Genomic DNA, 283,386 nt, shown 5'->3' with positions numbered 1-283,386 from the left:
TGCGTGCTGGGGGCTGGGTGCCCAAGGAGCCATGCCCCCTGCAGGGGGACGAGGCGGGGCTGGCGGGCAGACAGGCAGCACAGTGCAGGAGCTGCCAGCCCAAGGGGCTGAGGACAGAAGAACCAGACATCAGGGCCACCACTGAAGCCCCCACAGGGAGCCAGCCCCGACCTGTTAGCTGTTCCCACCTTTCTCCTCCCACCCCTTGGAAGAGCCCGCTGAGGGCATCAGGCTCAGAGAAGGTGGCTAGAGGGATTGAGTCCCCAGCCGTCGCATCTCTGCTCATAGCCCCTGGTCGCGCAGTGGCCCATGAGAAAGGAGCCAGGCCCAGTGTCAGCACCCCTTTCAGAAAGCTGACGGGCATCCTCCTTGGCCAGCGTCGGCTCCCATGGGCAGGCCTGCGGGGAAAGCAGAGGCCCTGGAGAAAAGGGCTCCCCGCGGGCTCCACCTCCAAGCTCCCAGCCCGAAGCCCCCTGCAGGGCCTGGGCCAGAGCCAGGGCGCTTTTGCGGGCCGCCAGCCCCCCGGGACACAGCCAGGATTGTCCAGCCCGCTGCAGGAGTCGGCCACAGCTGAGGGGACAAGGCCCAGCTGTTCCTGCAGACAAGCGGGCAGCTCTCTTCCCACATGACAAGGGAACCTGTGTCCCTGGGGGAGGAGACAAGCAGAGGGAAGGGGCCGGGGCAGACCCAGGTGGGGCCGAAACACCCCTCCCTGGAGTCCCCCATGCCCAGAGTGGAGCCAGGGAGGGGAGGGCAGCACGGGTCCTGAGAAGCCCCCCAGCCTGCCACAAAAGGGGGACAGACGGCCTGCCAGCAGGGCCGAAAGACGGGGCTGTGAGCGTACATGCACGCAAGGGCTTCTAGAGACGGGCTCATTTGTGCTGAGCCTCATTCAAGACAGCAGCAGCTTCTATTTAATGAGTAGGTTTTAATCAAGGATAAAGACCTGGACAGACCCTGCCAGGACTCTTCCAGCAGGAACTGACAGAACACTGTGCACCAACTAGAGTGTAAAAATGAGGGCAACAGCCATGGAATTGAGGAGACGGGGGTGCACCTCCTTCCAGGTGTGGCCGCACCAGAGACTCCAGCGACGCCGCAGGATCAGCTGTGTGTCAGCTCTGGCTCCCCTCGAGGGAGGGGCCTCTGGCCATCTTCACAGCCTGCCATTCTGGAGACCCAGGAGCGCTGCCTTCCCGGGGACCCTGACCAGACATCCCCCCATGACACGGACATGTCATTCAGCCAGGGTCCTGTGTGTCCCCGGACCTGTTCCCAGGCTCAGGAGGCAGAGTTCTGATTGGCAAGGCCTGAGTCACATTTTTACTTCTGAAGCTGGGGAAAGAGGTCAGCTCCACTCAGCCAGTAAGGATGGGGTGTGCAGGAAGGGAAAGCTGCAGACTTTTCCCTTTAAACATCAGCCATCGGCTATAAATGCGAACAGCACGCCGTATCACCCTCCCCACATGGAGGGGGAGGGGTCGGGGGGTATAACCTGCAAGAATCGAGAGAATGAGGCTAACATGCAGAGGAAAAGCTCAGAGAAAACAGACCAGAGTTCTAACAAATTCATTTGAGTCCCTGGATCAAGCTCTGCCTGAAAGTCACACAAGATACATGAGCAAATAAATATCTTGTTTGTGTTAAGTAGTGTGAATTGTTTCTCTGTCACTTGCACCCAAAATGAAAGCACATGTAAATGCCTTAACATCTCTCCCACCTAGACGGTGAGCTCCAAGAGATCAGAAACCATATCTTTTCTATCTCTGTATACCTACCACCTAGCACAGGGTTTGACATGGAGTAGGTACTTAAAGGGAGAAGGCAATGGCACCCCACTCCAGTACTCTTGCCTGGAAAATCCCATGGATGGAGGAGCCTGGTAGGCTGCAGTCTGTGGGGTCGCTAAGAGTTGGACCCGACTGAGCGACTTCACTTTCACTTTTCACTTTCCTGCATTGGAGAAGGAAATGGCAACCCACTCCAGTGTTCTTGCCTGGAGAATCCCAGGGACGGGGGAGCCTGGTGGGCTGCCATCTATGGGGTCGCACAGAGTCAGACACGACTGAAGCGACTTAGCAGCAGCAGCAGCAGGTACTTAAAGAGTATTTGTTGAATGAATGAGCAAATGTTACTAATGATGATGAAATTTCTCACTGTCCTCCGCAAACTCTCAGAATTTGTGGAACATGTTCATCGCCCTCATTGCACCGGAACATACAGCAGCTTCCGCTGTCCCCACAGCATCTGTCAGACTCTGGTGGGGCAGCTGGCCTGGGCCCATTCTACAGGAAGAAAGCGGGCTGAGGATACCACCCAGCCTTCCTCAGGGACGGTCATTTGTCGCGTGCTGATTCAGCCGTCTTGGAGAAGCCCGCTCACGTCTCTAGAGAGCCACCTTTTGGACAGGTGGTGTCTGGGCCTCCTCAGAGGGTATCCCCTCTCCAGGGTCTCCCTGCAGAGCCGCTGAGCACATGGGACCCCTGCGAAGCAAGGCAGGCAAAGCCTCGGACATATTTAAGAGTGAGTTGGAAGTCGTTAGCTCCCATTTTAACAAGCCCAATTTTATAAATAAGAGTGAATTTTCCTAGGCTATTATTTCTAATTATGCATTTACATCAATTCACATTATGCGGTTGATGAAATGTTAATACCAAAGGCAATTTTCTGCTGACGGGCGGCATGGAAAAGAGCTTTCTCCACATTACGAGTCAATATTTTTGGAAATAATTACCGAGTTGCTCACCAAAGTTTGCACTGACTAATGCAATTGCTGCATCTACGTAGCCCCCAAATGGAGAGACTAAGAGGGAAATCCCCTGACAGGGAGCGGGGGGAAGAGACAAAGGACTCAGGGAGCTGAGCCAGGGACCCGGAGAAGCTCCAAGTGCTGGCCGCTGCTGGCGACCAGGCTTCCCTTAGCTCCACTTGGAGAAGGAAACGGCAGCCCACTCCAGGACCCTTGCCTGGAAAATTCCATAGATGGAGGAGCCTGGGAGGCCACAGTCCACGGGATCGCAAAGAGTCGGACACACTCCACTGATTCACTGGTTCAGCTCCACCATGTACCAGACTAAACAGCTCCAGGACACAGACTTTTCATCTGCATCATGGGAATGATCATAGCAACTCTCCCACAGGGTGTTAATGCATCTATGCCTTCATTCATTTATTTGTCCAGGAGGAATCTATTGTAAATCTACTCAGTATTGGTACTCAACAAATGGTAAGGATGCTTATGAGGAGAAGAAAGAAACACTCGACTTCCTAACAGAGCAGGCTGGAGGTGCATCTCACCCTAAGTGACAATACAGGACTGGTGCAGTCCCGCAAGAAAGCCAGAGGACCAACGCTCAGGACCCAGCAACTTCACACAGCTTCCTGAATAACAGAGGCAAGCGCTGTGCTCCAGGGCTGCAGGGGGCCTCGGCATGGCACAGGGGCGGCGGCCTAGCTACTGAGACAGAGACGACCACCAGGACCACCCCAGACCAAGCTTGCGGAGGGAACGCACAAGCCTCAGGCGGACATCCTCCAAGTCCTCTGTGGCATCTATACGGAAGCCCGTGCAGACAAAGGACCACTTCCATCTGAGCTAGAGAAGCAGGCCTGGGACTAAGTTGTGAGGAGTCCAACTCAGCAGCGTGAGAAAGATGACCAGCAACAAGGAGGCTGGGGGGGCGGTGTGGCCAGGGTAGTGGGGGAAGCCGAGAGAGGGCATCGCAAAAGCCAAAGGAGCAAGCGCTTCCGGGAGAGGAGCACACCCAGCTCTGCCGACGTGCCAGGTAAGGACTAGACAGCACTCCCGAGGCTGGGGAAGTCAGGCGCACCGAAGTATCACTGCAGGAGTGGTGGTGGTGAAGGAACGGGGTGGAGCCGTGCTGAGAAGGGCCGCGACAGGGACACCGCGGACCGCCCCAAGGACACCGCTTCCCAACCTCAGCACCTCCCCTGGCGATCTCTGGGCAAGAGACCCGGGAACCGAAAAGAGAAGAAGAGAGACAGTTTCAAGGATAACATTCTCACCTTAGCTTAAAATAGACAGAAAACACAGAAGAGTCTGAAAAATCCAGCAGAGCCGCACCTCACATAAACCTGCAGCCTCACCAGTGTCCCCACCGCGGGTCCAGGGTGCAGCCCAGTCCCGGGTCGGCGTCTGCACAGTTGCAGAGAGCCCACCCCAGAGTGTCCTGCCTCTGGGGCCATTGGGGCTGGTGACGCCGCACACGGCCTGGAGCCAGCATTAGCCGGCAGACCCTGCAGCGTGTGTTTCTGTAGTGAAATCAACATTTAAAAATTAGATTTCTCGTAAAATCCTGGGTTTCCAGCTTCATCTGAGACTGAAACATCAGGCCTCTCAGGGTCTGCATCGAGCTGTGCCCCCTGGGCGGGGTGTGATGGAGCTGCTCTGTCCCCTGCCCCCCAGCATGGAGACCAGCCCCACCCCTGCTCACGTCGGCCCAGCCCACAGGTCTGCGAGTCCACACGCAGGACCTTGGGCCTCCCACAGAGAGCTGAGACGCAGCACATGGGGAGAGGGCGCGCCGCAGAGAGAGAGCTGGGGCTCGGCACATGGGAGACGGTACACCTGTGCTGTGCAGCAGGGGGCCTCTTCCACCCGCTCCAAGACAGGTCCAAAGTCCCCTCCACTCCCCATCCCAGAGCAGCCAGGCAGAAGACGGGACAGCCTAGAGGAAGGGGAGACGGTGACGCTGGGTCAGACCCACAGTCCCAGGAGAGCGCAAGGCCGCTAAAGAGAGGGTGAGGGAAGAACCAGGGGACTGGAGAGGAGCAGGAGGAGTGCGAGAGAAGTCGGGGGCGGGGGCCTGTTCACCAGCCCCCGCCCACAGCGTGCCTTCCTGCCTGTGTGTGCACACACGCTCCATGTGCACATGTTCCGTGCACACACCATTTACACACACCTACGCTGTCTGCTCACACCAGCTGCCACTCATCCAAACACTGCCTGTGCGCATGCAGAGGTCATACTGTCTATGCACAAGCACCCCCCACACACACATAAGCACACTCAGCACACATCCACCACCCATGTCCTGAGGGTGCAGCCTGGGACTCCAGTCCCTGGAGGCGGGGCCCAAGTGAGACTTGCCAGCTGAGGGGCTCCAGGACAGGAGAGGACGTGCACAAATGATAAGGCCGGCCCCCCGAAGGTGGGCGTGGGTGGCTGCCCCCCACCTGCAGGCCCGGGACTGCAGGCAGGTGTGGGGAGAGCCACAGCCCCCTGTCACCGCCCAGTTACCCCAGGTGCACCCTGCCACTCTCTCTTACTATGGGGCACCCGCAGCTGTCACCGTTCACAGCTGCACCAGACCCTCAAACTGGCCACCTTGGTCTCTGTCCCACCTCAGCTGGGCGGGCTCTGGAAGCCACAGCTGCTGCAGGAGCCCTCCACCTCAGAAAAGGCCCACCGTGGCCAAAGCCGCGCTCCTGCAGAGCCAGACCTCCCCATCCCCACAAGGCGCCTGCACACTTGCCCAGAAGCCCCAGGCTGGGCCATGCACACAGTAAGCCCTCACTCAAGGCTTGCCAAGCCACCTCTCTTTAAGCACCATGGGACAAGATGAAACCCTGACAAAAGATCTCGTCCCCGTGCTCCACCCCAGAACGAGCAGGACTGGGGAGGACGAGGCCAAGGTGAGGCCCACAGGCCCAAGAGGCTCAGCATCTGGGATCTCCCCAACTCAGGCCTCTTCCCAGAGAATCTCATTTTCTCCGGTTTTTCCTTTTTTGGAAAAAAAAATGACATTTTGAAACATTATTGTGAAAAATTAATATAGGCCTGAAGCATCAAAGACATTTTGCAAACAAAACTAAGGCATCTGTGCGTGGCCACTGCCTGAACTGAAAACCCCCGGGGGCCTTGGCCAGCCATCGGTCCCCACAAGGAGAAGCAGCCGCACCCACCCGAAACTGCTCTCCTGGGAAAACCATGGCCTGATTCCAGGGCCCGGGGACAGGAGAGTAATCACACGCGTGCAAGGGCATGGCAGCCACTGGCTTCCAAGGCAGGGTGACCTTTTGTCAACTTCGGACAGGAACACAAATCTCCCCACCATCACGCTGGATCGGCCTTGATTGGATCAAAATCCCATCGGAAAACAGGGGGGAGGAAAGGCAATAAAACCTCCAGAATTGATATTAAACCACTGACATTTCACAAACCGAGCGGCACTGGCAGCTGCCAGTCTAACAGCAGGAGGAACTCTGAAGGGGCAAGTCAGGCATGAAGGTCATGGCAGCACGGAGCCTCTCCCAGGCCCAGGCGTCAGCACCGAGGGGGCCGGGGCCCGGACAGTGGGATGGAGCAAGCCCCTGGCTGGCAGAGCTGCCCCTCTGAGGCCTGCCCGCGTGCCTGCCCAGTGCGCCCGAGCAGGGGACACCAGAGGACCTCAGAGCCTCCCGGACCAGACGCTCTGAGGCTCTGAAGCCAAAGGTGACATTGCACTCAGAACCTGTGCCTGGGCCCTACTGGACCTATTGTAGGCTCACACGGGGATGGGCCCCATCCGGTGTTACACTCGGAGAGACAAGAGGTCCTTTGAAAACAGCCTGGGACTAAAACTCTCCAGGAGCCTCCTGTGGACCACAGCGCCCCCCACTGTCCCCAAGGCCCCCATACAGATGCTCTGGGCGGAAAGATGTGGAAGGATGCCACAACCTTAGGGGCCTAGAAACAGAGCCCAGCTGGCACTTCCTGAGCAGCTCCTGAAACCCAGAACTGCAGAGGACGTGGGACCATAATCATCATGAATCCCCAACCGTGACAGTTCAGAAAGCTACACAGTCCTGGGAGGTGGGGACCCCAGTGCACTCTAACCAGGGGGCTGAGGCTTAGTTTAGCACAGCAGAGAAACAGCCACAGTTCCTGGCTTTGACCACGCCATCGCTGCCTCCACTGCGCCCTGGGCTCTGCACTCTGTGCCCACCTGAACTCACGTGATGCTGACTCTTCAGAAGGCTGGCTGGTCAGACACTGGAAGGGCACCAGAGATGCCTCTGGTCCCCAACAGCATCTCCAGGGGAACCATCACACAACACCTTGCCAAGGGGGAGACTCCCATGGGTCTGGAGCAAGCACTGGAGCCACAGCCCTGACTCTCCGGCCAGCCCCTGGTCATTATTAGCCAGCTCCATGTTTTCTAATCACCATCCTCACCATTGAGGTGAAGAACACTCATGGGGAAATAACAGAGTTTTATCTCAAGCAGATTGATCCACTCAGATCCATCTGCCTGAGCCTCACAATTCTCCATAAAGTCAAAGCAATTTTTGGTTAGGTATATAGTCTGTCCTCTACTAAATTAAACTAATAAGATCCAGTGGGAAATAAAACCCCAAGTGTATTGAGAATATTAAAAAACACACAACTCTCCATGCATCTATAAGATTTATTCTGGCAAATAATTGTGAACATAACACACACAGAGACTATAATGAAATCATTAGGGGACACAGAACACCACTTATCACTTTCCCCTGATAACACCATGCTTCCCGAGTGCCCAGGCTCAAGGAGAGCCAGTCCACACCCTGAGAGTTCCCATCCCACATTGTCACATTACCAAAGTCAGCTAGGCACGCACTTTAAAATATGAACTGCTGCTGTTACTGCTACGCCCAGGTGCTGAGTGATCTGCTGTAAACACTTCGTCTTAGAATCAATCCTCCCATTCACCCTCTGCAGTCAGCAAAGCTGGTATACCCTTTTTACAGATGGGAAAGCTGAGTTCCAAGAGGTCAAGGCAAGACCAAGACCTGAACCAAAGCGCTCCTGACTCCATAGCCCTGGATGCCACCTGGCTCTGCTTTGCTTAGTTTTGCATTTGACTTGCTTTCCCATCAAGCAATGGGTAGCCCAGGCCACTGGGCAGGATCTTGCTCTCATCTGCTCATCAGAGATGGTGTCGAGAGGCCCCCTCACCTGCCCACCAACTCTGGCCCAGGACCATATGCGCCGATCTCAGTGGAAGGTGGAACAGAGACAGCAAAGAGGGCAGGAATGAGAACCCACATTGCAGCTGGGGAACCTGAGGCTCACAGTCCCTCCCAACCAAGCCCAGAGGTCCAGGGGTCCCAGCAGGTCAAGGACCCAGGAAGACAGGGTGAGGCCCTTAGCTGGGGACTCAGGCACCACGAGGTTCACCTGAAACCCGCACACTTTGGGGCCAGACGTGGTGCTGTTTGTCAGAGCCAGCCACCAAGTGCAGAGGGACAGGAGAGGACAGAGACAGGCGAGTTCTCATCAAAAAGCCTCTCCTTGGAGCCGCGACCAAACAAGGAGCCCTTGCTCCCAGACTCCAGACCCGTCTCTGAGAACTCTCTTCCCTGCCCCCACCCCATCTCATGTTGCCTTCAGGGTCGGGCCTCCTCAGTGTCCCCCCAAGCCCGGATCCTTAGTCCGTCCTCCCCTCACCTCTCCCTGCTGACTCTGTCACTCTTGACTCCCCTCTGTCCCCGGATGCTGGCCTCCCGCACCGCAGGCGTTTCTTCGCGGGGCTGGGCTCCCAGAACCTGGCCCCGCCCCAGTCAGTCAAATTCCCACTCGGCGCTCAGCCGCGTTCAGGAACCTTCCGAGGTGGGGTCCACCTCTCTGCCGGGGCCGGGCTCACTCTGGGCTGGATCTGCACCCCATGGGCTCTGAGCCCCACTCTTCTGGGCACGGAAACCCTTACTGTGGCTCCAAGGCCCCCTTGTGCCCCCGCCTGCCGCCCCCCAGGCCACTTGAGCCCCTCACTCGCACCCCCTGCCCTCTACCCTCCAGCCCCCTGACCTTGACCTTGGCCTTGGCCCAGGCTGTGCCTTCGGCCCCCAGCACCCTTCCCCTCCAGGCCTCTGCCTGGCTGATGCTTCACGTCTTCCCCACCACAAGGACCACCACGATGTGTGTCTGTGTGTGGGGGGTGGGGGGGGGTGCATGTTACACATCGCTGACTGAGCTGATCAGGCTTAGCTTGTGTTTCCTCTTTGCGGGTGCGTCTCTGCTCCCTTCTGGGCTGAACTGCAGCTTCTCTGTAGGCAGGTGCTGTGAGCACCCCAGCGTGGTGCCCGCAGATACGCGCCAGTGAGATGCATGATGAGGTCCTCAAGACATGCTGGCTGAATGAATGTTTGAGGTGACACAGGCTCTGTCTGGAGTCTCTCCCCGTAGTCCATCTCTCCAAGCAGTCCCCAGCCTCAGGAGTCCTGTCTCTGATGAGCAGACTGCCGGCCCCAGACTCCGGGGACCCGGCATGGGGACACTGATCCAACACGGATGGACCAGACCCGTGGGCTCACAGCTCGGGGTCTCCTACTGCTGCGGGCCCAGCGCAGGTGGGCTGCAAGCCAGGCCCACTCTGCGGCGTGCACACGAGCAAGGGCCGGCTTAGCTCCCCAGGAGGCCTTCGATAGCAGAGGACCTTCCCTTGCGTCTGTGCCATTCAGGGGCTGAAGCCCCAGGGTCTTCCTCCCAGGATGCAGGGCAGAGGAGGGCAACAGGAGCCACCACCCCCACATCTCAGGCACTCGATCCCCCCATCACCCAGGACAGAGACCCCTGGGTGCAGGGAGGGCCCACCTCTGCTGCCCACACTGCCCTCCGTCCAATGCAGCTGGCTGGAGCTGTGCCCTCAGGGGACGTCGCCTGGGGCTGGACTTCTGGGTTATCCCTGGACACTAGTGGCGAGTCAATGACTAAACCAGCAAAAATGAAAGTCCCCGTAAATCTGATCTTTTCCTTTAAGCTGTTGGGTACACAGAGTGTGGCCAGGATTATTGATAGAAAAGTTTATGGATGGGCTGCATCTTAAAATGAAAACACATTACCCAAAATCAATGTTGCTGGATGTGGTTCAGGGAGGACAGGAAAGGTCAGCGGAGACAAGAATACGAAACCAAAACTCCAAGAGGACGTGAACATTAAAGCAAATTTTGAAAGTGAGTTCCAGGAAAAACATTTACGTAGGGCTATAATTTAAGGGTGCTTTCATGAGAGGCTGGGCAGTCTTTCTAAGTAGCATTTTTGAAGCATCTTTGAGAGTCCGGTGAGTTCATCCACAAAATGGTATTGACAAGTGCTGCATACGCCAACTTGCAGCCCAATCAAAACAGCACGTGCTGGAGGTGGGCATGAATTAGAGACCTGCCGATGGGCACAAGCAGGCCCCCAGGCAGAGCCGGACCAGCGGGTCAGGCGGGTTGAGCGCCTATTGGTCACATTACAGGAGCGCTCATTTCCAGACCCCTGTACACAGTGATCCTGCAGGCATTTCAGAGCCTGTGGACACAGAGAGGAGGGAAAAAACCTGGAAGCCAAAAGGGGGGCTGTCACTGCCTACTGATGAGCACTAGGGACCAGCCATGCAATAGTTCTGAAACGCTCTGACAGGTCCATCTGTGGGAAAGCAGTTTCATCTCACGTGGCCAACGCTGTCCCTAAACAGGGCATCTTTGTGGAAGCCTAGGGGACACCGGCAGCTGGCAGGGCTGAGGAGCTCTGGTCCCCAGAGAGCAGTTTTCCTTTGGGGAAAACTGACACACTTTGTCACAGATGCCTTCTTTAGAGCTTCCAATGGAGACCATGGCCCACCACGACTCAGTGAGAAGGGACTGGCTTCCCTGCAGGGGGCAGCCTGGCCAGGCTTCGGCCAGGACGGTGGGGGCTGCTGCCTGGCAAAGGCTAGATAGAAGAGACTGAAGGCCACGACCTGCCCACCAGGGAAGCCCCAGGAACGGAGCAACCATGCCCTCTGGGACACTCCTGACAGGGCTCCTGCTTCCTACAGCACAGAGCCCTAGGCACAGGTCAAACCCAGCCTGGAGGTAAAGACACAGAGAAGAAAGATGCAGCTGCGGCCTCAGTCTAGGAGACAGGAGGGAAGAGCAGACCCACTCAGCACAGAGCTGCAAAGCAGCCTTGTCAGGCGCCGCCAGTCAAGGGCGGAGGAGCCTTGCTGTCTACACCAATTCCAGGTACGGGACCACAGTCTCATCTGGGGTGGGGCTGTTTGAGCTAAAATTAGGACCTCAGAGGGAGACAGACCTGGTTTAAGCCTTACTTGCCTGTGTGACTGTGGGCTAGTTCCTCAAACTCTCTGAGCTCCAGGACCACACTTCTAAGATGGGTAAAATCAGTCTACCACACAGGAGTAGGTACCCACCATTATAGGGGTTAAATGAGCCCATTCATTCACTCCACAAATATTTATTGAGCACCAACTATATGTCGGACCCTGTTCTAGGTGCTGGAGATACATCAATGAGTGTAGACTCTACAGATCTCTGTGCCATTATAAATAAGGATATTGGATCGTGTGTTGGAAGGAAGTTGGCGCTAAAGAAAGGAGAAAAAGAAGCGCAAAGTCAGGGACTGGGAGTGTTGGAGGTAGGGATGGAGGAGTGCAGATTGCATATTAAAACTGTGACCCCAGTGGGCTTCACTGAGATGCGACTGCTTAGCAAAAGTCAGAAGAACCAGGTAACCGAGGAAGGAGTTTTCCAGCCAGACAAAACACACGGAGCAAAGGCCCTGGGTTGGGGGCACACCCTGTGGGTGGGGGCACACCCTGGGGTGGCATTGTAGGAAGGAGGCCAGTGTAGCCAGAGGATTCTGACCAAGAAAAAGACAGGAAGCAGGAGACGAGGACCAGGGAGGTGGAGGTGGGAGGCAGATGGTTTGACCCTGCCAGTCATTGCAAGGTCACTGATGTTTGTCCTGAATGAAAAGGGAGCCGTTGCAGGGCTTTGAGCAGAGGAAGAGTAATCTGATTTTGTTTGAGAAGGACTGCTCGGTTGTCATGTTGACAACTAATGCATGAAGAGTGCCTGGTACATGAAGAGTATGTAAAAATGTATAGCTATTATTATTAATAGTAACACTAATTTATGCTGTGGGAAAGAAATACCTTACCCCCACAAGGTGGTACAGGTTTAGAAGATTCACCAACCTTAAAGGTAAGAGAGGCATAACTTCCTCTAGCTGCAGGAATCCTCCCCCTGTGCATCCCTGATCACTGGCCCTCCGCCTCGATATGGTATCAGGACAGGAGACTGCTGCACCTCCAGGCAGGCCACTGCACAGTAGGCTAGCTCCTGCCATCATAACCCCGCTTGGAATCAGCCCCCAAATGAATTTGGTTTCCTAGAATCCCACCAGCATCCTGAGCCTGTGCAATATAGTGCAAGTCTGCCCCCTCCCTTCAGAAGCTGAGGACAGCAATGGGCCTGGTAGGGTTTTATATTCAGTGATCCAAGGGTGGTTTCCAAAGGAAGGTGGAATTTTTAAGGGAAAGCTCCCAGGGGGTGGGGGCTTGAAAGGACAGAAAGCAGCTGACAGCTGCCTCTCTGGGTCCCCTGGAGAGAAACTGCAGGATGAAGAGGAAGGCCCTGAGACATCCCTCCCTTCCTGGCCAGAGACCTTGGCCAACAAGGGCCCAACAGATGAGCAACAGTGTCCTAGGACACAGGAATAACTCTTGGGCCACAGATGAGATGCTGAAACTCAGGCCTAGGAGGGGGTAGATGGACCTGCCCAGGGCACCCAGCTGGCAAAGACCTAGCTTAGAAAGGGCCTGCAGCTTCCCGGACCAAAATCAGCTGCTGGGAAGTGTTTGCCCAGTCGTATTCCGTCTCCTTGGTTCTTGGGGAACCCTCTGGTGGAGCCTCCAGAGAGGCTGGGGAATAGGGACAGCAATCACGTGAATCCACAGGGCTCCTCTCATCTCGACCTCAGGTCAAAGCTAAGAGGTTAGGGATCGGGGGTGGAGACAGAGACGCTGAAGTCCGCTGCCTGGTTTCCCTTGGTGAAGGCAAGAGACGCCGAGCGCAGGCGTGGGACTCGCCCCTACAACTGTGTCCCTCCAAACCAAAAGCGCGCCCCACGTTTCCCCTCGGGGACCAGACTGCTCTCTCGCAGAGGGCTGAGGACGGAGGAGGCTCTGGGCGAAAGCTTTGAGAGGTCCAGGGTTTCCGGGGATGCGAAGCCAGGGATGGGCTTCGAAACCGCCCTTTGCCTCCTTCCTCTTGGGGATCCCCCCGGGCACCGGGTAAAGCGAGAGCTGCGACCCATGAAGAACAAGGGGGGACGCAAGGGCCACGATCGAGGCGCAGAAACCCCACCCCGCTCGGAGCCCTCCTGGGCCTGGAGTCGTGCCGGGCGCTCCGCAGCCACCCCGCCCCACCCCGCCTCCGCCGTCACTCACTGCCGCCGCTCCGGCTTGCTCTCGCGCTCACGGCGCCTCGGGCACCTGCTCGCCCCGCGCCGAGCGCTCACTTCTCACTCGCACGCTGCAGACTCCGGCGTGGCAGCCCGCACCGGCCCCGGCCCCGGCCCCGGCCCCGCGCGGCGCTCCACCCTGCTCCCGGACCCGCGGCGCCCACCCTCCCGCGCCCCAGCCCGCCATGGCCTGGGCCGGGGACAAAGAGCGGGGCAGCTTTTTGTCCAAACCGGGGTAAGAAGTTGAGGGCGGGGGTCTGCGGAGAGGGCCTCGGACCCCGCGGGGCACAGGGATGCTAAGCGGCCGTCTCGGGCGACGGAGATGGAAAAGAAACAAGGGAGAGTTGGGGTGGGAAGACCCCCAGCCCAAGCGGGGGCGGGGCGGGGCTGCGCTCCAGCCAGAGACTGGCGGTCCCTCCAGGCGACCGGGCGGGGCGGGGGGGGGGGGGCGCTCCGGAGCGGGGGAGGCGGGCTGTGGCAGAGAAAAGAAGGGGAGAGAAGAAGGGAGGGAGGCGGCGGGAGGGCGCGGGTGATGCGGCGCTGGAGGCGGCCCGGCGCCCAGCCGCTGACCGCCCCCTCCCCTTCCCTTCCCCCTCCTCTCCCGCCCCTCCGGCTCCGGGGCCGCCACGCCGGACCCGCTCTCCCCGCGCTGCGCTGGGTCGGACGCCAGGTCTGCGCGCCGCGGCTGAGCGCCCACTCGCCCTGCGGAAAGAGCCGAGCAGGGACCGGCGGAGGCGGCAGCGGGAGAGCGGAGCGGCCGCCAGAGAAGGCGGCGGTCTGGAGCCGCAGCAGCAGGAGACCGGCAGGCAGAAACTCGGGGTTCCGAGGCGCGCGCTCTCCTGGCCAGGGATGGGTCCCGGCGCGGCCCGGCCCCCGACCGGCCCGCCGGGCAGAGACTGAATTGCGGGTCCCCAGAGTCCGGCGGACGACCGGACAAAAGGAAGCACGGACTGACTGACTGCCAGGAGCCTCCCGGCGGGACCTCGCGTTCCGCGCACCCGGAGCAGCGCCCCCCGCCGGAGCCGCGCCTGGCGAGCCGGCTAGGGAGCTGGACTGATTGGCGGCCGCCGGCGGCCGGGGGAGGGGGCGCCGCGCGGGGCCATGGCAGGCTCGAAGGCGTCCTAGCCCGAGTCCGACCGGATCCGAGCCCGCGCCGCCGCCACAGTCGCCTCTCCGAGCCCGGGTCCCCGTCGCCGCCGCGCCCCCTGCGGGAGATGGAACAGAGGAACCGGCTCGGCGCTCCCGGATACCTGCCGCCGCTGGTGCTGCGCGCCCTGCTGCTCTTCGTGGCCGAGGGTGAGAGCGGGAACTTTGCTGCCGCTGGGGTCTCAGGGGTCCTCGCCAGGGCCGCCAAAGCCAGCCTGTCCCGGCGGCCGCGGAGAAAGAGGCGGAGGAAGCGAAGGGGAAGGCTTCACGGTCTCCAGCGATCCTGATGTGCAGCCACTGCCCGGTGCGGTCGGGAGTGGAGAGCGGCGAAGGGTCGCGGCATCAGTGGCGCCCGCGCCCAGGTCCTTCGGAGCTGGACCCGGGCTCCAGCTGCGGCCAGGCGGCTCGTGGGGCGCCGGGAGTTGGCGCGCCCCAGCCTGGCGCTGGTAGTGAGGCCGGGCGCGGGGAAGAAGCGTGAGCCGCTCCCCGCCGCCCCGCCCGGACTGGAGGGAAGCGGCCTGCAACGGCAGCCGGTCTCTGCAGCGGCCCGGCAGCTGCTCGACCGGACTTGGCCAGTGCCTGGGCCGCGCGAGCAGCTGGGGGGTGCGAAGCACACGGCCCAGCGAGCCGGGGTGGCCCCGGGCCTCCGCCCCACAGCTGGTCACGCCTCTCTCTCCCCCGCCCCCAGCGACATTCACCGAAGTCCCCAAAGATGTGACCGTACGTGAGGGAGACGACATCGAAATGCCCTGCGCCTTCCGGGCCAGTGGAGCCACCTCGTACTCGCTGGAGATTCAGTGGTGGTACCTCAAGGAGCCTCCCCGAGAGCTGCTGCACGAGCTGGCGCTCAGCGTGCCCGGCGCCCGGAGCAAGGTAACTGGCCGCCCGCGCGGCGCCTGGGGTGACCGGGGTGAGGCAGGCAGGGCGCCGCCCCGTGGTGCAACCCATCTCCTCCCGTCCCCGTCCTCACAGCACCTTCAACAACAGCAGTTGTTACCCCCTAGGCGTTCGCATTGCCTTCACGGAAACCTCCCCTGAACTCCACGCCTAGCCCTAGGAAGCTACCCCTCATCCAGTTTGCCCGCTCTTGCCAGCTGCGGGTCCAGAGGGTAATGGGTGCCGGGTGTTGAAAGAAGACCAATTGCTGGGGCCGGGCTTTCCCTGTCCTCTGCCACTCTGAGGTCCCCAGGGCACACGGCCAAGCAGCTAAGCTCCTCCGGGCTGGGTTCCAGAGGCTGGCGGAGCACGCTGTACAGGTTACCTCCAGCCGCTGCAGGGTCAGAGGGACTTCCCCCTTTGCCCATCTGCCTCTTAAACAGTCTCTAGCTCTGCTCTCTCTCTCTCACGCACACACACACACCCACCTCCCCTCGCGCCGCGCGCACACACACACACACACACCGCACACCCACACCGCCTACCTTCGCTCTACACAGAGTCCCACCCTTTGCTCACATCTCCCATCGGGTCCTGTCCATGCAGCTTTCCAAGGGGTTTAGGGAAACACCATAGGGAATGGGGATGCTCCTCCGGAGGGAAATAGGTCTTCCTTCCCACCCAGGAGGCGATCCAGCCTCCCTTCCTTGGCTGGCAGGGGTGCTCCGGCAGCCCCTCCTTGGCCCGGCGCCATACTAGCTCCAAGCCCTGCTTCCTTCCGGATAAAACTCCTGAAAATCTCGATGTTCTTCCTGCCCTCCGCCGTGGCTACATCCCGAGCGGTTTCCAGTCTCAGCCTGCCTGCGGAGGATCCTCTTGCAGGAGGTGCGTCTGAGTTCTCTGAGCCTGAAGGCCAACAGCCTAATGTCTCTCTCTCCCTCTTTGCATTTTAGGTAACAAATAAGGATGCGACTAAAATCAGCGTAAGTGTGGAGCCCAGCGCGGGCCGCGGGAGACCCCTTCCGGCCGCTTTGCGCCCCGCAGCCTCCTCCCTCTTAGAAAGGCTCCTTGGCGGTGCGGTATAGGGCCCAGCTCACAGCCTGGCATTGTCGGCTGCTTGGCCTGTCCGTGCGCCATCTGTCGCCGGTCGTGGATCAGGTTCTCTTTTGCGTAAATCAAGGGTCCCAGGCCTGAATCTCCTTCCTCCTCTGTACGCTTGCCTGTAAAGCTCTCCTGCAAGCTCCTTGCCCTAGCTCCTGGCTCAGGGCTGTGAGCCCCACTCCCAACCCGCACGCAGCTTACGCCCTGGCGGCGCCCTCTGAGGCAGCCCTCCGCTCTGCCTGGGTTGCGGGTCCCGGTGCCAGGCGCTGTGGGCTGGCTTGGAGTTGCGGTGGAGGGGAGGAGTCTTGCCAGGGTTGGGGAGGACATGCGCTAAGCATTCCCGGCTGGAGATGGAAGGATCACGGCCTGGGGATGACCAGGGCCTCCTGTGCTTGGTTCGGAGGTGAGGGTTCCCTGGGAGCTTGGTGAGGGCCACAAAGCGGTTGGTCCCCGGCGTCTCCAGCAGTTCGCAGGGAGCTGAGCTTTGTCCACCGCTCCATGCTGCCGCCGAGAGGCAAGTTCCTAGGGAGCAGGGACCCAGAGGGTGTGGCAGCAGCCTCTGCTTCCACTGCCTCCCAGCGAGGGCAGAGCGCTCGCTGAGAAGGGCTGGAGCTGGGAGCAGGTATCTGTGCACTATGAGGGCAGAGCGACTCTCCCTCGGACACCACCTCGGCCCTCCAGACTCTGGAATGAAGGAGCATTAGTGGGAGCGGATGTGAAGGCCCCGAGGGCGAGGCGCCGGCCTGCCCGCGCCCTGACCGAAGCCCCACTCTTTTGCAGACCGTGCGCGTGCAGGGCAACGACATCTCGCACCGGCTGCGGCTGTCGGCCGTGCGGCGGCAGGACGAGGGCGTGTACGAGTGCCGCGTGTCGGACTACAGTGACGACGACACGCAGGAGCACACGGCCCAGGCGCTGCTGCGCGTGCTCGCGCGCTTCGCGCCGCCCGACGTGCAGGCCGCGGAGGCCGTGTCCCACATTCAGAGCGGCGGCCCGCGCCGCCACGGCCCCGCCAGCGCCGCCCGGGCCGACGGCGCCCAGGAGCCCGGCCGCAGCGACAAGAGCCCGCCTCCCGGGGGCCCTCCCGCCGCCCCCGCCCCAGGCGTCCCCGAGGCCGCCGCCGCCTCCGCGGCGCACAGAGCCGCGACCACCGTGGCGGCCGCCGCCTCGTCCGCGCCGCCGCCGCCCCGCGAGGCGGCCCTTCTGCGCCAGAGGCACTCAGGTAAGGGCCCCGCGGGAGTCTTTCGCCGGACGGGCCGCCCCCGCTGCGGTCGGTCGCGGGCGCCGTCGGTGGGTCATCTGGCGGCAGCGTTCCCGGAACCCCGCCTCTGCTTTCTTCCCGCCGCTTTCCGTCCTTACTGTCCGCTGCTGGGGGTGTTCACCACCCACGTTTATGACGGTGGGCGCCGCCCGGGGTACGCGAGGCTGGAGGCGGGGAGCTCGCTCTGGAGTTTGGGGAACCTGACCTCGGGGGCTGCACCCCAACAGCGTCGAGCCTGCTTGTCTCCTGAACACCCAGGGTGGGCAGTAGCACCCAGTCTAGAGTGAGAGGAGGCAGTTACAGTTCGGGTCTTGTAAGTCTGGGTGCCACCTTGACTGGACTGAACAGACACACTTTGTTGGAGCCCGCGTGGGTGGGCCTGGCTGCATGCGCTCTGCCCTCCTTGGCAAGCTCCAGGCGGTCCTAGACACCAGTTCGGCTATAATCGCCACTCCAGGCTCCTTTAGGCCCTCATGGGGGACCGGGTGAGGATGGAGCCCTGCCATTATTAGGAGGGCACCCGGAGGTTCAGGGCTGCTCTCCCAGGGAGCTGAGAGGATCAGGGGAGGGGGAAGGGGCAAGGAGAGAAGAGAGTCAGAGAGCAGAGGGCTAGGATGAGGGACTGACTGCAGGCTGGAAGCAGGAGGGCCGGCTTAGCAGTGTGGGCTTTTACCCAGGGCAGGGGGGCCTGCTGCACAGGGTGTCCCTCCTCCAAGGCACCCCTCACTCCCAGCACCTGCTCAAAGGTGGGACCTCAAAGATAGCTCAGCTCCAGGGCTCACTCCCTGTGGCTGCCTTTAAGCTTGTCACTCCCTCTCAGTCTTGTGGAGGCACAGACTCATAGAGAGCATCTCGATCAGCCTTGCAGCACTGAGAGTGCTGGGCTCTGGGACAGTCATATAAACCACCATAGGGTGGGGGAGCTGAAGCACACCGCCCTACTCTCATGGTTCTTTTTTTGTTTGTTTTGAAAGCCCCGTCCCACTCTTTGCGACCCCATGGACTATACAGTCCATGGAATTCTCAGGCCAGAATACTGGAGTGGGTAGCCTTTCCCTTCTCCAGGGGATCTTCCCAACCCAGGGATTGAACCCAGGTCTCCCGCTTTGCAGGCAGGTTCTTTACCAGCTGAGCCACCAGGGAAGCCCTCTCAAGGTTCTTAAAGTGCAGACGCCCCGCCACCAGCATCCGCACTTTTAAGGATGCAGACTCCTGGGCTCCCCGATAAATCCAAGGACACCAGCATCCTAGCCTCCCTCCCTGGCCAACCGTCTTAAGCCTTCAAACAGTTCAGTTTGCCTTCCACATTAGTTCAGTTGTTTCTCACTAAGTCACTCTCCCTGTGGAAGCTTCTCCATGGGACTCAGGCTCTTGGCTATATCTGGAGGCTTCATCCCTCTCAGGTCCCACACAAGTACCCACAAGACCTTCCCCCAGGCTAGGAGGGAAGGCGAGTCAGTTGGGAACTTGTGAAAGTCCTCTCCCCAAACTCGTCCACGTGTCTTGGAGCTTACCCCATTTCGGTTTAAGATAACATGAGTTGCTGTGCAGAACTCCAAAATGCCAGAGGCTTAACACAATTCGAATATACTATTTCTGGTTTCCATCGCTGGGAGGAGGGGCTGAGGAGGAATGGCTCTGTTCCCTGCAGTCATTCAGAGATTCAGGCTGACAGAAACTCGACCATCTTTAAGAGGTGGCTTCCACGCTCACTCGTCAACGTACAGCCCGCAAACAAGGGAAGAGAGAATGGAAGCAGCCTTTCTCAACCCAGCTCCCTGAGCACACCAAGCCCCGGGGCTCTAAGGCTCACAAAGCATGTGATGAATCTTTCTTTTGCATTTAGAATGGGTCTTGATATCTGTCATGTTTGGAAGACTGAGAAGATAGCCACTCGGGTAATTTTGGTAGAGTTCAGTTCTCTCAGAGGAAAGCTGGTGTGGAGAATGGCAATGGAAGTTTGTAAAGGCCATGCCTAGAAGTGGTCAATATTACTACCACCCTCATCCATCAGCCAGAACTCAGTCTGATTGTTCAACAGATGCAAGCAGGGTAGAAAGTGTAGTCCTTGGCTTGACAGCTGTTCTCCAGTCTCATCTCTTCAGGGTGGAAGAGGAGCTTAAATCACGGGGACAAAGCCATCTCTGCCTAGCACGCTGGAAAAGGGTTACTAGGGATACTGGAAAAGGGTTACCGGCCTAGATACTGCTGCTTGGTGAAGAAAACACCCTCGGCCCCATCCCTTGGGCTCTAGCAAGTAAACGTGTGTCTTGGGCTGGAACATTCCTCTGGGATGTCCCACAGACTATAAGCAGAGCAGAGGATGTGGCGCGCCAGGAGCCCAGATATGAGTTGTGTTTCCTTCTTTTACTGGCTGTGTGATTTTAGGCATGTGACTTACCCTCTCTGAAAGTATTTCTTTTAGAAATACTTCAGTAATCCCTGACCTCAGAGGGAACTCAACATGGAAACTGCTCTATAAAGTTCACTATTATCACCAAGGCCATTATATTCTCTGAGTGAAGAGGAGAGGATGAGGGAGATGAAGCGAGTGGCTGGTGGTTGGGGGCCAGGCTGAGGAAGGTCTTGAATGCTGAGTGGAGCAACAGGAGCCATTAAAGTTTTCGGTAAAGGAAGCCCTGTGTGATAAAAGGTCATTCCTGCTCGATCTCCCTCCTCCCTGGGCAGAGCTCGACCCCTCGAGCCTCATCACGACTGACTTGACTCTGCCCGGCACAGCTGTCAGAGCTCCAGTCTCTGGGCCTGACCGCAGGGAAGCTCCAGATAATGCATCGCTCCATCAGGGACCCAGCCACGGAAGTTGGCATGGACAGTGCCTTCTTTCTGGAAGTCCTTAGGTCAGCCCCGTTCTGATGGCACTTGCCAGCCCAGGCGGGGGCTCCTCTGCCCTCCCTGGGGTGAGAAGCAGTACTACTTTCCCCCAGAAAGCAGACCCAGCGGGGCTGCCAGCAGGGCTCACGGGGCGGCACGACCGGGATGGCGTGTGCTGGCCCTAAGGCCTCTGTCGCCCCAAAGCCACTGCTGGCTCCTGCACAGGTCAGCAACCACACAGATACACCGCAGAAAGAGCCCCGGGTTCCTCTCCAGCTGTGTGCAAGCCCAGGAAGGTGGGCCCTCAGCTGGAGGGCCAAAGGCTTGTGTCCTCCGTTCTCTAGATGAAGCTCCAAGGAGAATCACTGTGCTGCGGGCCCCTCTGTGGCCCACTCTTGGTGTAAAGAAGTGGATCAGAGGACTTCTAATCCACACACGTGCCCGACAGCTTGATGCCAAGGGGGCACGCATACTGTCTTCAGTGTCCCAGCCTGCCTCACCTGCTGCGCCTGGGGGCTGTGGGTGGGATGAAGGCTGAAGCTGGGTTCTGAGTCACGGGCACTACCAGCCTTTCTGCAGGGCTGTGTTGTCGAGCAGCTCTCGGTTCTGCCGAGCCTCTCTGGGATGCAGCAGGCAGCCGATCACTCAGAGCCAGCAGCAGTGTGAGTCAGAGAGGGAGCTCACAGTGATGATCACGGACTTGCTCCCCGCCCCCACCACTCTCCTCACCCAACTCTCGGTTCTTGGCAGCTTAGAGGGGGAAGGACGAGAAAGGATTGTGGCCACTTGGTTACCAGGCAGGCGTGTCTGCAGAGTGTAACAGAGAGGGTGCTGGTGGAGCAGATGGCACATTCGAGCAGATTCTTGGAGGAGAGGCAATGAGAGTATTTTTTAAAGGTGTGAACAAGGTTAGGACAGCCAAGGATGAGAACTGGCCCCGGCTCATAGCAGTGGGAATCATTAGCACCTTTGACCTGGAAGGGCAAAGGGAGGGGGCAACTAGCAGAATCCAGAGAGGTCAGGTGGACAGAGAGACCAGAAGAGCTGAGGCCTTGGGAGAGGGACATGCTGACCCCCGGTGGCCTGGCAAGACCCCCCTCTCCTGCTGACCTCTAGTCCCCTGTCAGGGTCTCCCAGTGACCACACCCTCCTGGGAGCTGAGGACAAGGGCACCTAGGTGATGCAGCCTTACAGGCCAGCTTCTTGGGGCTCAGAGCAGAGTGGGGAAAGGCGAAGGGTGGATGTGGAGTGACAGAGGCAGCAAGCTGGTTCTCAAGGGAGGAAGATGCATCCTGCCCCGGCCCAACACCAGGACACACCCAGAGCTGAGTTCCTAATGAAAGAGGTCATCTAATCTCTGAGCTGAATGGATACACTGGCTATTTCAGATTGGCAGCCTCAGAGATGGGCCCAGCCCAGGTCCCCAGTCACCTAAGCAGTTGCTCCTGGGAGAAAATCAGAAGCCCCAGACAACACGGTGTCACTGTTTTTAAAGCAAGCCTCTTTGCTAACGCCAGGAAAGGGGTGAGGGGACTTACTCAAAGCTTTGTTTTCAGCTTTCTCACAGCCAGGCCAGAAAAGCCTTCCTGTGCCCTATACATGCCCAACACAGCCAAATACATATTTGCACTAAAAGTTTATGTTCAAAAAGTCATTCATTTCACGTCTCATTTGTCAGGAGACATTTTGATATTTGTGCCTAAAAATAACATGGGCTGGATTAGCACAACAGAGCCAGCATAGGAGATTGGGGTCCTTCATAGCCATGTTCATAAATCTGACTCCTAATTAATTTGAAAACTGACCTATTTTTCATGAACACTTTGCTGCTGGTTGCCATTTCTAGAAGAAAAAAAGAGAGAAAACAAAACAGTATCTTCCAGACAAATCCTTCAACTGGAAGGTTGCCACAGTGAAGCCAAGTGTGGCCTCAATAGAATATAGTTTGCAACTGACTGGCTTGTATGTTGGCAAGAGGTTCCCCTTTGCAGGGGCCTGGGAATCAGCTCCGTGGAGTGTGAACCTCTAATTAGCCTCCAGGCTCCAGTTCAGAGAAGAGCCACCCTGGCCCCTACAGAGAGCCAGCTGGATGTGGGAAATTGATGCCTGGTACCCACCCAGAGAACTGAGTCTCAATATTTCAATTAATAATGAGAGAAAGACACAAGCAAGGTCATAGGTGTGATGGCTTTAGAGAGATTGTTACTGCTGGGAGCCATCCAGGGGAGCATCCTTGGCAGTCACCATGGCAACCGTAAACCATGACAGAAGAGGGCTGTGGACAAGGTGAAGGGAGCTCCTCTCAGCCCGGGGCCCCTGGTGGACAACAAAGCCAGCAGAAATGCCAGTGTGACCAGAGAGAATCTCCGTGCAGTGGGCAGGTTTCCAACGGGGCCGGCAAAGGCAGGCAGCAGTCACCCGGTCTCCCCTTCTCCCCAGACCCACAAGGACCTGACAACCATCACCTTAAATAAATAGCCTGCTCCTCCCTCAAGCTCTGATGTGACACAAGGGTCGTAACTGAAGAGAAAGTGAATCTGGCAGAGGTTTTCCCACAGAGGAGAAGGTGAAACTCTGAGCATCCTGAAAGAGAACATGAAGGGACTTCACAAAGTAAATGGCTGAGCCTCACCGCTGGCAGGAGGCAGTCGCATCCTGCAGACGCGTGTAGGTGTCCACGTCACGGCCTCCCGTCCCTCACCGGCCAGTCCTATGGTTGCCTCGAGCAGGAACCAGCGAGGACAGCCAGACTCGGCTCAGGGCACCAAGGGCGCCCCCGGGACTCCGGCACAAAGCTGTCTGCGTCAGCGGGAGTCCCGGGCAGCACAGCCCTGGCCCAGACGAGGCTGACAGAGGAGGCCTGCTCTAGGCAGTGCGAGACCTCAGGCTGGAAGGAGGCGCCTGGGCTTCGTCCCCCTCTTAGATCAGTCCTGGGGAAGTTCCCGGGGGGCCTCTCTTTCCCTCCCAACTCTGTGCCCCATGGATTGAGAAAGTCACACCAGGTGGAAGGGCCTTTTTTGTCTATCATCCAGCCATGAGTCAGCTCACAACACAGCCATTCTCTCAGCACCCGGGAGACCCCAAACTAAGGAGGAAAAACCGTACTGCAGATCGTCATAATGATAAAGAATACTTGCCTTTCACTGAGCACTAGGTGTGTGTCACGCTAGCATCTCACCGGTGTCCCCCGTTTCTACATGACCCCTTCTGCCCCACTCCATCAAACAGCCCCTGCCCCAGAGCCCAGATTCCTTCCTTCCCTAGCCGGGGCGGCAGCCCCACAGGAAGAGTGGAGAGCCAGGCTTTCTAAATGTCACCGGGAGCCGAACCCACCAAGGAGCTTCTCATTAAATACGCCAGGTGCACACTTTAAAAGCTCTGAATATTAAGGATTCCCCAAGCATCCATGGGAATAAATGAGGTCAAGTGCTTTTGTAATACGATATTGATTACTGCTGCCCCATGTGGACAGAGGCAAGGGCTTGGCTGTGGTCTAAACCTCTAAGCTTTACGGGTGCTGACTCGGTTTTAAGATACCTTTGCAGCACAGGATAAAAAAAGAAAGTATCATCTTTTCTATTCCCCCATGCTTTGCAGGCATCTCTTAGAATCTCCAAAACAGTGAGAAGCTTCCCTTTGTCTTACATAAGGGTTTCAGGAAAGTTTAAGATTACAAGCAAACAGGCCCAGCATTTGCAACTGCCGATCCCCACCTTTTCGTTATGAAGGATGACAAACCTCCTTCCCTGGGATGAGGCTTCTAGGGGAAACAGTCCGCTTGTTGGTGGCTTTGGTGTTCTCAGGAAAGTGAAGTGAAGTCGCTCAGTCGGGTCTGACTCTGCGACCCCATGGGCTGTAGCCACCTAGGCTTCTCCATCCAAGGGATTTTCCAGGCAAGAGTACCAGAGTGGGCTGCCATTTCCTTCTCCAGGGTTCTCAGGGAAAGTTCTCTAAGTGCAGGATGGATTACCCAGTCCAGTCTTCTCTGGGGTAAGGCTTAGCTGCTGGTGAGCAGAGAGCCGTGGAAGGGGCTGCCGGGTGCTCAGCAGCAGCGGGCCCTCGCTCAGGTCTTCTCAAGCCACACCTCCACCAGCTGGCCCTTGAGAGGCAGGCCTTGTGAGTCTCGGCCCTGCGTGAGCATCCTGGGTGAGGCCATTTCTGGAAAGTACTGGTGGTCCCATTCCGTCATTACCTCTCCCTGGGCTGAAATATCAGCACCACATTGGGCTGGCTTCTGGTCTTTGTGGTTCAAGGAGAGTGTTTTGGGGGCCCCACCATTCACCAGCTCACCCACGCCCATGCGTTCTGCTCCCTCCAGCTCAGAAGTGACCACCCCGCCAGAGGGCTCCTCAGGCGTGAAGGCCAGCTGTGCACAGGGCACCTCTGGAGTGTGCCCAGCTGGACACCCAGTGCTGATAAGGGAGGAGGCTACGGTCAGCCAGGCTTCCCTGCAGCTCAGCTGGTAAAGAATGCGCCTGCAGTGCAGATCCCGGTTCGATCCCTGGGTCAGGAAGATCCCCTGGAGAAGGGATAGGCCACCCTTCCAGTACTCTTGGGCCTCCCTGGTGGCTCAGCTGGTAAAGAATCTGCCCACAGTGCAGGAGACCAGGGTTCCATCCCTGGATTGGGAAGATCCCCTGGAGGAGAGCATGGCAACTCACTCCAGTTTCCTTGCCTGGAGAATCCCAGGGACAGAGGAGCCTGGCGGGCTGCAGTTCATGGTGTCGCAAAGAGTTGGACACGACTGAGCGACTAAGCACGCACACACGCTTGGTCAGTCAGGGCCTAGGCAAGCTCTCTTACAGGAGCTGCCCACTATGGTGGAAAAGACAAAACAAACCTGAGAAAGGCTGACAACAGCTCAGGAGAAAGTTACCACTTTTCCAACCACTTAATTCTTCCTCTGACATTTCAGACATTCCTTACTATTCGGCTAAGCTGGTTCACGGGCAAGCCAGTGTTTGAATGCCAACCAGGCTTCCTATTTCTGGGCCTCACAGAGCTCCGGCCACCCAGAAGTCACAGTCCATGCCTCATTCTCTCGCCCTTCATAAGGACTATGCTTCTCATTTTCCACGAGTCCAAGTGCTTGGATTCCAATCCTGACCCGTCACTTCCCACCCGCCACAGGCAAGTTCTCACATCTGTTATCATCTGGGTGACACCAGGGCCCACGCAGGACCAGAGGAGATAATCCTCAGAAAGAGTGGGGCTTCGCATAGGCCGGGCACCTAGAAAACACCCACTGATGTTGGCTGTATCAGCATTGTTCGTGGGAATGGCACTGACTGTCCCGGGTCGTTTCTTGAACGTTTCTGGGGGCTGGACAGGGCGCTCCGATCTGAGACTTTGCCCTGAGACATGTTTCCCTCTGTGCAGTGAGTGCATCATGGGGCTAAAGGTGAGGAGACAGCTGATGGCACTTCAAACAGAAAATGCCCTCAGACTGCAAATGGCTCAGCGAGGTGCTATTTTCGTCCTTTCTCCTTGCCATTTGGAGGGGGAGGAAAGGAAGTGGGGATAATGCCATGTCCTCATTCTTCCCTGGCTGCAGCTATTTTGCATGAGTCAGGAGCAAGGTGAGCAAGGACAGGTTCAGTATGGTTCCTCGCGTCCCACCTGCTCACATCTGGGCACCTGGCCCCGAGTGATGGTCAGGCAGCCGAACAGTCTCCAGGGCTGACCTGGACTGGAGAGGGGGTGCCAGTGCCCTCCTCACTGAGACTCTCACCACGCGAGGTAGAGCCGCGTGTGCAGGGGTGGGCGTGTGGGTGATGGGTCAGGCCTCTGCTGCAGGTGTGGGCCTACACGGTCTCCCATGCACTCTGGCACTCTGGCTTTTGTGTTGGTACCTGCTTGGATGCATTCTCTGATGACTGCTTGGCACCGAGGGACCCACGGGGAGAGGGTGGGATGAAGAGCGGGCTATATGCAGAACCAGGAGGCCAGGACCCCTTCAGGCCCACATGAGCCTCCCTCCCACCGGGCACTGCAGGCTTACCCTGAAGGAGGTCTGCCCGCCTTTACCGGATGAATACAGGCAAAGATCCAGAGCCCCGCCCTCTCTGCCCCCTGGCCCCTGCCCATCGGCTCTCCTTGAAGAAATCTTGGTTTTCTCTAAGCCAGGAAAGCCCAGCTGCAATGTCAGATCCTTACAGCAACTCATTACAGTTGATTCTCACACGAATGCCGCTTAGCGCAGAGGAAGGATCTTTAATAAACCCCCGGGGAGACGGACCTGACATGGTTCCGTGGCTTATTCTGAGCTGGAGCTGCAGTGGGGGCTCCTAGCTAACTGTGTCTGGTCTGATGGAGGGTGGCCACTGCCCCGGGCATCTGATAGACCCAGCCCCTGCTTTAGGGAGAAGCTGATTGCCCAACAGTGCTGGCCAGAGAAGCAGGTGCTTGAGAATGACTCAGGGCTCATAAAGGGTACGACCGGGGTGGGCTGGTAGTGGGGGATCACTCCACAGAGGGAAGGACGGTTCTCTGACCCTGCATCTCAAGGGGCCTTATCCATCCTGAGCACCCAAGAGGGCCCCGCTGCTGTCTTGGGCCCCCACATTTCCCTCGTGTCCTGGGACTGATGCCCTGGGCAGGCAGGCAGAGTTCATTCTCACGTCTTTGTCCCCAGCACCCCACACTCACATTCCCTGGGCCTGGCACTAATTTGCTCATTCATTCATTTACTTGTACGTTCAGAAAACATCCATTGAGCATCTTATGTGCAAGATCTGTGCTAGGCACTGAGAGCACATGTGAACAAGATCAACAGTGTCCTAGGAGTCTGAAGAGAGGGACATGGCATGACTATTGATCAGTCACACAGCAAGGAGGAATCTGCAGCCATTGCTGGCACTCTAAATGAAGGACCCATGGGCTATGGCCCAGTCAGGAAAGGGCCCCTGACGGGACAACAGTTAAGCCATAAGCTGGGTGATAATTAAGAGTGGGCTTGAGAACGAGAGAGAGTAGGGCCTTCCAAGAAGAGGGGCAGCATGTGCAAAGATCCTCTGGCAAGAGGGAGCAGCGGGGTACAAAGGCCTGACAGAGAGTTAGTGTGTCTAGGGCACAGAGAGCAAGAAGAGGCACAGGGGAATTAAGTGAAGAGGAGTTCAGGTCATACCCCAGGGAGGCTTTGGCTCTTGGCCATGGATGGGAACAAGTGGCTGGCAGGGCGTGATGCTTTCTGAAATAACATCCTGGCTGCAGCTGTGGAGGCTGGAGAGGTAGGAGCAGAGTGGATATGGGGAGACCACTTCAGAGCCAGTAATCCAGCCAAGAGGTGACAGGGCCAGGACTAAAGGTTTGCATGGATGAGGGACAGGATGGATGGAGAGATGAACTGGAAAACAAATGTCTGATGAATGAGTGAGGGAAAGATGTGTGACTGGATGACAGAGGTTGGGGGGAGTGAAAGGAAGGATGAAGGGACATGTGGCTGGCTGGAAGGAATGTGTGGGAAAAGGCTAAGACTGAGCGGCTGGATGGGAGACGGGGACAGAAAGAAGGATGAGTAGATACTTATCCTTGGATGAGTATCTTGTTTCATCGTATGGATGAAACACGAATGCAAGATGGGCCCAGCAGGAGGAGTGGGGCTGGAAGAGGAGACATGCCTGGGGTCAGGATTCTCCACACCTGACCTCTGCACACCCAGGCCACATCCTCCAGGAAGGGGAGGCCAAAGGGAGAAAGGTCCCAGGTGGTGGTGTGGACCAGTTTTTCATGCCAGGTCATGCCTCTGCCTGCCGGCCCTGGGCCACAGAGAGGACAGGCAGAGCAAGGGGACACAGCCAATTCCCAGCCTGCCCCAGCTCCCTTAACCCCTCAGCCTGCAGAAGGCACCTCTGTCCCTTGCTGTGAGGGGCAGGAGCAGACACTGGGCATTCTGGAGGATGCAGCCTGGCAAAGACTTGATGATGACTGTCCATGTAAAAGTTAAATATATTTTTTCAAGCATTTAAAAAGTCACATCTCCAGGTAGGCAGATGAGTAGCTGCATTTGCATTAAAAACTAATGTAACAAAAATACACAAGGCAATAATTCATAATGCAGTCTATTCTACAGAGTCATCTTTTAATGCGTGACATATCCTGGGCAGCTCCTCTGTGCTAATTTTATTTAATGAGCACATGTTATAGAATTTTCAGAGCACTGTCCCTGGGCAATTAAAATGCGTGAACCTTTTCAGTCCAATTGTGTTCCTGAAGAAAAGTCCTCAGTGTGAAAAAGAAAGAAATGTCCAGGTGTTGCCAAGGTGGACTCTAGAGAAAGTTGCTGCTGTTGTGTTCTGCTGTGCTGGCCTTGGGGACCTGCAGCCCTTCTCCCCTGGCCCTGGGCCTCAGGCTGTCAGTCCTGCTTTTTCTTGGCCATGCCCAGCTCTCAGGCCTGGACCCACACTGTGAGAAGCCCTCCTTGAGCAGGCACTGATTGAGTGCCCACTGTTTGCCTGACCTGGTTAATCTGGGCACACTCTGCACTGAGAGACATAAATGCTATGCAGGGGACCAGTGGGAGCTAAAGCAGGCTGCAGTGCCTCAAAGAGAAGCAGGGACCACCCCTTGAAGCACTGACAGGTCTCCCCTTCCTCATCTGTGTACTGGGCACACCAGCATTCTGGCATCTCCAACTCTGTGAGTTTTAGGTCTGGAAGGGGCCATAAAGAGTCCCTAATGAGTGGTTCCCAAACTTTGTTCCTTGGAGCCCCGGGCTTCCCAGCCCTGCCTCTAGCCACAAACAAAGCAGTTTTCCTTCTAATCTTTTTTTTCTTTTGGGGGAGGTGGGGGTTGTTGGGGGTGTGGGGAGAAGAGTGACTTTTTTTTTGGCCACAATGCTGGGCATGTGGAATCCTAGTTCTCCAGCCAGGGATCAAACCCATGTGCTCTGCATTTGAAGTGCAGGGTCTTAACCACTGGACCATCAGGGAAATTCTCCCTCTAATGGTTTTAAATATTGAGGTTCCACGCAGCAATTAGCTTGAAAAAGGAGGTCTACTGCTTTAAAAGATTTTAAAACTGATTTAGCCTATGGTCCGTCTGACAGAATGTGGTCCACTGGAGAAGGAAATGGCAAGCCACTTCAGTATTCTTGCCTTGAGAACCCCATGAACAGTCAAAAGGCAATATGATAGGATACTGAAAGAGGAACTCCCCAGGTCAGTAGGTGCCCAATATGCTACTGGAGATCAGTGGAGAAATAACTCCAGAAAGAATGAAGGGATGGAGCCAAAGCAAAAACAATACCCAGTTTGTGGATGTGACTGGTGATAAAGCAAGGTCCGATGCTGTAAAGAGCAATATTGCATAGGAACCTAGAATGTCAGGTCCATGAATCAAGGCAAATTGGAAGTGGTCAAACAGGAGATGGCAAGAGTGAATGTCAACATTCTAGGAATCAGGAACTAAAATGGACTGGAATGGGTGAATTTAACTCAGATGACCATTATAACTACTACTGTGGGCAGGAATCCCTTAGAAGAAATGGACTAGCCATGATGGTCAACAAAAGAGTCTGAAATGCAGTACTTGGATGCAATCTCAAAAATGACAGAATGATCTCTAGTCATTTCCAAGGCAAACCATTCAGTATCACAGTAATCCAAGTCTATGCCCCAACCAGTAACGCTGAAGAAGCTGAAGTTGAACGGTTCTTGAAGACCTACAAGACCTTTTACAACTAACACCCAAAAAAGATGTCCTTTTCATTATAGGGGACTGGAATGCAAAAGTACGAAGTCAAGAAACACCTGGAGTAACAGGCAAATTTGGTCTTGGAATACGGAATGAAGCAGGGCAAAAGCTAATAGAGTTTTGCCAAGAGAACGCACTGGTCATAGCAAACACCCTCTTCCAACAACACAAGAGAAGACTCTATACATGGACATCACCAGATGGTCAACACCGAAATCAGATTGATTACATTCTCTGCAGCCAAAGATGGAGAAGCTCTATACAGTCAGCAAAAACAAGACCAGGAGCTGACTGTGGCTCAGGTCATGAACTCCTTATTGCCAAATTCAGACTGAAATTGAAGAAAGTAGGAAAAACCACTAGACGTATGACCTAAATCAAATCCCTTATGATTATACAGAGGAAGTGAGAAATAGATTTAAGGGCCTAGATCTGATAGATAGAGTGCCTGATGAACTACGGACTAAGGTTCGTGACATTGTACAGGAGACGGGGATCAAGACCACCCCCATAGAAAAGAAATGCGAAGGGCAAAATGGCTGTCTAGGGAGGCCTTACAAATAGCTGTGAAAAGAAGAGAAGCGAAAAGCAAAGGAGAAAAGGAAAGATATAAGCATCTGAATGCAGAGTTCCAAAGAATAGGAAGAAGAGATAAGAAAGCCTTCCTCAGCGATCAATGCAAAGAAATAGAGGAAAACAACAGAATGGGAAAGACTAGAGATCTCTTCAAGAAAATTAGAGATACCAAGGGAACATTTCATGCAAAGATGGGCTCGATAAAGGACAGAAATGATATGGACCTAACAGAAGCAAAAGATATTAAGAAGAGATGGCAAGAATACACAGAAGAACTGTACAAAGAAGATCTTCACGACCCAGATAATCACGATGGTGTGATCACTCACCTAGAGCCAGACATCCTGGAATGTGAAGTCAAGTGGGCCTTGGAAAGCATCACTACGAACAAAGCTAGTGGAGGTGATGGAATTCCAGTTGAGCTATTTCAAATCCTGAAAGATGATGCTGTGAAAGTACTGCACTCAATATGCCAGCAAATTTGGAAAACTCAGCAGTGGCCACAGGCCTGGAAAAGGTCAGTTTTCATTCCAATCTCAAAGAAAGGCAGTGCCAAAGAATGCTCAAACTACCGCACAATTGCACTCATCTCACACGCTAGTAAAATAATGCTCAAAATTCTTCAAGCCAGGCTTCATCAATACGTGAACCATGAACTTCCAGATGTTCAAGCTGGTTTTAGAAAAGGCAGAGGAACCAGAGATCAAATTGCCAACATCCACTGGATCATGGAAAAAGCAAGAGAGTTCCAGAAAAGCATCTATTTCTGCTTTATTGACTATGCCAAAGCCTTTGACTGTGTGGATCACAATAAACTGTGGAAAATTCTGAAAGAGATGGGAATACCAGACCACCTGACCTGCCTCTTGAGAAATCTGTATGCAGGCCAGGAAGCAACAGTTAGAACTGGACATGGAACAACAGACTGGTTCCAAATAGGAAAAGGAGTTCATCAAGGCTGTATATTGTCACCCTACTTATTTAACTTGCATGCAGAGTGCATCATGAGAAACGCTGGGCTGGAAGAAGCACAAGCTGGAATCAAAATTGCCGGGAGAAATATCAATAACCTCAGATATGCAGATGACACCACCCTTATGGCAGAAAGTGAAGAGGAACTCAAAAGCCTCTTGATGAAGGTGAAAGAGGTGAGTGAAAAAGTTGGCTTAAAGCTCAGCATTCAGAAAACTAAGATCATGGCATCCGGTCCCATCACTTCATGGGAAATAGATGGGGAAACAGTGGAAACAGTGTCAGACTTTATTTTGGGGGGCTCCAAAATCACTGCAAATGGTGATTGGAGCCATGAAATTAAAAGACGCTTGCTCCTTGGAAGGAAAGTTATGACCAACCTAGATAGCATATTCAAAAATAGAGACATTACTTTGCCAACAAAGGTCCGTCTAGTCAAGGCTGTGGTTTTTCCAGCGGTCATGTATGGATGTGAGAGATGGACTGTGAAGAAGGCTGAGTGCTGAAGAATTGATGCTTTTGAATTGTGGTGTTGGAGAAGACTCTTGAGAGTCTCCTTGGAGTGCAAGGAGATCCAACCAGTCCATTCTGAAGGAGATCAGCCCTGGGATTTCTTTGGAAGGACTGATGCTAAAGCTGAAACTCCAGTGCTTTGGTCACCTCATGCGAAGAGTTGACTTATTGGAAAAGACTCTGATGCTGGGAGGGATTGGGGGCAGGAGGAGAAGGGGACGACAGAGGATGAGATGGCTGGATGGCATCACCGACTCAATGGACATGAGTCTGAGTGAACTCCCGGAGTTGGTGATGCACAGGGAGGTCTGGCGTGCTGCAGTTCATGGGGTCGCAAAGAGTTGGACACGACTGAGCAACTGAACTGAACTGATATATATATATATATATATATATATATATATATAGTTATTTAGTCACTAAGTGGCGTTAGCTCTCAAACCCCATGGACTGGGGCCCACCAGGCTCCTCTGTCCATGGGATCTCCCAGGCAAGAACACCGGAGTGCGTTGCTATTTCCGTCTCCATTTCTCCAGGGGATCTTCCTGGCCCAGTGATTAAACCCACGTCTCCTGCATCTCCTGCATAAGCAGGTGGACTCTTTTCCACTGGGCCACCAGGGAAGCTCATATACTCATGTGTGTGTGTATGTGTGTATGTGTGTGTGTGTGCATGTATATATATATAAATTATACAAAATACTGTTGCTGTTCAGTCACTAGTCATGGCCAACTCTTTGTGACCCTATGCACTGCAGCACACCAGGTTTCCCTGTCCTCCACTATGTCCTGGAGTTTGCTCAAGTTCATGTCTATTGAGTCAGTGATGCTACCTAACTGTCTCATCCAAAATATACAAATTATACAAATACACTTATATATATACATGTACATATATATATATTTATATATAATTTTTCCCTAGGGGAAAAATTTGAAGTGGTTTACAAAGCTGCACGTGGCATAACAGAGTGAAAATAATTTAATGACAAAACTGGAATAAAGGGAAAATGAAGGTGAAGTTAATTTGGATAAAGGTAGAAAAGAGCTGTGTTCACACAGTCTTGGGCAGGTGAAAAGGTCAGGTAGCGTATGTAGTTGAAGACACAGCTTGTGTTTAAGTTGACAGACAGGAAGCAGCTGGCCAATGCCTCGTGCATCACGCCTGCTTAGACCGCTGGGGGCCTCTAAGAACAACTTCCACTCATTCATTCAACAAACACTTTGTGAGCACTGCAGGTGTGGGCAGGGTGCGAAGCGACTGTGGGTTTACCCACTGTCAGAGGAGACAGCAGTCAAAACGTAAGCCTCCGTGGCCGCTCAAACAGCGCAGCATAAACATGACTTGCTCTGGAGCCCGTGGGGCAACAGGCGCCTCCAGCCAGGCCAAGGAGGATGTGGTGTCTGAGGGACCCCGTGGAGGGAGGGGCAGGTGGTGGGTGAGAGGACATGGGTTGAGCTGTGTGGATGGATGCTGGACCCAGAGGAGTGCGGAGGGGTGTTGAGGAGGGGCCCAGGGAGGGCCAGCCTGCATGAAGCCTCTGGGGGCTGGGGCTGGGGTGGGGGAAGATGAGTAAAGTACTCATGCAAAGTGCATGTGCACAGAGCACTCTGGCCTCTGCTAGGTGGTTGCCTGGCTGTTGGGTTAGTGGACGTGGACAGGCCCGTCAGGAACACTGCACTGCCCACGTGGGCGCTGATGTGGCAAGAGACAGGGTTCAAGGACCAGGGCAGGGCTGGGCCTGGGGCAGGGGGTCCAGGGCAAGAAACAGGCAGATGGAAAGCTGTCTTGGAGGTCATGCTGTGGGCGTCTCTGGGCTGATCCACGGAGGGTGGGCAGGCTCCGGCAGAAGGGAACAGGAAGGGCTGTCTAATAGCAGGGGAGGGAGGGCCCCGTGGCTGCTGCGCGGCAGCTGGTCTGTCTGGAGCCTGGGGCAGTGGAGGCAGCGTGGACGCAGGTGAGACAGAACTTTCCCCCAGGGTGGGGTCAGGAAGGCATCCTGGACTGAATTCCAAAGTACTGGGCAGTGAACTAGAGAAAACACCTCTACCGCCTCGCAGCTGTTCGTACTTAGGCGCGTTACTTCACCTCTCCGTGGCCTACCTGTGTAAGAGCACCGCCGTTCCGCCTCCCAGAGTCTCCTGAGAGGATTAAAGGAGAGAATTCTCTTGGCACCACGAACAAAGAATCACAGGCCTGTTAGCACCCTGCAGCCTCAAAGTTTAAAGAATTTGAATGGGCGGGTAGGAAATCCTCCCCTGAAGACGAGGCCCGGTACTGAGGAGCTGGAAAGCTCCATCCGGCCTGGGAAGCACCCTGATCCTGTGGTCAGGGCTGCCCTTGGCCCTGCAGACAGCAGCCGCCGAACCAGAGGGAAAGGCCTGTTTACTGTTTTCATTAAGTGGAACCATTAAAGGGTCCTTTGGGGCAAGATTTCATTTCAAAAGAATTAAGGATCTGGAAAGGAGCTAGCAACAAAGTTGACCACATTAAAAACCCATTATAAATGTTAAAATACAAAAAAAAAAAAAATCTCATTCCCACGCACTCTCCTTTGGAAGCAGCCTGGGGCTGGGATCAAGCTGAGGTGCCAGTGCAGGGGAGCTCCTGAGCTTCGACCCTGAGAGTTGGTATGGTTAGGTGTGTGGACAGAAGCCAGATGGTCTGGGTTCATGGCCCAGAGTTGCCAATTATTTTAGAGTGGTCTTGGTAGGGCTGCTAGATTTTAGCAACTTAAAATATAGGACACCCAGTTAAATTTGAATTTCAGATAAACAATCAATAGCATTTTAGTGTAAGTATGTCCCATGCAGTATTAGAGATTAACATATATTATACTTTAAATTATCTGTTATTTATCTGAAATTCAAATTTAACTGGGCATCCTGTATTTTATCTGGCAACTCTAGGCTTTGGGCAAGTTACTTTACCTCTCTGGATCTCAGTTTCTCCATCTGTAAAATGGGGATAAAATAGTTACTCCCACAGTTAAGAGGATGGGGTTTTAAATAATGTACTTACTGTGGTACCTGGTCCCAGCAGGGCTCTGTCTTCTTGGGCCCTGGATGTGGATGGGGCCACTTGCTGGGGGAGGAGGGGAGGAGGCCAGGCCCAACCTTCTGGCACATGGGGTCCCACCATGGCTGGAGAGGCAGGATTCATAAAGAAGCCGTTTACGGGGCTGGGGGAGAAGGGGACACAGGCAAGGGCCACAAGAACAGACATTCATTTGTGCAAAGCCCTCTGTGCCTGGGTGCTCAGAGAAGACTTCCTGGAGGAGGTGGCACTTGTTCTAGGCTTGAGGTTCAGGTCAGACCTAGACAAAGGAATAGAAGTCAGTGGTTCTGCAGGGTGAGCCTGGAGTCCACTCGAGGGCTGGCAGAGAACAGTGGGTCGGAGTACAGGGCTGATAGCAAAAAAGCAGTGGGGCTGAGGTTGCTGGGGATATTACAGAGCAGCCCAGCTGTGGCACTGATGTGGTGGCGCTTTCTCCTGAAGGCAGAGGGAACCCATCAAAGTTTTTGCCCCTCAAGGAGGGTGAACCAGATGCGTTAGAAGGAGGGAGGCAGGCACAGGGTGGCGGTGGAGGCAGGAAGACGCTTTAAGAGGTCACCGCTGCACTGGGGCCCAGGCAGGGCACAGGGCGCCAAGAGGCATGGCTAAAACAGGCAGGGACACGCGTGTCTGCCCCACCCGTGGGCTTCCCTGGGGCGCAGCTGGTGAAGAACCCGCCCACAGTGCGGGAGACCCGGCTTCAACCCCTGGGTCAGGAAGATCCCCTGGAGGAGGGAAAGGCTACCCACTCCAGTATTCTGGCCTGGAGAACTCCATGGACTGAACTCTATGAACTGTATGGTCCATGGGGTCGCAAAGAGTCGGACACGACTGAGTGCCTTTCACTTCAGTACCCCCATTGAGCCTGGAGCACTCACAGTCCTCCCAGCCCAGACACGGAGGCTGCCCTGCGGACGTCACCTCCCGTGGACATGGACCCCCAGCAGGAGGACAGCTTGTGCTCACACCCAGGAGCCAGCTGCCCAAGGCTGGGGCAGGGCCAGCACAGGGCCGAGGCACCCACAGCTCGCCCTCCTCTTGCACCTCCTCAGTCCACACTTTCAGTTTCCTTTAAAGACCAAGGCCATTGGTCGCTCCTAGTTTTTGCCCTAGTTACCAGCACACATTAATTTTATGGCAGAAGTTAATTCTATCCAGTCCTGTTAGTGCTCGATTATTCCTTGCCGATTCCCTTTGAATAAATATCTGTGAAGAGGGTTTAATTAAAACATCAACAAGGGGAGCAGCCTCTTGAAAGGTGGTATCTTCCCACCCAGCTGTGGCTGGGCACAGCGTTCAGGGGAGGCCAGAGAGCCAAGGTAGGATGGGTGCAGGGGGCCATCAGGAAGCCAGGCATGTCAGGGTGAGGGGAGCCAGCCCCGCATGGTCACCCCAGGGTGTAGGAATGAAGGCGAGCTGACAGCCAGGCCTCCTGGATCCCGTACCAGAGCTTGCCCAGAGGTTGCAAACTCAGACCCCTACAGAGGGCCAAGCATGGGGGTGCAGATGAGCGAAGCAGGTTGAGGAGAGGGCTGACTCCAGGGCATCAGGGAGGAAACAGGCAGCCGCCAGGGCCCGGCCTGGGCTGAGCAGAGCAGTGAGCAGGAGATCCCTGCTGAGAAGACAGCGGCCAGTCATGCAGCTAGGTGGCTGGCAGGCCCAGAGCTGCTGGGTCGTGGGCCTTTCCAGTTCACATACCAATTTGTGCTTTTACGTAAAAGTCTCCCACAGTTTACCTGTTGGATTATAATTTACGATTTTTAGAGCTCTGCATGCACCAAGCCAGACCCTTTTGCATTCCAGACTGAATCCTCAAGTGGCAACTCAGTGCTTCTCCATCGCCCCAGGCTCTGTGACTGTGCGTGTGTCCCCCACAGATAACGGCACGGTGCCTGACCGTGGCCAAGATGACCAAGTGTTCTATTCCACAAGCCCCTGCAAATCTCCTTGTACCCTGCCCCAGGAAGCTCCTAGAGGAAGCCTTCCTCTTTGTCTGGGCTCGGCCACCACCACACTCACGGTCAGGGCCAGTGATGGGAACGAGGGTAAGAGCCAGTCTGTTCCCAGCTGCCCCAGACAGACAGGCCTCCGTCTCCACGGTAAGTGGATGTCCAAGTGCAGCCCACAAAGTCCAGCCGTGCCCAGACTCTTGCTGCTTGGGGGCTGGCCCCTTCTCTTATTCTCACATGGCAGCAAAGGGGAAAAGGAATAGAAGCGAACAGCCATGCTGAAAGAAACTGATCCAGGGCACTCCACTTGGTTTTCTAACATTTTCAGCCAAAAAGCCCCTATTCAAAAAACATGTTATGACAGCACAAAATGCCAAATGGATGTAAGTGGCCTTGCTCTGCTTGACACAGAGGAGGGCCCTGTCCTCCAGACCTCCATCACAGTCCTGATGTTAGGATACCCACGCTCACTGGTGGAGTGGATTTGTCCATGAGGCTGGACTAGTTCTCTTCTGCCTGTGCTCAGCATGGGAATATTCTAATGCAGCACTTGAGGGGGCAAAGGCCAGGCACTGAGGGGTCACCCACAGGGTGAACCTCCAACTTTGCTTAGGTCCCAAGAGCCAGAATCAGCCTGTTAGCCATTTTTGTGTGTAGAACCAGACCGCAAATGTATCTGAGTTTTCCTGACTCAAACCTGAAATAAATTTTTAGTTTTTAAGCTATAGACAAAACAAAACAAAATACAGCCTCTGAGCAGCACTGGCCTCTGAGGGCACCTTTGCAAACTCCTGACCCAAGCCAGCCCCTCGGCGGCAGCCCCCAGGCCAAGAGAAGAGACTGCAGTGGGGAGGGGAGAGGCTGCAGACACCAAACGATCCCAGACGTGTGGGCGGGGCGGGTGGCGGAGGGCGTGGTCGTCCTGGGCTCACAGATGAGCTGGGGAGCAGCCTACCAGTCCCGATGCCTGCAGAGGGGGGTGGTCCCCCCAGTGCCCCCATGCCTGTAGGAGTCCAGGCCAGAGTAGGGGTGTCCTCTGCATCCCGCTCCCAGGAACCAACTGTCAGGAACCTCTAGTGGGGGCAAAGTGAGGATCCCAGAGGGTGAGTGGAGCCCAGCCTCCTTCACTGCCATCATGAGGAGATAAATGGCCCCAGAGATTCCCTGTTGTTTTCTGATGTGGGCTTTGGAATTCTGCCATTGCTGGGTAAATAGAGAAGCAGGATTTTCCAGTGGAAGCTGCTGGAACTGGCACCTTCACTGTGCCTGTGGGTCCGGGTGCACCCACAGTGTTCTTTGGGAAATGGCTCTGGTGTGAGTCTTACCCCACTCGCCACCCAAATGATAAAAGTTAATATTCACAGAGCAGCTTTGATTTCTGTAAGAATGATTACCAAAACAGTGCTATCTGTTTAATACAAAGAGTGAATCAGCTACTATTCCATCAGATGCTTCCCTCACCTCTCAAGCAGCCTAATTTTCCCGCTTAACCACAACATCAACTTCTGCGTGCTGCAGAGCTCTTCCTGGCCCTCCTTAGGAAAGGAGGAAATAGACTGTTAGCAACCAGTCATCACAGCAGCCTGCATGTTCTTGGGAACATCGACCTCTCCATGGCGCATGGTACAGGAGGCCAGGATAGGAGGTCCTGCCTCGGCTGAGCCAGAGGCACTCTCCTGGTCCTTGCTCTGGAGGGTCGGGTGAGCCCTGGACAGCGCAGACAGTCCTGCCTCGCTCCAGGAAACGGTGAGGACATGCACTAAGGCAGCAGATGCTGGAGCAGGGGCGGGTGGGGAGCTAGGTGCTAGACAACTGCCCACGCTCCACCACTGGACAGCGGTGGGGAGGGGACGGGGCTGCCAGACCCCTGAACTCTGACCCGTCCTGTTGTGAAGGCCCCTCTGCCTCCAGGAGCAGCCCAGAAGCCCGTCTTCCCTAGTCAACTCTGGCTCATCTGAGTATCTTGTGAGGGATATAGCAAGAGGTTCCAAAACCCAAGTCCTCCACCCCTCAGAGACCCAGGGGCGTCTGTCTGTCTTGAACACAAATGCTTGGGAAGATAGTTATTCTGTCTGTTTATTCCATCTTGGAAAATGTTTCTCTCATTTTGAGGAGGACAGCCCTCAAAATTGGTTCTTCTCCAACACTTTTCAGAAAAGTAATTATGTTGTCCTTTTCATTAACATTTTATTCACATGGCTCTTACTCTGTTTGAGGCACTGGTTTTTTACATGATTGTATCTATCAGTGAGCTTCTGACGCTGTATCATGGTGACTTGGATGTGGCGGGCAGCCATCTATTTAGGTCATGGTTCTCTGGGTCAGTGGGTATTTCTCCTGCTGGTGTCTGTCAGCTTCTTCATGCACCTGTGGTCATCTGCCCTTTTATTTGGGGCCAGCTGGTCTAGAGGGACCTCAGCTGAGACATCTCCTGGCTCTTAACCTGCAGCAGGCCAGCCCAGTCTTCTCTCATGGCAGTGGGTTCCAAGAGCCACAGAGAAAGGCAAGCCCCGGTGCACTTTTCAAGCTGTTGCTTGCTTCACGCTTGATAATGTTCATTGGCCAAAGCAAGTCCTGTGGCCAGCCTCGTCAGTGTGTGAGGGCACCATCACAGAAGGTGAGGGAGGAGGGGCATTTGTAGCCGTTTCTGCAACCTACCACTGTCATCTTGCTTAGTCTGGACCCAGCCTGGGGAGCCGTGCCCTGCACATACTCATTTCATGGCGCCATGTGTGTGCAATCCACATTTTACGGAGTGTGCCCCAGGACCCAGAGAGGTAAAGGATGTTGCACGGGTCCCACAGCAACCTGGCCAGAAGCTGTCCTGGTTCCAGCCCACTACCCCATCCCACCTCCTCAGGTCCCGTCCATGGCAGTGCAGGGTCAGGGAGACGAAAACATGCCACCCAGGAGCCAAACCCGGCTCCCCCGACGCAGACATCCTCAAGCAGAGACACGGACGACCCTGGTGCCTGCCTTCCCCGGGCACTGGCCTCCGGGAGACCCTCCGCTCCACAGCCCCTGTTGCCCGCAGCCCCTGTTGCCCGCTGCCCGGCCCTGGCCCGCTCCGCAGCCCCTGTTGCCCCCCACCTGGCCCTGTCCCGCTCCGCAGCCCCTGTTGCCCGCTGCCCGGCCCTGTCCCGCCCCACAGCCCCTGTTGCCCCCCGCCTGGCCCTGACCTGCTCCACAGCCCCTATTGCCCGCCGCCTGGCCCTGGCCCGCTCTGCAACCCTTGTTGCCTGCCACTTAGCCCAGCACAGGAGCAGGGTGGTTGTTTCAGTTCAGGGTTGTTTCAAAGTCTGCAATTTTACAACTTTTAAGCATGAGAAGGTGAGACTGCAATAGTGGAAAAGACAAAGTCGACAGTATTCGGAGGCAAATTAACATTTCTTCTCCAGTCTCCTGTGCCCACAGTTCTGCAGTGTTCACCCCGCCTGGCTTGCATTTGCTGTGCCTCCTGGCCCAGCGTGCCTTGAGGATCTGGATGTGTCCTTCTGCACACTCACATCTGCTTTTAAGTGCCTCGCACACTTGTTTCTGTCTTGCCTGCACGGGCCTGAGTGTCAGGGTTTGCAGGAGCAGAAAGATCTGCACCAGGAGATGGGGAGGCCAGTGGGGCTGGGCTGGCCACATGAGCCCCGTGGGCCCAGGAGCCAGTGCCCTGCTGGTCACCCCTATTTCCACACCTCCGAGCCTCAGTGAGTGCACCCAGGCATCTGGGCTTCCATCAGCTGGTCTGTTACCACATCCACCCTTGTCCTTCCCAGAGACACACGGCCGTGAGGAGCAGCAGAGTAAGACCCAAGCCTTTAAGTGACCGCACCGTGGTCCTCCCTATGACAGGGGGCAAGAGGGTTTGTCAACTTGGGTGAAGCTGCAGAGGAGGGCCGGGAGTGGTGACGACGTGAAAACAGTACCGCAAGGGAAGGTCGCCCGTTAGGGCCCTCCTGTCCTTGTGCTTCTCGGTGGGGGCTCAGGGCTGGGTTCAGAAACGCCGACCTTGGATAGGACGGGCACAGCAGATGGCCTCTGCCCTCTTTTCCTTCAGATCTCCCAACACAGCCCTCGTTTCCTAAAATGAACAGATGGAATCCTGGCATCTCCAGCCAGAATGGCCCTGGATCATTTGTCCAAGCCCCTCCTCGTACAGAGGGGAGACTGGGGCCCAGGTCACAAGAATGAGGGAAACACCTTGGACAAGAAAGACAAAAAGCTCTTCCCCCTGGAGTGGGGAAGAAGTCAGGGGCTGAAGCCCGGGCTTGTCAGGGAAGCCACAAACCCAGCCAGGCTGGCGGCAGCTCCTGCAAGCAGCCGGGTGGAGGGGCCGCGGCCTCTGTGCATGTCCGCGGGCCAGGAAGGGCCTCCTGCACCTCCCATCAGGGTACAGGGCTCCAGCCCAGCTGGCTAGGCGGGGCGAAGGGAGGAGAGGTTTCCATAAGGTGCAGATAGGCAGGGTGTGGCTGGAAACTGCTCCATGGACGCAGCCCGATTCTTTGCAAGTTGATAGTGACGTCCACATGGTTCGGGCAGGACCTGGGGCATCCATGGTGCCTCTACATTGGCTCCTCTTAATATAACCTGGAGGGAGCATCCCACCCCCTGGTGAGAAGCCTGGGGTTCGTGGGTGGGCTTTTGCCGAGTTGCACAGGAGGCCTCCCAAACAGATGAAGAGCTGATGACTGACAGATGGGGAGCTGGGCAGGCAGCCCAGGTGAGGAGGGTGAAGGCAGTATGTCACGGTCCCAGTAGTGGGCCAGAGGCTTGGGTTAGAGCTCACATGGAAGACACAGATGGGGGTGACCTCCCATCAGGATAGTGCAAGGGTCACTCCTGGGGGGCCCTAGCCCTCTGACCTCCACCAAACAGTGATTGCTGAGTGCCCCACTTTGACCCCAGGGGCTGGACTGACGGTTTGTGGAAAGAAGACTCACACATTCAGGATGCCTCAGGCAGGGTGTCTGTGAATGCAGAACTGTGCGGTTCAGGCAGGAGCTGGGGGGGATGGAGTTGTGTGCGATCAGGGAGTCTCTCTGGAGGAGCGGGCAGCTGGGCCTTAAGCACCAAGGGCACTTTGCAGTGTAGTCCTGGCGGCAGGAGTGGAGAGGGAGCACAGTCTTCTTATTCAACTAAAATAATGCCTGGACTCGGGATGTGCTGTCTAGCACACACCCTTCAGGCAGGGGGGCCCCGTGTCTGGACCACGAATGGGCTCCTGTGCAGTTGGTAAAGAGGAAGCCACCGCAGAGCAGCCGTGTCTGGCTGGGTACCAGCTGGGCACTCAGAGCGACAGCCCTCCGGGGGGGGTCTCATCCGCCCCCCACCCCCTCACCCCACCTGCTCCCAGGAGATAACCCTGCCCATTCTCTCGTCCCCTGCAGGCACCGGCCCAAACTACACCACAGACCCGCTCCTGTCCCTGTGCCTGTTGGCCCTACATGAGTTCCTGCACCTGCTGGTGGGGCCCTGACAGACTCACCAGCCTGTGCTCCTAAGCGGCCTGCACGGCTGCCCAGTCCCTGGGTGAGGACCGCATCACCAGATGGACACAGACAGACTCAGAGACGCATGACCAAGTCCATGTGGAAAGCAAATAAACCATATTTTTGGGGGAAGTTACACAAATGTAGACAACCTAAAATAATGCATCTAGTTTCCAAATAGGATGGAGTTTGGACCGTGCAGTATGCATGGATGGGATCAATGATTTCTCTATTTTAATGTATTTTTCTTTTCAAACTTTTCTTCCAAGTCTTCATTTTGCACGAACTGTTGAGCAGTTATCTTTAGGATACTATGTAAAAATGTCAGGTCAAAGCCTTTTTGACAAAGCAAAATATTTTTAGTAGATTATTGTGTTTAGGAAATTTTTTAATTTACTTTTTTCTTTGGGGGGTTTTCTTTTTTATTAAATTATTTCTTTTGAGACATTTTGATTAAAAAAGATACATCTTATCATAATTAAAATTCACTGTCAATAATATTTATTTTTAAATAAAGATTGGAAACAAGGTCAGACACTCGTTTATAAACTGTACTGTATATTGCTGAATAACAGTTGAATAAAAAACAACTTTGAAATAACCTTTCTACAGACATGTATGAATTTAAGCCGTGGTGCCCCGAGCAGCCCAAATGCCGAGTGCTGTGCCCTCCTGGTCTCTGCTGCCAGCTGCACTGGTGGCTGGCTGCAGCCCAGGGCTCCCGGCCAAGGCCACACTGGGCAGAACAGAGTGCTTGCCCAGCCTCCGCCAGGGACAGGGAACTTTGCGGACTGCGCCCCCAGTCCTGGTCCTCAAGGAAAGGAATTATTGGAAAGAGCTGTGATATAAATCAAGAGCCATTCTTTCCCTTCCGGCTTAACTACCTGTCAATGCATTTGCCCAGTTAGAGATTATGCGTCCAGACATGATTACTGTGGCTGGAGTCACTGCTAGTTTGAGGAGAGAATTTGGGGAGAGAGTGCGGCATTCCACACTCTTTGTTCATGCATCCAGAGATTGTGCTGAGCCTCCGAAATGTGTGTGTTCAGGGCAGGTTGAACGTGAACGTCGCTCAGTTGTGTCCAGCTCTTTGCGACCCCATGGACTATACAGTCCGTGGAATTCTCCAGGACAGAATCCTGGAGTGGGTAGCCTTTCCCTTCTGCAGGGGAGCTTCCCAACCCAGGGATCAGACCCAGGTCTCCCATATTGCAGGTCGATTCTTTACCAGCTGAGCCACAAGGGAAGGAGGTTACACGTCTCAAAGAAATAGGCACTGGGGGGTGTTACTCTTCATTCCATGACAAGATCGCACTAAATTGCCAGATCCCATGGATTCGTTTAAAATCTAGCCAGTTTTTAAACAAACGTGCTTGTCACTGATGTTGCTCACCAGACATTATTACTTCTTCACTTGCTGGCACCCTGTGGCAGTTGGGGCCGTCTTACCTGCTCTGGCCACTGAGTTGAGAACAGAGGCATATATGATTTCCAGTCCCAGACACTGGATCACTAATGCAAGAAGCATTCCTTTCCCCCTAGGACAACTGGCGACTTTCAAGGTGATAAACACTCTGCCAGCCTGTCCCAACTTTCTACGATGGGCAGAGCCCCCTCTGCAGGCCAGCTTTGGAAATGCAGCACGATGAGGGATTGGCCTTTACGGTTTCAGGCCACTGAGCTTTGGAGTTGTTAGTTATTGCAGCATAATCCAGCCTATCCCTACAAATTCAGCAAGGTACTGCCATATTTATTTGAGAGGAAAGAGAAAGTAAAAGTTTTTTGGACAGTCCCACGTGTGCAGAGAGCCCCAGTGTGGAGCTGACAGACTGGGATACCTGTGAGAAGACGACCTTGAGCCAGGTGTTTTTAGTGGCTACATAAAGCTGTTTCACATTTCATTTACGTTGACCAGCACCAATCAAGTTGTACGTTTAATCATTTTGTCTGGTGGACAGTGATTCTGTCCAGAAGGATCATCTCTGTTTATAGTTAACTCAATACTGCACTGGGCTGTCATGTTAAATACAGGCGTCTGTGCTTGAAAGGAAAAAGGGACTTCCTGGATGGTGGGCTGAATGGAAACAATGGGACAGTGACGGGCTGAGGTTGTGCCAGATCACTCCAGGGGCCAGGAGCCAGGGAGCCATCTTCCATCGCCAAAACCAGACCCCTCTGCACACGTGCAGTCAGCCAGGTCCCTGCCCGGAAGCGACGGGCCCTGCGTGTGGGGTGCGTGTGGGGAAGAGGAGGCAGGTGTGTTTGGCGAACTGTTCCCATGGGCTGCCCCTTTTCAGCACTGAGGCAGCACCTTGCACCCAGAGGAACAAGCCCTCAAGTCTCTCCCTGGAGATCACGGTCTCCTGGGAAGGAAGTCACGGATGAACCTTAGCAATTTCCCTGAAGTGGGAGCCCCACTGCCTCCCACCAAGAGAGGCCAATGGAAGACTGGAGGAACCAGGGTCCGTAGGTGGCGGCAGCTAACCCCTCTGACCCCGGGACCCCCAAGGGCCAGCGTCCCTGCTGGTCAGCGCTCTGGACTCACAGGAGAAAGGGAAGCCAGCCCCTGCAGACCCACCGAGCAGGCTGATGGGATCTGGGTACATGCTCTCTGGCGTCCTTTATGCCACCCTCCTAGACAAGGACCAAGAATGAGTCGTTTGCATTGAATATTATGGGATGCATACAAACCGGGAGGGCTAAGCACCCACCAAAAAGAGAAAACGTGGGACTGGACTCAACCCAAACCACCTTTTCCTTTGGTTTTGGTACCAGCCCGGGCAGACGGGTCCAAGGACAAGACAACTTATTTCAATTTGGGGAGAACACACTGTGGGTGATTCAGGAGCTCTGGCCCCAGCCTGTGACAACTACCCGCTCTGCTTGGAGGGACTGGGGAAGGGACGGTCAGCATGGCGACCAGCACCAAAATGAGGGCACAGAGCCAGGGGGGAAGAGGAGGGAGATGACGGCGGGCAACCTGCACCTTAGCCAGAGGTGGAGCGAGAGGGGGAGTGTGCAGGGCGGGGGGGGGCCAGGTATGTGGGGAGCCGCCCCTGCACCCCAGCTGTGATAAGGGGCTGGCACCTCACGCTGCTGGTCCACCTGGGCCCTCAGGCAGCACCTCGGGGCACAGCCTGGGGGAAGGACAGGAACCCCCGTGTGTGACAGGAGTGGATGTGACCGGGGCCAGTGCACTCCCAGTTTTGTTTCCATCTCCACCACACAGTCTCAGTTACCGCTCTGAGTCAGAAGGAGCGCTCGGTCTGATTGATCCTAGACCGGCCTCGGTGGTATACCAGATGAGCCATCTGTGAGCTGTGCTTGCAGCCAAGGGGCTTCTCCCACAGGGCAGGGGCACCCGTTTTTACCCAGTTTTGCCTTGCTTTCCCATAGAGGCCCCTCTCTCCATCAGACATCAGCAGCCATCCTGTCAGGGTTCAGAGGGCACAACCCCTTCATTCCCCGGATAACGAGTGGCAGGCGGCCCGGTTCCTCTGCCCCTGTGTGCGTGTCTGCTTAGCAGTCTGCCCTCTAACTCTCCTCCCAGGTGGGGGCGGGAAAGGACGCAGAGGGGCTGGGCGCCAATTCAACCGACCTGCACAGTGACGCTGCCGGCCCGAAGAGCCCCTGCCCTCCTCAGCCCGGAGGAGACCTTACCTCCTCCTTGGGACCCCAGGAACCCTACGATGCATGGAAGGACTCGCCCTATTTTGTGGCTGCAGACACCACATGAGCTAAAGTCTGGAAACAACGTTGGCAGTGACCCCTTTTAAATGACAAAGACCCATGTAGCACTAAAAATACATTTCAAGTCAAAAAACATGACTTCACATCACGTCTAATCTACCAGCAACTAAGAAAAATACAACAAAAATCAGATTTGCTCCCTGCATCTGATTTTTTTAAGGGGGAAGTGATAAGTAATAATTTTTACTATATAATAAGTGATTCAGTAAGTGATAAGTGATAATATAAGTGATAAGTAATACTCTTAGAAAATATAGATATCTTTTAGATTTTGAAATCAGGGAGGACTTCTTAAATAAGACACCAAAAGTGGTCACTATAAAAGAAAAGATGGATGATTTTGACTGGATTATAATTAAGATCATTTATCAAAAGACACCATAAAGAAAGTGGAAAGAATCCATAAAATACAACTAACAAAGGATTAGAATCAAGTATGTATAAACAACTCCTGGAAATCAGTAGGAAAACCACAAATAATACAATGGGAAATTAGACAAGAGACATGAACCACCATATCACGGAAGAGAAAATATGTCCAGAAAATACATAAGGTATTCAGCCTCAAAGCGATAAGAGTACTATAAATCAAAGCCACAACGATTATACCCACTCAAGTGCGTGTGTGCAAGCTCAGCTGCGTCAGTCGTGTCCAAGTCTTAGCGACCCCACAGACTGTAGCCCGCCAGGCTCCTCTGTCCACGGGATTTCCCAGGCAAGACTACTGGAGTGGATGGTCATTTCTTTCTCCAGGGAATCTTCCCGACCCAGGGAGGAACACACATCTCCTGCGCTGCAGGTGGATTCCTGTACCACTGAGCCACCTAACTGCAGGAGGGTGAACTGGTCTAACATCACTGGAAAACACTTGGCACTAATTCTTAAAATCGAACATTCACATACATACCTTTTGACCCAGGAGTTCCACTTCATATCCCCAGGGGCGATATAAACACAAGTACACAGCAGTACCACTCACGTAACCTCGCAACAGGCAAGTCCCCAAGTCAAGACAACGGCTGAATCTGCTGTGGAACATGCTGATGGCACATTACACACGAGACAAAGTGAATGAACTACATCTCAGCATCTGTTAGTTGAAAAAAGTAAGTCCCCCAGAACTACATATAGTATTGCTATAATACTCTTTTTATAAAGTTAAAATCCAACGAAAACCAATAGATGGATGGATGGATGGACTCTTTTAAAAACACACAAGATGAGATAAAATTAACTAAGAAGGAAAGTAAGGGAGTGATGAATATGGATTCCTTGGCGGAGGGAGGCAGGAAAGGGGGGTAGCGGAGAGAAGCACCCACAGGTGGATGTAGGTAATTACCACAACCAGTTTTTGAATTGAGTGGTGGGGTTGGTATTATTTTGAATGAATGAATGAATGAAGCCGTACACAAATCAATGATAAGAGCCTATCATAATAAGGACAATGATTAATCAATTCTGTGCAGATGAAATTAAAAACAAAAGACGCAAAAAAGACTCTAAACTATCAGGGATTTATATTAAAACCAAAAGCAAAATAACTTTCTCTTTCCACAGCCCCAAGACAATGCATGTCTCAATTCAGTCTCCCACCCAGAGGTTGCAAACTGGCAGTCTGTGGGCCACACAAGGATGTTTGTTTGGCCTGAACAAGGATTTTTATTATTACTTCACAACATTGGGAACTCTCGTGTAAAACTCAAATTTCTGTCTTCCCCTGAAAAAAAACGTAGTATGTGGCCCACATTCCCACGCAGTGAATGTAGGTGCCAAGCAGTTGCTGTCCCCTACAAAAGAACAGTCTCCCTACTTCCCTACAAGCTCTACCACTCCCTGTCGCCTCACCCAGCTTGCAGCGTGCAGATAGGCAGTCTGCGAGGGCCTGCAGGCACATGAGCGTGCACCGGGAGGTCCTGGGTCTCCAACCCTCCTCTCCCATCAGCAGCCTCTGACAGCTGTGGTCCCTTACAGGGCCAGAAAGCAGTCATCCAGAACGCTCCTCAAAGAGACTGGAGCAAGACAAGATTCAGGGTTCACCAGAAACCCATTCCCAAAGCAAGTAATTTATGTTTTCAAATAACATGTATCCAGTTGTTTATTTAAGTACACATCAAAGGAGTTAAATTGGATTGCAGATACCCTGAGTTTCTTTTTCCGTGCAAATGCTATTTTTTTCTGTGCCTGTTTTTTTTTTTTTTAGTAAATTATAGTATACAAAATTTTCCATTTTTCTTTGAAAGGTCTGCTGTGTGTCTACAACAAAGTCTACCAACATACTTCACATAGCTGACTAATACGCTTTGCAGCAGCAAACAGATTCCTGCCCCTTAAACACCAAAAGGCTTGGTATTATTATTCCAGCTCCCTCCACTGACCCAGCCCCAAGCACTTCCATGGTAAAAATATGATCCCACCATCACCACTTCCATACCTTCTCCAAACTGGCCCTAAGGAATTGGTTTTTTAAACTAAGGCAGATCACAGTCACTTTTCAGAATGTTAATTCCCATAAAACGGAATGTCAGTTTTACATGGACGGCTCTCCTTTATCAGAAAAGACTGATTCCATTTGACTGATTAATTGTCCATAGAACCGTCAAGGCTTCCAGACTAGAGCTGATGGCTGGGGAAGAGGCAGCCACAGTGTTGTGATGTGTGGGGCACTCCTGCACTGGGGAGGCCAGGAGATTACAAATGTACAAATTATTAATTCAAATCAATAGAGCAAGGGGTTCAGGCTGAGAGACATTCAATTACATTGTTCAAAGAGAAGATGCTCATCTTCAGCTAGTCCGCTCCATGCTGCAAATAATAGAACATTTTTAATTTGTGAGGCAGGGATGTTAATCTTTTGCCATGTAATCCAGTCCTTGGGGCACGCCATAAATATGTGGCACTGAGTGTGTGAGGCTCCCTGCAGAGGGCACTCAATCAAGTCAGCCCTGGCTTCCCTGCCTGTCTCTTTATGTTAATCTCTCAACACTCGGTTAGGAAATATAAGCAAATGGATGATGGATGGATGGATGGATATGGAGGCAGAGGTAAAGACAGAAATTTTCAAAAACTGTCAGACACCCAGACCCCCAACCATAAACAGTTTATGACTTCCAAATTTGGCCTGACCCAGTAGCACAAATAAATCCCAGAAGAATGATTCACATCCCCAAAGGAATCACTTTAGAATTCCTTTAAGTAGCAGGCTCCTACAGTACCTTTAACAGAGGATTTGAATTCCAGCTTCATTATACAGACAGTGAAGCAGACATGCAGAAATAAAGTTTAGAAGGTTATACACCAAGGTGTTAAAAGCTTATGTCTCCAGTGGTGGCTGGGATGGTGTTTACGTCTGGCTGTGAGGTTCAATTTTTCTGTGATGAACACTTACTAAAATATTTTTAATTAAAGAAAAGACAATTTCCCTCACACAAACACACATATACAAAGGAAGATTCAATTATAAAGGTGGAACTTCCCAGTGGGGCTTCCCTGCTGGCTCAGTGGTAAAGGTATCACCTGCCAATGCAGGAGACTTGAGTCCAATCCCTGGGTTGGGAAGATCCCCTGGAGAAGGAAATGGCAACCCATTCCCATATTCTTGCCTGGGAAATCCCATGGACAGAGGAGCCTGGCGGGCTACAGTCTGTGGGGTCACAAAGAGTTAGACATGACTAAGCGACTAGCGCTCACTTTTCAGAGCTTTTTCATGAACAGCCGTCACAGAAGAAGAGGCCTTACTACATCTCTTTTCAAGGTGTGCTGAGATACAGAAATAAGAACCAGTGAGTCTCAGGCTGTCTGAGCAAAAGGCAGCCTTGTGGGAGTCTCGGAGTCCACTCGGGAGCCAGCTCTCAACGGGCTGCGGCAGGCAGCGTGCACAGAGTTGAGTCAGCCACAGGGAGGGGCCTGCTCTGAGCGGCGCCTGGGAGACAGAGCTGCACTGCGTGAATCAGAGGGCACCTGTCACGACAGAGACAGGTGTGGGGGAAGTCAACCACGTCACAAATCAAAATAACAGGGAAAACTCCAGTCCAACAAGACTGAAGAAACTTCAGCTCTTCTGCTCTCAGCCTTGCCAGAGCGGGCCATGACTCTCCTGGGACAACAGAAACACGAGGCACGTGGAGATTCCACAGATGAATAGGCAGCTCCAAGTCCAAAGGATGCATCTGTTGACTGTGTAGAAAACTAAAATCATCAAATAAATGAAAAATTTGCCATTTCCCTCCTAAATTTCATGAGACAGGGACTAAGAAAATAATTTATCAGGCAGGAAATATTTCATCAATTGATTTTTATTTATTAAAGAGCTGCATGGTGTTCGGCATGCTACCATGCTCATTTTCTACAAAATAGAAATCACAGAAGTCCATAAAACCAGGGAGAAAGCTCAGAGGTTTCTGTCCTTGTTTATTACTATAAATAAATTCTCAATTTCCCCATTTATACTGTTGGTAAAGATTAAAAGGGAAGTTTCACTGAAAGATTATTTGTAAATGCCACTTGAAGTGATAACTTTAGCCATGCCAATTTGGAGCATCTACTACATTCCGTTCAGTTAGAACTGGACATGGAACAATGGACTCGTTCAAAATTGGGAAAGAACTATGACAAGGCTGTATATTGTCACCCTGCTTATTTAACTTATATGCAGAGTACATCATGTGAAATGCTGGGCTGGATGAAGCACAAGTTGGAATCAAGATTGCTGGGAGAAACATCAACAACCTCAGATATGCAGATGATATCACTCTAAAGGCAGAAAGTGAAGAACTAAAGAGCCTCTGGATGAGGGTGAAAGAGAAGAGTGAAAAAGCTGTCTTAAAACTCAACATTCAAAAAACTAAGATCATGGCATCTGGTCCCATCACTTTATGGCAAATAGATGAGGGAAAAGTGGAAACAGTGACAGATTTTATTTTCTTGGGCTCCAAAATCACTGGGGATGGTGACTGCAGCCATGAAATTAAAAGACGCTTGCTCCTTGGAAGAAAAACTATGATAAACCTACATAGCATATTTCAAAGCAGAGACGTCACTTTGCCAACAAAGGTTTATACAGTTAAAGCTATACAGTTAAAGTCATGTATGGATGTGAGAGTTGGACCATAAAGAAGACTGAGCACCGAAGATTGACGCTTTTGAACCATGGTGTTGGAGAAGACTCTTGAGAGCAAGGAGACAGCAGAGACAAACTGTCCTTTGGACAGCAAGGAGATCAAACCAGTCAACCCCAAAGGAAATCAACCTTCAATATTCATTGGAAGGACTGATGCTGTGATGCAGAAGCTCCAATACTTTGGCCACCTGATGTGAAGAGCCGACTCAATGGAAAAGACCCTGATGCTGGGAAGGATTGAGGGCAGGAGGAGAAGGGGGTGAGAGGATGAGTTGGTTGGATGGCATAATCCCGACTCGATGGACATGAGCTTGAGCAAACTCCAGGAAATGGTGACGGACAGGGAAACCTGGCGTGCTGCAGTCCATGGGGTCGCAGAGTCGGACACGAGTTCCTGCTTCTGAGTTATTTAGGCACAGCGGTTGTGAGGGGCGGAGGTGTGACTGTCGGTGTGTCCTGACCGTGGAGGTACTTTCTGGGCCACACAGAACTTTCTCTCAGCCCTCTCTGACTTCACAGTGCTACGGTGGATGCTTCCAGACAAGGACTGAGGGCCCTCCTCAAGGTGTAGCCTGTGTTCTCTGATTTTCTACCAGGGGTTTCCTCTAAGCTGTGGAGCCCGTTCCATCAAGAGCAGACACAGCAGAAGCACACTGAGGATGGGCGGTGCCTTGGGATCCCATGGGCGAATGCCCCTGCTTCACGGTCCTCAGGAAGATCATTCTGGAAGGCATTCTGCTTGCTTCGCGGTGTACGGGCAAGCGACGCGCTGTCAAACACATTTACTTCCGTCTTCTGTCTACCAACTGGCTCCCTTTACTCAGGGCCCTGCAGCTGGTGAATGGTGATCCATCCCAAGTAGACCTGTTATATATCAGTTGCCCAAGGAGAAGGTGTACGCCCGCCCCAGCACGCGGGCGCGCACACACACACACACACACACACACATGAGTCCTATTCCAAACCAAGAGAAGGGCTCTGATTGGCCAGTCCCAGGTCAGATAACCAGCCTTAATCCTAACAAACACGACATGGAGCTGGGGTCAAGGCATCCAACAGGGCTGCAAGGCCCACTCCATCCTGCTGGCGAGGGAACAGGGTGTCCCTGTGATCTGGTAAGATATTGCAATGAATCCATTATACATGTGCCATGAGCCACTGGAGACTCCTGCTAAAATGCAGGTCGGGGTACAGGTGGTCTGGTGTGAGTGTACAGTCCGTACTTTTCATAGCCAAGGAGGACACACTCATCCCTCTTCAGTCTCACTGAGGAAGGGCCCACCCTCCCCACCCCCAACAACAGAAACCTCTTTGCTAAGCAGCAAAGACAGAAAGGAAGATGACTTCTTGCTGTTGAGATATGATAGGAGTGAGCTGTCAATGACATTTTGAGGGGCCTTTTTTTTACACAGGGACATTTAACTCAGCCTACAAACCAAACCATTAAACTTACAGCCACGTAATTACTTTTACCAAGTCGTGATCAAAGCAGATCGACTCAGACCCTGACCCCCGCCTAGCGCTTACACCATCATCTGTCAAGGATCACCGATTAATTAAAAGCAGCACTTGCACATTCTGGCGGCACAGCACTTGTGGTGCGGTCGCGTCAGCTGCCTCAGTGGTCCTCTCCCCAGTCCCTGGGGTGGCCCTCAGCCCCTCATCTCCACCCACGTCGGTCCCACCCAGCCCTGTCTGTGGCCTCAGCGACGGCCAGTCCCAGGCGCTCCCACGCCAACTGCTCTTCTCAGCTGTGTTCACCCGCCCCTCACAGCTCTTCCCCTCTTAACAGCCAGTTGGGAGATGGCCAGACCACCACGGGCTGTGGAGGGTGCCCATTTAGGGCGGCAACACAACCTCAGTGGAGAGGCCACCACCTGACTGTGATGGAGCCTGTCCGTGAGGCCCCGGGGGCTGGGGAGGCCCACCCGGCGCCGGGCTCCACGGGTGGGGCTGCACGAAGCGTGCGGCCTTGACGCTTACTACTCAGCATCTCACAGTGTCTCTGAACCCGACCTTTTCATCCAAACACTACATACCTCTCTTCTAGGAAAAGCCACCAATGGCAAGTTTCCCAACACATGCAAAACACCCAGCATTAGGACCCAGAACAAGCCTGAAGTCTTCACAGACTTTAATCTTCTGTAGGCTTGGCACCAGAGGCAGAAGTTTTCTTCTTAGTAACCACACCCAGGAGTCACCTAGACCTCCATTAAGGAAGCAATTTCTGAGAAGGGAACCCTGTACTCCCCCAGAGAAACCCTCTTGGTCAGGACTGGTTCAATCCCAAGTGACAGAAAAACAACTCTGGGAGAGTACTCATGTGATGAGAAGCGCAGACAAGACCACTACCAGGCCCTCTTCTCCTCCAGCTCCCCATGCTGTCTCCTTGGGGCTCACAGGTGTCCAGCCAGGCCCCTCTCCAGCCTGTACCCCACTAGTTTAGCAACCTGTGAAAAGAGACCACCTCTCTCCTTAAAACTTCAGGAAAAGACCTGGGGTTGCCTCTCACTGGTCTGGGTTGGGTTATGCACCAAACTGAGAGCCAAGCACAGTAGCCAGGGAGATGTGGCACTTTCACTGGCCAACATGAGTCACAAGCCTCTTACTGGAGCTGAGGCTGAGAGTGGGAGAAGAACACTCCTGAAAGCAAAGCTGAGGGACTGTTCCAGAAGGCAAGCACACTACAATGTGGCTACAGCAACTAGATCTCTGGGGACAATGTGTATTCTTATAGTCACAGTTATTATACACAGTGTTATTTAAGCCGCTATCCAACATGCCCAAGGAGTAGCCTGTCATGGATAATCCTGTATTTCTGGCTAAATGGTGGGCCCACACAGACACCATCCCCATATTACTGAACGTCTTAGTTTGAATCACCCCAGATGCAGCTACTGGGATGAAGATGTTTGGAAGATCATGAAATATCTCTAGTGGACAGGGAAAATGAACCAGGGAAGGCAGGCAGCCAATAAAGGGTATGGATCAGGCTAGTTACCACGATGGGGATGTGGGACTCTGCAAGACAGCGAATCACACCTGAGAGTTATCCCACCAAGGAAGGAGGGAGCTGTGGTTTTTAGACAGGAAGTCCTGTTACTCTTGAAAACTCACCTGGAACTGCTGATTCCCTGGCTCTCCTGGCTTATGGTGCGTGGGTGAGCGCATGCTCAGTCACTCAGTCACACTCAGTCACGTCTGACTGTTTGCAACCCAATGGACTATAGCCCATCCAGCTCCTCTGTTCTTGGAATTCTCCAGGCAAGAATACTAGAATGGGTTGCCATTTCCTTCTGCAGGGGAATCTTCCTAACCCAGGGATCAAACCTGCGTCTTCTGCATTGGCAGGCAGATTCTTTACCACTGAGCCATGTGGGAAGCCCTTGGCTTATGGTGTCCAGTGACAAAGGAGTCCTCTAAGAAAGAGATGCAGGTGCTGTCTGTTGGAAGCAGGGCTCATAAGCACAAAAGTGAGACAGGTAACAGAATATGGGCAGGGAACCAACGACGGGCCACAATTTCCAAAGGGTGACTAGACTGAACTGCATTGTCGTGGAGGTCTTAAAGTCACTTGAGAACGCTTAAATTCCTCCAAGTCTGTAATAGGAATATCGCTTACCACTGTATCAGGCCCTTTACAAGAACATAGTTAGTAGAGATTTTTCATAGATAGAATGTTGAGTAAAGTCACTTTATGAGGTTTAAAAGTTAGAAATTCATGAAGAATGATACTTTTTTCCTCTTTAATATTATTCTAAGAATTTCAAAACATTTTATAAATAACATGGTCTCTAAGCCACCCTGAGAAGGAAAATTGAATTGATTGAGGTTTTTATTTTTTTAATCAATTTCTCTTTTTAAAAAGATCCAAATTGGTTGCATAACTTTCTGGAGACAATGCAACTGATTGATTTTTGCACTTTTAGCCCAACTGTTCTGATTTTTGAATGAGATGCCACCCTATCAGATACAGGATTTAGCCTCTTGAAGACAACCGTGGCCAGTCCTCAGAGCTGGGCCCCAAGTGTCTTCATCCCAAATAGATAAAAACTGGAGTTTAAAGAAGGTACACTTTGCTCCCAGAAAGTCCAAGCCAAGAGTTTCATCATAATGCGTAAGAATCCTCCCAGCTGCAGGTCATTAGCCCACATGCACAGGGCACTTCACCATTTAAAAAGCATGTGACCTGTGAGATGGGAAGGACATGAATTGTGCGTTCCACTCCAGAGACGCATCCAGACGAGGAGTTATCAGCGTTGGTGGAATAAGTAAAAACCAAATTCAACTTTGAAAGTGAATGTGAAAATCGTTCAGTCCATTGACTCTTTGTGACCCCATGGACTATACAGTCCTTGGAATTCTCTAGGCCAGGATACTGGAGTGGATAGCCTTTCCCTTCTCCAGGGGATCGTCCCAACCCAGGGATCGAACCCAGGTCTCCTGCATTGCAGGCGGATTCCTTACCAACTGAGCTAACAGGGAAGCCCAAATTCAACTCTAAACCCACCCAATCTTGGCATGAAATTCTTTCCAACTATATCACAGGGTCCCAGAGGTTTAGTTTCCCAAGCATTAGTAAAATTACTAGATTGAATGATCCAAAGTTGCCATTATTGATCAAATGATGAAATAACAGCAAATTTGCCATTTTTATAGTTCAGAACAGTCAAATATTAGCAATTTCACATGATTCAACTGAATACAAAACAATTTGGGTAACTAACTTTAGTAAGCAATACCATCGGGGAAAAAATTTCATTTCAAATAGGAAAGACTATCATAACCAATAATATAGGCAGGTTACTGTCTCACAATGCAGGACATGATGCTTATGAAGCACTTGCTGTGCTGCCTGTCCTGTGCTCATCAGACCAGTTTGGGGAGCCGGGGAGCCACGTCACTCTGGAGTCTCCAGGGCTGACTTTCTCCATCTTGACAAAGAAATGCCAAGGAGTCCCATCGTGGGGCCACTGCCACGGAAACCTTGTGCTGCAGGGATGACACTCTGCTTTGACGGCCCCTCCTCCATCACACTGGCTCAGCACCCCCTCACTGGCCCCAGGAGAGGAAAGAAGGTGGTAAGTACAAGGGAACTGCCACCGGGTCCCCAGGCACTGTGTAGCAACACACTGAAGGGACTGCACAAGTGGCGAGAGGCATGCTCTGCCTGCGCAAGCAGCCCCACTGCACAGCGGGGACAAGCAAAGCGGTACCATAAGGGAGCCACCGCGACACATCCCCCAGCAGAGAGCTGCGGGCTGAACAGAAGTGATGACGCATAAAACCCACAACTGTTTTGAGACAAATTCCTTCTTATGTAAAAAGAAAAAAAAAAAAGGAGAGAAAGAGAAATATGTCTGTTTATTCTTTCCAAGCACTGAGCTCAACATTTAGATGAAGCATCTTTATGAACGGGCCCCACAGATCATCATCTCTGCTGCATTAGTTCTAATTGCATTATTGCTTAATTGCAAAGCAACAGAGTGTGTAATTCAGGAGCTGCAATGCCTGGGGAAGTGGGCATGATTTAACTGTTCGTGCAAAGCCTAGCCTTGGGGACACTGTCCTGAGGACAGCAGCGAGAGGCCAGAATCTCTCTCCCGCTGTCTTATTGCACAGTTCAGCTCCCTCCATCAGGGAGATGGCAGAGAACAAAGACCCCTTGGGTCGTGCCTCATGCTACCCTTGCAGCAGAAGCTCATGAAGGGATGCAAAGCTTAGGAACAGTGTCCACTGCGCACCTGCTGCTGGGCTGTGTGAGCACAGAGATGCACAGATGAATGTGGCTTAATTCCTGTCTGCAGGAGAGCCAGTGCAGGGAGCGAAGACAGACACGTCAACAGAGCCATTGGAGACAAGCTGAGGAGGTTTCTTCGCAAAGAGAAGCCTCGATTTGAGTGTCCAAAAGAAAAAGCTGGATAAGTAAGGTCCTGCAAGATTGACTAAGTGCTCACTAGTTCTTGCTTCTCTTGGGTGCAATTGATCTGTTAAAAATATGCTGCTGAAGATGCTAGCAACAGGGTTGGGGTAAGCAGGGCTGAGAAGGGGAGAAGGCAAACAGAATGTGACTGATTCGGTTGCAGGTGAAAGTCCCAAGCCTGATCCATGGGAAGTATAAATTACATCTTGGAGTTTGACCTGCCTCAAGGCAAAGATACTGGTCTTTTCTTCTCCCACAGCAGTCAGTCATGTTACATAATATTCTCTACATTCACGGGAAGAGGCTCTGGTACCCAAGAGCAGGCCACAGAAGGTTGCAGGTTCTATCTGTAAGCAGAAAGCAGACAGATATTCAGAGATAGATGCATGTAGTTGATGAAAATGACCCTCGAGGATTAAGGTGCCAACACTGGTTCTATAACATGAAGTGACTCAACTTTGACAATGAGATGTGGATGGAAGGAGATTTGCCAAATCCAGCCTGGTCATAAAACCCCGGGCACAATTAGCCATTTCTCTGCTCCCTTTCCAGTTTGTGCAAGTCCTCCAAATTTGTTCATTCTTTTAAAAATTATTCTAACTATTTCAGGACTTTTGTAATCCCACACAAATTTTAAAGCTAGCATGTCAGTTTCTTCAAAAAAAGTTTCTGGAATCTTGATTGAATTTTTGACTATGCTGAATCTATAGGACCAAGTTGGAGAGAATTAACATCTTAACAAGGGCTTCCCTGGTGGTCCAGTACTTAGGAATCTGTCTGCCAAGGCAGGGGACATGGGTTTGATCACTGCTCCAGGCAGATTCCCACATGCAACTAACGGGCCCCAACTAGTGGGCCAGCCCTCTACAGCCCTTGAGCCACAACTCCTGAGCCCACACGTGGCGACTCCTGAAGCCCGTGTGCCGAGAGCCCACGCTCTGCAGACAGAAGCCACTGCAATGAGCAGCCCCCACTCACTGCAACTGGAGAGAGCCCGCAGGCAGCAACAAAGACCCAGCACAGCCAAAAATAAATAAGTAGATAAGTCTTTTTTTTTTTAATTTTATTTTTTAACTTTACAATATTGTATTGGTTTTGCCATATATCAACATGAATCCGCCACAGGTATACACGTGTTCCCCATCCTGAACCCTCCTCCCTCCTCCCTCCCTGTACCATCCCTCTGGTTCATCCCAGTGCACCAGCCCCAACCATCCAGTATCGTGCATCGAACCTGAACTGGAGACTCGTTTCATATATGATATTATACATGTTTCAATGCCATTCTCCCAAATCATCCCACCCTCTCCCTCTCCCACAGAGTCCAAAAGACTGTTCTATACATCAGTGTCTCTTTTGCTGTCTTGTATACAGGGTTATCATTACCATCTTTCTAAATTCCATATATATGCGTTAGTATACTGTATTGCTGTTTTTCTTTCTGGCTTACTTCACTCTGTATAATAGGCTCCAGTTTCATCCACCTCATTAGAACTGATTCAAATGTATTCTTTTTAATGGCTGAGTAATACTCCATTGTGTATATGTACTACAGCTTTCTTATCCATTCATCTGCTGATGGACATCTAGGTTGCTTCCATGTCCTGGCTATTATAAACAGTGCTGCGATGAACATTGGGTACACGTGTCTCTTTCAATCCTGGTTTCCTCTGTGTGTATGCCCAGCAGTGGGATTGCTGGGTCATAAGGCAGTTCTCGAAGAAGGCACTGGCGACCCACTCCAGTACTCTTGCCTGGAAACTCCCATGGACGGAGGAGCCTGGTAGGCTGCAGTTCATGGGGTCGCCAAGAGTCAGACACGACTGAGCGACTTCACTTTCACTTTTCACTTTCATGCACTGGAGAAGGAAATGGCAACCCACTCCAGTGTTATTGCCTGGAGAATCCCAGGGACAGGGGAGCCTGGTGGACTGCCGTCTGTGGGGTCGCACAGAGTCGAACATGACTGACGTGACTTAGCAGCAGCAAGGCAGTTCTATTTCCAGTTTTTTAAGGAATCTCCACACTGTTCTCCATAGTGGCTATACTAGTTTGCATTCCCACCAACAGTGTAAGAGGGTTCCCTTTTCTCCACACCCTCTCCAGCATTTATTGCTTGTAGACTTTTGGATCGCAGCCATTCTGACTGGTGTGAAATGGTACCTCATTGTGGTTTTGATTTGCATTTCTCTGATAATGAGTGATGTTGAGCATCTTTTCATGTGTTTGGAGAAATGTCTATTTAGTTCTTTGGCCCATTTTTGATTGGGTCATTTATTTTTCTGGAATTAAGCTGTAGGATCTTTTAAAAAAATCTTAACAATACTGAGTCTTCTGATCCACGAACATGATATTTCTCTCTTCATTCACGTGGGTCTCTTAACCTCTCTCAGCAATGTTTTGTAGGTTTCGGTTTACAGGATTTGTGCTTTTTTTTCCCCCAAACTTATCTCTAGATGTTTCAAAATTTTCATGTTAATGCAAATTATACTACTTTAAGTTTTAATTATGATTATTGCTAATATATAGAAATACATGTACTTGTTAGAAGTGGACAGAAATGAGTAGAAGTGGGTAGAAATAATAACAGACATCCTAGTCTTGTTAATGATCTTACAGGGAAAGCACTTTGTCTTTCATCATGAAGTATGATGTTAGCAGAAGGATTTTTATAGAAACCCATTATCAGGTTGAGAAAATGACATCTAGGCCTGAAGGTTTTTTTTTTTTTTTAATCATGTTTGGATGTTTCATTTTATCAAATTATTTTTTACCTCTTTGGAGATGATCATGTGACTTTCATTTTTAGTCTGTTAAAGGTCAGTCACATTGATCTATTTTCAAATGTTAAATTGTTTGGCATTCCTTAGATAAGCTCCACTTGGTCATGATGTATTCTTTATATTTTGCTAAATATAAAGGATCCAATTTGCTAAAATTTTGTTAAGAATTTTTGAATCTATGTTCATGAGAAATCATAACTTGCAGTCCCCTTTACTTGTATCATCTTTTTCTGGGTTTGAAATTAAAGAATAGAACGAATTGGGCAGTGGCCCCTCATCTTAATTTTCTAGAAGAGTTTGAATAGGATTGATATTATTTCTTCCTTAAATGATTGGTATTAATAGAATACCCCACTAAAGCCATCAGGGCCTGAGGCTTATTTTGTGGGGAGGTTTTTAACTGTAAACTTAGTTTCTTTGATAGATACAAGGCCCTTCAGGTTATCTACTTTTTTTCTTGAGTAAGCTTTGGTAATTTGTACCTTTCAAGAAATATGTCCATTCCACCTATGTTGTGGGATACAGTCTTTTTCCACTCTGGCCACTGGGGACACAGGCCTGTATCAATTCCAAGACTGTTCTACCTGCTTCTTCTGAGGGTTCTTCCAGCGGCCTCAAGCACCTTCCTCACATTGACACACTGCTCAAGACTTGACTAGAATCTGCAGACTTCCAGGGCCCTCTACCATGCTCTCTCCATCTCTTCTCTGGTATTCTTCTGCCTGTAAATTTTAGCTACTTTACCTCCCTGAATCTTCCCCTCAGTCTTTCAATTCAGGGAAACCACTGGGCTCTGTGTGGGCCCCTCTCCCCGGAAACCTGCTCCCGGTAGGAAGCTCAGGCGTTCCGACCTCGCCTCATTGGTCTTCCTTCTCTCCTAGATCACTGCCCTGTGCTGCTTTTCATTCAGTGGCTGGTGGCAGTTACTACATGTATTTTGTCTGTTTTAAGTTGTTTGTAATAAATCCAGTCCTTTTTCTCTGTCATGGGCAGAGGCAGAAGTCCATTTTGGCCACTTTGAAATTGAGGTTTCCTATAGAATACCCAGCTGCAGATATCTATCCAACAGTTGTAAGTAACAGGAGAGATTGGGACCAAAAATAAATATTCAGGAGCAAGTGCACAGAGCTAGTAACTAAAACCAAGTGTGCCGGGGGAGTCAGTCTATAGTGGAGGAAGAACAGTGTCTTACAGGCGAAACCCAGAGAGACAGGAACAAAAAGGAGACCGTGAAGCAGAGAAGTGGGAGCAGGAGAGAAGCAGAAGAAACTCATCAGAGATGAGGCCGCGGCACTCAGGGCTTGGAGAGTTCCCCATAACTGAGGGGCTCCCAGGGCCAGAGCCCCAGAGACCCATCCAGAGCCACATGCACAGAGCCACGTGTGCCTTGACTATACGCTGTGCTATGACTTTGTGTACACTGGTTCCACCAGTTCCGATATGGCAAACGGGTTCCCTTTATCAGAGAAGACTGAGACGGGCATGAGCGAGTGAGATGGGAGGAAGTGGTATAGCTGACAAGGGAAAGAGATTAGTAGCTAGAGGATGGTACAACCAAGGCTGGGGAGAGGCCTTGGTCATGCCATCTGTGCGTAGGAGGAAAAGGGAATCAACAGGTAGAGCCGGAGTGATGGAAGAAAAGATAATTGGTGGATGAAGATCCCAGCAGATGGGAAGGAGAGAGGAGGGAAGAACAGGTAGCAAAGCAATGAAGGCTGAAGACTAGCGAGAACACAAATCTGCCAAGGACCACTCCCTATTTACCAAGAGAGACTGTGAGACACGGACAGGTCACATGCTGGACTATGACAGCCTGACCACAAACCTCAGGCTTGTTTCCACTGGCCTAAGCCTGCAATTCTGAGGCCTCTCCCCATGGCTGGTGGCAGGAGGTCCCATAAACGCATGGTGGCAGTAGGCCCAGTTTAGGCTCCCTTGGACTACTCAAATGGTGTAACATATACAAGACACTAAAGAAATCCATCCTCCACAGCACCTGTACCTGAAGCATCAGGTTCCACGTAGGAGAAGTGGACTCACCTGATCTTTAAAAAGTAGAAGTGTATCACATTGACCAAATATGGCATCCAAACTGGTTCAAGCCAAGACAGAATACAGAGGGCTGGACCTGGCCGCAGCTGGCTCCAGAGCACGGAAGGAACAAGGCCCGGCCACTTCCTGCTGTCTCTCGGGTCTGCCTGACGCACAGGTGGCCACATGTGATCGTGAGCTGATGGCAGCAGATCCATCTGCTCAACAAAAGTGCCAGAGCTGAGCCCTGGTTTGACTGGCCTGGGCTGGATCATACGTTCACTGGGACCAATGACCAGGGCCAGAGGGCCTGGCTGGGTGAGCGCAGGGTGGACTACCTTCACTGGACACACGTGGGCTAAGAGCAAAGAGCAGGCAAGTGACTCCTAGGAGGGAGCACAGGCTAGGAGACGTTAAACAACTAGTGTCTCCTTCAGTTAGAAATCTGACGCCACTCCAAGGTGTCAGCTCGGGGGGCACTGCTCCAGGAATGGAAAGCACAGACACAAGAAGCCATGGCCTACACCTGCATCTGTGATGGAATGCAGTCCTCGCAGGATATGTGTGAGAAGCCACAACACTGGACAACGACAATGTCAGTCTGGAAACACTGTTTTGCAGAGTGTGCAACATGGATGCTCAGAAAACAGCTTCTCCTCAACCTTCGAGCCCACTGCCCCTTTTATTCCCCTTCCATTGAATCCATAATTCCATCTTGAGAATTCAATTGGAACTAATTCCTTTAATTAAATAAGCTTCATTTGGGAGCTGAATGACACAGACCTCAGGAGAAAATGCATCTTGCTTTTGCAGAGATCCAGGAGCAAACGGCGCACATGGCCACCTGCTGCTTCCCTGCGCCCTGCCAGGAGAGTGCTGCGAAGCAGAGGCATCCAGGTTCCCAAGCGGGCACCAGCAACACCTCCAAGGCAGGCTCCAAGCTCCCCCCGCTGGTGGGAACCTGAGGATGAGGTTCCAAAAGTAGTCCCTGCAGAGGCTGAGTCTGATCAGGAACAAAAGTAGACCGGGCGGCGGGGAGGGTGGCGTGGTGTGTGCGTGTTCAGCCCGGTCTGACTCTCTGCAACCCCATGAACTGTAGCCCACCAGGCTCCTCTGTCCATTGAATTTTTCAGGCAAAAACACTGGAGTGGGTTGCCATTTCCTCCTCCAATGCATGAAAGTGAAAAATGAAAGTGAAGTCGCTCAGTCGTGTCCGACTCTTAGTGACCCCATGGACTGCAGCCTACCAGGCTCCTCCATCCATGGGATTTTCCAGGCAAGAGTATTGAAGTGGGGTGCCATCGCCTGCTTTGACTATATGGATCTTTGTCAGGAAAGTGATGTTTCTGCTTTTTAATACACTGTCTAGATTTGTCATAGTTTTTCTTCCAAGAGTTAAGTGTCTTTAATTTTGTGGCTGCAGTCACCATCTGCAGTGATTTTGGAGCCCAAGAAAATGAAACCTGACATTGTTTCCACTTTTTCCCCATCTATTTGCCATGAAGTGATGGGACTGGAATGCCATAATCTTCTCTTTTTGAATGTTGAGTTTTAAGCTGCCTTTTTCACTCTCCTTTTTCAAGAGGCTCTTTAGTTCCTCTTCAGTTTCTGCCATTAAAGTGGTGTCATCTGCATATCTAAGGTTACTGATATTTCTCCCGGCGATTTTGATTCCAGCTTGTGAGTCATCCAGCCCAGCATTTCGTATGATGTACTCTGCATATAAGTAAGCAGGGTGACAATACACAGCCTTGATGTACTCCTTTTTCAATTTTGAACCTGTCCACTGTTCCATGTCCTATTCTAACTGTTGCTTCTTGTACTGCACACAGGTTGCTCAGGAAGCAGGTAAGGTGGTCTGGTATTCCCATCTCTTTAAGAATATTCCACAGTTTGTTGTGATCCACACAGTCAAAGGCTTTAGTGCAGTCCAAGCAGCAGAAGTCGACGTTTTTTGGAATTCCCTTGCTTTTTCTATGATTCAGCATTTCTCTGGTTCCTCTGCCTTTTCTAAATTCCAGCTTAAACATTTGGAAGTTCTCGGTTCATGTACTGCTGAAACCTAGCTTGAAGGATTTTGAGCATAATCTTACTAACATTTGAAATGAGTGCAATTGTATGGTAATTTGAACTTTCTTTGGGATTGGAATGAAGATTCAGCAGGCCTACAGCCACTGCTGTTTTCCAAATTTGCTGGCATATTGAGTGCAGCACTTTAACAGCATCATCTTTTAGGATCTGAAATAGCTTAGCTGGAATTCCATCTCCTCCACTAGCTAAGGCCCACTTGATTTCACACTCCAGGATTTCTGGCTCTAGGTGAGAGGCCACACCATTGTGGTTATCTGGGTCATTAAGAGCTTTTCTGTACAGTTCTTCTGTGTATTCTTGCCACCTCTTCTTACTCTCTTCTGCTGCTAGGATCTACTGCTAGGTCCTTGCCGTTTGTGTCCTTTATTGTGCCTATCTTTGCATGAAATGTTCCTTTGGTATCTCCAATTTTCTTAAAGAAGTATGTTATGCATATTTTATCGTTAAAATTAAAAGAAAAGAGAAAAAGCAGACAGGGAGATTGAGGGCTCTGCTCTCCAGTCCCAGTCCCTCTGCTAGCAGTCCTTCTGCTGGCCCTGTGGTAGCCAGCCTCCCAAACTGTTGCCAGGGATCTCTGTTTCCTGGTGCTGAGTAGTACTGGCTTGTGCAATCAGAACACTGCAGAAATGATGATGTCTTTGGAGGGCAGGTCATAAAGGATACTTCAGCCTCTGACTTGCAGCTCTCTTGGATCACTCACTCTGGGAGAAGTCAGCTGCCATCTTGTGAAAAGACACAAACAGCGAGTAGAAAGGCACACTTGGCAAGAAACCAGGACCCCCACCCACACCCACGTGAGCAGATCCTCCAACCTGAGCCAAGCCTTCAGATGACCAAAGCCCTGGCTGACATCTGGACTCGAAGATGAAAACCATGAGCTAGAACTCCTCAGTTAAGCCACCGCCAAATTCCTGACCCATAGAAACTAAGATCATTAACGTCCTTTTAAGCCGCTAATCTTAGGTACTTTGTTATCCAGTATTAAGTAATATAACTCCAGTTGCAGGCACACAAGTCTTGTCTCCTAGCTACCCATGTCACGTTTGCAGGGCTTGCTCTCCCTCAGTGCCATGACCCCAACCTGCTAGATGAATGCTTCCAGAGGGTGTGGACCCAGGATGTCATTAATGCCCTCTGCCCCTCTATGTCCCCAATTTCCCTGTGTGCTGTAAATGCCCAATAAACAGGTACTAGATTAACTTAAATTTCTGTCTCTCTGTAGGGGAGAAACCTCATGAGCACAGTGTTTCCCTCTCCTAGCAATCCCTTTCCATAACTCAAAATGAGAAATGAATCCACAAGTCAATGCAATCAACTTCAAGCAACTGTGTCCAGCAGGCAACCTCCATACCCCAAGAAGTACCCCCAGTGCAGCACAGATCAGCAGCATGTGTCTACCCAACTATCCCTGCCGATAGGCTTCAAATGGTCCATCAACAAGGACTTAACCCACCATCTCCTGCCACTCCGCCGAGGGGTCAACACAGAGCCCTGGGGAAAGACCTTAGCAGTTCCTCATGGGCCTCTCACATTTCTGCACACCTGGTGAGCGGAGGCACTGCCGGCCTTTGCTCTGAACTTTTTTCCAAGGATGTTCATATAGTGAACAGCCTTGGAAGACAGAGACAGACTTCCTCTCTGACTGCTCATGGTAAAATTCAGGCAGCCTGATGGCTCCTCTCCTGTAACACAACCGCCTACAAGTACAGGTGTCCCCTGGCCCTGTGCACCGAATCTGTACAAGAAAATGCTCATTCTCTGGCCATGCGACTGCTATGAGAACAAAGTCCTTCCACTGAGCCAGGACGCTTGCGTCTCCTGCCAGCATCCATAATGCTGCAGCAGGCTCACCAGTTAACTCCCAGTTCAGTTCAGTTCAGTCGCTCAGTCGTGTCTGACTCTTTGCGACCCCATGAATCACAGCACGCCAGGCCTCCCTGTCCATCACCAACCCCGGAGTTCACCCAAACTCATGTCCATCGAGCCAGTGATGCCATCCAGCCATCTCATCCTCTGTCGTCCCCTTCTCCTCCTGCCCCCAATCCCTACCAGCATCAGAGTCTTTTCCAATGAGTCAACTCTTCACATGAGGTGGCCAAAGTACTGGAGTTTCAGCTTTAGCATCATTCCTTCCAAAGAACACCCAGGACTGATCTCCTTTAGAATGGACTGGTTGGATCTCCTTGCAGTCCAAGGGACTCTCAAGAGTCTTCTCCAACACCACACTTCAAAAGCATCAATTCTTCAGCACTCAGCTTTCTTCACAGTCCAACTCTCACATCCATACGTGACCACAGGAAAAACCATAGCTTTGACTAAATGAACCTTTGTTGACAAAGTAATGTCTCTGCTTTTGAATATGCTATCTAGGTTGGTCATAACTTTCCTTCCAAGGAGTAAGCATCTTTTAATTTCATGGCTGCAGTCACCATCTGCAGTGATTTTGGAGCCCCAAAAAATAAGTTTGACACTGTTTCCACTGTTTCCCCATCTATTTCCCATGAAGTGATGGGACCGGATGCCATGATCTTAGTTTTCTGAATGTTGAGCTTTAAGCCAACTTTTTCACTCTTCTCTTTCACTTGCATCAAGAGGCTTTTGAGTTCCTCTTCACTTTCTGCCATAAGGGTGGTGTCATCTGCATATCTGAGGTTATTGATATTTCTCCTGGCAATCTTGATTCCAGCTTGTGCTTCTTCCAGCCCAGCATTTCTCATGATGTACTCTGCATAGAAGTTAAATAAGCAAGGTGACAATGTACAGCCTTGACGTACTCCTTTCCTATTTGGAACCAGTCTGTTGTTCCATGCACAGGTCTTACTGTTGCTTCCTGACCTGCATACAAGTTTCTCAAGAGGCAGGTCAGGTGGTCTGGTATTTCCATCTCTTTCAGAATTTTCCACAGTTTCTTGCAATCCACACAGTCAAAGGCTTTGGCATAGTCAAAAAGCAGAAATAGATGTTTGCCTGGAACTCTCTTGCTTTTTCCATGATCCAGCAGATGTTGGCAATTTCATCTCTGGTTCCTCTGCCTTTTCTAAAACTAGCTTGAACATCTGGAAGTTCACAGTTCACGTATTGCTAAAGCCTGGCTTGGAGAATTTTGAGCATTTAACTCGCAAGCAGAGTACAATCTCAGACTTGTTACAATTCCTGATAAGAGACCTGGAATTCTAGGTTTTACTCTGCTGGTTCTTGAGCAGAAAATTACATATGTCTTCAGCCATAAAAGAGTGTTGCTAAGAGCACAGGAAGGTGTTTTGATAAAGGGTCATTGATTGATTAGGTTGTTGCTTTTTTTTTCAAGATATACAGAAATCTCAAGAAAAAAGTTGAATTCCTTGGATCTTTTTTCTTAGCAGGGTTTAGTAAGAGTCTACAGGGCAGAGTGGGGAGGAAACCTGGTATGCCCAAGCAGAACTAGAGAAAAGTGGCTGTGACTGTGAGCCCACGGAAGTCCCCAGGACACCCACCTAGAGGGGTTAACCAAACTTGCCCCACCTCCAAAATAAAGAGCCTACTGACCAAACCACCATGTTCCTCTGCAGACACGGTCGTCTGAACCTCCTTGGGCTGCCACACAGAATAGCTTAGACTGGGGGGCTTAACAGAAATCTCCTCACAGCTCTGGGGCTGGACGTCTGGTGAGGACTCTCCTCCTGGTGTGGAAAGAGCAGCCTGTGTGTCGTCACGTGGTGGCAAGAGAGGACGCCAGCTCTCTGGGGTCTTTCCTCATAAGGGCACTAACCCCAGGGATTAGGGCTCTGACATGGGGATCGGGGCGAGGTGCTGAGGATTCGTCCACAGCAGGCAACCTGAGGTCCTGGCCCTCACAAGGTACCAGGACGCACGCACAGTACTGACTCAATCTACAGCACTTATGGATCCCTCCAGCCCAGGGAACCGCGAGCACCACCTGTCTCTGGGTGGGGAACAGCAATGTTACGTGCAGTAGGTGACTGCTGATTTATTTATAAAATAAATTAATAAAGTTTATAAAGTCTCAAGGGAGCAGGAACTTCCTCACCCCTTCTCTCAACACCTCAGTGTATACTGATGGTCAGATTAGTCAAATCTTCTGAAGACATTCCCTTTCGCTTTCATCTAAACCCAAGTTCCTGACTTTTTGGTCTCACTAAAAAAAAAAACTCATTATTCTAACAATAATTTCTGCTTAAAACCCCTCTAAATAGTTTTAAAGTCAGATAAGCAGTTGCAAGGAGGATATGTGAAGACTCCCAATGCCCAAGAGTCATAAGACAGTACGCCATTATAACTCAACATCCGGCAAAAGCAGGAAAGAGGCGAGATGTCACAGGAAAGGAACCTACTCAGTTAAATGTCTGAGAAACCTCAATAAAAACCAGGGCCTAAAAAAGCTACAAGAGCAAAGGCCAGGCTGGACTAGACTCTTCCGTCAACTGGGCCGCCGTCTACAGTGCCCCTCGGTCACAGGGCAGCTCAGTCACTCCACAGCAGGGGCTCTGACCCGGGATTCGCAGATCCCAGAGCCAGGGCCTCCTCACACACCTCCCAGCCAGCCGTCCACAAACGCTGGCCCTCCCGCCACACCATAACAAGCATTGCTTACCACGGTGAAAGCAACCCGGCCCACCTCCAAGACCAAAACACACACAAAGAACAACATTAAAAAGGGGAATACATCGACACTCAAACTAAAACCCCAGAAGCCTTGACACAGTTATCTTTCAAAGGAAAATTTTCTCACAATAGTGACAAAATCTGGGTTGAGAAAAGAAATGTGTGCTGGACAGGAAGACAGAAGAGGCTGGACACCATTCAAGGGTACAGCTGCCCAGGTTCCACTCAGTGACACACTGAATGGTTTTACCCCTTCCAATCAGCACCTGCTGCAGGTACTGATATATAGAAAAGTAACACCCTCGATCTTCAACCAAGAATATGGTCCACGAGGCATATTTTTTCTGATCAGTGTTCCTGATCAATTACATAATAAAAGAGGGGAAAGAGAAAGGGGAAAGAGGAATTCACTCTTGGCATCAGAATGAATTTATGTGCCTCTCTCTCATGCAGCACTTACAAACCTCAGGACTGTTCCTGCCAGGATTCTGCCTTAATAACAGATGACCTTTCAAGCCCAATGAGAAATGTGTGGTCTGTGTTTCAAGGAAATCATGTGTGTCTCCAGGAGGGAGAAGAAGCCAGCACATCCTGGAGCAACCAGCCTCGGGGCAAACAGAACTCACGCCTGACACCGCTGGGTAAGGCCGAGCGGCCCTCTGTACAGGCAGGCACTGCTGGCCCACAGCTGCCCTAACCAGAGCCTCCGATGAGCGGAGGCCGGGGAATCATAAAGGAGAAAAACAACTCCTCCCCAGTTACATTCAACTGATGGAAGTCAAGCTCTCAGGACTCGCCACGTCAGATGATATTGCAGGTCCAGATATTCACTGTGAAAACAAATTGGGAAATCAACCAAATGTGGGGTCAGTGCCAAGTCTCCCCACTTTTTAACTCTTCTCTTTGCCGTCACCTCCCACCCCATCCTGACACCTCAATCAAGGCTCAGGGGCCCAGAGGAGCTCACCTTGTCACATGGCAGGGTTAGCCTCAATAGGGATGTTTGCATTTCAAAATAAAACTCCGGAGGAAGCAAAGCTTTGCCTAAACAATGAATCTCCTTTGTTGGAATTCCAGGCACCCTGGTTCCCTAGGGGTGCAGAGCTTGCTTGTTATCACACTACTGGGGGTGGAAGGGTGGTATTTTATGGTCCCTGGAATCACACTGCTTCAGAAGCCATGTCTTCTGCCTAAGAATGAGACGGCCCCTCTCTGTGCCTCTCAACTGATTTCAGACTTTCAGTCACTCATGCCTCCTTTCACAAATGCTCTCTGCTCTGCTGCGTCCCAGCGCTGTGGATGCACAGACCCTGACACGCCTGTTGGCCTCACCTCCCAAGCTATCCAGTGAGGAAGAGGAGGGAACACTGCAGTCACGTGGTTCCTAACCCAGATGTATTGAACAGTCAGTCTCTAACACAAAAAATAAAGCTTAATTGGTAGTAATTTTGCTAAGCAACTTCAGTTCCCTTTGTCTCAATTTCTACCTCTATTAATACAGAGAAAGACACTTTTCACATGAAATTCATGAACTCATGTCTATATGTCACTGACCAAGATCATATACCTTCCACAGGTATGACTATCTCTTTCCATGGTAATAAGATCACTGGCAGAAAATCATTTCAAAGTAAAAGGAAGGTGGGACACCTCCCAAAACAAACTCGAGAGGAGTCTGCCACAAACCCTGCCAGCAGAACTGCTCCTCACTGCCTCTGCTTCCGCCTCGTCAATGTGCCGTCCCTTTCTGAGTATCATCGACAATCGCACCACGTTGCAGTCTCCTAACTTCTCTCTCCTTTTAACCTCTGTGTAAACCACTTGACAGTAACTATCCATTCTGGCAGAGAAGGTCTTGATCAAAATCGTTTGTTTACAGAGAATTAATCCTGGCTCCTGGATGTCAGTGCTGCGATTCTTTGAAGAGGCCAGTAAGCTTGAGTTTTAACAGCCTTAGAGGAAAACAACCCAAGACTCAAAGAAGCTGCAAGCCACAGATTCAGTCCTTGCTTTAGGCTGCCATCTAGTGACAGAAAGGGATATCTGCTGCTGACAGTAGGTAGTTTTCACCTCCAACATTCTAAGTTGACAGAGAGGGGGAGAAAACCTCTAAATAATAAATGCCAATATAACCTGTCATAGTTCAAATGGCCAAATTAATATTCAAGCTATTCTTCTTCACTCATCAGGATACATCATTATTTAAGAAAACAGATTTCATAGCAGACTCAACCTTTGTCAAAAATCTGGTGGCTTCCCTGGTGGCTCAGATGGTAAAGAATCCGCCTGCAATGCGGCGGATTGAACCTGGGTTCAATCCCTGGGTTGCAAAGATCCCCTGGAGAAGGGGAAGGCTACCCACTCTAGTACTCTGGCCTGGAGAATTCGGATACAACTGAGTGACTAAGCACATGTATGCACGCATGCACACACACACACACACACACACAGACACGAGAATTCCATGGACTATACAGTCCATGGGGTCAAAAAGAGTTGGACACGACTGAGTGACCAAGCACGCGCACGCACACACATCCAGTATCTGTACTTATAGGGTTTCCCAGGTGGCTTAGTGATTTAAAAAAAAAAGAATCCTCCTGCCAACACAGGAGACACAGGGTCAATGCTTGGGTTGGGAAGATCCCCTGGAGAAGAAAATGGCAACCACCCCAGTATTCTTGCCTCGGAAATCCCATGGACAGAGAAGCCTGGTGGGCTACAGTTCATGAGATCGCAAATACTTGAACACAACTTAGCATTCATCACAGAGACACAGGTACAAGATATTTGCTATAACATTTTAAAAGAAGATTGCAAAAACCTAGTTTTCATCAGTAGAATCAAATAAAGTAAAATTGATCCAAATAACAAGCTGCAGATCTCTTTTACCACTGGTGCAGAACATAACAGCTTTTTTCTCATGTATTTTGGCATAAGAAAAACCTTATTTCTTTCACCTTTCGGGTTCCACAGCATTTTCAACAACCTTTAGTTATAACACATCAAAGGAAAATTTTTATGTAAAATGAAGTCATGATTCTTGAGTTCAGAGACTGCTTCCTGGTTTTGTTGTTGTTCAGTCGCTCAGTCGTGTCCGACTCTCTTGGACCCCATGGACTGCAGCCTGTCAGGCTTCCCTGTCCTTCACTATCTCCCAGAGACAGTTTCCTGATATAAACTGGCTCAAGGCAGCCAATTATTAGATCTTCGACTCTCAACCATTAATTACCTATTTACCTTTTCTCTGATTTTCTCATTTGTGTACATCATTGTTGTTGTTGATCAGTTGTTCAGTCGTGTCTGACTCTTTGCAACCACATGAACTGCAGCCTACCAGGTTCCTCTGTCCCTGGGATTTCCCAGGCAAGAACACTGGAGTGGGTTGTCATTTCCTCCTCCAGAGGATTTTCCTGACCCTGGGATTGAACCTGTGTCTCTTCCATCTCCTGCATTGGCACGCAGGTTCTTTACCTCCAGCGCCACCTGGGATGCAAAAGTGAGTCTAAACAAACTTCCAGACAGAGATGAGACCTCCCTTGGTAAAAAAAAAAAAAAACACCTGAAGAAAATTTTATCCCCAGGGCAAGGGGAGCCGAATAGATCTGCTACCACCGCAGAACTTGATGGAGGAAGAAAAGCCAGCTGGTCTCTGAGAGCTGTCCCTGGGCTGAGGCTGTGATTGCACGTAACTGATCTGCCTGTTCCCAGCGGCAGTGAGCTTGAGGGGTGGGAGGATCTGTCCTGCACCCAGGAAAGGAATTCAAAGAAAGGACCTTGAATATTCACTGGGAGGACTGAGGCTGAAGCTGAAGCTCCAATACTTTGACCACCTGATGATAATAGCCAGGAAGCCTGGAGTGCTGCAGTCTATGGGGTTGCAAAGAGTCAGACATGACTGAGTCAATGAACAATAACAAACTGATTTCTCTGGCCATATCTTACAGTTCCATGGCAAAGTGTTAGGCTTGGAATCTGCGCTAGCTTGAGCACTGTCTTTGGCTGGGTCTTATCCTTTGGCTGGCTGCTTGCCTAAGAGCAGGATGAAAGACACTTGGGTAGAATCGCAAAGTCACCGGACAGGACAAGACTCACATGCGGTTTATCACTCGTTGTCTGATGGCTTCCAGGCCTGAAGACCAGCTCTCTTAGTTTATCAAAACCATCAGGCTTCCTAAAAACTGCCCCCAACCCTACCCACTAACTCAGTTTTGCCTGGTGTTGATCTTCTCACAGAGAGCTAGCTCTATGATGGAGCTTTTCACAGATGCTGAACATCATGTTCCAGACGTGCTATGCCTTATAAGAGGTCGTCAACAGGTTGACCAGGTCTTCCTTGGCTGTCCTTAGATCGAAAGTTGGGATCTCTGGCAGTCTGAGCTCCACATGTTTTTGTCCAAGGTGGATCTTCCATCTCATAAATTCCTTTTTATTAAGTTTTTCTAGATACCACAGCAGGTGGTCTGATTCTGCCATCTTGATTGTCCAGCAGGATCAGACTTAGAAAGAGTCTCTAGGACCAAGGAATTGTGGAATCTAGAAAATAAAGATGGAATCGGAGCACTGCAGCATTATTTACAACAGCCAGGACATGGAAGCAACCTAGATGTCCATTGACAGATGAGTGGATAAATAAACTGTGGTACATATATATAATGGAATATCACTCAGCCATAAAAAAGGAATACATCTGAGTCAGTTCTGGTGACATGGATGAACCTAGAGCCTGTTATACAGAGCAAAGTAAGTCAGGAAGAGAAAAACAAATACCATGTACTAACACATGTATATGGGACCTAGAAAAAATGGTACTCTGGACCTATTTGCAGGGCAGAAAGAGAGACACAGACACAGAGAACAAACCTGTGGACAGGGCGGGAGAAGGCGAGGGCGGGACGAATCGAGAGAGTAGCACGGAACATATACACTACTATAAGTAAAACAGACGGCTGGTGGGAAGTTGCTGTCGAACACAGGGGGCTCAAGCCAGTGCTCTGTGATGACCTAAAGGGGTGGGATGAGCAGGGCGGGGGGGAGGGAGGTTCAGGAGGGAGGAGACACGTGTATGCCTACGGCTGATTCATGCTGACATATGGCAGAAACCAACACAACATTGTAAAGCAATTATCCTCCAATTCCAAGAAAAGAATTCAATTGATTTTTAAAAAGGCAAAAAGAAGGTAATAAAATCAAGGCAAAAAAAAAAAAAAAAAAGATGGAATCAGAGAACCCAACTACACAGCAGCATCAATTCATTTGAAGTTGACATAGTAGAAAACTTCTGTGGTCTGAGATGAGCTTCTTGGATGGTTCATCAATAAGAGGTCTGAACTCCCCTAGGACAATAACCTTGACAACTGACCTTGGTAAATTTCTGGGTTGAGATAAATGTGGAATATCAGTTGCATTAAAAGGCAATGTTCTTGATCTATGTGATCATGTGATCTAGCAATCCCACTTCTGAGCATATATCCAGAGAAAGCCATAATTCCAAAATATGCATGCACCCCCATGTTCCTAGCAGCACTGCTTACAATAGCCAGGACATGGAAGCAACCTAACTGTTCATCAAGGAATGAATAAAGAATATGTGTGTGTGTGTACACACATGCACACACACACACACGCACATACATACACATACAGGAATACTACTCAGAAATAAAAAAGAATGAAATAATGCCATTTTCAGCAACTGGGATGGACCCAGAGATTATCATACTAAGTGAAGTAAGTCAGACCAAGAAAGACAAATATATGAAATCACTTATAGGCAGAATCTAATTTGGCGGATTCATTTTGATATTTGGCAAAACTAATACAATATAATAAAGTTTAAAAATAAAATTAAATTTAAAAAAATAAAAATAAAAAACAATACAAATGAACTTATTTATAAAATAGAAACAGACTCACAGAAAACAAACTTATGGTTACCAAATGGGAAATGTGAAGGAAAGATAAAATAGGAATTTGGGAGAAAGAGATACACACTAATATATATAGAAAAGTGAAAATAAAGTCGCTCAGTTGTGTCTGATTCTTTGCAACCCCATGGACTGTAGCCTACCACGCTCCTCTGTCCATGGGATTTTCCAAGCAAGAGTACTTGAGTGGGTTGCCATTTCCTTCTCCAGAGGATCTTCCCAACCCAGGGATCGAACCTGGGTCTCCCACATTGTAGGCAGGCACTTTACCACCTGAGCCACCAGGGAAGTCAAGTTATATATAGAAGAGATAATCAACAAAGACCTACTGCATATCACAGGGAACTCTACTCAATATTCTGTAATAACTTATACAAGAAAAAATCTGAATAAGAATGAATATGCACAACTAAATTACGATACTGTAAACCTGAAACTAACACAACATTGTAAGTCAACCACATGCCAAAACAAATAAACAAAATAAATGTGTTCAGCTGAAGGAAAAAAGGCAACATTCTTGTTGTAAAAATTATCCCTGGTTACTAAAGTTTTTAGATTTTGAGAATTTCATGTCATACGGACCTTTCTGAGGAAGGCATACATCAGTTCTTTGGTGTGGAGTGTTAGACAAACACTGTACTTAAGAGCCATGAAAAAAGCGACTCTGCGTCTGGTGTTCTCATGCCTCCACGTGCAGCCAGGACCAGGCATATGATAAAAGCACTGCCATGAACGCGCATGCAAATGATGCTGAGGAAACTGTCCACTCAGACGTGAGGAAAACACGAGCCTTACACCGCTCCACATACCAACGCTAAAAATAAGATTATATATTTTTAAAGGAAATATGATTGGAGCTTAATAAAAACATAGGAATATAGCATAGGTATGATTTTGAGGGAAAAATTATACCTAAAAGCACTAACTGAATACAAAAGAACCAAGGTTTCTGTTTTTTTTTTTTTTTTTTTTTTTTAAATTGACTTCGTGGGCTTCCCTGGTGGCGCAGTGGATAAGAATCTGCCTGCCAATGCAGGGGACATGGGTTCAATCCTTGATCCAGGAAGATCCACACACTCGTGCACCACAACTATTAACCTGTGCTCCACAGCCCAGGAGCCACAGGTACTGAAGCCCATGCAGCCCAGAACCTGTGCTCTGCAAAAAGAGAAGCCACTGCAGTGAGAAGCCCGAGCACCACAACTGGAGAACAGCCCCCCTCACTGCAACTGGAGAAAGCCCTCCCAGCAACGAAGACCCAGCACAGGCAAAAAATAAAGTTACAAAAAAGAGCATTTAACATATTTAAACACCAACTCAGCATTTCCTCTTTGAAGAACCTATGAAGAAGAACCACTAGGTGTCAAGCTTCCGGTGCTCTTTAAACTGTCCTATATGATGGTGTATAGTCCGAAAGTGACGACTGACAAAGCATGAGTAAACACTTCGACCACATCCGGGTTGTGTAGTATAAACCCAACCAACGCCATGCTTTCAAAGAACACTTAAGGAGACAGAGCTCACACTACTAAGTTCAGGGAAATCTAAGTCGTGTAAAAGTACTTATAAGGTCTCTCCAGTTTTTTAACAAACACACCTGTGGAAGGAAGTGCGTCTCTTCAACACTGGCTGTGTTTGTGTAGCACAGTTGTTTCCTTCTTTTTAAACCTTGCTTCTCAGTGTTTTTTCAATAAACATAAGATTATGCAATGATAAAAGTTAAGCCTTACAGAAAAGGGAGCCCTCTTACACTGTTGGTGGGAATGTAAGGGGTGACACCACTGTAGAAAACAGAATGTAAGGGTCTCAAAAATCTAAGAACAGAACTACCATGTGACCCAGCAATCTCACTCCCACACAGATCTGAAAACTAAAACAGAAACACTAATTCAGAAGGACACATGCACCCAGATGTTCACAGCAGCACTGTTTACAATAGCCTTCCAAAGGACACATGCCCCCCATGTTCACAGCACCACTATTTATAGTAGGCAGGACACAGAAACAACCTAAGTGTCCATCAGCAGAGGAATGGATAAAGATATGGCACATGCATACAATGGAATACTACCCAACCATAAAAAGAATGAAATTTTGCCATTTGCTGCAATACAGGTGGATTCAGAGGGCATTATGTTAAGCGAATAAGTCAGACAGAGGAAGAAAAATACATACACCACTTATATGTGAACCAAAAAAGACAACAGACTCTAATGAATATAACAAAAAAGCAGCAGACTCACAGATATAGAGAACAAACTAGTGGTTACCGGGGAGAGAGTTGGGAGGGGCACATAGGGGTCGGGGAGTGGGAGGCGCACACCATTGGATGAAGCCCAGGCCAGGAGTCCCCAGCCTCTGGGACCTAATGCCTGACAGTCTGAGGTGGAGCTGATGTAATAATAATAATAAAAATAAAGTGCACAGTCAATGTGCTTGAATCATCCCGAAACCATCCTCCACCCCCATCCATGGAACAAAATCAGTCCCTGGTGCCAAAGAGGTTGAGAACCCCTAGAATAGGCTACAAGGGGACTTCCCTGGGGCCCAGTAGCTAAGACTCCCAGTTCCCAACACTGGAGGGCCAGTTTCGACCCCTGGTCAGGGAACTAGATCCCACAAACCACACACACACACACACACACACGCACGCACGCGCACACACACACAAGTGCCACATCTAAAAGAGCCTTCACAGCCAAATAAACAAATAAATAAATATTTGTTTTAAAAATAAGTTCTAAGAATGTATTGGCCTTCCCTGGTGGCTCAGTGGTAAAGAATCTACCTGCAATGCAGGAGATGTAGGTTCGATCCCTGGGTCAGGAAGATCCCCTAGAGGAGGAAATGGCAACCCACTCCAATATTCTTGCCTGGAGAATCCCATGGACAGACGTAGCCTGTCAGGCTACAGTCCATGGGGTCGCAAAGAGCTGGATAAGATTTAGTGACTAAACAACAAAAAACAATGTATTGTACAACACTGGGAATATAGCCATATTTGGTATAAATAATCACCATAAATGGAGTGTAACCTTTAAAAATCACATAAAAAATAAAACTTTTTAAAAAGTCAAGCTTCACCAAAGCCATCGCTCCCACTAAGTCTGTTTCACATCGTCTTCCTCTGAGCCTCCTCCCTGGGACTCAGACTCACTGTAAGAGCTGAGATGGAGTCCGGCATGCCCCAGAGACTTCACATGGAGAAGCATTGTGGTATCTTGACTCCACAAGTCATGTGGCTGTCGACCACCCATGGGACACTCTGAGCACCTCTGATCAGACCTTCTGGAGTATCTGTGCCTTCCTCTTTCATTTGGGAGGCCCTGGATATCCATAGGAGCAGGATTTTGGTTTCCTTTTTTTTTCTTAAGTGTAAGCAAAATTTGCTGTTTGAAATTGGCTCCTGAAGGTTGGCCTCCATTTGAATTGTTTCTGTTACCTGCTGCATGTCACTTCTCCAGCGAAGGGATTATTTTGCAGGGCTTCCCTAGTAGTTCAGCTGGTAAAGAATCTGCCTGCAGTGCGGGAGATCTGGGTTTGATCCCTGGGTTGGGAAATCCCCTGGAGAAGGGAAAGGCTACCCCCTCCAGTATTCTGGCCTGGAGAATTCCATGGGCTATATATTCCATGGGGTTGCAAAGAGTCGGAAAGAGAATATGAAGTACCCATAGGTCCTGCATTTAAGAGTTGTTACTGCCCCCAATGGCCACAAAGCACAGCATTTCTTCCTGCCCTGCTCTGCATATTGGGAAACCTGAGCCTTCCCAAAGGAGAAAAGGAAAGATATAAGCATCTAAATGCAGAGTTCCAAAGAATAGCAAGAAGAGATAAGAAAGTCTTCGTCAGTGATCAATGCAAAGAAATAGAGGAAAACAACAGAATGGGAAAGACTACGGATCTCTTCAAGAAAATCAGAGATACCAAAGGAACATTTCATGCAAAGATGAGATCGATAAAGGACAGAAATGGGATGGACCTAACAGAAGCAGAAGATATTAAGAAGAGATGGCAAGAATACACAGAAGAACTGTACAAAAAAGAGCTTCACGACCCAGATAATCATGATGGTGGGATCACTCACCTAGAGCCAGACATCCTGGAATGTGAAGTCACTATGAACAAAGCTAGTGGAGGTGATGGAATTCCAGTTGAGCTATTCCAAATCCTGAAAGATGATGCTGTGAAAGTGCTGCACTCAATATGCCAGCAAATTTGGAAAACTCAGCAGTGGCCACAGGCCTGGAAAAGGTCAGTTTTCATTCCAATCCCAAAGAAAGGCAATGCCAAAGAATGCTCAAACTACTGCACAATTGCACTCATCTCACATGCTAGTAAAGTAATGCTCAAAATTCTCCAAGCCAGGCTTCAGCAATACATGAACCGTGAACTTCCTGATGTTCAAGCTGGTTTTAGAAAAGGCAGAGGAACCAGAGATCAAATTGCCAACATCCACTGGATCATGGAAAAAGCAAGAGAGTTCCAGAAAAACATCTATTTCTGCTTTATTGACTATGCCAAAGCCTTTGACTGTGTGGATCACAATAAACTGTGGAAAATTCTGAAAGAGATGGGAATACCAGAACACCTGATCTGCCTCTTGAGAAATCTGTATGCAGGTCAGGAAGCAATAGTTAGAACTGGACATGGAACAACAGACTGGTTCCAAATAGGAAAAGGAGTTCGTCAAGGCTGTATATTGTCACCCTGTTTATTTAACTTATATGCAGAGTACATCATGAGAAATGCAGGGCTGGAAGAAGCACAAGCTGGAATCAAGATTGCCAGGAGAAATATCAATAACCTCAGATATGCAGATGACACCACCCTTATGGTAGAAAGTGAAGAGGAACTAAAAAGCCTCTTGATGAAAGTGAAAGTGGAGAGTGAAAAAGTTGGCTTGAAGCTCAACATTCAGAAAACGAAGATCATGGCATTGGGTCCCAGCACTTCATGGGAAATAGATGGGGAAACAGTGGAAACAGTGTCAGACTTTTTTTTTCTGGGCTCCAAAATCACTACAGATGGTGACTGCAGCCATGAAATTAAAAGACGCTTACTCCTTGGAAGGAAAGTTATGACCAACCTAGATAGCATATTCAAAAGCAGAGACATTACTTTGCCAACAAAGGTTCGTCTATTCAAGGCTATGGTTTTTCCTGTGGTCACGTATGGATGTGAGAGTTGGACTGTGAAGAAGGCTGAGCGCCGAAGAATTGATGCTTTTGAACTGTGGTGTTGGAGAAGACTCTTGAGAGTCCCTTGGACTGCAAGGAGATCCAACCAGTCCATTCTGAAGGAAATCAGTCCTGGGTGTTCATTGGAAGGACTGATGCTAAAGCTGAAACTCCAGTACTTTGGCCACCTCATGAGAAGAGTTGACTCATTGGAAAAGACTCTGATGCTGGTAGGGATTGGGGGCAGGAGAAGGGGACAACAGAGGATGAGATGGCTGGATGGCATCACTGACTCGATGGACGTGAGTCTGAGTGAACTCCAGGAGTTGGTGATGGACAGGGAGGCCTGGCGTGCTGTGATTCATGGAGTCGCAAAGAGTCGGACACGACTGAGCGACTGATCTGATCTGATCTGAACCTTCCCAAGGGCTTCCCTGATAGCTCAGCTGGTAAAGAATCCACCTGCAATGCAGGAGACCCTGTTCCAGTGATTGAAAAGTGTGGTGGAAAGTGCAGAACAGACACACAGGGCCCGAATGTCATTCCTTCTGCCCCTTACCCTTCACCATGCCAATCCCTGCCAAAGTGTTATGCCAAGGTAGCTGTCCTAGGCAGGTGAAATTTGTCTAAGAGAGGCTTGGAAGTAAGAACTCCCTGACCAAAAGAGGTGGAGAGAGTGTGAGTTTTCAAATCTCTTTCAACTCAGAGAGTCTACCATTTTCTAGGTGCAAGAGGCTTGCTTTAGGTGAAGGAGGACCGTTTGAATTTTAAGGTGGCGGTCCCAAGTATGGGGTGCAGGTGGTCAGGATATTACTGCAGCTCACAGGCTGGCACCACCTTTCCAGCTCCCTCATAGAGACCACAGTTTGACTGGGAAGTCAGGACCACTAAACCCTGGCATGAGACAGCAGCACAGGGGCTGGAGGCCTGGGGAGAATGCAGTAGACATTGGTTTTGGGGGTTTTCTCCTGCAGTGATTTTTATTTTCTGTTGGAGTACAGTTGGGTTACACAGTTGTTTGTTTTTGGTGCAAGGTCATTCAGTCATACATACACGTGTGCCTGTTCCGTATCTGTTTGTATTCAAGTAGAGCTTGTGAGAGGTTGTGGAGTCCACGTCCTTATTCTACGGAGCACATTCCTGTTCACCTTGTGTCTATTTGTGTATTTACCTATCTAGAATTTTATATGGTAATATATGGTAATACCAGCCTTCTCAGTTACCTACCTCCTCTTCCATTCCCCTGCGTTCTTTCCCTTTGATAAAGTCTAAGTTTTCTAGGCTTCTGAATCTGCCTGGTCTACTGATTTTTTCCACCTATGCTCAGATTTCCCCATAAGTGACAGCACACTCTTTCGGCCTTTGTCTGGCATCCTGACTTAGAGTGAGCATCGCCGGTCCCCTCTACAGTGCTGCAGTGGCCCCCCTTCATTCTCCTGTGTGTGTCAGTCGCAGCCCATGAATGTGTGCGGAACATCTCCAGCCTCCATCCGTCCATGGATCGAGTTTCGGTTGCTTGGGTGCCCCGGCTGTTGTAAACAGCACCACAAAGAACGCCGGATGCATGTGCGTCCTGGAGGGACACTTTTCCTAGAGTCTAGGCCCCGGAGGTGGACTGCAGCATCCAGGCTGCTTTTTGTGTCTAAATGAGCCTGCGTGAGCTTGCTGTAGTGGCAGTTGTCAACTGCACTCCCCCTGCAGCCTAGGAGGGCTCCTGTTCTCCTGGCCTTCTGTAGTATTTATTGTCTGTACACTTTCTGCTACCTGCTGCCATTGAGAGCTCCCTGTAGTTCTGGTGTGCCTTCCTTTTTGACTTTGGGTGGCCCAGGATTTGCACAGGAGCAGGATTCTGGTTTCCCTTTTGTTTCAGTGTAAGAAAAATTTGCTGTTTGCATTGGCTCCTGAACTCCAGCCTTCTTTGAATCCTTCTTCTGTTGCCTCCTGCCTGTCATCTCTCCAGGGAGAGGACCATTCAGAGCCCTGCAGGTCTGGTGAACGTGACATGCCCACACTCAGGTTTAGAGCTGTTGTTGCCTGAGAGGGCCACAAGGCAGCAGCATGTCTTCCTGCCCCACACCAGAGCCAGCCTCAGTAGACTATGCTCCTGGGCTGGAAAGCCCAAGGCGCCAGTGCCGACGGTCCCACGGGGCCAGTGTCATCCCCTCTGCCCCTCACCCCTCACCTCCCGAGGCCTATCCTGACCCCTGCCAAGGTGTTATGCTGAGGCCGCTGTCCTAGGCAGCTGGAGCTTCTCTAAGGACTGAGGCTTGATGTAAGAACCCCATGACCAGGAGAGGAGGAAACAGGTCATCTTTTAAAGCTCTTCCTATCCAGGCTGTCCATTTTTTTAGGTGTAATAGGCTTGGAATGTGACTACTGTGGTCCCATCTGGAGAGGCCCAGGCAGTGTGGATTCAATGGAGTATTAGAGAACTGGAAAAAAACCTGCAGGCCAAAGTCCACACTGACTGTTTTACAGCCAACAGGCATCCAGCTGGTGGGAGCTATGATGTTTGAAGAGGGGAAACTGTAGCATGCTAGTTACACCTCATGCCAGACAAACCTGGGTTTGATTTTTTCAGCTACCATCCATAAGTTGTATGACCTTGGGTGTTTCATAACCTCTCTGAGCCTCAGTTCCCCCATCTGTCAAATGGGTATTACACCACCTAGTTCCATGGCTTATTTTAAGGTTTAAATGAGATAATGCATGTAAACTGTCCATCACATTACCTAGCATGTAGGAAGTACTCAGGAGATGATTAACACTTCCTGCCTTAATGGTAGAAAAGTAACCTTAGATTTTCAATATCTCAAGTACGTATCACATCTGTACACACCGTGTGTGGTGGAAGAATGCTTCAGAGAGGGGAAAACGAGAAAAGTGCAGAGAGAAAGTTCTGTTGGGGCCAGAGTTCTGCATGAGGGAAGTGCCCTCCATAATTGGATGAGCACACTTGGCAGCTGATGAGGTTTAAGAAGGTGGGTGGAAGCAGCTGATGTACAGTGGAGAGGGTCTGGGCGTTGTATGTGCGAAGTTTCAGATCCTCTGTGACATCAAGAAAGGGCCTTGGTTTCCCTGAGCTTCTGTCTCATATCTAAATGATGAGATGATAACTGTGGAAGGAGGTTGTTCAGGAATACCTGCCCTCAGAGGAATAGAGGTCAGCTCCGCAGTCTGTGTGTGTCCCTGGTGGCCCCGAGCTGCTCTGCAGCAGCTGCGGCGTCCGGTGAGAGGCTGCAGCTGTGTTGCATGGGGTGTGGCTTGCGAGAATGGGTCATGACCCAGTTCGAGGAAGCACTGTTAGTTTTTGAGGCACAGGACCTGAGCGTAGAATGGCACACGAAGGTCACAGCGGCCACTCAGAATGCAACCCAGTGCTGCCACGTCATCTATGGTAAGAGAAAGAGCCACCACCCAGACATCATTGGATCATTTTTTCAAGATTTTAATTTCAGAATTTAATCCAACAAGGGAGCAGAGCCTGTGCCGTCATCAGCGCGCGTGCGTGAGCTTGAGGCTTGCCCTCAACCTCCCATCGCTGAGGGCCCTTCAGCTCTGCCGTCTCCACCTCCTCCCTCTCCTCCTCCAGTCAGTTACTCTTCGTGCACATTCACTCTATGCTAGCCCTTGTATGCCAGCTATTACACTCTACTTTTCAAAATTCTGTACTGTAAGATTTTAGAATGCTTTATTTTTTGTTTGTTTTCTATGTATTCAGTTCAATTCAGTTGCTCAGTTGTGTCTGACTCTTTGCGACCCCATGAACAAAAGCATGCCAGGCCTGCCTGTCCATCACCAACTCCTGGAGTCCACCCAAACCCATGTCCATCAAGTCGGTGATGCCATCCTGCCATCTCATCCTCTGTCATCCCCTTCTCCTCCTGCCTTTAATCTTTCCCAGCATCAGGGTCTTTTCCAATGAGTCAGCTCTTCGCATCAGGTGGCCAAAGTACTGGAGTTTCAGCTTTAGCATCAGTCCTTCCAATGAACACCCAGGACTGACTTCCTTTAGAATGGACTGGTTGGATCTCCTTGCAGTCCAAGGGACTCTCAAGAGTCTTCTCCAACACCACAGTTCAAAAGCATCAATTCTTTGGTGCTCAGCTTTCTTTATAGTCCAACTCTCACATCCATACATGACCACTGGGAAAACCATAGCCTTGAATAAGATGGACCTTTGTTGACAAAGTAATGTCTCTGCTTTTTAATATGCTGTCCAGGTTGATATAAATCATGGCAATAACTGTTTTGATCCATCTCTCAGAGTAATGGGAAAACAAAAACAAAAATAAACAAATGTAACTCAACTAAACTCAAAAGCTTTTGCACATCAAAGGAAACAATAAACAAAATGAAAAGAAAACCCACAGATTGAGAGAAAATATTTGCAAATGATGTGACCAATATGGGATTAGTCTCCAAAATTCACAAAGAGTTCATGGGGCTTAATATTGTTAACACAAAGAACCCAATAAAAAAATGGGCCAAAGACTTAAACAGACATTTCTCCAAGACATACAAATGGCCAAGAGGCACATGAAAAGATGCTCAACATCACTAGTAAAGAAATGCAAATGAGATATTAATTCACACTAGTCATACAGTTATCACCAAAAAATCCACAAAAAGGACTTCCCTGGTGCTGCAGTGATTAAGAATTTGCCTGCCAATAGAAGGCACACAGGTTTGATCCCTGGTCCAGGAGGATCCAACAGGCACGTGGCAACTAAGCCTGTGTACCACAATTACTGAAGCCCATGCGTCCCTGAGCCCAAGAGCTGCAACTGCTGAGGCTGGCCGAGAGCCCATGCTCTGAAGAAAAAAAAAAAAGCTACAGCAATGGGAAGCCCATACACCGCATGAAGAGTAGACCCCACTCACGGCAACCAGAGAGAGTCCACATGCAGCAGTGAAGACCCAGCATAGCCAAAAATAAAATTTAAAAATATTTAAATATATATATTTTTTTAAATCCACAAACAATAAAGGCTGCAGAGAGTGTGGAGAAATGGGAACTCTCTTACACTTGTTAGTGGGAATGTAAACTGGTGCAGCCACTATGGAAAACAGTATGGAGGCTCCTTAAGAAACTGAAAACAGATACTGTACGTTCCTGCAAACCCACTGCTTGGGCATGTACCCAGAGAAAAACATGGTTCAAAAGGATACATGCACTGCAATATTCACTGAAGCGCTGTTTTCAAAAGCCCAGACATGCATGCAACCTAAGTGTTCAGCGAGAGAAGACAGGATAAAGATGATGTGTACATAAATACAATGGAATATTGCTCAGCCACTAAAAAGAATGAAATAATGCCATTTGCAGCAACATGGAATGACCTAGAGATTGGCATACTGAATGAAGTAAGTCAGACAAAAAAAGAAATACTGTATTTCTCACATATGGAATCTAAAAAAAAAAAAAAGATAGAAATGAGCCTATTTGGAAAACAGACTCACAGATTCAGAGAAGGAACTTATGGTTGGGGGAGGGGGATAGGGAGTCTGGGAAGGCTTGTACACACTGCTATATTTAAAATGGGTAACCAACAAGGACAAGATCCCCTGTATAGCATGGGGATCTCTGCTCAATACTATGTAATAACCTAAATGGGAAAACAATTTGAAAAATAGATACATGTATTACTGAACTACTCTGCTGTATAACTGAATCACTTCACTGTACACCTGAAACCAACACAACAATATAAACCTTCCAGTAATATCAATACAAAGAAGGACTTGCCTGGTGGTCCGCTGGTTTAAAAATATGCCTGCCAATGCAGGGCAAACGAACTCGATCCCTGATCCAGGAAAATCCCACGTGCCACTGGGCAGCGAAGCCCCGTCAACAGCCTGTGCTCCACGACAAGAGAAGCCACTGCAGTGAGACGCGCCCACACACAACGAAGAGACGCCCCCACACCACAACGAAGAGACGCCCCCACACACAACGAAGAGACGCCCCCACACCACAACGAAGAGACGCCCCCACACACAACGAAGAGACAACACACAACGAAGAGATGCCCCCACACCACAACGAAGAGAGACGCCCCACACACAATGAAGAGACGCCCCACACACAATGAAGAGACGCCCCACACCACAACGAAGACACCACAATGAAGAGACGCCCCACACACAACGAAGAGACGCCCCAACTACAACGAAGAGACGCCCCACACAAGAAGAGACGCCCCAAACCACAACGAAGAGACGCCCCACACCACAACGAAGAGACGCCCCAAACCACAATGAAGAGACGCCCCACACCACAAACGAAGAGACGCCCCAAACCACAATGAAGAGACGCCCCACACCACAACAAAGAGACGCCCCAAACCACAATGAAGAGATGCCCCCACACACAACGAAGAGATGCCCCCACACACAATGAAGAGATGCCCCCACACACAATGAAGAGACGCCCCACACACAACAATGAAGAGACGCCCCAAACCACAATGAAGAGATGCCCCACACACAACGAAGAGACGCCCCCAAACCACAATGAAGAGATGCCCCCACACACAACGAAGAGACGCCCCCAAACCACAATGAAGAGACGCCCCCACACACAACGAAGAGACGCCCCCACACACAACGAAGAGATGCCCCCAAACCACAACGAAGAGACGCCCCCACACACAACGAAGAGATGCCCCCACACACAACGAAGAGACGCCCCCACACCACAACGAAGAGACACCCCACACACAACGAAGAGATGCCCCACACCACAACGAAGAGAGACCCCCCACACACAACGAAGAGACACCCCACACACAAATGAAGAGACGCCCCACACACAACGAAGAGATGCCCCCACACCACAACGAAGAGACGCTCTCACACACGACGAAGAGACGTCCTCACACACGACGAAGAGACGCCCCCACACACAATGAAGAGACGCCCCCACACACAATGAAGAGACGCCCCCACACACAATGAAGAGACGCCCCTACACACAACGAAGAGATGCCCCCACACCACGACTAGAGAGAGCCTGTGCACAGCAACCACACCACAGCCAAGACTAAATAAACATAATTTTTAAAAAGAGAGATTCCACTGTCCTTTAAAAAAAACTACAAAGGAAAATACAAAAAGTGGGTCCAGTGAGGAACATACTACATACTGAAAGAGGACACATCATACACATGATAAAAATATATATAATATTTTGTCAGAACAGAGACCACACAGTCATATCAATAAATGCACACTGACAACTTTCCTATTTCTTAAAAGACACACTTTCAAATTAACTTATAGAACAAAACTCAACTCTATAACATAATAAAGAAACTTATCTAAAAGTGATTCAAAAAGTAAAAATATAAGGAACAAATGTATTTAAGGAAAATGGAAACAATAAGAAAGCAAGTGTTGTAATTCTGGTATCAGACATGATGGAACTGAGATCAAAAGTAGTACATACTAAAAAACATTTCATGATAAAAAGACGAATTCAAGATAAATGTATATTAGGAATTTCTATGTACCACAGCAAGTACTATGATAAAGCAGAATTAAAGGAGAAATAAAGATTCAAAAATAAAACAAACAGAAGACATCAACATACCCAACATACCAGTGTGCAAAAAACACAAAAGGACATGGAATATAGAAACTAAACAAACCATATCAGTATCTTTAAACTCCCACAACAAATAATTTCCTTTTTAAATACACATGAAACATTCACAAAAATTGATCACATGATTGACTCAATGGACATGAATTTGAGCAAACGCCAGGAGATGGTGAGGGACAGGGAAGCCTGGTGTACTATGGTCCATGGGGTCCCAAAGACTCAAACACAACTTAGAGACTGAACAACAACAAAATTAAGTCTCAAAAAATGTTTCAATATGTTCCATAAAGTAGAAACAATATAAACAATATTCTTTGGTCACACAATTAAGAGTAGAAATTAAAAACAAAATAAAAAGGTTCTTCACTTGGTAATTTCAAAGCTTTCTAACAAAGTCTTTGGTAAAAGGGGAAATACAAACTAACACAATAAATTAGTCAAAACTAAAGACAATACCAGGGCTTCTCTGGTGGTCCAATGGTTAAGAATCCATCTTGCAATGCAAGGGACCCAGTTTGAGCCCTGGTCCAGGAAGAGTGCACACGCCACGGGGCAACTGAGCCCACGCGCCACAACGACCGAGCCGCGTTCCAGAGCCCGTGAGCCGCAGCTACTGAGTCCGTGCGCCACAACTCCTGAAGTCTGAATGACCTGGAGCCTGCGCTCTGCAACAAGAGAATCCACCCCAATTATGTCAACCAGAGAGTAGCCCCCACTCGCCACAACGAGAGAACACCCAGCCAAAGCAACAAAGACCCAGTACAGCCAAAATATAAATAAATAAATAATTTAGAAAATAAATACAATACCAAGTGTTGGAAAAAAATACGGAGCAATTGAAACACTTACACAATAAGGTGGGGCTATAAATTGGTTCACTCCAGTACTCTTGCCTGGCAAATCCCATGGACAGACGAGCCTGGTGGGCTGCAGTCCATGGGGTTGCAAAGAGTCGGACACGACTGAGGGACTTCACTTTCACTTTTCACTTTCCTGCATTGGAGAAGGAAATGGCAACCCACTCCAGTGTTCTTGCCTGGAGAATCCCAGGGACAGGGGAGCCTGGTGGACTGCCTTCTATGGGGTCGCACAGAGTCAGACACGACCAAAGCAACTTAGCAGCAGCAGCAAGAGCATAAATTGGTTCAACCACTTTAGAATAGTATTTAGCCATTTATACAAAAGCTAAACACATTCCTCCTTATGACCCAGCAATTCTTCTGACAGACACATACATACATAGATAAATACACATAAACATACATGCAAAAGGCATGAGTATGTACATCTATAAGATGACGTGTAGGGGCTTTCCTGGCAGCTCAGTGTAAAGAATCTGCCTGCCAATGCAGGGGACACTGGTTTGATCCCCGGTCTGGGAAGATTACACGTGCCATGGAGCAACTAAGCCCGTGCTTCACAACTAAGCCACCACTCTAGTGCCGTGAGCTGCAACTACTGAAGCCCACGTGCCCCAGAGCACGTGCTCTGCAAAAAGAGAAACCCCTGCAATAAGAAGGCCACACACTGCAACCAGAGGGTAGCCCCTGCTCACTGCAACCGAGAAAGCTGGCACACAGCAACAAAGACCCAGCACGGCCAAAAACAAAAAAACAATTTTAAAAAGACATGTACTAGAACATCCACAGCTGCTTCAAAATTAATAGCCAAACACTGGAAACAACCTCAAAGCATAGGAACAAAAGAAAAGCGAAAATACAGTATGAATTTATACACTGAAATATTGTAAAGCAATGACAAAAAAGATGGGTGTACACAACAAAGTGACATCACACAGTATTTTCAGTAAAATAAGCTAGCCACAAGGTAGCACATACTTTTAAAAACAGTTCAAATTCAAGCAAAACTGGTGGTGTTTTTAAGTAAGCAACCCCATAAACTGCAGCACACCAGGCCTCCCTGTCCATCACCAACTCCCGGAGTCCACCCAAACCCATGTCTATTGAGTCAGTGATGCCATCCAACTATCTCATCCTCTGTCGTCCCCTTCTCCTCTTGCCCTCAGACTTTCCCAGCATCAGGGTCTTTTCCAATGAGTCAGCTCTTTGCATGAGGTGGCCAAAGTACTGGAGCTTCAGCTTCAACATCAGTCCTTCCAATGAACACCCAGGGCTGAGCTCCTTTAGGATGGACTGGTTGGATCTCCTTGCAGTCCAAGGGACTCTCAAGAGTCTTCTCCAACACCACAGTTCAAAAGCATCAATTCTTCGGAGCTCAGCTTTCTTTATGGTCCAACTCTCACATCCATACATGACCACTGGAAAAACCATAGCCTTGACTAGATGGACCTTTATCAGCAAAGTAATGTCTCTGCTTTTTAATATGCTGTCTAGGTTTGTCATAACTTTCCTTCTAAGGAGTAAGCATCTTTTAATTTCATGGCTGCAGTCACCATCTGCAGTACTTTTGGAGCTCAGAAAAATGAAGTCAGCCACTGTTTCCACTGTTTTCCCATCTATTTGCCATGAACTGATGGGACTGGATGCCATGATCTTAGTTTTCTGAATGTTGAGCTTTAAGCCAACTTTTTCACTCTCTTCTTTTACTTTCATCAAGAGGCTTTTTAGTTCCTCTTCACTTTCTGCCATAAGGGTGGTGTCATCTGCATATCTGAGGTTATTGATATTTCTCCCGGCAATCTTGATCCCAGCTTGTGCTCCCTCCAGCCCTGCATATGGAGTTGGTGATGAACAGGGAGGCCTGGCATGCTGCAATTCATGGGGTCACAAAGAGTTGGACATGACTGAGCAACTAAACTGAACTGAAGTAAGAAAAAAGACATCCAAACTGGAAAGTAAATAAAACTATCTCTACTCACAGGTGATGTGATCTTTTATGTAGAAAACTCTAAACAGTCCACAAAAATATTTTTAGAACTAATAAATGAATTTAACAAAGTAGCAGGATACAAAGTCAACACTCAAAAGTCAGCTGCATTTCTATACACTATGAATGAGAAAAGGAAATAATGAAAACAATTTACAACAGCATCAAAAAACAAAATACTTAGGAATTAACCAAGGAGATGAAAGCCTTCTACAATAAAAGCAATACAATAAAAAATTTTACTGTACACTTAAGATTAGTGCACCTGATACACATTGTTGCATGTTCAACAACCAAAACGATAAGAAAAACAGTCATGAACTGACAACTCATTAAAAAAAAAAAAAAATCCAGATGGTCAGAAAAACATAATATGTTCAGCTTCATTAGATATCAAGGAAATGCCAATTAAATCACTACTACATGCCCCACAAGATTAGGTTAATACACTATCTGGTTGACTGATCAGTAAATCAGACTGACTAATATACAATCTGTTGGGAATACAAATTGGTGCAACCATTTTGAAAAAATGTGATGTAGCTTTGTGTGGGCATGCTCAGTCATGTCCAACTTTTTGCAACTCAATGGACTGTAGCCAGGACAAAGGCTAACAGAGTTTTGCCAAGAGAATGCACTGGTCATAGCAAACACCCTCTTTCAAAAACACATGAGAAGACTCTACACATTGACATCACCAGATGGTCAATACTGAAATCACATTAATTATATTCTTTGCAGCCAAAGATGGAAAAACTCCATACAGTCAGCAAAACAAGACTGGGAGCTGACTGGCTCAAATCATGAACTCCTTATTGCAAAATTCAGACTTAAATTGAAGAAAGTAGGGAAAACCACTAGACCATCCAGGTATGACCTAAATGAAATCCCTTACGATAATACAGTGGAAGTGAGAAATAGATTCAAGGGATTAGATTTGATAGACAGAGTGCCTGAAGAACTATGGACAGAGGTCTGTGACATTATACAGGACACAGTGATCAAGAACATCCCAAGAAAAACAAACGCAAAAAGGCAAAATGGTTGTCTGAGGAGGCCTTACAAATAGCTGAAAAAAGAAGAGAAGTGAAAGGCAAAGGAGAAAAGGAAAGATATACCCATCTGAACACAGAGTTCCAAAGAATAGCAAGGAGAGATAAGAAAGCCTTCCTCAGTGATCAATGCAAAGAAATAGAAGAAAACAATAGAATGGGAAAGACTAGAGTTCTCTTCAAGAAAATTAGAGATACCAAGGGAATATTTCATGCAAAGATGGGCTAAATAAAGGACAGAAACGGTATGGACCTAACAGAAGCAGAAGATATTAAGAAGAGGTGGCAAGAATACACAGAAGAACGGTACAAAAAAGATCTTCAAGACCCAGATAACCATGATGGTGTGATCCCTCACCTAGAGCCAGATATCCTGGAGTCCCAAGTCAAGTGGGCCTTAGGAAGCATCACTACAAACAAAGCTAGTGGAGGTGATGGAATTCCAGTTGAGCTATTTCAAATCCTGAAAGATGATGCTGTGAAAGTGCTGCACTCAATATGCCAGCAAATTTGGAAAATAGCAGTGGCCACAGGACTGGAAAGGTCAGTTTTCACTCCAATCCCAAAGAAAGGCAATGCCAAAGAATGCTCAAACTACCACACAGTTGCACTCATCTCACATGCTAGCAAAATAATGCTCAAAATTCTCCAAGCCAGGCTTCAGCAATACATGAACTAAGAACTTCCAGATGTTCAAGCTGGATTTAGAAAATGCAGAAGAACCAGAGATCACATTACCAACATCCATTGGATCACTGAAAAAGCAAAAGAGTTCCAGAAAAACATCTATTTCTGCTTTATTGACTATACCAAAGCCTTTGACTGTGTGGATCACAACAAACTGTGGAAAATTCTGAAAGAGATGGGAATACCAGACCAACTTAGCTGCCTCCTGAGAAATCTGTATGCAAGTCAGGAAGCAACAGTTAGACCTGGACATGGAACAACAGACTGGCTCCAAATTGGGACAGGAATATGTCAAGGCTGTATATTGTCACCCTGCTTATTTAACTTACATGTAGAGTACACCATGCGAAATGCGGGGCTGGATGAAGCACAAGCTGGAATCAAGATTGCTGGGAGATATATCAATAACCTCAGATATGCAGATGATACCACCCTTACAGCAAAAACGAAAGCGGAACAAAAGAGCCTCTTGATGCAAAGTGAAAGAGGAGTGTGAAAAAGTTGGCTTAAAGCTCAACATTCAAAAAACTAAGATCATGGCATCCAGCCCCATCACTTCATAGCAAATAGATGGGGAAAGAATGGAAACAGTGACAGACTTTATTTTCTTGGGCTCCAAAATCACTGCAGATGGTGACTGCAGCCTTGAAATTAAAAGACACTTTTTGCTCCTTGGAAGAAAAGCTATGACAAACCTAGACAGCATATTAAAAAGCAGAGACATTACTTTGCTGACAAAGGGCCGTCTAGTCAAAGCTATGGTTTTTTCAGTGGTCCTGTATGGATGTGAGAGTTGGACTACAGAGAAAGCTGAGCACCAAAGAACTGATGCTTTTGAACTGTGGTGTTGGAGAAGACTCTTGAGAGTCCCTTGGACTGCAAGGAGACCAACCAGTCAATCCTAAAGGAAATCAGTCCTGAATATTCATTGGAAGGACTGATGCTGAAGCTGAAACTCCAATACTTTGGCCACCTGATGCAAAGAACTGACTCCTTGGAAAAGACCCTGATGCTGGGAAAGACTGAAGGCAGGAGAAGGGGACGATGGAGGATAATACAGTTGGATGACATCACCAACACGATGGACATGAGTTTGAGCTAGCTCCAGGAGTAGGTGGTGGAGCGGGACGCCTGGAGTGCTGCAGTCCATGGGGTCGTAAAGAGTCAGACACGACTGAGTGACTGAACTGGACTGTAGCCTGCCAGGCTCCTGTCCATGGAATTTTCCAGGCAAGAATACTGGAGTGGGTTGGCGTTTCCTACTCTAGGGGATCTTCCAGACCTAAGGATTGAACCCGTGTCTCTCATGCCTCCTGCCTTGGCAGGCAAATTCTTTACCACTGCACCACCTAATAAACTAAAATATGTAGTTCTCTCAAAGAACAGTTTGGCTTCTTATCTACTTTGTAATCAGGTCCTGAGTCTAACAGCCACACCCACAGTTCTTTTCTAAACATTCTTAGGTTTGCTATGGCTTTTTTCCTTACCTTTGACTTCCACCTCTCTTCCTAATTACAGTAATATTAAGTCAATCATGGATCAGAGGCAGAAACTTTTTCATAAAACATTCTGTTTAATTAAAAGAAATTGAATAGATACCATACCAAAAGTCAAACTTCACTCCGAGGTTTCATGAATTGGTTGTGAAGGTCATGTTTTTTACTTGATCCTTTCTAAAAGATTGAGTTTTAACCGGGCTTTACCTCTCAAAGCCTTTACAAATTTTATTTGCTGGAAATTAGGATTAAAAAGAATTACACCTCCCAACACTATTGTCCCTTTAAATTTCCTTTCATGCCTCTTCTTTGAAAAATGACAGTCCTGTCTGAGCTCTTCTTTCTCCTTATGCCTTCTAAATGAAGCCACCAGCAACCAACACACACAATATTGAAATTCTGTTTTCCTGCCACTTGTCCTAGAGCTACAAATTTACTAAGTACTTGATCTGCATCAAACATACACGATTTTTTTTAAAAGTATGTCTCATATAGTAGTTTATCCTTTGAAAAAGTTGATCGGTCTACATTTTATTAAGTCCCACTTACTAAAATATTGGCTAGTAGTATAACAAGAATAACATCAGATGAAAGAATACGATTCAAATTTCAATACACCTCCCATTTCCCAATCCAGATACTATAAGCTTAGGAAATTTAACTACAACTATGAAATATTTTAGACCTCACAATACATCCTCAAACAAAAGCAAATCATCTTACTTTTAGATCTCAAATATAACTCAATCAGATACAGCAGGGCAAAACAAATCTAGAATTTTAAATGACTAGCTACACTATAGTTTTGTGTAAAATTCAGAGATAGTAGAAAGCCTCCTCAATATTTTCAGTGAGGGAACTTATAAAACTCCCATCCCATTGAATGAAACACCACGAAACCAACTGCATGACATTTTTCATTTGCCCTGCATGTATAATTAAACTCAATAAAATATAAAAATATAAAGAAATTTTTCAGCTCACCTTCAAACAACTTGACCTACACATGATTTGTCTGGCAAAGTCAACCTATCATTCACAAATCAATCCTCCATTCTTCTCTCCCCATAATACTCCATACATACCAACAACTAGAGAGGGAAAAATCGAGTAATAAAGAATCAGAAGTTCCTGCTACACATTCAGGAATCAAATGAAAAGCTGATAGTAAGCTTAAATATGACACTATTTATAAAATATTCAGGTGGAAAAATAAATAAGAACATATCTTTTCTATCAAGAGACATTCCAGATGACAAAAGGTTTCAGGTGGAAGAGGATATTAGACTATCATTTAAATAGTAATTCCTCATTTCATTTTAAAGGACATAAACCATAACATGTTATATGGTGATGAAATTTAACCACATATTGCTTAGAGTAAAATCTGGCTCATCTAGATCCAGCACCTATAAAATATAAACTGATATGCTATGCATATAGCATATTACCTTCCCTGGTCATTTAACTGAGCTCTTGTTGTCCTGTTCTACAGGAAGGAAATTTATTCCAGGTCTCACAGCACTAACTTACAAAGTTTATGTTACTGTTTACAAAAGAACAGTGAACATCACTGAAAATGTCAGAGTAAAGAGCTCTGAAAAGCTTCCCTCCATAAAAGCAATGAGAACACTAGCCAAAAAAAAAGTCAAAATCAACTTTTTTCCCTCAAAATGCTAGAAATTAACCAAAGACTTGCAGCAATCTTGGAAATGATTATTCGAGAAAAAAAGCCTCATCTCAGTAAGAACAATGAGTTTTGTGACCTTTTAATTTGCTCCATGCCCATCTGCCTGGACTTCCCAGGCGGCTCAGAGGTAAAGAATCCTCCTGCCAATGCCTGGTGAACCCAACGCCGTCCATGGGTTCGCAAAAAAGCCAAACACGAGTTAGCGTCTAAACAACAACAAATGTCCATCTGCCCATCACCCGATCCACAGGAGCCTGGAAACAATGGCCACAATCAAGTCTAGCAGTTCTGGGAGTTCCCAGAAAAAGGTCATTATTGGACGTGAAAGATTTCACATAAAAGGCAGTCATTATGTGAACTTACTCAGAGTTCACTAGTACGAAAAGTATTTTCCCCCAAAACTATCTATCAAAACCACAGGCAGTTGAACATAACCCTTAAAACTCAACAAAACGAAACCCATTAACAGACAGGCAAAATATCTGAACAGGTATTTCACCAAAGAAGATATACAGATGGCAAAAAGCATATGAAAAGATGTTCAACATCTTAATGCATTAGGGAATCACAATTAGAAGTCAGTACACACCTGTAAGAATGCCAGAAATCCAAAACACTGATCACGACAAAGGCAGGTGTGGACGTGGAGCAACAGGAACTTTCATTCATGGCTGGTAGAAATGCAAAAAGGTACAGCAACTTTGGAAGATATTTTGGCCATTTTATCTCTTTTTACAAAACTAAAATACACTTACTATAAAACCCAGCAATTGTGCTCCTTGGTATTGAATATTAAAACCAAAAGAACTGAAAACACATCCAAACAAAAACCTCCAATGCATGCTTACAGCAGCTTGATTCATAAGTGCCAAAACTTAGAAGCAAGCAAGATACCCTTCAGCAGGTGGAAAGATGAATTATGGGACATGAAATACTATTGTACAGTACAATGAGATACTATTCAAGGCTAAAAGGAAATGAGCTGTCAGCTATGAAAAGATACGTTGAAACCTTAAGTGCATATTACTAAGTGAAAGAAACCAATATGAAAAGGCTGCATACTAAATGCTTTCAACCATATGATATTCTGCAGGGGCAAAACTATGCAGACAAGAAACAGATCAGAAGTTGCAGAGGTTGGGGGTGGGGTGGGAGGGATGAATCTGCAGAGCACAGAGGATTTGGGGCAGCGAAACTCTTCTCTATGGTACTAAAATGGTGAAGGCATGTCACTATCCTTGTCAAAACCCATGAAATGTAAAACGCCAAGTGTGAACACAAACTGTAAACTACGGATTCTGGGTGATAAAGATGTATCAGTGCAGGGTCATCAATCATAACAAATGCACTCTGGGTGCAGCATGCTGACAGCGGCTGAGGCTGCGCACACGTGGGCACACGGGGCACATGGGAACTGTGCGTGTTCCACTCAGGTAATGTTACCAAACAGTTAAGGAAGAAACAGCACTAACTCTTCACAGGCTTTTTTTTTTTTTTTTTTAAATAAAGAGAAAGAAACATTTTCCACTTCACTGTATGACACCAACACCACCAAAATCATACAAAGCCACTACAGGGGGAAAGAAAATTAGATGTTAACATTCTTATCAAAACATTAGGACATCTGATTAGGATATCAGCAACATAAAAATAATTATTGTAATAATAACACATCATGATGAAGAAGTTTATTCCAGCTATGCAAAGTAGGTTCCACAGGTAAAAATCAATGTAATTCTCCACCCACCAGATGGGCAATCCACAAACTGGAGCACAATGATATCACAATCCTCCCAGTGCAGTGAGGGTGCTGAGCCCCACATCAGGCTTCCCAGCCTGGAGTCCGGCAAAGGGACTAGGAATCCCCAGGGAACCTGACTTTGAAGGGCAGCGGAACTTGACTGCAGGACTTTACAGGATTGGGGGAAAGAGTCTCCACTCCTGGAGGGCACACACCAAATCCTCTGGACCCAGGGGAAAGGAGCAGGGACCCCACAAGAGACTGAAGCAGACCTACCTGCTAGTGTTAGAGGGTCTCCTGCGCAGGCATGGGTTGGCAGTCACTCACTGTGGGGATGGCGGCACCAGCAGCAACAGTCCCGGGAGCTGCCCCTTGGCACGAACCCTCCTTGTGGTCATGAGACAGGACACTATAAAACTCCTAGAAAGGAAGAGCTCTGATGTAAATTGTAGCAATGCCTTTTTCAATCCCTCTCCCAGAATAATGGAAATAAAAACAAAAATAGACAAATATAACCTAACTAAACTCAAAAGCTTTTGCACAGCAAAGAAAACAATAAACAAAACAAAAAGACAACCCTCAGATTGGGAGAAAATATTTGCAAATGATGTGACTGACAAGGCTGTAGTCTCTAAAATCTACAAACAGTTCATGAAGCTTAACATCATCAAAACAAACAACCCTCTCAAAAAATGGGCAGAACATTGGGGTACATGTGTCTTTTTCAGTTTTGGTTTCCTCAGGATATATACCTAGTAGTGGGATTCCTGGGTCATATGGTAGTTTTATTCCTAGTTTTTTAAGGAATCTCCATACTGTCTTCCATAGTGACTGTATCAATTTACATTCCCAGCAACAGAGCAAGAGGGTTCTCTTTAGTCCACACCCTCTCCAGCGTTTGTTTGTAGATATTTTTGCTGACGGCCATTCTGACCAGTGTAAGGTGATATGTTGAACATCTTTTCATGTGTTTACTAGCCATCTGCATGTCTTCTTTGGAAAAATGTCTGTTTAGGTCTTTCGCCCACTTTGTGATGGTTGTTTTGTTTTTCTGGTATTGAGTTGAATGAGCTGCTTGCATACTTTAGAAATTAATCCTTTGTCAGTTGTTTCATTTGCTATGTACCCAGTGTTCATTGCAGCACTATTTACAATTGTTAGGACATGGAAGCAATCCAGATGTCCATCTACAGATGAATGGATAAAGAAGCTGTGGTACATATATACAGTGGAATATTACTCAGTCATAAAATGGAATGCGTGTGAGTCAGTTCTAACGAGGTAGATGAACACAGAGCCTATCACATGGAGTGAAGTAAGTCAGAAAGAGAAAAATAAATATTGTATGTTAATGCATATATATGGAATCTAGAAAGACAATACTGATGAACCTATTTGTGGGGCAGCAGTGGAGATGCAGACATAGAAAACAAACTGATGGTGCGGGAGGGAAGAGAGGGTGGGATGTATGGAGAGAGCAACATGGAAACATGCACTGCCCTGTGTAAAACAGACAGCCAACGGGAGTTTGTTGTATGATTCAGAGAACTCAAACTGGAGCTCTGTGACAACCTAGAGGGGTGGGATGGGAAGGGAGGTAGGAGGGAGGTTCAAAAGGGAGGGGATGTGTGTACACCGATGGCTGATTCATGTTGATGTTTGGCAGAAACCAATACAGGATTGTAAAGCAACTATCCTTCAAGTAAAAATAAATAATTTTTTTTAATTGGCAGAAGACCTAAACAGACATTTCTCCAAAGATGACATACAGATAGCCAAAGGCACATGAGAAGATGTCCGATACCACTAATTATTTGAGAAATGCAACTCAACACTGCAATGAGATATCACCTCACACCAGTCAAAATGGCCATCATTTTTTTTTTAAAAATCCACAAACAATAAATGCTGGAGAGGGTGTGGAAAGAAGGGAATCCTCCTGCACTGTCAGTAGGAATGTAAACTGGTACAACCACTATGGATAACAGTGTGGAGATGCCTTAAAAACTAAAAATAGAGCTACCATATGACCCAGCAATCCCACTCCTGGGCATATATCCAGAGAAAAACATGACCCAAAAGGATAAATGCACCCCAATGTTCATTGCAGCACTGTTTACAATAGCCAAGACATGGAAGCAACCTGAATGTCCACTGACAGAGGAAAGGACAAAGATGTAGGACATAAATACAATGGAACATTACTCGGCCATTAAAGAGAATGAATTAGGGCCATCTGCAGCAACATGGATGGGCCTAGAGATTGTCATACTGAGTGAAGGATGTCAGACAGAGAAGGAGAAGTATCATATGACATCCCTTACATGTGGAATCTAAAAAATGAAAACAAATGAATGTTTTTACAAAACAGACTCACAGACTTAGAGAACGACCTTATGGCTGCAGGGGTGGGGGATGGGGGGAAGGATGGGGGAAGCAGTAGTTAGGGAGTTTGGGATGGACATGTACACAGCTATATTTAAAACGGATAACCAACAAGGACCTACTGTATAGCAGATGGAACTCTGCTCAATGTTATGTGGCAGCCTGGAAGGGAGGGGAGTCAGGGAGAACAGATACTTGTACATGTATGGCTGAGTCCTCTCCATTCACCTGAAACAATCACAACATTGTTAACTGGCTATACTCCAATACAAAGTTTTAAAATTTTAATTTAAAAAATGAGCGTAATTCTCCATATTAGTGGGATAAAGTAGAAACTCATAGGACTATTTCAGCTGATACAGAAAACCACTGGGCATAATTTAACACCTGTTACTGATGAAAACTCTGAGCAAAATAGGGACTAAAAGAGAATTTCCTCAACCTGAAGGACAATTATGAAAAGCTGTAGATTTCATAATACTAAATGGAGACAGACTAAACATTTTATCCCCAAGATTAGGAATAAGGCCAAAATGTACTTTTACTTCTATTAAAAATCATACTGGAGGTCCTGGATGATGCAAAAAACGATAATAGGTAGATAGGCAAAAGGTATATATATTAGAAAGAAAGAAGTAAAATATCACTGATAAATTTTTATAAATGTAAACAGTCAATTTTAGCAATTTAGCCAGAATTTTAAGTTAATATATAAAAATCACTGACATTCCTAAATACTAGTAACCAGCAAAAATTGAAAGAAAAACAAAATTTCCAGTATTATCAAGAAATATGAACTACTCTGGGACAAATTTAACAAAATTTGTGCGATATCTATACAAGGAAAACTACAAAAACACGACTGAATTTAAAGAAAATGCAAAAGGAAAAAAAAAGAGGTACCACATGATTGAAAAAAGTTGTATTTCTTATGAGATAATTTGTCAGCTTATTGGTCTAACATAGATTCAGTGTGATCCCAAACAGGTTTTCAGCAAACTTCTTGCAGAAACTGACAAGTTGATTAAAAATTTATATAGGAAAGGGCCAACAATCACAAAGATGTCTTAGAGGAATACACAAAGTTGGAAGAGTGACACTACTAGGTACTAAGTATTACGTACAGACTTAAAGAGTTATCATACCTAACTTCAAAGCACTGTGTGGTAACAGCATAATGGACAGACACATAAATCAGCATAAGAGTACCAAAATAGAACAAAAAGCCAATCTGCTTTGAAGACCATCCATTGATTGGAGGGGGTTGGGGGGGTGAGTACTGTTTTTTTCAACTCAGAATTACCCACCACCAGTACTTTTTAAACGGAGAAGGCGATGGCACCCCACTCCAGTATTCTTGGCTGGAAAATCCCATGGACGGAGGAGCCTGGTGGGCTGCAGTCCATGGGGTCTCGAAGAGTCGGACACGACTGAGCAACTTCACTTTCACTTTTCACTTTCATGCATTGGAGAAGGAAATGGCAACCCACTCCAGTGTTCTTGCCTGGAGAATCCCAGGGACAGGGAAGCCTGGTGGGCTGCCGTCTGTGGGGTCGCACAGTCAGACACGACTGAAGCGCCTTAGCAGCAGCAGCAGTAATTTTTAAAAACAGTTCTACCTGTACTTTTTGGTGAGATCTTATCTCTTAATTTATTACAATAAATGTCCCCTCGTATTACTGAGCATATCTATAATGTTGCTTTAAAATTCTTGTGTTCTAATTCAACTTCTCAATCATGTTGAAGTCGGATTCCATTGACTGCCTTTTCTCTTGGACAAAGATAACATTTTCTTGTTTCTTTGTATATTTTGATTTTTTTTTACTATATTTTGGACATTATGAATGACTTATAAGAGATTCTGAATTATTCTGTGGTTTTCTGATGAATACTGATATTTTTATTGCAACAGGCAGTTAACTTGACTGAGGTAAAAACACCAAAGTGCTTTTCCTGTGTGGGCAACCGCTGAAATTTCTGTTCAGACCTTTTAGATTTATCTGGACTGCTTGAAAACTGTCTCATGCAAGCCCAGTTCACGAGTCAAGTGATGATGTGGTGAGTTTATAAACAAAATTTAGAGCTCCCCTTTGTGAGTCTGTCATTTCCCTACTAACTTTCCAGCTGCTGTGCGGCATGTGTGCCAAGTGGCTTCAGTCATGTCTGATTCTTTGTGACCACATGGACTGTAACCTGCCGGGCTCCTCTGTCCATGCGAATCTCCAGGCAAGAATACTGGAGTGGGTTGCCATACCCTCCTCCAGGGGATCTTCCCGACCCAAGGATCAAACTCGTGTCCCTTATGTCTCTCGCACTGGCAGGCAGGTTCTTTACCACTAGCGCCACCTGGGAAACCCTCCAGCTGTTGAGGTTACCCCAAATTCTGCCCTCTGGCTGTTCAATCTGAAAGTCTGTCAATATCCTTTTCAAGTTTTATCTTGGCCTGCACACTGGGGTAAAAAATGTGATAAACATAGGACATTCATGCAGTGCCATTCTCCTTTTCCAAACAGATACCCATCCAGTTTCTGCCTGCTTTGGCTTGTTCCCCTTGTATTCAAGCAGTTAAACTTTCATCTTTTTGACAGATTGTAATTGTTACCACAGAAGGATTGTTCAAAAGGTGGTACTCCTTCCTTAGGAAAGGTAAAAATGGTCCTAGAAGAACTGGATCTCTATAGGGAAAAAAATGAATCTTATCCCACCACTCACACAAGAACGAACACAAAACAGATCAGAGATTTAAATGTAAAAGCTGAAGCTATATATTCCAGAAAGAAAACCTCTGTGACTCTGAGGTAGACAAAGAATGCTTAGATAGGATGCATGAGTCAAATTAAAAATGAACAAACTGAACACCAATGTTAATCTTATGACTCATGCATTTTGTGTTCAGTCTAAACAATCTTTCTCTACCTCAGTCACAGAGATTTTCTTTCTGGAATATACAGTTTCAGCTTTTTCAGCTTTTCCATTTAGATCTCTAATATACTTTATGTTCATTTTTGTGTGAAAGGAAAATTAAGATTCACTTTTTTTCCATATGGATACCCAATTAAAAGACACTTGCTCCTTGGAAGGAAAGCTATGACAAACCCAGACAGTGTACTAAAAAGCAGAGACATCACTTTGCCAACAAAGGTCCATATAGTCAAAGCTATGGTTTTTCTTGTAGTGAAGTATGGATGTGAGAGTTAGACCATAAAGAAGGCTGAACACTAAAGAATTGATGCTTTCAAACTGTGGTGCTAGAGAAGACTCAAGAGAGTCCCTTGAACTGCAAGGAGATCAAACCAGTCAACCCTGAAAGAAATAAACCCTGAATATTCATTAGAAGGACTGATGCTGAAGCTCCAATACTTTGGCCATGTGATTCGAAAAGCCAACTCATTGGAAAAGACCCTGATGCTGGGCAAGACTGAAAGCCAAAGAAGAGGGTAGCAGAGGATGAGATGGTTGGATAGCACTACAGACTCAATGGACATGAATCCGAGCAAACTCTGGAAAACAGTAAAGCACAGCTATGCCTGGTGTGCTGCAGTCCATGAGGTCACAAAGAGTGAGACGTGACTTAGAAAATGAACAACAAACTGAACATTGTCAAAACTAAAAATTTCTCTAGAAAAGACATCGTTAAAAAATGAAAGTGCAGGGACCTTTCCTGGTTGGTCCAGTGGCTAAGACTCTGCATTCCCAATGCAGGGGGCCTGGGTTCCGTCCCTGGTCAGGGAACTAGATCGCACAGGTCACAACTAAGACTCGGCATGCCGCAACAGAGATCAAGGACCCTGCATGCCACAGCTAAGGCCCGGTGCAGCCAAACAAATTAAAAAAAAAAAAGAAAGTGCAAGTCTCAGACCAGAAGATATTCTGAACGTATGTTATTAACCAAGTACTTCTATATAGAATACAAGGAAGCTTCAAATTCTCAATAAAAAGAAGACAAGCCAGTTTTTAAATTGGCAAAAGATTTAGGTAGACACATCACGAAAGAGATCCGAGTACCTAATGAACACATGAAAATGTGGCCAGTGTCACTGGATATCAGTAAAGTACAAATTAAAACCACAAAGGGATACAAACACCCACCAGAATAGCTAAAAGTTAAATGATTAACATTTCCAAGTGTTGGCAAGGATATGGAGAATTGCAACTCTTATACATTCCTGAAGGGAACCTAAAATCACACAAATATTCTGGAAAACAGTTTTGACAGTTTCTTATAAAATTGAACAATTACTGTGTGATCCTGTAATTCTACTTCCCAGGTACTTAACCTAAAGATTACACACTGACATTCAAAGCAGCTTTATTCATAATGGCTTCAAACTAGAAACAACCCAAATGTCAATCAAAATATGAATGGATAAGCAAATTATATACATATAAATACATACAGATAAATAATACCATAATATCGACATACACTAAAATAGGAGTTAATGTCAAAAACATAACTGAGAAACAAACTAGATACAAAACAGTACATTCTGTATAACTTCATTTATTTATATGACATTAGAGAAAGTCAAACATGGACATGGTTCTATGCTAGTTTAAAACTCAATCCAATTGTTGGATTGTGGCCAATTTCCTGTGCCTATTACTTCTGGGTTACCTTGGTGGATTTCTGTTCTTGAGGGCTCTGATTGGATACCCGCTAGGAAATTTGTTTTAGATGAGTGTTCAATCCTGTTCTTTCTATCCATAATAATTCTAGATGGGATCCTCTCACCTGGCCAATTAAAAATACCTGCTCTGAGGCTGGCCATAGATTTAAGTTTTCTCTTAGGGTCATTTAAACTCAATCAGAGTGATGAGCTAAGTCTCAGTAAGAAATTAACTTCTCATCTATTAAAAGGAAAACTCCTACAATTATGGGGAGGATCTACATGGTTAACACCAGGCTATGGTCATTTAAGTTTAAAGGCTCCTCCATGTTGGGAACGGTTAAATCATACTAAAAATGATCAACCTGGTAATTGAGACAAGGCTGGGTGCTTTATGAACTATGCCAGTTATTACCCTTAGAGAGAGTAATTGGTATGGAACTCAGTGGATTTGTGGCACTAATTTATGGCCTTGACATCTACAGGGATGATACAAAGGTGTAGCCTGGGATTCCCATAATTTAAGGTCATACATGTTAACAAATTACAGATAACCCCAACCAATCTACCATTGGTATGATCCCAGTGGGTCAAAGATCTGTATTCTACTGGTATGACCATTTAGCAGCTTGTGTGTGTGTGTGTACACACCTTCAATGGGGCTGGAGGGTGTAATTGACCTTGACAACTTTCATAAGCTTTAAATGATAGTAACTGGGCCATTAGCCTATTGAATTCTGAGATCTCAATGATGAGAAAGGCAGTGCTACACAACTGCAAGACCCTTGACACCTCACAGCATCTCAGGGAGATATCTGTGCTATAATTCAGACTGAATGCTGTATTTTTGTACCTGATAAATCCTTTCATGTAACACATTTGAACCACATAAAAAATTTGCTCTAAGTGACCCATTCCCTAGTCTTGACAATCTTTAAAGAAAAACTAGTGTGGGAGGCTCATGGCTAAAATATTTACTTTTAATTCCACTAATGTTATTAACTATACCATTTGTATCCTGCTTGTTCACAAGATTATTATTTCTTGTATTACCAAGTATATGACTGAGCTTTCAACGGAAATGATGACTAGACTTGAAGCAGTTGATCAAAAGTATAGTTCAATATATGATCAATGATTGTAATAGTGTAACTCTAGAAGGCAATGGCAACCCACTCCAGTACTCTTGCCTGGAAAATCCCATGGACGGAGGAGCCTGGTACGCTGCAGTCCATGGGGTCGCGACGAGTCAGACACAACTGAGCGTCTTCACTTTCACTTTTCACTTTCATGCACTGGAGAAGGAAATGGCAACCCACTCCAGTGTTCTTGCCTGGAGAATCCCAGGGACAGGGGAGCCTGGTGGGCTGCCGTCTATGGGGTCACACAGAGTCGGACATGACTGAAGCGACTTAGCAGCAGCAGCAGCAGAGAAAGTCAAAACAAATCTATAAAGTAAAAGCACATTAGTGGTTGCCAAAGATTAGCAGAGAGGAGATAGAAAATGACTCTAAACAGGACAAGGGAACTTATTGGGGTAAAAGGCAAGAATGGGGAAGAAGCTGTATCTGAGAAGATATTGATCAAGAATTTTACAAAACTGGTGGGATATATCAAGCTATGATTCAACCCTACAAAAGGATAAACAGTATGCATTAGAAAAAATATATAAGCCTAGGCATATCATTTTAAAACTACTTAAAATAAAAAAATGGATAATCTTGACAGCAATCAAAGAGGTAAGTTCCTTTTTAAGTCTGATACCTAACTTCCAAGGAAAAACTGTAGGGATCAGAAGGTAATGGAATTACATCCTCAAAGGAATGGGAACATTGAACTAACCATCCATAACTGACAAAACTACCCTTCATCAATGAAGATGAAATAGACTTTTTCAAATATATGAAAAATTGTGAGAATCTGCCCTCAACAAATTCATATTCAAATAAATACTGAAGGGCATTCTTCAGGCAGAAGGACAATGATTCTACCAACGGAAACTAGGAGACCCAGGAAGGAATGAAAAGTCACCCAAAAAAGGTAGATCTACAATAATGATAAATCGTACAGGATTTTAAATACCTAGAAAACTAAAATACAAACAGCAAAATATGAGAACATGAGATAAAATGTAAGTTAATAATAGATTTGATAAATCAAGGGTATAGAGCAGAGGGAAATTAAATTATTTAAAAAATCAATCTAAGAGAGAGCAAGAAAGGAAAAAAATGAGAAATAATATGATGGTAAGTATCAAGTCAATATATTTTTACAGGCTAATATATTAATGATTATATTAAATAAAGAAGGGTCAACTGCAGGGGTCTGATTTCTAACCATTTGACTCTTAAGGACTCCAAGACCCCATTATCTTGAGGCTGTATGACTCTAACACTCAGCCTCTTGATTACTGAGACCTGTATCTCCTTACTCTCAGCATAGGATATATATTATCAATATAGGAGATACACACTGATCAGCCTACAGGCTCACTGCTCTTTTTTTCTTCCAGCACCTAAACTGCTCCTGGACCCTGGGGAACTTTTATATGCTTGTGGGAGAGGGCATATTATCAGTGAAGGTTACCTTTTCCTCCACTGTGCAAAAACAAGAAACATTGCCTACCCACTGTTTTTCTTTTAATTCATGTCCCACCAAGTGAGCCTAGTTTTCATTTTCATTTTATAGCATTTTCCTGCTAACTGCAGTAGGGAACTAGGTAGTGCCCAGGGAAAGTAATGAAGATGCAGAATGTATGAGGACAGCAGAGACAAGTTATCATACAGACCCGGAGGTTTAAAGCAACAGAAATTTATCCTCTCTTAATTCTGGACACTAGAAGTCTGAAATCAAGGTAAGAACATGGCCCTTGCTCCCTCTAAAGAGTTGAGAGAAGGCTCCCTCTTTCCCTCTTCTTAGTTTCTAGTGGTTGCCCACAATCCTTTGTGTTCTTTGGTTGCAGCTGCATAATTCCAATCCCTGCTTCCAGAATCTTGCCTCAGTGTGTATGTGTTCCCAGTGTCTCTGTATTCAAACCTCCTTCTTTCTCTTATAAAGACACCAGACACTGGGTTAGGACCCACCCTAATCCAGTATGATCCCATCTTACCTTGGATAAAATCTGCAGAAACCTTCAGCTCAGTTCAGTCGCTCAGTTGTGTCCAGCTCTTTGCGACCCCATGGACTGCAGCACACCAGGCTTCCTAGGCAAGCTCCCAGAGCTTGCTCAATCTCATGTCCATTGGGCCAGTGATGCCATCCAACCATCTCATCCTCTGTCATCCCCTTCTCCTCCTGCCTTCAATCTTTCCCAGCATCAGGGTCTTTTCCAAGGAGTCAGTTCTTCGCATCAGGTGGCCAAAGTATTGGAGTTTCAGCTTCAGCATCAGTCCTGCCAATGAATATTCAGGACTGATTTTGGATGGACAGACTGGTTGGATCTCCTTGCAGTCCAAGGGACTCTCAAGAGTCTTCTCCAGCAGCACAGTTCAAAAGCATCAATTCTTTGGCACTCAGCTTTCTTTACAGAAACCTTATTTCCAAATTAAAATCACATTCACAAATAATAAGGTTCAGACTTAAAAATATTTTGGGGTAAGAGATGGAGGTACACAATTCATCCCACACCAGAGACTCTCTCTAAATTTAAGAAGCTGTACAAAGTTCTAATAATTCCTATCCATGTTCTTTAGGTCTGAGTTTCTGGAATTCCCTTGGGCCTCCTGTTAGCTTTGTTTATCTCTGTGGATAGTGCTTTTTAAATGACCCTAGCCCTCTGAACTTACAAAACCTATAAAGCCCTCTCTAGGGTTTCCCTCATAGCTCAGTTGGTAAAGAGTCTGCCTGCAACGCAGAGACTGGGGTTTGATTCCTGGGTTGGGAAGATCCTTTGGAGAAGGAAATGGCAACCCATTCCAGTAAGCTTACCTAGAGAATCCCATGGACAGAAGAGCCTGGCAGGGTACAGTCCATGAGGTCACAAGAGTCGGACACAACTTAGTGACTAACCCACCCAGCCTTCTGAACTTTCAACTTCTATAAAGCCCTCTCTACAAAAATTTCTCTTTCCAGGTGACAAGCTTGATGGTGGAGTTAGAATAAATTCCTATCCTCCTGACAACAGGGATCAAATCTTTATAATCCAATATAAAGCAGAATAGAGTATGCTATTCAATAAATTAAATTCAGCTGTGTAGTGTTTCTTATGGGACCTCATCATTACCTTTTAACTGAGCTTTGCCATGTAAGAAAGATCTCCTTATGATTTTCCCTCACACTCCACATCCTTGCTTTCCTCCCTCTGAGACTATTTGATAGTTTTAAAAATCTCCTAGAAGGCACTTATTTAACTTCTGTGAGTAGAACCACAGTAGTAGATATAATGGTCATCTGAGTTAAATTCACCCATTCCAGTCCATTTTAGTTCGCTGATTCCTAGAATATAGACGTTCACTCTTGCCATCCTGTTTGACCACTTCCAATTTGCCTTGATTCATGGACCTGACATTCCAGGTTCCTATGCAATATTGCTCTTTACAGCATCGGACCTTGCTTCTATCACCAGTCACATCCACAGCTGGGTATTCTTTTTGCTTTGGCTCCATCCCTTCATTCTTTCTGGAGTTATTTCTCCACTGATCTCCAGTAGCATGTTGGGCACCTACTGACCTGGGGAGTTCATCTTTCTGTGTCCTATCTTTTTGCCTTTTCACACTGTTCATGGGGTTCTCCGGGCAAAAATACTGAAGTGGTTTGCCATTCCCTTCTCCAGTGGACCACATTCTGTCAGACCTCTCCACCATGACCCTCCGTCTTGGGTGGCCCTACGCAGCATGGCTTAGTTTCACCGAGTTAGACAAGGCTGTGGTCTGAGTGATCAGATTGGTTAGTTTTCTGTGACTGTGGTTTCAGTCTGTCTGCCCTCTGATGCCCTCTCTCAGCACCTACCATCTTACTGGGGTTTCTCTTAGCTTGGACGTGGGATCTCTCTTCAAGGCTGCTTCAGCAAAACGCAGCTGCTGCTCCTTACCTTAGACGTGGGGTATCTCCTCTCAGCCGCTCGCCACTCCAGCGCTGTGCAGCCACTGCTCACCGCTCATACTGTCCAAAATGACAGAATGATCTCTGTTCGTTTCCAAGGCAAACCATTCAATATCACGGTAATCCAAGTCTATGTCCCGACCAGGAACACTGAAGAAGCTGAAGTTGAATGGTTCTATGAAGACCTACAAGACCTTCTAGAACTAAAACTCAAAAAAGATGTCCTTTTCATCAGAGGGGACTGGAATGCAAAAGTAGGAAGTCAAGAAACACCTGGAGTAACAGGCAAATTTGGCCCTGAAGTACAGAATAAAGCAGGGCAAAGGCTGATAGAGTTTTGCCAAGAGAATGCACTGTACATAGCAGACACCTTCTTTCAACAACACAAGAGAAGATGCTATACATGGACATCACCAGATGGCCAACACCAAAATCAGATTGATTATATTATTTGCAGCCAAAGATGGAGAAGCTCTACACAGTCAGCAAAAACAAAACCAGGAGCTGACTGTGGCTCAGATCATGAACTCCTTATTGCCAAATTCAGACTTAAATTGAAGAAAGTAGGGAAAACCACTAGATCATCCAGGTATGACCAAATCAAATCCCTTACGATTATACAGTGGAAGTGAGAAATAGATTTAAGAGACTAGATCTGATAGACAGAGTGCCTGAAGAACTATGGACAGAGGTTCGTGACATTGTACAGGAGGCAGGGATCAAGACCATCCCCAAGAAAAAGAAATGCAAAGAAGCAAAATGGCTGTCTGAGGAGGCCTTACAAATAGCTGTGAAAAGAAGAGAAGTGAAAAGAAAAGGAGAAAAGGAAAGATATACCCATTTGAATGCAGAGTTCCAAAGAATAGCAAGGAGAGATAAGAAAGCCTCCCTCAGTGATCAGTGGAAAAAAAGAGAGAAAAACTATAGAATGGGAAAGACTAGATACCTCTTCAAGAAAATTAGAGATACCAAGGGAACATTTCATGCAAAGATGGGCTTGATAAAGGACAGAAATGGTATGGACCTAACAGAAGCAGAAGATATGAAGAAGAGGTGGCAAGAATACACAGAAGAACTGTACAAAAAAGATCTTCACAACTCAGATAATCACGATGGTGTGATCACTCACCTAGAGCCAGACATCCTGGAATATGAAGTCAAGTGGGCCTTAGGAAGCATCACTACGAACAAAGCTAGTGGAGGTGATGGAATTCCACTTGAGCTATTTCAAATCCTAGAAGATGATGCTGTGAAAGTGCTGCACTCAATATGCCAGCAAATTTCGAAAACTCAAACGTGGCCACCAGACTGGAAAAGGTCAGTTTTCATTCCAATCCCAAAGAAAGGCAATGCCAAAGAATGTTCAAACCACCACACAATTGCACTCATCTCACATGCTAGAGAGGTAATGCTCAAAATGCTCCAAGCCAGGCTTCAACAGTACGTGAACTAAGAACTTCCAGATGTTCAAGCTGGTTTTAGAAAAGGCAGAGGAACCAGAGATCAAATTGCCAACATTCTTTGGATCATGGAAAAAGCAAGAGAGTTCCAGAAAAACATCTATTTCTGCTTTACTGACTATACCAAAGCCTTTGACTGTGTGGATCACAACAAACTGGAAAATTCTTCAAGAGACAGGAATACCAGACTACCTTACCTGCCTCTTGAGAAATCTGTATGCAGGTCAGGAAACAACAGTTAGAACTGGACATGAAACAACAGACTGGTTCCAAATAGGAAAAGGAGTACATCAAGGCTGTATATTGTCACCCTGCTTATTTAACTTATATGCAGAGTACATCATGAGAAACGCTAGGCTGGACGAAGTACAAGCTGGAATCAAGACTGCCGGGAGAAATATCAATAACCTCAGATATGCAGATGACACCACCCTTATGGCAGAAAGTGAAGAAGAACTAAAGAGCCTCTTGATGAAAGTGAAAAAGGAGAGTGAAAAAGTTGGCTTAAAGCTCAACATTCAAAAAACAGAGATCATGACATCCGGTTTCATCACTTCATGACAAATAGTTGGGAAAAAACAGTGGAAACAGTGGCTGATTTTATTTTGGGGGGCTCCAGAATCACTGCAGATGGTGACTGCAGCCATGAAATTAAAAGATGCTTACTGCTTGGAAGCAAAGTTATGACCCACCTAGACAGCATATTAAAAAGCAGAGACATTACTTTGCCAACAAAGGTCCGTCTAGTCAAGGCTATGGTTTTTCCAGTAGTCATGTATGGATGTGAGAGTTGGACTATAAAGAAAGCTGAGCACCAAAGAATTGATGCTTTTGAACTGTGGTGTTGGAGAAGACTCTTGAGAGTCCCTTGGACTGCAAGGAGATCCAACCAGTCCATCCTAAAGGAGATCAGTCTTGAGTGCTCATTGGAAGGACTGATGCTGAAGCTGAAACTCCAATACTGTGGCCACCTGATTAGAAGAGCTGACTCTTTTGAAAAGACCTGATGCTGGGAAAGATTGAAGGCAGGAGGATAAAGGGACAACAGAGGATGAGATGGTGGGATGGCATCACCTACCCAATGGACATGAGTTTGGGTAAACTCTGGAAGTTAGTGATGGACAGGGAGGCCTGGCGTGCTGCAATCCATGGGGTCACAAAGAGTCGGACATGACTGAGCGACTGAACAGAACTGAAACAAATAGAATTTACTCTCATTTTTAAAAGTTTTTTAAATAATTTTATTTATTTATTATGGATCTTCACTGCTGTGTGGACTTTTCTCTAGTTGCAGAGCATGGGGGCTTCTCATTGCAGTGACCTCTCCTGTTGCAGAGCAAGGGCTCTAGGGCACATGGGCTCAGTAGTTTTGGTTCCCTGTCTCTAGAGCGCAGGCTCAGCAGTAGTGGCACATGGGCTTAGCTGTTCTGAGGCATATGGGATCTTCCCGGACCAGGGATCAAACCTGTATCTCCTGCTCTGACAGGTGGATTCTTTACCACTTAGCTACCAGTGAAGCCCTACTCTCATTTTTTAAATTTAATTGAAATCTCACAAATAAAGTGCCAGGCCTGGATGGATGCATTGGTGTTTTCTATCAAATATTCAAAAAAAATTAAAAAATAAAAACAATCCTATACAAAATCTTTCAAGAAACAGAAGAACAAACACATCTCAGATCATTTAAAGACAGCAATGTCCTAATTCTAAAACCAGACAATCACAAGTAAACAAAACTAAGACGATTCTCCCTTACGTGTGTGTGTTATGTCGCTTCAGTTGTGTCCAACTCTTTGCAACCCTATGTACTGTAGCTTGCCAGGTTCCTCTGTCCATGGGACTCTCCAGGCAAGAATATTGGAGCGGGTTGCCATGCCCTCCTCTAGGGGATCTTTCTTTTTTCTCTCTCTCTTTATGACTAATTTCTTCCTGGTTCTTTATTTTTTTTAATATAAATTTATTTAATTGGAGCTTAATTACTTTACAATATTGTATTGGTTTTGCCATACATCAACATGAATCCGCCACGGGTATACACGTGTTCCCCATCCTGAACCCCCCTCCCACCTCCCTCCCCATACCATCCCTCTGGGTCGTCCCAGTGCACCAGCCCCAAGCATCCAGTATCATGCATCGAACCTGGACTGGCAATTCGTTTCATATATGATATTATACATGTTTCAATGTCAATCTCCCAAATCATCCCACCCTCTCCCTCTCCCACAGAGTCCAAAAGACTGTTCTATACATCTGTGTCTCTTTTGCTGTCTCGTTTACAGGGTTATCATTACCATCTTTCTAAATTCCATATATATGCGTTAGTATACTGTATTGCTGTTTTTCTTTCTGGCTTACTTCACTCTGTATAATAGGCTCCAGTTTCATCCACCTCATTAGAACTGATTCAAATGTATTCTTTTTAATGGCTGAATAATATTCCATTGTGTATATGTACTACAGCTTTCTTATCCATTTATCTGCTGATGGACATCTAGGTTGCTTGCATGTCCTGGCTATTATAAACAGTGCTGTGATGAACATTGGGGTACACGTGTCTCTTTCAATTCTGGTTTCCTCAGTGTGTATGCCCAGCAGTGGGATTGCTGGGTCATAAGGCAGTTCTATTTCCAGTTTTTTAAGGAATCTCCCCACTGTTCTCCATAGTAGCTGTACTAGTTTGCATTCCCACCAACTTTACTAACAGCCATTTATCACATCATGCACAGAATGAAGTTTTAGGTGAACTAAAGTTCTAATGTGAACATTGTAACAACAGTGTAGGAGGGTTCTCCAGGGGATCTTTCTGACCCAGGGATCAAACCCACATCTCTTCTGACTCCTGCATTGACTTGCAAGTTCTTTACCACTAGTGCCACCCGGGAAGCCCATCTCCCTGATGTTTCTCTAAAGGAAACAATCTTAAGGTCACATTAAAAAACATGATAACAGTCAGGATACACTCCGTTCATGAATGAAAAGACTGAATATAGCAAAGATGACAACTCTTCCAAATTAATATGTTATAGTCAAAGCAATTCCTATTGAAACCTCAAAAAAATTTCTTATGGGATTTAATAAACTGATCACAAAAATTAGTATGAAGGATCTAAGGGCCAAGAATAAATAAGGTAAAGAACAACTTGGTACAGGGAGTAAGGGAAGCAATTAACCCACGGGATATTGTCTTATTTTAAAGCTAAAGTAATTAAAACACTGTATTATATATGCAGAGCTAGACAAAACAGAATAGAAAAGCTCAAAAACAAACGTATATATCAAAGCTATGTGGGAATACGACATTATCCAATCAGTGAGGAAGGGATGTCCTATTTCAGGGGTTAGCAAACTTTTTCTGTTAATGGCCACACAGTAATATATTAAGCCTTGAAGCCCATATAGTCTCTGTCACAACTACTGAACTCTGATGTTGTAGCACAAGAGAAGACAGACAATAAATTTTTAAAATGGATGTGCCTGTGTTCCAACAGAATTTTATTTACAAATACAGATAGTGAGAAGACTTCCCCAGTGGTCTCGTGGTTAAGAATCCACCTTTCAATGCAGGGAACACGGCTTTGATCCTTCGTTGGGGAATTAAAATCCCAAATGCCTCAGGGGCAACTCATCCCGTACCAAAACTAGAGAAGCCCACTGGCCACAACGAAAGATCCCGCACGCCGCAACTAAGACCTGAAGGAGACAAATGAATAAATAAAATTTTTTAAAAACAACAAACAGATGGTGAGCCAGATTTGGCTCATGGGCCATGGTTTTCCAAATAGCAACAGAACAATGACAAAACTTTACTAACAGCCATTTATCGCATCATGCACAGAACAAAGTTTTAGGTGAACTAAAGTTCTAATGTGAAAAAAGAATACAACATAAATTATACTCAGGGCACATTATTTTTCACAATGAAAGTTATTTTAATATAAAACATCTAAAAAATAAGGCATATAAATTATTTAACTCAGTATTGATCAAGAATCCTCCTACTTTGTATATTAACTCAAAAAGACAAGATACAAAATCTTATCATTTTACTTCTTATACACGTGTGCCCATACCCTCATGTGAATGACCTTCCTATAACTTTAGAAAGCATTTCAGTGTCTTCTCTTAAATTCTTAATCCAGTGCTCATTTTAAAGCTGCGCTACTAATTTACCTGAGTAGGATCCTATCAGGCCTTCTCAGCACAGATTCCCCCGTGCCCATGTCCTCCAACTGCCTCTTATTTATAGCAAAGCTTTAGCCTCCAAGGACTTCCCTGAATTCCACAGAACAAAATTTAATCAGAGTTGAGAAAATACAGAAATAAAAGAAAACAATCGAGCAAGAGAAAATTATAATAGTTCAGTCATAAAACAAAGTCAAAAACCTTCAGTTTCTCTTTAAGGGTTATAGATAATATTCTGAACCATATCTTTTGAGCCACTCTGCAGACACTAAAACCCACACTAGGTGTATGAAGTTAACTGCATGCTGACCCAGAGCAGTTGGAACCAGAAGATCAAGGATACTGACTCCCAGTTACCTCACCACCAACCAATTAGAAAAACGTCCATGTGCTGATCATATACCCACCAACCCTCCCTAACAAGGGAGTCTGAGCCTTTTGAGCATCAGCTACCCTGACTGCTTGTTTGGCGCCTTCAACAAATGCTACATTTTCCTTCACCACAACCTGGTGTCAGGAGACGAGCTTTGCTGCGCACGGGGGAGGAATCCAAGTTTGGATTGGTTAACACTAATGTAACTGCTTCAGCCTCCCCATTCCCGCTTGCTTCAGAATAGTCTGATCATAGTAAAGACACACAAGGTTAACGAAGAGAAGTCTTTTCTATCAATGGTTGTTCCAACGTTTTGGATCGAGCCTCCACGTTTGACAGCCCTATTGGCTTTGTTCCGTTTCAAGGTCTGAACAGTATACCTAACGCCAATATGACATGTATGTGTCAACAGGGTACGACCAAGAACAAAACAGTCATGTATTCGATATGAATCTATCCTCATCAAGAGTCAGCAACTGGGACAAGAGCTTACATTTCTGTAGCGCTTTATATCGCGCTTCAGGTCGCTGAGGAGTCTTTCCCACCCTGTCGAAGGTAGACAGAAAGTTTCTGGCAGCGATGGTGATGGAGAGCGGGATACAATTAGGAAATCGGTCGGGAGTGAGGGGGGTGTCAAGCACGCTGAGGAGGGAGGGAAGCTGAGAGGCACCGTTAGTGAAAGGAAAGGAAGGGGAACCTCAGGAGGAGTCACCCACCGGGGCCGACAGAAGCGGGGCGCACGCGTCTTCTCTGAGACGCGGGGAAAACCTAGACGACGCGAGGAGGCCAACTGAGAGCGCCCGCCTCAGCGAGGGAAGCTGCCCGGCTGAAGCCCCCATCTCAGGGCGACTGCTTGGCGTCCTGCACCTCGGCCGCCCTTTTCGTCAGTTCCCCTCAAGGTCACTCACCACCCAGGCTACCGGCGCCAGCAAGCCGCCCGGCACCACTCCGCACCTCACACAGGGTCAGCTGCACAGACTCAAGCACGGGCTCTAGGGCCTTGCGGTCCAGAGCGTCTCCAGGAGTGACGGACAGACGAGCCAATCGAAGCGGGGGGCGGAGCGATGGGCGGGGTGGGACCAAACCGCGAGGTCGCGACGAGGTCGCGGAGGCTGGTGGGCCCCCGTGATTTACCGCCGGAAGGCGTGGCTCCAGGGGAAAAGCGGTCTTGTTAGGTGGTCACGGTGGTTTGGGGCTGAGACTGTCTCCTCAGGGGTAACCCCGGGCCTGTACCACGCCACCAGCCTACGATTCCTTTGGCCTTCTCCTTCACCAAACGATTTTCCTGTCCAGTTATAAAGTACAAGCTGCTTTCCAATGTAAGCGTGTATTACCATCACCCCCTTGTTGTATAAAGGCTAACGGAAACTTGAGTCCATTGTATCACCCAAGGAACAGATACTAAAAGAAGATAAATATGAAATTTTTTATTTCTAAACCTTCAATTTCTTACGTCTGAATTTTTTCTATATTGTACACATTTTGTTAGTGTTTAAATATTGGATGCAATTTGAGTTATCATTAAATTCCATCTGGCCGGTTAACAAAAAAAGACCTGAATTTTTTAATTTTCTGTAAGAGTCTCAAAGATTCTCTAACTTCAGTTCTTAATCTCCCGTAAATCTGAATACGGATGATAAGATGGGCAGGTGCTTTGAATCCAAACCTACAGGAATCAAACTAATTTAGCTGAGGCTCCTTCTTTCTTTGGAGAAGGAAATGGCACCCCACTCCAGTACTATTGCCTGGAAAATCCCGTGGACGGAAGAGCCTGGTAGGCTACAGTCCATGGGGTCGCAAAGAGTCGGACACAACTGAGCGACTTCCTTCTTAGAGCATTATTTGAATCTAAAATAATTAAAACCAGATGCTAAACATGGTTCAGTGTGTGCCTCATTCAGAATTGATGATGGTCTCCCATAAGTTTCATTGATGAAAGAAAGTAAACATTGTTGAAATGATGGAGGAGAAACAAGGCTTTCTATAGATGAGTAGTTCCTAGACAAAACAAACAGCAAACCTTACAGCTTTGAAACACATCTTGTAACAAACCACAAAAATCATTGTTAAATTGTTGCTACCAAAATCTAAAAGAAAACTTTGGCAGAAATTACCAGCTTATCAAGAAGAATTTCTTCCTCTACACATAAGGTAGAGAAGCATTTATGAAAGCATAGATCTACATGGGTTTCTGGAAAATACTTAAGTGCAAGAATACTAGAGTGGGTTGCCATGCCCTTCTCCAAGGGATCTTCCCAACCCAGGGATTGAACCCAGGTCTCCTGCATTGCAGGCAGATTCTTTACCATCTGAGCCACCTGGAAAGCCCAGGTCTATAGGTGTTTAGATACCTGGCAACGCTTTTCTTAAAATTCCATCCTCAAAACACATGCTAATGAACCAGCCATCTCCAGACTCAAATGGGGAGAGATTCCCTTCCAAACTCCCTCAGCGTGTTGACAAAATTCATTTCCTTGCAGCCACTTGAAGTCCCATTTTCTTGGCAACTGACAATAGGGAACCACTTTTAGGAACTGGAGACCACTCTTCAGCCTCAAGAAAAACAGTTCAGCTATAAAGCAGAGTCCTAGTTCCTCCTGAAGGGACGGACATAACAATTTGAAACAGTCTTCGAGTTCTGAAGAACTAAGGCCCACACCTAGGAGGAGGACTGAATGATAATGTTGACCCTCATGACTCTAATCAACTAAAAGCTTGGACGTTGTTGATCATGGCCTGAGTTCTGTGCTGAATTCTCCACTGCTCAAACCCCTTCATGAAAATCCACGTACCTTTGGGTTAAAACTTTCCCCAACTTGCTTTTGAGAGAGAGAGAGAGAGACACTGCTCTGGCAGAGATCACATGTGTTACTCGTCACAGAAACAATAAATGCTTCCTTCTCCCCATCTTTGGCTTGGTTGTGCCTTTTGGCTCAACAACCCCCAAAAGCTGAATCTACTTTTTGGATAACAATAGACAGACTGCTTGGTTTTTAATTGTAATTTATTTATGTGTTTTAAAAATATATATATCACTATTCAAACCCAGCATTATGGGCGTAAACAAGGCTTAAGTAGGAATTTTAAAACTCGAGAGAAAATATTTTTTAAATACTTGTACAAGTGACGGCGCAGGAACGGCCGAGAGGAGCTACCCCGCGTCCGAGGTCAGGGGGGGCAGCCAAAAGGAGATATCCAGCGTCCGAGGTCAGGGGCGGCGACAAGAGGAGTTACCCTGCGTCCGAGGTCAGGGGCGGCCAGGAGGAGATACCCCACGCCCCTCAGCCCGAGGTCAGGGGCGGCGGCCGGGAGGAGCAACCCCATGCCTGAGGCCAGGGGCGGTGGCCAGGAGGACCAACCCCATGTCCAAGGAGCGGTGGCTGTGCGGGCGCAGAAGGGCCTAGAGGAGCTATCCCACGTTGAAGGTCAGGAAGGGCGGCGGTGAGGAGATACCCCTCGTCCAAGGTAAGGAGCAATGGCTGCGCTTTGCTGGAGCAGCCGTGAAGAGATACCCCACGCCCAAGGTAAGAGAAACCCAAGTAAGACTGAAACCATACTCACAGAAAACTAGTCAATCTAATCCCACTAGGACCACAGCCTTGTCTAACTCAGTGAAACTAAGCCGTGCCCGTGGGGCAACCCAAGACGGGCAGGTCATGGTGGAGAAATCTGACAGAATGTGGTCCACTGGAGAAGGGAATGGCAAACCACTTCAGTATTCTTGCCTTGAGAACCCCATCAACAGTTTGAAAAAGCAAAATGATAGGATAGTGAAAGAGAAACTCCCCAGGTCAGTAGGTGCCCAATATGCTACTGGAGATCAGTGGAGAAATAACTCCAGAAAGAATGAAGGGATGGAGCCAAAGCAAAAAGAATACCTAGCTGTGGGTGTGACTGGTGATAGAAGCAAGGTCCGATGCTGTAAAGAGCAATATTGCATAGGAACCTGGAATGTCAGGTCCATGAATCAAGGCAAATTGGAAGTGGTCAAACAAGAGATGGCATAGTGAATGTCGACATTCTAGGAATCAGCAAACTGGAATGGACTGGAATGGGTGAATTTAACTGAGATGACCATTATATCTACTACTGTGGGCAGGAATGCCTCAGAAGAAATGGAGTAGCCATCATGGTCAACAAAAGAGTCCGAAATGCAGTACTTGGATGCAATCTCAAAAACCACAGAATGATCTCTGTTCGTTTCCAAGGCAAACCATTCAATATCACAGTAATCCAAGTCTGTGCCCCAACCAGTAACGCTGAAGAAGCTGAAGTTGAATCGTTCTATGAAGACCTACAAGACCTTTTAGAACTAACACCCAAAAAAGATGTCCTTTTCATTATAGGGGACTGGAATGCAAAAGTAGGAAGTCAAGAAACACCTGGAGTAACAGGCAAATTTGGTCTTGGAATACAGAATGAAGCAGGGCAAAGACCAATAGCGTTTTGCCAAGAAAATGCACTGGTCATAACAAACACCCCCTTCCAACAACATAAGAGAAGACTCTATACATGGACATCACCAGATGGTCAACACCGAAATCAGATTGATTACATTCTCTGCAGCCAAAGATGGAGAAGCTCTATACAGTCAGCAAAAACAAGACCAGGAGCTGACTGTGGCTCAGGTCATGAACTCCTTATTGCCAAATTCAGACTTAAATTGAAGAAAGTAGGGAAAACCACTAGACCATTCATGTATGACCTAAATCAAATCCCTTATGATTATACAGTGGAAGTGAGAAATAGATTTAAGGCCCTAGATCTGATAGATAGAGTGCCTGATGAACTATGGAATGAGGTTCGTGACATTGTACAGGAGACAGGGATTAAGACCATCCCCATGGAAAAGAAATGCAAAAAAACAAAATGGCTGTCTGGGGAGGCCTTACAAATAGCTGTGAAAAGAAGAGACGCGAAAAGAAAAGGAGAAAAGGAAAGATATAGGCATCTGAATGCAGAGTTCCAAAGAATAGCAAGAAGAGATAAGAAAACCTTCTTCAGCAATCAATGCAAAGAAATAGAGGAAAACAACAGAATGGGAAAGACTATGGATCTCTTCAAGAAAATCAGAGATACCAAAGGAACATTTCATACAAAGATGAGCTCGATAAAGGACAGAAATGGTATGGACCTAACAGAAGCAGAAGATATTAAGAAGAGATGGCAAGAATACACAGAAGAACTGTACAAAAAAGAGCTTCACGACCCAGATAATCACGATGGTGGGATCACTCACCTAGAGCCAGACATCCTGGAATGTGAAGTCAAGTGGGCCTTAGAAAGCATCACTACAAACAAAGCTAGTGAAGGTGATGGAATTCCAGTTGAGCTATTCCAAATCCTGAAAGATGATGCTGTGAAAGTGCTGCACTCAATATGCCAGCAAATTTGGAAAACTCAGCAGTGGCCACAGGCCTGGAAAAGGTCAGTTTTCATTCCAATCCCAAAGAAAGGCAATGCCAAAGAATGCTCAAACTACCGCACAATTGCACTCATCTCACACGCTAGTAAAGTAATGCTCAAAATTCTCCAAGCCAGGCTTCAGCAATATGTGAACCGTGAACTTCCTGATGTGCAAGCTGGTTTTAGAAAAGGCAGAGGAACCAGAGATCAAATTGCCAACATCCACTGGATCATGGAAAAAGCAAGAGAGTTCCAGAAAAACATCTATTTCTGCTTTATTGACTATGCCAAAGCCTTTGACTGTGTGGATCACAAGAAACTGTGGAAAATTCTGAAAGAGATGGGAATACCAGAACACCTGATCTGCCTCTTGAGAAATTTGTATGCAGGTCAGGAAGCAACAGTTAGAACTAGACATGGAACAACAGACTGGTTCCAAATAGGAAAAGGAGTACGTCAAGGCTGTATATTGTCACCCTGTTTATTTAACTTATATGCAGAGTACATCATGAGAAACGCTGGACTGGAAGAAACACAAGCTGGAATCAAGATTGCCAGGAGAAATATCAATAACCTCAGATATGCAGATGACACCACCCTTATGGCAGAAAGTGAAGAGGAACTAAAAAGCCTCTTGATGAGGGTGAAAATGGAGAGTGAGAAGGTTGGCTTGAAGCTCAACATTCAGAAAACAAAGATCATGGCATCCGGTCCCATCACTTCATGGGAAATAGATGGGGAAACAGTGGAAACAGTGTCAGACTTTGTTTTTCTGGGCTCCAAAATCACTGCAGATGGTGACTGCAGCCATGAAATTAAAAGACGCTTACTCCTTGGAAGGAAAGTTATGACCAACCTAGATAGCATATTCAAAAGCAGAGACATTACTTTGCCAACAAAGGTCCGTCTATTCAAGGCTATGGTTTTTCCTGTGGTCACGTATGGATGTGAGAGTTGGACTGTGAAGAAGGCTGAGCGCCGAAGAATTGATGCTTTTGAACTGTGGTGTTGGAGAAGACTCTTGAGAGTCCCTTGGACTGCAAGGAGATCCAACCAGTCCATTCTGAAGGAGATCAGCCCTGGGATTTCTTTGGAAGGAATGATGCTGAAGCTGAAACTCCAGTACTTTGGCCACCTCATGAGAAGAGTTGACTCATTGGAAAAGACTCTGATGTTGGGAGGGATTGGGAGCAAGAGGAGAAGGGGACGACAGAGGATGAGATGGCTGGATGGCATCACGGACTCGTTGGACGTGAGTCTGAGTGAACTCCGGGAGTTGGTGATGGACAGGGAGGCCTGGCATGCTGCAATTCATGGGGTCGCAAAGAGTCGGACACGACTGAGCGACTGATCTGACAAGTGACTAGGATATAGCGAAAATCAAGAGGGCGTTACTCTAATTTGTAACATTGGCATATAAGAAATTGACTAATGACTAGTGAATGAACTAGGAGATTCAGTAGGTGTGGAATAAATTATGCCAAGCGATTGAAGAGCCCCTTCGTTTTCAGGAACGTCTGCAGAAGCCCATCAGGTGCCAAGCCTATTATGTGCAGGCAGCGGAGTACATGGTACACGTGCCGGCTCTAAGCAGGCTTCAAACACTGGCCATACTGTGGGGGGCTGCCGGCCAGAGTGGGGGCAGGGAGTGCAGCCTTGCGGGGGCGTAGCCGACCCCCCGGGGGTGTGGCCGGCGAGGGGCGGGCCCAGTGGCGGAAGGCGGAAGCTGCCTGAGGTCACCTGACCCGGGAAACATGGCCGCCGCACCTGGCGCCCGGCAGGCACTGCACCCGTGAGCTGCTGGCTGGCCTGGGGCAGGGGGACGGAGACGAGGTTCACGCCGGGACTCCGAGGCGGCGCGCGGCCCCGCGAGACTCGGGCTGGGGCGGCGTGGCCCATGAGCCGGCGCCGGAGGCAGCGCGGAGCCGCAGACGCCCCTGGCCCCGGCGCGGCCCCGGCTGCCGCGGGCTGAGGAGCCGCGGGTCTTCGGGAGGCGCACCTGCGCTGCTACCATGAACCCGGAGAAGGATTTCGCGCCGCTCACGCCCAACATCGTGCGCGCCCTCAACGACAAGCTCTACGAAAAGCGGAAGGTGGCTGCCCTGGAGATCGAGAAGTAAGAGCTGCGGGCCCGGGCCCGGGGAGTGGGGCCGGGGCTCCGTCCTGGCTGTTGCGGGGTCCGCTCCTCCGGGAGCCGGGGCTCCGTCCTGGCTGTTGCGGGCCCCGCTCCTCTGGGCAGCTGCTCAGGCTTTTGCAGCCGGTGTTGCTGCCCCAAGCTTTAGGCCCCCAGTGCCGTGCTTAACAGCAGGAGATGGGCAGTACTGTGTGATCTGGGCCATGTTATTTAACCTGGTATCTCAAAGGGGCTGCGGTGAGAGTGAAGCGATATTGTGTATGTACGGTGCTTAGCCCAGTGCCTGGCGCATGATGCGTCCTCAGTGTGGTCTCTGCCAAAACGAGCAAATCCGAGAGTGATCTCCGATGGGAAGGAGGTGGGAAGCGTGAGAATTTACTATGGATGTTGACCTGCCTCATTTCTTACCTACTTTCTGAGAAGTGAAAAGACGATAAGTTGATCAAATGAAGAAGTCAGGTCCAAAATCTCAAGGCTCAGAGGGCTGGTTGTTTTCTCTGTCACATCACCCTTCTCCAAAAGCGGAAGTAGGAATGATTTGTTGTTTCTGCAGTCTTAATTACATGTGCAGTAGCGCTCTCTTGTCTGTGGGGCATATGTCCCCAGACTCGCAGTGGACGCCTGAAACCCCTTGGATGGCACCAAACTCTGTATATGCTATATTTTCTCCTATACATACAGATGTATGATAAAGTTTAATTTATGATTTATAATTAGGCACAGTAAGAGAATATCCTGTCAGCGTCACTACTGTTGCACTTTAGGGCTATTATTAAGTAAAATAAGGGTTACTTGAACGTAAGCACTACCATACCAGAGAGTCAATCTGATAACTCAGACAGTTACTGAGTGGGTGCATATCATATACAGCATGAATAGCCAGGAGGAAGGGGTGATTCATGTCCTGGTGGGACATCACGAGATTTCATCTCCGCACTCAGAACAGCGTATAGTTTAAAGCTTATAGGTTGTTTATTGTTGAATTTTCCATTTGATATTTTCTGAACTTCTGTTGACCGTTGGTATCTGAAACTGTGGATATGGCATTCCACTGTATGTGTAACCATGACCTGACATTTTGCTTAGTTATTTTTATTACAAAGCAAGGCGTTTAACTGGGCACATTGAGATTTTTATGCTGTTATTTTACACGTGTATTTTTTTTTCCAGCCAAATCTTTGTGACAAAGTCAGGTGGGTAGGTAATTTCAGAAGAGGCAGGCTGTGAAAGAGAAAGAAGGCCAGTTTAAGCATCAGGAAATAGAGGGTTTCGTTCTGCCCTGTCCAGTAAGGTAGCCACTGGCCATGGGTGACTATTTACATTTAAATTATTAAAGATAAAATAAAAATTTTTAATATAGTTCCCCAGTCATTCTGCCTGTATCTCACATAGCCACATGTGGCTGTCGGCTGCCATAATGGACAGCGCAGATTTTCGAACAATTCCATCACTGCAGAAAGCTTTGTAAGGGCCTAGTATAGTCTGTTGTGTGATGCTCATTCTGTGACCGCTGGCAAATTCCTTAACTCAGGGTTTCTTAACCTCAGTGCTTTTGATATTTTTGGACAGGTAACTCTTGGCTGTGGTGGCCTGTCTTGTGCATGATAGGGTTTTTAGCAGCATCTCTGATCTTTAACCCCTAGACATCAGTAGCTTTTCATCACTAGTACAACCAAAAATGTCTCCAGAAAGTCGCCAGATGTTCCCTGGGGATGCAGAATCACCCCAGTTGAGAACCACTGCCTTAACTGCTTTGGTTTCAGTTTCCTCCTCCACTAAAGGGTTTGGATTTTGCCAAGTTGACCCTCCCGTTCAGCTCTAAGATTCAGCATGTCCAGAAGCACGCCTCTCTCATCAAGCACCCCTTTCTTGAGTGCCGTCCCTCCCCACCGCTGCTTGTTGCTGCCCTAGCTCTTGCCATTGCCAGCGAATTGTACTGATGAGCATTGCCCTGATGAGTGGGAGACTCAGAGCTGATGTACAGACTTGGCTCCACGTCTGTGGTTTTATTGGCTGAAGGTACATTGACACCGGTTTTGTCTGTCGCCCGCTACTTCTCAGAAATGTTTGCTGTCTTCATAGCTTGAGTCCTTGGTTGAGTCCTTGAATAGAGGTGTTCATCTCAGCCTTATTGTTGCTTCCAGCACATCCTGTGTAAGTGCTGTCACTCTGCAGGCTGTGCTGGAAGGATTTTGTCTTCAATGGGGTTTGTTTAGTGTTTGACATTGCCTTTGGCTTGTGGAGCTGGGAACATGAAACACGTGAGAAAGAATTCATGACGTTGGATGATGTGGTGGTGAGCACAGAATGCAACATCCAGAGGAGGAGTGGTCCTTCCTGAGATGGTCAGCAGAAGCAGGGGTGGATTGGAGCTGGCGTTTGAGGCCTGGCTAGGCTGTCAAATGAGACAGGAGCTTGCCTGTGGGGTGGCCTGGACAGGAAGTGTCCACGGAGTAGACTAGCAGGCCCAGTAGGAAGCTGGGTCTGGCTGCAGGGAGGTTGCACGTGTAGCCCGGCTACAGATTGGAGAGGTAGCCGGCCCTGTGTTGACCCCCTGTGTGTCAGGTAGAGAGTGTGGGCCTGATTCGTGGGACAGGTCTTCCTGCTGTGGCCCTGGGCTGACCCCAAGGGCCCGGCCCAGCGCTCTACAGGCAGATGGATGCTGCTAAGTCTCTTCAGTTGTGTCCGACTTTGTGTGACCCCATAGACGGCAGCCCACCAGGCTCCCCCATCCCTGGGATTCTCTAGACAAGAATACTGGAGTGGGTTGCCATTTCCTTCTCCAGTGCACGAAAGTGAAAAGTCAAAGTCAAGTCGCTCAGTCGTGTCCGACTCTTGGCGACCCCATGGACTGCAGCCTACCAGGCTCCTCCATCCATGGGATTTTCCAGCCAAGAGTACTGGAGTGGGGTGCCATTGCCTTCTCCATGTTCTCAGGGTTTGCCTTCCAGAAGAAACCACTTTTGTCTTGTTCTCCTGGCTATGGACACTATTTTCCCCTCAAGTGCAGGGGTGCAGACAGCAGAGCCTTGGAACTTGAAGGGGCCATTGTGTCTGTAGTGACCTGGGGTGCCCTGAGCTACGTTCTGGTGGGATTCAGGGTGAGGGGCCTTCCAGCTGGTGTGGAGCAAACAGTGGGGTCAGGGGGTGTTGTCCGTCTGCTCCCGCTTCCGGAGGCCCCGTTGCCCTTGCCAGCCTGCCCCGACATCGGCACCTGTTCCTCATGCTCTCCCAGCGCCCGGTCTCTGCAGCCTTTCCAGTCTTCAGCACTCCCTCAGTGCAGGTCAGACCCCACCGCCCGCCACTGCTGACCGTCCCTACCGTTTGTGGCTGCTCACAGAGCAAAGGCCACCTCCTCTGCCAAGCCCGTGAGTGGGCGCAGCCTCTCCCCCGCCTCTGTCCTTTCAAGCTGCCAAGCCGAGTGCCCCTGTCCTTCCTGTGAGCCTTCACTCATGATCTTCCCTCTGTCTGAGCTTCCTCCTCCCGCACGAACACCTACTCATCCCTCAGAACCCATCTCAAAAGCTGCCCCTCGTGAACCACATCAGATTCCCTCCGCACCAGAGATGCTTCACGCTCTTTCTCTCCTGGCCCCTCCTCACGTTGCACGGTCCTCACCAGATTTCTTTCCTCTTTTGCATGAAAGTCCTCATGGCCTCTCATTTCCCACCCACCGGATTCTAGCAGAGGCCCCTCAGGCAGGGAATGCGCCGTTTGCTGGCTCTCCAGTGGGCCGGGGGACCCCTTCCAGTGGCTCAGGGACTGTTTATGACCTGAAACAAGGAGATGGGCCAGGAGGTGGTTCCAGGAGGGGCTGTGCTGCCGGCTGGGCTGAGTCTTCTGTGGCTGCCCTGCCAGAGCCTCATGGAGGACGTTACTCTATGTCCCAGGGCTGCGCTTGTGTGGGCTGAGCGGAAGCTCAGCCTGGTTCCCCGGGAGCCTCAGAAGCAGAGGCCGAAGGCAGCCCGTCTGGGTGGGAGTGGGAGGACAGCTGCTTGCAGTGGCTTTGGTAACCCCTACCTCCTGGACTCCTCAGGAATGAGAAGACAACGAGCTAAATCTTTGTGGAATGTAGGAGACAGGTGTGGAAAATCAAGCTAGAAAAAGTCATTCTCAGGTTTTCAGAGTGTATCACCAATGCTATGAGTGGTGTGAAATCTCAAATCCAGTCTCTTGGGGTTTTTTTTTTTTTAATGATTTAAAAAAAAAATGTTTGCTGCTGCATTGGCCGGGAATCGAACCCGGGCCTCCCGCGTGGCAGGCGAGAATTCTACCACTGAACCACCAATGCTCCAGCTGTCAGCAGCTGTGTGAGCACCTCCCTTTAACCCCAGGACCAGCCTCTTTGTCCACATGCTGATTTCCAGAATCTGAGGCCACGCTCTGAGGCTGCCACATCAGCACCGCTGCAGAAACAGAAGCTTAGGCTCCAGAGCAGGAGGGGGTGTGTGTGTCTTTGATTTGCCTTCATCCATCAGGATAGAAACCAGCTCATATCCTTCCCTCTCAGTAACAAGAAGCCCAATGAGACTCCGGGGCTTGCTTTCTGAGTGTGGTCCCCACTCCCAGTCCACATGGCATGTAGAGCTGTTTCACAGCTCACAGGCTTCATCACAGCTTCCTGCTGGAGACTGGCCGGGGCTGGGGGTGCACAGGAGTCCCCTGACAGCTGCAGGGCAGGCGGGCCTTGGCCCTGCAGCCAGGAAGTGGCGCATGTGTGGAGAATCCAGCTACTGGTCATGCTCACCGGACAGGGAGGTGCTCCTGGTTTCAGAGCAGCCTTGGCTGCAGCAGGCCGGGTGTGGTTGAGGAGCTGGCTCCTGTAGCAGGATCTCTGAGGGAGTCTGCCTGGAAGAGGCCGAAAAACCAGCCCTGCATTGGCCGGGAATCGAACCCGGGCCTCCCGCGTGGCAGGCGAGAATTCTACCACTGAACCACCAATGCTCCGCTGCTCTCTGGTTCACCTGCAGGGCCTTTCTCAAGGGGCTGTTGTCTGTGGACACTCAGAGAGCTCTGACATCACTGAGACTCGTCTGGCTGGAGCCCTGTTTGGGAATCCAGCGGGTTTATTGCACTGCTTAGGAAGTATGGACACCTATGGAACTGCCTTCCTCCCAAGGCCCTTGGTTCGTCCACAGCCCTCAGGCCCCAGGGGCGGTGGGGGTGGGGGCTTGGTGGAATCACACGCTATAACAGGCAAAGCAGGAGGCCCCCCACAGGCCATTCATGCAGCCTTTTCCTGGCACCCCATCTCTGCTAGTCCCGCTCACCTGATGAAGGAACAGTCTCCTCCCCTCCCATCCATCTCATGGCATCTTAAAACACAAGCGTCTCTACACTCCTTGTCCTCTCCCCTATTACAGGGGATCCTAATGCTTTTCTGTTTAGTTTAAAACTATCCCTCCCTGCTCCTTCCCACTGCCTCCGCCATGTTTAAGCCCCCTATTTCGGACTAAAGAGCTGGGGTGCTGTCCTTCTGTCAAACCAGCCCCTCCCATGCGGTGCAGCCTCTCCAGGTCCAAACAGAGGCCTGCAGGCACCACCCCATCACTGTAAACCTTTCACCAGCTCCTCTGTCCTTTGATCTGTCTTCAGCCGCTCCTCCCACACCCTGGGCTCCTCACCCTCCTTTAAGTGCACCGTGTGTTTTCAGGGCCCCTGCCGTTAGCCAGGCTCTTCCCTGTGCCTAAGGTGCCCGGCCTTCCTTTCTTCACCTGGAAAATGCCAGCTCCTGACTCTAAGGTCTGACTCAGTTGGCACTGCCCTGGCCACCCAGGGAGACTTACCTGCAGCATCTGGCTCCTGTGGTGACGCTTGTGTGCTGCGGCCACACCTACTTGTTGTGTGTGGATCCTGCCTGTTGGGCATGGGCCCAGTTTGGCCCCGTCCCCGGAAATAATGACAGAGAACCGCCTGAGTGCCTGAATGGAGGGCTGAGCAAAGGGTTGAATGAAAGCGGTGGATCACTGCAGGTTTTGGTCCCCAGCACAACATTCGCTGCCTTCTCAGAATTGGGGTTGGTCACTGTTCTTTGTTCCATCCTCAATAAGGGGAAACGGAGACCAGAAAAGGGGAAGGGAAAGCCAGCCTCCCCCAGTCAGCAGCGGAACTAGGGCAGGACCCGTGACTCCGATTGCTCTTTCTGAGCAGGTCCTCTGCACCCCTCATCCCAGCGCCAGGCCCCGGAGCCAGCAGCAGGAGTAGGAGCAGCCTGATCCCACTGGCCTAAGACCCTCTCTTCTCTCTCTCCAGGCTGGTCCGAGAGTTCGTGGCCCAGAACAACACGGTGCAGATCAAGCATGTGATCCAGACCTTGTCTCAGGAGTTTGCCCTATCTCAGCACCCCCACAGCCGGAAAGGTGGGCTCATCGGCCTGGCCGCCTGCTCCATCGCACTGGGCAAGGTACGCCTTTCTCCTGGAGGGACGCACACACCAGCCGTGGCCTTGACTCTGCCCTGAACCCAGCAGGGGTTTGCAGACCCGTGTTTTCCATTGCCATTCTCTGCACACCCCAGGCTTGCTGGCTGGTTCCTGGGCGTGGCCCCTAACCCAGAGGCCGACTTGCAAAGAGCCTTTGAGCCCAGCCCGAAGGTCTGAGCGTCTCTGGGGAAGCCAGGGGCTGGGATCCCGAAATCCGACTCTGTCTGAGGAGCACTTGTGCTCCCGCCCATCACAGGACTCGGGGCTCTACCTAAAGGAGCTGATCGAGCCGGTGCTCACCTGCTTCAACGACGCCGACAGCAGGCTGCGATACTACGCCTGTGAGGCCCTCTACAACATCGTCAAGGTGGCCCGAGGCGCCGTGCTGCCCCACTTCAACGTGCTCTTCGATGGGCTGAGCAAGGTGAGCCCTCCACGCTCCGGCTGCTCTGAGCTCACCCCCGCCTCCCGGGCCTGACCCTCGGGGCCTTGAGTGCTGGCTGCCTCTCCCCAGAGGCAGGGGAGCAGATAAGCACGTGCTGCCAGGGACGCTCCTTGTATGTTGAATCTGATGATACATTTTTAAAATGAGTTTGTATTTATGTTTGCTCCCCCCCCACATCTCTATTAATTTGATTTTACTGCATTTTACAAAAGCATCAGTCCACCACAAGTTGGGGGGAAAACAGTTATTTGAGAGCACTGACCTCCCTGGTAGGGCGAAGGTGGCAATTCTGTACTGCTCGTTGCACAGCTGTGTGCGACTCTCCTGCGACCCCATGGACTACAGCCTGCCAGGCTCCTCTGTCCGTAGTGCAGACTGATTTCCCCTGTGAGGTGAGCGTAGCCTGGGAACTCTGGAAAAAGCTCCGCTTAAAATGGCTCTGGGGTCCCTCTTAGCTCCTCAGTGCCTCTCAGCATCACCGAGTTTCCCTCCATGAAGTCGTTTCTAGAGAATCAGCCTCAAAACTGCTCCAGCTCCTCCTCCAGGAGTGGGGAGAGGAGCCGGCGTTGTTAGGCTGGAACGCCCTGGGGAACGCCAGCGGGAAGCAGCCACGCGACCAGTGGCAGCAGGCCCTGCAGGCTCCTGAGCAGAGCAGGGCCCCCGAGTGCGTCTCTGCGTCTTCCCCAGTTCCGCGCTGCCTCCCTGCCTCCCCTACCTTCCTTCCATCCATGAACAGGCTCCCCCAAGGTTCTAGTGGATTCTTTGCCTTAATAAATTGACTGTGATCCTTCTTCCGCCTCTGTGTCTCCCGTAGTTGGCTGCTGACCCAGACCCCAATGTGAAAAGCGGATCTGAGCTCCTAGACCGCCTCTTAAAGGTATTAGTGCTTGGTCCCCACTTCTAGCATTTCTTTCTTCCATCTGTCTCTGGAGCTTTGAAGCTCTATCATTGGGATGTTCTTCCTAATTAAAAAAAATATTTACATACAGTAGGTGAGATAATATACAGTTCTGAGTATATAGAGTTACGTCAGCAGCAGGATCAAGATACAGAGCCGTCATTGCCCCGAGTGTTCCCACGAGCTGGCCCACCCTGCCCCCGTGTGGGGCAGTGCATGCTCAGCTCACTGGGCATTCAGTCCAGACCACAGAGACGTAGGAAGGGTTTTGCCTTTTCATTGCATCATTTCCCCTTGATTCCCACTTTCAGTCCATCTTTGCTTGTCCCTCGGCCTGCCTGACACAGGCCCTGTCCTCCTCCTCTGTGGCCACCTGACCCCTGAAGTCAGGCACTCGGCCAGGTCAGGCTCCCCAGCCCCCAGAAGCTCATATGCCTTTGACCCCCAGGACATCGTGACGGAGAGCAACAAGTTTGACCTGGTGGGCTTCATCCCCTTGTTGCGGGAGAGGATTTACTCCAACAACCAGTACGCCCGGCAGTTCATCATCTCCTGGGTAAGATCTGGCCCTGATGCTGTTTCTGGCTGCCCGTGAGCCTGCCCTCTGGCCCACCTGGATGTGTCCCAAGGCTGTGGAGGCGCCTCGCTGTTGCCCCTCCAGGAGCCACGCTGGCACATGATCCCAAAACACGTTTCCTCAGCTCTGCCCCCAGAGCCCATCACGTTCACCTCTGAAGCAGATGGGGCTCCTTCCTCGTCTCTGGAAACACCCAGATTTCTCTTTGAAGTCAACCTCTCCTGCTAGTTGCCTGCCTTTCCCATAGGTTCCCTTCTCCTTAGGGCATCTGAGCTGCCTGGGGGTGAGAGCTCTGCTTTCCTACACGCTGAACAAAAGCAACTTCAGCTGGCACGCCCTCCCCCGTGGGACACCCCAGGGCGCCTCCTCCCCAGGGTCCAAGGAGGCAGGTGCTCGGGCCGTGACCTTCCCTGACAGTCTCTTTCCTGGGTCAGATCCTGGTGCTGGAGTCCGTGCCTGACATTAACCTCCTGGACTACCTGCCAGAGATCCTGGACGGGCTCTTCCAAATCCTGGGCGACAATGGCAAAGAGATCCGGAAAATGTGAGTAAGGAGGGGAGCACGGAGCTGCATACGTGTCCCCCACACACACCCACAGGCTCCAGAAGGACGTGAGATTTACTCTTCTCTTGGCATGTGAGCTTCCCGCTTTGGGACGCCAAGAGCGCCTCCTCCCCCAGCCTCTGAAGTCGTCCCTCTGACCCGGACGCCCGTGCCAAGCAGAGCAGAAGCAGCATTGGGGAGGCTCCCCGGCCTGGGTGGCAGGGGTATTTCCCTTCTCCTTCATTCGCTGCAGGTGTGAGGTGGTCCTTGGGGAGTTCCTGAAGGAAACGAAGAAGAGCCCCTCGAGTGTGAAGTTTGCTGAGATGGCCAACATCCTGGTGATTCACTGCCAGACCACGGGTGAGCACATGGCAGCCCTGCAGAGCCCTCCTCCTCAGAAGCCCCCCCCCGCCACGGGTGAGCACATGGCAGCCCTGCAGAGCCCTCCTCCTCAGAAGCCCCCTCCCCACCCTGGACAGAGTCCTGGTGGGAGTGGGCGGCAGTGTGACAGCGGGTCCCGGAGCCGTGGGGCCTTGCGGAAGAGATTCTGGTTCTGTCAGCATGGAGGCCTTTTCACTTGGTCTGGCCCTAGATGGGGGAATATCTGGAGGCCTTGCTGGCAGGCTTGGCATCAGCACCGTGAATTGAAACGCTTGGGGGCTGGGGTCGCATAACTGTTTCTACTGAGTATCAAACCACCACCAAATGTAACTCCTTCCCGTCGCAGTCCCTTGTTACTGACCTCAGGTCAGCTGGGCAGCCCTGCTCCCCTGTGCCAGGCCAGGGCTGGGGGGAGTCCCGTGCCTCCAGTCCTCTGGAGGGTGGGCTGAGGCCCATGGTCCGTCGTGTGACTTGTGTCTGGCTGTCCAGCTGTCACCTGTGGCCAGCGGTGACAGTCATTCCAAGCATCTCGTCACCCGGTGGGCTAGCCCGGGTGCGTTCATGTGAATTCAGTGGATTCCAGGAGACAGGAGAGATGTCAGTGAGGCCGAGGCTTGAACCATCCTTTCTCCCACCTTCTGTTGGCCGATGTCGCAAGGCCAGCCCCAGACCGGGAGTTGGGGAATAAACTCCCGCTCCTGATGAGAGGAGCTGCACCCCACTGTGGGGAGTGGACACAGGAGGGCAGAGAGCCGTGGCTGCTCTCACGGGCAGCCATAGGACTATCGTCCGTGTCCCCCTGGTGCCCACGGAAGGAAAGGGCGAGAGTGTGGGAGTCCCGGGGGGCTGGGAGCTGTGCCAGGCCTCAGCCCCGCTGCAGGGCTCTAGCACCTGTGGGCATGTCGGGGGGGCACCGCCGCACTCACCCCGGAACCCCGTCCCCACAGACGACCTGATCCAGCTGACAGCCATGTGCTGGCTGCGGGAGTTCATCCAGCTGGCTGGCCGAGTGATGCTGCCCTACTCCTCAGGGATCCTGACCGCCGTCCTGCCCTGCCTGGCCTACGACGACCGCAAGAGGAGTATCCTTCGGCCCAGAGAGTGGTGACAAGGGCAGCCCTGAGGGGCGCGAGGTCACCCTGGGTGGGGAGGGGGCCCAGGACCTGCCACGCCTGCAGACAGCCCTGGAGCAGGAGGTGGAGCAGAGCGTGCCCTGGGAGGGCCCAGGTGGCCCGGGACGGGGCTGGCACCGCGTGCCCGAACCTCAGCCGCGTCCTCAGAGATCTAAGCGGCTCGCCCAGGCCCAGGCTGCTGAGTCTCTGCTCCTCTCTGGGGTGAGGGGTCCCCCAGGAAGGGAGGCAACAGGGCAGCCCCTCGGGGCGGCAGAGCGGGCTGTCAGTCCAGCCTGGCTGTGGCCGCTCCTTACATCGGCGCACTCAGACATCAAGGAGGTAGCCAATGTCTGCAACCAGAGCCTGATGAAGCTGGTCACCCCCGAGGATGACGAGCCTGACGAGCCCAGGCCAGTGGTGCAGAAGCAGGCAGGCCCCAGCCCTGAGGACTGCGCAGCAAAGCAGGAGGGGGCAGCCAGCGGTGAGTGGGCTCTGCCTCCCGCCCCCACCTCCCAGCGAGGGCCCCCCGGGGCCCAGAGGTTGGAGAACTTGACATGGGGTCTCCCTCAGCCAGCCAGGGCTGTTTCCGAGTCTCAGCCCCTAGCTCTGGAAACAGCCCGGCAGGTGGGAACTGCTGCCTTCCTCCAGCAGGTGGGCACAGGGCAGAGGAGTCCCACCACCAGCATCCGGCAGCTCCCAGGGGCAGGAGGTGTTTGAACCCAACAGCTGGCCTCCAGAACCGTAGCTCTGAGCCCTTTCTGCCCCAGAGAGCATTCATTCCTTCCTTAGCCTTGTTCTGAGCTCAGCTGCAGCCCAGGTAGAGAGGCGTGGAGCCTGGCAGGAAAGCCGTTGAGTCTGCAGGCTCAGCTAAGTCTCAGGGGTGGACATCCAGTGACTCAGGAACCACCTGCCTTTCCTCTGCCACTCATTCTCGGGGAGGAGGTTCAGACCAACCCAGCTGTGGTTTATTCGGTCCTTGGAAATTCTGCTTTTCTCCTTTAACGTTAATGTCTTGTTTATCCGTCACATGAAGAAAACCGCTTTTATGCCTATTGGAGTCTAGAGTTGGACTCTCTAAATGTAGAACTCTGAGACTTTTTTCCATCTCTCCAACTCTGTCCTCACCGAGAGGTCCCCGATCAGCTCTGGGATGATGTTCTCCTTTGCAAAATCAGCCAAAGACTAAACTGATGCAGAACCTACTGAAATCTTTAAGGCTAACAGACTGAGGTCTGGAACTTGCCCCGCAGGAGCCAAGAGAGTTCCCAAAGCATTTTGTCCCTTTGGTTTCTCTTGAACCTCAGAGCAGAATGGCAGGCACGTGTCCTGTGGGCGTCCTCAGGGGACTGGCCTTCTAGAACTGAGCAGCACTGAGTGCTGGACCATCCCAGGTGTCAGGTTACAGCCATGCCCACGTCACCGAGAGCCATTGCAGCAGAGCAGCTGGGGAGGAGGAGTGCTCAGCTGGAGCATTGGTGGTTCAGTGGTAGAATTCTCGCCTGCCACGCGGGAGGCCCGGGTTCGATTCCCGGCCAATGCAGCTCCCTTAATCTTTTTGACAGCTTTCCTAAGTCTTCCTGAAACAGCTCCCTTCTCAGGAGAATCTTGTTCCTAAATCAGGACACATTCAGGCAGCTTGGCTCCAGATTTTACTGCCTCGTAAACAGCACTTCAGCAGATGCAGAGCTCACTTTATAGTAGTGCCCAGAAATGGCATCGGCGAATTCTGGGGCTCCACAGCCACTCCAGACCCGCTCAGCTGGTCACCAACCACCGCTTTCCCAGCGTGCCAGCAGAAGGTGCCAGCAATCCCAGAGAGTCAGCATTTCTTTCCTCAGTCCCCGGCTTCAACCAGCACTGACGCCGACGCTCACTGCCCATCTCTTCCAACCCAGCGAAGGCAGCAGCTTCCTGCCCAGTCTCTCTCACTTGGTGCCCATCCCCACCCAGCCTGCGCCGTGCACTCCACAGCACATCCTGGGCGAGCCCCCCAGTGAGGCCTGGCAGCCAGGTCCTCTGCACGCAAGTTCACGCACACTCACAGACACGCACACCCTCGCTCTCACGTGCACGTGCTTCTCCTTTGCCCCTCCCCACAGGCTCCGGTCAGGGTGGCTCTTGTTCGGTTGGCTGCCCTTAGCCCCCTCTGCTTGCCCTGGCTCCCTCCCCCGCCCCTTCTGCTGGAGGAGTCCACAGCGCAGGGTCCTTTCTCTGATGCTGAGCTCCCAGGCACATGGTGCATCCTCCCGTCCACCCATGACGTTTCCTGACTGTCTCAGGCATCACAGTCTACACTCTGCGGTCAGACCTGCCTGCCTGTGCGTCCTGCCCTGCTGACTTCATCTCTTGCCCTTGGACAAGCCACTTGGCCTCTCTGTGCTTCAGGTTTCTTTCTCATTGACTGGAGCAACCGTGATAGTAGGGAACCTGTGGTGTGGCTGTGAGTCTCGGAGATTTTTTGCATGTAGAGCTCTTAGCACGTGATATGGGTCACACACTCCCAGTAACAGGTGCTTCCGTGTCAAGTTGTCTTAAGGTCTGTTTATAATGAGACCCACCACCTAGCAAGAGTGGTGCCCTGACGGGGCAGGACTTTGGCTCCCTTGCCTTTTAGCATTAGCTTTTCCCAGGTGGTAATGGGCCTCTGATGGGTCCTAAATGACGGATTGTAGTGGTTTAGGGATGAAAGTTCAAGCAGTGAGTGAGGAGCACAGCTATAAATACAGTTTCCAGTGGGGGACCGGTGACCTCTGTGGGTGAGTGTGAAATGGAGTCCACACGTTTGCAAAGCTTTGATGGGATTGGGTGTTATCAGCACTGCCAATCTAAGTGACTCAGATCCAGGACCTGCCTGAAGAGAGCTCAGGGTTGGATCCTTAGATGAGTGATCACAGGACATTGGGCGTGGTCACAGAGGACTGGGGGCACCCGGCCAGGCTTCGTGGAGGGTATTTGAACTGAATCTCTTCTTTCTCATTCCCTTTAACTCTCCTTTACCACCCTCATTTTTCACTCTGGTCACAAGAGAAATGCACACTTCCTGGAGAGATTTTGGAACAACCAGACACTCCTACTGGGAGAAGGTGAAGAGTAAACACCTTAAATACATTCATTGTTTGGTAGATATCAATACATTTGGCAGCATGTACCAGAACACTTAAGAATTTATCCTCAGGAAACAGAGACATGGGTCAGGTTTTCCATCTTAACCCCTGAACACACATTGGCTCCTTTATTGTTCTCACAAGATTCTGGGGAGGCCCTGGCCTCAGCACATTACACAGGTGAGGCAGTGGGGTGAAGGCAGGTGACCTACCCAGAAGTCACACAGTGAGGAAGCAGGGGAGTCAAACTGAGACCCGGGCCCAGGGGCTCCTGAGTCTGGAGGTTGAAACAAAAGGGCAACTGAAGATGCTCAGCTTCACTGGGAACCCCAGAATCACAAAGTAAAACAGTCTCATTTTTACTCATCGATTTGGCAAATACTGTCAAGATCACTAGTATCCCACGGCTTCCAAGGTGGAGGGTGGGCTGAACAACTGCTGGCGTGTATGTGACCCTTCCTAAAGGCCAGCCTGGCGAGGTCTGGTCAAGCCGCCTGGGTCTGACCCTCCTGCTCAGCAGCCCCCTCTAACGGGGTCCTGGGGAAGTGCCCACACTTGTGCAAAAGAAAGCAGAGGCGAAGTCTCAGAGTGAAAATAGGAAACAATGGAAATTCATCTGCAGCCAGTTTTTAACATTGTATCGTTTCATCCATAAACGCGTTCCTGGCAGGCGGGAGGGAGGGAGGGAGGCCCCCAGCGGCAGGGAGCCCCAGCGCTGTTCCTGGCGGGCGCACCCAGACTGCCCCAGGTGTCCGCCTCACCTTCCCCCAGGCCTGTTCAGGTAATTGGACTCTTTCCTGAAGCAGCTGCACCATTTCCCATTTCTACCAGCAGTGTATAAGCTTCCAGTTTCTCCGCCTCCTCACCATCACTTGCTATCAATATGTCTTTTATTTAATGGGTGTGAAATGGCATCTCATTGCAGTTTTGATTTACGTCTCCCTGGCGGCTTGTGATGTTGAGTGTTCAAGAAGTCACTTTTAACATCTGTTGCCCTTTAGCCAGCAGCCCCTTCTGAGATTTCCCAAATGTGTTCAGCACTGATAGCCCCTGCTTGTGAGGTCACTGTGCCTGAGAACCTACAAGCACGCATACCATCCAGAAGCTTCAGGGAACCACCAGGCATTGGGTCTTCAGGGCCCCAAAGCCACATTCCTCTCCAAGAGCCAGAATCAAGGTGTGGGAGACTAGACCCTATGTGTCCTTGTGAACGGGCCTGGTTCTTCCCAAGGCCCCAGTGACCTTTATTGTGGCGCCTCATCCCTCTCTCTCTCCCCAGGAGGGCCTGATGGTTCTTGCGACTCTAGCTTCAGTAGCGGCATCAGTGTCTTCACTCCAGCCAGGTAAGTGGTTTGTTACGGCCAGAGCTGTTTGTGGAGAGCTAGCGGCCTACATCTTTTCTGGGCACAGGAGACCGCAGCAAACCCTGAGGCTGACTGTGCTCAGGGCCAGCACTTGCGGGACACAGACTGTCTGATGAGGGAGTCCAGAGGACACTAAAGAGCCCACCCCACCTGGTTCTGGGGGACATATTGCCTCTTGGGAAGTATTGGAGGCTGTGAGAGATCAGTAAATACAAGGTATAAAAGTGTAGCTCTAGGTGACTCAAGGTAAAGAATCCGCCTGCCAGTGCAGGAGACCCAGCTTCAAGCCCTGGGTCAGGAAGCTCCCCTGGGAAAGGAAAGGGCAACCCACTCCAGTATTCTTGCCTGGGAAATCCCATGGACAGAGGAGCCTGGCGGGATACAGTCCATGGGGTCACAAAGAGTCAGATAGGACTTAAGAGACTAGACAACAATAAGAGTGTAGGTCACACATGGTGACCACAGGGGGACCTTGCAGGCGCTTTTGCTCAGCCCTGTTTGCTTGTCCAGGATAATGTGTGGCCGATGCAGCTGTCTGAGGAAGCCTATTCAAGGAGCTCAGAGCACACCCTGTGATTGAGCCGGAGCGTGCACAGGCAGGGGTGCGCGAGCTGTCCTCCCAGGCTGGCTGCAGTGGCGCTGCCTTCCACGCGGGGGCAGTGCAGGCCAGGCAGGGAGATGGCCGCCCCGGGCAGCCGCTCTGAGCTCTGCAGGCGGATGACGATCCCTGGGCAGCCGCTGCGCGCTCTGCCGGCGGATAATGGTCCGGGGAGGGACTGTTACCACCCTGTCCCAGCCTGAGCCCCTGGACTGGCCCTCGGCCCCGCTTTGTCTGGCACAGCTGGCTACGGGGCTGGAGTGGGTGGAGGTCCTCCTGTAGGGGGTTCTTCTCTCTGAATCCAACCCTGAGCGTGGGCCCTGGGGCACAGGTCACTCACGAGAGAAAACGTATACTCATCCCCAGGAGACTCTTCTCCGTAGACCCTGAGGCTCTTCTCTCCGTTTACATCGTTTTCTCACTGACTTTCTCAGGACCTTGGGGGTGTTTTCAGAGTACTGACTGTAAATATGGACTCTTCCTAGGATCTCTCCCACATTGTTGGAGCAAGCCAACGAGCACCATTCATTTATTTGTTTTTAGTTGTCACACATCCAGAGCCTGTGTTCAACCCTGCAGTTTCCAAGAAAAAGACGTGGTCCCCGAGTTTGAGGTTTTCCAGTGTGGGGGCAGAGACGTAAGCAGGAAGTTACGGGAAAGGGTGGTGACGGTTGTGCGGGGGCTCCGAGGGCGTTAGGGCCAGCGCTGGTGCCCCGCTGAGGCCCGCTGGAGCACCAGCTGCCAACCTCGAGCACTCAGGGAGGCCTTCCTGGGCCCGGCCATGCCCCGCACTGTGTCGCATCGGCGGGTTCTGCCGATGTTTACGTTTAGACCCCACAAGCTCAGTAGCAGTGCTGTTTCCACGTCAGGGCTGAGGAGGGACGGGAGGTCGGGGCTGCTGCAGAAACTGGATTTAGGAGGGTCTGAGGTGGGCGCAGACCAGTCAGGGTCACTGCCACGTCCGTTTAGACAAGGCGGAGGCTCAAACTGAAGAGGCGGCAGGATATGGAGAAAGTTGATAGGCTGGAGATGTTTTGAAGGTAGAATTGACAGAATTAGCCAACGGATGGAATGGAGTGGGGAGTGGGGAATGAGGAGAGGGGACTTCTAGATTCGGGGTTGAGCCAGCTCAGGGCATCCTGGTTTCGTTTCCCAAGCTGAGCAGGAGGAGGAATGGGTGTGAGTGGGCCCGTCGAGAGGAGAGTTCAGGGCAGCTCTGGGCATCCCGCCGGAGCGGGTCAGGAGGTTGGTGTGGATGTGGGATGCTGGAACTCAGGGGAGAGGTCTCGATGGAGATGCAGGCAGGCTTGCCCGCCCTGCGGAGGATCCGCTCTGGGAATCGGAGGGCCCTGGCAGGGAGGGCCGTGTGGTCTTAAGGCCCCTCCAGCAGTGTGAGAGAGGACAGATGCAGGTGAGGGGCAAAGCTGGCGGCAGGAAGGCCTGGCGCAGCCTCGTCACTAATCTGTCTAGGCCACAGGGAGGGGGCGGTCCAGGAGGACCAGAGATCGGCCGTGACTGACGGCCCCATGCAGGGGGCACGGCTCCCCCTCCTCACTGGGGAGACGGCAGTTCGTCTGCCCAGAGGAGGCCCTGACTCCTGCGCTGTGGCCGGGAACCCCTGGCTGGAACCAAGCCTTGCTTTATACCCGTCGTTCAGCAGCAAGTGCTGAACCAGCCTTTGAAATTAAAAAGCCAACAGAGAACACGCTATCTGGCACTTTGTTTCCCTCCGACGGAGGTTTCCTCGTGGCAGCTGCCAATCTGAGTCACTGGCTATGCCAGAGAGGGGGTGGCCCCAGAGCTGGAAACCTGATCCCGGCCCCTCCCACTGGAGGCAGCAGCCGAGGACGGAGGCTGGGGTGCCTGCTCTGCCGGTTGGTGCTGCCTGAAGCTGGCCTTTCACAGGGTCCCCGGGAAGCGTAACTCGGGCTGCAGGGTTCTGACGCACGCTCACCCCGGGCACTGCCTGCACAGGCAGGCCGCTCCCACCGCATCCAGGCCCACTGAGGGTAGTGGCCCGGTGGGGACCCCTCCCGTGACAGAGGAGCATCCCCGCCTGGCGGACATGGTCAGCGAGGTGACAGTCTGGTGAAAGCTCTGGGCTCTGTCCCTGTACACGAGACTAGATGTGGTTTTAGAGGACCAGTGTCATCGGGGGCATTCAGTATAGGTCTCCTGGTATAGCTGGCTACAGCAGGCAAGCAGAAAGATCTAGAAATCAATGCTTCCCAACTTTTAGTACCTGCTGACTGAAAGATGTGATAAAGATCTTTTATTAAAAAAAAAAAAAGAACAGCTCTGAATTCAGAAACAGTTCCTTTTTTAGACTTTTGTTCTAATTTGATTAGAGCTGTAACATAGGAGTGCCATAAAGGGTTAGATGTTACAGAAATAAAGTGCTGCTTCCCACGGAGAAGCGCTGGGCTTTATCAGGATGTATTAGTAATATCAGAACCCTTACTCCTGAAGTCAGTATTTTAATAGTCACAGTAGCACCACGCATTTGGAAGTCATAGTACATGTACACGTATGATCTTCGTTATGAGATGCTTTATGAGAAAGTATACAGTAAGAATAGGGTTTTGCAGACACCATGAAATAACTCACAAGCCGCCAGGAGTAACTAGACTCTCTGAAACTGGTACAGAAATGTGTTCTAAGCTGTGAGTGAGCTCCGTTCCGTTCTCTGGGTAGGGTGAGCCAGGGTGGAGGTGCACACCTCTGGCTCCAGACCAGCAAGCACTCAGGAGCTGAGCACCGGGCGCAGCGTGCCACGCTAGGAAGAGCCCAGCTTCCAGAGCCCCAGCTTCGCATGGAGCACACGCCAAGCCCAGACAGTGCAGCCGGCACCCCCCCCAGCGGGGTAGCTGAGAGCGGCCCCTCGGAGGCAGGATCGTCCGCTCTCCCTGTCCCCGGCACCCTGGGCTGTTCAGCCTCCCGTGCCCTTCACCTCCAGCCAGCCAAGGGACGTGGGAGCCCGGGAGAGCATCCCCGGCTGAGGGAGGGACACGCCAGGCCTCCTGGCCTCAGGCAGGTCCTGTAGTGTCCCATCTGTGCACCAAAGGGACTGCTTCACGTGACCGGGGGCCTGTTGGCTGGTTGAAGCCAACGCCCACCTCACCGTCCATCTGGGGTACCCCGTGTCTGGGGAGGGCCGCTTTGGGCACCCAGGGTGCTGCCCGCTCTCACGCCGGTTCCGTGACATCCTTCCTTCTGTGTCTGGCCCCAGGGCAGCGCCAGTCACAGGCTGGCCTTCAGTGTCTGTGCTCGGTAAGACACGCTTAGCTGGTCCGCAGCACCTCGGAATTGTTGTCAGTTAAGGAGCCCGGCTGCCCGAGAAACTGTCTAGCCTGGCTTCCGGGGGCCACTGGGATTTGGCCCACCGCACCCCCAGAGATGAGCAGCAGCTTCCTCGGTGTCCCCTTCCCTGGGAAACAATGGTGCCGGAGTGCTTGAGTGCAGCGCGTTAGGAGGCAGAGCCGTGCGGTGGGCAGGGCCACCCTGGACTCAGACGCCACGTTCAAACTGCCGGCTCCACTTCACAGGCGCGTGGTGTGCCCGGGTTACTTAGTGCCTCCATGCTCTGATTGCCTCGTCTTCAGACTGGGAGTCACACGGCTGCAGGCACAGGGCCCTGGGGGGACATAAGCAGGGCTGTGCGGGCACATAGCTCAGCACGGAGTCCAGCACAGGGTGCTTACCCAGAACCTGAGTGCTCGTTGTTTCCAGCGCCACCACTGTCCTCCCTGCTCAGTGTTAGAGCCTAACTCCCAAGGTTCGTACACCCTACGGGGCCTGGACTGCAGGTGGAGCTGGGAGCTGGGTTCGGCACTGCCTCCCACCCCCTGTGCCAGGTCCCAAGGACCCTCCAGGCCTCCCCCCGAGGGCTGTTTCAGCCAAGAAGCGGCAGTGACCTGCCAGGTTTACGGCCCTCGTGGCAGCTCCTGCTATGGAGAGGGATTCCCAGGGGCCCTCGGCTCATGGGGTCAGGAAGGGGCTTCCGGTCATTCCCCACTGCTTTCCGAACTCATTTCATTAAGACCTTGGGCTCCAGGAAGGTGTCTGTAGTGTCTCCAGCCGTGGGATCCTGCCCACCCAAGGAGAGCTTACAGAGCGTGCCAGGAGGAGCCCAGGAGGAGGCTAGTGCGATGGGGCAAAGCAGGACCGGAAGATCAGACAGGGAGAGGGACGTCAGGAAATTGTTAGAGAAGACGAAATGCATGGGCAGCCCTGGATGGCCACTGCCGAGCTGTGCCGTCCACACTGGGCGCCTCTGCCCCTTGTGACCACTGTGCACGCCGTGGCCAGTCTGAGCCAAGGACGCTGAGGGCGGGAGACACGTGGGTTAAAAGACTCAGGACACTGCGAAGAGTGTGACGCAGTCTGTTACTAACCTCTGTGTTGACTTTTATATTGATCACGTGTTGAAATGACACTTGGGGCATATTGCATGAGTGGATGCTCAGCCACTCAGTTGCATCCGACTCTTTGCAACCCCATAGACTGTAGCCCTCCAGGCTCCTCTGTCCGTGGGATTTCCCAGGTAGGAATACTGGAATGGGTTGTCGTTTTCTCCTCCGGAGGACCTTCCCGACCCAGGGATTGAACCTGGTCTGCTGCACCCCTGCATTGGCAGGCAGATTCTTTACCACTGTACCACCTGGGAAGCCCTTGGGTATGTTGGGTTACTTAAAATATATTGTTAAATGTAGTTTCCCCTGTTTCTTTATACTTTTTAATATAAAACCAAAAACCATAAAATTCCATACGTGACTTGCATTATATTTCTAATAGACAGTGAGAAAGAGAGAGAGGTGAAGAGCAGCGGGTTCCTGGGTGGCTGAGACTGTCTGGGAGCCCGCCTTTGCCACCCTGGACTTGTCTGTGCGTGAATTTCCCCACCTGTCCAGGCTGCTGAAGAACCCAGATGCTTGGCTGTCCTCGGAAGACCCCAGCACTTGCGGCCACATGGCTCTTGGGGAGCCTCAGCAGCAGCCCCTCCCCAAAGCTTGGTCTGCTGGGCGGCATCCCTCACACACCCAGCCCCCAGGCCACCAGAGGCTAGAAGTGCCCGCTTGTGCCCCCAAAATGAGCTCCATGGGGAATCATCAAACCATGTTAAATAGCACTTCCATTTAGCACTTAACAGAGCTCAGAACCCTGCCCTTTAGGAGTTCACATCAAACGAGCTTCAGAGAGGCTGCAGGCAAATTGGGAAAGCACAGGCATTGAGTTCCTGACGCAAATGAATAATTGAGCAATCTGGAAATACCACGGAAGACCGTTTTGTACAGACAGGCGATGGTGTCCTGCGTCAGAGGGGAAGGGAGCCCCTCCCGACACCCTAAGGCCCCCTGTCCTCGCCAGCCCCATCCCGGAGAGCCCCGGCCTGTGTCTGGGGGCCCCACTTGGGTCTGTTCTGGCGGCACCCAGCCTTCCTGGGGCTGCTTGATGAGACTTTTCTCTGCCTGGAGACCAGCAAGGCTTCGGGCCAGGGGAGCAGGGAGCCTGTACCCCGTCCTAGAGCACAGGCATTCTGAGCAAGTTCCAGTCTACAGGCTGAGCCTGACACCCCTTCCTGCCTCAAATGAGAACATTAACAACTTCAGAGGCAGCTCTGAAGGCCCCTCGCCCAGGCCAGCCGCTGTGCCGAGGGCCCTGTGTGTGACCAGGTGAAGCGCCACGGGTCCTCGTTGGAGAAGTGGGCTTCAGGTGCCTGGGGCAGGGTCTGTGTTACTTAGGGGTGTCCCTGGGGCCTTTCCCTGGACTCTTTGGACAGGGAGGTTTTGTTTCATCGACAGGCTCTGGACGTAATGCGCTGAGGGCACTGAACTGCCTTTCAGCCGTGAGGTCCACTGGTCCTGAGCTTCTTGACATCAGAGGTGTCCGCCCTTCTGCACCTTCTCTGGCGCAGCCCGCTGGTAGAAGGGGGGCCGCGGGTGGCTGCCCAGCGGACTGGCCCTCCTGCCGCAGCGAGGGTGTCTGCGCTCCCGCCTGGCAGAGCAGCACCCGGGCGCCCCATGTGGGGGGTGCAGGGCCGAGGCGCGGCTGGGGAGTGGGCCTCAGCCCCGCTCCCTCCTGGTCTCGCCCGCAGCGCGGAGAGGGCCCCGGTCACCCTCCACCTGGACGGGATCGTGCAGGTGCTGAACTGCCACCTCAGCGACACGGCCATCGGCATGATGACCAGGATCGCCGTCCTCAAGTGGCTCTACCACCTGTACATCAAGACCCCCCGCAAGGTGAGCCCTCGGGCTGGGGCAGCGCTCCGGGGTGGTCTGCAGGGCCTGCCCACGCCTGGCAGGGTCCTGGTCGTTCCCGTCCTGGGGAAGCCCTGAGCGGCAGGAGCGTGGCACAGTCCTGGGTGGGAGGCCCCTGCCGTGGGCCCGGGTGGCGTGGGCACTCACACAGCCCCTCTCCACAGATGTCGCGGCACACGGACAGCCTGTTCCCTGTGCTCCTGCAGACGCTGTCGGACGAGTCTGACGAGGTAGGTCCCCATCCTCCTCCGGGCCCTGGCCGCCAGCCTCCCCTGCTGAGGGCACGGTGTAGCTCGGAGGGGCTTATTTTGCTGCTGTTCTCTTAAGCCAGCACCCCTAAAGTGGCCCTGTTGCTCCTGTGTGGTGAGGAGCGGCCGTCAGGGAGAAAGCTGTGTCTCCTGTCCTCTCAAGAGTAAAGGCTCTTGCTCTGCAGGCCCTTCTGATGAGCGCCGGGTTTCGGTGGCGAGGAAGCCGGTCCGGCAGGGAGCCCCTGGTCCCCGGGAGGCCGTGGGGAGGGGCGACAGGAAACCCTGCGTCTCGGTTTCCTTTCTCCATCCAGTGGGGTAGTGACAGCGCGGAGGGGTGTGAGAAATGTCTCCAAACACGCCAAGCGCTGTGCCGGGCAGCAGCCGAGCCCTCAGAGCATCACTTGTGATTCCTTTCAGCTGGACTCCTTCCTGGCCTCCAGTTTGAACTTGAACCCTGAGTCTTCGCTTTTGTTGTGGGTCACTGCAAGCTAAAGGGAGAGGCTGGCCCCGTCTCAGGCAGCGCCCCAAGTGTGGAGACCCCAGAGTGGGGTGGGCAAGGGCTGCACCCTGAGCCTCCCCGCACCATGCCAGCAGTGTCCTGCTCGGGGACCTTCTTGGTCAGACGCCCCGCCTCCCGGCCGAGGGGTGGGGCTTGCAGCCGGGCATCGCCTTCTGCCTGGGGGGCATCCCTGCCCTCCGCCCATGCCCGCTCCAGGCTTCATGCTGGATGCTGGTGGCCCGGGCCCTGACCCACCCCTCGCCTGCCCTCCTCTGGGCCCCATGAGGCAGTAGGCGCTCACATCTGCAGACCTCCCAGCGCCAAGCAGGAGGGAACAGGAGCTGGGGAAGAAGGGAGTGGGACCCGGCCCATTGCTTCCCGTGCAGGAGGTGCCTCGGTCTCTCCTGGGCTGGCCCCTGGCTTGTGTGGAGTCCTGGGCAGCCAGCCTGCAGCCTGACTTTGCTCCCTGACCCTGGGCCACAGAGAGATTCAGACAGGCAAGTGTCTGCCTCCAGGTCCCATCAGGTCCTCCGCATTTCCTGAAAACTCAGAGCAGATGGTCTGGGCCTCTGCTCAGGTCCCCTCCCGCCTGTCCACCAGTACCCATACGCGCACACACACACACACACACACACACACACACACCGCCTCCCCCCACCGCCCCGCTGCAATGCAAGGCCCACACACCCACATACACACAAACCCTGCCTCCCCCCGTGCCGCTGCAGTGCAAGGCCCAGGTGGCCATGGCCTGGTTCTGCATGAATTAGAACTGACTCACTGCACACTCACGGCCCTCATTTCAGTACAGAAAGGGAGAGAAGAACTTTGCTGATTGGTTCCTTCCCCAGGACGTTAGTGGAAGCAGCTGAGTTTTCAGTCCTTTAAATTGAGTTGTTTAGTCCCATCCAGCCTTCTTCACCCGCGGTTGGTTTTTGTGTGCGTGTGCATTTAAAGGGAGCCGGAGGAGACACAGTCCATTAAACAGCTCTGTTCAGGTTCCGGCTGTGGAAACTCGATTTGCTGAGATGCCAGATGTCGTCGGGTTTTGGGGCGCATCTTGTGGGCCTCCGGCGGGGAGGAGGCTGCCGCTGCTCTTGGGGACAGTTGCCGGGGGCGGGGCGGGCAGGCAGGGCTGCGGTTAGCAGCAGTTCAGCATCCCCGCCTCCCATCACCCTCCCGGGGAGGGACTTGGGAACCCATATTGCTGCTGAGTCGTGATCTGCCATGTCCTGGTTCTTCTACAGAATCCTGTCCCTAAGTAGCCCCTGCTGAATCCGATGACCTTGTGGGCATCCTGGGTACTTGGCAATGGAAATGCAGCCATGAACAAGACAAAGTTCCTCTTCTCCTGGTGCGAGCTTCCGTTCCAGGGCATCCAGAAAGTGCCCTCTGCTAGGTTTCCCCAGTTATTTTCAGGCACGGCCCTCATCTCAGATTGGAGATCCGGAGGTGCGAGACCCTGAAAACCCATTGAGTCAGATCGGCCCGCAGCCAGAGCGGAGTGGGGGGAGGCCCCTCGCTAATAGAACGTAACCACAGCCTACCCACGTAGGGCCGTACACTCAGCCTAGGTGCCTCAACGCCTGGGTTAGCCCTTTAATAACTGCCAACTTGTCTGAAGTCATCCCAGTGTCAGGGAATGTGTTTAGACACCTTCCCTGTAGTGTCCAGAGAACCCTCAATAGTTCTTCTGCGGGAGAATACTGTTATTATTTCCATTTGGCAATTCAGGAAGTAAGGCTGGGGAGGTGAGTAGCTGGCACCCGACTAGGGGATGGTGGGGCCAAAACCAAGTCTGTCTGTCCCCAGAGCGCTCAGTCGCTGAGCCTCCGGACCTGTGTTTACCATGTGTGGCCCCCAAGCTTGTGCTTAGTCATCATATCATCATCCCCATCATCTGGCCTTTTTCTCTTGTTGCGCATGTTCTCGAGAAGACTGTCTAGTCTGGTGTGGAGAGGGCTGTGGGGCTTTGGAAAAAGCTCTCCCTCGGCACCCTGACCCGTCGTCCACTTTTCCATTGATTTACAGCTCTGTTTATCCGGGACATCCCATCTGTGGTCTATGCCGCACATGTTTTCCTCTCCCAGTGTGAAGATGATAAGCCCGCATACCCATCAGGTTTGCGGTATGGGGAGAGGCGCCGGCCCCGGGGGACAGAGTGTACCAGGTGTCCGTGATGCAGGAGCTAGGCGCAGGGAGAGGCCGAGCCTCAGAGCCCCAGCTCCGCCGCCACGTTCCCCAGCCCCCGGGCATGTGGCCTCACGGGTGTCTCAGGCCCTTGTTTCTCTGCCCGCCTCCCCTGCCCCTTCCAGGGACGGCTCGGCAGTCCACACCCCTCTGGGATCCTCGGTTGTCTTTGCTTCTCCTAATTCAGGATAAGTGGCTGCTCCCTCAGTACCGCCTGCTCCTCGCAGCCTTGATCTGAAAATCCCTTTTGTCAGAAAGAATTTTGCAAGTGTCAAATTAATATTCTTGGCACTGGAGTAGAAATTCTCTCATCAGCTAGCGATCCAATGACTTGTTTTTAAGTGAAAATGCAACCCTGATCCCACAGTCTGGAAGGCGAGGCACATCCGCAGTGCTTCCTGCAGGACCCGCGGGAGGCGGGGCCGCTCTTTCCCTGCCCAAAGGTGCCAGCATCGGCCACCTCCCGAGCCCGCAGCTGCCCGGGCAGGCTCTGCCCATGAGCCCCCGGACGACAGACAGGTCCTTTCCACGTTTCCTGTGGCGTGGCCAACCCGGAGGGGCCTTGGTGGTTCCCATCCCCACCCCGGCCTCAAGCACAGCTGCCTCCCCACTGCATTTCAGATCCTCTGCGGGTCACGGCAGGTACGCGTCATCACACACATGCCCAGAGCAAACCCTGGCGTCAGCTGTGGGCTTCAGAGGAGATGTGTCTCGGTGCAGGCACACTGACTGTAACAGGCGCACTGCCATGGTGAGGAAGACCTGTGAGGGGGAGGCTGTGCGCGTGCGGGGCCGGGAGTGCATGCGAAACCTCTGTTACCTTCTGCTCAGTATTGCTGCAAACCTGAAACTGCTCTAAAAATCGAGGATCTATTTTAAACAAAAATATATAGGATAAAAAAAAAAGTCTTAAGTTTCAGAAGAGGTCTGGAAGGATGGTCAGGTGCCCCTCCTCCCCAGGGACCTGGGCCGGGAGCCTGACTGCTCTGACCTGCATGGAGGTCGGGAGGCAGGGTGTCTCCATGTGCCCCGCCGACTGCTGTTTCAGGAGGCCGAGGAAGACTCCCCGTCTGAGCCTGGCCCTTCCTAACAACCTGTCCATCACCCTCAGATTCTTTAGGGGCAAATCGTGCCCCCAGGAGGGAAGGCCTGCTGCTGTAAATGGACTGTCCCTCCATGTCCGCCCCAGAAACAAGGGCTTCCCCTTGTTGCCTTCATCTGAGAGCAGCTTAGAGAAGCGGGAGTGGCCTGACACCCCTCGCGCTGGCTTCCTTCGGAAACCTTGGGGGTGCTATGTGCTGAACCCCGTGTCTGGGAGAAGGAGAGGCGGAAACCAGTTTATGGAGTCACGGCCCTGGTCAGGGTGCATCGTACCCTTTGTCTTCAGGAATCTGCCTGGTGTTCCAGGAGTAGTTTCATTATCCTCCGTTTGACATGAGAGGAAGCTCAGGCATGAGGGGGATAACTTGCCAGGAGCCAGCCTTGGAAGCTGGGTCTGTCAGATCCCAGATCATCTAAACCCCACACGAGGTCTGCCGTCACTCACCTCAGTGAGAGTGCTGCAGGGAGGGGTACTGCTCTATCCAGGCTGGATGCACTTGGCTCTGACCTGCCCCCCGGGCTGCCCCAGGTCTGCTGAGCCCCCCGGGCCCCACCCCAAAGCAGTGAGCTGTGCCAGGGACGGCCGAGGGTGGTGTGGCAGCTGCCCAGTGGAGAGCGGGACAACCTCTGCCCCATGCTGCCCCCACTGTATGGTAAGGCTGAGTCACCTCCCCACCTCTGCTCTCCTCCCCGGAACGTGCTCAGGCTCTGTTCAGTTCTGTAGCTCAGTGGTGTCCGACTCTTTGCAACCTCATGGACTGCAGCATGCTACGCTTCCCTGTCCATCACCAACTCCGGGAGCTTACTCAAACTCATATCTGTTGAGTCAGTGATGCCATCCAACCATCTCATCCTCTGTCATCCCCTTCTCCTCCCGCCTTCAGTCTTTCCCAGCATCAGGGTCTTTTCAGATGAGTCAGCTCTTCACATCACGTGGCCAAAGTATTGGAGTTTCAGCTTCAACATCAGTCCTTCCGGTGAACACCCAGAACTGACCTCCTTTAGGATGGACTGGTTGGATCTCCTTGGAGTCCAAGGGACTCTCAAGAGTCTTCTCCAACACCACAGTTCAAAAGCATCCATTCTTCGGCAGTCATCTTTCTTTAAGGTCCAACTCTCACATCCATACGTGACTACTGGAAAAACCATAGCCTTGGCTAGACGGACCTTTGTCGGCAAAGTAATGTCTCTGCTTTTTAGTATGTTATCTGGGTTGGTCATAGCTTTTCTTCCAAGGAGTAAGTGTCTTAATTTCATGGCTGCAATCACCATCTGCAGTGATTTTGCTACTGCTTCAGTCGTGTCCGACTCTCTGCGACCCCATAGATGGCAGCCCACCAGGCTCCGCCGTCCCTGGGATTCTCCAGGCAAGAACACTGGAGTGGGTTGCCATTTCGTTCTCCAATGCATGAAAGTGAAAAGTGAAAGTGAAAAGTGAAAGTGAAGTCGCTCAGTTGTGCCCGACCCTCAGTGACCCCATGGACTGCAGCCTTCCAGGCTCCTCCATCCATGGGATTTTCCAGTGATTTTGGAGCCCAAGAAAATAAAGTCTGTCACTGTTTTCATTGTTTCCCCATCTATTTGCCATGAAGTGATGAGACCGGATGCCATGATCTTAGTTTTCTGAATGTTGGGTTTTAAGCCAACTTTTTCACTCTCCTCTTTCACTTTTATCAAGAGGTTCTTTAGTTCCTCTTTGCTTTTTGCTATAAGGGTAGTGTCATCTGCATATCTGAGGTTATTGATATTTCTCCCTGCAGTCTTGATTCCAGCTTGTGCTTCATTCAGCCCGGCGTTTCTCACGATGTACTCTGCATATAAGTTAAATAGGCAGGGTGACAATATACAGCCTTGACGTACTCTTTTCCCAGTTTGGAACCAGTCACATGTCACCTCCGTCTTCCTCCCTAAGACGCGGTCAGGCTGGATCGTGTTAAGTCCCTTCCAGCCCTGCCTGTGTGGTCCTGACTCCACTGCCCGGAATGCTGATGCGGCCTGCTCAAAAGTGGACAGTCTTCCGTGAGAATGGGGCTTGTTTTTCCTCCTCGTATCCTTGCCTGTTTTTTCTTTGCTCCATTTTCATTCCGTCCACTCTCCAAAACAAACAGAAACAACCCCGCCAGCCCGCGCTTCAACTCTGAATGTTTCTGTACGGTCAGGTCGGGTGCCAGCCCGAGCACCGAAGGGCGAGACAGTGGCGGCCAAGAGCTTGGTTCCGACTGCGGAGGGCCCGCCCCACGTGGAGGGGTGAGCCGGGCTGCCGCTCGATGGCCAGGTGAGGATGTGCGGGCCCTCCCGCCACAGGCCTCGGGGCTGGTCCTCTGCTCTCCCAGGTGGACCCCGCAGCTTCCTGCAGGGCTTGGGAGAGAAAATGAGGGGCAGGGACAGATGAGCAGGGAGAGGACCTGTGGCCAGCAAGAAGAGACCAGGCCTGCAGCCACATGCCCCAGGGACGGGGGCTCCTAGCCCCGCAGCCCAGCAGAGGCCCCAGCCGTCAGCACCGAGGAGCCCTTGGCAGAGGACTGCTACCGTGCACGGACTGGGCCCTGCGGTCTCAGGCCCAGCATTGCGCGGGGAGGCACCTCCTTGGGGTGAGGAGGGGCCCTCAGTACCCCCCGTTGGCTCCCATTACCTGCTCTAGGAAGACAGGTTTGTGCTGGGAGGGTTTTCAGTCTTTATCTCTGTCTGAATTTCCTCCATTGATGGGAAGGTGAGGACCCAGAGCTGCACCATAACTGGAGCTCAGGGCAGAAGGCTCCCCAGAGGGGTGGCTTATTTCCCAAAGCAGGAAAAGTAGGGCCCAGAGAGGAGTCACAAAGGGGAGGGGGTAGGAACCACCTTCCCCTGGACAGGGCTGGGGCTCCCGGGAGGAGCCAGCCACCTTCCCCAGCGCGTCTCTCCCTGACTCAAGTGATCAGGCGTCTCACCTAGAAAGGCCGCATCCACCAACCCTACAGAGTGCCCCAATAGAGCCACACACGCCAGGGCCGCCCCCAAATCCCCGGGAGCTCTTCAACACCCAGCTGCTTGGGCTGCAGCCTGGACCTCCGTAAACTGCTCTCTCTGGTGGGGCCTTGTGGCCTGGGTTTCCCACAGGCCCCCAGTGACTGATGCTCGTCTCTGACTGAGAACCTCGGTGTGGACCCGCCCCAGTTCCTGTCGGGAGCCTGGGGGCCAGGCCCCTGTCTGTCAGTTCCAGCGCCCTCTCTCTCTGCCATCGCCAAGGGCCCTTTTTTTCACATGCACACCCCACCCCGCCTCACTTGGGACATCGGCAGCAGCCAAGATCTCTCCCAGGACGTGTGTCCGTTTTTCCTCCTTCGGAGATAGCCAAAGCAGAGTTGGTTGCGTTTCCTTCACGTCTTCCTGTTGGCAGTTTGCAAAACCCACCGCCGGGGCAGGGAGCTGCTAGAGATGCTGCGGGCAGGAGTGTGCTGGGTGCTCGCTCGGCTCCCAGCCCACACCAGGCCTCACCATCTCCACAGCAGCCCTTCAGGCGTGCGCTCTGCTGTGTCCACCCCTCACCAAGCAGAAACCGGCTCAGAAAAGTGAGGGAACTAGGTCGGGATCTCGGCCTGATGCCCCGTGAATCCCTGAAGGTCAGTACACCACCCACTCCTCTGCCCCTCCGGGCTGGCCAGGTCCCTGTCTGTGTCACTGCAGCAGCCGGTACCCCCAGACGTGTTTCGTGAGTGCGTGCGTAAGCAGGAGGCGGGCACGTGGCAGCAGAGCGCACTGGGGCCCGTTCTGCCCTCTTCCTTGTTCGTGGGGGCCTGGGCCTGCCCACTTCGACAGAGCTGAGTAGGACTCACATGGGGCTGGGGTTGAGCAGAGACCCGGTGGCGGGCGGGAGGCCATGCTGGTGTCCTGGTCGTCGCGGGCCCGGCCCTGGAGACAGCGGCCCCTCGGCCCGTCGCCTGGTGACCGAGCTGTAACGGTGCCCGCGCTGCCCCAGGCTGCCCCGCGCGGAGGCCCCTCCAGTCCCTGCCCGCTCACAGGGAGAGTTCATCTCCTGCAGGGGCACCTGCCAGTCAGAGCTGCGAGTGAGCGAGGGCTTCGACAGGAAGCCCTGGGGTGGGAGGCAAGGGGGGCCTGTCTCCAAGCCGGCTCACCCCAGGAAGTTGGGGGCCTGTCTCACCCCGGGAAGTTGGGGGGCCTGTCTCCACGCCGTCTCACCCTGGGAAGTTGGGGGGCCTGTCTCCACGCCAGCTCACCCGGGCTGGCCTCGTCCCCCTCTGCCCTCCGGGGCGGCGGCTGGTCGGTTCCAGCTGCCAGAACCCACACTTGCTGTCACCGAGGAACTTAATAAGCGTCAGGTGCTGGCCTTTGGCAGTATGGCACGGAACTGGCGCCTTGGAAGGACTTCTGAGTCCACTTGAACAGAAGAAAAAGAAAAGAAAACCGCTCCTGAGGGTTTTCCTAAGGGCGTGCGTTCAAAGTCAGGCAACAAACCAACGGAATTCTTGTTCCTTTTATTCAAGTTGTTTTTCGCTTTACCGAGGCGTACAAGGGTTTAATCAGGGTAGTTTCCTCAGTGGGAAAATAGGCCTAAGGCTGAGCAGTGCCCTTGCTCCCACCCCCAGATCTGGGAGTCTTGTTGGCAGAGCTGCTCCGGTCGTGTAGAAGGCAGGGCTGCGGGCCGCCTCCCCGGGGTGCTGGGCCCGGCCTGCGCCCGCCCCCTTAGTGGGAAGCTATTCTGGGAACACTGCCCCCTCAGGCCAGGCCGGGGCTGATCTCCCCCCGACTCCCGGCTCCCTGGGCGCCCCTCCTGGGCCGGCGGCCCGGCCTCCTGGACTGGGTTCTCCAGATGAGTCCACCAGGCATTGGGGCACGAGAGGCCTGATCCCCTGGGCTGCAGCCCTTGTGAAGGAAGGGGACAGGCTCCTGTGCGGAAGGAGGCAGGAGGCCACAAGGCTTCCCGTGCAGGCCCGGCCTTGGGCTTCCAGCCTTCGTTTGCACTCAGCTCCGCTCCCCAAGAATAAGGAGTAATCCAACCTTCCCGGGATCTCAGCTATGGCCCTGCAGCTGCCCTGTTCTGGGCAGAGGCATCAGCTAGGCCTAGGCGGTGCCCGCAGACCTCGGCCTTGGGCTTCCAGCCTGCGTTCCCTTCCCCGCCAGCCCCGACGCAGCCCTCGGAAACTCGTGCGGCTTCTTGCTGGCCAGGACTGCAGAGGGCCCATCCCAGGGAGTTCCTTCCCTGCTTGTGGGACTGGAAGGTTGAGCCTGTTGACGTCTGGGGCCTGGTCAGCTGATCAGGGGCCTAGCCAGACTCTGGACTGTTTCTCAGAGACATGTGGGTAGAGAAATGGAAGGTTTTTCCAGCCATCCCTTGGCAGAAGCTCTCCAGAACCATCCATCTTCCGTTTCCTGCCCAGCTCTGCAGCGGCCGGGTGCCTCGCCTGGGACTCCGTGTCCAGAGGTCTGGGTGGGAGGAGAGGACAGGCCTGCGGGCTTAGCCTTGCCAAGCTCTGGGTCTCCCCTGGTCCCGAGGTGGTGAAGGGGCAGGCAGGAGCATTTCCAGGAGACAGAAGGGCACCTCCCGCAGCAAGGGGTTTTCCAGGGCTGGTCTTTGGACACACTGCGGGGACAGAGTGCCTGGATGCACCAGTCAATGAGGGGTGGAAACAGCTGCTGTCCAGGAGACTGTCCTTGGCCCGCTGGAGGGCAGGGGCTGACAGCCTGTTGCGGCCCATCTAGACAGTGACTCCCCTCCCATGCTGAACGTGCCCTTCACTGCTGTCCGGTCGCCTCCTAGAAGGAAGGCCTTCCTCACTTTGCTCCCCAAGCCATGGAGGGTGTGACACCCCGTGCCCCTCACCCCAGCCGCCTTCCTCCCGGAGCTGCTTTGTCAGATGCTTTCTTCCCCAGTTGCCGCTGACCTTTTCTCTCTGTCAGTGGCCAGCTCGCTCAGGGACCAGCTGATGTGCCTTCCCCCCGCCCCCCAGCCCGTTGCCGTGGTAACCGCAGGCCCTCCTGCTCCTGCAGAATATTGCTTTCTTGTAACCTTTTTCCCTCCCTCTCCTTCCCCGCTTCTTTCTCTCACACAAAAAGAAAGCACAAGTGTTTTATATTCATTCTGCGAAAAGCTGTGTAGCGCATACTAATTGGCGTGGCTTCCTCCCGCTTTCTGTGAGCCTTTCCCATCCTCGGGGCCAGGACCGCAGGCCAGCGCCGGCATGGGCCCAGCCGGCCTGCGCGCTGCCAGGGGGACTGGCTCTGCGTGTCCTGAGGCCGCGTGGGGCGTTTCTCCCCTTGTGTCCCGGCCCTGAGTGTGACCGAGGCCGCTGAGACCACCATGTCCTTCCGAGGGCCGTGAGGTCTTCAGGGACGAGGAGCGCTGACAGCCTTGCCGGCACAGAGACCAGAGCCAGGTCCAGTGGAGGGCCGCTCCTCGTGGTCCCCGCTGCCGCCCCCGGGGCGCCCCACGCAGAGGCAGAGGCCTGGCCTGGGCCTGCGTCAGGATGCTGGTTACCCATAGCCTCGTTCAGCGTGGACTGGTTTTCCCGGTCCGCTGGGGGAGGGTCAGTGGCTGAACTTGATGGGCTGGACTGAGAACCCCGAAGTGGCTCCCCACCAGCTCCCCGCTCTCCTCTTCGCGCCATTCCTTGCCCTCCGTCTTGGCAGCCCCTCTCCAGTCCTTGGCTCTGGAGGCTGAAGGAGACAGTGTTGCTGTTCTCCAGCTCCCACTTAGGGAGCTTCCACAGTGTGTGTGTACACAAGTACACGGTTTTGCTCCAAGCTGACCTGTCTGTTGGCTTCAGCCCCCGGGGGACCAGAGACAAATCTTCTGATATGTAGGCACGAGAGGGGTGGCTAGGATTACTAAAGGAACCTGTAGACAACATTTCAGGCTGTAATTGTACAGTAGAAGTGTGTGGTTTGCATTAATTTGCGGGTTGACGTGAAACTTTATAAAACGAGACAATGCGGGATATGAAGCACAGCTCTGCTGGCCGTGTGGCCCTGCGGGGGGAAGAGGCGTGCGGAGACGAGTGACGCAGATGCTCCTGATGCAGAGGTGAGGCTGGAGGCCTGAATGTGTGCTGCTGTCCCTGCCCTGTCCCCATGCAGGGCCGCCAGCAGGTTTGGCCCCAGGATCCCCGCGTAGAAGTTGTGCAGGAAGCAACTCCTGAGATCGGCACAGCGCCCTGGCGAGGGCGAGTCCCCACGGCACACAGGAGGAGCCTGAGCCCCCCGGCCCACCGCAAAGCCGCGCTCAGACCGCCCCTGTGTCCGGGCGACAGTCCTTGACGACCTGCCCTGCCTGGTGTCCGCCCCCACCGCACACCCCACTCCGGGGCTGGGCTGCGGCTTGGGTTCCAGGAATGTGCCTCTGGGTCTGGTCCCGCATCCGTGAAAAGCTTCTGCTGGTTAAGAGAATGCTCTGTGTGCCTCCCTGAACCCCCGGTTCCCTGGCAGACCTGGGCTCAGCACTTCCGAGGCCCGGCAGCCCCCTCAGGCCATGCTGCTGGTCCCGGGGGCGTAGGCAGTGCTGTCGCAGAGCTTGTGGGCCGCCTGTCTCCCCTGGGCCATGGGGACAACGCCCAGGGCCCTGTGGCCTTGTCTCTCCTCCCGCCAGCGCGGGCCTGGCCCCCAGCAGGCGCCACTCAGCAGAAGCCAGGGGATGCGGGCATGGTGAGTTCACTGTTCCAGAGTCAGGCGACTGATGTCAGGGTCGAGAGTGAAGCCAGGACTGTGAGCACTGAGCTCCGCTCATGGACGAGAGCTAGTTCTGAAGTGGAGCCTCAGGCTCCTTGAGGAGGCGCCTGTAGGCGAGACCAAGGACAGGCAAGGGCTCCCCTCCGGCTCAGAACCGGGACAGCTGCCTCCTCTGGCCTCCCCCTCCTTCACAGGGCCACTCAGGGTGCGGACGTCTCACAGGCCAGGCCTCTCAGGCGTGCTGGCTCCCCAAGCATATTTCCCGATAGGGAAATAACCCACTGGACCTGGTGTGGGTCATTGTTGCCCTGGTAGGGTCAGCATCTGGCTGAGTGCTGGTTGACATCGAGGCCTGGCCAGCCCAGGGCCCCCACTGCACAGGCTGGGCCCGGGACCAGAGAGCAGTGAGCATTGGAAGACTTGACCCCGCCTTCTCTCCCCCACTTCCTGCCGTCTGCCTCTGTTCTCCTGAGTCCATATCCTTTGCAGCAGTCTGTGAGCACTCAGAGCCGTAATCCAGGCGGCCCTCAGCGGCCTGGTGCCCCTGGAGGCAGCTCTCCGTCCACAGTCATGGCGCAGGGTGGGGGTCCTTGTCCATCATTCTCTTCTTCTCTCCCCAGGTTATCCTAAAGGATCTGGAGGTGCTGGCAGAAATTGCTTCTTCCCCTGCAGGCCAGACGGATGACCCAGGCCCCCTCGATGGCCCTGACCTCCGGGTCAGCCACTCGGAGCTCCAGGCGCCCACCCCCGGCAGAGCCGGCCTGCTGAACACACCCGGTGAGTCTTCCCTTCCCGGATGGTTGTGGCCTCCGGAACCCTGGGCGCGGCGCTGCTCAGTCTTGTCCAGGACTGGCTGCACGTGGGCCACCCTCCTGAGCCCGGGAGCTCCCGGGGGTGAGGGCCAATGATGTGCCGCTCTGCAGGCGGCAGGCAGCCTGACCCTCCCGCCTCCCACTGCAGCAGCCCCCACCCTCGCAGGAGACCCTCACAGCCCTTTCCCTCATCTCCCTGCCACTCTCGGCCCTTTGAGCCACTGGCTGAATGTGAAACCATCCGAGTCAGTGATGGTCTCTTCCCCTGGGGCGCCGTCACTGGTCAGAAGTCAGGGAGCGCAGAGCTTGGGTCTCATGGGTGGAAGACGTCGTCGAGAAGCTGAAAGTAACAGGGCAGGCGGCCCAGGCCAGAGAGTGGGTAACTCAGACAGGGTGTTCCCGCGCAGTCCTCGCACGTGAAGCTGGCCATGGCGCCCCTGGAGCCCCCACCTCGGGGTCCCTCCAGCCCAGGTGGCTCTTCTCCTGGGGCCAGTGTGACTCCGGGTCCTCCCTCGCAAGCAGATGCCACTGCCTTCCAGTGACACAATCCTGGAAAATGCCCACGGAGGCAGCTTGAAAGGAGCGTACCCAGCAAATCTTGGGTGTTTGCCTGAGGTGTCTCTGTCCCCTGAGCGGCTCTTGACATCCAGATACGAGGTCTTAGACCTCCTCTGATGGAAAAGCCAAGAGTCAGATACATCTGGGGCCTTTTCAGTGGTGCCTTCTCCACCACAGCCCCACCACACCGTCCCCAGAGGTGTCCCAGTACTTGGCCCTGAGGGCACCTGCTCAGTGGAAGTGGGGGCCAGGGCTGCCAGCCAATCCCAGAAGACCTGTGCATCAAAAAGTGAATGAAAATCACTCAGTCGTGTCCCACTCTTTGTGACCCCATGGACTGACTATACAGTCCGTGGAATTCTCCAGGCTAGAATACTGGAGTGGGTAGCCTTTCCCATCTCCAGGGGATCTTCCCAACCCAGGGATCAAACCCGGGTCTCCCGCATTGCAGACAGATTCTTTACCAGCTGAGCCACCAGGGAAGACATCTCCCTAGTGACACCTGAAGTCAAGCCCCGGCCAAGGGGTGTCCCATAGGGCCCAGGCTGTCACCACTGCACGCTCCGCCTGCAGCTGCTCTTGTTTCCAGCTGCTTCTGACTGAAGGCAGGAAGGAGTCAGGGGCTCTCGCAGCAGCCCAGCGTCCTTCCCTGGTTCCACAGGATGCAGTGGTTTCCGGGCCCACGCATTGCTTCCTGTGGACCTCCTGACCGCGCGACCCCTGTGGACGCGAGTGCTCCCCTCTGTTCTCCATGCTAGGTCCCCAGATCAGCACTTGGGTGCCAACCTGCAGTCTCCGGACAGGTGGCAGGGCTGCTAGAGGCTGGGTGGGGGGCTCACTGAGAGGCAGCGGGGCCAGCAGCTGAGAGGAGGTTTCCTGAGGGTGGGGGTGGCCCCCAGAACTCCCTGCTCAGGAAACTGAGACCGCATGTCCTCGGGGAGAGGCTGTGGTGACAGCCCCGGGCAGGGGGCGCGCACCCTCTCCAGGGCTGTCTGATCTGCTCCTCCTAGGGACAGAGAAGGGCATGGAGACATAGATGACAAGCACTTCCTGGCTGGTAGAGGCATGGGCCGAAAAGCAGCTGTGCACAGCCCGCCCTGGAGGGGCAGGGTGGGAGCCCCAGGCTGCAGGGCCTGGCCTGGGGAACTCCGGGAGCATGCCCTCCACTGCTCGGAGTGGGAGCTGGAGGGGCTTGGGTGGCAAAGAGCTCTGCACCCCAGCTTCTGGCCCTGTCAAGACGCCTGGGCCGCCAGGGAGGCCGAGGTGATGAAGACTTGCCCCAGCTCCCAAGGCTGTCAGACTGGCTCACATCAGCCAGGGCCTCGCCCTGAATTCATAGAAAACAGCTAAGTGTGCCAGACGAGAAGAAATTCCATCCTGGAAAGAGCACCACGGAAGTGCCCGCAGCCAATGAGACTCCCCGCTGTGGGGGTTTCACAGCACCGTGCGCCGAGCGTGCCCTGTCAGTGGGGGGCATCCACCCAGCACATGGTCCATGGCTGGCAGCAGGCCTGTCAGGCAGGCTGTGGTTCTCAGAGGTCAAGCTCACGGCAGTAACCAGAAGTAGGGCTATGCCCTGTTGCCATCCACCTCGGCCGCCTTGGGGAGGGCAGGAGGTGGGCGCTGAGGATGCTGGCATAGGACACAGGTCAGAGGGCACCCGCAGACACACACGCATTCCGTCCTTTCTCCCACGGCGTCTCTGCACGTGGGGGGTTCTTCTGTCCGCTTCCGGCTGGTCACACACAGGCTGCGAGGTGGACCGTCTTCCGGTTTGGACCTGCCTTCCCCTGGCCCACCAGGGCACGGCTCTGAGAACCTGCAGGTGCAGGGCTGCGTCTCTGTAAGACAGATCACCCGCCCTGCCACCCCTACCAAGGGAATTCGGGAAACTAAGGCGGCAGGGAGCCTAGCAAAGATGAGACCAGTGGCACCGAGCCTGCACGTCGGGCCTGTAAACTCAGACTGTGCAGACCAAGTGTGTCGGTGGGCCGTCACCTGCTTGGACAGCTGCTGTGCTGGCCTCGGCGTCAGCACAGTGGTGCCCGGGGCTGCAGGCCACGTTGCCCACCAGGGACAGTGCTCTCGCCTGGCCTGGCAGGGACAGCCCTACCGTGGTGCAGAGCGGTGTGGGTGGAGGGGGTGGTCTCCCTTCTGCCCAACCCTTTTCACTCCTGGCCTCAGCAGAGCCTTGGGCTGGGGAGGGGGCCGCCGCTGGGGCATTCAGGAAGACCATGAGCTTCCCGGGTGGGTGGCCCTGAGGGAAGCTGGTGGAGGGCTCCATCTCCCTAAGTTGGGCTTCCGTGAAATGACATGAAAGCGCAGTTGGGTCCCCTTGTGACTTGGCAGTGTTTGTGCCTCCTCTGCTTGGTCCACACGGCTGGAGCCCTGCCAGATTCCTAGGAAAAGGCCTGCAGGGAGGAGGGCTCCGGGTCGAGGCCCTGCTGCGGGAGGGGAGGAAGCTGGGCCCCACACAGCCGTGTGGTGACCTGCGACCAAGTCCCCTGGGATGGATGTTTGCCCCCAAACCCAGCCTTCCTGACCTTCCTTTCCGGCCCATTCTTGGGATGAAATTGCTCAAGTCATCGCGCAAGGCTGTCTGCTCCCAGCTCCAAACACGTAGGCGAAGATGAGTGTTCTGATTCAGTTTCATTGCTTATGGCCCAGCCTGGTATGACCAAATGCAGAGATAAACTGTAAAGGAAACCCAGAAAGCCATCCCTGGCAGCTCCCGAAGACAGCGGTGACTCTGATGTGCTGAGCTCTTGTTTGGGTCTGGGCTGTGTTTTCGGCACTTTCTCCATGTCAGTTCACTGGACCCTCCCCATGGGTCAGCCTGTCTGTTGAGGAGAGTGCTGGCCCAGGAGCCTACTTCCTTCACCTTCCTGCGGCCCCCCTCCCCCCACCAGCCGGGGGTGCTCCCAGGCCCTGCTGTGCCCCTTCTCTTCTCTCTTGCTCTGAAGCAGGCAGCTGGACAGCCTCCTGCAGTTGGGGGACTGCCCGGGGCAGAGGGCTCACTGGCCTTTGCACAGAGACTAAAGCGACTGCATGTTAGATCGGTTCGCACTGCAGAGGGGGCTGGGCCCTCTGACATGGGGGCTCCCCACCCCCTGAGACCCCCGTCCCAGCCCCTTTCCTCTGAGTGCAGGCTCTCAATCCTCACCAGCCTCCCCATCCCAGCCCCGCCCTCAGGGCACATCCATTGCGGGCTGGGCCGTGGGCTCCTGGAGCCTGTGAGGCTCCCGCCAGGACCAGCCCAGAGGTGTTGCCCCGCAGGCCCCCGCCCCCAGGCGGCGGCTGGACCTGCCCTGGGCATCCGTGGGCCCTTCCCCGCCTCCCCCAGGCGGGGCAGTGACGCTCTCGCATCTGGTTTTGTTGAACTGTAGCGTGGTGTATTGAGGCCAGAGCTATTTTTATCCTGACATGTGAGGCGCGCGCACGTCACAGCCACAGAGCTCGATCCAAAACATCCCAGGGAGGCTGTTTGTCGGCATTCTGCAGAGTCTCCTGTCGCCACATCAGGTTTCACTTAGGAACATCTGCAGCGCCGGCTCGCTGGCTGCCCGCCCCAGCCAGACCCTGCACACCCGGTGCTCCTGGCGGCATCTGCCTGCCCTGGGCCAGCGGTGCTCACGTGAGCCTCCTGCGCGAGCCCGCATCTCTGTAACAGAGGCCAGGCCAGCGGTCCTCAGCAGGAGGCAGGAGGAGTCCTGCTCCCCTTGCCCCGAAGGGTGCCTCCTCCTGACACCAGGCTGCTCCCAGCCCTCCCCTCACCTCCGACCAGCACCCGCCATCCCTCCTGGTACAGGCCTCCCAGCCTGTTCTCCCTGCAGACCCTCAAGCACGTGTTGGGGGGCGGGCCCTGATCGCCCTGTCCTGGGGGCTGCAGCCCCTCACCCTGGCCTATCCACCCAGCAGACCCTCAAGCACATGTGGGGGGGCAGGCCCTGACTGCCCCGTCCTGGGGGCTGTAGCCCCTCGCCCCAGGCTTTTCTCAGCTGGTGAGAAAAGAGGCCAATCCAGTTGCGCGTGCAGACAAACGAGAGGCGGGCGCCCCATGGGGAGGAGCAGGCTGCGGTCAGGCAGAGATGAGTTCAGCTGAGAGAGGCCTGGCACTCCCCGTGGGAGCACTCCTGGAGACTTCCTTCTCTCTCCACCCCTTTTCCCCTCCCAGGCCTGCAGCGCTGCCCAGAACCCTGTCTCCAGTTCCACCTCCAGCCGGCTGGTCAGTCAGAGCAGTGGCTGGTGGGCCAGGGAGAAAGGAGGCTGGGAGGGAGCGAGGTGGCCCCCACCCCATCCTTGGTGGTCAGGAGAGGCGGCTGCCCTTGCCCAGCCAGCCCAGCCTATGTTGCCCTCCCCGGCGCTCCCCAAGGTTCCCTGCCGGCTCTTGCAGGGCCTTCTCTCCTGGGGCAGCGGCCTTGACTGGAGTCTGCTCTGGCATGTGGAGCCAGAAGGGCCAGGGGCCTCGGGCAGCTCCACGGTCTCTCCCGGCAGCCTCGGAAGGCACCCAGTGCCCACTTAGGTTGCACCCAGCCTCCTGCTCTTTGAAGTAAGTGGCAGAAGCTTCCACGGTAACCACTGCGCTGTGACAACAGGACCCTCTCGACACAGCATCTCCTACATGTGACTCTGCCCCACCCCTCCCTCCTAAGGGCCTCCTCAGCTCCAGGGACCACATGGTGGGCCTGGAACTCCAGAGTTGACCGTGGTCCCCAGAGGCGGCCGTGGTTCAGGAGATGGGACCCATTCACCTCAGGCAGTGCTCCTGGTTAGGGCAGGTTTGCTGGTGGTAACACCCCCTCTTGTTTGAGTACAGACTATGTAGGAAGCCCCAGGCCTGGTACATTACATCCTCTGTCTCATTTATTGTGGGCTCTCATGGCCTCCATCTTACAGATGAGAAAACTGAGGCTTAGAGGGGTTAAGAGATCTGTCCAAAGTTGCTCAGCTAGTCGGGGGTTGAGTGAAGATCTGATCTCAGGTGTGGTGGACTCCCAAGCCAATCTCTAAACACCATGTTTGGGACTTCCCTCGTGGTCTGGTGGTTAAGAATCTACCATCCAATATAGGGGACAGAGGTTGGGGATTGAAGATCCCACATGCCACACGGTGCAGCCAAGAAACGCCCACTGCCTCTGTAAGAACCGAGCCACCCAGGACCTCTCCCCAGCGCCTGCTCAAGTCACCCAGTCCCCAGGACCTGGAGACTGTGGCCCCGGGTGGCGAGGATTTCTTCATGGTCAGTCGCTGTTCTGATCCCTTTGTCCTTTGGAATACTATGGAGTCTAAGCCTGCTAATGGATGGGACAGGGACACACCTCCAGAAGGTAGGAGGGGACAGGGACGTAAGGACCCATGGTCACCCAGCACCCAGAAGGCTGCAAGGAGCTGGACCCCAGGCCACAAGTACCTCCACGGGTAGGGGTAGCTTATGCCCTCCAGCCAGGCCTCCATGGGGGCAGCAGAATTCATGTCCTCAAGTGTGGGGACAGGGACATGGGGCTCCTCACAACTGTATCCACAGCCATCTCTTCAGAGTCAGCCCCAGCTGGGCCTGGAGTAACTCGATCTGTAAGAATGTGACACTCGATTCTGCAAACAGCCCCTCAGGGGCAGAGAGCAGACTATTTGCCATTCCAGAGACACTCAGGACGGCCCTGGGCCAGGCTCTTCTGGAAAGGGACCCAGAACAACACACTGCAGACAAGAAGTGCCGTGAGGCCTGTCCTTAAACTGGCTTCTCACGAAGGGCTCACCCCAGGCACGATTCACAGGAGCTGTCCAGGAGGTTCCAGAGAGAGGACAGTAGTTTGAAGGTGTGGCTCCTGGTGAGGCATCCTCACAGACGAGTTCACAGCCAGGGGAAAAAAAAATCAGGAAACACCTTTTCCAGTTCCCAGCCACTTCCCTGTAAGGACCTTGCGAGGATTTAAGGAAGTCTGAGTTCAGCAAAACGATAGACCTCCTGGGAGAAGGTTTCACTGCTGCCTCCTGGCCCCTGCACCTGCTGAAGTCGGCCTGCCAGGGCTCCTCTGTAAGGCTTGCTTACGCTCTGGGCAACGGTTCCACACAGTCATACTTTGGGTTGACGCTTCTGGGAGCTGATATCCCTTCGCACAGCCAAACTTGATTCCCGGAGACCCCACTCCCTGCCTGTTTCACTGAACGGCACCCTTTAAAAGGGTGACTTTGATAGTATATGAGTTGCATCACGATTAAATCGTTACCAGAAAAAATCAGATGCCCTATTCGTGCGTCAGGCAGGTGGACTTGAGGAGTCCTGCCATCACCACCACTGCTCTTGGGCTGAGCTCAGCACGTGCTAGAAAGCAAGGGCGGGGCAACCCCAGGGGTGTGTGAACGCACAATGTTGGGGTCGGCCGCAGCACGTCGGCCCCACCCTAGTCCCCTCTGCGCTGGATGCCTTCCACAGGGCCGGGGACGGGGGGTGGGGCAGGGGGTGCTGTTTCTGGCCTTCTGTGTATTTTCAGCTGGGGTGCGTAAGGGAGTGGAGGAGGAAATGGCAACCCACTCCAGTACTCTTGCCTGGAGAATCCCATGGACAGAGGAGCCCGGCGGGCTACAGTCCGTGGGGTCACACAGAGTCGGACACGACTGAGCACCCAAGCACATAAGGGGGAGGCCTGGAGTGTGCTTCTGGTTGTAAAGCCACCTCGAGGTCTTCAGGGTGCTACTCTGATAGAGCATCTTTGCCTGAAGATGAAGAATGTCTGATTTCAGAACATCGGGTGCAGGTGAAAACGCCTGGTCACGTTTTGCCAGCATGTGCCGTCTCTTACTTCTTGAGCAGCAGTGGGAAAGGAGTGTGGCCTCTGCCTCTGGGGGTCTGTCGGCTTTATCGACCACTGGGGCTGTGCCTGCTTCCCTCTTTCTTCTCTATGACTTGCCATCTGTTCTTAACCCACCAAAGCCCAGGCGTATTTTATTTATTGGGATGAGTTAAAAATGTGTTCTGTTTTTTCAGAAGCACCTGGCACCTAGCGCCTAGTCTCAAGTAAGGAGTCTTCACTAAATGATGGAGTGTCCGCTGGAGGGGTGGCCAGGGGAATGGGTGCGTTTATAGCGAGCAGGGTTGTATCAGCTTGAGCACACGTGTTTGGTCCTTGCTTTTTTGCTGCCAGCGTGGCCCTTGATGGATGGTGTTCCCTCATCTGGTTGCACAGGGACTCTCCCCACCTTTTTGGCATCGATAACTGTTTCCTTTCTGTGGGCATGCAGAATAAACCCCATTCTGTCCCTTCCTCTGTAGGTACCAAAGGCTTGGAGTGTTCTCCTTCCACCCCGACCATGAACTCCTACTTTTACAAGTTCATGATCAACCTTCTCAAGAGGTTCAGCAGTGAGCGGAAGCTCCTGGAGGTCAGAGGCGCCTTCATCATCAGGTCAGTTCCGGGAGCGTCCCTTCTCCCACAGCCTCGAGTTTCATCCTCACATCGTGCAAGGGGTCGAGGCAGCCATGGGCTCTCTGCTCTTCCAGTGTGTGATGGTTGCAGAAAGAGGGAGAAGCCGGGAGAGGAGGCTGAGAAGAGGGGCCTGAGAGGCAGAAAGAAGCCGAGGGGAGAGGGGGACACAGGAAGCCTTGAGGGGCAGGAGGCAGGGAGGAGCCTGCTGAGTGCTGCGGGGAGTGGCAAGCAAGGAAACGGGGGAGCCCCACGGGGAGAGTGGCCACCCTGGGGGTGGTCAAAGGATTGATTCTCAGGAGGAGACGGAAGGGCAAAGAACAGGACGGCACAGTCCCTGCCCATTGGGAAGGACCACGCAGGGCTTCCTGGTGGTGGCAGGTGTCGCCACCCCCTGCTTTCCTGAGCTTGAGGAGGGCAGGACTTGTCCGCTTCAGCACGCTGGCATCTGGGGCTGGTTCACTCTCAGTGGCAGGGGTGTTCTGCGCCCTCTGGGGTATTGAGCAGCACCCCCCGCCCTGACCCCCTAGGGGCTAGGAGCACCGTCACTGCCCCTGTCGGGACCGTCAAAAGTGTCCCCATACAGCGCCAAGGGCCCCTGGGGGACAGAGTGATCCCAGGTGACAGTCACGGTTACAGAGGGCAGAAGTGGATTCTGAACCTCACTGGCCAAAAGCGGAAGGTTTCCATGTTTGTTTTTTCTCATCGAGTTGGGGACTGAAGGGACCCCCCCCACCAGGAAAATGACAGACTCTCCCCACATGACTGACAGCTAGCTTCATGCGGCATTCCAAATTGCAGAGGTGTTGGCTCTTTTGATGAGTCCTCCTTGCCTGAAAGACTTTCAGGAAACCAGTGGAGAGAGGGGCCTTTGAAAAAGGAGTTTGAGCTAGTTTCCTCTCTGGAGAGCCCCACCGCAGTGGGTTTTTCCAGCCTCCATCCGCCTGGCATGCCCCAGCGGGGCCTGGGGAGAGGGTGCTGGGGGGTCGCCGACCTCCCCAGACAGCACGGAGTGGGTGCGCGTGTGCATGTGCAGGGGCGTTCCCTGTCCCATCACCGAGGGTTTGCGGAGCTGGTGGTCCTGCGTCCCCGTGGTCCTGTGCAGAGCCTTTAGGGTGGCGAGGCTTCGCTTACTCTGGGGGGTCTCCCAGGCGTCCCAGGCTGCTGGGAATCCTTATTGCTGCAGGAGGGGAATGAGAGGAGGCCACGTGCCCACCTGACTCGGTTGGAGCTGGGCTGCAGACCCCTGCACTCCTCTGACTTTGTAGCTGGCCCTGTGTCCCGTCTGTGAGAGAAGGTCAAGCCGGGTCCCTGAGGGGCCTGCCCACCCTGCACGCCAGGACCTCCCAGCACCCAGCTCCCCAGAGAATCCTCGCCCCGCAGCCTTCTGGGGCCGAGTCCATCCGGCACAGCAGTTACTCGCTGCTCTGGGGCTCACGTCCCTCGAGGACCACACTGGGGCCTCCGTGTGCACGGCGCCTGCCCCCAGGGCACAGCTCACTCCCAGCCCGCTTAGCCAGCGTGCTCTCCCAGCCCCAGGTGGAGAGCTCCGGGGCAGGACGGAAGGCCCTGTCATTGGGCCGCTCACATATGTTATCCCTCCTGCCATCCTGCCCGACCCCCGAAATAGCAGCAGCCCTTGTCATGTCCAATCACAGCTTCCTCGGGGCCGTGCTAGCTGGGAGGGTGACCAGTGTGCCCCGCCCCCCACGTGGAGGAGGCCTGAAGCCGTGTGCCCTCTTCCTCGTGGTCAGACGGGGTTGAGGCAGAGCTTCGCTGGGGCCCGCGCCTGGGAGGGTCAGCCTGCCCACCTGTGTCCCGACTCATTTCCTTACTTTCCGCTGGTGGCTTTAAAGAAGTGCACACTAGTGATGCGTGCAGACGGCTGAGGTGAAGCCACAGGTCTGATAAGAGACAGTGGATGTTTCTTAACCTGCTCTTTGTCGTGTTCAGCCAACTATAAGTTGCTCCCTCAACCCCCAACATTGAGCAAAGAAAGGAAAGAGACTCTTTTTGCAGATAAGTGGTTAGCCGTTGTTCCTGCAGTGGTGCGTTTAGCTCAGGGTCCAGGAACGGCGACTGGAAGGACAGAGGCGTCCGGAGTTCTTGAGGACAGACATTTGGCTGTGGGTCTTGGCCTTGAGGAAGAGGCAGGACCCTCCACAGGCCGGGGAGAGGTTCCCCACCCGCCTGGCCTTCCCGGGCTGCCCCTCCGTGGGGGTTGGGAACGGAGCCCCTGCAGGGGTCAGACATCTGCTCCGTGTCCATGTGGCCTTGTTATCGGTGGGCGTAACTGTGTAGAGGTATGTTGGGTTTGGGGAGGCCAGGGATTCCAAACCCGGATCTCAGCGGGGCTTGCTGTGCCCCGCCCCAGGCCCAGGCCCTTCTTCATGCTGCAGGGACTCAGGGTGGGCGGATGCTGAGCACAGGTGGTGTGAGCGCCAGCCCTGCCCACACCAGCCCCCGCCCCAGGGCTCCACGGCGGTCAGGCAGATGCCACAGGCACTTGGGAGCCAGTTGAAGAGGGGGCTTCTCAAGTCAAACGACCTTGGGTTCGAATCCCAGTTCCTCCAGTCTTTAGCCTGTGGACTGTCTCCAAGCCCAGTTTGCTCTGACTGTAAGACGCTGTCGTTGCACCTGCCCCGTCGTTCTGCAGAGCAAGGTGCAGCAGATGCTGTGCGTTTGGCGCCCGCAGACAGCTAGGGGGTGCCGCTGTTGGCCTCAGGACGCAGCCTCGGCCTCCTCCCCAACCCCGTGGTCTGTGGGGAGGGGAGACTGGGCCCGGCTGAGGGTGAGGGAACCACCTTCTGTGCCGAGCGCTGGCTCCCAGGGCGCCACCAGCGGCCCGGCCCCGAGTGGGTGTGTGTGTACATTTCCTCTGGCCCGTCCCACCCCCCAGCCAGTGCAGACGGAACAAGCACAGGGCTTGTTTTCCCACGAACCGTCCCACTATATTCCAGAGAAGAGGAGAGGAGGGAGAAAACGCAGCCTCTTTGATAAACTGCGACATGAACTCCAGCGCAGCCCAACAGCTGTGATCCTGACAAGGCTTGCTTCTGTGCGGAGCCTGCGCGGCTGAGCACGCTCACCCCCGTCCAGCTCGGCCCTCCGGCGGCCTGGGCCTAATCAGCTGTGCCTCCCCCACCCCCCTTCCTCCCTGCTGCCTTGCAAAGAGGGCTAGCCGGAGAATGCTTTCTTTTCAGCCAGTGACTGTGCTGTGAACTCAGGGCTGCAGCCCCAGCCAGCCCCGTCCATGGTGGCTGAAGTCCCAAGCCCCGTCCCAGGAGAAAGGGAAGCCCCAAAATGAGGCATTGGGAAGGGGCCCAAGTCTGGCGGGGGGAGCTGTCACGAGGCTTTCTTCCATGAGACCCAGACCCTGAGAAGCCCCACTGGGTACAGCTTCTGGTTCATTCTGGCCCTCCTTCGACACAGACATGCCTGGCAGCTCATCCAGTGCAGCCGAGGCCCAGTGTCCCTAATACGTCCCCTGCTAATCCTGTTCCCCCTCACCGCCGCCCGGGCTCCGCAGAAGAGCCCCGCGTTGGGGGCGGGTGGAGTGGGAAACTGGCCACTGAGGAGGGTGGTGGGGCCGGAGCCCGGGCTAGGAAGCCACTGGAAACTGGACTGGTTTTTAATTGTGGGGCGGGAGGGGGCGCGGTGGTGCAAGAGGAGCTCTGTTTTCACGCCGTAATTGGGAAATTCCGCTGTGCTGTCCTCGTGCACTCCTCCCTGGGGACAGGCGGCCCCTGTGGCCGGGGCAGCCCGCAGCGTGGGCCCGCCCTCCCGACCCGGCCCCCGCTCACCGTCTGCATCCCCCGGGCCTTTGGAGTTCGCTCAGCATCAGTGGCACCCTGTTTCCCTGTCCCTTTCTGCGTGACACCTTACCTGCCGGGGTCATTGGTTGGCCCCCAGAGCCCATTGTGCTGGTGTGAATGAAAGATGAATCGCAGGACCTGGCCAGACCCTGTTCACAGAGCGGTGCGGAAAGCAGCTTTTCCCACGGCCCCCAGCCTGCAGGGAAGCTGCTGGGAGACCCAGCTCAGCTCTCCCTCGCGCCCCTTTAACACATCACGTCATTTGCTCACAGTAAAAACAAACTGCTGTGACAGACACGCGCGCCCCTGAGTTTGTCTGCAGAAACAGGTCCCGAGGCTCCTCCCCGGGCTGCAGGAGGATTGGGGTCTTCCGTCAGTCCATGTTGATGGGTCCTCCGCCGAGGGGAAGGGGACGGGACACTGAGCGGGGCTGGGGGCTTTCTCCAGGGGATCGCTCCATCCCTCTCAGGAGCAGCTCCTCTCTCTGTCAGCGTTCAGTCAGCCTGCCCAGCTGCCTGTGGGAACCTTCTGGAGCCTTCCCCCATCACTCCTCTCCAGGGGCCAGGGTGCGTCTGTGAGATGAGACGCAGGACAGCACAGGGAGTATGTGGCAGAAGCTGCTTTGCACAGCCAGCTCCTGACTTTCATCTCCTAAGTGGAACGACGCTGAGGGCTTGTGAATGCAGGGTGGCCCAAGCCGACATGCCAGAGATTGCCTGCAAGAAAGCCCTGCCCGCAGGTGAAAAGACGTCCCTGGAAGGGGCAAAAACGCAGAGAGCCCAGCCCAGTCCATTTCCACTGCTCTCTCGTCCTTGACAAAATGCCAGCATCCAGCACCTCGCAGAACCATCTGCGACCCAGGGCCTCCCCTAGGCAGTCCGCATGCTGTCCTCCATGTAGAACCCACTCTCGTGTACACTGGAGTTCCCTGCAAGAAGTGACATCTTTTCTTCTGGAGTATGGAAACCACATGCGATGGGCCTTGCTGGGTCAGGCTGGGATTAATTAGGTGCAGCCAGGAGTGTGGGGGAGAAGAGGATGTGCTGGCCAGAGAGAACCCTGTGCAGTGTGCTCTGGGAGTCTGGGGAGTTCTAGAGGGAAGTGGCCCCACATTCCGAGGGTCCTCCTGGATCCTTGAGGGGGCTGCTGGTGGAAGCAGGGGATCGAAGGAGGCTTTGAGCAGGGCTGCTGGGAGGTTAGAGGTAACGGGTGGACTTAGCAGAGGGAGGCCATGTGATCCATGGAGCCAGCGGTTTGCCCCACATCCAGGAGCGCCTGTGGAGGGGAAGGACTCCAGAGCCACCTCGTGCCCACCACGTGGGATGCCTTAAAAGGCCCCCAGAGACTCATCATATGGGTGGCGGCACCTGCTGGGCCGTCCCAGCCTCCAGTTAAAAGTGCTTGCTTTGTAGTCCACACACCTGAGAAGCGTCAGCTCCCTGCACTGTAGCCAAAAGCTGGGAACTAGACAGTGAATTTCCCTCTGAAGCTTGAGAGGTTGTGGAACCTGTAGTTGTCTCTGGATCTGTTTATACCTTACCTCAGGACGCCAGGAAACTAGCAAAGCTTTGACCTTGGGAAGCCAGACAGCTTGGTTAATTAGAAAGTAGCTGCCGGGGATCACAGTGGAGCAACTGAACAGAATATCAGCAGGTTTGGAATTGGCCCCCAGAGGTCACTTTCATCCTCCAGCTCCCTGGAGGAGGGCTGCACCTGCGCCGGGAGAGACGAGTGGGAGTCCTCGGGCTAAGTGTGCTCTGAAGCTCCGGGAACAGCAGCTGCAGAGGCCAGTGTCCGGTGGCGCACTGTGCCCAGCTCTCGGGAATCTCTGCCTCTGCGCCTTTTCACCTTGGCTTTCCTAGAGTAGGCTGCTCTGGGAGGCGCCTGTGTGGTCCTGCCCTCTCCCTACAAGCATATTCTTCTAGCAGGTGACCACAGAGATCACACACACACACTCATACTCATCTTCAGTAAAACACGCTGAAGGGTTTCCATCACGTGCTGTTTGGAAAAGGCGTCAGACCAGCTGCCCCTTCCACGTGGAAGGAGAGCTCCCGTCTCTGAGCAGATGCGTCGGAAGGGCCCTGGCCTGGGGGAGTCTTGGCGCCACATGCAAGCTCAGACAGCAGGCACCCGCCCACGTGACAGAGCGCAGCACGCGGGGAGGGGGCTTTGTAAGCCCAGCTGCACGCTCATGGGGTCCCGGGCGGACAGTGGGAGTCTCCTTACAAGCGGGCAGCTTGGCTTCCAGGAGAGCGTGGGCGCTGGGCCTTTGCCCTCACCCTCGAGTCTCCCTGCGGCCCAGGAGCCCCTGCGCCTGCCCCTCACCCGTGTCTCAGGGCACCTCCAGGGGCGCTGTGCACCCACCGTGGAGCCCGGAGCCCAGGGCCTTCGCTGTCTTCTGGGTGCTGGAGGCTGTGGGGGAAAACCGCCCAGCGTCCAGCCTGGACTTGCTTTTCCTCAGCCTGGCTGGATGGGGCCTCTCCAGGCATCGCTGACCCACAGGGAACCCTTCTGTGGCCACCCCCTCGCCACCCTCTCCCGGCTGTCAGCCTCTGCCTGTCCCCACTCGGAAGGGGACCGAGGATGAGTCTGCAAGTCCCTCCCCGTCTCCCTCAGGCCCCGGGCCTCCAGACTCCTGCCCGCCCGCCACGCTGGCCTGTTTCCGGTCTGTATTTAGATGACATCATCTCACAGGAACTGCCTGGCTCTCGGACAGGGACTGACTGTCTTTCTTGGTCTAAATCTCCGTTTTGATTCTTGCTCAGAAGAACAAGTCTCAACCCCTCTCTCCTCCCAGCTCGTTTGTTTTTCCTCTGGTTTATCACAGTTGCTCACATCACCTACATTGGCCTCTCTCTCTCTCTTTGAAGCTGAGCTGAGACAGATTTCAAGTGCAGTCCTGAGGCATCTCGTTTTTCTCCAGCCCTCTGTCAAGCATCCGTCTCCAGCCATGCCTGTGACTCTTTCCCTTCCGACGCTGCTTTCCTGGGCGTGAAGTTTGTCCATCTCCACTGGCCGCACGCCCATCGGGGCTGCAGTCACGGTCCAACGCCCCAGCTCCTGCTCTCGCCCGTGACCACCTTCCCTGAACGTGGGGCCGTCTGAGCCTCCTCGTTTCATTCTCCCAGAGAGCTGCCACTCTAGCCAGATAACGGAGCTTCCGTCTGCACCCGCAGCCTTGTCATCGGCAGACTCAGAGCCTCCTGTGTCCCCGGTTCTGCCTTGTTTTCTCTGCCATTTTGCTGTCTCTCTGGCAAAGCCCTCTTTTCTTCACCACGTGACGATGACACGTTTGGCTTCTGTGCCGCACGTCCGTCTCCTCCTGGTCAGGCCACCGTGGCAGCCTCTCCTCCCTCTGTGGCTCAATTTCCACGGTGCCTTTTTTTTTAATGTAAATTTTTCATTAAATAACACCATACCATATAAAGGTATGTGAATCGTAAGTGTCCTACAGCTTGGCTAGTTTTCGCCGGGTCCCTGTATCCAGGTAACGAGTGATGAAATCAAGAAGCAGAGCGTTTCTAGCACCCAGAGGTCCCTCTCGCGTCTCCTCCCTACTCTTCCTCCCCCAAGTAGGCACTGACCTGACTTCTAACTGTACATTCGTGTACCTGATTTTTTTGTTTTTGTTTTTGGAGGGTTTTTTGTTGTTGTTAACCTGATTTTTTGAGCTATATATAAACAGAATCATACAATCTGTGCTCTTTTATAAGCTTTTTTTTTGGCCCACCGCGTGTTTGTGAGAGTCACTGTGTCCACATAGCAGCAGTTCACATGTCTGTCTCGTCCCCCCTGTGTGAGAGCAGAGGCTCACCTGCCCGTCCTGCTGCCGTGGGCAGCTGGGCATCTGGGCTGTCTTCTTTGGCACTGCTGTGGATAATGCTGCCTTGGGCGTCCCTTCCCGTGTCTTCTGGGGGCACATGTGCACGTTTTTCTTAGACAGCGCCTGGGGTTTGCCGGAGCAGGGCCATACACGTGTTTAGCTCTGACAGAGAACTGTCCTAGCCGCACCGGTCTCCGCTTACATCCAGGATGTGTGAGCGCTTTTGTTGCTCACGTCCTCACCAGCACTTGGATCATCACTTTGCTTTCAGCCGTTTTGATGGGCTTGTGGTGGTATCCCCTGGTGGGCTTTCGTTTGTTTGGCTTTGGCCATACTGCCTGGCTTGCAGCCTCTCAGTTCCCCAACCAGGGCTTGAATGCAGTGGTCCCGTCACTGGAAGCGCAGAGTCCTAACCCGTGGACCACCAGGGGACTCCCCTCACCTTGTGCTTTTCATTTTCATTTCCCTGAAGACCAATGAAGCTAAAGAACTTCTCATCACTTTTTTGCCTTCTGGATATCCTCTTTTGCAATGAGCCTGTTTAAATCATTTCCCCGTTGGGTTTCTGGTGAGTTTCTTACTGATTTGTGGAAATTCTTTATACGTTCTGAATTCAAGTCTCTCCAGCGTGTGTACTGTAATTATCTCCTGCTTTGCGGTTTGCCTTATCGCCCCCTTAAAAGTGTCTCTGATGAACAGAAGTTCTGTATTTCTAATGTAGTTCAGGTGACACGTTTTGCTTCTCAGCATTTTTTACGGTTTGTGGTGCTTTTCTCAGGGGATTAGGAGCTCGTGAGAACCAACCATGGAGCTGCCTGTGTCTGGTAAGCATTCCCAGCGCGCTGGACTCCGAGTACAATCCGCCTAAAGCCCAGAGGCATTAGAGCTCCGCGCTGGACAGGGTCTCGGAGGCCACCTTCTTTCCATCCCCCCCGTCAGCTGAACCCCAGGGCTTCTGGGTTAGAGCCACTTAGATATAACTACGGTTGTCAGCACTCACAGTCACCAATACAACAAGGGGCCTTGCCTGGCCCTTAGAGTCAGACCGAGGCGTGGGCTGCAAGGCCCGGGGACTTGGCGTCTCCCTGTGGTGCCATCTCTCCTCTCAGCCTGTCTGCGGTCAGCCTCTCTGCTTTGGCCTCGCTTGTTGGCAGGGAGGTGGCCCCTGTGTCTCACTCCATGTGCTCGCTGTGCCCTGCAGGGTCATGGGCCCCTGGGTGGGGTGGAGCGCAGTAGAATGCTCTCCAGAGGAAAGGGCCTGCAGCCGCTCAGCTGAGCATCATTCTCCTGTGCGAAAGTGGAGATAGTAGCCGCCATGGTCTCCTGCCAGTGTCCGGGAGGTTAAGTGTCCCCACAAGACGGTGCTCCAGGGAGTGTCTTGTACCTGGTGATTGTGCGGGAGGTTCTGGTGGTGGCAGTGAGGATCCTTGCGATGAAGCTCCCTCCCTCTCTGCATGTCCATCAGGGAGCCGGGGCTGGGGGCCTGGCACTCCCGCTCCCCCGTTCCCAGCCCCTGGCTCCTCCAGTGCCATCCGCGGCTGCTCCCTTGGGCTCGGCTCCTGGAAGGCAGGCGCTCTGTGGCTGACTGTCGCTGTCTCTTGTCTTCTAGAGAAGCGTAGGCAAGAAAGCCGCTGAGCAGACTAAGGCTAAGACTTGCCCCCCGGCGGCCTCCCCTCCTCCGTCCCCACCCCCACGCCCTGCCCGTTGGGACTCGGTTGCAGTCGGGACACGGACTGGCAAGCCTGAAGCAGGAGCCCCCTGGGCCTCCTCAGGCCCAGGTCTCTCCTCCCCATCAGCCCCATGCCGGGCTGGGGTCTCAGGACCTGGGCCTGTGCCCCACTCCCACGGGGAAGAGGGGCTGCTGCTTATGGAAAATTGGTTCTGGAACCAGAACCCCAGGCTGTGGACAGGAGACCCAGCCGGAGTCCACTCTGTGGTCAGCCTCAGTGCTTCCTGGAAAGGTGTATGAAGCAGGCGACACCGAGGGCCCTCCAGGGCGGCGGTGGAAGAAGGGACCCCCCTCCCCTCTGCCTGCAGCCTAATTGCCCAGCCATGGCGGGTGGGGAGCCGTCTGTGTCCCTTTGACCTTCCCGGAGACCACCATGGGGGGCAGGTGGGCGGGGGGCGGCACCTGAGGAGTCGGGCCTCCAGATGGTCTGATCCCTTTTCTGTGGTTCCCATTTGCAGCGCTGCACCGTGCCAGGGGCTAGGCCTTGTCTGCTGTATGCTGCTGTGTCACTGACTCAGACCCAGCCCTGCCCCCAGCAAGGCCGCTCATGCTGTCTCCCCACCTAGGCCCCAGCGTGGTGGCCCCAGGCCATGACTCAGGGGACGAGGGGCACCTCAGTTTGGGCTTGGGCTCAGTTTGGCGCCCAGGAGGGGCCTTGAGGGCCAACCAAGGCCTCTCACACAGGAGGGGACTCGGGCTCTGCCCTGCGCCACGCCCGGGCTAGGCCGCTACAGACCCAGCCCCCGTGGTCCACGGGGGGCACCCTCTGGTCGTGGTGGCAGGAGCGTTGTGGGACGGGCAGGGAGGAGCACAGGCTCACCCAGGCGGCGGCAGGGTCACAGGTGCACGCCTTCTTCTGGGGCTGGTCCTGGGGCGACCTCAGCGTACCAGGCCCCGAGCCAGCCCTGGGCACACGCTCCTGCCTTCACCCAGGTGGCAGTCCAGTGACACAGCAGACGAGTGACTAAGAAATATGAGCCCCGGTGCCATGGCTCCTGCTCCGGAGGAAACGGCAGGCTCGATGGGGCCCACAGGTCTGGGCCTGCGGGGAGGTGGTGCCCGGCAGCTCCAGCAGAGCCAAGAAGCTGCGACCTGGATCTTATGTTTTCTCGGAGCATAAAAGTGCCCTAGTTTTCCCTCTCCTCAGGCTCAGCTGAAGCTACGCCAAGAACTAGCTTTTAAAGGCTGCCTGAAATGTGGTTTGGAGCCAAGAATCTATAGAGCCAGTGCATTTGTGACCTTGTTGAAAACGCTTACTGAGGAAAATCAGGGGGTAGGATTTGGGAGCTGGCTTTTTGTTGTTGTTGTTTTTCCTTTTGAAAATTAAAAAAAAAAAGCTTCCCCCCTGAACTGCCCCCCCCGCCCCCCATGCCCGAGTCCGCTGGCCCCAGGCGCTCAGCCCTTCCGCTCTCCACGCCTCCCCCACCCCACTCCCTCTCCATCCCCCAGCGCTTCAGGAATGAAAATACCAAGTGGGTAAAATTAAGGAGCCGGGTAGAGCCCTGGAAATTAGGCCACAGCTGTCAGGCCAGGCAAGAGTCCTCATCTCTGAATGGACTGCCGGGAGCAAGCGCTTGCATCCCTCCCCGCCCGCCGTGAGCGTGGATCAGAGTCCTCAGCTCCCCGCCCTGCTCCGGAGGGGCTGCTGCTGCTGTGCCAGCCTCCACTCATCACCGAGCAGGCCTCAGAGACGGGGTCCCAGTGCCCTCCCGGGGGGCCCCAAACTTGAGCAGAAGTGATGCTCTGTGGGAGCACATGGTGGAGGGGTGCCCAGCACGGAGGGAGGGGTCCAGGGAAGTTTCTGGAAAGAGAGGCAGAGTCCCTATGGAAAATAAGGCACTCGATGGCAGGGAGGTGGTAGGAGAAGGTGCTGTGTAGGAAAAGTGTGCTCAGAAGCCCAGGGCCAGAGCGTGGGCCCCCATGGGGCCCCGGGCAGGCTCAGAAGGCCCTCTGCACCTGCTGCGGGCATGCGCAAGTGCTGAGAGACACCCCGACACATGGCCACGCTGGGGTGGGTGGCACCGAGCCGGGGGACTGCCTGAGTTCCCAGAGCCCCGTTCCCCACGCTTCCGTGAATGGCAGGGAAGTGGGGCCCAGGGCTCGCGGTGATGGGAACGCTCACTGTCCATCTCCAGCTGCGCCGTTGGCCTCCTCAGACACCAGAGGGTGGTTAAGGAGCGGCTCAGGAAGCTTGCTTTACAAGGGACATGGCCATTACATCATTCTGGAAGGTTCAGTGGTCCTGGGGCCGGCAGTGTGAGCAAATAACCTGAACTGAGTCTCAGACCTTCTTGATGCCCAGACATCCCTGCCGTGACGCGTGCGGCTCTGTCAGGCAGCTAGTCCCAGGTGTCTGTGAGCTCAGCCAGCTTGCCTTATCTGTCCCCAGAGAGGAGTCAGCCTCTCCCTGCCTCCTACGGGAGCTGATCCCCTTCCTGACAGACTGGCCTGCCTCCTTCGAGCCCACTCCTGAGGGGCCTCCCGCCCCTCTCTGCCGGTAGCCCCTGGCCTGAACAGTTGGCAGGTTCCTGGGATTACCTCACTTCCTTCCTACCCTTCAAGCCTGAGCCACCACCCCAGTCCAGTTCCTTCTGCTTCTCCTGGCACCCCCAAGTAGCATGGTAATTGCTTTCTCAGGTCTTCAGCTGTGCACCCCGCCTGTGAGTATTTCCCGGTCCCCTGACCCTCTGCAGGAAGACCCTGCGGGGAGCAGGAGGGAGAAAGGACTGTGCCCCCATCCCCTCCCCTGCGGTCCTCTGCCCTGTCTCCTGCCAGCGGTGCCTGCGGTAGCAGCAGCACTGCCGCGTTCTGCCCCAGCCCCATCACGCGGTCCGAGGGCACACTCCCCCCAGGATGGGGTGCCAGGCCTGCTGGGATAGGGCAGCTGCCCGATGATACCCATCCCCAGCCCAGATCCTGGGAAGGTCACAGCTTCTGTTTCATTTTTGTGGTGTTTGGAGAAACATTCAGGCATCCCTTTACATGCTTAGTCTTCCTGAGCCAGCGGGGGGGCTCCTAGCAGAGGAAAGACAGCCATCAAAGATGCGCCTACAGGCCAAGCATAGTGGCCGCAGAGTGGAGAGCCCAGCTCGGGGAGGAGAGGCCAGAGAGGGAAGCAGGATGGATGGGCCTGGACAGGCGTGAGCGCCCTGGGCCCCGCCCCCTGCTGGCTGTCTCCTCAGCCCCGCCGCCTTCCGCAGCCCTGACCTGGCTCTGGCCTCCCCCTCGGAAGGGGCATCTAGAAAGGCGGTCCCCAGACCTTCCATTCTTGAAATCGGAAGGTGCTTACACGAGGCACACGTGACTTAAGTAGCCACACAGGAGGGAGGCTCCCATGCGAGGCTGCAGTCTCAGATCTCTCCTGACCTGGTTGCATCTCACCCACCAGCCCCAGGCCCTGGGGTGGAGGCGGCTTTCCAGCGTTGGTGGGAGGCCGGGCCTTCGTCTCCGTTAATAAGACTTTGCTCTTCTGCTCAGACTCTATTTCAGGAGAAGCCACCCCGTAGTAGGCACTCCTGCCTCAGAGTGGAGCCAGGCGTCTTCTCATGCGAGGAGTATTATGCTAATCACTCCTTGCAAACAGGCAGACTCTGTAGGAGGTTTGCCTGGTTTTATATGAAACCTACGCTTTTGAAGCAAAGAGCCACCGTGGCTAAAAATACCATTTCCCGGCTGTTGATCCTCTCATCTGTGCTGTGCTTGTTTCCATTGTTAAATCTCACTGCTCCGCCTCCGAGATCTCCACGAGGGGGTCCACAAGATCCCCAAACGTTTAGGTTTCTAAGTGATTTCTGTATTGTTTTAAAAGACATTTTAACCCATGTAAGATAAAAATGGAAATAACCCAGGAGAATAGTGTGAAATGTGAGAGACCCTCCCCACCCCTTCCTCCCCCACAAGTAGCCTCTGCTTTCCGTTTCATGTACCTCCTCCCCAAACTTGTCTTTGTGTTTACAAACGTGTGATTCTGTTTGGCTGTGGTGAAAGTTGTGGTTTTCTGGCAGAGGGTTCCAGACTCAGAGTCGTTCTGCCGCTTGCCCTGTGTTCATTGACACATCAGCCGTCGTTTGACAAGCGAATCCATCCAGATCCCGAACTCGTCGGGACGCTGCCCTCTCTTCTTCAGGCCGCAGTGGGCCGGCTCAGGGTCACCTCTCCCTGATCAAGGCTGCCATTTCGGGGTTGAACTCCATCGCCCAGACCGTGGTCTGTGGGCAGTGTTGTGGTGAGGGGGTGCTGGGGGTTCCCCAGCAGACCCCTTGGCTGACACACTCTGCGGGGGAAGGCAGGGGGCTGTCTCTTCTGTAACCGAGACCTGGGACTCCTCAGGCACCTGCAGGACATCGTCCTGTCTGGAGCCCTTTCTCATTCTCATGTGGTTAATCCCATAAAGATCTCCTAGGCTGGAAAGGGACATTCGGATGAAAAGCCTATTTCATGCATCTTAAATTTCCCTGAAAATGACTGATCACAAAAGAAATTTTTGCAGCCTCCTGACAGCGGGTGGAGGGGGGAAGAGAAACCCCCTTTGCATTTGGCCACAGAGAACTGAAGCAGTCCCCTCCACGCTCTCTTTGTCCCATCCCTTCGGCTGTGACCCTGCCATCCTCCCAGCCCTTTCACTGATCTTTTCACATTGTCCAAGAGACTCAAGCGCCAAGGCTGCTCTGATATTTGCTCTTTGTTACCAGCAGTGGGTATTAGCGTTTCACTTCCCAGTCTGTTCTGACGTTTATCTCAGTGCCCTTTAAGTGGGCACTTGTGAAGAGCTACAGAAAATGATCTCAGATCGTAAAATTCCGTAAAACTCCCAGACGAACGATTGGAAGGCCAGAAAGGCACTAATGGTTCTAGCTCCTTGGAGAAGGTTCTCTCCTGTGGAAGCCAGATGTGGCCAGGAAGGCGGGAGTGGTGCATGCGGGGAAGAGGAGCACTGTGCTTCCCCCCGAGGCCTCTGAGGCTGGGACCCAGGGGAGCACTGTGCTTCCCCCCGGGGCCTCTGAGGCTGGGACCCAGGGGAGCGCTGTGCTTCCCCCCGGGGCCTCTGAGGCTGGGACCCAGGGGAGCACTGTGCTTCCCCCCGGGGGCCACCAGGCAGGGACCCAGGGGAGCACTGTGCTTTCCCCCGGGGCCTCTGAGGCTGGGACCCAGGGGAGCACTGTGCTTCCCCCCGGGGCCTCTGAGGCTGGGACCCAGGGGAGCGCTGTGCTTCCCCCACACCCATCCCCAGGGCTGCCAGGCTGGGACTGAGGGCAGGGTGGCCACTCTGTCCAGGCCAGAGGGCTTAGCTCCCTTGCACCCTTCCAATGGAGCAAGTCAGGGCTGTGCACATAGGACCTGGGACCCTAAGGCGGGGACAAAGCAGAAAGTCAGGGGAAGCTAGGACGCAGGCCCTGGATGGGTGGGGAGCGGTTGGAGAAGGAGAGCAGCCAAAGCAGTCGGAAAAGGAGAGTGGTCGGAGCCAGGCCCAGGCTCTGCAGCCCTTTGCCGGGGCCGTGAAACAACTACCCACGGAGAGCAGCATCGCCGGGCTGGCAGCAGTTCAGGGCGGCGGTTCTCAGTCCTAACCGGGAATACGCGTCACCTACTCCTGGAGTCCCGGACAGTCTTTGGGTGACTCCAGTGTGCAGCCGGGTTCAGGGGTCTCTCAGTAAGGGGCTGTTTCTGACGTGGAGGGCCTCCTGGTTCTGGAGGGTCACTGTGTGACCTTCTGGCTGGGCCAGGACACTGAGACATGAGGTACGTATGGCGCCCACGGGCCGGGCACTGAGGCTGCCGCCAGAGAAGATGGGAACCCTTCAAGGCACATCCTTAGAGGATCACCATGGGAATGTGAGATACAAGTGGATCACTGTGGTTGCCTGGGACCCACACCACGAGGGCAGCCCGTTCGGGTGAAGAATTTAAGGAGGGGGACATTCTGGCCTGGGTGGGGTGACCATGTGGGCACCAGGCTGCTGGGCCCAAGTCTGGTGGCGGCGTTGAGAGGGGCAGCGTGGGGGGACACTCAGGCCTCTGTGTCCCGGCCCAGGGTGACTAAGGGGGAAAGGAGGCGCTCGCTGTCTGTAGGTGCTTGTGGTCGCCTCACCAAACAACAGGGAGTAATCCTCAGCCTGGAGCGAAGGACTAGTTTGGGAAGAATGGGATGGAGTAGAGGAAAGTGTGAACAGAGCAGCTTGCTAACAGGAAGGCTGGTGGGGCAGGGGGCGCCCAAAGCCATTCCTGGGGACAATGGAGCAGGCCGTCGGGCCCCCAACTCCCGGCACTTCTGTTACCTGCTGCCTCACTGCTCGGAAGTTCACCCCCACCGTTTGAGGGGAAAAGTGTCAGCGAGTCAGCGACGCCTTCCCTTACCTATCCCCTCCACCTCAAGGGACCCTGACGATTAAGGGCACGTGTCATGAGGTCTGTGTGCCTTAGGCATTCTGGTCACAGGGAGCTAGAGCCCTCAGGTGGAAAGAGGGCCTAGCCCAGGAGGAGAGGTCTGTCCTGCAGGTGACACCCAGTTGACTGTCCGGAGGAAGGAAACTTGAACTCTGGGTCAGGGATTCGACTGCACCGTGGCCTGGCAGTGCAGCTTGGACCAGCCCTGGGTTTCAGTTTCTTGGAGCGCTTGGTCTCTGAGGGCCTCCGTGAGCCTGGCTAGACACTGGCAGGGCGTGGATGGCAGCCAGGTCTGGGCCAGGAAGCAGTATGCCAGGCTGGATGGGCGCTGACCTTGAGGCACCTGCAGCCTCTTCCAGGCGGGGCCCTCCTCAGCGGGAGGCTGCATGTGTCCAGAGGGAGCCCCCTGACAAGGGCAGGAGCTTGCAGGGCTTCAGAGGGGAGGACCATTCCATGCAATTCTCTTCACAATTCACCCGTGGGACCCCCAGGCCTGCAGGGCTCAGGGTCGTTTCCCCGGCAACTCAGCCTGGACTCAGAGCATGGGAGTCATCGGACTGAGACCCCTGCTCCTCCCAGACTTCAGGCAGCAGCTGGTCTGGGCCCTGCTGGTGGGGTCACCCCCATGAGTTCCTTCCTCACCCCCACTGGGCTCCCCAGCTCTGCCTCCTGCCTCACCCCTTGGAGACGGGCCACCACCCCAGCAGAGCAGACTCGGTGTGGGCGCAGGTCACTGCGGGCCGGGGATGGCCGTGTGGCTGCTAGGTGCCCACCACCTGCAGAGGCAGCTCAAGGGTGGGGTGCAGTGGGAGGAGCTGGTTTGCTGGTAAACTGCCACAGGAAGGTTCTGGAGAAAACCAGGCTCCAGTCCATCAGAAGGCCTAGTGAACCTGTAGCCAAGGTGCCCTCTGCCTTCCCGCAAAACCATCCCACCTTCCAGAAAAAGCCCATCAGAGCCCCTGGGTGAGCCAGGTGAATGGCGAAGCAGCAGCGAAGCACTCGGGCACCAGGGAGGGCCGGCCAGATAGGACCTCAGCAAGGCTCTGGCCCTCACCCTCGTTTTCCACAGATGAGGACGGCTAAAGCCACTCCTGGCCCATGTGAAAGGGGCTTTAGGTACCTGACAGGCCTAATATGGAGAAAGCACTCACAGACATCTGTCCTGTGGGGCCAACGCTGAGGAAGCCGTGACTCAGCTTGAAGGGAATCCCTGTGATGGGAGAGGCAGAGCCCAGGCCCCTCTCAAGGGCTGGCTGCAGTTGATTGTCATGGAGACCACAGGATTTCCCACGCCGGCCCTTCCCTTTCTTTTCTTTTCTCGGGAGGGCTCAAAAGATGAAATGTTCTGAAGCCATGGGCTTCACCTCCCAGGGTTTGAGGCTTGGAGCCTGGAGAGAGAGCCCCCAGAGGCTTCCTCGTCCTTCCGTGGTGTCCCCAGAGCCTCCGGCAGGGGGTCACACCCCTGCCACCTGACGTGCCTCCAGCCATGTTCAGGGCAAGCTCCCTGTGGGACCGAGGTGCAGCCTTCTTTCTAGGACACAAACTCGGACGTTGTCTGTAAGTCAGCCCTATGTGGTTCACAGCCCGCCTGACTCCCTGGGTGCCCAAGCACGCAGTTCTCAGTGCCAGCTGAATGCCACACCAAAGTGACCCAGGCCATCCTGCCCTCCTGTCAGTTAACTTCTGGCCCACAAGTATCCATCTCCCCATTGCCTCCAGCGGCCCTGCCCGATGGGGCTTCTTCCCTCAGGAAGCTGAGGTCAAGAAAGGAGACGTCTTCAGGGAGTGGCAGGGGCCCGGCGCCCTGGGGGTGCAGGCAGATGTTGGGACAGGCCGGGCGGGCAGGGGAGGGGTCCGGCACAGGCCTGTCAGGGGGGCCAGAGGCACTTAGAGCACATGGGGGCCTGGCTTGAGCAGGCTGCTGCGGCACATGGGAAACACAGGCCAGTGGGTCGTGTGGCACTGGCTGCTCTCCTGGGGATGGGCAGGAAGGAGGGAATAGGGGTCACCTCTCCCGGGCTTCCCTCATAGCTCAGTTGGTAAAAAATCTACGTGCAATGCAGGGGACCTGGGTTCGATTCCTGGGTTGGGAAGATCCCCTGGAGAAGGAAATGGCAACCCACTCCGATATTCTTGCCTGGAGAATCCCATGGACAGAGGAGCCTGGCAGGCTGCAGTCCATGGGTGTGCAAGAGTTGGACATGACTGAGTGACAAACAGACTTCTCCCCGCTCTGCCCCCTCTCTCTGTGGTCCCTGGAGCAAACCCCGAGCTTCCAGAGAGGCCCTGGGCGCTTCCAGGAGACCACTTGGTTTTCTCAGCCCCTCCTGCCCTAAGGAGGCCTTCTCAGAAGGTCCCTGGATGAGCCCCATTCAGGCATCTGCCCCCAGAGCCTGCCACACCCTCTGGAACAGGGTCAAACGAGCTGGGTGGGCCAAAGCCCCTTCCTTCCCATCCCTCTGCCTCTCCCCATCTGCCTCTCTCCACCGACTCCCAGCAAGACCCAGAAAAACAAGTCCTCATACCCTCTCCTCCCACCACACACCCCAAAAAAACTTCTCAGTGTATCAGACACATTGGCTGCATTAGACACGATGAATTTTTAAGGCATGAGTTGGCAGGGTTACCATGGCTGCCTCTGCCCTGAGGGGCACACTGCTGAGGATTGATTGAAATAAATAAAACAGATTTACAACTTTCATACTTGGGAAGCAAAGAGCTGGAAGGGAAGAGAAGCCGGGGGCTGTAGGGGAGGAGGCAGGGAGCTCTCTAAACTTCAGAAGGGAGCCCATGGCCTCCTCCCCCATCTGAATGTCTCAGCGACCTGAGAGCCACTTTCTCTTTAAATTCCTAAAGGATCCCAGCTGTCGGAACAAGGGGCAGGGACCAGGCGGGAGGGCCCTTTCCTGTGGGAATGACTCTGGGCCCCGAGTTCCCTGTGCTCGACATTAGGCCGTGCTTCAGAGTTACGGCTGTGGGGCTCCTGGCAAAAGCCTGTTTCGTTGGCCTTGGGGCCGAGGGGCCACGGACACAACCTAGGGCCAAAAGGGAGAGGAAGTGAGGACCCGGCCCTCCGTGCAGGGTGCTAGCAGCTGGGGATGGAGATCAGAGGGGGACCCAGGCTAGAGGGAGAAGGCGGGTGCTCTGGGGAGACAGTCTGCCTGAAGCCCACTGGCCAGCCCTGAGTGCTCCTCCAAGGTGGGCTCCACGTGCAGCCTCGCAGGGAGCCTGACTCAGGACGCCTGCCCGCTCACCTCCCACAGCCCAACGCGCCCCCCCCCCGCCCCCACCCGCCCACCACAGGCCACACCACCCCCTGAAGAGCCGAGCTCATGGGGGCGGTCCCCCAGCCCAGCCCCTCACGGGGTGCCGGGTGGGCTGGATGGCCGGCTGGAGACGGAGGCGTGACGGACCTGGCGGGCAGCACTGGCGGAGGACGCAGAGGATGCCTCCGTGAGCATTCAGGGCAGCCTCAGACACAGCGGACAGACCTGCCCGCATCGGACACCATTGGTTGGGCCCAGCCAGACAGGAGGCACCGAACGAAGTCACTGGCGTCGCCTGTCCCCCGTGTGGCACTAACACAGCACGACTCCTCGAGGTCTGGAGGGCCTGGGAAGCACTGGTCCCCTGACTCCTCGGGGGGCAGGGGCCCTGGAGAGTGGCGGCCACCCGCTGGGCCCAGGACCTGGCAGCTGAGGCTCGTTTTGAGTTCTCTCTTCGTCGTGGGGCAGTGAGCAGGGAGGCGAACGAGGGTTGAAGCAGGAACAGACTGTATTAGTAGTGACTGGGGAAGGCTGGGGGAGCGGGAGGCAGCCCCCGCGATTATGCCCATCTCAGCAGCAGCGTCCCCTTCTGCTCAAGTGGGGTGAGTCCAGAGTCTCCCCTCCAGGCCAGCTATTCGGTGCCCTGTGCTGGTGGCCATCCCGTTAGTGGGGGTAGCTAGTGACTCGGGACAGTCAAGAGTGGGAAAGCCCTCCAGCCTCCATTTCCCCTTAAACTTCTCTTGAATCCACCTGATGCCAGTTCCACATCCCCCAACCGGTAACCGGGCTGACTCGCCAGTGGGATGAGTTGTGCCCACCAGCTGGTCCCAAACAAAGCACCCTCTCTTCATGGATCAAACATATTGCCTGCTTCAGCTTTTCTACAAAAAGCCAGGCCTGAGCAAGGAGTAGGGAGGGGAGGGCCGGGCAGCCGCCCCCAGCGCCCCTCGAGAAAGGATGAGCTCACTTCACTTCCCAGCTAGCTCTGGGCAATAGGCTTGGTGTTAGAACCGGCAGGGCTGGGTGCCGGGGGCGTCGACATGCCCTGACTTGGCGACAGGCGCCAGGGAGACCAGAAGGGAGCCCGGGGACCTGGGAAGGCTTGGCTGACAGCATGGGTGGGGGAGTGTGACTTCGCTGGTCCTGTTTTTGGAGGGTATAGGGGAGTGGGGTCATGGGAAGAAGTCTCCCGTCTTCTCCCAAAGCCACATGGCTGACTTCAGATTTCCCAGCAGGAAAAGCAGCAGGATGCTTCCCCCAGGAAAAGTGCCCATGCTCAGGCCCCTGCCCCCCAAGAGCTACTCTGGTCCCCTGCCCCTCCACATGGGCCTGGCCCCCAGCTGTCCCCACCGTCCATGCCCCCCTCCTCTGTGCCAGCCCATGCCTGCCCCCGGCCCCCTCTATCCCAAAAGGACTGGGCCCCCTCCTTCAGCACCCCCACTACCAAGACGGCCTCCCCCAGGCACCCTGCCCCATGCACCGCCCCCAGGCCCGCAGGATGAGCCCGGAAGAGCAGGGCCTCTTCTCACGTTCTCTGCACACGGCCCGGCAGGGAAGGGTCTTGGTCCCCACACCAGGACTTGGCCTTGCCCAGCTTGGTCCTGGCCCCTGGAGAAGAAGCGGCGCATGGGATCTTCCCACACCAGGACAGAGCGAGGACCCGCGGCCTCGGGGCACGACCTGCCCTCTCCAGGCCCTGCCAGGCCGGTTGAGGTCTTCCTCCTGCCCACTCTGGCCCATGGTCACCTGAAGCAGGGGCTGTAGGTGGGCTCCAGGCTGGACCAAGGGCAGCACCTCCCACCATGGCTGGGGCCGTTCAGGGGCAGAGTCTGGCAGGTGCTTGGCCGGTGTTTGTGGTTGGGGGACAGTGAGAAGGCTCACACCAGCCCGGCAAGCGTGGTGTGGCCCCGGCGGGTGAGCTCTGGTCCTGAGCCTTCCCAGCCCAGCGTCCGGCTTGGCCTTTTGAGGCCGCCTCTCTGTGCTTTAGGGAAAGTGGCGGTCCCTCTTGTGTCCAGGGGTTTCAGAGCCGACGGAAGGTAGGGTGCTCCCCTGAGAGCTCCTGTGAGTGACACAGGGTCCCCCACGGGAACTCGGACCTGGAAGCATGGGACAGTGGTCCATGCCGCAGCGGGCAGCTGGAGGAGAGAGGGCAGAGTGCGCGCTGCAGGCCGCCCCAGGGCAAGCGCGGGCCGCCCCGGGGCAAGTGCAGGTGGAGCCCTGCTCTCCTCGGGCCTAAGGGGGCCTCCAGGTTGTGGCCTCCCAGACCCCACCCAGGCTCCCTCCCACCCCACCTCTCTGCCTTGTCCCCAAGTATTTTCCAAGCTATTGTCTCACATGAATAGCACGTTAATGTGGGTATTAAAAAATATGGGCAAATGTTTAATGCTCGCAAGCTGTGTTTCATTATTGATGCTCTGCTTGAGGGCCCGGCAGGCAGCACAAGCAGGCGGGGGCTCCACGGAGAAGTGATGACGCAGCAGCCCTGTGAGGCCGCCATCTGCCGGGCCCGCTCACTACGGGCTCCTAGGAGGCAGAGTGGGGAAGGGAGCTTGGTCCCTGGGTCTGAAGCCGCCCCTCCTCCCCTGCCGGTGTGGCCAGGCCCCTCTGCGTGCGTGGGGTGCCGGCTCAGCAGATCCCACGGGGGGAGCCTGGGGCCGGGCCAGGGAGGCTGGGCCGCCTGTGCGGGTCACACCACAAACTCAGGTTTTGTGAGAAATGGCCCCTTATTTTCGGCCATGCTGGGTCTCCGTTGCTGCATGCAGGTCTTCTCTAGTTGCAGAGAACGGGGCTACTCTGTAGTTGCAGTGTGCAGGCTTCTCATAGCGATGGCTTCTCTTACTGTGGAGCAGACTCTTGGTGCACAGACTTCAGAAGTTGCCACCCAGGGGCACTTGTGTCTTGAGGGCGCTAGAGCGTGCTGGCTTTGGTAGTTGTGGCGCACGGGCCTAGCTGTTCTGCGGCATGTGGAATCTTCCCGGACTGGGGATTGAACCTGTGCCCCTGCATCGGCAGGCAGATTCTTATTCACTGCAGCACCAGGGAGGTCCATAATTTAGCACTTTTTAAGAAGCACCCCAGTAGTGGCACGGAGGGTGAAAAAAGAAGCAGGGAGTCTGATTAGAAGGTGGCTTGGAATTGAGCAGGCAAGAGAGGGCTGAGCGGTGGCCCCGGGCAGGATGGCTGAGACGGGCCAGGAGGCAGGCGTGCCCTGAAGGCAGAGCCCTGGTGAGAGGGCCCCTGAGGGTCACGGAGGACTCCATGGTTTGGGCTGCAGCAGCTGCATGGGCAGTGATGTCCCCTGAAGGCTGGGGGCCTGAGTTGAGGGGGAAACTAAGAGGTGTGCTGTGGCCCCACCAAGCCTGAAGGGCCTGTTGGTCAAGCGGGCAGGGCAGCCACCAGGCGAGCGGTGCCCATCCAGAAGCCACCAGGGCTTGAGAGGCGTGTGTGGGAGCCGCTCATCTAGAAACAGCTTTGAAGACATCCTCGGGGCCAGACACGGCCACCAAGGGTGCCAGCCAGAAAGGGAGCCGACGGCGACCGAAAGCCCCAAGGAGGAGGGCGTGGTGGTGACACGGATGTACTCAGCGCTCTGCTGTCCTGACCTTCTGAGGCTTCCTTGTGCTCGCAGCTTCTTAGAGATGCCAGGAGGCCGTGGTGCCTGCCTCCGCTCCTCGCCACCCCCTCACCGGTCTCTCTGCACCTGCCCTGGCCATCCTCTGGCTGCCACAGGCCCCCCCGGGCCCGTGGTCCCTGGGGAGCGCTGCCTGGCAGCAGCCTCAGCTGTCGGCCCCTGTCATGGAGACGGCGGCAGCTGCGGGCGATGGTCACTTGTGACCATTTGTCAGAAAGCACTCCTTCCTCCCGGCCTGCCCTCCTATCCTGCTTCTCTCCCACGGCCCTGGAGAGGGGCCCATCTTGGGCTGGGAGGGCCCCGAGGGGACAGAAGCGCTGTCAGTGCTCTGCCAAAGGGCCACCCGTGGTACCAACGCGGGACCCAACCAGGGGTCCCGTCCGCCACGCACCACGCGTCACACAGGCTGTCAGGAGTCTGGGTAGCTGCCCCCCCAAATCGCCCCAACAGTGCAGGTAGACGTCACCCCCAATTAGAAGGTGGAGAAATTGTCCACAGACACACTGGGTCACACAGCTGGTCAGGAATCAGGAGCACTAGGCTCGGGGCCATGGCCCATCCTCCACCCGCCCCACCTGCCCCCACGATGGCGGAGCCCTCCCCGTCCCACCTCTGGCCCATCCCCCCAACAGCTTTGTTTCCATTTCTTTGGTGGTTTCTGGCCCCAGCCTGCTGGTTCCAGCTGGGCCTAGGCTGGAGACAGCCTGCCTGCTCTTTACGCTTCGTGGTTTGGCCTCTCTGTTACCAAATGCTCTGGGATTTTTCTGGAGCCAGGGGTGGAGAAGAATCTTCTCCAGTCTGGCCCCAGGGCGTGGCTGGTATTCGGAAGGAAGCAGGAAGCCAGACCCTGATAATGCTGAGTTTAGTGTATGTTCAGTAGCCAGAAGCAGAGATGTTAGAGGCTCATTGGCTCCAAGTGGGGCATATTTTGTTCAGCACCTTTGAGGCCTCAGACCCCTGTTCACACAAGCCTGAGGCCTGAGAAAAGACCAGGAGTCAGGCAAACAGACACTGACCCCGGATGAGAGACAGGAAAGGGGGCGCCATGCTGGCACCGGCCCCCAACAGGCAGGGCTCAGGGGCCACACCCCACCCTTCTTACCAGCCTTTGCCAACTCCTGGGTTTGCTTTTCTCGCTTCCAGAGGCCTTGAGATTCCTAGACTCCCGACAGAAAGGCCTGCTTGTCCCGGCAAGGCCAGGCTTCTGTGGGCAGCTGGCAAACCAGGGAGGTCGATAGGCTTCCCCGAGCCCTGTCCTTGAGACCTGGTGTCACTGTTGACATCACCTTGGTCCAGAGACCCAGGGGAAACTGCTTTCTTCCTCTGTTCTCTGGGTTCCCAGTTTTCCCTTTTATAAAATGGAGACTCCTTCCCAGAAAGCCCGAGCCTTATCCCCCAAGCTGTCTTTCTTGGGATTTCACATTCTGGCCTGGGGTGGAGGGATAAACACAGCCTGTGGGACTCTGGAGTGCCCGGGAGCCATGGACCCAGCTCCACTATGAGTGGCCCCCTTGGGCCCCCCAGAGGCCCAGGAGCCAGGGGTCCTGCCACAGGTCCAGAAGGCTCTGCCTCCTGCTGCACATGGAGAGCATCTTCCCCCTCACCCCTCGCCCCTCCCCCAGGCAGCTCTGCCTCCTGTTGCATGCGGAGAGCATCTTCCACTCGATGGCGGACATCTTGCTCCGGGAGGAGGACCTCACGTTCGCCTCAACCATGGTCCACACCCTCAACACCATCCTGCTGACCTCCACTGAGCTCTTCCAGCTGCGAAACCAGCTCAAGGACCTAAAGACCCCGGTACTCCTCACCCGCAAGCTCCAGCCAGTGTCGTTCGTGTGTGCACGGGGCACGGCCGTGCCAGCCTGCCCCTCGGTCCCCAGAGATTGGCGGGGAGGAGACAAGGATGTGACCCGAGGCCTCCCGGTCCAGTGTCAAATACAGGTCCCTTTGGGTGGGCTGTATGTGAGTGCTAGCCACGGGCGTGAGTTTCCTTGGAGCAGCCCGCCATGAAGGGCTCTGCCCACAGAAGACTGGGGACCCTGCTCCAGGGTCCATGTGCCCTCCCTGACACCCCACCCCAACCTGGCACTGCCCTGTGCACACAGAGCAGCTCAGTTCTGAGCCCCCATTGCAGGCCTGGATGAATCGTGCTTACTGGGCTGTGCCAGCTGGTCAGGGTCGGGCCTGTGAATACAACCCCGCCACGGTCGGGTGTCACTGCTCCCCTGACCCTCCTCCTTAGCCTGGGCCCCCCTCTCCCTCAGAGGGACATGTCTGTGTCAGCCAGGGTGTCATGGTGCTGTCTGGCCCAGGAGTTTTGAGTGAGGACCCACCAGGGCTGGTCAGAGAGAGCAGGAAGGCGCTCACCATTCTGCCAAACCGCTCTGGGGGATGTGGGTCAAAGGCCTCACTCAGACTGAGCTGCGGAGGGTCCCTGGGGTTGGCTGTCATACAGGACAGGCTGGCCTGGCGGCTCTGGGGCTTCCATCTGGGCTGTGCTCATCATCCTCCCAGCTCAGACGCTGCACTGGCCGTCTCTGGGGTCTCCAGGACGGCCAGGCCTGTGCCTGGGGGCACTGGGGCCTGGCCTCTGGGAATGAGCCAGGCCACACCCCTGCCTCCCTCCTGTAGGATGTTCCTCAGGGCAGGGGCGCTCCCTAGGGTGGGCTCAGCTCCAGGCGTGGTTTCAAGTGCAAGGTGAGCTGCAGAGGAAGGAAGAGGTGGCTTTGAGGATGACAGGAAGGTGCTGCCCAGGAGAGGAGGCAGGGCCCTGAGCAGGCTTCCTCCCCGCCCGCACCCAGCGCCCTCACGGACCCCTAGGCCCTGCCGTGGAGGGCTGGGAGGGTGACTGCTGTTATCTGCCGAGTTGGGAGCGCCAGCGCCCAGGCCAGGCTCGCTGCCGGCAGGCCCTCGCAGCCACAAGCACGTGGCTCTGTGCGCGAGAGTAATGACAGGGTCTGAGGAGGAGCTGTCAGCGTTTCCTTTGTGACGGCTCCTTCCGGCTGGGCTGCCAAACAGCCCTGAGGCCGAGCCGGCCCCTAGTGCCCTGCGAGGCGCCCGCGGTGGGGGAGGGCGGGGCACGGCTGAGGGCCCCCGCGGCGGGGTCAGGGGCGGGGCCCGGTGGGGGGAGGGGAGGGGGCACGGCTCGGGGGCGTGGCCCGCGGCGGGGGTCAGGGGGCGGGGCCCGGGTGGGCTCTTGACAGCGCACACCCCTTCACCCCGCAGGAGAGCCGGAACCTGTTCTGCTGCCTGTACCGCTCCTGGTGCCACAACCCCGTCACCACGGTGTCCCTCTGCTTCCTCACCCAGAACTACCGGCACGCCTACGACCTCATCCAGAAGTTGTATCCTTCTCTCACCATCCTGCCACCCAGCCTCGGGCGATGGAGGCCGGTCCTAGAGGACTCCCCTCCAAGGCTCCCCTCCGGGCCTGTGGCTTTAAGGCCTGTGAGGCCCAGTGAGGGACGCAGCTGAGGAACCGGGGTCATCTCGCGAACCGGAGGTCGGGAAGGGTGCGTGCTTACGTGAGGGTGCGCCGGGAGAGAGGCAGGGTGTCCTCAGCCCAGTGCTGGCGCAGGGACGGGGCGGTTGGACGGCAGGAGGAGTTGAGCCCAGGGGCCTTCGGGGGCCGCCGAGCCTCGTAGAGGACGTGCCCGGGAGAAGCGGAGCAGCCGTGGGGCCTCGGGACGAGGGAGGGCCCCAGAGCCTGTCGGGGCCTGTCTCAGAGGAAGGCATCCACGGTCAGGTTTTGTTTGGAACACTGTGAAGCAAACCAGCTTTCTCTGCATGGTGTCTGACCTGGATCACACAGCTACGTAGGAGGCAGAATTGGCCGCCTCCTCTGAGGGGCGGAGAGCTGGGCTAAGCAAAGAGCGGCCCTGCGGCACCTCCGCTGATGGTCCGCCGCGGCCTTGCCTGGCTCCCTGAGGCGCCCATGCGCCATCACACCTCTGTCTGCCCTCGTCACTCAGGCGGGAACGGGGCCCTGCCTGCCCCAGCCCCCCGTGGGCTGCAGGCCCGAGATAAGAGCCCTCAGGGCCTGGTGGGCGCAGAGGAGAGGAGCAGAGGAAGCACGGGGCTGCCCTGCTGGCTCGGTCTAGAGGGGCAGAAAGGCAGAGGGAACAGGCTGCTGAGGCTGTGCTTTGTGTCCCAATGCTGCTCAGGCGGAAACATGGCCTGAGCCCAGGAGCCAGGGCCTGGGGCAGGGGCTGCATGTTCGGTGCAGCCAGGCCAGCCCTGGGCCAGCACCTCTGCGCCCCCAGCCCAGCCCCCTAGAGAGCAGGCTGCCCCCAATGCCCCCAGCCCAGCTCCTCAAGAGAGCGGGCTGCCCCGGGGCCCCCGCACCCCCAGCCCAGCTCCTCAGAGAGCAGGCTGCCCCAAATGCCCCTAGCCCAGCTCCTCAGAGAGCGGGCTGCCCCCAAATGCCCCTAGCCCAGTTCCTCAGAGAGCAGGCTGCCCCCAACGCCCCCAGCCCAGCTCCTCAGAGAGCGGGCTGCCCCCAACGCCCCCACCCTAGCCCCTCAGGCAGGCAGGCTGCCCTGGCCAGCAATGAGGCTTCCTTGACCACCCTCCCAGCGGGGACCTGGAGGTCACCGTGGATTTCCTCACGGAGGTGGACAAGCTGGTGCAGTTGATCGAGTGCCCCATCTTCACATGTGAGCGTGCGCCGTCCTGCTGGGAGGCTGTGGAGCCAGACTCGGAGAGCGGCTCTCTGCCCCTGGGGAGGGAAGGGGGGCAGGCAGGCACCCAGGGGCACTTCTGGAACATCAGGAGTGTGAGAATGGGAGGACGGGGCTCAGGCGGCGGGCTGGAACAGGGCATCAGAACCTGCCTATGCGCTGGCAAAACCCACCTGGGGCAGGCGGGGCGGCCATCAGGGGTGCTTTCCCAAGCGCCTAGGAGCCAGCCTCTCGTCCCTGCAGAGCAGACCTGGCATCCGCCAGGAGCTGACGGCAGGCGCTGAGTGTAACACCTGGGCTAAGTGTGCGGGGGAGCGGCTGGCCGAGCCGAGCACAGCTCTTGGCGCCTTACCTCATCCAGTGCCTGCTCCCCAAAGCAGGCGGCTCTGAACACAGCCCGTGTGCTTACGGTGTGGAAATGAAGCTGGGCGGCAGCCCTGCTGACAGCCAGCTTCCTCCTGAGCCCAGCACCCAGGCCCCTTGCTTGGGCAGCACCCCTGGCCTACCCAGGCCAAGCCCTGGAGCCCAAAGGCGACTCAGGGGCCGTGGGCTGCCCCCCCATCCAAAGAGAAGGCAGCTTCTCCGCACAGCCACCATCATGGTGACAGGCCCATGAGCAGGAGGGAGACCCTGTTCCCAGCGGAGGGCATCAGAGCGTACCCCAGACGGTCCCTGGACTGACATTTCACTTTCTCAGAGGTCTTCCGGAGTAGCCTGGCTTGTGCTCCCCTGACGGCAGGTCCAGCCCAACCCTAAGAGAAGCCGCAAACGTCTCTCCAGGCCCAGGGCTTTCATGCGGGGACCACAGCAGAGTGGTCCACAGCTGGCCCTGCCTAGCCCCGTTCACACCCTCGGTGGCCTCGAGCCCTGTGGTGACTAGCTTGGCCCCCAGCCCAGCTCACCCAGGGCCAGAGCAGGGACGGGGTTTGGAACCGGCGCCGCTGGGCCTGGGGTGAGGGGAGGGGCTGCTGCTTGAGACCCCTGCCTCCTGCCGCAGCCCGCCCCAAGGCCCGTGTGGAGCTCCTGGGTGACATGGCCTCTTCAGGGCTATGTAGCTTGTCCTCCACCAAAGATTCTCAAGATGGGGCCTTAGACACAAGAAAGAAACGAGTGATTCCCTGGAAGGGCTCAGGAGAGCCGAGTGGTCCCGTCTACTTGGGACCATGCTGGGCAGGGCCCAGGTGCATCCCTCCCGTCTGGCACAGTGTGGGCAGGGCTGGTATCTGAGGCCGATGTCCAAAAGTGTCCACCAGACGCTCCTGGCTCAGTGTGTTCAGTCACACAGCAAAGAACTTCCCACCCTGCCCTCCCTTAAAGCTGCCCCTGCCCAGCCTCTCTCTGGCTCACCCTGTTTACAGCGCTCTGTGCCCATGTGTGGAGCGGGCCCAGGGATCTGTCATGCTCCGGCTGGGGCCCCTCAGTGCCAGGGAACGGTGGGTGTGTGCAAGGCCCGGCGGCTGGCTGGGGTCACCAGGCTGAGGTAACTGTCGGGAAGGTTGGACGGCAGGGGAGGCTGATCTCGTGTGATCACGGGACGGCTCAGACGCCGCTGGAGGGGGCAGGCTGCGAGGAGCCCAGCCACCCCGCTGGCCCTCCTGGCCAGGCTGCAGTGCCATCAGAGCCGTCCTGACCCCCACCTCCGCCCTCCGCCTTGCCCTCCGCCCTCCCTGACCCCGACCCTCCGCCCTCCCTGACCCCGACCCTCCGCCCTCCCTGACCCCCGCCTCCGCCCTCCCCGACCCCTGCCCTCTGCCCTCCTTGACCCCTGCCTCTGCCCTCCCGCAGACCTGCGCCTGCAGCTGCTGGACGTGAAGAGCAACCCGTACCTGATCAAGGCCCTGTACGGCCTGCTCATGCTGCTGCCGCAGAGCAGCGCTTTCCAGCTGCTGTCACACCGGCTGCAGTGCGTGCCCAACCCTGAGCTGCTGCAGACCGAGTGAGTGCCCAGCTCGGGGACACGGCCTAGCGCATCGGGGCACGAAAGGGGTGACCTGGGCCCTCCCTGACCTCCCCTCACACCTCCTGTCACTGCGGACACTGTTCGCCTCACGGCCTCTTGTCTGTAGGCCTCCCGTTTCCACATCAGAGGAGACCTGGCCCTGTTCACAAGGTGGTAGGTAGTTGGGTTGAGTTTATTAAAAAGTTTGAGCAGGTGCTGGAGTGACCCAAACAGAAAGTGCAGGGTGAGGAATTCGTGTCCCGTTTTGGAGACTGTGTCGCCTGGGGCATGTGGTGGAAGGGCCGCAGGGGGTCCCTCCCAGGCACAGACAGCCCTCCCCCTACGTGCAGCAGAGAGACAGCCCTGGGCCACAGCGTGTCCCCGGTCGCCGCGGACCCTCCCCATCGCCGGGTGGGGTGGGAGACAAGGGCGCACCGTGGCCACCCTGCTCTCGACCCATCCACAGGCAGCACAGGTCCCAGGCTGGCTGCCCGGAGAGGCCCTGCATGCCAGCCTCCAGGGGCATCCAGACCCCCACCCTGAACCCACTGCTGGCCCGGCCCCCGGAGCCTGTTGGGTCATGTCTATATTTGGTAACCCTTGGAGGCTTTGCCTCATCCACAGGCATTTGGCATCCGAGATGGAAAATTTCACTTGTCAGGTCACCATGGAAACAAGCAGAGCCACTGAGATTTACGCTGAATGGAGCGCACCCAGCTTGCACCAGATGCCCTGTGCGTCTAGAATTCCCTCCCAGGCTGTGCAAGCCCCTCGGCAGGCTGGGTGCCTCATGCCCACAAGAGGACTCAGGCCTTTACCCTTGCGGTGGACACAGGCAGCCTTGAGATGCCCATGTGCCTTCTGTCCTGCAGGGCCTGGGGCACCACCCCTCCCCCACCTGACCTGATCTGTCCAGAGGCTGGACGTGTGGTCCCCGATGGGCTTTCTGCCTGCCCCAGGCCATTCAGAGGGGCTGGAGCCCCCAGGCCAAGGCCCAGCTCCTGTGCACCATGCCCCCCCGACAGCAGCAGGGAGGGCTGGGTGCTGCCCCAGCTGCTCATGACGCCGCTGGGTGATCCTCAGGAGGGGACACTCAGCGCTCAGGGTGCCCTGGGGGGCAGGGGCAGCCACAGGGTTAGGTGTGGGTTTTATTCCCTCAGCTGGAGTGCCTCTGGCTGCTGGGACTCAGAAAGGCCCAGGACCTGTACTGTGCTTTGTTGGCCTGGCCTCTGCTGGCCACCAGTACCTGATGGGTGTTAGGGTCGCCCTGGCAGCCACTTAGGAGGGAAGGTGAGAAGGAGGCAGAAAAGGCTGCTTGCCTGTGACCTCTGGGCCGGGCCACAGCCCCTGTGCTGCTAAAGGCCGGTGCCTCCTAAGAGCTCTGTCCGCTACATCTCCTCGCATAGGGAGCATTCTATGAAAAGGAAGGAAGGCTCAGATCAGTTGGAGCCCTCCCCAAGCCAGGGTAAGGCAGGTCTGCAGGTGAAAGCTGGGAAAAGGAGGCTCGCCCCTGGTCTCCCGTGGTCAGCGTCAGCACGTCTGGGGCCTCTGGCTGATAGGTGGCTCGCAGGCCTGGACTAGGGTCTGGTCCACGCTCTGCTGAGGGTTTGCTGTGTGGCCTCAGGCCGGCCCCATGGTTTCTCGGGGCTCTCGATGTCTTCCATCAGTAAGTGAGCACTGGACTAAATGGATCCATGAGGGTCTGCCCAGCCTTCATGGCATTGGGTTCCCAGGCTCTCCTTGCAGGGACCCAAGAAGAGCTGCCCTGGAAGAAGGCAGGGAAGAGCGGGTGAGGAGGGGGGCCTCAGGGCCAGCTGTGGGTGGGCGGCCGCTTGCCGGCTTAGGCTTAGAGACAGGTCCACCCTGGAGAGGCAACCCTGCGCAGGGCGGTGGTGGGAAGACAGTGGCGGGCTGCCCAGCAGGCCCATGAGCAGGAACCAGCTGGAGGAGCCTCTGCTCCTTGCCCCCCCGCACCCCACCGAGGGCTTAGGGACCCTGGCCACCGGTTCAGGCTTCTGGGCCATTGTTTTCCTCTGTGAGGTAAGAGGGACCCTCTGAAGCAGAAGCTGGTGACATTTAGCAGCCAGGAGCCGGGTGACAGGTACGTGGTGGTGGAAGAGAGGGCTGGCCTTGGGTTCTGGAATCCCAGCCCTGTGCTGCTGGCCAGGTGTCCCCCAGCCACTCATGGCCTGAGGGTCGTAAACATACAGGGAACACAAAGGGCTGAAGTGGCCACACCCTGGACTGGCAGTGGGCGACTGGGGGCGGGGGCGAGCCTCATTCCCAGCCTCCATGTTGGAGGAGCCCCCCCACCCTGGAACACAGCCCTCCCTGCCCCCAAGACTCCGGGCGGGGAAGGGCCTGCCCACAGGGGGCTGAGTCACGTGAGGGGCAGGACTTGCTGCCTTCGGGGCGCGGGAGCAAGGGGACGCCCAGCCCCCCACCCTCGCCCGCCCGGCCACATCTGTGCACAGCACCCGGGATTTACCGCCGTCACTGGCATCTCCCTGGCAACCCCTAATCTCAGCCCCTCTGTGTCTAATGCAAAGAGTGCTGGGGGGAGGAACACACAGACCATGGGTGCCGGCCTCAGACGACGCACTTCATCATCTCTGGCCTGCACGTCTCCCCTTCTTCCGTCTATGTGGGTGGCATGGCATCTGGCCACCCCCTGGGGCCAGGGCTCCAGGGTGTCCCTCAGCCACCTCAGAAGGGGGAGCTGCTCCCTTGTGGCAGTGACACCAGGCCCCAGGAGTACTACGCCAGGGATGTCCCTTCCGCTTTCCCAGGGGAGCCCGGAATGCTGCCCACGGTCTGGCCCCCAAGAGTGAACCCAGCCCAGCTCCTTGTGAGCTTTGCTGAACCAGTGTTGCCCGAGGCCCAGGTGAGGTGAACTAATAGTTCACCCCAGCAGAGAGTCCTGCAAAGACTATTTTTCTCCCTCATTTTGGTCTCACTGGAGGCAGATCCATGTGGTCCAGGAAGGATCTGCTTCTGGACTCTGAAGGCTGGAGGCCATGGTGAAGGGCTCTCTTGACAACTGTGGGCTGATCAGCTAGGCAGAGAATCTTTGGGCCACTGGGCCCAGGAAAGAAGCGGCCACAGCCACACTCCAAGGTGTTTACAGGTCGTGTATCTTTGTCAGGAAGGGAACAGGCTGAGCAGGGGTACGGGGCTGCTCCAGATGGCATCCCAACCATGGGAAGAGTTCCTGCTGTCCCTGGTCCTGGTGTTTTTTGAGAGGTGCCTTCCAGCTCTGACCACTGGTGGGCTGCGCCCCACCAGGAGCCAGGTTCATCGGTGAGGTTTTCATTTGCGTGAAGCACTGTTGTGATTCCCCCAAGCGGAGTGAGCTGCTGGGCCTCAAAGGGACATGGTTGTAGCCGCAGTGGCCACCCATTGGGCACCTAGGCTGGGACTGGACACCAGGGCAAGTTCCTCCTGCTGTGTCTCGTATTGCAGCTGTGCAGTGCACAACCTGTGCTACGGCACAGAGCAGCTAGGAGGGTGCTAACGAGGAGTTCTCAGAGGCGTCGGCTGCCCAGTAGCAAAACCAGCTTTCCTTCCCCGGGGACACAGAGTGACTGAGGGCCTCTGAGCCCCAGAGCTCAAAAACAGAGGTCCTGCCAAGTGGAGGGCCAGTAGACCTCGGCCATCCCTGTGGTCCCTGGCCTCAGCCCTGCCCCTCCTCCCCTTTCTCCCTGGACCCTGTTCCAAGCCCCAGCTGGCTTCCTGGCTGGCTGCTGGCCCTGGCTTTCACCCCAAAGGGAGCCACTCATAAACAGGAAATGCTTCCCGGTGTGATGCCTGCTCTGGGTGCCGTTGCCAGCCCACAGGCTGAGGGCCTTATCCAAGCGGCAGTGTTGACTGGTCCCACTCGCTGTGGGGGAGGGGGCACTCCACCAGCCTGTGGCTGGTGCTTCCCCCTTCAGCATCCCCACATGCACTCAGGCCCTGACGTTGAGCCCTTCTGCTCCCTTCCACAGAGACGGTCTGAAGGCGGCACCCAAGTCGCAGAAAGCAGACTCCCCAAGCATCGACTACGCGGAGCTGCTGCAGCACTTCGAGCGGGTCCAGAAGAAGCACCTGGAAGTGAGGCACCAGCGGAGTGGGCGTGGGGATCACCTGGACCGGAGGGTGGTCCTCTGACGGCCTGGCGTGGAAGCGGGCCCACGGAGTGGTGCCATGGTGTACTGGGGGTCTTCAGGCTTCCTCCCTGCAGAGCCCAAGGGTCTGCCTCGAGGGCAAGGCTGGGCCTGGCCACCAGCGCGGGGCAGGGTAGTGGGCTGGAGGCACTGACCACCGCACTGCTCTCACAGCCCAGCCCCGGGCCCCCAGCACAGTCAGCTGCACTGGGGATCAGACAGAGCTGGCTTCCCACCAGGGTGGGGCCGCAAGCTCAGACATCCCCGTTTTCTGGAATCGGGTTCTTTCTAACGCCCTCTTGTAAAGAGCTTGACGCCCCAAGCCCACCAGAGCTCTGACCTCGTGCAGATGTGTGTACATACATGTATACCCGTCTGTGTGCACATAGGGACCAGCACAGAGATCCGTACGAAGGACGCACCCCTCCCCAATAAAGAAGTGACAGAAAACCCTCCACCCACGCCTGGCCTGCTCCTTCCCCACGGTGCCCGCCCCGCCGATGCTCAGCAGCCCTGGGACCCTGCTGCTGGTCCTAGAGACCTGTTCTCATGCCCCCAGGCTTTGGGGAGCCTCAGATAGGCCCACTGATCTCCCAGTGGCTCTTGTGGGTCCCTGGAGTAGGAGAGAAAGGCCTTGGGTGGGCTTTTCCCCAGAGCCCCAACATAGGCCTGGGAGGGTGGGTTTCCCTGTCTGGAGTCTCCAGGACAGGAAGACAGGCTGAACTCACCATGGCATCCTCCTATGTATGTACCCAGGCATCAGAGAGGGAATGAGATCACACAGATCACACATCTGCCTCTGCTCTGCTGGTCCCGCTCGGCCCCAAACCCTGAGGACCGGACCCCACCATCCCCAGAGGTCCGGCCTGGGGCACCCCGTGCAGGTGGCATCAGCACGGGCCCTGCTTGGAAAGGAGCCAGAGAACTGGGGGAGGTCCAAACTCCTGTGCCTGGGGTAAAATGTCCCAAGGCGGGCGGCCTCCGGGACACCGTACGCCCCTGCTACGTGTGGGTGGGTCCATCACACGGGACGCGTCAGGATCTCAGCTTGCTCCTCTCTTCTGAAAACGCGGGGAGACACAGACAGCCCTAGACCAAAGGCTGGAGGGTGGTGGTGAGCCCCTTCACGGGGCGGCACCAAACCGCCGGCCCCACCCCGCGGGGAAGCCAGGCAGCACCGCCCCCGCGGCGGCGCCTGCGCCCGTCGGGCCTGTTCTGACTGCCCGTCTGGCCGCGCCCGGGCTCGGATTTCAAAGCCCGGGCTCCGGGCGTGAATGGGCCGGCGCCCGCCCGGCCTCCCTGCAGACCCCTCCCCGCGTCCCGCCCCCCGCGCCCACGTGACGCCCCGGCCTCCGCGCTCGGGTTACGGCCGCCGCGCCAGTCCCCGCGCCGAGGCTGCGCCGCCCGCCGCCCGCGCCGCGCCCCCCGCGCCGCCCGCCAGCCCCGCCGCAACATGGCCCGCGCCGCCCGCGGCGGCCCGCGACCCCCGAGCGCGGCGCGGCCGGCCGCTGAGCGCGGCCCGGAGGCGGCAGGCCCGGCCCGGCCTCGCAGCGACAGCCGCCGCGGTGCGGGTCCCAGCGCCCTGCCTGCGCCGCCGCCCGGCCCGAGCATGGAGACAGCGGAGAAGGAGTGCGGCGCCCTGGGCGGGCTCTTCCAGGCCATCGTCAACGACATGAAGGTAACGGGCGCGGATGCGGCGCGGGTGCGTGTCCCCTTTGAGGACGCGTGGCGGCGGGCAGCCGCGTCCCGCCGTGTCGGTGAGGCCCCGCGTCTGTGTGCCCTTGTCTGAGCGCGTCTGGCCTGCGTCTGCCGTGCGCCCTGGTCTCCGGGCGCCCGTCGTGGGGGGTGTGGGCACTCATGTGTCTGGGTGTCCGTGCGATACCCAGGTCCATGCCCCTGGTCGCCCAGGTCGCAGCGCCCCCTTGGGGTCCCGACCTGAGTCTGCGCACACGCGGGCTTCCCGCGCCCCAGACCCCCAAACCATGAATGGGGGTTTGGCTGCGGGGGCGACTCAGGGCCCTTTAAAGGGTCCTGGGTCTCTCCGGCCTCCACCCTCTACCACCCCCGGGGCCCCCTTCCCCGACTCCGACGGCCCCGGAGCCCAGACAATGCTGTCACCGCCAAAGAAGCGAAAAATAATAAAGCAGGGAACCGTTAACTCCTTCCCTGCCAGCCTTGCCTCTGCGCCCGCTGCCCGCGCCCCAAAGCAGCTCCAGGACTCCACGGTCTGTGTGAGGAGTGGCCCGGGCCCCAAGGCCTCTGACCCGCCTTGGGGGGAGGAGGGCGAAGGTGGGCCTGAGGGAGCAGCCCCAGGGAAGGGCTGCCGGCTGCTCCAGGCTCTCAGCTCCAGCCCCTCTCCCGGATGGCCCAAGGTCAGGCTTCAGCGGGCCACCAACTCCTGGCCCACGCTGGCTCACCAGGTGGGGAAACCGAGGCTGGGAATGGCTCAAGGTCACTAAGGAGACTGTTGGACCAGCCCATGACCTCATCCGTCACTGCTGATCCGGGGAACGAGGGGGTCCTCGCCCCCAAAGAGGCTGGGGCTTGGCGGGGTGGCCCAGCTGACTAGGCAGAGAGGAGGGCCGACCGCAATGACAGGCCGGGGGCAGGCAGGCCGCGCCTCTCCCCTTCTGCTCTGGGGCAGGGTGGCCAGGCTAGGGGGAACATGGAACTCCTCAGAGCCCCCCCCGCCCCGCGTCTCACCCTCCCTGGTACACAGCCTGGCATCCTACAGTGACATCGCAGACCCTGGGGGGACACACCACAGTGCCCAGGCAGGCCTTCGGGGGGCTGCCAGATCCTTGTGCCCCCCACCCCCAGGAGGCCCGGGGCCACCCTCCCGCAGAACTGCAGGGTTGGCAGCGTGCATAGGTGCCCCTCGGTGCCCCACACAGGGTGCTCCCCTGAGACCCTGTCCCCCCAGCTCCACCTCCAAGCCCTTCTGCTGGCCCCTGAGTGCTGGCTTCCCGCTGCCTTCAGCAGCCCTTCCTGCCCCGTGAGCATCGCAGCCTTGGCACCAGGTTCCCATTCCAGACCACCCTCCCCCAACCACTCCCGGGGCTGGCGGAGCGGCTCCTTCCCGCACCTTGTCCCACTGGCATCCTCACCACACACACTGCCTCCGCAGCCGCTTTCACTCAGAGAAGCGGGCAGGACCGTCTCCCCCGTCTCCAGGCAATTTGCAAAGAACTTGGGGATGAGACGAAGGAGATGGGCCCAGATTGTAGCAAGCGGCTCAGGATTTTCTGACGTGGGGAGGCAAACTGGGAGAGGTTTCACCTGGCGTAATGCCGAGCCCCACCAGTCCCCAGCCTGTGACACAGGCTTGTGTCTGGGCCAGGGACAGGGCAGGGACGCGGACCGCCTGGAGGCCAGTCATCTGGAATTGGGGGACAGCTTCTGGCTGTTTCGCTCAGTGGCTTGAGCCACAGAAGCAGCAGGGTTTCCACAGAGGAAGGTGGCCAGGGTGAGGAGACCGAACTTACCTGCGAAGCCCCATGACAGCCCGCTCAGGGCTGCAGGTCCAGAGCCTGGCATGGGGGTGGCCGAGGAGGGGAGGGGGGCTGCCCCTGGGGCCTGGAGGGGCACCGACTCAGGGCAGGGGGCCCCAGGAGCGTTCCCTGCCTGCCCTGCCTCATTTAAGTGGCCCAGATGCCCCCCGAAGCTCAGAGAAGGGCAAGAACTTGTCCGGGAATGACAGGGCTGGGAGGGGGTCCGGGGCTCAGCCTGCACCTTCCGGAAATGGGGTCACAATCTGCCTGCCCCCGAGAGTGGGGAATGTCACGCAGGCCCAGAGACCGCCTGTTCGCTCTGTCCGCGGTCTTAGCCAAGTGCTCTCTGTGTGCCAGGTCCTGACCTAGTGCTTCCCAGGCGTCTCCACACCAGCCTGCTCCCGCGCTCATCTCACAGAGGAGCAAGCAGACTCAGAGAGGAGCCTCCCGCAGAGCTCCTCTCCCGGGGTGCAGCCTGGGCCACTCACCTGTACAGCCTGGGGCCCGCCCACCTGAGCACCCCCTGTGACGAGCGTGTGACTGCCCCCCCAGAGCCGCCTGCTGCTCTCCCAGTTCTGCAGTCCCCGCCCCTCCCCACCCTGGGTACCCAGATACTCACCTTCCAGACCCTGAAGTAGAGGGGGTGTCCCTGCCATGCAGTGACCAGTCAGACTTGGGATCAGAGCCTGAACCCCACACTCGGTAGCCATGGACCAGCCAGTTAATCTCTCTGAGCCTCAGTTTCCTCATCTGTAGAATGGGGGTGGTGACAGCGGTATTCGCCTCCCAGGGTTGCTGTAAGGACTCAGTGTGACCCCACAGTGAGAGCGCTCGGCCGGGCGCCTGGCCCACCACACTCTTGACCCCCAGTCGCAGTCCCCGTCACTATCAAGACCACGAGTCCGGAGGCTTCGAGCCTGCCTGACAGCTGGGTGCAGCCTGCCTGAGGGCACAGGCCCGGGCGGAGACAGGACACGCTCCTGGGCGCTGGCCCCTCGAGCTCGCCTCTGGGGTCATCGTGACTTACCAGTGGGCCCTTACAGGCCAGGAGCTCCTGTCCACCTGCTGAGGAGGGGCTGGGCCTGGCCCCCCAAACCCCACCCTGTCCCCTCTGCCCAAGGAGGACCGAGACTGGGAGGGCCAGGGATGGAGTGAGCCTCGGGGCGGAGGCTGTGAGGGTGTGACTTCAGTACACAGACCTGTCTCACCCACAGCGGGGTACAGACCTGTCTCCCCCACTTCTCCCAGCCCCTAGCTTTCAGACAGAGGCTGCTGAGGGGCTGAGACCCCAGGGGCCAGGACCGCTGCCTCTGCACCCCTGCCCCCATGGCGTTATCTCCCCAAGGTCTCAGCACAGCCTAGGGCTGGGGTGCAGAGCGGGGTGGTGCCAAGTCCTCAGGAGTGCCAGGGGAGACCCAGGCTCCTTCACCCCAGGCTGTGCCGCACAGACAGCCCACCCACCGCCTCTGCCTTCCCGCTCCAGCCTGTGAACTTCTCAAATATTTGCTTTCCCTGGGCGCTGGCTGGGCCGGGCTGGGAGGGGAGGGTGCTTCTGACGATCCCAGAAGCTGCCCTGTGCTTCCCACTGCAGCAGACTGGCCTCCCTGGGGTTCCAGCCTGGCAGAGCCTGCCTCTGAGGCCTTGGCAACTGAGGTCTCTGCCTTCCCCCTTCCCACTGGAAAAGCCCTGGCTCCCAGCACCCCATCCCACATGGAAGGGAAGGTCAGAAGAACCTTGGGGCTTCGCTGCCCTGGGGCTCTTTTTCAAGGATCAAGGCTTCCTTCCACAGGGCCATTGGGCCGGGACCCAACAGCCATGGGAGGCCCATTAGCCAGAAAAGCCCGCTGATCACACTGGACAACTTGATCGCCAGGAGCCCGGCCTCACTACTGGGAAACCCCCTCCCAGCTCAGAGCTTTGGGCCAGGCTGGGATAAAGGCCACACTGTGTCCCCAGGAGGGGCGGGGAGCTGGGGGTGGAGAAAGGTGGCTCTGTTGGCTGCACAAGGCCCCATTCAGCCTGGGCCTGACTGTCCCGGGCAGGCTGGCCAGGCCCCGCAGCAGCCGCGGTCCCCCTGGGCCTGGGAGCCCCGGCCGCTGGCCTGTGATGGGCAGATGGGCTGGCAGCAGCTTCCGGGTCACGGGGCCCTCATTCAGACCCAGCGTGTCTCAAGCTCCACCACGGCTCACTGCGCCTCTGCCCCCAGGCCGTGTGGACCATCCAGGGCTGTGTCCGGGGGACACAGTGCCCCTAGTGTGGCCAGCCCAGTCCCCCCCAGGCCCTCCCACCCGCAAGGAGACGCGGCCTGCCGCTCCCAGTCTCCATCCCCTTGAGGATGTGGGCTACCACTGCTCACAGTGCCCGGGGTTCCTGACTGTTAGGGAGCGCGGGGCAGGCAGAGGTGCTTGTTTCTGGGGCCAGGCCTTCTTCATGCCCGTGTCTGCCCCCAGAGGAACCCCGGAAGCCCCCTCTCCACAGGGGCGAGGCTGCTCTCTTAGACACGGCCCAGGGTCTAGACCAGGCATGAGGGGCCCCGGCCCGGGGGGAGCCCTCATGGCGGCTCACTGCCTCTCCCATCCCCTCCGCAGAGCTCCTACCCCATCTGGGAGGACTTCAACTCCAAGGCCACGAAGCTGCATTCCCAGCTGAGGTGAGGGTGCCCCAGCTGGGGAGGAGATGGGGCGCAAGGCCACCCCCCCACTGACCGCCCCCCACCCGTCTCCCCAGGACCACCGTGCTGGCTGCTGTGGCCTTCCTGGACGCCTTCCAGAAAGTGGCCGACATGGCCACCAACACCCGAGGTGGGGAGGGCACGCGGCCCAACTTGGACTTGCACTCCGAACAGCTGAGTGGGTGTGAGCCGGAGAGGACCCGGGGCCAGAGACGGGACCTTGGGTCCTGCTGGCTCATGGAGCAGGCTTTCTGGAGAGAGGGAGCCTCTCATCACTGGGCAGGAGCGGGTGACAGGCGACAGGGATGTTCGGGGGTGGGGGAGGGGAGTGCGAGGGGGGTCTGTCTCGCTGCCAGGTAGCTGGATTGACCTCTCAGCCACGGTGTTCACACTCCGTAGGTGAGTCTGTGGCTTCTCTCCCCATCTGCCCTTCTCGGGGCACGGGGCAGGGGAAGGTTCCCTTGCTGGCCTTGGCTCTGCGGCCTTCCGGTCCGAGCAGTGGGACCTGGGGCTCCTGCCTCCTTGGCTGGTGAGACCAAGGCGACGGGCACCCTCACGCCTGCATCTGGGCGCATCTGGAGGGGGTTCTGGGAGGGAGGGGTTTTGTTGGCTCCTTGAACCGTCTTTGGTGTGGGCCTCTCCCCTCTGGGGTTACGGGGACAGGTCCTGACCTGACCCCTCCGAGAGGGGCCGGCGGGGTCGCAGGAGGGATCAGCGGGATGGGGATGCCGGACCGGGCCTGCGGAGTGGAGAGATGGGGATGCCGGGAGGGGCACGGCGGCGGCGGCGGCGGCGGGGCCGCAGGATGGGGACTTCAGGGCCGGCGGGCTGCGAGCTCGGCTCTTGGGCCAGACGCGCCCCCGCGTGGCCCGGGCGGGGCCTGCAGGAGCCCGGCGGCCCCGCCCACGTGGCGCTTGCCCCCAGGGGCCACGCGGGACATCGGCTCGGCGCTCACGCGCATGTGCATGCGCCACCGCAGCATCGAGACCAAGCTGCGGCAGTTCACCAAGTGAGTGCGTCCGCGCTGGGGGTGGGGGTCGAGGGAAGATCCCAGGGCGACCCTGACCTGCCCTCCGTTGCCGTTGCCCTCAGCGCGCTGCTGGAAAGCCTCATCAACCCGCTGCAGGAGCGCATCGAGGACTGGAAGAAGTCGGCCAACCAGCTGGACAAGGATCACGCAAAAGGTGGGTCCCGCCTGGCCGCGCCCTCCAGCTCCCCACTGGCAGAAACCCTGTCATAGCGCCGCTCTCTCTCCGTCTGCACAGAGTACAAACGAGCGCGGCACGAGATCAAGAAAAAGTCTTCGGACACGCTGAAGCTGCAGAAGAAAGCACGCAAAGGTGAGCCCCGAGCGGCTGCAGAGGTGCAGCCCCGCGGGCCCCTGCACAGCCCCGCGCTGTGTCCCCGACGGCCGTGGGGTCACCCAGGGCAACGTCCGACCTGAGGCACCCCGTGCTGGACACAGGGACCCCAGCTTCTGGGGTGGGCAGAGGGGGTGCCTGCCGCCTGACTGGACCCCCTCCTCGGGAGGCTGCAGGAGGCCCCGCCCCCAGGAGCGGCTTTGTCCATCCGGCTGTCTTTCACACGGTCTCTCTCTCTGTCTCTCCTCTCCTCTCCTCTCCCCACCCCTCCTGTAGAGCTACTTGGTAAGTCAGATGCCCGTCCCCTGAGCTGCTCTCCCTCCCTGTCGTCCCTGTCGCATTTGTCTGTCTCCCCCAGCTCAGGGCCATTGGAGGAACCTCTTCAGGCCGAGGAGGAGCGAGGAAGGTGGTCGGTCCGCAAGGGAGGGGCTGGGGCACAGTCCTCCGGTCCGGGGCCGAGGCCGGGGCTGTGCTGGGTCGGTTTGCCAGGCCAGGAGGGCGGGTGGGCAGGGTGGGGGCCAGGCCTCGGCTGCCCCAGCCCGGCAGTCGCCGGGCCCTTCCCTCCTGCTCCGCCGCGCCCCCAACGCCCTTCTCGCTGTCTCCTCTCCATTCTCTTCTCGCTCTCTGTGGTTCTTTCGCTGCATCTTTGTGTCGCTCCTGCTGTTCTTGTGCATCATTCCTGAGCCAAGTGGGGACCCCCATGAGACACCCCCTTTCCCATGCCCTGGGCCCAGCCCCAGCGCTCCTGGACCCCGCCTCCGTCGTGGCCTGGCCTGCAGCCCTGCCCCATGCTCTACTCTGTTCAGCTTCCACGCCCCCTCCCTGAGCCCAGGAAGGGAGGCGCCTCACCCCACAGGCAGTGAGGGTGTCCCTGGGGGCAGAAGCTTCTGCTCTCCCGGAGGCCTCCGCCTGACTCCACTGAGCACAGCTGCTCCGGGTGGCCCCAGGGCTGCCCAAGGTTCTGCTCGCCCCAGGAACTGGGTGGCTTTGCAGCTTTGGTGTCTTTCCTGTGTGCCTGTCTGTCCTCTCTGCCTGCGCTGGGGACCAGCCTTTCCACGAGCCCTGGCGTCCCAGCTGCCCTCCCCGGTCCCCAGGCTCCCCCGGAAGTGCCCAGCCTCACGGCCAGGGATCCTACCTCGGGGCCTGAGCCTTGGATGCAGCAAGTCAGGCCCGCGTCCCCAGCGCGGCCTCTCCTCCCCACCCCCCAGGGAAAGGAGACCTGCAGCCCCAGCTGGACAGCGCCCTGCAGGATGTGAATGACATGTACCTGCTGCTGGAGGAGACAGAGAAGCAGGCAGTGCGCCGGGCCCTGATTGAGGAGCGTGGCCGCTTCTGCACCTTCATCACGTTCCTGCAGCCCGTGGTGGTGGGTCCCGCGGGGACACAGAGGCCTTCTTAGCATCTCCACGACTGGGCCAGTTGAGGGGCCCTCACAAATCCCGAGAGGTCCTGAGGACCATGGCCCAAGCCACATGGGCCGGGGGGAAGGGCGAGGGAGGGGTGGCCGGGCAGGGAGGCCCGGGAGGCTGACTCACTGCCCCGTCAGAACGGCGAGCTGACCATGCTGGGGGAGATCACCCACCTGCAGGGCATCATCGACGACCTGGTGGTGCTGACCGCGGAGCCGCACAAGCTGCCCCCCGCCAGCGAGCAGGTATGGCCAGCCCCGGGGACGGCCCGCCTTGGTTGGGGACAACGAAGGAGGCAATGGGAAAACGTTGGGGGGATCAGCTGGGCACAGAAGGCCTCCCCCGTGAGTTCTAGGGGCACCTGCCCACACGAGCAGGGTGTGTGCCCGGGACCCAGCAGGGCCTCACACAGAGCAGACGGCTGGACGTCCCGGATCCACAGGGCCAGGCTCCGAGCAAGCCAGTCCTGATGGTGCCTCCGGCCTCCATGCCCACACCCACCAGCCCCATGCACACACGTGCAGCTGCCCCCTATGCTCGCAGTCCTCGCTGACAGCGCCGTGGTGCTCCTCTCACTCGGCCTCACTGTGCGCCCAGCCCTAGCCGAGCCCTTCCCACGGTCACCTAGTTCAGTCACCTCCACGCCCTCTAAGACAGGAAGGAGCAGCTGCATTTCCCAGGAGAAAACTGGGGCTCAGAGAGAAGCAGCGGCTTGCCTGAGGGCAGAGCAGAGCCAGGGTTGGACCCCATGGTCTTGCATGGCCACTCTGGTCTGACTCCTCCACCAGCCCCAAGGAGTCCTCAGGAGCACCAGGTTCCTCTGTGTCCTGGCTGGGCCAGCATCCCTGAGAAGCAGAGAGGGCACAACCTCCCCGGCATCCCCCCGCTTTCTAGCAGCCCTGCCTCTTGTCCCTGAGTGAGGAGCTGGCATTAGGAAAAGGCTGGAACACAGAGGGCTTCCGTATCCCCAAGATCTCCTCTGGGGCCTGGTTCTCAATTGGGAAGACCCCGCCAGCCCTCTGGAGGGAGACTCAGGAAAGTGATGAGGCTTTCTTCGGGGCTGGGCTGCCCCCAGTGACCCCATCAATGTCCCTGTCCAGGTGATCACAGACCTGAAGGGCTCAGACTACAGCTGGTCATACCAGACCCCACCCTCATCGCCTAGCAGCTCCAGCTCCCGGAAGTCCAGCATGTGCAGGTCAGTGGGGGACTGGGTAGGGGGCAGGGAAAAGGAATGGGGGAAGCCCCGCCCAGAAGTGTATCAGGAATTGCTTTGTGGCCCCAGAATTCATGCAACTGCTGCATCATCAAGGAATCTAGGGAAAATACACTCGCACTGCACGACCGCTGCTAGCGCAGGCGTAGGGACAGGCTGCGGGGCAGCAGCAGCAGCAGAGGGTGCGCCAGCTGCCTGTTAAATGCTTTCTGCATTTTCCTCATTGAATCCTAACACCATTCTATCCGGTATGATGTTGTCTCTGTTCCAATGGAGAGGGAAGCTGAGGTACAGAATCCCAGCATTAACCTCTCAGCTCAGCCAGGCCTAGCACAGTCTGGGCAGCAGGAAGAATCTGAGGTGGGGAAGGCCATGGAGGCTTTCAGGAGCGTATGCAGAGGCTCTAAGCTTACCTGTGGGCACTGCGGCCTGGCTGGTTCCTGAGAGCTGCGCCTAGGCAGCTGCCACAGGGCCAACCCTCAGCCCAAGCTGGCCCTGGGGGCCGTGCAGGGCCAGGGTGGGGCCAGGGTCCTGCTTGGCCAGCAGGCAGGCTCGGGGTCAGGGGCGCTTCCTGGGAGGGGTCTAGATTAAAGGCTTCCTGTGGGGGGGCTTTGAGCACAGAGCAGGTTACTGGTGGGGAGACCCCTCTGTACCGGGCACTCTTTCTCTAGAAGCAGCTTGGCTGGGCACTCAGGCCATGGGCAGTGACCCAGGCAGAGTTATTGCTGCTCCTGCAGGGAGAGAATGGTCCACAGCAGCTGGAGGCTCTTCAGACCCCGGGTGGGTGACCGACGCAGGAGGGAGGTTGATCCCAGGGGTCACCCATGCCAAGGGTGGGGGCCAGGGGCCTCCCGGGTCACGCTCAGGAGGATGGTGACCTTCACTGGCAGGAGCGTTGCCCAGCCTGGACATGGATGCAGACAGGATGAGCTACAGAAGTGAAGTGGGGGAGGGTGATGGTGAGTTTAGGACCTGTGCTGACCAGCACCCCACGCTAGACATTCAGTCAGGATCTCATGGCAAATACCAGATTCAGAGAAGACAATCAGGGTCAGACTCGTGTCTAGTTGTAGCCTAACTGACTCCGTTCCTCCTCGTCAGGCTGAGGTTTCCGCTTCATAATGGCGGTGCGGGAGGCAGACAGGCTGCCTTGGCTCGGGGTGCCGGGCGGAGGCTCCTGGGGCAGTGGGGGCCCGCCCCCCAGCCCGCAGTCGGGGACCCCGCTGCTCTGGCCCGTGGCCTCGGCCTGGTCTGACCCTGTCTTTCCTCCCCCGCCCCTCCTCTCTGCCCACCCTCGTGTGTCCCCCTGCCTCCCAAACGCGCCCTGTGTCTCCCTGTCCGGCCGCCGTGCCCCCTCCCTCCCCAGCGCCCCCAGCAGCGGGAGCAGCGCCAAGGGTGGCGGAGGCCCCTGGCCCGGGGGCGCCCAAACGTGCTCACCCGGTCCCGCCTGTCGCTACCGCAGCCTGGCGCAGCCCGCCCCTGCCGCCCGCCTCTCCAGCGTCTCCTCCCACGACTCCGGCTTCGTCTCCCAGGAAGCCACCTACTCCAAGCCCCCCTCGCCCATGCCTTCAGACATCACCAGCCAGGTGAGGGGTGTCTGCTGAGCTCATGCCAGCCCCAGGCCATCCACACTGTGGGGCGGGGCCCCTACAGGTGCTGAGTGTGGCCCGAAGGCCCCCAGGACCACCGCGTCCCCGGACCAGCCTGAGCCCACTGCCCCAGGGCAGAGGAGGGGAAGGTCTGGAGGAGCCTGCCAGCTCCGGACCCCGTGACCCCCGTGCCGGGGCTGAGAGCGGCCTGCAGGCCCCCAGGACCACCGCGTCCAGGACCAGCCTGAGCCCACTGCCCCAGGGCAGGGCGGGGGAGGGTTTGGAGGAGCCTGCCAGCTCCAGACCCTGGGACCCCCCGTGCCAGGGCTGGCTGTGATGGGGTGGGTGCCCCACGGAGGCATCCTTAGGAGCCCCAGGATCTACAGGCATCTTCCCCCGCTCTCACCCTGAACGTGAGAACCCCTTCAGAGGCAGGCTCAGACCCTCAGAGGCAGGCTCAGATCCTCAGGCTCTGTGAAAGGCACCAGAGGAGCTAGAGCAGAAGACAGGGAGGTCAGGCCGCGTGCCCAGGTGCCCACCGTGGCCCGGCCCTCTGAGCCCAGCATTCTGTAGTCTGCCCTCTTGCCCAGGATGTGCCCACAGCATGCCCAGACTGCCCTCCTCAGCAGGCTCATTCCTGTCGGCACACAGACACATGCTCCGGTACCGTCCGTCTAAAAGGCCTCCCTTCCTCCACAGTCTCCTCCAGCCGCCTCTTCTCTCCTTCACAGCAACACTGCTCAGGACACTCGTCCACACCGACCGCCTCCGTCTCATTCCCCACTCAGTCCTGTCTGCGTCAGCTTTCCTTAACGGAAAAGCTAGAATAATTCATTCTCCTGTGTCCTTTATCCGTGTGTGCGTACGCTTTTGAGACTGTTAGGTCCATACAGCTTTAAAATGTTAACTCGCAGTGAACTGAGTCTCCCCACGTGGTGTAGCTGACCCTCTGTTGCGTGTACATTTTCTAGCGTAGAGTGAGTCTGTTTTGTTTGATTTTACTGCAGCTACTTCAGCTCAACATTTACGTTATCATTTCCTATCTCTTAGTTTTTAAACTCACTATGTCCTTATGTTTTAGATGAGTCTCTCGTAAACAGCATATGCCTAGGTTTTCTTTTCTTATCCAGGCTGACAATCTCTCTCTCTTAACTGACATTTTTAAGTCCTTTCACAGTTATCGATATTACTGGCATACTTAGACTTCTTTTTTATTTCTGTTCATTCTGCTTTATCTGTGCTTCTTTTGTTTCTTTTCTTGCTTTTTGTTTGTTTTTTCTTCCCCCATTATTTCCTTCTACTGGATTTTAAGTTATACTTTTTTCCTTTCTTATACAGGTTACCTTGAAATTTTACCATGCATCCTTAGCAAAGTCCTAACCCAGGCTCCTGAATCATTCAAGGACCTTAACATATATTTTAACTTTGGTCACCTATCCCCTCCCCTTATAAGCTATTTTATGCTATTCTCTCCTTTTTTTATCATCCCTACAATTGACATTTTTCTTCTTAATGTCATCATTATCTTATACGTAAGTATCTGTTAGATTTACCCATATGTGTTTATACTTTTTTTGTTCATTTTCTCCTTTTAAGGTCATTTTGCTTCTTTCTGCAGTAAAATACATCCTTTAAAGTTCTTTTAGAATGGGTCTGTAGCAGTAAACTCAGGTTTTGTTTTTCTGTAAACATGCTTCATTTTTTTTCTTCTTCCTTGAAAGCTAGTTTTGCCAGAGATGCAGCGCTGGGTGCCAGTTGCTTTGTCTCCACACTGCGAGGAGAGTGTGTTCTCCGAGGGTATTTTCCCTGCGTTCTGGCTTCTGTTGCCGGCTGAGAGTTCTGCTCTCCGTCACTGCTGTGCCTTTGTGAGTGACCTGACTTCTCTCTCTGGTCACTTGAGTTTTTCTGCAACGTGTCTGGTTGTGGATTTGTGCTCATTTAATCTCCCTTGGTGGTTTGTGTTCCTCTGTCTGCACATTCAGGTTTTTCACCCATTCTAGGAGTTTGCGAGCATTCTCTCCTCATTCTCACTCCCACTCTGCTCGCTCCTGTCTGGTCTCTGTGTCTCTCTCCTCTCACGTCTCTCATCTCCTTGTTTCCCTGGATCATCTCTTCAGGTCTGTCTGCCAATGTACCTTTTCTCTATTTTACAGCAATTTAACCTATCCCTTAAGGTTTATTTTTATTATCGTGAAATAACTCTAGCCTTGTAGACAATCTCTAAAAAGAGCAGAGTTCCCACCCGGCCTCTGCACTGTCTCCCCTGATGCTAGCATCCCATGTAACTATCAGCAGTTTTAAAACCAGGAAATTAGCACGGCACAACACTGTTAACTCGCTGACAGACTCTCTTTCACATGTTGCCAGCTTTCTCACTGGCATCCTTTTCCCGGTCCAGGAGTCCAGGCTCTGACACAGGACCCTGCACTGCGTACTATCACTGTGTCTCCTTAGGCTTCTCCGGTCTGCGATGGCTCCTTGGTCCCTTCTCCATGGCTTTTGAATACCGGCCATGTGTTCTGTAGAATGTCGCTCGTTTTGGGTGTGTCTCATGCCTTCCCATAGTCAGAAGGGCAGGACGAGCACAGCAGTTGATTTATTGCTGTTCCCCCGCCTCGTCAGCCAGCGGTGTCCGACATTCTTTTCATGTTAGCCGTTCTGGTGGGTATTATAGTAACAGTGCCCAGTGGTTTGAATTTGCATTCCCCTAATGACTAATGAGGTTGTATGTTTTTTCATACGTTTAAAGGCTACGTATCTTTTTTTTATGAAGGAAATGTTCAGATCTTCTGTTTCTTTTTCTCTACTAGGTTGTACGTCTTTTTCTTGTTGATTTGTAGAACTTCTTATACACTGTGGCTACAAGTCTTTTCATCTGATAATCTTGAGTCTGTGTGTTGCTGTTTTACTCCCTTTAGTTCAGTTCAGTTCAGTCGCTCAGTCGTGTCCGACTCTTCTCTACCCCATGAATCACAGCACGCCAGGCCTCCCTGTCCATCACCAACTCCCGGAGTTCACCCAGACTCACGTCCATTGAGTTGGTGATGCCATCCAGCCATCTCATCCTCTGTCGTCCCCTTCTCCTCCTGCCCCCAATCCCTACCAGCATCAGAGTCTTTTCCAATGAGTCAACTCTTCGCATGAGGTGGCCAAAGTACTGGAGTTTCAGCTTTAGCATCATTCCCTCCAAAGAAATCCCAGGACTGATCTCCTTCAGAAGGGACTGGTTGAATCTCCTTGCAGTCCAAGGGACTCTCAAGAGTCTTCTCCAACACCACAGTTCAAAAGCATCAATTCTTCGGCGCTCAGCCTTCTTCACAGTCCAACTCTCACATCCATACATGACCACAGGAAAAACCATAGCCTTGACTAGATGGACCTTTGTTGACAAAGTAATGTCTCTGCTTTTGAATATGCTGTCTAGGTTGGTCATAACTTTCCTTCCAAGGAGTAAGCATCTTTTAATTTCATGGCTGCAGTCACCATCTGCCGTGATTTTGGAGCCCAAAAAATAAAGTCTGACACTGTTTCCACTGTTTCCCCATCTATTTCCCATGAAGTGATGGGACCGGATACCATGATCTTAGTTTTCTGAATGTTGAGCTTTAAGCCAACTTTTTCACTGTCCACTTTCACTTTCATCAAGAGGCTTTTTAGTTCCTCTTCACTTTCTGCCATAAGAGTGGTGTCATCTGCATATCTGAGGTTATTGATATTTCTCCCGGCAATCTTGATTGCAGCTTGTGTTTCTTCCAGTCCAGCATTTATCATGATGTACTCTGCATATAAATTAAATAAGCAGGGTGACAATATACAGCCTTGACGTACTCCTTTTCCTATTTGGAACCAGTCTGTTGTTCCATGTCCAGTTCTAACTCTTGCTTCCTGACCTGCATATAGGTTTCTCAAGAGGCAGGTCAGGTGGTCTGGTATTCCCATCTCTTTCAGAATTTTCCACAGTTTATGGTGAACCACACAGTCAAAAGCTTTGGCATAGTCAATAAAGCAGAAATAGATGTTTTTCTGGAACTCTCTTGCTTTTTCCATGATCCAGCAGATGTTGGCAATTTGATCTCTGGTTCCTCTGCCTTTTCTAAAACCAGATTGAACATCAAGAAGTTCACGGTTCACATATTGCTGAAGCCTTGCTTGGAGAATTTTGAGCATTACTTTACTAGCGTGTGAGATGAGTGCAATTGTGCGGTAGTTTGAGCATTCCTTGGCATTGCCTTTCTTTGGGATTGGAATGAAAACTGACCTTTTCCAGTCCTGTGGCCATTGCTGAGTTTTCCAAATTTGCTGGCATATTGAGTGCAGCACTTTCACAGCGTCATCTTCCAGGATTTGGAATAGCTCAACTGGAATTCCATCACCTCCACTAGCTTTTTCGTAGTGATGCTTTCTAAGGCCCACTTGACTTCACATTCCAGGATGTCTGGCTCTAGATCAGTGATCACACCATCGTGATTATCTGGGTCGTGAAGATCTTTTTTGTACAGTTCTTCTGTGTATTCTTGCCATCTCTTCTTAATATCTTCTGCTTCTGTTAGGTCCATGCCATTTCTGTCCTTTATCGAGCCCATCTTTGCATGAAATGTAAAATTCTAAAGTTCTTAATGTATGTCTAATTTATCCATTTTTTCCAATTGTTAGTGCTTTTTTCTGTCCTGTTAGCAGTATTTTTGTGTACTCCAGGGTCGCAAAGATGTTTTCTTCCAAAAGCTTTTTTTTTTTTTTTTTTTTGGCTCTGCTGCTCAGCTTGTGGGATCGAAGTTCCCCAACCAGCAGAGATTGAAGGTGGGCCTTCAGCATGGAAGTGTGGAGTCCCAACCACTGGACCACCAGGGAATTCCCTGCAAAGCCTTTTTCTTTTACCTTTTTTCACTCAGATCTGCAGGTCATCTGGAATTGACTGTGTGTGTGTGTGTTAGTATGAGAGATGGACAGGGAAGCCTGGCGGGCTGCAGTCCATGGGGTCACAAAGAGTTGGATACGACTGAGCGACTGAACTGCAGGAGTCATTTTTTTCCATATGGATATCTAATTAACAGTTTATTGCAAAGACCATCTTTTTCCTCTACTGCACTGTAGTGTGTTACCTTCGTCATAAAACAGGTGTCTGAATGTGTAGCTGTTTCTGGAGTTTGTATTCTGTTCCACTGGTTGATCTGTCTGTTCTTGTACCAGTAGGACACCGTCTTAATTATGGTAACTTTATACAGAATCCTGACACCTGGTAATAAAAGTCCTCTAGGTATGTTACTCTTCAATATTACTTGTTTTTGGCCCTTTGCATTTCCTTATAAATTGTAATATTAGCTTGTTATTTTCCACTTTAAAAGAAGCAATCCCTGGGATTCTGCCTGGGATTACATATGTCTCTCCATTTTATTATGGCTTTACCTTCTTTCAATAATATTTTGCAATTTTCATGTGAGAATCTTGCACGTCTACCACTGGCTTTTTCCCCCCTGGGTATTTGATATTTGTTGATGCTATTTTAAATTATTTTGGCTTTTTCAGAGTCTCTTACTTGTTTTTCAGCTGCTGATATTTAGAAATTTTTTTTTTTGTATGTTGATCTTGTATCCAATAACCTCATTAAAAACACTTGTTAGTTCTGATAATCATAGAATGAATATTCTGCATACACAATCAGGTCTTTTACAGTTTCTTTTTTTCCAGTCCTTTTGCTTTTTACTCCTTTTTACTTCTCTTTCATGCTCTATTGCACTGCTAGGACTTCCAGTACTTAATAGAAATGGTGATAGTGAGCATCTTTATCTTTCTCCAGCCTCAGAAAGAAAAGAATTGATATTTTTGTAGACAACGCTGTGAGATGAACGAAGCTCCTTTCTACCACTAGTGTGTTCTCCATGAATGGGTGTTGAATTTTTCCACTGAGTTTTCCAACATTTTTTTCTTTTTTTGTTTCAGCAATTATATTGGTAAAACTCTCAATGTATTTATTATTTTCTTTGAATCCTTACTTACAGAGTTTAGTTTTCTTTTGGTCATCTTGGCTCATCATAAACTAAAAAAGTCTGGGAGTTGAAATCAGGATGCTTTAGAGAATGTGCCCTGGTGGGCACAGGACATGCAGAGCTGCACCTGACCAGTCCCCTTCCAGGTTTAATTCCGGGCGGCAGTCGGGCGGGCTCTCCACCTGGCACTTACCCAGTCTCTCAACCACAGTGCTGAGGCTGCCTCTGCCCCTGGGGACCTTCATGGTCCTGCTTTGCTCTTGCTTCCTTTTTCTTCAGCCTTTCTCTTATCTTCAGTTGGGGGCCTCCCAGGGTACCTGGTCCCTGCCACTGTCCAGAGCAGGAGCCTCCAGGCGTCCTCGGTCCTGTCTTCAGTTCTGGGGGTCTCCATGGACACCCCTCTGGCCCATCTTCCGGACCCCCAGCAGCCCCCACACCACTGGCCCTCCCTCCTTGGCGCACAGGGCTCTTCCCCAGTTTCTGTGACAGGTGCCTGTTGTGGTCTTCCTCCCACACGGCTCGCAGGTCCTGTCACTCTTTACTGGGCTGTCCTCTCCTTCCCAGGCACTGAGGGGAGCCTGGCGTCCCTGAACCCCTTCTCTAACCACCCTCAGCCTGACTGCCTGCGTCACCTGGTTCTGTCTCACGCTGCTGGATCTGTGGCTCCAAACCTGACTTCTCCCTAAACTCCAGATTGTTAAATACAGTTGCCGGCACTGCACCTGGGCTTAGACACCTAACAGGCAGCCCTGCCTAACACTCGCAGGATGGAACCCTGGACTCCGTTCCCCCCAGGCCTGCCCTTCCGAGAGAACGGTGACAAATCCCCCCGCAGCTCAAGCCAGCACCCCACTGCCGACCTTAGCATCGCTCTTTCCCTGCTCGCCACATGCAGGCCAGCAGCAGTCAGTCTTGTTAATTCTTAGAGAAGTGTGGTTCTTGGGCTGCGGTGGGGTAGGTCTGCGGTGGGGGCGGTGGGGTGCGCTCTGGGTGCTGCTTTCTGCGCAGGCGCTCGCGGCGCAGGGCGTGGTGTGGGCGGGGAGGCCGTGGAGGCCTGAGTCAGGGTCCCCCACCTGCTGGCGGCGTAACCCGATGTGTTCTCTCCCCACCCTCCTGCCGCCCTGCCCCGTCGCCTGCCCGCTCGCCTCCGCATGCAGAAGTCCTCCAGCTCCGCGTCCTCTGAGGCCTCGGAGACCTGCCAGTCCGTTAGCGAGTGCAGCTCCCCGACCTCGGTCAGTGCCCCCCACCTGCCCAGGCACTCAGGGAGGGTCCAGGTTCGACCAGAGGGGTATGCGTAGGCACCCGCTTCGCACAAAAGAAACCTCCTGGGCCCCAATGCAGCCGTTCCCCAAACGCTCACCTCCTCCCTCCTGCGGGAAAGCCCAGGAGGGGCTGGGGAGTCACAGTGCCCTCTGTGCTCTGCCCTCGGCCATGAGGAGCAGGGCGCAGGGGCCTCCTGACCCGCCCGCCTTGCCTTACAGGACTGGGCCAAGGCCGGCCCCCACGAGCAGCCCGCAGGCACCGCGCTGCAGCGGAGGAAGGACCGCGTGGAGCTCCTGCGAGACCCGGAGCTGGGCCCGGCCGGCGGGGGCGCCCCGGGCCCGAGTGGAGAGGAGGCCCCACGACCCCGCATGTCCCCCGCCACCATCGCAGCCAAGGTGAGGGCCGCTCCCGGGATGGCCCGGCTGGGCCCCCCTCTCTCCCAGGCCAGCTCTAAGGCCCGGCAAGTGGTCACGGGGCCAGCCCGGAACACCTGGGGGGACTGCCTTCCCGACCGGGCGGAGCGAGAAGCGTGAGTGAGGCTTCAGCTTGCGGTCTTCCTGCCCTCAGCACGGGGAGGAGGTGTCCCCTGCTGCCAGCGACCTGGCCATGGTGCTGACCCGCGGCCTGAGCCTAGAGCACCAGAAGAGCAGCCGGGACTCCCTGCAGTACTCGAGCGGCTACAGCACGCAGACCACCACGCCCTCGTGCTCCGAGGACACCATCCCCTCCCAAGGTAGGCCCCGGGGGCTCGGGCCGGGGCCGCGCCTTCTCGGCCCCGAGGCTCTGGGCCCACCGCGTCCCATGCCCCACCCCACCCTAGGCTCTGACTACGACTGCTACTCCGTGAACGGGGATGCAGACGGCGAGGGGCCCCCCGAATTCGACAAGTCGTCCACCATCCCTCGCAACAGCAACATCGCCCAGAACTACCGCCGCCTGATCCAGACCAAGCGTCCAGCCTCCACCGCGGGGCTGCCCACCGCCTCAGGGGCGCCCCCTGGCGTGGCCACCATCCGCCGCACCCCGTCCACCAAGCCCACCGTGCGCCGCGCCCTCTCCAGCGCCGGGCCCATCCCCATCCGGCCGCCCATCGTGCCGGTGAAGACGCCCACGGTGCCTGACTCCCCCGGCTACGTGGGGCCCACGCGGGCTGGCAGCGAGGAGTGCGTCTTCTACACCGACGAGGCCGCCGCAGCCCTGGCGCCGGACCTGGCCAAGGCCTCCCCAAAGAGGCTCAGCCTGCCCAACACAGCCTGGGGCAGCCCGTCCCCAGAGGCGGCCGGCTACGCGGGGCTGGCGGCCCAGGACGACGAGGAGCAGCAGCAGCAGCTGGCCGCCAACCGGCACAGCCTGGTGGAGAAGCTCGGGGAGCTGGTGGCGGGCGCCCACGCGCTGGCCGAGGGCCAGTTCCCCTTCCCCTCCGCCTTGTCGGCCGCCCCCGCGGAGGGGACGCCCGCCCCACCCCCCGCCGCCCCCGGCGAGCCTCCGGCCGAAGACATGCTGGTGGCCATCCGGCGCGGGGTGCGGCTCCGCAGGACCGTCACCAACGACAGGTCGGCGCCCCGCATCTTGTGATGGCGCCTCCCGCCCCACTCCCCGGCCCGGCCAGGCAGGGGGCCGGGCCGGTGGGCCGCGGAGGCTCAGAGCAGAGGCACAGTCAGGAGTGAGCAGAGCCAGGCGAGGTTTTTTTCTTTTTTTTAAGTCACACGAGTCAAAGCCACTTTACTGGGAGGAGAAACCCAGCTTGGATTTCATGGTTTAAACAGGAAGTGACTTCTTAGACTGCGCCAGGACGGAGCCTGCGGGCCTTGAACTGGATTTGAAGCCTGTTTCAACCTTTTCTTGCCTACTCTGCCCCTCCTCTCCCTCCTGCCAGGCCCTGCCCTTTCCACACAAGGGCGAGCCACAGAGCCGTGCCCCGTGCCCCGTGCCCCCAGCAGAGGGGCCTACCCACCTGGCAGGGCCCGCAGTGCACAGCTCAGGCAGCCCGGCCCAGCGCCTCCCCATCTCCCTGGGGACGGTGGCCCCCAGCCCCTGGCCAAGGCCCCCCCGTCCCTCTCTGTCACCCCCTGTCACCCCCCCTCATCTCTGCCTCTCCCAGGCTCTCCTCCATCAGGGAGGCGGGGGGGGGGGCCATGGAGGGGCGAGGGCTACAGTGTCTGGGTTAATCAGAGGCTCCACAGAGCGGCTGGCCGTTTGGGGGGCCAGTGAAGTTAAGAGCCAGCCCACCCACTGGGGACGGGGGCCTGGGGCCCAAGTCGAGTCTCTTGGGGAGGACGCACAGGGTGCCTGCCCGGAGGAGGGTGGGGCCCCTGAGACAGCTTGCCTGCCTGCAGATGCGGCTGGGGCGGGGCAACAGGGAAGGCGTGCGGAGGCCAGGCTGTTGGCCTACCGGCCTCCCAGGAGCTGCTCAGATCCCATCGTCATCCGGGCACGTGGGGACTTTAACTCTGGTGATAGTTTCAGCTACCTTTGGGTCAGGGACTGAAACTGGAGAGGGTGGGGGGTGGGTTCTTTTATGAATATATAATAAAGTGAGCTGACCGGACAAGGACTGCGTGTGGGGACAGGGTAGACGGTACAGGGTGTGTCCAAGAGTGCCTGAGGGACAGAGGGCCCCTCGGTGGCCTGATGGCCCGTGGGAGGAGGAGGAGGGCCTGCACGGCTCCTGGGGGCCAGGGGGTGGGGTCGGTGTTCTCTGCAGCATCCAGAGCAAAACCACAATGCGCTGGGAAGGGGCCGGGGGCTGGGTCTCCCACCCGTTTGCTGCAGGCCAAGGGGGGGAGGGCTGCTGGGGGAGATTGGCCCTGACTGTTGTCAGAGGCGATGCCATCCCAGGGTGGTCCCGGGTGGCAGGACTGAGGTGGAGGGAGTACACCCCTCCACCCGCACAGCATGTTGCGCCAACTCTAAGCAGGTAAAAGCACGTGTGCCAAGGGCAAGCGGAGGGCTTCCTGTGACCCGCAGGCCCGCTGAGAGCAGCCATGCTGGCAGGGTCACGGCAGGGGCTCCTGGGGTCAGGAGAGCTGGCTCTTCCTGGTCTGGATGGACCCAGGGCTCCTGGTAGTTCTTGTGCTGGAAACGGGTCTAGGCACAGCCGCCAGGAGGGTGTGGGGAACCAGGGATTCCTCTGAGGGGCTCCCCAGAGGTGGGTGAAGGACGGTACCTGTAAGTCGCTAGGTCAGAGAAAGGAGCCTCACTGAGCTGAGCTCACCACACCTGGAGGAGGGCCGGGGGAGCAGATGGCCTGCACTCGGAGGCTTGGGGGCAGAGTGTACACTGCCCCCCGCCCCGCCAGGGTTTGCCCAGGTCGGCTGGTTTAAGACGCAGGTTTTCTGATGTGAGCAGGGTAAGGGGCAGTGGGGGGGGCGGGGTACCCGGGTCCCCATGAGGAAGAGCTTGCCCTGAGGAGGGGTGTGGCCTCAGGGACCCGGGGGGAGGGGGTGGGCATGGCACAGGCACCCCTCACCTAGACTGCGGGGGCCCCCCCTCCAGGCTACCCCCAGGGCTGTACATAGCTCCTCCACCCCCTTGACCGCCTCATCCCTCTAGTGACCGCCAAGTAGGCCCGCCCCTTCAGGATCCGAGCCAACCATCCCATGTCACAAACTTTGGTTTGGGGAACTTCTTTACGTTTGTTTCATTTTTTTCTTTTTGTACAGAGAAATATTCTATTCAAAGCGTCTTTTGACTGAAGTAACTTTTCTGGTGCTGTTGTTAACTTGTTCCTTTTTTTAATTTATTTCCCCTCCCTAGGCCTCCCCTTCTGGTTCCCACTCACTTTGTCTCCCCTCTGCCACCCCGCCTCCAGCCCCCATGCCATCTAAACCATTGTTTCTCTTCTTTCTGTCTGTTTTGGATAAATTATCCTTTCCTTCCCCCCCCCACCCACCTCCCGCAGCCCACCCTTCCCTTGATTTAAATAGTCACTGCTACAAGTAACAAATGCACTGTGAAGATCCCAGTATTAATAAAGTTGTACTGTAATTAACACCACTGTCTCCTGGCTTCCTCCAGTGCCTGCAGCCAGCACCCGCCCTGCCTGCGCCCCGCCCCCACCGTCCCAGACCCGGCGAGGGGCAGTGGGTTCTGTGTGGGCCGGGCTGGAGTGGCCGGGGGCTCGTGCCAGGACCCATGTGTTTGAACACCTCAGTTATGTCCCTGCTGGGGGTGGTCTTGGAGCTGCCAGCTGGAGGGGGAAGAGGGCAGTGTCCAGGACACACTGTGGGAGATGAGCCCAACACCGCTGCTCCGTCAGGCTTGCTGAGGCTTCATGGGCTGGGGCGGGGCTGGAAGGAACTCAGCCCCTCAAATATCCCCCATTCCGGGACCCTGGCGAAGGCCCTGACCATTCCAACTCAATCCTCAGCTCCAGGCTCCTGCGCCAGACCAGCCCGCCCCCCGTTCCTGCCTCCTGCACTTGGCAGGAGGTTGAAAGCAGCCTTCTCCAGGTTCACCCTCAAAGATGCAAGCAAACCAAAACAAAGCGGGTGTTTAATAGAAAAAATAAACTATGGCAAGATGTGGCATTTGGCTACCATGCCCTTGTCCCAGCTTTGCTGCCCCCTCCCCGGCCTTGCTTTGTTGGGCTCCCCCCACGCCCACCTGGTACAGCTCCCACCGCCTGACTCAGGAGAAGGTCGGCACAGCCTTCAGGGAAGGGGTCAGCCCAGGCAGTGCCAGGAGCAGCCAGAGGCTCTGCCTTCACGACCTTCAGGTGCCCCAGCCCCCGCCGCTCCAGGCGAGACCACAGAGGGGGAGCTGCGCCTTTCTCAGGCTCTGTGTCCCTCAAAGGAAAACTGCGGGGCCTCCTCTCCAGGAGGCGCTCCCCACTGCCACCCGAAGTCTCAGGCCCAGTCCGTCTCTTGCAGGGGCTCCTCCAGCTGCCCCCCAGGTCACCCTAGGCTCCTCCGGGCAGGAAGCCTTCGCCCTGTGCCCTCAGCAGCTTCACTGAGTTGGGGGGCCAGCCGAGGGTCCCAGGACGCGGGGCAGGGAGGTGGAGGGCGGCTGGGGCAGAGGGTACAGCTGGGCGGCCTCACACTGTGCCGAGGCTGGGCTGCGAGGCTGAGGCTGAGGTGCCTCACAGTCCTGCCAGTTTAGCACAGAGCTTTCTTTACCTGCGGGGACACACACAGACACACAAATGAGGCTGCAGGACTGGTCATCAGCCCCTCACCCCAACCGAGTCGCACAGCTCTCCGTGTACCCAAGTACATCTCCGCTTTCAGAAATGGCCTGTGGCCCTGGGGAGCAGAGGACGTGCTGAGGAGGGCCCCGGCTCTGCCCGGTGACCTGGCTCAGACAGCGGTACCCCAGCCCCAGCCCCAGGCCCTCAGAGCTCCTCACAGCAAGGGCAGTAGAGCAGCTGCATGACCCGGAAGCAGTTGTCCAGCAGCGCTTTGGGCCGCACCAGCTTCAGGCTTCCTGGTGCACTCAGGAGGTTCAACACTGCTTCCACCTGGGGGCTGACCTCCACGCCCTGGAAGGGAGGAAACCTTTAGGACCACAGATGCCACCCTCAGCCCATGCAGAGATCCCAGGAGAGCTGGCGGGGGTGAGGGCGGGGTGGGCAAACTCATCCTGCCTGGAAAGAGGTGACCAGAACACCCGAGAGTAACTTCTCTCCTTCCTGTGGGCGCCATTTTTCCTGGGAGGGGCTCCCTCAATGCCCGTCACTCGAGCACAACACACAGAGACTTCTCTTTTTCCTCCTGGGGGCGGCCAGACCGGGAGGAGGTGGGGGCATCCTCGCTGCTCCAGCGCAGGCCTGGCTGCCCCTGCATGAGGAGTCCCCGTCCCAGGGACACTCCCCTTCAGGTGCAGAGACCCACACCCACTCCAGGAAGACGAAGCAGGACCCGCAGGAGGGTCGGTCTTATTGTGAGGCCAAGGCAGGCCAACAGGGCTGGGTCTCCAGCTCCAAGCAGGTGGGCTCCTCTGAACTGCACTTACTCTAAGGGGCCCAGTGTGGGGGGCACGGGCACCGTGCTCAGGATGGAGCAGGGCCCGGAGCCGCAGGAGCAGACACGGAGCAGGGGGGCTGTGAGGCCTGAGCTGGGCAAGGCCCTTCCTCAGAGTGATGTGTGCTGGGTGGAGTTGTGTGCTCCTCTGCCCCACGTCCCCCTAAAAAAGCTGTGAAAAGGTGAAAAGTGTTGGTCGCTCAGTCTCGTCCAACTCTTTGCAACACCTTGAATTGTAGCCCGCCAGTATCCTCTGTCCATGGGATTCTCCAGGCAAGAATCCTGGAGTGGGTTGCCATACCCTTCTCCAGGGGACCTTCCCAACCCAGGGGTCGAAGCCGGGTCTCCCGCTTTAAAGGCAGATTCTTTACCACTGAGCCACAAGGGAAGCTGAACCAAGTCCTTATCCCTGGAGCCTGTGAATGTGAGGAAACAGGGTCTTTGCAGGTGTAAAGTCAGGGACCTCCAGATGACCTTTATATCAGTTTATATCAGTCTGGGTTTAGGTGGGCCCTAAATCCAATGACTGGAGACAGGAAAAAGGACATGGGACACAGAGGGAAAGGCTGTGTGAAGACAGGCAGAGGCTGCAGTGACGTGCCACAAGCCCAGAACCAGAACCACCAGCTCCAGAAGCTGGGAGAGCTGGGAAGGAGCATCCTTGGGAGCCTTTGGGGGAGCGTGGCCCTGATGCCCCCATGATCTCAGACTTCTGCTCTCCAGAACCGTGACAATAATTTTTGTTGTTTTAAGCCACTGTGTGTGCTAAATTGCCTCAGTGGCGTCCGACCCTGTGCGACCCCATGGACTGTAGCCCTCCAGTATCTCTGTCCATGGGATTCTGCAGGCAAGAACACTGGAGTAGGTTTCAATGCCCTCCTCTAGGGGATCTTCCTGACTCAGGGATCAAACCCACGTCTCTTATGTCTCCTGCATTGGTAGTCAGGTTCTTTACCAGAAGTGCCACCTGGGAAGCCCCAAGCGACTGGCAGAGGGGAGGCGCAGGCTCGGATTTAAGTGGTCAGTTAGTAGTGATCTGTGACGGCAGTCCCAGAAAGCTAACATACAAAGGCTTAGAGAGAGCAGTGAGGGTGAGAGGAGAGCCAAGGGCCTCACCCTGGGAGGACCCACTGCCCCAGAGACTCGGGTCACCTGTGAGGGGCCCTCGGCCACCACCACTGAGAAAGGAGAGATTAAAAGCTGGCTCACCGTGAACAGCTCAGGTGGGCAGGGCCTCAGCCTACCCATGTCTCCTTCCCAGCCCCCAGAGCAGCTCCCTGGAGCTCCAGGAGCCAGAGACACTCCCGAGGAAAACTGAGAATGAAGCACAGTCCATTCCCCAGGTCAGCCCCCACCTACCCTGCCCACAGGCACAAGAGAGCCACCAAGGACACGGCCTAGCCTCCTGGCCTCTGCTGGAAAACAGAGCCTCCACAAAGTTCCAGGCAGCTGCAAAAGCAGGCGCTGGCCCCGCACCCTGGGGTCGGCAGGAGCTCACAGTCGGCACCCTGTCGGCTGTTCCTGCTGGGCAGCAGCTGGGGGCCTGGCAAGTGTTTACCGGGGTCCTAAGGAGGGCAAGTGGGGGTGTGGGGAGGGGGTCCCACGGCACACACACGGCCTGCACAAACACAGTGGTCTTGTCACCTTACTCCTCAGGCTTTTTGGAAGACATATACCCCAGGCCTCAGACCAACACTGCTGAACAGGCAGCAGTCACGGACCTCTGTTATTATCGTTATTAACTAGCCTGTTTATATTAGGGTTCACTCTTTCTGCTGTACATTAGTGGGCTCTGACAAGTGCAATTACAGCATCACGCAGAAGATTTCCATCACCCTAAGCCCCTGTGCTCCACCCACTTATCCTTCTGCCTTTCCCTTGTTCCTTAGATGTGGAAACAGTGAGTGGGGTCAATGACTCACCCAGGTTTGCAGAGCCTAAGAGGGTCTCAGTTGCATCACTTGCCCCCCAAAGCCCAGCCAATCACCCTGACCCCCACTTCTCCCACACCCTCCAGGACAAGCCAGAACTTTCCACGCATTTACCTCCTCCTTTGATCGCTTCTGGCCATGCACACACATAGGCACACACACACACACACACACACACACCTGCCTGCCGCACCCACACAATGCTCACCTGCAGGCACACACACACACACACACACGCACGCACGCGCCAGCCCGCACCCCCACAGCGCTCACCCGCAGGCACACACACACACACACACACACACACGCAAGCGCCCAGCCCCGCCTGCCCGCACCCCCGCAGGCACACACACACGCCCGCCCACACCCCCGCAGCGCTCACCCGAAGGCATACACACACACACACACACACGCACGCACATGCACCCGCCCTGCCCCGCCCGCCCGCACGCACCCCCGCAGCCCTCACCCACAGGCGCACACACATGCACACACACACCCCCGCCCACACCCCGCAGTGCTCACCCCCAGGCCCTGCTTGACGTCCAGCAGTAGTGTGTGCACCTCCTCCAGGTACTTCCAGGACGGGTGGCCCTCAAGCAGCACCTCCTGCACCCACTCAGTAGCACTGAGACTCACCAGGACCCACAGATACCGCAGCTCCTGCTGGCTTACCTGGGCCCGCTGCTGCAGGAACAGAGAAACTACTGAAGCCTGGGAAAGAGGCCTCCGGGCCCTTACCCCCGCCCCCAGATCCAACATCCCCCAGATTTGACCTGCACAGGGGGGAGACCACGGCAGCCCCCAGGGGTGGGGGGCAAGCTTGGGCCTGAGCCAAGGGTGGGCTTGCCTGAGGGGCCAGGAAAGCCTCCTGGTGCTTCCCAGGCAGGGCGCCCAGGGTGTCCCAGGAGGCAGGGGGCTCCCCACTCCAGAAGAGGGGATTCTCACCAGCCTGGTGACGTTGGCTGTTCGGAGCACCCCCTCATAAGGCACACTGACCCTGTAGTTGATGGGGAAATAGTGTTTCTAGGAAGATATAAGAACAAAGGATGAGGTCAGAGTCACAAACGGCTCAGATTCCCCCAGCCTCCCAGAGGAATCTGATGCAGGGGAAGAATCCAGGACTGGCCCTTGATGGCAGAGGTCATAGCAGTACTCCTCCACAGAAAATATGTGCTTGGCCACCGGCTGGGACAAAGACAGCTCTTTCCTCCGGGACACAGGAAAGGATAGGTCCTGACCAGGCCTAGTCTCAGGCCAAGATGTAGGATGAGAGGCTTACTACTCTGGCAAAACCATCTCCTTTGGGGGATGAGGAAGATAACTTTAAAAGATTGCTCTGAAACTTATCATAGTGATGGTTTCATAACTTTGAGAATGCACTAAAAACCGCTGAATGTACACTTAAGTACATAAATTGTGTGGTATGTGAATTATGTGTCAATATGTCTTCAAAGCTGTTAAAAAAAAAGACCTATAGAGCCACATGCCACATGATTCACCCTAATAAAAGAATCAAACGTTATAATTTCCAGGTCCTTATCACCCTTGTTAATAATACGTGTCTGGGATTCCCCCGAGGTTTCCTGCAATCCCTTCCCCCCTGGAGAGGGCCACGTGGAGGTGGGATCAAGGGTCAGATGAGAGGCGGGGAGGGTCTGCGGATGGCTGGCAGGAGCAGGGACAGGCAGTGCAGCCGGGGCCCAGGGTGTGTGCGAGGGGCCGGGGGCCAGGCGGGCTCGGGCAGAGGACACGGCGAGGGCCCGTGCGTACCATGTACTGAAGGCGGTTCCGGTACTGCAGCTTGTCCCGCAGGAATCCAGTGATGGCGCACTCGTCGCTCCGGGTCAAGGGCCACGGCTCCAAGCCCTCATTTCCCAAGGCCATGCCGAGGAGGATCCCAAGATCTGCGGGCCGCACCCAGCAAGAACACGTGAGCACCTGCTGCTTCACACCGCTCCTGAGGGTGTGCCGTGAGCACGCGCCTCCCTTCACGCAGCTGTGTGCCATGAGCACGTGCCTCCCTTCAGGCAGCTGTGTGCAGAGCGAGCCCGCGCCTCCCTTCACGCAGCTGTGTGCAGAGCGAGCTAGCGCCTCCCTTTACGAGGGGACATGTCCTCACAGGCCAGGGTGGGGGCGCTGGGCCCCCAGGAGGCCGTCCTAGCACTGGGAAGCCTTTCCCTGGGGCCGGGGCTCCAGGGCAACTCAGACAAGCACATGCCATCCAGCGCAGCCAGTCCCACCTCAGCCTGGCAGAGCCCCCAGATCTACGCCCTGGGGTTGGTCTCCAGCCTCCTGCCTACTCCTGCTCTGGGGGCAGGCACCCTCCTTTCCAGGGCAACCTCTGCCCCTTGTCTGGAGCCAAGGAGTTTTCAAAGCCTTTTGCTGCATTTTCCACGTAGAGACTCTGGAACTGTGGGTTCTAGTCAGAACTCTCCCAGTGACTCCAGGGCGACCCGCGCCATTGTCTTCCCTGCTCTGTCTGACTCTGACATGCCTCTCAGGTGTTGGTACCGGCAGGTGTGTAGCGGTCCTTCCCGTGTGGTCCTTCTAGGATGCTGACTGAGCCTCACTCAGGCTGTTTCTCTTTCCATACAAACAATCCGAACATTACCTGCCTTCACCACTGTGGGTCACTGTGACTTTAAAAACTGTGATTTCTGCATAACTGAATAGACTTAGAAAATATATCTGAGAGAATTTGCAACAAATAAGAACAAGAGTTCAATGGATCAGAGCAGAAAGAACAAAATATGGATATGCAAGGGACATATCTGAAAATGAACCTCATTAATAAATTCACACTAAAACAATCAGATCCATGTTTCACCTACCAAATAGAAAATGAGTTTTTTTTGTTGTTGTTGCTGTTGCTTTATTTTAATAGAACAAAATTATTAAAATGCTGGTGAAGTAGTGAGGCAAATGCTCTCATCTTGTAAAGCACTTTGGCAGTTCTTATTATTAATGGACTTTAAAATGTTCACATTTCAACCCACTAAACTTTAAAACTGTCCATACACTTTGACCCATTAAACTCATCTCTAGGAATAAATGTGAAGGAAAACAAAAGAGAGACACATAGACTTCCACTGCAGTATTATTTTATAATAGAGAACATCTATAAGCACCCTGGATGTTCATTAATAATGAATGCAGTCAATAAAAATCACATTGTTAAAGAATACTTACGATATGCTTTCATGACAAGAAAAATACTTTTGATATGCTTAAGTGAAGTGAAGTCGCTCAGTCGTGTCTGACTCTTTGTGACCCCATGGACTATAGCCCACCAGGCTCCTCTGCCCATGGGATTCTCCAGGCAAGAATAGTGGAGTGGGTTGCCATTTCCTTCTCCAGGGGATCTTCCCGACCCAGGGATTGAATCCAGGTCTCCTGCATTGCAGGCAGACGCTTTAACCTCTGCTGCTGCTGCTGCTAAGTCGCTTCAGTCGTGTCCAACTCTGTGTGACCCCACAGACGGCAGCCCACCAGGCTCCCCCGTCCCTGGGATTCTCCAGGCAAGAACACTGGAGTGGGTTGCCATTTCCTTCTCCAGTGCATGAAAGTGAAAAGTGAAAGTGAAGTCGTTCAGTCGTGTCCGACTACTTAGCGACCCCATGGATTGCAGCCCACCAGGCTCCTCCATCCATGGGATTTTCCAGGCAAGAGTACTGGAGTGGGGTGCCATTGCCTTCTCCGCTTTAACCTCTGAGTGAAGTTTAAAAAGCATGACGTTGAGTATAAAGCATTACTTGAATTCGTTAACTATATATGTGTGTGTGTGCGTACATAGAAAAATGCAACAGAAAGAAATGCACCAAACCTCTGTGGGATATTGTTATGTTCTTTATATGTTGTAGGGTCTATTCTACAATTACTATCTATTATTGTTATAGTCAAAAGCAGTGCTTTTTCCTTTTCTTTCTTTCTTTCCCCCCAAATTAGCCAGGCAGGCTGAGTCACCTCTTGGTTGTAAGCAGGAATTACTGACTGGACTTTCCCCACTCACCTCCCTGGCACTTGGGAACCCTTCTGTTCCTACACACTCCTGGGCCTGAGCTGCGGGCCTCGCTGTCCGCCCCAGCCCCCTGCCCCCCGCAACCCCCCACCTCCACCTGCTCGATGCTGTGTCCCTGCCAGTCCAGGAACTCAGGTCTGCTCAAGCCTATGCCCCTTATGGGCTGCAGCCCACCAGCTCTTCCCGTCGTAGAAGTCTGACCTCACGCTTTCCACAGACTTGCAAATTTGTAATCCATCTGGCACTTTCTGTCTCTCTCTCCCTTTCCATGTTCTTGAACCAATATTTAGACCAAGGAACAGACAAACCAGTGTTTCCGCTTGCTCCCTACCTTGTCTCTACATCATTTGCCCCCTCAGCTGGGTGCTCCTGCCTGTCAAGACCACTCCTGCCTTGAGGTTTTGGCCCACACATTGCCCCCTGCCCTGGGCGTCCTCTCCCACTGTAAGCCCAAGACTCCTTCCCTCCCCAGGGTCTCCCCCACCTGAACCAGCCTCTGTCTCTAGCACCATCTGTCCAATTCACTCACTGTCTTGAGCAGACAAGGCAGCTCCCAGTGTGTGGATGCTCAGTGCTCTGAACCCCAGCAAGGTCATGTTACTCAGCACTTTAGGGAACTGGGAGCAGGCATCTGGGTCTCCTGCCACTGCTGCTGCTGCTAAGTCGCTTCAGTCGTGTCCGACTCTGTGTGACCCCAGAGATGGCAGCCCAGTAGGCTCCCCCGTCCCTGGGATTCTCCAGGCAAGAACACTGAAGTGGGTTGCCATTTCCTTCTCCAATGCATGAAAGTGAAAAGTGAAAGTGAAGTCGCTCAGTCGTGTCCGACTCTTGGCGACCCCATGGACTGCAGCCTACCAGGCTTCTCCGTCCATGGGATTTTCCAGGCAAGAGTACTGGAGTGGGGTGCCATTGCCTTCTCCGGCAGAAGCTGGTAAAGGCCCAGAGTGCCAGGCCCCACCCACAGTATCTGATTCAGCAGGTAGGCGGTGGGGTGGGGGGGCAGAGAATCGACATTTCTAACAGATTCCGAAGTCAAGCTGATGCTGCTGGTCTGGCGACTGTGCTTGACAGAAAGTGACAGGACACAGATTGGTATCCTCGGGGCCACACTCTGGTTCACAGAGATGCCACATAAAAATCCAAATTTCTGTCTTTTCTTTCACAATCAGTGTGTCTGTCCACACTGAATTTTCTTTCCAATGTGGCTGGCACCCTCTGGCTGCCCACTCCACCCCCAAGTGGCACACCCCTGCCCTCATCCGAGTCCCAGTCTGGAGCCTTCAGGGCCTGGCAATGAGGCATGCAGCAGGGACTTGCGGAGCCCCCATGCTTCCCAGACTGGCAGCTGTGGGTGCCCCCGGAAACCCTGCCCAGATGACTTGTCTTCTTCCAGATTTAGACTTCCTCCAACCCTGCAGCCCAACTACCATTTCCAATGTTAAGCTCCTTTCCTGCTGCCTCAGCTCTGAAAAACAGGGCAGCACACAGGTGAGCAGGCAGGGACAGCAGAGCCGCAGCCTCACTGCCTATCTGCCTTCCAAGAGCAGGGTCTCTGCAACTGTTGTTAAGAATCTCCAGGTGAACTCATCCTGAATTTAGGGTAGGCCCTAATGCCCATGACTGTGTCCTTTTAGGACGAGGAAAGGACACAGAGACGTGTAGGGCAAGACCCTTCGAGTGGCCTCACAGAGCAGGACAGCCTGGGGCAATGCAGGCGCAAGTCAAGGAACACCAGGAGCCGCCAGAGGCTGCAAGAGGCAGCAAGGACCCTCCACCAGAGCCTTCGGAAGGAGCAGAGCTCTGACAGCTTGATTTCAGACCTCTGACCTCCCAAACTGTGACAGAGTGCATTTCTGCTGTTTAGCCAAGTTTGCGGCAATTCTTTGGGGCAGCTGCTACTTCTCCAGCACCCAGTCCCTCCTGAGCTCCTGATCCGCAGCCCCCCACCACAGCCGGGCCGCCACCCCTGCGCTCCGCCTCATGCACCGTGCCCATCTGCCAGGACTCTTCATTTTCACCTCCATCTTCAGAAGGGACCTTCATCACCTCCTGCCCGGAAGGCTGGAATAGAGACTCTCCCCAAAGCAGAGGGACTCCCAATCCCAGCCCCCACCCCAGACCACGCATCCTCCAGGGCTCCCTGCTATCTCATCAGTCAGTTGCCCTTCACCCTGGCTTCCACGGCCTCAACCACCCGAGCCCAAACTGATGTCCAGCCTGGCCTCTCACTCCCCCTGCTGAGGTTTGCTCACACTGTTCCCCCTCCCTGGAAGGAGCACTGTCCTCACCTCCCCAGAACTATGGATGCAGGCCCACCCACCTCTGAGACCATTCCAAGTGGCACCTCGCTCTGCTGTTTCTCCTGTTCCCCCTGCCCCTCACGACTTGGAAAATTCCAGAACACCAAGTCTGGGCCCTCCCACCCATTCTGAACATCCTGACCCATTGCAGTGCCCTCTGCAAGGGCCGGGGAGGACCCAGCTCCTCAGCGCATCCCTCGGAGGACCAGACCCCAGACCTCATGTAAACAGCACAGGGTTCCCAGCACCTAACTCCATGCCAGGTATTAGAGACGCACAAGATAGCCCAGGTCCTTGTCACCATGGCAGTGCCTCTCCAGTGGGCACGTGGGTGGCACCAGAAAAAATATGTTGAATTTGAGTCAATTAAATTGAATCCTGGAGTCTGAAGGGAGCTTGGTCTGGCCTCCCACCAGCAGGCTCGAGAGGCTTCTAGATTCTTTTTCTTTTCTGTCCTCATTTCAACTATTTTTCTTTTTCCCAACAACACTGTTCTCTTCCTGCCTTTTGATGTAGCTCTTTACGGAGGGAGAGACAGAGGGAACAGCCTGCACTCCTCTCATGTGTCTCGGGGCCCAAACAATTTCATAAGCCCCCACCCAGGACTGGCCACCCCGAGGGAAGCCAGAGATCTCTCCACCGTACTTCCCAGCACCAGTGAGCCTGGGCAGGTGAGACCCTGCCTCCCACCCCCAGTGCCTGCCCTGTCCCCATGACCCACTGACTGTGCCCACTCACTCCAAGGCTCACAGCCACCATGCCTATCTGAGCTGGAGACAGGGCAGACAGCGTGGGAGTCCCTGAGGGTGCCTGCCATTAAGCTGGGAAGCATCTCAACTTCTCCCCAGGAAGAATGCCCTGGTTGCTGTGGTTACAGCAGAGCCCGGCTGCGGGCCAAGGCCTCCCCGGGCAGTCCCCACGGACCCCCCCAGCCCCGCTGGGTACTCACAGCGCAGCCAGGCGAGTCCCTGGGGCATGGTGGTGCGCTGGGTCTTGCAGAGCACTGACGCGTGTCCCCAGAGGTGTGTCTGCTCACAGAGGCCAGAGGAGGGCCTGCATGGCCCCGGTCAGCAGAGGGAGCCGGGAGTGAGGAAGGGCTGGCCTCGGGGGAGTGGCCGGGCGGGGCGCAGGTGCCCCGGGCAGGGCTCCCCCTTATCTGCCTGACAGTGCAGGCGGCAGCCAGCGGGCGGCGGCCGTGGGCCCCATGGCAGCAAGACCTGGCCTGAGACGGCTGCCTCGGGGTCTTTCTTCAGAGTGGGAGGACAGAGTCCGCTGCAGGCCTCGGAATCTGTGGCTGGCTTGTGCTTTCTCTGATTTCTCCGTCTGCAGCTGCTCAGTGTGAAACCTGGCTCTGGAAAGAGAAAGGAGGAGAAAAACCGATTATGTAAGCGTGGTGCTGCCACTCAGCCCCCGGCCACAGGCACGCAGAGCCTACCGTGCAGGCAGCAGCCACGGGCGGCTGGGCCCACAGGAAGGCCAGAGGTGCACCGCTCAGACGCAGGACCACAGGGCATCCACAGGGCAGCCTCAGTCCAGGGGCGAGTTCAAAGGATACAGGCAGACAGCCCGGGGCCAAAACCAAAGCAGGACCAAGGAATGAATGGGCTGTGTGGGTTAAACCCAGAGAGCTTCCTGAGGGGAGATCATAGATAAACTAGATGAATGACTTGGACTGCAGGGAGATTTTTTTTTTTTTTTTAAAGCAGATCATTCACCACTTTACTCACTTTCAGCCTTAGTTCCATTCTCACATTCCAAATCTGCCTCCCCAAGTATGGAGTACCCAGTTAAATTTGAATTTCAGATAAATGACACAAATTTTTTTTTAGTATAATTATGTCATGAATGGGGCTTCCCTGTTAGCTCAACTGGTAAAGAATCCACCTGCAATGCAGGAGACCCTGGTTTGATTACTGGATTGGGAAGATCCCCAGGAGGAGGGCATGGCAACCCACTCCAGTATTCTTGCCTGGAGAAGCCCCATGGACAGAGGGGCCTGGCGGGCTACAGTCCATCAGGTGGCAAAGAGTCAGACACAGCTGAAAGACTAAAGCACAGCACATCACATATGAATACTTTTTTTAGTATAAGTATATCCCAAATATTGCATGGGACATACTTATACTACAAAAATATTCACTGTTTATCTGAAATTCCAAATTAACTGGGAATCCTGTATCTTCATTTGCTAAATTTGGCAACCCTATTATAAAAATGCTGTGACTTTTTCTGAGTGTTCACTATCCGGTAGGCCCACAGCTAAGGCCTTTGTAATCATTAAATCCTCACAACAACCTTTTGGGGCCATAAAACTTCATTTTATCAATGAGGAACTCAAACCCAGAAAGGTTAAGACACTTGTCCAAGGCCACACAGCTTGTAAGAAGAGCAACTGGAATTCAACCACAGCCGGCTAATGAGTTCCAGCTGGGCATGGGGCTTGGCGCTTTCATACAGTCACCATCATTTATCCCTCATCTGGCTCTGTGAGGCATGGGTTGTTGTACCCATTTTGCAGATGAGGAAACTGAGGCTCTAAGACGCTGAGTTGGCAAGTGACAGAGCCGGCTCTGAAATTCAGCCTCTGATTCAGTTCTGTTCCATTGTCTTTCTCTCTCCCTCTGGAATGGCCACAGGTGGTTGGCATGAGGGGAGAGTAGGTATGATCTGGGGGTCTTCTCCATTGCGACATCCATGGCTCCTCCACAGAATGATGGATGGGCTGACTCTCACCCGTGGAGCTTCCCAGCAGACAGGCAGGGCCTCACGAGAGAACATAGGCATCTGTTCACCCCTTGTGTGAGAACGCCCCTGAACTTCCTCCTCCTGCGACCCACACTGGTAACCTTCCTGCTGCTACAGCATTACCACAAACACTGACCTGGCTGAAAATTTTTGTGGTCATTGTGTTTGCTTTATTTAGGTTTACTGAGGTAATAACTACCCATAGCAAAATTCACCTTTTCCTAGCATACAATTCTATGGATTTTGACAAATGCACAGAGCCACATAGCCACAACAATAATCAAGATGTAAAACACCTCCATCCACCCAGAATGTTCCCTCCTGCCAGCCTGCAGTCAACCAGTCCTCCCGCCCTGGCCCCAGGGTGGGAATGAACCACCCCTGCTCATTCAACCAGCAGTTTTGTTTACAGAACACCTTGTAAATACAATCGTAGAGTGCAGTCTTCTGCCCTTTCCCTTAGCAGACTGCCTTCTGGGGTTTAGCCAGGATGCTGCCTGTGTTGGTCATTTGTTCCCTTTCCTTGCTGAGTAGTACTCCATTGTGTAGACTCTATTCACCAGTTGAAAGGCCGCTGGCTTGTTTCCAGTTTTTGACGTGGACAGGTTTTGGTGTGGATGGAACTTCCATTTCTGCAGGCCCGCGCTGTAACCTGGCGGTCCCGCAGCCCTTCAGATACCTCAGCCCTGCGTCCTGTACACCGGGGCCTGGACAGCGCTTCCTGCTCCTGTCCTGCTCCCACCACCGGAACATCCACGGATCTGGACCTCCTACACACACACCAGAATCTGCCTCTGCACCCCATCCACGCCCCAAAACTCTCCCGGCCAGCTCCTCACTAAGATATCTCTCAGAAAGGCTTCTTCCATGCACCCTGGACCACCAGACTGGTACAGAGAAGCTGAGAAAGTGAGAGAAGGGGTCATGGTCATCTTCAGGCCACACCACAGAGCCCTGACCCTGGGTGCCACCCACGGGAATGGGAGAGATGTGTGGAAGCCAAGGAAGGCGCAAAGCGGGGGCTGCCTGATGACACAGAAGCCGGGCCCTTCTCTGGGAGGGGGAGGGAGGCACGGAGGAAATGACCTAAGAGAGTAGCCTTGCTGAACCCTGGGAAGGCTCAGGGGTGTCTGTCTGTCCGTCTGCCTCTCTCTGGTGAGGAAGAGGGCAGGGAGGAGTTGAGAATCGCCTCTGCCTCCCCAGCCCCACTCTGCTGCTGCTGCTGCTAAGTCGCTTCAGTCATGTCCAACTCTGTGCGACCCCACAGACGGCAGCCCATCAGGCTCCCCCGTCCCTGGGATTCTCCAGGCAAGAACACTGGAGTGGGTTGCCATTTCCTTCTCCAATGCATGAAAGTGAAAAGTGAAAGTAAAGTCACTCAGTCGTGTCCGACTCATAGCGACCCCATGGACTGCAGCCTACCAGGCTCCTCCATCCATGGGATTTTCCAGGCAAGAGTAGGGCTTAGAACAGTCCTGTGGAACCTGGTGCAGAGAGAACTTGGACAAGAAAGCAAAAGCTGGAGTATTATTTTACACAGTTCAATAACAAATAACATTTTCAAGTTGGAGAAGGAAATGGCAACCCACTCCAGTGTTCTTGCCTGGAGAATCCCAGGGACGGGAGAGCCTGATGGGCTGCCGTCTATGGGGTCGCACAGAGTCGGACACGACTGAAGTGACTTAGCAGTAGCAGCATTTTCAAAGTCACAGTAGCAAGTCAAAAGTGAATGCTAATTGAACAGAACCATGACTTATGGATCGTGGAAGGACAAAGGGCCAGGGGAGGGTGCGTGTGTGTGGGGAGGGGAGGGAGGCAGTGACAGGTAGCCACACGCTCACTGGGGGGAAGTCAACAGACAGTGCCTCAGACAGAGGAGAAGATGAGCAGGTGAGAGTGAAAGGCGCTCGGTCGCGTCCGGCTCTTACAGTCCGTGGAATCCTCCAGGCCAGAATCCTGGAGGGGGTAGTCTGTCCCTTCCCCATATGTGTAACTGAATCACTTTGCTGTGTACCCGAGAGTAACACAACATTGTAAATCAACTGTACTTCAATTTAAAAGCAGAACAAGATATGAATGGGGGTGCGTGTGAAGAATTAGGGCCACTTTTGCAACAGGTCTATTACACCAACACAGAGCATCCTTCTTCCCAAAGAGGCCAGGCCTGACCTAAGACCCAGGGCATGGAGCACTGGACCACCTGCCGCATCTCTGTAGGCAGGGCAGGGCCACAAGCGCCTCAGAGACATGCCATGCAACCCCCTCATCTAGATATGAAGAAACAGGGCTGGCGCAGGGAGCTGTCCCAAGACTAATACCCAGCCCCACCTCCTCCTGTGAATCAAGCCACTTTGCCCTTTGAGAATGTGGGGAGGGACATCACAGCAACTAGCAGTCCTGAGCAGTGAGTCACACATGCTCAATTTAAGGAGGAAGAAGAAAAACATGACTGAGTTTAGGCCACGGGGGGAAAAAAAAAGATAAACAAAAGCAGAAACAGGAATAATTTTCTTCTGTTAGCCCAGGGTTTATATTTCTGAATAATATTTCATCCACCACCTCTGCTCTACCCATGGAGTGAGGGTTCTAGAACCAGGGCGCATGAATTACACAGGATCCACTCTTGGCCACATCTGAGTAGTCAGTGCCATCCAGAGATGTGGGCTGAGTCAGACCCTGCCTGGCCCCTTGGCTCCCATTCTCCGTTCAGTAACTACAAGTCCCATCTGCAAGGGAGGCTCTATTTCTACCTGCTTTGGTCTGTGCTGGGCCATGTGACTTGCTCTGATCAGTGGGATGTGCCTGGGCTTCGGGCTTGTCCTCTCTTGCTGCTGGGAGGGCCTCACATCATGTAAACAATTACAGGTTAGCTTCCTACAGGAGGCCCCAGGCATCTGAATGAGACCATCCTAAACTAGTCCATTTGGCCCCAGTCAAGTCAGCCCAGAATAGTAGCCACCCCACAGAAGCGTGAGAAATAGTCAGTGTTTGTTTAATTTCAACCACTAAGCTTGGGGGTAGTTTGTTACACAACAAAAGACAATTGATAAAGTCTGGAAGTGCATCATCTCTGCAAATGTTCTGTAAAAACCCCATCAAGTCAAATCCAAAGCGTCTTCTGGGAGTGGTTCCCGTGGTTCCTCTCCTCTGAATGAACCCAGAAGGCTGTGCTTTCACTGCCCTAGGGCCCAGCTCAGAATCTTCTATTGGAAGATGAATCTCTGGAATTCTGTACTAATCAATACTTTTGTCCCTGTGCTATATTTGATGTAGTTTTTGAAACAGTATTACAGCATTGTTAAACAAACCAAACAAGATAGAATAGAATAGTATAATGGACCCTCATACAGCCATTGTGAAAGTCGCTCAGTCATGTCTGACTCTTTGAGACTCCATGGACTGTAGCCTGCCAGGCTCCTCTGTCCATGGAATTCTCCAGGCCAGAATACTGGAATGGGTAGCCGTTCCCTTCTCCAGGGGATCTTCCCAACCCAGGAATCAAACTCAGGCCTCCCGCACTGCAGGAGGCTTCTTTACCAACTGAGCCACCAGGGAAGCCCCATATAGCCATTATTCAGCTTCTAAAATTATCAATACTCTGTCATTCCCATTTCACCCATCCTCTAAATTTTGCCCTAGAGTATTTTAAAACAAATCCCTGACATGCCATTTTACCAGTATGTTAAGATTAAAAAAAACTACTATTATTGCACATTTCCAAACCAGTAATCTCTTATACTGGGCTTCCCAGGTGATGCTCCTGATAAAGAACCTGGCTGCCAGTGCTGGAGACATGAGAGACACAGGTCTGATCCCTGAGTCAGGAAGATCCCCTGGAGGAGGGCATGCAACCAACTCCAATATTCTTGCCTGCAGAATCCCATGGACAGAGGAGCCTGATGGGCTACAGTCCATCAGGTGACAAAGAGTCAGACACAACTGAAGCTACTTATCATGCACGCACAGTCGCTTACCATCTAACACAGAATCCATGTTCAAGTAAATGCACATGTATAAACCCCACAGTTAATTTACTACAAAGGTGCAAAGAACATACAATAAAGGATAGTCTCTTCAATAAATGGAGCTGAGGGGACTTCGCTGGTGATCCAGTGGTCAGGAATCTCCTGCAGTGCAGGAGACTCGGGTTTGATCCCTGGTCGGGGAACTAAGCTCCCACATGCGGCAACTAAGCCTGAGTGCCACAATGAAAGATCCCACGTGCCTGCAACTAAGACCCAACGCAGCCAAATAAATAAATTTTTTTTAAAAGAAATAAATAAATGGAGCTGGGAAAACTGGACAGCCACATGCAAAAAAAAAAAAAAGAGAGAGAGAGAAACTACACTACTATTTCACACCATTCACAAAAGTCAGCCCAAAATGGATTAAAGATTTGAATGTAAGATCTGAAACCATAAAACTCCTAGAAGAAACCATAGGTAGTATATATATTTATATTTTTTAATCTATTTATTTATTTGGCTGCATCGGATCTCAGTTGTGGCACATGGGATCTCACTGCAGCAGGCTGGATCTTTTGTTACAGCGGGCTCAGTGGTCACAGTGAGCAGACTTAGCTGCCCCATGGCAGGTGGGATCTTCGTTCCCTGACCAGGGTTGAACCTGAGTCTCCTACACTGGAACTCAGATTCTTAACCACTGTACCACCAGGTAAGTCCTGTCAGTATACTCTTTGAAAACAGTCTTAACAATATCTTCTAGATATGTCTCCCCAGGCAAGGGAAATAAAAGCAAAAAATAAACAAATGGCACTGTGCCAAACTAAAAAGCTTCCACACAGCAAATGAAACCACCAACAAAATAAAAAGACAACTTGCCGAATGGGAGAAGATGTTTGTAAATTGCATATCCACTAAGGGGTTAATATTTATTACAAAGAATGCATATGACTGAACAACAGTTGAACAACCTGATTAAAAACTAGGCAGAGGATGGGACCTCCCCGGCTGCTCAGTCATGAGGGCTCTGCACTTCCATTACATGGGCAGTGGGGTTGCTCCCTAGTAGGGGGACAAAAACTCTGCATGCTGCCCAGTGCAGCCAGAATTCAAAAAAAAAAAACAATTGGGCAGAGGAGCTGAATAGACATTTTTTCAAGGAAGACGTACAGATGGCCAACAGACACATGAAAAGATATCAAAACCACAGTAAGATACCATCTCACACCTGTCAGAACTGCTATCATCAAGTAGGCAAGAAATAACAAGCCTTGGGGAGGTTGTGGAAAAAAACCCTCATATACTGTTAATGGAATTGTAAACTAGTACAGCCAGTATGGGAAACAGTAGAGAGGTTTCTCAAAATATTAAGAACAGAACTACCACATGACCTAACTATTTCACTTCTGGGTATTTATCCAAAGAATATGAAAACATTACTTTGAAAAGATACGTACACCCCTATGTCCATCACACCATTATTTTTAAATAGCCAAGATACGGAAATAACCTAAGTGACTATCCATGGATGAATGGATAAAGAAAATGCGGCATATATATATATATAATGGAATACTACTCAGCCATTAAATCTTGGGGAATTCCCTGGTGGTCCAGTCGTTGGGACTCTGTGCTTCCCCTGCAGGGGACATGGGTTCAATCTCTGGTCAGGGAACTAAGATTCTGCAAGCCTGAAAACACAGCCAAAAAATTTAAAAAATAAAATCTTGCCATCGTGACAACATAAATGCACCTTCAGGGCATCATGCTAAATGAAATAAGTCAGAGAAATACACTATCTGATTTTGCTCACGTTGAGTTTAAAAAACAAGTGGAGAAACCAAACCAAACCAAACCAAACATGTAGATACAGAAAACAGAGTCGTGGTTACCAGAGGGGAGAGGGTGAGAAGGGCAAAATGAGTGACATATGGTGTAACTGTATGGCTGGCAACTGGTGATGGAGTGAAACTCAATTTTTGGTGGTGAGCAGGCTGTGGTGTATATAGAAGTAGAAATATAACGCTGCACACATGAAACATACACTCATATGTCAATGTTACCTCAATAAAAAGATCAATTTTAAAAAAGAATCCATATTCAATTTTCCTTAGCTATTTAAAAAATGTCTTTTTAAAAGTTGCTTTATAATACTGAAACAGGTATATATTACCACATGTAAAATAGAAAGCCAGCGAGACTTTGCTGTATGACACAGGGCGCTCAAATCCAATGCTCTGTGACCACCTAGAGGGGTGGGATATAGGTACACCTAAGCCTGATTCATGTTGATATATGGCAGAAACTAACACAATATTGTAAAGCAATTATCCTACAATTCAAAGTTAAAAACTTTAAAAAGTTGCTTTGTTCATGTGAATGTATGGCAAAACCCACCACAATATTGTAAAGTAATTAGCCTCCAATTAAAATAAATTTTTTTAAAAGTTGCTTTGTTTGAATCAAGAGCCCAGTATTTTGGCCCACTGAGTGATGTGTCTCTATGTCTTTTTCCTTTCTTTTTTTTAAAAAAATATCAAGATATATCTCCTTGCAGTGTGCAAGGAGTCCAACCAGTCACTCCTAAAGGAAATCAGTTCTGAGTATTCATTGGAAGGACTGATGCTGAAGCTGAAGCTCCAATACTTTGACCACCTGATGCAAAGAACTGATTCAGTGGAAAAGACCCTGATGCTGGGAAAGATTGAAGGCAGGAGGAGAAGGGGACGACAGGATGAGATGGTTGGGTGGCATCACGGACTCAATGGACACGAATTTGAGTAAGCTCCTGGAGTTGGTGGATTTGCATATTCTGGACGTTTCATGCAAATAAAATCTTATATGATCCTCTGTGACCGGCTTCCTTCACTTCGCATATTTTCAGGGTTCATTCATCTTGTAAACCGAATGTTTGTGTCCCCCTCCCCCGCAAATTCCTGTGCTGATGCTCTAACCCCCATTGTGATGGTATTTGGAAATGCATCTTAGTGAGGTAATCAGGGTTGGATGAGATCATGAAGGTGGGGCCCTCATGATAGGATTAGTGCCCTGAAAAGACACCAGAGAGCTTGCTCTCTCTCTCTCTCCATGAACCCATGAAGAGGCAGTCACATGAGCACGCATCCAGAAGGTGGCTGTCTGCAACCCAAGGGGAGAGTCCTCACCAGAAACCAACCATGCTGGTACCCTAGTCTTGGACTTCAATCCCCAGAACTGTGAGAAAATAAATTTCTGTTATTTAAGCCACCCAGTCTATGGTATTTTATTACGGCAGCCTGAGTAGGCTAAGACAGTACTTTAAATCATTTTTTTAAAAATAAGGGTAAAACATTTTATTCTCTTAAATTTTTAATAAATTTAAACAGTAAAACAAAAATTCACATGCAGTCTCCCTGTTTACTCTCTGCCTCCCTCCTCAGACGGTAAAGCATCTGCCTACAATGCAGGAGACCTGGGTTTGATCCCCGGGTCAGGAATATCCCTTGGAGAAGGAAATGGCAATCCACTCCAGTACCCTTGCCTGGGAAATCCCATGGACAGAGGAGCCTATTAGGCTACAGTCCATGGGGCCGCAAAGAGGCAGACCCAACTCTTTGAAAGTGAGCAACTTCACTTCTCCCTCCCCTACCTGCAGTGTTTAGCCTGGCTCCCTTCTGTCATCCTTCTCACACAGGCACAGGGCATCCAACTAAGAAAACAAAACTATGCTAAGCACATGGAGATATGATGAAGGAAGGAGGTGACCTATGTCCACATTCCAGGTAAAACTGGGAAAGCCTGCATTTTCTGGGTCCCAAACAGTTTCATTAGTCAAACTGAAAAAAAAAAAATCCCTGGACCAGAAGTTTCAAAGCTCCCAGGACCACCAAAGAATGCCTGGAACTCCCAAACTCCGAATTTATACCCCCACCCTCTTTAGGTAACCACGTTTGTTTTCTATGTTTGTGAGTCTGTTTCTGTTTCATAAATAAGTTCATTCATATCATATTTTAGATTCCCCATATATGTGATATCATATGGTATTTGTCTTTCTCTTTCTGATTTCTTCACTTAGTATGATAATCTTTAGGTCCATCCAGTTGCTGAAGATAGTATTATTTCATTTTTATGGCTGAGTAGTATTCCATTATAGATCATTTTATATATAATTCCATTGTATACATATATATATATATAACACAAAAGTTCCCAAGCAATCTCCCTGTTCACTCTATGTCTTCCTCCCCTACCTGCAGTCTTTAGCCTATATGTGATATATATATCTTCCTCACCCATTCATCTGTCAATGGACATTCAGGTTGCTTTCATGCTTTGGCTATTGTAAACAGTGCTGCTATGAACACTGGGGTGCATGTATCTTTTTGAATTAGAGTTTTCTCTGGGTATGTGCCCAGGAGTGGGATTGCTGGATCATATGATAGTTCTATTTTTAATTTCTTCTTCTTAAAAATTCTATTCATTTATTTATGGCTGTGCTGGGTCTTCATTGCTGCAAGCAGGTTTTCTCTAGTTGTGGCGAGTGGGGGCTACTCTCCAGCCGCAGTGCACGGAGGCTTCTCCTGTGGTGGAACGTGGGTTCTAGGCTCATGGGCTCAGTAGTGGTGGCTCACAGACTCCAGCTCAGACTCATAGCTGCGGTGCACGGGGATCTCCCCAGGCCAGGAATAGAACCTGTGTCCCCTGAATCGGCAGGTGGATTCTTAGCCAGTGCACCACCAACGAAGTCCCCATTTCCAGTTTTTTGAGGAATCTCTACACTGTTTTTCTAGCGGGTACACCAATTTACATTCTCACCAACTGTGTAGGAGGGTTCCCTTTTTTCTACACTCTTTTCAACATCTGTTATTCATAGACTTTTTAATGATGACCATTCTGACAGGTGTCAAGTGATACCTCATTGCAGTTTTGATCTATGTTTCTCTAATAATTAGTGGCGTTAAGCATCTTTACATATGTCTATTGCCCACCTGTGTATCTTATTTGGAGAAATGTCTATGTAGGTCTTTTGCCCATTTTTTGATTGGGTTTTTTTTTTTTTTTTTTAGCTGTATGAACTATTTGTATGTTTTTGGACATTTGTATGCTTTGAACATTTGTATGTTATGTTTTTATATTTTTGGGTCTATCCCCAGAGTTTCTCTGCACAGTTCATATGCTAGTTTGTAGTTTCCTTCTTTAAATGTTGTATTCCCATCCTTTTTCGTGTGTGCTATTTGGCATTTCTACAGACAATGCAGGTCTCCTCATGGTCAGGAGCCATCCCAAGAGGCTGTACAAAAAACCAAACCACCTCAATACAACCTTAATAATAAAGGCAAAGACCTCACACATACAGAGCAGCTGCAAAGGTGGGATCCATTTGCAAAATGTTACTGGTCACATACTGGGCTTCTGGATAACCACTCAGACTGCTAAATATTCTTTGATGATTCTGAAGCAGTGGCAGGCAGGGGCAAATTCTAGGGCACAGTCATCAGGAAACAAACTTCCAAAAATCCCGATTCTCAAAATCTGTTCCTGCTGTTTTCCCATATTCTGTGACTGCATTAGCAGTCCTGAACTTCTATTTTGCCTGAGCATGTTCATCGTCAAGTTCTAGTGCTCTCCAGAAACTGCAAGGTGCCACCAAGGCATTCCCTAGAGATAGGTGGTATTTGCCCCCTCATAGAAGTCCCTGGGTGGAACTGTCATACAACCTCACTCACTGCTGTGCATCTCCAAGAGCTTTCTGGAACCCTTTGATCATCATCTAGATGACTGCCCAACCCCCATAACAGCTAGCCTTTTTAAGGAAACATATCTATGTATAATAGCTATAAGCATTACTGTAATCTTTCTTGACATGGTATGCACCTCCTTGCTCCTTGAAAGACTCTGCTTCCCTCTTAGTTTCTTTGTGGTTGAACAGTTCTGGCTCATTCACTGCTCTTCCCACATCGCACTCAGTAGTGGTCACCATCTTACCACCAGGACCAGTAACTTCATTCCTTTTCGTTGTCATACAATATTCCGAAATGTATTGATAAACCACATCTTCTTTATCCATTCATCAGTCGATGGACATTTTGGTTGTTTTCATTTTTTTTTTACTTCTATGAGTTATACTGCTGTGAATACTTGTGTACAAGTTTTTGTGTTGGTGTATGTTTTCAGTTCTCCTGGGTATATTTGTAGGAACGTAGTTGTTGGGTCATATGGCTACTCATGGTTAACTTTTTGAGGAAATGTCAGTCAGCTTTCCAAAACAGCTATACCATTTTATATTCCCACCAGCAATGTATAAGGGTTTTGATTTCTCTGTATCTCACAAACACTTGTTAATATCACTTTCCTGACGATGCCTCCTGAGGCACAAAACTTTTTAAATTTGAGGAAGCCCAATTTACCTTTTTTTTTTTTTTTTGGTTGCTTGTGCCTTTGGTGTCATATCTAAGAAACAAGTGTCTATCTAACCCAAGGGCACAAAGATATACATGCTTTATTCTAAGACTTTTATAGTTTTAGCTCTTGCATTTAGGTCTTTGATCCATTTGGAATTGGTTTTCGTATATGGTGTGAGGCAAGAGCCCAACTTCACTCTTTTGCATATTGCTATCCAGCAGTCCCAGCCCTCGTTTTTAAAAGATGGTTCTTTCCCCACTGAATAGTCTCAGCACCCTTCCTATATTTCAGTTGACCATAAATACATGGGCAGATATGGATTTATTTCTGGATTCTCAATTCTATTCCATTGATCTATTATGTATATCTTTTTTTTTTTGGTCATGCCACGCAGCTTGTGGTATCCTAGTTCTCTGACCTAGGACTGAACCTGACTGCAGCAGTGAAAGAATCAAGTCCTAACCCTTGGAGAGCCAGAGAATCCCCTATATTTATATCTTTATGCCAAAAACCACTCTGTCTTGATTTCTGTAGCTTTATGGTATGTTCTGAACACTTTTAAGACATTTTAATCTATAGTAACTTATTTTTCTCTTTCTGTTTTTATTGAAGAAACTGAGTCACTTGTCCTGTAGACTTCCCACATTCTGGATTTGGATAATTGCACCCCTGTAATGTCATTTAACATATTTATCTCTGTAATTATAATATTTAGATCAGGATGCTTAACTGGGCTCAGGCATCATTTTCATAGGAGGTGTTGCATTATATCAGGAGACACAGAAGGTCTGTTTGTCCCACTTTAAAAAGCGAATGTTATGTTCTTTATCCATGATACATCCATTATAAAGTTTTCCATCAACATTTTACCTCTCATCACATACTCAGGATGACAGCCTTGATCCACTGTTTTCTTAGGTGGTGACTTTCTATCTTCTCTTCTATATATATTACTGTGATTCTTTTATAAAGTAGAACATTCTTTCCTCATCTATTTTCTTAAGATTTGGTCTGGGTAGAAAAACCAGGATAAAAGCTTGACTCTTGACCCAGTGGCACCAAGCCATGAGCGACGATCGTCATTATGCAGAGTTCTCTCTGATGCGGGAGCCACTGCTATTGCCACCAGGAGGCTCTTGTCAGGATGATGAAATTGTTCATTGGAAACCTGCCCTGGGAGGCCACAGGGCAGGAGGCCCGCTCACTCGTCGAGCAGTGTTGGAAGGTGCTGGAATGTGAGAGCGTTAAGACCCGTGGCCTTGTGCATGCAGAGGACCAGAGGGCTGAGGGTGCCACACAGTACCAGCACCACTGCTGGCTGCATGTGGGGGAGCATCAGAGTGCGGCCAGCAAGGATAAGAGCAAAGCTTCAGCCAAGTTTGAGGAGTACGGTCCAGTCATCAAATACGATGACATTGTGAAAGATTGTGCCTTTGTACACATGGAGTGGGCAGAGGATGCAGTGGAGGCTGACAGGAGAAACTATCAAGTTTCCAGGCAAAAGAATGCATGTGCAGTTGTCCACCAGCTGCTCTGGACTGCCCCTGGGATGGGAGACTGGAGTGGCTGCTGTCAGTGTGAGAAAGAGGGGCACTGGTCAAGAGAGTGCCCAATAGATTGTACAGGTCGTGTGGCGGACTTAACAAGCAGTTATAATGAACAGTATGGAGCGGTGCACACACCTTACACCATGGGCTACAGGGAATCCATTTATTACAATGATGCTATCCTACAGAGCACTCGACTACTGTAAGCGTTCCCGAGCTCACTTTCACGAGGCAGTACTGGCAGCAGCAGCATCTGCACACGACTACGCAGAGCAGACCATGTCCCATCTCCCTCAAGTCCAGAACACAGCTGTGACCCGCCGCCTCAGCTCCACTTCTGCTGATCCCGACAGACAAACACCTGTTGCCAAACTCAGGCGCTGCTGCCGCCACTGCCACCACTTCCTCCTGTGATGGAGGGGACAGGAGCCCCCTGCATCCTGCAGCAGGGCTGTGCACCCCACAGGTGGAGAGGGCTACAGTTATGGGCTAGAGAGTGAGCTGTCTCAGGCTTCAGCATGCAGTTCTCTGTGACATGGCCCAGTATGAACGGGAGCAGTATGCGCACTGAGCTGGGTACTCAGCCTTTGAAAGACTGGAGGTAGGATAACTGCAGACTGCAGATCCTCACGCTGTGGTCCCACATAGGAGAACGTGCTCCACACGGTCCCCCTTGCTGACATGGTTCCACTGCTTCATATCTCAGTAAACAGAGGAGTTTGTGACCAACCACGTTTTCTTTTTTAAAAAAGCTTTTTTCGTTGTTTATTTATTTCGGCTGCCCTGGGTCTTCGTTGCCGTGTGGGTTTTCTCTAGTTGTGGCGGGCAGGGGCTCCGCTTCGTTGTGGTGTGCGGGCTTCTCATTGCAGCGGCTTCTCTTGTGGAGCACGGGCTCTGGAGTGCAGACTTCAATAGTGGCTCGTGGACTCCAGAGCACAGGCTCAGGAGCTGTGGCTCAGGGGCTTGGCTGCTCCGTGGTGGCATGTGGAATCTTCCCAGACCAGAAGGAACCTGGGTCCCCTGCATTGGCAGGCGGATTCTTAACCACTGGACCACCAGGGAAGTCTCTTTGTTTTCTTTTTAATTCCTCTAAGTTGACTTTTTTCTTTCCTCCTGATACCAGTCTCTGTAGCCTTTCACCCTGACCCTTATCTTCTCAGCCTTTGAACAGCCCTAGGTAAGGATTTCTCCCATACAGTAGAATCCCTCTGATCTTGCTTTCCTTAGCTGTTGAAGCCTTCTCCCTGTCTACCTGCAACATCTCCTTTCCCTTTAAAGTGACATGTAGAGGCAAGCAACCTTTTACTCTTCTATGTTAGCTCTGGACTCTAACACTGAAGCTTATCCTCTGAAATTGCTAGGACAATTGGGGTTTTGGTTGTTGCTATTGTTCTTTTTATGTGACCTGTGATTGTGGCATAACATTAGCTGAAATTCAGCCTTGTCTTACTCCACTTTTTTAAAAAAATATTTTGACAAATAAATATTTATAACACTTTTAAAAAAGCATGATTCTTTGTCTTTACTTACCAGCTTTCAGAATGAGTTGCCTAACATCTTCCAAAGGCAATTAATGATGATTTTTCAGTTATCACCTTGAGTTCATTAATTTTTAAATTTTTGTATTTCAATCCATTAAAGTCAGGTTCAGTCAGTTCACTTAGTCGTGTCCAATTCTTTGTAACCCCATGGACTGCAGCAGGCCAGGCTTCCCTATCACCAACTCCCGGAGCTTAGTCAAACTCACATCCATCAAGTCGGTAATGCCATCATTTCAAAGTAAAAACTAAATGATAAAAGTCATATTCAGAAAGTTCTTTCTCCCCCCTTATTTCTCCCTCCCTGATAAAACAATTTCATTAGTTTTTGGTTTATCCTTACATTGGTTACATTTTTAAAAAACAAGCATATTTTTCATATTTCCTCTCTTTGCCTACAAAGGTGGCATTTTACCCATATTCCTTTGCACCCTGCATTTTTTTTAATTTATGTATTTTTAATTGAAGGATAATTGCCTTTCAATATTGTGTTGGTTTCTGCCATACCTCAACATGAAGCAGCCATAGGTATTCATATGTCCCCTCTCACATCTTGCTTTTTTAAAACTATTTTAAAATAAAATATAGAAGTAACAGAAAAAAATGTATAGTTTAATGAATTATTATAAGATAATCAAATCTTATATCTACCATGAAATCAAGGAATAGAACCTAGTAGGCCACTCCAGAAGGCTCTCCATGAGTCCCATCTCAATTACCAAAAAGTAACCACCATCCTGACTACTACAGAAACATGTCAGGTTTCTTTCTGGTTTTATCAACCAAGCGTGCTTCCCTAGACAGTAAAGGTTTTAGCTTTGCCCGTTTTTAAAATTCATATATCTTTGAATCCTCTTTTAACCCACAGGATTTCTCCTCCATTCCATTCTTCCCTTTACAATCCATCTGCTAAAGGAGCCAGGATAGAAACTTCCCTGGTGGTGCACTGGGTAAGACACCAAGCCGCTACTGCAGAGGACCTGGGTTCAATTCCTGGTCAGGGAATTCGATCCCACATGCAGCAACGAAGACCCAGCACAGCCAAATAAATTTTTAAAAATTAAAAAAAAAAAAAAGAACCCAGGATACGTGTCCAAGAGTGCCCCTGTCTAGCTTTGCTGGCTGCGCATTCGTGGTGCAATTCAACACGTCCCTCCGTCCTGTGCTTTTGCACACTGCGGACTGGATCAGACAAAGTTTAAATCCTTTGTCACAACTACAGGTGGTGCCAGGTCCACTCTTCTCTGATGTTGGTAGCCACTGATGCTTAATGTCTAGACTCATTCATCAAGGGTTGCTAAGTGTGATATTCTCACTCACACTGCCATCTGATCAAGCCTTTTCCCATGAGGCAAGCAGAGTCAGTAGCAGCTTGGCAGCTCTGCCAAGATGTCTGAAATGAAATACTATGACATATTGTGCTTTCTTCCCACATCTGATCCCTATTAAATCAGAAAGTCTCCAGCCTTGTATGATTTGTTTTCAAATACCAGCTTCTCAGAAAAGGATTGGCTGGCAGCCAGACATGCACGGCCTTTACCCTTGTGATCCAAAGCACCTGAATGATTTTATCAACTGAGACTCACTCCTGGGTCCACAGATCAAATGCTTGAAGCGGGCGGTACACTTCTGATAGGTGCTGCATGTATATGATCCGTGTCAGCACATCTGGGAAGCTTGGCACTACACCAGCTCCCTAGGGCATCTCCCAAGCTGGAGTATTGTCTTAGGTGAAGCAAAACATGAAAACCTGCCTGCCGACAGAAGCTGTGAAACAGGAAGATGCATGACTCAGCGTTTCCTTAGAAGCAGGTATCTAGCACAGCACTATTTGGATCACATCTACATATTTGAGGTATGTTTCTCTATATTCATTCAACGTTTTACTTAAATTGATTTGTAAAGAAAACTCCACAACACTTCACACTGAGAGAAAAACAGTTCTCACTCGCCAAAATGAGACGCTAACATCAAGGAAAGTAAAATAACGTAAGTTCAAGTGAGAAAGCATCGCCTGCTGAGCTAGGGAAGTGCTCTCTTTTTTGGAAAGGAAGTATTAGCAAGGATTTCTGTTTGTTTGTTTTTGGCCGTGAGGCTGGTGAGATCTCAGTTTCCCAGCCCCAGGTATTGAAACTGGGCTCTAAGCAGTGAAAGCAGAGTCCTAAGTCCACTGGTCCAGCCCACTAGACCTCCAGGGAGTTCCCTGGCAAGGGCTGTAGAGGTGTTCGAAATACAATAGCACCAGAATGAGTCTTTTTCCCAGAGCAGTCGTTCTCAACCTGGAGGTGACATTTGGCAATGTCTAGAGATAACTCTGGTTGTCACAGGTGGGAGTGGGGGTGCTATTGGCACCTAGTAATGGGTGGAGGCCAGGCTGCTGTAAATATTCTACCACGCGCAAGGCAGCCGCCCTATGACAAAAAATTTTTCAGCCCCCGTATGTCAATAGTTCTGAGACTGAGAAATCTTGTCCTAGAGAAGAAGAGTTGAAAAAGATCTGAAAAGAAATGTCCTCACTCTGAAATTCAATGTTATTTAATGTAGGATACAAGTACCCTGTTACACCATCCAACATTAACTAATGGCACACAACCCACACTTAGAGAAAGCTATCCAGATGACGCAATGCCTTGGAACCAAAGCACTGGCGCTAGAAGAACACTGCCGTCAGAAGGCGGAGGCAAGTCCGCAGACCCAGCCGCTGGGTCGCGCCGCACTGCGTGCCGCTCTTACGGTCGACATTCACCAAGGACCTAGTACATGCTGGCACTGTGCTGGGAGCTGGCAAGTAGTGATTCCAGTAAGACAGATGCAGGCCGGTGGGGAAGGCAAACAGGTAAACAAATGAGTAGAAAACAGTATCATTGAAGAGTGTGTTCCAGTAAAGGGAAGATGAAAAACCACCAACTGGTGTTGGGGGGGGGGGCGGTGCCAGAGAAGGCGATGATTTCAGTTCTTAACCCTCCCAAGGAGCTCCCTCTGGTTAGAAGCAGAGCTAATTCAAAAGCAATGCATGGCTTCTGGCTTCTGGTAGGGGTATATGCTTCTGACACTAACTGTAGAATGGATTAAGATTTGTAAATATACTCTGAAGTAATTTTAAAGAAAAAAAAAAAGGCAGCACACTTGGAATATCCACTGCATTGCTGTTTACACTTCAAGAAAGAAAAGTGGAAACAATCTAAATGCCAAACAACAGGAAAGCACTTAGCATAATCTGAGAACTGCTGTTTATTGAGTCCTGACCATGTGCCAATGAGTTTACATCCTGTGTAGCAAAATGATTATACCTTTCTCTCCTTGCAGCAACTGCGAGAATTAATCTTCCCATTCCCTGAGAAAAGCCAGACTCAAAGAAGGCAGGAAAAAGGGAGTCTTTTCAACCAATGCTGTAGAAACTACCAGAAATTCTTATTTTAAATATATATATATATTTACTTATTTGGCTGTGTCAGGTCTTCATTGCAGCATACAAACTCTTGGCTGTGGCATATGGGATCTAGTTTCCTGTCCAGGGATCGAACTCAGGGCCCAGCATTGGGAACACAGTCTTAGTCACTGGACCGCCAAGGAAGTCCCGGAAATCCTTATTTTTTTAAAAAAAATAAGCATAACCCTAAAAAAGAAAGTTCAGCATAGCCTTTACCTCACACTATGCATACAATAACTTGAAATGGATGATAGATGTAATTGTAAAACTTAAAACTAAATAAATTCTAGGAGAAAATATTTGTGACTTTGAATTGGGCAAAATTTTCTTATATTTGACTCAAAAGCACAAACCATTAAAAAAAATGGTGTTGTGGGTGAGGAATAACAGGAATAAGTTAGAATAATGCTGTTATCAGAGTATTCTTTTTATAGTTATCATCTACTACAGCAAGTGATACGGATCTCCCATTTGTGGTAGTGATATAATGTTTCCCTTTTAAATAAATGTGTCTAGGCTTCCAAAATGTGAATGACCCTACGGAAAAAAATACGCAGGTAAGATGCTGACTCTGAAGCTAGAATCTTGTGTTCAAATTCCGGCTCCACCTTACCTTAGGCAACATGAGCGTTCTTGTCTTCCTTCAGACTCCTCATCTGTAGAATGGCCTTGAGACAAAACTCTGACCTCAAAGGGTTACGGGAGTATTTACCAGTTTCCATATATAGAAAACTTAGAACATGGGACGGTATCCAGGAGCTCAGTATTTACTATAATAATTATTATTCACTATTATAAAAGGCAGCAAAGATGTGTCTTGGAAAACTGAAGCTTTTTCTTTTGTTCTTGAATTATTCCCTTTATTGCTATTGCTTTAGCACCATCAATAGAGATCTGTGAGGAAAATACTCGATTGTGAAAGAAAGAAAGAAATCCAGTGTGGAACTAGTCACATGGGACCCCTGAACATTCTGAACAGCTCCTGAAAGCTGCTGATGTCCTTCTGAAGGATTCCAATCTCTGACCTTCAAACTCTGACCTCCAATGAGCAAAGAGACTCAAGGGTGAAAGAACAGAGTGTGGAGGGCTCATACTTCTGCTGTTCTCAGAAAAAGTAACCATTGACAAAGGGACTCCAGCAGACCTTGGTGCCCAAAAGCTTCCTTGGAGCAACACGACAAAAAAGAAAACGAAAGGAGTGAAGCGGATCATTAGCTGGAGGGCCTTGAGCTCTACAGCTCATGGATAGAAACGTGCAGAGGTCTACTCTCTCTATGCACCAAAGAAAATACTGCCAAGAAAGTAACCAAGATCATGAGAATATGGAGCAACTGGAGCTCTGACACACTACCCTTGGGGGCCTACAGTCATTCTGGAAGACTGGCAATTCTAATAAAATGAGCTATATACCTGCTGTATGAAGCAGCAATTCTATTCCTAGTATCAACCTAGAAAAACCAAGAGCCATGTGCTCAAAAACAACAACAAAAAGAATATGCATTGCTACTATATTGGTATCATGAATTATATGTAGTCCCAAAAGTTGAAACAATTTAAATGTTCGTCAACAGAACGGATATACAAATCTGGTATAATCACACAGTGGAAGACTGCTCAGCAAGAAAAAGGAACAAAATACTGATCCATGCGACAACATGGATGGCTCTCAAAAACACTGCCAGTAAAAGACGACGGACACCAAAGAGCACACGCTACGTAATTCCATTTATTTGAATGCAAGAATAATCTACAGTTACAGAGTCAGGACAGAAAGGGGCATGAGCAAATTCATAGTGATGGAAATATCCTGGTTCTTGACTGGGGTGGTGGTCACCTGGGTATACACAATTGTCAAAAGCCATCTGCACTGGGAGGAAGTGTCCCCCCAAAATTCATGTCCACCAGAATCTTAGAATGTGACCTTATTTGGAAATAGGGTCTTTGCAGCTGTAATTAGTTAAATTAGAGTGAGTCCATACCAGGTTACAGAAGGCCCTCATCCAAGGACTGATGTCCTTATAAGAAAATAAAACAGACACACAAGGCGAATACAACGTGGTGACCGAGACAGAGATCAGGAAAACAGGTCCACAAGCCACGGTGGCTGCGAGCAACCACCAGGAGCCAGGAAGAGGCAGTGACCACGGTGGCTGCGAGCAACCACCAGGAGCCAGGAAGAGGCAGTGAAAGGTCAAGGAAATCATGGCCTTGTGGACACCTTGATTCTGGGTTTCCAGCTTCCAGACCCATGAGAGAAAACTCTTAAAGCCACCAAATTTGCAGTACTTTGTTACAGTAGTCCCTAGGAAACTAACAGACCATCAAACAATGTTTAAAGTCTGTGCCTTTTAAGTAATTTTACTATAGCTTTAAAAATTGCAAATAACTCATTGGAAACAGCAAGTTGGTGATGAGGGTTCCAACCTGGCTTCTGTTTCACCATATTAGACAGAATACCTGAAGGACAGCAAGACCCTGCTGCTCAGAATCCACATTTAATGAGAGAAGCCAGGCACTGCCCAAGGGGTCCCTCCCTCCCAGTGGCTCTTCCTTTTACAATCAAACACTATCTGCATCTATTTCCTCTGCCCACAGCAAAATGCCTCTTTCACTCTCTCAAACACAAATATTTGCGTACTATAGGCAGTACTACCCAGGAGAGCCACCGTGCAGATGCCCCATTCAAAAATGAACCAACCCACTTTTTAGGGAGTGCCAAGCCTCAGAATTAAAGGCTGCAGAAAAGCCTGGTTAGGGGCCAAGCGCCTTAACCCAACTTTTCAGTAACTCACAGATTTATTATCTGGAATGCCAACCTTTAAGAATCTTTGATTCCTTTGCTTTCTGTAGCCCAGACACTTAGAAAATGGGACTTTTTATTTCATTATTTTGCTTCATCTTAGAAGACCCTGACCCTGAGAACTTTTCACTTGTCTAAGGACACCAGCAGATATCTGCATGAGGATTAGGGTCAGCAAAGGTCAGATAGATCACTGAATGTAAAGACCACCTGGTCCAATCCCCACTGGATGCTCTAATACCCATTCCAGCTTCCCCATATTTATGGCTGCAGAATTTGCCAGGCATGAATTCACTGATTCCACACAACAAGGCTAGAGATAGAATCACTATTATCTTTATTTTTTGTTTGTGGAAACTGAGGACCAGAGGGGTGATGTAACTTCTCTGAGGTCACACAGTAGTACACAGAGGAAGGATCTGGGCCCAGACAAACTGGCCTGGAAATCTTAGCCACTGGGCCACACTGCCAAGTGGATGCCTCTTCTTTGGATTGGGCACTGCATTCCCCAGCGATTGAGAACCTAAAGGTTTGTTATAGATCCAGAGCTCCTTCAGCTTTTTTCCCAGCGACTGAGAACCCAAAGGTTTGTTATAGATCCAGAGTTCCTTCAGCTTTTTCCCCTTCTTGAGAACCATTAGAGCAGTGAGTCCCAAGGTCCACTGGGACATCCTCTAAAGCACTATATAAACATAACCGAGTGGGACAGGATTAAGATTGTTTAATTTTGTTTTGGGGGGTTTGGAATGTTTTGTTTTATTTTGAGATGAAAGCTAACCAAACAACTACAGAGCTAAACTGAAAAAGACTAAGATCAGAATCAGGCATTTTTTCCCAACTTGATGAAAAACCAGTTGCTTTTTTAAAATTTTTCTTTTGGTGGCATCATGCAGCTTGCACAACCCTAGTTCCCCGACCAGGACCAAACCCCTGCACACGGCAGTGAAAGCACCGGGCCACTAGGGGATTCCCCACACCCCAGTTCCTATTGTCCATTATGCCAGGAAGGAATGTGGAGCTGGGTCTCCTAAAAGAGAATCAGACAAAGGGTTCCTTACTTTGCAGGCAGATTCTTTACTGTCTGAGCCACCAGGGAAGCCCTTAGGAAAGGACACTTTAGCCCACATGTACCGTATGTCCTGACTCTGTACATGTCCAGAGATCCTCTCCAGAGGAGTCCACAGTAGTTGTTGACTCAAAGAAGATTCTCCAGTAGGGTGGCACGAGCATTAAAAGACCAAATGGAGGGAATTCCCTGGAAGTCCAGCGGTTAGGACTCAACACTTCCACTGCTGTGGCCCAGGGGATCCTGACCAGGGGTGGATCTGGGCCACGGCTGTCAAAGTCCAGGATCCTAACCACTAACCCACCAAGGAGCTCTCAGAAACTTAACATAACGATAGACCCCAGGAAATCCATAAATGTTGAATAAGCTTTTAACAAAAACACATTATCCTGATTAAAAATCCTTAAGTAGGATTCAGTGGATAATTCCTTAATGTGATACAAAACATATAAATCTCAGTTATAAGCCAGCATTCTACTTAACTAGAAAACAACAGACACATTCCAACTAAAGAGAGAAGTAATACACCTGTGTGCACTATCACTGTGCAGGAGGTCCTAGCCACTGCAACTAGACACGCTAAAGAAATGAGAGAGAAAATAATTGGATGAAGGGATACAGTGGACGGCATGGTGACCCTAATTAACAATACTGTACTGTTTATGTGAAAGTTGCTACAAGAATACATCTTTAAAAGTTCTTGTTATAGAAAAAATTATAGCTACTTGTCGTGATGTTAACTAACTTATTGTGGTAATCACTTCATAGATATACATATATCAGATTTTGTTTGTATCCTAAAATGAATACAATGTTATATGTCAATTATATCTCAATAAAAAACTAAAAAAGAACTGGATGGGAGGAGATAAAATTATTTCTATTTATAGATGAAATAATTATAAGCCTAAAATGGCTACAAGAATTAACTGAGAAACTACTACAAACAACAGCCAGTTAGAAAAGACTCCACAAAAAATACGTATCTAGGAATAAACCTATCAAAAAAGGTGCAAGATACATTAAAAAAAAAACAAACTGTAAACAATACTAAAGGACACAGGAGATTTAAACAAATGGAAAGCTACACCATGTACCTGGATAAGAACATTCAACATCATCAATATGTCCATTCTCTAAAGTTAATGTATACATTTAAAACAATCCCAATATATTTTATGAAACAAAATATTTAAATGGCCAACAAACTCATATTTTAAAGTGCTTAACATGACTGAGCAACTGAGCACACACAATCTCATTGCTACTTTAGGAAATTAAATCCACACTAAATTACCACCAGAGTAAGTAAAATCCAAACGACCAACAAAATCAAGTGTTGCAGGAACTCAAAATAACTGGAATTCTCAGACACTACTGGAAGGAGGGTAAATGGTTACATATCTATTTGGAAAACTGTTTGGCAGTATTTTCTGAAGTTGAAACACGTGCATATCCCATGCACAAGTTCTCCTAAGCAAATACCCAACAGAATTATATATATATACACACACATACATATATAGACACCAAAAGCAGTATGTTACAATATTCAAGGCAACTTTATTCATGATAGCCAAAAACTGGGAAACAACTTAAATGTCCATCAGCAGGAGAACAGATTTTAAAAAACTCACAAATTGAGCAAAAGAAGCCAAATACAAAAGAATCCATTTACATAAAGTTCTTTTTTTTTTTTTAAATCAAAACCAGAAGAATGACAGAAGAAATGAGAATGATAACTACCTTTTGTAAGAGGGTGAGGCAGTAACTGCTTGGAGGCCAGCGCGGGGCTTCTCCATGCTGGTACTGCTCCAGCATGGTTCGCTTTTCTGTGTGATAGTTCATCAAGCCGCGTACTTACAATCAGTCCCCTTTTCTATATGTGTGTTATACTTCAGTTTTTATTAAAGCAAATCCAGTAAAAACACCAACACATGGGAATGTAATTATATAACAGATTTTAAAGTTCAAATAGAAAAATGAATAAGAACAGCCTGAAAGAGATCTAAAAATAAGGGGAGCAGCCCTTCAATATACTAAAAGATATTTTTAAATATTATAAACCATGGCAAGTAAAATAGTGTGAACATGAGTGAACATGAATAGTCAAAGAAACCAATGAAAAAGAGAAGCAAGTTCTGAAATAGACTTACATATATATGAGAAAATAAGCTTATGATAAACAGTTTATGATTAAAATAGCTTCTCAATTCAGCAGAAAAGAGATAGCCATCTGAAAAAAAAAGTTGATTTATACCTCACAGCATACATCAAAATAAATTCCAAATGGATCAAAATTTGAATGTAAAATCATAGAAGAAAATAAAGAACATGCTATCTTGAAGCGGGGAAGACCTTTGTACCTATGATTCAACACCGAGAAGCCATAAAAGAAATGACTGATAAATCTGACTGCAAAAAATGAAAATATGTGTAAACAGAACCAACAAACCATCAATAAAAGAGAAACAGTAAATTGGACACAACTTTTATCAAGGCAAAAGGCCATCCTTCCCTAATAGATACTCAGTTCCTAGAAACAAAAAGGCAACAATCCAATTTTTAAAACAAGCAAAGAGTATTAACAGTCACAGAAAAAGAAATAGAAATGGCCTGTAAACATATTCCAGGTTAATGAAGACTCAAATGAGAAACTGCTTTTCACCTATCAGATTGGTAAAAATCCAGCGATGTGACAACAAGCTGGCGAAGATGTGAGAAAACAGTAGCTTCTCATCCAAAGCTGGTCGAGGTGCAAACTGGCACCAGCTTAAGGAGGGCAAGTTGGCAGTATCTCTTGGAACTACAAATACAGACACCTAGCAACCTCATTTCTGGGAATTTATCCTGCATATAGAATAAGCACCGGCAAAATGCCACATATACAGCAGTGTCTGTGATAGCAGAGTGGAAACTGTTATCACACAACAGAGCTGCATAATATATTCAGCGAAACAAGCACGGCTCAGAACAGTGCCGTGTATTCTATTTTGTAAATTGTGTTGGCAGAGGTGACAGAGCATTATACAGACATATATACAGACGCTATTTCACAGCTAATATATGCTATATATAACACACATATATATCTATGTACGTTTGTATTTGCATAAAGAAATGCTGTATTAGAATAATACACACACAAGCATCCAAGAGCAGCAGCTCAGAACCTCTTCAAGATGGTGTATCCTTAAGAGAAGATGCTTGTTAACCGATTTGATGGACTTTTTGTCAGGATGATAAAGTGAACTGGGAAAATGCATATACTGCAAGTCCAGAGATTTGGGGGGTCATGAGGGTAGCCTTATATCAGGAGATTCCAAAGCTTTGTAAAGGATCAGCATTAATTAGGTTAAATCCAATAAACTAAAAACCATTCTCTAGGGGAGGAGGGTACTGGGTGGCTATGGAACAGGAGTGACAGAAAAGCTTTGACTATAGTCCTTTATTACGAAAAAGGCGATGGCAAGCCACTACAGTACCCTTGCCTAGAAAATCCCATGGATGGAGGAGCGACTTCACTTTCACTTTTCACTTTCACTCATTGGAGAAGGAAATGGCAACCCACTCCAGTGTTCTTGCCTGGAGAATCCCAGGGAAGGGGGAGCCTGGTAGGCTGCCGTCTGTGGGGTTGCACAGAGTCGGATACAACTGAAGCGACTTAGCAGCAGCAGCAGCAGTAGTCCTTTATTCAGTTCAGCCACTCAGTCGTGTCCGACTCTTTGCGACCCCATGAATCACAGCATGCCAGGCCTCCCTGTCCATCACCAACGCTTGGAGTTCACCCAGACTCACGTCCATCGAGTCAGTGATGCCATCCAGCCATCTCATCCTCTGTCGTCCCCTTCTCCTCTTGCCCTCAATCCCTCCCAGCATCAGAGTCTTTTCCAATGAGTCAACTCTTTGCATGAGGTGGCCAAAGTACTGGAGTTTCAGCTTTAGCATCATTTCTTCCAAAGAAATCCCAGGGCTGATCTCCTTCAGAATGGACTGGTTGAATCTCCTTGCAGTCCAAGGGACTCTCAAGAGTCTTCTCCAACTCCACAGTTCAAAAGCATCAATTCTTCGGCGCTCAGCCTTCTTCACAGTCCAACTCTCACATCCATACATGACCACAGGAAAAACCATAGCCTTGACTAGATGGACCTTTGTTGGCAAAGTAACGTCTCTGCTTTTGAATATGCTATCTAGGTTGGTCATAACTTTCCTTCCAAGGAGTAAGCGTCTTTTAATTTATTAAAAGTCATATGATGTTTAAACCATGTGAATGTATTACGATTCAAAACAAGAAACAAGAAAAGAAGAGCTGCAGTTCACGAGCTCCAAAAACTTGATCAAGACCCACAAAATCTTTTCCAGCTCATGTTCCAAGAGCGTCTATCTGGTGGCGGGGGTGGGGGCTGTGGGACAGAGGCTTTAGAGGGAGGGGATTTATGTACTATACATAGCTGATTCACTTAGTTGTACAGCAGAAACTAACACAACATTGTAAACAACTATACTCCAGTAAGAAAACAGCCTCTGTCATTTATCAACAGGTAATGTTTAATATTCACAAGGAGTTTTATTATCATATTAATAGCTAACTCACATCGCCAGAAACATCTTGTGTCAATAATACTATCGAAAAACATTGTGAGATAGAAAGATCTTGGGCAACTCACTTAACCTCCCTTAAACTTCAGTTTTCTCTCTGGCAAAGCAAAGCTAAAGACACCCCAGAAATGCCATGGAGTACGGGTATGTGAGTGTTTCCAGAACCACAAAATGGCACCAAACAAGCCCTGTATGTACAACAGCTATGGAGAGGGGCATGGCGGCCCACTCCAGGGTTCTCGCCTGGAGAATCCCGTGGACAGAGGAGTCTGGTGACTGCAGTCCATGGGGTCGCAGAGAGTCACATGACTGAAGCAACTTAGCACACACACATACAACAGCCAAACCTCTGCTAGAATCAATGTGACCTGAGGAAGGGCACTTATCAAAGGTCAGTGTGCCTAACAATCACCTGGAGAGGCTGTTAAAACACAGGCTCCTGGGCCCCACCCTGAGCTGTCGTTCAGTAGGTCTGGGGCCCATGAACTAGCATTTCTAACAAGCTCAGGTGATGCTGATACGCTAGTTTAAGGACCACATTTGAGTGGTCTGTTCCAGAGCAGGGCTCTTCAAACTGAGATGTGTATACAAATGACCTGGGAATCTTCTTAAAACACAGATTTATAAGATCTAGGGTGAGACCCAGGACTCAGCATTTCTTTTTTTTCTTTTCTGGCCATACCATGTGGCTTCCAGGATCGTGGTTTCCAACCAGAAATTCTCCCAGACTAGTGAAAGCACGGAGTCTTAACCACTGAACAACCGGAAAATTCCCAGGACTCTACATTTCTTTTTTTTGTTGTTTTTTTTGTTAGGGTAGTGGGGCATGCCATGAAGCTTACAGGATCTCACTTTCCCATCCAGGGGGTTGAATCCAGGCCCTTGCTAGTGAAAGTGCAGAGTCCTAACCGCTGGACTGGAGGGAATTCCCAGGACTCTGCATTTCTAACAAGCTCCCAGGTGTTGTAAATGCTCCTGGTCGGCAGACTACACTTTGAGGACCAAGACTGTGGACTATCCAGCTCTACTTGTTTAGACAAGGAAACTGTATGGGGAAAAAGTAAATGACTTACCCAAGGCCACTTGGACAGAAAAGTGAAACCCTGCCAGGGGGGCTGCCATTCCTCAGGATGGCAGCCTTACCTGCCATCCCCAGACCTATATCACAAGCCTGCCTCAGCCAGCAATGGACACCAGCTCTTTAGATAATGGTATGGAAATTTACTACATCATACACAGCCCTCTACACTTCTGAGAAACCAATCACTTGCCAGGGAGCTTAGCTCAAATCACCAGTCTGTTCTTTTCCAAAATACACTTTTGGCCAAATTATTTCTTTAGCTGAGTCACCTTCCCCTCCATCGACTCAAACCTTTGAGAGGCCTTGCAATTGAAACTTGAAGAAGCCACAGAGTGCTTCTCAACATGCGTGGTCTGACTGTGGGGAGAAGAGGGTGAGGAGAAGTAGAAATGGGGTGGGGAAGCTGATCCTTGGGAAAGCTGAGGAATTTCCTGATATATGGCTCCCTTATGACCTCAAATGGAAAAGGGAATGGCAATCCACTCCACTGCAGAATTCCAAGGACAGAGAAGCCTGGTGGGCTACAGTCCATGGGGTCGCAAAGAGGCAGACACAAGTGAGTGACTCACACACACACACACACATATGACCTCAAATGGACTTCCCTGGTAAAGTGTCTGCCTACAATGAGGGAGACACGGGTTCAATCCCTGGGTCGGGAAGATCTCCTGGAGAAGGAAATGGCAACCCATTTCCAGTATTCTTGCCTGGAAAATCCCATGGACGGAGGAGCCTAGTAGGCTACAGTCCATGGGGTTGCAAAGAGTCGGACACTTTCACTTTCACTTATGACCTCAAACCAACAGAACTGTGCTAAGAAGAAAAGTTATGACCAACCTAGACAGCATATTAAAAACCAGAGACATTATTTTGCTAACAAAAGTCCGTCTAGTCAAAGCTATGGTTTTTCCAGTAGTCATGTATGGATGTGAGAGTTGGACTATTAAAGAAAGCTGAGCACCAAAGAATTGATGCTTTTGAACCGTGGTGTTGAAGACTCTTGAGAGTCCCTCAGATTGCAAGGAGATCCAACTAGTCCATCCTAAAGGAATTCAGTCCTGAATATTCATTGGAAGGAATGATGCTGAATCTGAAGTTCCAATACTTTGGCCACCTGATGTGAAGAGCTGACTCATTTGAAAAGACCCTGATGCTGGGAAAGACTGAAGGCAGAAGAAGGGGACGACAGAGGATGAGATGGTTAGATGACATCACCAACTCAATGGACATGAGTTTGAGTATACTCCAGGAATTGGTGATGGACAGGGAAGCCTGGCATGCTGCAGTCCATGGGGTCACAAAGAGTCCGACATGACTGAACGACTGAGCTGACTAAACTCACTCTATCGCCCTGACAAAAAGTTCACTGAATTATAGATTTATTACAAGTATCTTCTTTTCAAGATGCATTGTCTCTGAGCTGCCAATCTTTCATACTCCAGGGTGAATTACTCTAACATAGGAGGAAGCAGGTGGAATTCTGGACATAAAGTCTCCGGAGCAATTAAGGCAGAGAGCACAGCTACTGGTAAACCACGGCTGCGACCTTGGCTCTGCACCACATTCACCAGCAGGCCCCAACCCCACCCCTGATGCCTTCCTGGGCCTGGCTCTGCCAATCACCTATTGTGTGACTGAGTAAGTCACACAGTTCTAAAGACTTTCAGAGCTGGAAGGTTCTAATCCCAGAACCTCAATTTCTAGTCCAAAAAACACATGGTCCCTGGTGGCTTAAGTTTGGTTTCCCCAGAAGGAGAACCTGAGACAGGGGTTCAGTTCTACATGAGTTTTTGAGGTCAAGCTTTCCAGAGAAACCTTTAGGTGAAGGAGCAAGGGGAGAGGATAGGGAAAGGCATGTCTTGAAGGTCTAGAGCATTTTTAAATAACATCAGAGTCCTCCCAGCCTAGGGCAAGAAGGCTGGGCTTTCATACCCTTTGCCAGGGGATATGACCCCATCAAGTAACTCTGGCAAGGTGGCTTAGAGAACATCATGAGGTCTACTGTCCGTGGCAGTTCAGGAGTAGAAATAACAGTGGCTAAAGGCAACCCGATGGGCGCCAATACTTCCAGTTCTGAGAGACTCTCAAATATCTTTCCAAACAAGAGGCCCTCTAAATCACAAAAGACAGAAGATAAGAAAAGAATACAAGCATTTTTTTTCATTTTCAGAAGAATCCTGGAATCTGTACTTAGAGTAAGTCCTCACAGCTCCCTCCCCTGCCCCACACTGCAAGGTGACCCCTCCCCTAGCTCCACCCACCGTCCACGCACTGACTGCATTACTGGTCAGACTGACTCCTCCTTAAGGACTTTGCCTATTCCCTCTGCCTAGAATGCCCCACCCCAGAATTTTGCCCAGCTGACTCCTTTATTCAGCTGAAACATCACAGGTACACCAAGTGCACAGCACTGTACACTTCTCTGACCAGCCCAGGTCATTCCCTGTCACACTCTCTGTGGCACTTCTGCAGGGCACTGGTCTCTGCCACCATTTTAACTGTGTTCACTTGGGTGTTATCTTGTAATCATAAGAATGAGTATTGTTCTGACCTCATCACTGTGTCCCCAGAGCCTAATGCACCCAGAAGACGGAAACATCTGATGAACAACATCTGTGTGAGTAGGGCATTTGGGTCAGATGCTGAAATGCCAATAGAGAAGGAGAACTAGGTCAGCTAAACACTCAGCCTAAGAAGCTGGAGGAAAAACCCAGCCCAAGGCCAAGATGGGGAAGGAGAGAATCCACCAAGGGTTTCCTTGGCTACTCGATTCCTTTCTCCTCTCCCGGTTCCCTCAACGTGGGACCAGAGTTAGCACCAGCCCTGGGGAGATCCTTCCCCTTTTAGACAGGCACAAACCTCCCAAACGACCAAGGGAATCCGGATTCCAATTCTAGCTCTGAGCCTCCCCCTTCCTGCTGGTACTTGGGTGGGGCACAAGGATCATGCCAGTCTGGCAGGGGTGCTGAGAGTGCCACTCCATGGCACAGCATCACTCAAGTACACAGCACTGCACACTTAAACCAGGCCAGGGTACCCTCCTGCCCCTGGCTGCCTCTGTGGCTCCTCCAGCTCCAGGACAGGCTCCATCGCAGCCACCCCGGCTCTGGGCGCCTGAGACGCCTGCACGTTACCCAGCTTTTCCCACGTGCCAGGAACTGCGCCAGGTGCTCACTCATCCGTTTGCCTGATGACACTGAATTGTCATCAGTGCCCACATCTCGTAAAAATGTTATCTCCATTTTCTAAGTGAGGAGATTAAGGCTGAGAGAGTCAGCCACCAGCAGCAGCTGGCGAGTAAGGGGCATTGGCTTGGAACATCGTCCATTGGCTACTTTTATCTGACTTACTTAAGTGGTCTGTCACTATGGGCTCACTGAAGAGAGCAGCCCTGGGAGGAAGCACCATTACCTTCATTTCACGGAGAAGGGAAGTGCCAAGGAGCTCGCGGCCTGCTAGGTCGTTTCCACGACAGTCGGGAATGCAGACTGGCCTCCTGGGTCTGGTCCCTGCGCTCCGGCTGCCCAGCTGTCACCGGCTCCGTTTTACAGAGGCTGAGAGTTCCCGGAGAGGCAAGTGCGGTGCGGGAGATCCGGCAGAGAGGCTGCAAGCGGGACCGCCCAAGCCGCACGCGCACACTCCGTGGGGAACTGCCGATGGCTGACTGGGGCGCTGGCGCTCCTGGGGCGGCTCCCCTGCGGTGGCAGGTGCAGGCAGCTATGTCTGACGTTCGGGTTCTCCCCGCCCTTGCCCTTTGCCCCCTCCCTCCCTCTCCCCATGCCTGGGCACAGAACCTGGTCTCCTTGAGGGACAAGGCCCCTGATACTCCAGAGGCACCAATTCCCACGTCCTACTCTAATCTCACAGGCAGTACCAGGAATGAAGGGTTGGTTTCACATTTGAAAATCAAGCGTTGTGAATTCTGCCCCCACCACCATTAGCAAACTAAAAAGAAAAACCAATGATTACCTTAGCAGATGCCGTAGATTTTGTCCCTCTGACAAAATCCAGCATTCCACTCCCGACGAATCTCTCAGCAAACTATGAAGAGAAGGGAATTTTCTCAAGCTGCAAAAGGGCGTCTATGAGAAACTTATATGATGAACGACTGAATGCTCTGTCCCTAAAACTGAGAACAAGATGAGCTAATAACAGAGCTCAGCAAGGTTGCAGGACCCAAGTGAAGTGAAGTGAAACTCGCTCAGTCATGTCCGACTCTTTGTGACCCCATGGATATTCAGTCCATGGAATTCTCCAGGCCAGAATACTGGAGTGGGTGGCTGTTCCCTCCTCCAGGGGATCTTCCCAACCCAGGGATCGAACCCAGGTCTGCGGCATTGCAGGAGGATTCTTTACCAGCTGAGCCACCAGGGAAGCCTGCAGGACACAATCTACATACAAAAATCCACTGAATTTCTATTTACGCATACCAAAAGCTAGAAACAATCTCAATGTTCATCAGCAGGTGAATGGATAAACGATTATGGTAGATCACACAATGGAATACTACTCAGCTATGAGAAGAATGAACTACTGAGGCACCCAACAGCGTGAGTGACTGAATCTGAAAACAATTATGCTGAAAGAAACCAAACCACCCAGAAGAAAGAGGATGAACTGTGTCATTCCATGTACTTAAAACTCAAGAAAATCCAAACTAATCCACAGGGACGGAAAGCAGACAGTAGTTTACTGGGGAGAGAGGAATTTAAAAGGGCACAAGGAAATTTAGGCAGTGGCTGGTATAGGCATTATTTGGCTTACTGCGTGCATGATCAAGAAGTAGGGAAAACCATTAAGCTGTTAAGTGAAAGTGTTAGTTGTTCTGACTCTTTGTGACCCCACGGACTGTAGCCTGCCAGGCTCCTTTGTCCATGTAATTCTCCAGTCAAGAATACTAGAGTGGGTTGCCATTCCCTTCACCAGGAAATCTTTCTGACCCAGGGATCGAACATGGTCTCCTGGATTGCAGATGAATTCTCTACCATCTGAGCCACCAGGGAAGAACTGGGTCATTCAGGTATGACCTAAATCAAATCCCTTATGTTATGGAGGTGACAAACAGATTCAAAGGATTAGATCTGGTAGACAGAGCACCTGAAGAACCATGGACGGAGGTTGGTAACATTGTATAGGAGGCAGTGACCAAAACCATCTCAAAGAAAAAGAAATGCAAGAAGGCAAAATGGTTGTCTGAGGAGGCTTTACAAACAGCTGAGGAAAGAAGAGAAGTGAGGGAGAAAGGGAAAGATATACCCAACTGAATGCAGAATTCCAGAGAATAACAAGGAGAGATAAGAAGGCCGTCTTAAATGAAGAGTGCAAAGAAATAGAGGAAAACAATAGAACACAAAGGACTAGAGATCTCTCTAAGAAAACTGGAGATATCAGGGAATATTTCATGCAAGGATAGGCAAGATAAAGGACAGAAACAGTAAGGACCTAACAGAAGCAGAAGAGATTAAGAAGAGGTGGCAAGAATACACAGAAGAGCTCCACAAAAGTAGTCTTAATGACCTGGATAGCCAGGATGGTGTGGTCACTCACTTAGAGACAGACATCCTGGAGTGTCAAGTCAAGTGGGGCTTAGGAAGCATCACTATGAACAAAGCTAGTGGAGGTGATGGAATTCCAGCTGAGCTATTTCAAATCCTAAAAGATGATGCTGTTAAAGTGCTGCACTCAACATGCCAGCAAATTTGGAAAACTCAGCAGTGGCCACAGGACTGGAAAACGTCAGTTTTCATACCAATCCCAAAGGGCAATGCCAAAAAATGTTCAAAGTTACCATACAATTGTGCTCATTTCACAAGCTAGTAAGGTTATGCTCAAAATCCTTCAAGCTAGGGCTTCAGCAGTACATGAACAAAGAATTTCCAGATGTACAAGCTGGGTTTGGAAAAGGCAGAGGAACCAGAGATCAAATTGCCAACATTCACTGGATCACAGAGAAAGTAAGGGGATTCCAGAAAAACATCTACTTCTGCTTCATTGACTATGCTAAAGCCTTTGACTGTGTGGATCACAACAAAATGGAAAATTCTGAAAGAGATGAGAATATACCAGACCACCCTACCTGTCTCCTGAGAAACCTGTATGCAGGTCAAGAAGCAACAGTTAGACCCAGACATGGAACAACTGACTGTTCAAAATTAGGAAAGGAGTACGTCAAGGCTATATATTGTCACCCTACTTTTTTAACTTATATGCAGAGTAGATCATGCAAAATGCCAGGCTAGATGAATCATAAGCTGGAATCAAGATTGCCAGGAGAAACATCAACAACATCAGATATGCAGATGATACCACTCTAATGGCAGAAAGTGATGAGGAACTAAAGAGCCTCTTGATGAGAGTGAGAGAGGAGAGTGAAAAAGCTGGCTGAAAACTCAGCATTCAAAAAACTAAGATCATGGCATCCAGTCCCATCAATTCAGGGCAAATTAAATGGAAAAAAGTGGAAACAGTGACAGATTTTATTTTCTTGCACTCCAAAATCACTGTGGACAGTGAATGCAGCCATGAAATTAAAGGACGCTTGCTGCTTGGAAAGAAAGCTATTTGACAAACCCAGACAGTGTACTAAAAAGCATAGACATCACTTTGTTGACAAAGGTCTGGAAGAGTCAAAGCTATGGTTTTTCCAGTAGTCATGTACAGATGTTGAGAGTTGGACCATAAAGAAGGCTGAGCGCCAAAGAATTGATGCTTTTGAATTGTGGTGCTGAAGAAGACATTTTTTTTCATATGGATCACTTCATGAATTTGCATATCATCCTTGCACAGGGGCCATGCTAATCTCTGCACTGTTCCAATTTTAGTATATGTGCTGCTGAAGTAAGCAAGAAGACTCTTGAGAGTCCCCAGGACTGCAAGGAGATCAAACCAGTCAGTCCTAAAGGAAATTAACCCTGTATATTCATTGGAAGGACTGACGCTGAATCTCAAGCTCCAACACTTTGGCTACCTGATGCAAAAAGCCAACTCATTGGAAAAGATCCTAACGCTGGGAAAGACTGAAGGCAAAAGGGGAAGTGGGAGGCAGAGAATGAGATGATTAGATACCATCACTGACTCAATGAACATGAATCTGAGCAAACTCCAGGAGACAGTGAAGGACAGGGGGGCCTGGCGTGCTGTAGTCCACGGGTTTGAAAAGAGTGGGACACAACTTAATGACCAAACAACAAATGCATAATCAAAATTTAGCAAGTTGTGCACTTTCGTGCAGTTTATTGCATGTCAATTTTACCACAATAAACTCATTCTTTAAAAATTTCATATATATTGAGGGATATAGAACAGGAAAATCTAGAGCTAGAAAGTATAATAGAGGTTACCAGGGGATGGAGAGAGGGAGAAAGGAAGAGCTGTTTAATGTGTACAGAGTTTCTGTTTGAGATAATGAAAAAGCTATAAATAGTGATAATGGTTATGCAACATTGTAAATGTGCTTAATATCAATGAGCCACACACTTAAAAATGTTTAAAATGGTAGTTTTTACGGATGGTCTGGCAGTCCAGTAGTTAAGACTTTGACTTCCAATTCGGGATTGAGAGGGGGGAATACTAAAATCCTACAGGCCAGAAACCAGAACATAAACAAGAGAGGCAATACTGTGACAAATTCAATAAAGACTTTAAAAATCATCCACATAAAAAAAAAACTCTTTTTAAAAATGGTACATTTTATGGTGTGTGTGTGTGTGTGTGTGTATTAGTCGCTCGGTCATGTCTGACTCTTTATGACCCCATGGATTGTATAGCCCACCAGGCTCCTCTTTCCATGATTTCTCCAGATAAGAATACTGGAGTGGGAAGCCATTCCCTTCTCTAGGGGATCTTTCCCGACTCAGGAGTCAAACCTGGGTCTCCTGCCTTGCAGGTAGATTCTTTACCATCTGAGCCACCAAGGAAGCCCTATGTTATGTATATTTTACCACAATTTAAAAAAGCAAAAACTAAAAAAATATTGTACATGTGCATTTTCGGAGAAAGAGGAGGGTTGTCTGCTTTTCTCAGCCTAAGGCGGAGAAAAGACAACTGTCTCCTCTCACAGGACAAGACTCTCATGATCCTTTCTTTGCTCCATGGAGCCACGATCACCAAGGGGTCAGGCTCTCATCCCTGGAGTCCACCCCTCCCCTCACATGATGATTGACTGGCCTCAATGCCTTTGCACTTGCTGTTCCCTGAGCATAAAGCCCTTCCCCCATCCCCTGCCAGCCTAATTCTCTCTCCTCCCATCTCCCCTTCCCCTCACCCACACCCTCCCAGACACTTTCACGTGCTGCCCTGGACCCACAGAAGATCCAGTTTGCTCCAGCTGCTCCCTTTCCAAGGCAGCTGTCTCTCTGTACGCCTTCCATCCCCACCCCGTAACACGCACACCCCAGCCCCGCAGTGCCCCTCTTCCTTTGACCTGATCACAGGGTCCTGAGCCAGGTGGGAGGTCACTGTCTCTGTTCTAGTTGGGAGGTCCTCAAAGTCTCACACTTCTTCTAACTCTGTCTCCTGACTTCTCAATTCTGGTTAGGCGCAGCATAGCCAATTGACTGCCAGGAGAGGCTGAGCCAGTCCCTTCTTTACCAATTCAGGAATGTCCCTAGTGGAGAACAATGGAGAAAACAGAAATCTGGGTGAACAGAGCAGCTTTGTTTTTCATTTTTTGGCTCATCACAGAGGATGGACTGTGGGGACTCGGGCAGGCTGAGCATGGTGCCAGGGAGCCTGGCTTTGGCTTCTTACTAATTTGGGACCTAGAGAGCAAATCAGTTCCTTTCTATAGGCCTCACTTCACCCATCTGAAAAATGCAGTTTGAGAAACTCCTGTTTGAACTGAGTCGGGAAGGAGTGGTGGAAGGGAAATGGGGGTGTTTGCAGAGGTCCCCGCTATGGGGAGTGTATTGGTCACACAAGGCACAACTTCCCGCAAAGGTCTGGCCTCACACTTGTTGAGTTTGGGTTCAAGCCTTGCTCTAATAAGACCATTGGCAGGAACACAGGCCCTGGCGCACAGGCTCTGTTCTGGCTCATCATCAAACTTGCTTTGTTACACCTTCCAAGGGCAATGGGGCCTGTGTTTCATAATAGCTATCATAGCTGTAATTAAACAACTATGCATTAGTAGTTTTGAATCTCCCACCCCTCTGGAACATAAGCCCCACTGAATTCTTAGCTCAGTGCCTACCATGAGGAGAATTCAATCACCGTGTTAATTAATGCAGAGAGACCCACAAAGGAGGCCTCGTCTGTCTTTTTAACAGGCATCAGTATCGCAGCTAAGGTAGAATCAGAGGCAGTGCCCTGTTCCCAAGCCACTTGGAACCGAGAGGTCGAGAGGTCGAGAGGTCGGGGGCCAGGAGTAATCAGTCGCCAACCTCCCCCCACCCCGCCCTCATCACACACATAAGTCTGACCCAGGACCCTCCCTGGTTCCACCACGACCCCTACTCTTGCCTATGCCCCCTGAAACTTAGAGGGGTCAGAGTTAAATTCTGCTCTACATGCGTTCCTGACCCAAGCCTCTCCCACGTGCCGGGGACTGGCACACGAAGACAAAAAGCTGCACGCCCAGCTGGCAGGGAGGTCAGATCACCTTGGCAGATGGCAAGGGGGAAGGAGGCGCGGAGGACGCAGGCTGGGAGGGGCAGGGCTTCAAAACCCGCCTAACAGGCGAGAAACTGCTCAAGGAAAGGGCGGTTCTTCAAGATCTTCCAGAAACGTCTGTGGGCCAGGCGGGGCCCTCTCTCCACGGCACAGAGGTGGGCACCCTCGGGTTCCACCCCCACCCCCACGCCCCTCCCCCGTCTTTCCCTCAGCGCGCCTCCAACCCCAGCCGGCCTCGAGCCTGGGCAGAGGTAAGGCGGGAGCCAGCCGGAGCCTTCGGAGCGAGCGTGGCCTTGGTGTTAGACTTCCAGCTTCCAAAACCGTAAGCGACAAAACGTCGAGGGCGTGTGACGCGTCCGACTTGACGTCAGGTGCCCAGCTTTATGTCGGGTGCTCCGTCTTTCCCCCGTGTGCCCTGGGTTTACGTCACGTGCCCTGGCTTTCTGTCAGGTGCAGAGTCTTTCCGTCACGTTCCCTGGGTTCACGTCACGTGTCCGGCTTCACGTCACGTGCCCTGGCTTTCTCAGGTGCCAAGGCTTTCGTCAGGTGCCCTGCCTTTCCGTCACGTTCCCAGCTTTATGTCACGTGCCCTGGCTTTCCGTCACGTTCCCGGCTGTATGTCACGTGCCTTGCTTTCACGTGTCTGGCTTTGCGTTAGTTGCCGACACCTGTCTTTCCACATCTTTTCCATGCTCACAGCAATACATGAGGGTGTATACACACATAGAACTGACGTTTGCTTATTTGTGTAAATAAAGTAAGATCACCAGATCCATATAACTTGCTTTCTTCTCCGTTGGCACAGAGGGCATATCTGCAAGTCCGCAATCTAATTTTTTATCCCATGGAGGCAAGCACTCACAGATACCCTCTTTCATAAACAGAGTCAGAGCAGACAGAGTGAAGGCTGGGTATTGTAGATATTTTCAATTGCACCAAAATCTTTTTATTTTCCTTCTCTTTCTTCATCTGCAGCCCTACACAAGCAACCCTGATGGGAAGCCTTCACTACCTTCTTCATGCTCCTGTGTGTTTATACAGAAATTCACAGGCAAATACAAGTGTGGGGTTTGGGGTCAAGTTTGGCTTTATTTGGAGTCACTTTGCCAAAAGGGGATCATATTAACACCCATCTCCATTTCTTACTTTTCTCACTCAAGAATAAAATCCTTAAGGGAAATCCCTCCAAATCTTTTTTGCAGTTTTTTTTTTATTGTGGTAAAATATACATAACGTAAAATTTAGCATACAGTTCAAGAGTGCTAAATATTTCCATGTTATTGTACAATCTCCAGGACTCTTCATGTTGCAAAAGGGAAACTCTGTATCCATTCAGCAACTCCCTTTCCTCCTGCCTCCTCCGCACTGGCCACATCCTGCCCACCAGCATTCTACTTTCTTTCTCTATGAATTTTCCAGCCGGGAGTAGTTTTTATGCTCACTTCCTGGCCTAGAGACTCTAGGATCACATGAGTAATGTAAATTTAATCCCAAATCCAAAAGAGGGCAGATGTGATTATACATTTCTAACAGGAGGCCTTCCTTGTCTCCAACCAGACCCAGTCCAGGTTAGAAAAGCTTCTTCCTCTGCCTTAGTGGCTGAATTTTTTCTGGCCTTACTTCACTTAAAAGAGGCTTAAACCCTTGAGAGTTTCAGCTGTATGTGGGGATCTCATTTCTACCTCCCTTCTTCATGTAGGCTCAAAACTTTGGCCCTAGTCTCTGTGGCTATTCCAGTCTACTTCCCTGGATTATCCAGACCAGTGAAGGGCCCTCAGGGAAGGCAGAGCAGCCTTGCTCCCTCCCAACTTCCTTTACGGTCTTGTCCAGAGGCCATCCATGCAGCTCAGCTATGCATAAAAAAATGTGCTGATTGTTTTGTATCCTGAATTTCTGGATCTTTTTGTAGTTTCCTTGAAAAACTATCAAATCTTACATCTCATTGAAAAGGAGCCTCACTTACACTTCTTTTTCCTTATGTTGGTTTTAGCTATAACCTTACATGGCCTTTTTCTTTATTTCTCTAATGAAACTAGAGCTCTGGTGATCAGCAGGCAACAGCCAGGTGCTCAGAGGAAACTAACAGAAAGAGGGAAAAGAGTCAGAGCTCCCAGGCAGCGCTGGGGATGGCCCGGGAGACGGTGCTCCCTCTGCTTCAGGGGTATTTGGGGCCCGTAAAATCTGGGTTGATAATGTAGGCAGTGTCCGTGAGAAGCTACCTCAGGGGCTGAAAGGGCTACCTCAGCTTGAATAAAAAGACTAAAAGGACAGTGATGATAAGCAGCAACATAATAAGAGCTAATGTGAATCATTTAATGTCATTTAATCTCCTTTCCACCACTACACATGCACATCAATACCAGAGTTAGAAATTCTCCTCCTTTTTTTTTTTTTGGCTGTGCTTTGCGACCTGCAGGATCTTAGCTCCCTGACCAGGGACTGAACCCGCACCCTCAGCAGTGAGAGTGCAGAGTCCTAACCACTGGACCTCCAGGGAATTCTCTCACCCTCACTTGAAAGATGAGGAAACCAAAGCTCAGAAAGTTTTACAAGCTACCAAAACTCACACAGCTAACAAATGGGACAGCAAGTATTAAATTTGAATATGTCTACCCCAAAGCCCTTGCTGATAATGCCACATTAGAGGGCAGTCTGAAGGCAAAAGAAGACCACACTCTCCCACCCAGCAGTTTTATGCAGCTAGAATGTGACTGTGAAGCTAAGGGAGGCCCAGCATATGAGATGAAACCCCAAAGAATCTGAAGCTGGAGGGGTAACCTGCTGCTGCTAAGTCGATTCAGTCTCGTCCGACTCTGTGCGACCCCATAGATGGCAGCCCACCAGGCTCCCCCGTCCCTGGGATTCTCCAGGCAATAACACTGGAGTGGGTTGCCATTTCCTTCTCCAATGCATGAAAGTGAAAATTGAAAGTGAAGTTGCTCAGTTGTGTCCGACTCTTAGCGACCCCATGGACTGCAGCCCACCAGGCTCCTCTACCCATGGGATTTTCCAGGCAAGAGTACTGGAGTGGGGTGCCATTGCCTTCTCCTGAGCACCCTGCAACTTCAGAGAGGGACCCAGAGGTTGCCTCTGGGAATCAGCCTCTGAAGTAGCATATGCACAGAGGATAGGAATATGAAAAGAAGGAATAGCTGAATCAACTCGGAGTTATCGGAAAAGCTTCTGGGCTCAGTCGGGTGCCCTCCCGTCCTTTTCTGGTATCCCCCACTTCTCCCAGCGTCTGTCATCTCCCCCAGCATCCTCTCTTCACCCAGTTTCCCTTCACCTTTCCTAGACTCCCCGCATTTCTCCCAGAAGCTTTATCAGCAGGTCCATTCCAGAAACATTCTCACATCAACCAGTAACACCTCATCTCCTTAAGTCTAATGCACAATGGTTATAAAATGCACCAAAATTATATGTGACACTGTGAAAGAGGAAAAAAAAACTGTCAGTTAAATTGTGATTTGCCGTTTATCCTGATTTCAGAAGAGATGTTAAAATGCAGGGAGTGGGAGAAAGGTGTGTTTTAGAATCAATGGAATATGGTAACACTAAGAGCCTTATTGAGCATCTTGCTATCTTACCTGAGAGTTACAGACCATTTCCATATGCAGTGTCTTGTTGTTAATGGCTGGTAAGCAGGCACTGTATGCCCAGAACCACCATAGGCTCTTGGGTATCCAGTTCTTTGCTCTTATGGAAATCACAGGCTAGTTGGTGATCTTGGGAGGCAGGCCCAGAGAACATGTACAGAATGATTCAAGGCTAGTCTGTATGGTGTGGACAGTAAATGTAATAAGTGCTTGAAAAAGGGTGGATCAAATTCGGCCAAAGTGATCCAAGTAGGCTTCATGGCGGGGAGAAGGAGACTCAAGCCAGAGGATGAAGATGGAAAACGGGGACAAGAGACGTTACTGAGGAGGGAGAAGTGGGGATAAAGGGAGCACGGAATGGAGATGAGGCTACAGGGCAAGTGCTCGGGACAGCAGAGAAGGTCCTTTGTCCAGAGCTGAGGAGCAGCATCGGGGTGTCACGGGAGTGCACTCTGGACAGGCAGGACAACGCCAGACTACAGAAGGCCTTCAGTGCCACGCACCTCTCGGTGTGCCAGGCATCACAGAACCAGCACAGGTTGTGAGCAGGGGAGTAACCTGGTGAACACACTCAGGGAACACTTGTGCAAGATGAGCTAGAGGCAGAAGCCAGGACAGCAACCGTTCCTCTAAGCCCCGTGATGAAGGAAGGTGACCTCTGAGAGGTCTTTAATGGAGGTTCACATGCCTGAAAGGGCCTGGGGAACAGTTCTTGCAGGAGGTCTAAGCCATGCCTTGAGGGAAAGGACTCCCAGACTCTTTACAGAATTGTTCCTACAGGGCCTGGGCCAACTGGGTATTTGCCTGCTATATTCCCAGGAGGTACAGCTATATGAAGAACCATCCCCTACTCAGTAACACTGGTACCACTTATTAGATGCAAGGGCTGGAGAACACATTGCCTATATTTGTACAGATTGTCAGTCACCATGTAAGTGGGTCTTACCTGGTGGTCCAGTGGCTCTGTGATCCCAACGCGGGGGCCAGGGTTCGATCCCTGGCCAGGGAACTAGATCCCATGTACAACAACTAAGAGTTTGCATGCCGCAACTAAGATCCAGCACAGCCAAATAAATATTTTTTTTAAATCACCATATAGGGAGTTCCCTGGTGGTTCATAGGTTGGGAATCCGCCTGGTAATGCAGAAGACATGGGTCCGACCCCTGGTACAGGAAGATCCCACGTGCCACAGAGCAACCAAGCCTGTGCGTGGCAACCACTGAGCTCATGTGCTCAGCAAACCTGTGAGCCTCAGCTTAGAGTAGTCTCTGCTTGCCACAATCAGAGAAAGCCCACACACAGCAATCAAGAGCCGGCAGAGCCAAAAATAAATAAACCTGTAAGTGTGTAACGCCAGAGTGAACCCTAATGGAGACTATGAATTTTAGTAATGTATTCAGTCAGTTCGGTTCAGTTCAGTCGCTCAGTTGTGTCTGACTCTTTGCAATCCCATGAATCACAGCACGCCAGGCCTCCCTGTCCATCACCAACTCCTGGAGTTCACTCAAACTCACGTCCATCGAGTCGGTGATGCCATCCAGCCATCTCATCGTCTGTCGTCCCCTTCTCCTCCTGCCCGCAATCCCTCCAATCCCTCCCAGTATAATAATAATGTATTAATGATAATTCATCAACTGTACCAAACATCACATTAATAACCCATATTAGTAACGTGCAGCACTGTGTATCTGTGGTGGCTATGTGGAGCTCTCTACACTTTCGCCTCAACTGTTCTGTAAATTAAAACCGTCCTTAAAAAAAAACACCAATTATTACTGAAAACTGAAAAAGTATACAGTGAAAATGATTCATCCAATGTTATGGATTTTGCCAGCAGAGAGCAGATAGTTTAAGTCCCAGATTCTAAACCAGCCTCAGCTTCCTCCTCTGGGGTTAACAGTCACGCTTCATAGGCTCACAGGTTCCGGAACACCATCGCTGATTATGTTGCCTATGTGACTTCCGTGGACAGGGAGAAGAGGAGTCTTCTCTGGGCTGAGAGGCAGACCAGGGCAAGCAAGACCGGGAGGCACCTTGTCATCCAAGAAAGGTTTCCCAGCTGCGGGAGGACATTGGAAAGTACCTGGCCCCAGCCCAGCCTCTTCTGGGCCAGCTGGTCTGCTGGCCTCTGTGCCTAACTCACTTCACTGGGGCCCGGGACAGAGCCTCCAAGGAGGCCAGCAGGAGGGCTCCACAGCCTGACACCAGTGCAGGGCGGGGAAGGGGCCTGCAGAGCAAGGAGGACCAGAAGGTTCACCGCCCTGCCCTGGCATACCCTCTCCTCTGTGAGGCCCTGGGAAGCCCCAGATCACCTTCTTCATCCATGAAACAGCACTTCCCGGGCCCGCTCCCAGGGTGGCAGTGAGGGGCCAGGAGGCAGTGGGGGAGAAATCTTGAGGGTACATTACGCAGCCAAACAGCAAGTGGCACTGTTTCTACCACTGTCAGATCAGCTACCAGTGTGAAGCCTCCAAGACCCCAAGGGGAGAGAGAAAGACCTGATTTCTAAACACATGAATTCACCTCTCCAAGCCTCAGTCACCTCATCTGTAATATGGGAGAATCCCGGGCTCTGTATGGATTGGGTGAATAGTGACCAACTGGCATGGAGATGCCTTTATCTTTATTTAAAAAAAAATTTTGGCCACGTGTAAAATCTTAGTTCCCCAACCAGGGATCGAAGACTGGTTGGGGAACCAGTCTGCAGTAGGAGCACGGAGACTTACCCACTGAGCCCCAGGGAAGTCCAGAGATGTCTTTACATGGTAGCTGCCTGCACCTTCATAAGGTGTCAAGGCCAGCCCCACGAACTGGGTCATTCTGTAAGGCCACCACCCCAGCCAGGGCTCCCTCTATAACTCTGAGGACACAGGAGGCCATGGTACTGCCACTTTTAGGGATGGCATCTATTGACTTGTGGGTGCTAAGCCTGGGAACTTGGACAAATTGAATCATGCAGACTAGGTCTTGGCACCCAAAGAGCTGCATTGGAAAAAACACAGTTGCAAAAGAAGACAGAATGAACTCACTCAACAGCTATGGGAAAGACTTGGAACCTTGAAGAGAATTGTCAAGCCGGGTCCTGTTTACCAGAAGGCGAAGGGGGATGTTGAGTGACCAGGAGCCTGGCTCTCAATTCAGGCCAGTGTTGTCTGCCAAGGGTTAACCTTGAACCCTGGAGCCAAGCAGGTGGGGCCTGGCTCCGTAGAGAAACCAGATGGAGGGAGTGGGGCAGCTGCTAGATCCCTGCCTCGTGAGACTGTCAGCACCCAGGGAGACTGCCACTGGGGCAGGGGAGCAGGGAGCAGCCAGCTTGCAGAGGCAGAGGGCTAGCGCCAGGCTGCTTGTGTTCTAACTCCAGCTCTGTGGCCTACTGGCTGACCTTGGGCGGGAGACTTAAGCCTGGGAACTGGCAGCAGGGCCTCAGCTCCCAGCTGTAAAATGGAGACGATAGTAGCACCCACCATCTGGGCTTGTAAGGATCTCAAATCAAGCCGGTTCAGCATTTAACACAGTCTCTACCCAGAATGGCAGCAGATGTCATTACTGTTATTTAGGGGAAGGCTGGCAGCATGCCTTCCCCCTGCCTGCCCCCTTCCTCTGACTTGGGTCCCATCTTTACACAGGCTTGGACTGGATCACATCACAGAGGCACAGAGCCTAGGAAACCCTCTGGCCCTACCCTTGCCTCATGCAAGAGTCTCATCTGCAACTTGCCCAAACTCTCCTTACATGCCTCTACTAACGGGGAGCTCAGTACTCCATAAGACAGCCCATTCCACATTCAAACGGCTCTGATCACAAGTTCTCCAGGTGGATCTAAAATCTCCTCCCTTTCAAACTGTCCCTTAGTGGGAGTGATTTTTTTTTTTTGGCCAGGGACTTTCCAGCATCTGGAACCTACTCATCCCACAAATGCCAGGAGCCCTCTGGGCAGGGCCTCAGTCATTCCTTCAGGAAGTCTCCCCTGAACCTCATCCTGAACATCTCATGCAGAACAGCACAGGCGCTCCCCACAGGGACACACGAATCTTCTCCAGTGCTGGGTCTGTGAGGCAAAAAGTCTTGGATGTGTCCAGAACCTGACATTAATAATAATTCAGTTCACTTGCTTTATTCAATTCTTAATCCCTATGAGGCATATACTACTTATCCCCCCACACCAAGTTTTAAACAGTAGTGATATACACATAGCAGCAAATCTTAACCATTTCTAACTGTCCATGTCAGTGGTATTAAGTACATTTACTTTGTTGTGCAACCATCACCACCGTCTGTCTCTAGAAGTCTTTCATCTTCCAAAACTGAAACTCTAAACCCACTGAATGATAACTTCCCCATTCCTTCCTTCCCCGGCTCCTGGCCACTGCTGTTCTCCTTACTGCTTCTACACATTCGACTCCTCTTAGTTACCTCCCATAAGGGCGATCGTACAGAATCTGTCTTTCTTTGTCTAGCTTATCTTGCTTAATATCCTCAAGGTTCACCCATGTCATAGCATGCTCCAAATTCCCTTCCTTCAGGGGAAGATTGAGGAGGCCTGTAGGTGATAAAGCTTGGATGTGGTGAGAGAATCCTGAGCCAGAACGTGGGCATTCTCATGCTACAAGAGACCAGAGGCACCCAGCAAGCTTGACGAGCAGGGCCTGACCTTTCTGAGCAGCTGGCCACAGTAGCAAGTCCACATCTCTTTGGCCTTTTAGACTTATCGCCCTGACCTCAGCCTTGCTCACTGTAGCTACATCCCCACTCATCCACCTCTTCACCCACTTAAGATGGCCCCAAACGGGAAGTCCTGGCTGGTTCTCCAGGCGTGGCTATTGAGCCTTCCTGGCTGAGATGCACAGACAGAACTCTTGGCAGCTGCTGGGAAGCTCTGGAGTACATTACCAGGATGACCGCAACCCTGTTCCGGGGTACACTACCCCCCAGTTGTGGGACACGGCTGTCAGACAAAAGTGTGCAGGGTAGCCAGAGCCCAGAAGCTCCAGGATTCTCACAGAGGCCGCCGTTCTCAGAATGCTGTGGCGCCTCTCTGGGTCACAGGGTCAGACTGTCCACTTCGGATAGGATGCCTCTTCCTCCCAAGACCAAGGCTGGGTCCTGGACAGCTACCATGGACAGACAGTGTTACAGGGGTGGGGGGGTGTGGCCTCCAGAGACACTTTGCAGACCCCCAGAAGGAAGGAGCTGGAGGAAACCTGAGTACCTTAACTCTCACTGGAGGCCGGAGAGAAGACCCGTGGCAGAGCTGGAGCAGAGCCCCAGAGCCCTGGGCCCAACTTGCAAGCCAGGCTCCCCCACGCCAGCTTATCTTGTCCTCCTTCCTCTCCATCTCTGCCTCACAGATTATTCTTCCCTTTCAAGCGGGGTATCTTGCAGGGCCCAGGCAGCCACTGTCTCCTCTGTCCCTTGGGATGGGCTGTATACCTGTACCAAGAGCAGGGATCCTGTGTTATACATCTCTCCCAAGCGTCCAGCACCATGAATGATGAGTGTTTGTTGACTGACAATGAATGTGAGTCTTCTGCCTATCTTTCATGGCTAATTCTGGTACTTTCCCAAAGGCTTTGGAACATGGTCTTGACCTTCCACAGTAATGGGCCACTAAGTGCCAGCCGCTTGAGCTCTATAATTTCATGTAATTCTCTAGCGCAGGTATTAACATTCCTGTTTTACAGATAAGGAAACTGACACTCAGAGGAGTCCATTGACCAGGAATTGGTATGGCCAGGATTAGAACCCAGCCTGGGAACATTTCTCCGTGCCTTGATGTGGCCTCCCAGGGATCTACCAGGGTGGAGGGCAAAGGTGGGTCGACAGGCTTTGGAGGAGCCCTCCACTCTGTCCAGTGATCCCTGAGACCTGCCCTCTGAGAAGGGTGGCTAAGAGATGGGACTGGTGGCATTCAGATCTGATGGCTGGTGGCCGAGAGTCTGGGTGACCTTCAGAAAGAGGCTGATTTGAACTGCTGGTTCCCCAGTGGCCAGTTCACCAGCCTTAGCATGGATTGGGGCAAAGTTAAACAAGCAAAAAACATCTCTAACAGGAAGCTGAATTAGAAGCGGGGAAGAGGTCAAAAAGATGCCCCTGAGGTGACTGTCTCAATTCTGCCTTGTGTCTAAAACGGCCCAGAGGAAGCCCTGGGTTTGAAAGAGCCTTCCAGGGTTCTTATTAGGCACCAACACTGTTTTACAAATACTCTCTCTGCCTTTCCTGTTCCGCTAAGGAGTTTTAAAGTCTGTATTCTACATGTGAACTAACTGAAGTCATTAGGTAAGGGTTCAAGGTCAGGCAGCTATTCATATAAGCCCAGGCTCTCCTGCCTTCAAAGGCCAAGTCTTAACCACTGTGCTAAACTGCCTCCAGCCCACTTCCTGAAAAATTTAGGGAAAACAAGTTCCCCACCCACTCCCTCATGCCATCACAGTCCTGAAAATCTTATGAATGAGCTGACCCCATGTGTAACATGAGCTGAGCTACAAAAATGTTCTTGTCCTTTATCCCAAGTATTTATTCTGGATGGAGAATAAAATCCAAGGAGAGATTAAAAGAAAAAAAAAATCTAAAAGAAGTTATTTCCACAGAGTTGTCCATAAAAGTCGAATTATTAATCACGAAACACGTGGAAGCAATCTGAACCTCAGAACTAAGGGACAAAGGATGCATATCCTGGCGGACACCACTCGGACTTAAAAATCAGTTAGTTGGTTTCCATGCAAAGTGCAAAAGCAGAACATTTCATTTTAATTTCAGAATACTGTTGCAACAAAACCATCTGAAGGAAGAAGGCTAACTTATGCCATTTTATTTTTTCCTTTCCTTTAGAGAATTTTAAGTCAATTTCTGATAAGGTAATTCATGTCCATAACTCACGCACACAATACATTAAGATCTAAAAACCAAAGCAATATCCGGTGTAAGAGCCCTCAGTAACCCATGACAACCATTTAAGAATGTGGGTTTGTTGATTTACAAAACTCAGAAGGGAATGCGTAGAGAAGTAAGTTGCTTTATAGCTATTTGGAGCTGCTTTTTTCCTGCAAGGCTGATGAAAGCAAAGGTTTAAAAAAGAAATGCAGAGCAGAGAATTCACACCATTTTTCTAAGACGTAATTCAGAGCTTCTTGCTGGGACTGTTTTTCAAGTCTAGCTCAAATCCCTCTTGCTGTGATCTGTGAAGGAAGCAGAGAAAATCAACCACTTTCTTACCTGTTCAGTACCAAGATACAGTCTTCTAGGGCTTCACTGGCAGCTTTAAGGGGCTTCAGGGCTTGGAACAGGTACCAAGGGCAGGGGGCAGTGGGTGCCAGGTGGGAAAGGCTGTGGCTTCCCCCAGTGCACATTCCAAGCTTCCCGACTGATGGGAAGGGCGGGGAAAGCAGGCCACTGCAACTGATTCAGAAACTGGAGCCAGCAAGGGCGGGGCAGGGCCACGTGGCCCCAGCCTGCCTCGGAGAGTGGAGTAGGAGGGGGCCACAAGCCCAGAGGATCAGCCAGGAACTCTTCTGACCAAGTGCGCCAGGCAAGTTAACGGTGGAAGTCCCCAGACCAAGTCTTGGCTCCTAGGCAGGATGGGCTGTTTTAGGGGGCTATGCCAACTCCTCTCCCTAGCACATTTATTCCGACAAGAACCCTTCCACAAAACTTAACCGTAGTGATGTAGTACTGTCTGGACTGCACGTGTACACAGGGGAACAAACATCAGAGGAAGAAAAGGCCTTTGATAAATATCATCAGTGTTGAGGACCAATCAATACCCAGCCTACAGATGGAGACATGAGCCCAGAGAGAGGAAGTATCTAAACCAAGATCACACAGCCAGAGGGCTTCCTTCTTTCCATGTCTCTGGGCCTGTCCTGGTGTAATGCGTGGTGTGGCACAGTGTCTGTGGGAGTTCCTGGTGACACAACAGATGCTCAAGCCCATCTCCAAGGACAAGGAGCACTCTCACTTTGCCTGGGTCAGAATGAGAGCTGAGAACGGTTCTGCCAGCAGTTCTGTGGCCACCGAAGGGGGAACTCCATCTCTACCTAGTTTTCAGAGCAAGGTCTCACGTACTTAGACCATATTCGGAGTGCTTAGGGGTGGGCCAATTCCCCAGGGGAGCCTTGCAGGATCTTAGCTCCCGGGCCAGAATTGAACCCAGGCCGTGACACAAGTGCCAAGTCCTAGCCACTGAACTGCCGGGAATTTCCCTCCAGGAATCCTTCAGCTTCTCTACCAGTGGACAAGTAAAGAGCAAGGGATCAGGGAAGGGCTGTGTTCAAAGCATCAAACTATCCAAGATAGTTTGCAGGTTTCCCTGATACAAGCGCAGGATCCTTCACTAAGAGGTCCCTTATTTAACATTTAGGATTCCACAGCACCTGGTTTGGGAAATGCTGGCCTAGATATTAGCATGTCTTATTCTGAATGTTAATGCTTGGCACAAGTACTTGTTCAAGAAATTTCTCAAGAAATGGTTTCTCAATTGGACTGACAAAACCGGATTCCTGGTTTGGCCCTGGACTTCCAGTAAGACAATAATGCCTACATTTGGAATGTACTGGGTTGGCCAAGAAGCTCGTTAGGATTCTTCCATGTTACAGAAAAACTGGAATCAACTTTTTGGCCAACTCAAAACTATGGCTAACTCCCTGCTCCCATCTGCAAGACAGTGACGGCACCGGCCACACCCCCAGCAAGGTCTTGCTGTATTTGTGCCCAGCTGAGTGGAGCAGTTGAGCAGCCCATGGGGGGACAGATTGGGTGGAAGTGATGGGGTACAGCCACAGGATGGGGCCCTGCAGAAGTCTGAACAAAACTCCTCTGTGCCCTCTCTGGGACCTCGTGGCTTAGAGGGATACCCCTTTCTTTCACGGCATCCCATATAGGACTGCAGTTCAAGATAGGGGTGGCTCCAGGTCTCCCAAGGCTTTTGGACCCAAGTTCAGTGGCCAGACCTCCTCAGATTCCCAGAAGCTCAATGGAAAGTACTTTACTGTTACTGTGATAACCCCTAGAGGTTGGTGTTTTACCGAAAGGAAGCTGAGGCCCAGCTTAGAGACTGGTGAAGCCAGGTCATGTGACTTCGCATCCAGCGTTCTGCAATGGACTTCACTCCCACTTTACACGTGGCAGATGGGATCTGGTTTCAGACTGACTTACGTGAAGTCCCTCTCCAGCTGCAGCGTCAGCTCCTTAAAGGCAGAGACTCCTCAGTGGGCCGTGTTTCCAGCACTGCATGCCCCCACCCCAGGGACTCACAGTGAATGCTGGCACTTCTCTTCACCATCACGTCACACTAGCTCACACACATTTTACTCATGACCCCAAATTATTAACTTTGAAAACTCTCTTGAAATGACCTAATCAAAAGCAGGTCTCATTCCCAGAGATTTTGCTTTATAGAAAAGGGTAAATTCTGCTGGGTGGGCCTGTGGGATAAAATTTTGAGGACCAGACTCTAAAA

The 283,386-nt window shown here is 52.3% G+C and overlaps 4 protein-coding genes, 1 long non-coding RNA gene, 4 other non-coding genes and 2 pseudogenes across 27 annotated transcripts; 5 read left to right on the top strand and 6 right to left on the bottom strand.

The window, feature by feature from the left end:
* Nucleotides 1-14,004: 14,004 nt before the first annotated feature.
* Nucleotides 14,005-46,402, top strand: VSTM2B (V-set and transmembrane domain containing 2B). The gene is made up of 6 exons (XM_070386779.1): nucleotides 14,005-14,509; nucleotides 15,048-15,232; nucleotides 16,189-16,218; nucleotides 17,117-17,558; nucleotides 42,565-42,641; nucleotides 46,217-46,402. The coding sequence occupies exons 1-6, from the start codon at nucleotides 14,428-14,430 to the stop codon at nucleotides 46,400-46,402; spliced, it is 1,002 nt and encodes a 333-aa protein (XP_070242880.1). The 5' UTR covers nucleotides 14,005-14,427.
* A 6,801-nt stretch (nucleotides 46,403-53,203) lies between these two features.
* On the bottom strand, nucleotides 53,204-116,253 carry LOC138991857 (uncharacterized). Of its 10 annotated transcripts, XR_011467753.1 has the most exons (6): nucleotides 116,147-116,244; nucleotides 115,732-115,784; nucleotides 114,854-114,955; nucleotides 99,696-99,801; nucleotides 97,465-97,608; nucleotides 53,207-57,802 (listed from the first exon to the last, which is right to left on the bottom strand). It is a non-coding gene; the product is annotated as an uncharacterized lncRNA (long non-coding RNA). The 10 variants fall into 10 exon arrangements; XR_011467756.1 differs by lacking the exon at nucleotides 116,147-116,244 and adding an exon at nucleotides 96,037-96,118 and having other exon boundaries at nucleotides 53,204-57,802; nucleotides 114,854-116,137; XR_011467755.1 differs by lacking the exons at nucleotides 114,854-114,955; nucleotides 115,732-115,784; nucleotides 116,147-116,244 and adding exons at nucleotides 107,293-107,715; nucleotides 109,213-112,702.
* A 6,116-nt stretch (nucleotides 116,254-122,369) lies between these two features.
* On the top strand, nucleotides 122,370-198,836 carry VAC14 (VAC14 component of PIKFYVE complex). The gene is made up of 19 exons (XM_070388746.1): nucleotides 122,370-122,760; nucleotides 129,031-129,181; nucleotides 129,456-129,623; nucleotides 130,459-130,521; nucleotides 130,991-131,098; nucleotides 131,554-131,663; nucleotides 131,917-132,023; nucleotides 132,992-133,126; nucleotides 133,485-133,637; nucleotides 137,540-137,603; nucleotides 144,317-144,461; nucleotides 144,644-144,709; nucleotides 156,797-156,953; nucleotides 164,817-164,949; nucleotides 189,241-189,415; nucleotides 190,844-190,962; nucleotides 192,194-192,273; nucleotides 194,083-194,233; nucleotides 198,223-198,836. The coding sequence occupies exons 1-19, from the start codon at nucleotides 122,657-122,659 to the stop codon at nucleotides 198,383-198,385; spliced, it is 2,352 nt and encodes a 783-aa protein (XP_070244847.1). The 5' UTR covers nucleotides 122,370-122,656; the 3' UTR covers nucleotides 198,386-198,836.
* Nucleotides 126,999-127,069, bottom strand: TRNAG-GCC (transfer RNA glycine (anticodon GCC)). The gene has a single exon. It is a non-coding gene; the product is annotated as a tRNA-Gly (tRNA).
* Nucleotides 127,652-127,722, bottom strand: TRNAG-GCC (transfer RNA glycine (anticodon GCC)). The gene has a single exon. It is a non-coding gene; the product is annotated as a tRNA-Gly (tRNA).
* TRNAG-GCC (transfer RNA glycine (anticodon GCC)) lies at nucleotides 134,626-134,696 on the top strand. The gene has a single exon. It is a non-coding gene; the product is annotated as a tRNA-Gly (tRNA).
* An 813-nt stretch (nucleotides 198,837-199,649) lies between the features above and the next one.
* On the top strand, nucleotides 199,650-220,088 carry MTSS2 (MTSS I-BAR domain containing 2). 2 transcript variants are annotated; one of them, XM_070388747.1, is made up of 14 exons: nucleotides 199,650-200,059; nucleotides 204,461-204,522; nucleotides 204,600-204,673; nucleotides 205,468-205,552; nucleotides 205,636-205,727; nucleotides 205,809-205,883; nucleotides 207,113-207,270; nucleotides 207,451-207,558; nucleotides 208,414-208,511; nucleotides 209,992-210,115; nucleotides 217,260-217,334; nucleotides 217,584-217,760; nucleotides 217,933-218,098; nucleotides 218,186-220,088. In XM_070388747.1, exons 1-14 carry the CDS (start codon nucleotides 199,835-199,837, stop codon nucleotides 218,938-218,940), a joined length of 2,274 nt encoding a protein of 757 aa, XP_070244848.1. In that variant the 5' UTR covers nucleotides 199,650-199,834; the 3' UTR covers nucleotides 218,941-220,088. The 2 variants fall into 2 exon arrangements, with proteins under 2 accessions (XP_070244848.1, XP_070244849.1); XM_070388748.1 differs by having other exon boundaries at nucleotides 199,710-200,059; nucleotides 209,896-210,115.
* A 1,108-nt stretch (nucleotides 220,089-221,196) lies between these two features.
* IL34 (interleukin 34) lies at nucleotides 221,197-281,309 on the bottom strand. Of its 9 annotated transcripts, XM_070388749.1 has the most exons (11): nucleotides 281,145-281,309; nucleotides 269,149-269,331; nucleotides 264,696-264,767; nucleotides 264,138-264,421; nucleotides 233,013-233,209; nucleotides 232,527-232,928; nucleotides 227,030-227,163; nucleotides 226,205-226,282; nucleotides 225,782-225,943; nucleotides 222,712-222,844; nucleotides 221,197-222,482 (listed from the first exon to the last, which is right to left on the bottom strand). In XM_070388749.1, exons 6-11 carry the CDS (start codon nucleotides 232,552-232,554, stop codon nucleotides 222,313-222,315), a joined length of 705 nt encoding a protein of 234 aa, XP_070244850.1. In that variant the 5' UTR covers nucleotides 232,555-232,928; nucleotides 233,013-233,209; nucleotides 264,138-264,421; nucleotides 264,696-264,767; nucleotides 269,149-269,331; nucleotides 281,145-281,309; the 3' UTR covers nucleotides 221,197-222,312. The 9 variants fall into 9 exon arrangements, with proteins under 9 accessions (XP_070244850.1, XP_070244852.1, XP_070244856.1 ...); XM_070388751.1 differs by lacking the exon at nucleotides 233,013-233,209; XM_070388755.1 differs by lacking the exons at nucleotides 233,013-233,209; nucleotides 264,138-264,421.
* Nucleotides 243,393-244,243, bottom strand: LOC102271237 (dnaJ homolog subfamily C member 7 pseudogene; annotated as a pseudogene).
* On the top strand, nucleotides 245,810-246,822 carry LOC102270949 (RNA-binding protein 4B pseudogene; annotated as a pseudogene).
* LOC138991910 (U6 spliceosomal RNA) lies at nucleotides 267,468-267,571 on the bottom strand. Its single transcript, XR_011467805.1, has one exon. It is a non-coding gene; the product is annotated as a U6 spliceosomal RNA (small nuclear RNA).
* Nucleotides 281,310-283,386: the final 2,077 nt, after the last annotated feature.

The sequence above is a fragment of the Bos mutus genome, chromosome 18 (assembly GCF_027580195.1).
Source record: "Bos mutus isolate GX-2022 chromosome 18, NWIPB_WYAK_1.1, whole genome shotgun sequence".
NCBI lineage: Eukaryota > Metazoa > Chordata > Mammalia > Artiodactyla > Bovidae > Bos > Bos mutus.
This window is presented reverse-complemented; position numbering and strand designations above follow the sequence as displayed.

Coding starts and splice junctions, on each gene's coding strand:
- VSTM2B (XM_070386779.1), top strand. CDS start 14,428: ATGGAACAGAGGAACCGGCTCGGCGCTCCCGGATACCTGCCGCCGCTG. Junction 15,233..16,188: donor TGCCCGGCGCCCGGAGCAAG/GTAACTGGCCGC, acceptor TTTGCATTTTAG/GTAACAAATAAGGATGCGAC. Junction 42,642..46,216: donor ATGAGTTCCTGCACCTGCTG/GTGGGGCCCTGA, acceptor CTCTCCTCCCAG/GTGGGGGCGGGAAAGGACGC.
- VAC14 (XM_070388746.1), top strand. CDS start 122,657: ATGAACCCGGAGAAGGATTTCGCGCCGCTCACGCCCAACATCGTGCGC. Junction 122,761..129,030: donor GCTGCCCTGGAGATCGAGAA/GTAAGAGCTGCG, acceptor CTCTCTCTCCAG/GCTGGTCCGAGAGTTCGTGG. Junction 192,274..194,082: donor CGAGTGCCCCATCTTCACAT/GTGAGCGTGCGC, acceptor GCCCTCCCGCAG/ACCTGCGCCTGCAGCTGCTG.
- MTSS2 (XM_070388748.1), top strand. CDS start 199,835: ATGGCCCGCGCCGCCCGCGGCGGCCCGCGACCCCCGAGCGCGGCGCGG. Junction 210,116..217,259: donor CTTCAGACATCACCAGCCAG/GTGAGGGGTGTC, acceptor CTCCGCATGCAG/AAGTCCTCCAGCTCCGCGTC. Junction 217,761..217,932: donor CCGCCACCATCGCAGCCAAG/GTGAGGGCCGCT, acceptor TCCTGCCCTCAG/CACGGGGAGGAGGTGTCCCC.
- IL34 (XM_070388749.1), bottom strand. CDS start 232,554: ATGCCCCAGGGACTCGCCTGGCTGCGCT. Junction 227,164..232,526: donor GGGACTCGCCTGGCTGCGCT/GTGAGTACCCAG, acceptor TGCGGCCCGCAG/ATCTTGGGATCCTCCTCGGC. Junction 226,283..227,029: donor GGAACCGCCTTCAGTACATG/GTACGCACGGGC, acceptor ATATCTTCCTAG/AAACACTATTTCCCCATCAA.